Source organism: Salvelinus namaycush, chromosome 3 (genome assembly GCF_016432855.1).
Source record: "Salvelinus namaycush isolate Seneca chromosome 3, SaNama_1.0, whole genome shotgun sequence".
Classification (NCBI taxonomy): Eukaryota; Metazoa; Chordata; class Actinopteri; order Salmoniformes; family Salmonidae; genus Salvelinus; species Salvelinus namaycush.
This window is the reverse complement of record NC_052309.1, coordinates 96,753,931-97,038,715: the sequence shown is the minus strand read 5'-3', so window position 1 is coordinate 97,038,715 and position 284,785 is coordinate 96,753,931. Positions and strand designations below refer to the sequence as shown.

At 44.2% G+C, this 284,785-nt stretch overlaps 15 protein-coding genes and 1 long non-coding RNA gene across 56 annotated transcripts; 7 read left to right on the top strand and 9 right to left on the bottom strand.

The window, feature by feature from the left end:
- Nucleotides 1-3,720: 3,720 nt before the first annotated feature.
- LOC120043801 (dual specificity mitogen-activated protein kinase kinase 6) lies at nucleotides 3,721-30,782 on the bottom strand. Of its 31 annotated transcripts, none has more exons than XM_038988374.1 (14): nucleotides 30,507-30,782; nucleotides 19,207-19,276; nucleotides 18,606-18,654; nucleotides 17,730-17,843; nucleotides 16,396-16,515; nucleotides 15,044-15,160; nucleotides 14,529-14,580; nucleotides 14,145-14,272; nucleotides 11,235-11,312; nucleotides 10,702-10,841; nucleotides 8,697-8,742; nucleotides 8,288-8,393; nucleotides 5,640-8,181; nucleotides 3,721-5,324 (listed from the first exon to the last, which is right to left on the bottom strand). In XM_038988374.1, exons 1-12 carry the CDS (start codon nucleotides 30,523-30,525, stop codon nucleotides 8,316-8,318), a joined length of 1,011 nt encoding a protein of 336 aa, XP_038844302.1. In that variant the 5' UTR covers nucleotides 30,526-30,782; the 3' UTR covers nucleotides 3,721-5,324; nucleotides 5,640-8,181; nucleotides 8,288-8,315. The 31 variants fall into 31 exon arrangements, with proteins under 31 accessions (XP_038844302.1, XP_038844307.1, XP_038844322.1 ...); XM_038988379.1 differs by having other exon boundaries at nucleotides 3,721-4,152; nucleotides 4,199-5,324; nucleotides 5,640-8,393; nucleotides 30,507-30,781; XM_038988394.1 differs by having other exon boundaries at nucleotides 3,721-4,043; nucleotides 4,199-5,324; nucleotides 5,640-8,393; nucleotides 30,507-30,781.
- Nucleotides 30,783-32,704: 1,922 nt separating this feature from the next.
- On the bottom strand, nucleotides 32,705-35,339 carry LOC120044155 (BTB/POZ domain-containing protein 17-like). The gene is made up of 3 exons (XM_038988737.1): nucleotides 35,291-35,339; nucleotides 33,955-34,285; nucleotides 32,705-33,773 (listed from the first exon to the last, which is right to left on the bottom strand). Exons 1-3 carry the CDS (start codon nucleotides 35,337-35,339, stop codon nucleotides 32,705-32,707), a joined length of 1,449 nt encoding a protein of 482 aa, XP_038844665.1.
- An 18,306-nt stretch (nucleotides 35,340-53,645) lies between these two features.
- LOC120043798 (deleted in malignant brain tumors 1 protein-like) lies at nucleotides 53,646-77,283 on the top strand. Of its 5 annotated transcripts, XM_038988361.1 has the most exons (17): nucleotides 53,646-53,714; nucleotides 53,918-54,013; nucleotides 55,304-55,741; nucleotides 57,279-57,368; nucleotides 63,252-63,563; nucleotides 63,878-64,000; nucleotides 68,130-68,239; nucleotides 70,503-70,746; nucleotides 71,200-71,319; nucleotides 72,069-72,380; nucleotides 72,579-72,790; nucleotides 74,158-74,309; nucleotides 74,948-75,196; nucleotides 75,543-75,702; nucleotides 75,988-76,066; nucleotides 76,192-76,236; nucleotides 77,246-77,283. In XM_038988361.1, exons 2-16 carry the CDS (start codon nucleotides 53,935-53,937, stop codon nucleotides 76,209-76,211), a joined length of 2,700 nt encoding a protein of 899 aa, XP_038844289.1. In that variant the 5' UTR covers nucleotides 53,646-53,714; nucleotides 53,918-53,934; the 3' UTR covers nucleotides 76,212-76,236; nucleotides 77,246-77,283. The 5 variants fall into 5 exon arrangements, with proteins under 5 accessions (XP_038844289.1, XP_038844290.1, XP_038844288.1 ...); XM_038988362.1 differs by lacking the exon at nucleotides 77,246-77,283 and having other exon boundaries at nucleotides 71,242-71,319; nucleotides 76,192-76,548; XM_038988360.1 differs by lacking the exon at nucleotides 77,246-77,283 and having other exon boundaries at nucleotides 76,192-76,548.
- Nucleotides 77,284-77,638: 355 nt separating this feature from the next.
- On the top strand, nucleotides 77,639-89,492 carry LOC120043796 (NACHT, LRR and PYD domains-containing protein 3-like). 3 transcript variants are annotated; one of them, XM_038988357.1, is made up of 10 exons: nucleotides 77,639-78,125; nucleotides 81,553-81,802; nucleotides 82,134-82,195; nucleotides 85,101-85,138; nucleotides 85,274-85,307; nucleotides 85,406-87,179; nucleotides 87,306-87,650; nucleotides 87,827-87,973; nucleotides 88,197-88,243; nucleotides 88,414-89,492. In XM_038988357.1, exons 4-10 carry the CDS (start codon nucleotides 85,124-85,126, stop codon nucleotides 88,959-88,961), a joined length of 2,910 nt encoding a protein of 969 aa, XP_038844285.1. In that variant the 5' UTR covers nucleotides 77,639-78,125; nucleotides 81,553-81,802; nucleotides 82,134-82,195; nucleotides 85,101-85,123; the 3' UTR covers nucleotides 88,962-89,492. The 3 variants fall into 3 exon arrangements, with proteins under 3 accessions (XP_038844285.1, XP_038844283.1, XP_038844284.1); XM_038988355.1 differs by lacking the exons at nucleotides 77,639-78,125; nucleotides 81,553-81,802; nucleotides 82,134-82,195 and adding an exon at nucleotides 84,458-84,970; XM_038988356.1 differs by lacking the exons at nucleotides 77,639-78,125; nucleotides 81,553-81,802; nucleotides 82,134-82,195 and having other exon boundaries at nucleotides 84,996-85,138.
- A 3,196-nt stretch (nucleotides 89,493-92,688) lies between these two features.
- trub1 (TruB pseudouridine (psi) synthase family member 1) lies at nucleotides 92,689-94,160 on the bottom strand. The gene has a single exon (XM_038988350.1). It carries the CDS (start codon nucleotides 94,125-94,127, stop codon nucleotides 93,225-93,227), a length of 903 nt encoding a protein of 300 aa, XP_038844278.1. The 5' UTR covers nucleotides 94,128-94,160; the 3' UTR covers nucleotides 92,689-93,224.
- Nucleotides 94,161-94,199: 39 nt separating this feature from the next.
- LOC120043792 (STIP1 homology and U box-containing protein 1-like) lies at nucleotides 94,200-103,554 on the top strand. 3 transcript variants are annotated; one of them, XR_005476514.1, is made up of 9 exons: nucleotides 94,200-94,522; nucleotides 95,325-95,524; nucleotides 95,781-95,979; nucleotides 96,885-97,050; nucleotides 98,027-98,114; nucleotides 99,021-99,077; nucleotides 99,612-99,728; nucleotides 101,193-101,400; nucleotides 102,936-103,554. XR_005476514.1 is itself a non-coding variant. In XM_038988352.1 (8 exons), exons 2-8 carry the CDS (start codon nucleotides 95,411-95,413, stop codon nucleotides 101,316-101,318), a joined length of 864 nt encoding a protein of 287 aa, XP_038844280.1. In that variant the 5' UTR covers nucleotides 94,200-94,522; nucleotides 95,325-95,410; the 3' UTR covers nucleotides 101,319-101,495. The 3 variants fall into 3 exon arrangements, 2 of the variants coding, with proteins under 2 accessions (XP_038844280.1, XP_038844279.1); XM_038988352.1 differs by lacking the exon at nucleotides 102,936-103,554 and having other exon boundaries at nucleotides 95,784-95,979; nucleotides 101,193-101,495; XM_038988351.1 differs by lacking the exon at nucleotides 102,936-103,554 and having other exon boundaries at nucleotides 101,193-101,495.
- A 73-nt stretch (nucleotides 103,555-103,627) lies between these two features.
- On the bottom strand, nucleotides 103,628-108,465 carry jmjd8 (jumonji domain containing 8). Its single transcript, XM_038988353.1, has 9 exons — nucleotides 108,257-108,465; nucleotides 107,997-108,092; nucleotides 107,782-107,830; nucleotides 107,581-107,677; nucleotides 107,426-107,494; nucleotides 107,122-107,241; nucleotides 106,289-106,356; nucleotides 104,876-105,010; nucleotides 103,628-104,224 (listed from the first exon to the last, which is right to left on the bottom strand). The coding sequence occupies exons 1-9, from the start codon at nucleotides 108,343-108,345 to the stop codon at nucleotides 104,144-104,146; spliced, it is 804 nt and encodes a 267-aa protein (XP_038844281.1). The 5' UTR covers nucleotides 108,346-108,465; the 3' UTR covers nucleotides 103,628-104,143.
- A 21,218-nt stretch (nucleotides 108,466-129,683) lies between these two features.
- LOC120043779 (NLR family CARD domain-containing protein 3-like) lies at nucleotides 129,684-136,786 on the top strand. The gene is made up of 4 exons (XM_038988338.1): nucleotides 129,684-131,422; nucleotides 131,578-131,751; nucleotides 136,082-136,255; nucleotides 136,488-136,786. The coding sequence occupies exons 1-4, from the start codon at nucleotides 129,696-129,698 to the stop codon at nucleotides 136,498-136,500; spliced, it is 2,088 nt and encodes a 695-aa protein (XP_038844266.1). The 5' UTR covers nucleotides 129,684-129,695; the 3' UTR covers nucleotides 136,501-136,786.
- Nucleotides 136,787-137,908: 1,122 nt separating this feature from the next.
- On the bottom strand, nucleotides 137,909-153,952 carry tufm (Tu translation elongation factor, mitochondrial). Its single transcript, XM_038988339.1, has 10 exons — nucleotides 153,887-153,952; nucleotides 153,197-153,243; nucleotides 152,813-152,957; nucleotides 152,436-152,602; nucleotides 145,118-145,387; nucleotides 143,936-144,068; nucleotides 143,156-143,260; nucleotides 141,505-141,656; nucleotides 138,453-138,572; nucleotides 137,909-138,332 (listed from the first exon to the last, which is right to left on the bottom strand). Exons 1-10 carry the CDS (start codon nucleotides 153,921-153,923, stop codon nucleotides 138,162-138,164), a joined length of 1,347 nt encoding a protein of 448 aa, XP_038844267.1. The 5' UTR covers nucleotides 153,924-153,952; the 3' UTR covers nucleotides 137,909-138,161.
- A 5,584-nt stretch (nucleotides 153,953-159,536) lies between these two features.
- hspbp1 (HSPA (heat shock 70kDa) binding protein, cytoplasmic cochaperone 1) lies at nucleotides 159,537-166,862 on the top strand. 2 transcript variants are annotated; one of them, XM_038988341.1, is made up of 8 exons: nucleotides 159,537-159,717; nucleotides 160,350-160,475; nucleotides 160,599-160,812; nucleotides 162,537-162,761; nucleotides 162,915-163,070; nucleotides 163,268-163,364; nucleotides 163,458-163,569; nucleotides 165,678-166,862. In XM_038988341.1, the coding sequence occupies exons 2-8, from the start codon at nucleotides 160,356-160,358 to the stop codon at nucleotides 165,756-165,758; spliced, it is 1,005 nt and encodes a 334-aa protein (XP_038844269.1). In that variant the 5' UTR covers nucleotides 159,537-159,717; nucleotides 160,350-160,355; the 3' UTR covers nucleotides 165,759-166,862. The 2 variants fall into 2 exon arrangements, with proteins under 2 accessions (XP_038844269.1, XP_038844268.1); XM_038988340.1 differs by having other exon boundaries at nucleotides 159,538-159,717; nucleotides 160,345-160,475.
- Nucleotides 166,784-170,174, bottom strand: tmem86b (transmembrane protein 86B). The gene is made up of 3 exons (XM_038988344.1): nucleotides 169,920-170,174; nucleotides 169,298-169,541; nucleotides 166,784-167,985 (listed from the first exon to the last, which is right to left on the bottom strand). The coding sequence occupies exons 1-3, from the start codon at nucleotides 169,968-169,970 to the stop codon at nucleotides 167,531-167,533; spliced, it is 750 nt and encodes a 249-aa protein (XP_038844272.1). The 5' UTR covers nucleotides 169,971-170,174; the 3' UTR covers nucleotides 166,784-167,530.
- Nucleotides 170,175-172,685: 2,511 nt separating this feature from the next.
- Nucleotides 172,686-181,235, top strand: aspdh (aspartate dehydrogenase domain containing). Its single transcript, XM_038988343.1, has 8 exons — nucleotides 172,686-172,781; nucleotides 173,308-173,367; nucleotides 174,403-174,547; nucleotides 174,635-174,719; nucleotides 175,183-175,332; nucleotides 177,158-177,381; nucleotides 180,120-180,259; nucleotides 180,397-181,235. Exons 2-8 carry the CDS (start codon nucleotides 173,313-173,315, stop codon nucleotides 180,432-180,434), a joined length of 837 nt encoding a protein of 278 aa, XP_038844271.1. The 5' UTR covers nucleotides 172,686-172,781; nucleotides 173,308-173,312; the 3' UTR covers nucleotides 180,435-181,235.
- A 10-nt stretch (nucleotides 181,236-181,245) lies between these two features.
- gys1 (glycogen synthase 1 (muscle)) lies at nucleotides 181,246-208,041 on the bottom strand. 2 transcript variants are annotated; one of them, XM_038988333.1, is made up of 16 exons: nucleotides 207,891-208,041; nucleotides 203,017-203,135; nucleotides 202,498-202,679; nucleotides 200,472-200,663; nucleotides 196,695-196,880; nucleotides 195,860-196,004; nucleotides 195,443-195,560; nucleotides 189,032-189,152; nucleotides 187,637-187,743; nucleotides 187,452-187,511; nucleotides 185,887-186,079; nucleotides 185,282-185,408; nucleotides 184,751-184,846; nucleotides 184,323-184,486; nucleotides 184,153-184,233; nucleotides 181,246-183,082 (listed from the first exon to the last, which is right to left on the bottom strand). In XM_038988333.1, exons 2-16 carry the CDS (start codon nucleotides 203,132-203,134, stop codon nucleotides 182,834-182,836), a joined length of 2,139 nt encoding a protein of 712 aa, XP_038844261.1. In that variant the 5' UTR covers nucleotide 203,135; nucleotides 207,891-208,041; the 3' UTR covers nucleotides 181,246-182,833. The 2 variants fall into 2 exon arrangements, with proteins under 2 accessions (XP_038844261.1, XP_038844262.1); XM_038988334.1 differs by having other exon boundaries at nucleotides 182,825-183,082; nucleotides 184,336-184,486.
- A 3,425-nt stretch (nucleotides 208,042-211,466) lies between these two features.
- pold1 (polymerase (DNA directed), delta 1, catalytic subunit) lies at nucleotides 211,467-259,466 on the top strand. The gene is made up of 27 exons (XM_038988332.1): nucleotides 211,467-211,541; nucleotides 215,000-215,191; nucleotides 215,529-215,642; nucleotides 215,895-216,035; nucleotides 217,357-217,482; nucleotides 217,779-217,947; nucleotides 218,878-218,992; nucleotides 219,072-219,201; nucleotides 222,006-222,172; nucleotides 222,304-222,408; nucleotides 225,077-225,217; nucleotides 226,166-226,276; nucleotides 226,668-226,859; nucleotides 226,964-227,052; nucleotides 229,248-229,364; nucleotides 230,961-231,074; nucleotides 232,742-232,889; nucleotides 244,195-244,290; nucleotides 244,455-244,592; nucleotides 245,092-245,267; nucleotides 248,765-248,917; nucleotides 249,098-249,200; nucleotides 249,308-249,440; nucleotides 249,619-249,732; nucleotides 250,892-250,944; nucleotides 254,069-254,166; nucleotides 259,186-259,466. The coding sequence occupies exons 2-27, from the start codon at nucleotides 215,005-215,007 to the stop codon at nucleotides 259,271-259,273; spliced, it is 3,318 nt and encodes a 1,105-aa protein (XP_038844260.1). The 5' UTR covers nucleotides 211,467-211,541; nucleotides 215,000-215,004; the 3' UTR covers nucleotides 259,274-259,466.
- An 11,900-nt stretch (nucleotides 259,467-271,366) lies between these two features.
- LOC120044154 (NACHT, LRR and PYD domains-containing protein 12-like) lies at nucleotides 271,367-283,159 on the bottom strand. Its single transcript, XM_038988736.1, has 9 exons — nucleotides 283,142-283,159; nucleotides 280,612-282,503; nucleotides 278,396-278,569; nucleotides 277,633-277,809; nucleotides 277,281-277,454; nucleotides 276,654-276,827; nucleotides 272,427-272,597; nucleotides 272,292-272,341; nucleotides 271,367-272,140 (listed from the first exon to the last, which is right to left on the bottom strand). Exons 1-9 carry the CDS (start codon nucleotides 283,157-283,159, stop codon nucleotides 271,605-271,607), a joined length of 3,366 nt encoding a protein of 1,121 aa, XP_038844664.1. The 3' UTR covers nucleotides 271,367-271,604.
- Nucleotides 283,160-283,678: 519 nt separating this feature from the next.
- On the bottom strand, nucleotides 283,679-284,315 carry LOC120043789. The gene is made up of 3 exons (XR_005476513.1): nucleotides 284,141-284,315; nucleotides 283,868-284,031; nucleotides 283,679-283,720 (listed from the first exon to the last, which is right to left on the bottom strand). It is a non-coding gene; the product is annotated as an uncharacterized LOC120043789 (long non-coding RNA).
- Between the last annotated feature and the right edge of the window lie 470 nt (nucleotides 284,316-284,785).

The following is a 284,785-nucleotide window of genomic DNA, read 5'->3' as shown; positions in this document are numbered from 1 at the left end:
GAGGGGGAGAAAGAGAGGAGAGGAGGGAGAGAAAGAGAGGAGAGAGAGGGGGAGAAAGAGAGGAGAGGAGGGAGAGAGAGAGGGGGAGAAAGAGAGGAGAGAGAGGGGGAGAAAGAGAGGGAGGAGAGGAGGTTAGAGAGGGGGAGAAAGGGAGGAGAGGGGGAGGAGGGAGAGAGGGGGATAAAGAGAGGAGAGAGAGAGGGGTATAAAGAGAGGAGAGGAGGAGCGAAAGAGAGGAGAGAAGGGAGAGGGGGAGAAAGAGGAGAGGAGGGAGAGAGAGAAAGAGAGAAGGGGGAGAAGAGAAAGGGGGATAAAGAGGAGAGGGAGAGGGGGGATAAAGAGGAGAGGAGGGAGAGAAAGAGATGAGAGAAGGGAGAGAGGGGAGAGAAAGAGTAGGGAGAAAGAGAGAAGAGGAGGGAGGTGGAGAAGAGAAAGGGAGGAGAGGAGTGAGAGAGGGGCAAGAGCGAGAGAGACTATTTCCTTACTTTATCTGAAGGATCAGACATCTTATATCTCTCCCATCTCAATCAAGGTGTGTGGTTTCAGGAAGGATGAACTTAAGTGGAACCCGTTAGTGACGCACAACTCAGGGTCAGGAGGCTTGAGCTTGATTGATGGAGGACCTGTCTCAATGGCAGGTCTAACGGTGACGGCCAAGATGCATGTTTAATTTAACCTTTATTTAGGCACGGAGTCCCATTGAGACCAAGGTCTCTTTTTCAAGAGTGCCCTGCATGACAGGACCAGCAGCAATTACACAATACAAGCAATTACACAATAAAAGTTAGAGACATATACTTCAATCATGTATTGGAACAGTCACAACACTACTCTACTATTTATTGGACTACATGTGTACACTTCCTGGCAGTTTCCTGCAGGTCCTAGCATGAACTTCAGGTAACACTATGCCTGCAGTTTAAAACAATATCCAATGCAGCCATTTTTATCTCAATATCAAATCATTTCTGGTTAACAATTAAGTACCTAACTTCAATTAAAATGGTAAAAAATAAAATAAAATAGCTTCTAAGCAAAGAGTCATTTCTCAAGCAAGATTTTTGCAAGGACTGTCTGGGAGTGGTTGAGGGGAGGGGGAAACTGAAAATGTGCTGTTATTGGCAGAGAGGTTTGGAACTCTTTTTTATTGGTCTATTGACTAATTGACCACATGGTGCTGTCCCCAGGAAGGCCGAAACTCCCTCCCACCAAAACAGGCTGAAATGTCAGTTTATTGTATTATATATATTGTTAAACAGCTCTTACACTAAAAGGGCATTATACATTTCACAATATTATTCCAACCTCATAGTGTGTAAATATATATACAAAAAAAATCTAGTTGACTGCACTGTGTATTCATGTAGTGTATTCTTCACATAGTTCATAGTAATATATATATATACACTACTGTACATTGCAATGTTTTTACACTTTATTTATACACTGGATTCTCAACATAGCTCACTGTAATATCTACTGCTGTACATACTCTTTGTATATATTCTGTGGTATAAACTGTTGCACAGTACACCAAAACCTGAACAACAGTCCAGTACAGTAGTTGTACTTTCGGTTCGTCTATCAGATGTGTCTCACGTTTGGAAATCAACTAAATCTATTGAACTTATCAGAAAATGTGCTCAAGTTGATCATTATCTGAAGAGGCAACGGCACAGGAATGCCCGTCTGTGTGTGTGTGTCTACCACCTTGTGTGGCCGTTAGCAATGCTTATGATAGGCTAACCTTTGTCAGGTAGATGGAAAGGGTTCCCGAAAAAATTCTCAATTAAAAGTTAACAAAGTAGCCTATGCCTACCAGGCATAATCTTGATTATGTGCATCAATCCAGTGGCCCACAGAACCACCGCTAACTAAACAGTGCTAAGTGCATGTGCACTTTAATTAAAGAGAAACGTTTTTTGGTGCCCTGACGTGGTTTAAGCATTGTTGCAGTTTGTGTTTGATGCCATTCTATTATTATGAGCAGTCCTCCCCTCAGCAGCCTCCACTGGTATCGGGTATAATAAACCTGGTATCCCCCTCAGCAGCCTCCACTGGTATCGAGTATAATAAACCTGGTATCCCCCTCAGCAGCCTCCACTGGTATCGAGTATAATAAACCTGGTATCCCCCTCAGCAGCCTCCACTGATATCGAGTATAATAAACCTGGTATCCCCCTCAGCAGCCTCCACTGGTATCGAGTATAATAAACTGGTATCCCCCTCAGCAGCCTCCACTGGTATCGAGTATAATAAACCTGGTATCCCCCTCAGCAGCCTCCACTGGTATCGAGTATAATAAACCTGGTATCCCCCTCAGCAGCCTCCACTGGTATCGAGTATAATAAACCTGGTATCCCCCTCAGCAGCCTCCACTGGTATCGAGTATAATAAACCTGGTATCCCCCTCAGCAGCCTCCACTGGTATCGAGTATAATAAACCTGGTATCCCCCTCAGCAGCCTCCACTGGTATCGAGTATAATAAACCTGGTATCCCCCTCAGCAGCCTCCACTGGTATCGAGTATAATAAACCTGGTATCCCCCTCAGCAGCCTCCACTGGTATCGAGTATAATAAACCTGGTATCCCCCTCAGCAGCCTCCACTGGTATCGAGTATAATAAACCTGGTATCCCCCTCAGCAGCCTCCACTGGTATCGAGTATAATAAACCTGGTATCCCCCTCAGCAGCCTCCACTGGTATCGAGTATAATAAACCTGGTATCCCCCTCAGCAGCCTCCACTGGTATCGAGTATAATAAACCTGGTATCCCCCTCAGCAGCCTCCACTGGTATCGAGTATAATAAACCTGGTATCCCCCTCAGCAGCCTCCACTGCTATCGAGTATAATAAACCTGGTATCCCCCTCAGCAGCCTCCACTGCTATCGAGTATAATAAACCTGGTATCCCCCTCAGCAGCCTCCACTGGTATCGAGTATAATAAACCTGGTATCCCCCTCAGCAGCCTCCACTGGTATCGAGTATAATAAACCTGGTATCCCCCTCAGCAGCCTCCACTGGTATCGAGTATAATAAACCTGGTATCCCCCTCAGCAGCCTCCACTGATATCGAGTATAATAAACCTGGTATCCCCCTCAGCAGCCTCCACTGGTATCGAGTATAATAAACCTGGTATCCCCCTCAGCAGCCTCCACTGGTATCGAGTATAATAAACCTGGTATCCCCCTCAGCAGCCTCCACTGGTATCGAGTACAATAAACCTGGTATCCCCCTCAGCAGCCTCCACTGGTATCGAGTATAATAAACCTGGTATCCCCCTCAGCAGCCTCCACTGATATCGCGTATAATAAACCTGGTATCCCCCTCAGCAGCCTCCACTGGTATCGAGTATAATAAACCTGGTATCCCCCTCAGCAGCCTCCACTGATATCGAGTATAATAAACCTGGCATCGAAGTCAAAATTCTGGTATCGTGTCAACACTAGTATAGACGTATAGATTGCATTTGGATTACCGAGTGTTATTTGGGTTGTTAACTGGTCTCGTTCTGACATTTGACTTCTTGGTTGACATTTCTGCTGCACTGTTCGGAGCTAGTAACAAGCATTTGGCTGCACTCGCTATAACATCTGCTAAACTGTGTATGCGACCAATAAACTTTGATTTAATCACGATTCTACGATCAGGGTCAACGAATGATAAAACGGGACACTCTAGAAGTTTGGTGCGACAACAGTAATTGACAAGGACACATTTATTTAAGAAGAAAGCCTTTATTTTGTCTTCCCACAGTTCAAGTTTGTCAGAACCACCCAATGACGTGGTGGCATGTAGAGTGATGAGGTAGACCATCAGTTCCATCCACCCTGTCATCAGCCTGTACAGTTCCATCCACCCTGTACAGTTCCATCCACCCAGTCATCAGCATGTACAGTTCCATCCACCCAGTCATCAGCCTGTACAGTTCCATCCACCCAGTCATCAGCCTGTACAGTTCCATCCACCCAGTCATCAGCCTGTACAGTTCCATCCACCCAGTCATCAGCCTGCACAGTTCCATCCACCCAGTCATCAGCCTGCACAGTTCCATCCACCCTGTACAGTTCCATCCACCCAGTCATCAGCCTGTACAGTTCCATCCACCCAGTCATCAGCCTGTACAGTTCCATCCACCCAGTCATCAGCCTGTACAGTTCCATCCACCCTGTCAGCCTGTACAGTTCCATCCAACCTGTACAGTTCCATCCACCCAGTCATCAGCCTGCACAGTTCCATCCAACCTGTACAGTTCCATCCACCCAGTCATCAGCCTGTACAGTTCCATCCACCCAGTCATCAGCCTGTACAGTTCCATCCACCCAGTCATCAGCCTGTACAGTTCCATCCACCCAGTCATCAGCCTGTACAGTTCCATCCACCCAGTCATCACCCTGTACAGTTCCATCCACCCTGTCAGCCTGTACAGTTCCATCCAACCTGTACAGTTCCATCCACCCAGTCATCAGCCTGCACAGTTCCATCCAACCTGTACAGTTCCATCCACCCAGTCATCAGCCTGCACAGTTCCATCCAACCTGTACAGTTCCATCCACCCAGTCATCAGCCTACACAGTTCCATCCAACCTGTACAGTTCCATCCACCCAGTCATCAGCCTGCACAGTTCCATCCACCCAGTCATCAGCCTGTACAGTTCCATCCACCCAGTCATCAGCCTGTACAGTTCCATCCACCCTGTACAGTTCCATCCAACCTGTACAGTTCCATCCACCCAGTCATCAGCCTGCACAGTTCCATCCAACCTGTACAGTTCCATCCACCCAGTCATCAACCTGTACAGTTCCATCCACCCAGTCATCAGCCTGTACAGTTCCATCCACCCAGTCATCAGCCTGTACAGTTCCATCCACCCTGTACAGTTCCATCCACCCAGTCATCAGCCTGTACAGTTCCATCCACCCTGTCATCAGCCTGTACAGTTCCATCCACCCTGTACAGTTCCATCCACCCAGTCATCAGCCTGTACAGTTCCATCCACCCTGTACAGTTCCATCCACCCAGTCATCAGCCTGTACAGTTCCATCCACCCTGTACAGTTCCATCCACCCAGTCATCAGCCTGTACAGTTCCATCCACCCTGTACAGTTCCATCCACCCAGTCATCAGCCTGTACAGTTCCATCCACCCTGTACAGTTCCATCCACCCAGTCATCAGCCTGTACAGTTCCATCCACCCTGTACAGTTCCATCCACCCAGTCATCAGCCTGTACAGTTCCATCCACCCTGTACAGTTCCATCCACCCTGTACAGTTCCATCCACCGTCATCCACCCAGTCAGCCTGCACAGTTCCATCCACCCTGTACAGTTCCAATCCACCCAGTCAGCCTGTACAGTTCCATCCACTGTCATCAGCCTGTACAGTTCCATCCACCCAGTCATCAGCCTGTACAGTTCCATCCACCCAGTCATCAGCCTGTACAGTTCCATCCACCCAGTCATCAGCCTGTACAGTTCCATCCACTGTCATCAGCCTGTACAGTTCCATCCACCCAGTCAGCCTGTACAGTTCCATCCACCCAGTCAGCCTGTACAGTTCCATCCACTCAGTCAGCCTGTACAGTTCCATCCACCCAGTCATCAACCTGTACAGTTCCATCCACCCAGTCATCAACCTGTACAGTTCCATCCACCCAGTCATCAGCCTGTACAGTTCCATCCACCCAGTCATCAGCCTGTACAGTTCCATCCACCCAGTCATCAGCCTGTACAGTTCCATCCACCCAGTCAGCCTGTACAGTTCCATCCACACTGTATTACTCAATCTTCTCAACACATAAGGAATCAGTGTGTTGAGGAGCCTCTGTACTATTTGGAATAGTCCCGCTCCACATCTAGATCCTTAAGCTTCACAAACTACAAAGTAACCCATAAAGAACTAACACCTTCAGTCGGATAGCCATGAACACATTGTGAATGGGCCCATCAAAAGGCACATCAAGCTATGTTCTAATGTGTTGTTCACTGCTCTAGTCTGCTTTACGGAACTAAAAAGTGGAACGGAACTATTCCGAGGATTACAGTGGCCCACTTTTAAGATGGCCGACAAGGGAAAAAAGGTCAAATCACAGCAGCTCTTTATTTGCTTTCCCTTCTTTACGCACATATTATAAATACTCCTCATCCACCAACTTTGATAAGAAGCCCACTACAATGTATGTCAGAGAGGCTGAGAGAAGACCGGATAGGCTTACCAGTTACAGACCAGGGCTGCGTCTGAAATGGCACCCGGTTCCCTAGAAAGAGATAGGAAATAGGGCATCCTTTTGGACGCACCCTAAAAACACTAAGGGCATGTGTCACCACTACCCCTGGTGGTCACATGGCAGGATTCTCATAGTCCTGATCAAAGGGCCACTGCATAGCAGAGTCCAGAGGGTTGAGTTCCAGATCAACCCAGAGCCTCCCTACTCCCTAGGGCACTTCTATAAAGTATGGAGTGGAAACTTTAACCAATATGGTGATCGCTTCACCTTGTTATAGTGCTCAGACCTCCAAATCGGTCTCAGACCTAGATGATTGTCTAGGGATTAGGGGGTCGATTTGGGATTCAAGCCTAGATGGCAGGTACCCATTCACAGCCTAGCATGATCTCACACATAAGTAGTCTTCCACCATAAAGGGTTGCGTTCATTGGGGCATGCAACGGGAAGCGTTTAGCATTTTGCAACGAGGAACCGAACATTAGCGTTTCTTATTCGGACCAAGTCCAGGTAGTTCCTCACTGTTTGTTTTCTTCCGTTTGGTGCCTAATGAACACAACCCAGCGCTGAAGAGAGGTACAACATGGTGGGGAAATAAACATGGCCGCCTCCGCTGACTTAAAGCAGGGCATTGAAACCTGAGAGGTGGCTGCAGCAGATCGATCAAACAGACAGATGATTACAGGAGGAGTCAGCGGGCTGCGTTTGCCTCTCACACACCGACTGCATTAAAACCAACGAGTACACATCAATCAGCCGCATAGCACACGACTACACGTCCACTCTGCCGCCACGTTGCCAACGTTACATTTAAAAAGAGAAAAAGTTGTCCAAAATAGTATTTACATCTTCAACACACAAATTATTTCCCCTAACATACTGTACGTGTAAGGCATGAGGCTTCGTAGACCTCTCTGTGCTTCGGGGATGAAACACGATACTGACATGCTCCTGTCCAGCACTCGGGAAAAGGAAATTGAGAAAAATATAAAATTAAAAAGTTAAAATGGGTCAAACAGCAGCCCCCAACCACATCCAGGAAACCAAGTGATAATAGTCCTAATTAATCATGAAAATACAGCTTTTAAAATGGCTCAGAGGGACTGGAAGATACAGTATAGTCTGGATAGTTAGATTATCATTCCCCCAATTACAAGTCCATGTACTATATGAGAATACACTGTTCACATACTCTTCACAACACTCTTGGTGACAGAGCAGTCAGCAAGGGGCGGGGCAGAGGGGTGTATACAGATGGGTGAGGGGGTTGTATATAGGGTCAGATGATAACAGATGCCTCGCATTCCCATGCCACCAAAGAGACCTAGGTAGGACTTGCAATTCCTTTTGTACAGGGCCCCCAGTCACACTTTCACCTTTGAACTTCCCCCTACAAAAGAAACTTACTTCGTCTGACCCCTCCAGAGCCTCCCAAAACCCTGCCCGACGACAGCATCTGCCGTCCCATTACTGACCAATCACCAGAAGGCGAGAGGAGAAATGTAGGTCACCTCTTCCCCTCATGATACGATTCAGAAAGAGTAAAGACACTCCCTTAAATTCATATTTGATGAAAATATACAGTATTACAAACTGTATTACAAAAACAAAAACGCATAAATGAAAAATATATATCTTTTCAATTCATTATACAGAGACGTACACATTTCACCAAATTCTTTTTCACTTTCTGTGTAATTCAGAGTGATGGACATACAGTATGTGTAAAGAGAGATTCTCTTCCTGCTGACAGACACGGTCCAATCAGAAATCAGAAAACTGGTACAGTGAGGAGTTTGATTCAGTTCAGTTTGTAGGAGTAGAGGGAGGGAAAGGTTTGTTGGACCTGTGGGCGAGTCTCCAGTTTGGGTGGACACCATCAACATCTTGAGTTCATATTACAAGCGCTTTCCCACGTGGCCTCTGGGAGCTGTAGTCAGTCTTTGGGGAAACCCTGTGGGAGTAGGTAGGGGGGCAGGAAGTTGGAGTTGTGTGGCAGATCAATTCCAGTGAGCTTTCTGAAAGGCCTTGGATTGGTGGGTGGGTGGAGAAGTCCCTACCTCCTACCCTGGTGGGTGGAGGGGCGTGTCAGTCTGCCAGGATGATCTTGACAAAGCTGGCTACGTCCGTCTCTTTGGAGTCATGCAGGGTGAAAAAGCGGTGTTGCTGTAAAAAACATACATGAGAAAACACCATGAGTCAACAATTCCTAAAATAAACACTAGTCCAACAAAGTACACATTTACACACAAGATTTAAATACAAGAATACATCATCATCATCATGGTTTGACTAAACACTTGGGTAAGCCTGTCCTCTTGTGGACACATAACAAAGAGGAAACAGAGACAGGAAGTGAGCCTTTACAAAGACGCTGTGAATGAAGAGAGAAAAACAACACAATCCAACAACATTACACGTATTCACCGGTCAGATTTAAACAAATGCTTATGAGGATCTAAAACCAACCATTAATTCTGTGTAGGCGGGTCTCTCGTTGGGTTTCTTTCTCAAGCTGCAGAGAGAAAACAAAACAAAGAACTGAGAAACATACCTCAATACTGGACACTTCTTAAAATATACCTTTAGTAAGAGACCCCAACACATCAAGCCTGTTTGAGGACAACATTCTGATAACTTTCCCAAAAATCACAGGTTTTCCCAGATATCCCGGTTAGGAGATTCCCAGAATCAGGAAGGAATAAGCAGGAAATCCAGAATCCTCCAACCTGAGAAGGTTGCCGTAATTGTGCAACACTAAGTACACCAAAACACATTTACACCAGATAAGTCTACATGAAAGCTACAGCACGACATTTATAGAGCGGGCCAAGGCGGGACTAGGTCAGGACAACTGGGTCATCCCCAAAAATGTAGGTGGATTCATTTCCAGGTCATTTTCCCCCAGGTTGCATTCACACTGGGCAGATAAACAGATCTGATCATGTCTGGAGAAGGTTAAAATGCTTTTATTTAACCAGGAAGTCCCACAATCAGTCTCACCAACCACATATGTTGTAGCAGTCAGAGATGCACAGGCTGAAGGGGACCCAGGGCAGTGCCCAGGCCTGGACCCACAGGGAGGGGACAGCAGGGCAGTGCCCAGGCCCAGACCCACAGGGAGGGGACAGCAGGGCAGTGCCCAGGCCCGGACCCACAGGGAGGGGACAGCAGGGCAGTGCCCAGGCCCGGACCCACAGGGAGGGGACAGCAGGGCAGTGCCCAGGCCCGGACCCACAGGGAGGGGACAGCAGGGCAGTGCCCAGGCCCGGACCCACAGGGAGGGGACAGCAGGGCAGTGCCCAGGCCCGGACCCACAGGGAGGGGACAGCAGGGCAGTGCCCAGGCCCGGACCCACAGGGAGGGGACAGCAGGGCAGTGCCCAGGCCTGGACCCACAGGGAGGGGACAGCAGGGCAGTGCCACCTGGTGGTGTTTGGTTCAACTGCCTCATCAGTAAGGCCAGACAGGCAGCATCCCAAACACCCTATACAGTGCACTACTTTTGACCAGGGCTCTAAACCCTACTCCTATAGGTCCTGGTCAAAGGTAGTGCACTTAATAGTAGGGACGGGCATTCTACTTTTTTTTTTTTACTGTTCGAGTACTCGCAGGATTTTTACTCGCAGTACTCAGAATGGAGAAAATATAATTTTTTTAAACTTTTAGAACACAAGGATAAATATGTGCGCGAATATCTGCCAACCGTGCCTAATTTATCATAACCATTACAGATTGCTATATATATATATATATATATACCATAATATCAACTGGTTATATTATATGGTGAAACACAATCTTCTAAAAGGCAGTAACCTCAGCAGGGGCGCTTGCATGTAGAAGTCTATGGCTTTGCAATGGCATAGCCGTGTTCTGTTCATTTCCTGAGCACTCATCACAGTCAAGACACCTATTTCAGAGCAAAAACATCTAATATAACAAGAAAACACAACAGAATATTTTTCCAAATGAAAAAAAGTTGCCAGTGTGAAGTGATGTGCATCTGGGACAGTTATTCCCAACCAGGGCTCAGTTTGAAACGGGGCTCAGTTTGAAACGGGGCTCAGTTTGAAACGTTGAAATACAATTTCTTCAGGGTTACAAACCAAAATCTGTCTTTTCGATATAGGCCTACAGATGTTCCATTTGGTTTATTCTGCCTGTTCTTTGGAATTTTCAAAATGGATTCACAACGTTGAACAATGCTCACAGTGATGAATTACGGCCACGACATCAGTTTGGTTTAGTAGGTTTAGGCGTAATAATTCTTATGAAAACACGCTTGTCTTTTTCAAACTAATGTTTCTGTATATTTTCAGTGTGGAACCATTCCACCAAATACTTTCACAGTATTTGGGAAAAAAAAGGTGACCTCTGGTTAAAAAGAAAGGTTTGATGTTGAGTTGTCATACCCATCCGTACTAAACAGAGATGGTGCCATTTGGAATGCAGACAGAGAGAGATGGGCTCACCACTGGGAGCTGAAGTCCACAAACTCGGGGGAGAAGCGGTCCGAGGGCAGCTGTGGAGAGGGCTCATCCACTACCTGCTTCAGTTGCTGGAAGGGTGTACCCCACGAGTCATAGGGGAACTTCAGAATGGCCAGCTCAATCTGGGGCAGAGGACCAGACAGAGGTTTGTTAACCCCCAGAGAGAGGCAGGCAGAAGCTCATCTTTCAACTATGGAGACTGGTATTTACCGTCATAAAGAAACATGTGACAATACAGTAGAATCATCACTCAGACCAGGGTTGTATTCATTAGGACACACCGTTACAAACTAACGTTGCAACAGAAAACAATCACATAAATTCAGGTAGCCCCTCTCCGTTTCAGTCCCATTTTCTTGTTTGGTGCCTAATGAACATGACCCTGCTGTTGAAAGAATTGGTGTGGTTGTTACTGGTAGAACACCGATTTGAGATGAATGGATGTCATTTGACGTTAATGCACAGTTCACATGATCTCAATCCAGGATTTGGTCCCAATCATGTCTGTGACTCACCATTGTGATTCCTAGACTCCAGATGTCTGACTTGACGCTGTAGCCTTTCTGGTTGAGGTCGGGGTTTATCCGTTCCGGCTGAAACCGAGGGAATGAAAACACTATCAATACCATGACACCAACGCCATCACATAGGATAAGAATACCACTGTAACATAACGACATCAACACAACAAGCACCAATCCTATTTCATTCAGGCAGTGCGCTCCCAACCACAACTAGACCAGGGTCGTGTTAAGTCTTTTTGTTGTGTTAGACGTTTTCCATGCGCTGCCTACTGAGCGTTGCCCAGACGGTGTCAGAGCCACCTCTCCCCAGTCCTCCTCACTCTATCGCTGTTCAACACTCTCTCCATGTTGTTCTGTTTAGTCTCTCTGGCATCACTGTTCAACACTCTCTCCCTGTTGTTCTGTTTAGTCTCTCTGGCATCACTGTTCAACACTCTCTCCATGTTGTTATGTTTAGTCTCTCTGGCATCACTGTTCAACACTCTCTCCCTGTTGTTCTGTTTAGTCTCTCTGGCATCACTGTTCAACACTCTCTCCCTGTTGTTCTGTTTAGTCTCTCTGGCATCACTGTTCAACACTCTCTCCATGTTGTTCTGTTTAGTCTCTCTGGCATCACTGTTCAACACTCTCTCCATGTTGTTCTGTTTAGTCTCTCTGGCATCACTGTTCAACACTCTCTCCATGTTGTTCTGTTTAGTCTCTCTGGCATCACTGTTCAACACTCTCTCCCTGTTGTTCTGTTTAGTCTCTCTGGCATCACTGTTCAACACTCTCTCCCTGTTGTTCTGTTTAGTCTCTCTGGCATCACTGTTCAACACTCTCTCCATGTTGTTCTGTTTAGTCTCTCTGGCATCACTGTTCAACACTCTCTCCATGTTGTTCTGTTTAGTCTCTCTGGCATCACTGTTCAACACTCTCTCCATGTTGTTCTGTTTAGTCTCTCTGGCATCACTGTTCAACACTCTCTCCCTGTTGTTCTGTTTAGTCTCTCTGGCATCAGTGGTTTCTTTCATCAGGATTATTCAGAAATTAAAACAAATACATCATCTGCACAGAGGTGATCGTCACGTTTAGCATCTCAGGAACCACATCAATATGATGAAGCAATCTTCTGAGAGGCACAGCTTGACCACGAAAAAGAACCTGGCCAACCAATGACTGAAGAGGCCTTACGCTGCGGCTGCAACCAGGGTCGTGTTCAGTCGGCACAAAATGGAAACGTAGGAGGTACCACATGAACGTTTCATTTCTTACGTGTCAAGCTTCTATAAATTCAAATGTATTTATAAAGCCCTTCTTACATCAGCTGATGTTACAAAGTGCTGTACAGAAACCCAGCCTAAAACCCCAAACAGCAAGCAATGCAGGTGAAGGAGCACGGGGTTTCCCTTCAGGAAAATGTGGCGCAGGACATTTGACCGGCAGCATTTTAATTTAAACAGACATTCACGAAATGTAGACATTGGGTGTGTAATCTGATTAGGGAGTCCACCCATTGAAGTCACTTTTACATGATGGTTATTCATTTTAACAGAACATGCCACTCCAGGATATAACGGTGTGCGTCCTTATAATTCTGATGAGCACTTTGAAGATGTTAGAGTGACTGTCATGTTTCCTTCTCCTCAGCCAAGACACGAAGACGAGACGAATAACAAACAGCTACATCACTAGCCTATGTCAATCTAGTACCCCCCATAGCAGAAAAGTTGACCTATTCTATTGGTCAGTTTATCGTTCTGTGCGAGAAAGAAATGGCCTTTTCCAAACAGATTCTGGGACGAAGGATCCTAAATTCATACAACCAGTAGACCTAGGCTACATAAAAACAAATAACGAGGCTGATTCTGGGACGAAGGATCCTAAATTCATACAACCAGTAGACCTAGGCTACATAAAAACAAATAACGAGGCTGATGCTACAGAGCCGAACGTTAACTTAAAATGTGGATAAACTTTTATTTCTTCACATTATAAGCGCAGCAATGAGCACATGGCAGTAGGTTATACGCGGATGTTCATTCCATAATGCAATTAGCATGAAAACCCCGTTGTCAAATCGCACCGCACACACAATTTAGAAAGAGGGGAGAACTAAAGATGCAACAACTAGCATGGGTTGCTAACATGACTAGGATTGTGCCTTTGGCTACTGGACAATGAAAGAAAGTTGAATATGCTACTGGTTTCAATGGCATATGGAAGTCTATAAAATAATTGCCACCACGTTTCTATGGTCGGGTTTTACTTTGAAGGAAGGTAAGACATGTCTCATAATATGAAGTAAAACATTCAGGTTTCAAACAATTACATGTAAGTATGTTTTCTAAATGCATACTGCCTCCAGCTCATTTCAAAGTGGTGTGTGACGCACTGAAGCCTACAGATACCGTTGCATATAGAAATGGGAAACACAATTTACCACAAGTGGACTCCAATCAAGTTGTAGAAACCTCTCAAGGATGATCAATGGAAACAGGATGCACCTGAGCTCAATTTCAAGTCTCATAGCAAAGGGTCTGAAAGCTTATGCAAGTAAGATATTTCTATTTGTAATACATTTGCAAACATTTCTAAAAACTTGTTTTCGATTTGTCATTAGAAAAATAAATGAATTGAATCCATTTTTAAATAAGGATGCACTGTAAGCATGACCGGTCAAATGCATTTATGTCGACTGGTATCTCCATCAATGAATAGGCTAAAAAGCATTATTTTGCAATCAGATTTTTTCTTCTCCTGGACAATTGTCCCTCGGCAGCTACATTTTTTTGGCTTTTAATTTTTTTTTAACCAAAAGCCGTCTATTACCGGCTAACAGAAAGCCTGGTGCCTACTGAACATGGCCGAGAAGGTGTCAGAGCTCACCCACCTCTCTCTCTCTCCCCCATTCCTACTCACCGCCATGTAGGGCTTGCAGCCGGCGTCCATGGTCTTGGCCACAGAGTCCACCAGGTGGCCGCTGATGCCAAAGTCACACATCTTCACCTGGCCCTGTGTGTTGATCAGCACGTTGGACGGTTTCACATCTGCACAAAGTACATATTATTAAAAATATGTTTGTTTTTTAAACTAAGGAATAGTTAAGTCCCTCCAAACGTGGCGGAAGGCAAAAAAAATGATACAAATAAAATAAAGGGCCATTTCAGATCAACACGGGTAAAGGAGGTGATCGAGTGATGAGTAACCGTGCCCAAGACATGAAGAGTTGTTAGCTCCCAGCTCCCCAAGCTGTTTGCCTTGGCTTTAGCTCAGCAGGCTAACAAAATCGTATCCTTCATTTACCTCGGTGTATCACTGAAAGTTTGTTATGCAGATGCTCCAAAGCCTTAACGATCTGGAGAGAGAGAAAGAAGCAGTTACACACACTGCATTTTAATGCCATCATTCCAGATAACCTGAGGGAACTGTGTGACTGTTCCTTATACAACAAGCTGGTGTGGACACTTTTTACAGATGACAATATAAATCATATCAACAGGACAGTGTACTTCAGTATAGTGCATGTTTTTCTGTTCTGTTCTCTCTCTGGCATCAGTGGTTTCTTTCATCAGGATTATTCAGAAATTAAAACAAAATACATCATCTGCACAGAGTTCAGTGTGACGTTATACTGTAACTATAAGCATTACTCAGTAACCCTGCAGGGTTGTGCTCATTAGGCACCAAACAGAATAACAAACTGAAACAGGGAGGGACTACGTGGACCAATAAGAAACTCATTTGTTTTCCATTGCAAATCATTTTTTAAATGATCTCCATTGCGTGCCCTGATGAACACAACCCAGGTGTCCACTCACCGCTACAGTGATCTTCCCCAGGATGTCTTCAGGGATGGTCATGCCTTTATCTATCACCTGCTTGTAGAACTTATCCAGAGACGTGTCCATCAGCTCCATGCAGATCCACACGTCACCCTGGCAACGCAGAGACAACACCTATTACTATAGAACTACCTCTTTAAATACTCAGCCTGTTTGTTTCTCTCTCTCTGGCATCAGCGCTTTCTTTCATCAGGATTATTCAGAAATTAAAACAAAATACATCATCTGCACAGAGGTCAGTGTGACACACACAAAAACACACAAAGAAAACCAAATAAGTTCTTCCATGACTGATACAGAGGAGACTACTTTTAATCGTAGTTTGAAAACCCAACTGAATTGAAAATGTATTTGAAGGCAGAAAGAAGTGGCCAAGTGCTGGTTCCCCCCCATCTCGTTAGTCAGCACGTGTTACACCTGTGCTGGTTCCCCCCCCCCCCCCCATCTCGTTAGTCAGCATGTGTTACACCTGTGCTGGTTCCCCCATCATTCTAGAATAACAATCCTTTATCTGGTCTTCCCTGATTTAGTTTTGTTCCACCTTTTTTGGTTTGCTTCCCGTCTTTAAGTTTGGTGATTTTGTTTGCCTCCTCTTGGGCAAATATAGTGTGTCTCATGGTGGGTGTCTTTTAGGTGCCAGTTGTTGCTGCTAGTCAACTTTCAGTGGACACCCCCCATGAGAGTCCTTCAGAACCCCTCCTAAAACCCCACCCGTTTCCTTTTGGTTGTTCTCAGTGACTCTTGGTTCCCCTTTCGGTTTGAGTGACAATTTTTGGTTTTCTTGCTGGGGAATGTAACAACCTGTTAAGTCTTTTCCAACCGGTTGATGAAGGGAATGAGACAAGGACAGTTTTTTTTTTACCAATTAAAATGAAGTCCAGATAACTCCATCTTAATTTGACAAACTAAGAGCGAATGTGACGGTGTGCCATCTATGGCTGTTTACACAAGTAACCCAATTCAGATTTTTGGCCAATAATTGGTATTTTGAACAAATCAGAACTTTTGCAAATAAATGGGCAAAATACAATAATTGGGCTGCCTGTGTAAACCCAGTCTGTGCTACAGATGTGGTGTTGAGTGACAGTGTCCAGGCAAACCCAGGCTGTGCTACAGATGTGGTGCTGAGTGACAGTGTCCAGGCAAACCCAGTCTGTGCTACAGATGTGGTGTTGAGTGACAGTGTCCAGGCAAACCCAGGCTGTGCTACAGATGTGGTGTTGAGTGACAGTGTCCAGGCAAACCCAGGCTGTGCTACAGATGTGGTGCTAAGTGACAGTGTCCAGGCAAACCCAGGCTGTGCTACAGATGTGGTGCTGAGAGCTGACCTCTCTGAAGAGAGCGCCGTAGAAGGTGACCGTGAAGAAGCAGTCCACGGTCCTCATGGAGATGTCCAGGTCCATCAGCAGTCTCTTCTGCTCCAGGGTGTTCACTGTGGCCCGGATCCTCTGGGGGGGGGGGGGGGGGGGGGGGCAGTCACAGAAATACAATCACTAGAAGGAACAAAGCCCTGTGGCTCAGACCATGGCAATTTGAATGGACTCACAGGAATACTAATTAGCTCTTCCATAATGTATCTATTTAGTATTTGTGTGTAAATTAAATATAGTTCAGGGCTCACTTGTTAAAGATTATGACTTCCCAGTGAAAATAAACTTTAAATTTGGTATGACATCTGCCTAGGACACCGTAACCTCATCCATTACTGTTAAACTACCTGTTTAATTTCTCTCTGGCATCAGTGGTTTCTTTCATCAGGATTATTCAGAAATTAAAACAAAATACATCATCTGCACAGAGGTCATTCATTGCCACGTTTGGCTTGACAATAAAAAATGAAAAAACATATTTAACCTTTATTTACCTCGGCAAGTCAGTTAAGAACAAATTCTTATTTACAATGATGGCCTACCCCAGCCAAACCCTAACCTGGACAACGCTGGTCCAATTGTGCGCCGCCCTATGGGACTCACAATCACGGACGATTGTGATACAGCCTGGAATCGAACCAGGGTCTGTAGTGACGCCTCTAGCACTGAGATGCAGTGCCTTAGACCGCTGTGCCACTCGGGAGCCCAAAATGACCGTAGGAGTTGTCAAAACAGCACAGGTCTGTGTTGGTCAGGAGTGTTGATGTTGAGATAGAGCTGTGTGGCTTGTCTTTAAATGTGACACGCACACTTATCTAATCAACATCTCAGATATATAAATAGAAAATGTACGTTTAGACTTTTGAAAACATATCTAATATTATTAAATATCTAATAAACATCTCTGATAAAGTGCCGTCGGAAAGTATTCAGAACAGTTGACTTATTCCATATTGTTACGTTACAGCCTTATTCTAAAATCTATTCAATACACCCCCCCCCCCCCCCCCCCCCCCCCCACAGCAACCTAGACACAATACCCTATCATGACAAAGCAAAAACTGGTTAAGACATTTTTGCAAATGTAAAAAATGAAATACCTTATTTACATCAAGGGGTCTGAATACTTTCCGAATTCACTGTACAGAAATATGCCATGTAGAACAAACATGCCTCTGACATGTAGAATAAGGAATTGTTTTGTCTCTATTCATGGCATTTCTATCTGCAACATTCCATAATGTTGGCTCATTTAACATGCACCCTGGAGCTAACTGGAGCACTCCACCCACCTTGACGGCCATGATAAGCCCACTGGGCACATGTCTCATCTTGTCCACCACGCCATACGCTCCTCTACCCAGCTCCCCAATCTGCTCCAAGTCATCTGCCTTCACAACAAAGTTCTGGCCAGAGGGAGAAAGAGGTCTATCAGCCAATCACATCAAGTTCAACCAATACATGCAAAAGAGAAAACCCCGAGTCGTGTTCATTAGGACGCATCAGAAAACTAAAATAAATATTTCTTATTGGACAAGTCCAGGTAAACCTGGGTGGTATAGTTCTGGATTTCTGAGTCAGGTAATGACATCACCATTTTGACACCAAAACCATACACTTATCGTTGACTACATTACAACTCTCTTCAACACTCTCCCTGTCTTTTTGTTTAGTTTCTCTCTGGCATCAGTGGTTTGTTTCATCAGGATTATTCAGAAATTAAAACAAGTACATCATCTGCACAGAGGTGATCGTCACGTTTGTCTGAGATGCACAGCGTGAGAAAAGTCTATCAGTCACATCAAAGTCACCCAGTAAATGCATTAGAGAAAACGCTACGGTCGTGTTCATTAGGACACGCAACAGAAAACATTTTCAAAAAGCTTAGCAACGCAAAACGAAAGTAAGTGCTTCTTATTGGACAAGTCCAGGGGTGTAAACATTAGTCCAAAGTTACAGAACATGAGTTTCTATTGGACAAATTCAGGTCCGTCCCCATTCCGCTTAAGAAACGTTTTCCAACAGAATCGGCGTAATGAATACACCCCAAGCAGTCCCTCCCTGTTTCAGTCTGTTTTCGCCCGTTTGGTGTCTAATGAACATGACCCAAGTAAAACCACAAAAGGTGATAGAAAGTACTACAGCCTGAACACAACGTTCCTCCCTACCTTTTCTCCAATGGTAACACAGGCTTTGGAATCCAGATCTCGAGGGGGGCTGAGGAGAGAGGATAGGTAGTGGGATTAATACCATGGATTCCTTTAAAAATGTGACATCGATATCAAACTTAACACCAACAGCTAATGCTCTTTCTCATTGAACATCACACTGTATGACTGTACTTTGACAAGATGCTATGTGAAACCTGGGTGGTAGAGTTTAGGGTGTGAAAGAGGAGATTCGGGTAATGACATCTGCATATGAAACCATAACCTCATCATCTATTACTGTACAGCTACCTCTTCAGTACACTCTCCCTGTTTATTTTGGTTTTCCTCTTCACCATTATTCAGAAATTAAAACAAACACATCATCTGCACAGAGGTCATCGTCACGTTTGTGACAAACACACAGCAGTGGCTAATTTCCAGGGCATCTTTTTTTGGAGTGGTGCTGCACAGATGAGATCTCACAATATCTGGAGGAGTGTTTAGCCCACCATCTCAGAAAGCAGGTTAATATGACATAGCAATCTTCTGAGATGCACAGCGTGACCACGAAAAAGACAACCTGGAATCCGGCCAACCAATGACAGAGAAGAAGCCTTACGCTGCGGCTGCAGGTGGGGGCTGATCAAAGACCTCTTTGGAGAGCTTGAGCCCTGGGTTCTTCTTCTTCCCTATGAGAGGAGAGGATGGGGAGAGGAGAGATCAGCCTAGTTCTTTAAGAAAACTCATCTGTACCAAGACCTGTCCATTTTCACTTTCAATAAACCAGAACAGAGAAACCCCCAGTTGAACCTTGTGTTGTGAGAGTGCTTGGTGTTGATTTTCAGTGGGGTAGCTGTTCTGTTTTTGGTGTGGACTTCCGACTTGTACTGTAACGTGTTACTGACTGTACAGTTCCATTTGTTATCTACCCAGAGATTGCTTAACAATAGGAAACAGGTGAATGACTCGCTCATAAATCGGAACGATGACACAGAGAGCGAGAAAGCAGAAACAGATTACCTCACTTATTAACCCTCTGTTTTGTCTAACCCTATTGTTATACAAGCAGCAATTTAACTGCTTTGGTTTGTCCGAACCAAAGACTCAACCATAATCAGAAGAATACTCACTGAACAGTGACTCATGTTAGCTCCTGCAGTAGGTCTGCTGCTGCCTACACAATGGAGACCAGAGACCTCTCCCTGTGTGAAATGCACACTACAGTGCATTCATAAACAGTGTTCACAAGCAACAAGTGGGGACTTCTCATCCAGGCTAGGGCAATGGGGCCATGCTGGTGTAAAACAACAACCCCAACTGAAGGAACGTGGGATTCAGACGAGGGCTGCGCCTCAATAGTCTAAACATGGACCCTTTTCTCCTCTCCTGATCTGCACAACATTGGATGAGTGGGAGTGATACAGTAGAAAGATATTTAGGATCTGCTCTCATCCGGGGCCTGAGGCAGGTTGATTTCTGCCAGCTATTGGCAGGTACATTTGCAGAGGTCCCGTTAAATGCAGAATTCTGTGTTTTCACGCAGACAAAATATGAAAACGCAAAAGAAAAATCTTGCTGCGTTTTGTAAAATGCTGGTTTAAATGCTTTTTTTTGTTGCCGAGACTCATTTTGGGCTTCAGCTGCACTTCACTCAGATGAGAATTCACGAAAAAGGCATTCTATCAGCAGACAGCACTCTGACTGACGTGGAGCTACTCCATCATTCTATCAGCAGACGGCACTCTGGACTGACGTGGAGCTACTCCATCATTCTATCAGCAGACAGCACTCTGGACTGACGTGGAGCTACTCCATCATTCTATCAGCAGACAGCACTCAGAATGATGGAGTAGCTCCACGTCAGTCAATCAGCAGACAGCACTCTGGACTGACTCTGTTTTACTCTTCTCTGGTAAAATGCACGATTAGCTTCAGCCAAAACATCAGGAAATGTAGCTGGTGACATTCTTTCTATGATAAACAGAAATATGAGGTCATGTATCGTTTTTGCTTAAAAAAAAAATATATATATATATATATATAGCTTTTTCATTGTAAGCTCATTTACTTGTGTGGCTGACTGTCAAAGTGTTGCACTTCTATTGTCATCTGATGAATTAAGCTATTTCTGCCGAATGTGTTGCACTAATGTATTTTATGTGAAGGTAAACTATATTTTTATGCCGCTGATCACTACTGAAGCAAAATAATATATATATATATATATATATATACACACACAATTTCAATATAAAACGCAGGTGAAATGGTTTAAAAAAGGCAGATTTGATGGTCTGCGTTTTGAAAATGCAGCTTTATGAACTCTAAAGCAACCCTTGCATGTCTTCTGCACCAGCCACCTTGGCAGGTAGCCAATGATAGGCTCTGCTCTCTGTTGGTAGATCTGTGTTGGAAAGAACACGAGGAAAGGATGACACTTGAGACTATTGAGATGCATCCTGGTACATGTGTGTCCTGTACAACAACTGTCATTGACCTGGAGATGATGTTCCCTCTAACCCAGACAGGCCATTAGGCAAGGAAGGGAAAAAGGAAGCACCTTCACTCAGAGATACAGCACATCGCCAAAAGTATGTGGACACCTGCTCATTCCAAAATCATGGGCATTAATATGGAGTTGATGCACCCTTTGCTGCTATGTTACCAAAGCCCCTTATACTACCCACCACTGCGACCTGTATGCTCTAGTTGGCTGGCCCTTGCTACATATTCGTCGCCAGACCCACTGACTCCAGGTTATCTATAAGTTGATGCTAGGTAAAGCTCCGCCTTATCTCAGCTCACTGGTCACAATAACAACACCCACCCGTAGCACGCACTCCAGCAGGTATATCTCACTGGTCATCCCCAAAGCCAACACCTTCTTTGGCCGCCTTTCCTTCCAGTTCTCTGCTGCCAATGACTGGAACGAATTGCAAAAAAATTAAATAAATAAAATCGCTGGAGACTTATATTTCCCTCACTAACTTTAAAACATCAGCTATCTGAGCAGCTAACCGATCGCTGCAGCTGTATATAGCCCATCTGTAAATAGCCCAACTAATCTACCTCATCCCCATATTGTTTTTATTTACTTTTCTGCTCTTTTGCACACCAGTATTTCTACTTGCACATCATCATCTGCTCATCTATCACACGTTAAATTTGCTAACTTGTAATTACTTCGTTACTATGGCCTATTTATTGCCTTACCTCCTCACGCCATTTGCACACACTGTATATAGACTTTTTTTTTTCTTCTATTGTGTTATTGACTGTACGCTTGTTTATTCCATGTGTAACTGTGTTGTTGTTTGTGTCGCACTGCTTTGCTTTATCTTGGCCCGGTCGGAGTTGTAAATGAGAACTTGTTCTCAACTAGCCTACCTGGTGAAATAAAAGGTGAAATCATGTTTATTTATTTTATTTTAAGGCGTTCTACTAGATGTTGGAACATTGCTGCAGGGACTTGCCTCCATTCAGCTAGCCAAAATATCATTAGTGAGGTTGGGCACTGATGTTGGGTGATTACGCCTGGCTCGCAGTCGGTGTTCCAATTCATCCCAAAGGCATTCATTGGAGTTGAGGTCAGGGCTCTGTGTAGGCCAGTCAAGTTCTTCCACACCGATCAACAAACAATTTCTGTATGGACCTCGCTTTGTGCACAGGGGCATTGTCATGCTAAAACAGGAAACGGCCTTCCCCAAACTGTTGCCACAAAGTTGGAAACACAGAATTGTCTAGAATGTCATTGTATGCTGTAGCATTAAGATTATCCTTCACTGGAACTAAGGGGCCGAGCACGAACCATGAAAAACAGCCCCAGACTATCATTCAGTCTCCACCAAACTTTACAGTTGGCACTATGCATTCGGGCAGGTAGCGTTCTCCCGGCATCTGCCAAACCCAGATTTGTCCATCTGCCAGATGGTAAAGCGTGATTCAACACTCCAGAGAACGCATTTTCACTGCTCCAGAGTCCAATGGCGGCGAGCTTTACACCACTCCAGCTGACGCTTGGCATTGCGTATGGTGATCTTAGGCTTGTGTGCGGCTGCTTGGCCATGGAAACCCATTTCCTGAAGCTCCCGACTAACAGTTATTGTGCTGACGTTGCTTCCAGAGGCAGTTTGGAACACGGTAGTGAGTGTTGCAATCCATTTTCAGCACAAGGTCCCGTTCTGTGAGCTTGTGTGGCCTATCACTTCACGGCTGAGTCATTGTTGCACCTAGACATTTTCCACTTCACAATAACAGCACCGAGGTTGACCGAGGCAGCTCTAATAGGGCAGAAATCTGACGAACTGACTTGTTGGAAAGGTGGCATCCTATAACGGTGCCATGTTGAAAGTCACTGAGCTCTTCAGTACGGGCCATTTTACTGCATCTCTATGGAGATTGCATGGCTGTGTGCTAAATTTTATACACCTGTCAGCAACGGGTGTGGCTGAAATAGCCAAATCCACTAAATTGAAGGGGTTTCCACATACTTTTGTATATCGTGTAAATTGGCTCAGAGGTAACCAGACACTTAAACACCACTTGCTGTTTAAAGCTTCCATTGGCTCTCTGTACCACGAACAACTGGAAATAAGGCTGCAGAGAGCAGAGACACCATTCATAAAAGGCAATGCAATGTTTCAAGTGAAGCATTTAGGTTGGGTATAGTGTGTTGGCCGGGTAATACAGTGCAGCCTAATCGTGGGTGGATTATCTGCAGTACATACACAGGAGGCTAAATGTTAGCAAATAACCTACATATCCGGATGAAAGCAAGTTCGTATAGACTGGACAGGTAGCATCTCATGCTCTCCTCAGATGAGCGACTGCAGATGTCCAGCTTCCCAGTAAGAAGAGATTAATTGACTTCCCAGTGAAATACAGTGAGGGGAGATTCATTGACTTGTGCTATGCTCACATGCACCCAGCGGAGTAAAAATAGATGTTCATTTCCTCCGTCGAGTTAAAAAAAGGAGCATTCAAAACCTTCTTAAAATGACCTAGAACAACAGTATAAAAACAGCCTTTGTCCCAACTGAAGTAGCATGGCAAGAAATTGCCTTTTTCCCTTTCGGTTATTTGAAATGAAATCTCCAAAATATCCCTATTTGAAGAAAAAAAAAGCCATAGAAAGCTGGTTGCAATTTCAGTTTAATCCACCAGAAAAGACTGAACAAATATTACAACAAATATTGTTAAACTCAAATATACAAATTGATTAAAAAAAACTTTTAAAAAAAATGGTCTAATCTTTCTAAATTATATAAACAGGATTGGTGGAATTGTTAACAAAAATATGGAAATGTCTGCCATCTTCAAAATTACAACCAACTGATTGCAGCATCACTGCAAAAATGGAGGCGACAAGTGGGGAGAAGGTAAGGATACACAAAACGACGCCGGATTCAAAACTGAGTTTATCAAATTAAAATTATAAAACATTTTTGCATGTAATAGCATGTTACATACACACACCATACCAGTCAAAAGTTGACACCTACACATTCCACACTTTATTTTCACTATTACTACAACTATTCTACATTGTAGAAAAATTATGAAGACATCAAAACTATGAAATAACACATATGGAATCATGTAGTAAACAAAGAAATGTTAAATATAAAATATATTTTGATTTGTTTGAGATTCTTCAAAGTAGCCACCCACGGCACACTCTTGGCATTCTGTCAACCAGCTTCATGAGGTAGTCACCTGGAATTCATCTCAAAACACAGGTGTGCCTTGTTAAAAGTTAATTTGTGGAATTGCTTCCCGTCTTAATGCATTTGTGCCAATCAGTGGTGTTGTGACAAGGTAGGGGTGGTATACAGAAGTTAGCCGTATTTGGTAAAAGACCAAGTCCATACTATGGCAAAAAGAGGTTAAATAAGCAAAGAGAAATGACAGTCCATCATTACTTTAAGACATGAAGGTCAGTCAATCCGGAAAATTTCAAGAACTTCTAAAGTTTCTTCAAGTGCAGTCGCAAAAACCATCAAGCGCTATGATGAAACTGGCCACAGGAAAGGAAGACCCAGAGTTACCTCTGCTGCAGAGAATAAGTTCATTAGAGTTAACTACACCTCAGATTGGAGCCCAAATAAATGTAAAAGTGACAGACATCTCAACATCCACTGCTCAGAGGAGACTGTGTGAATCAGGCTGTCATGGTCGAATTGCTGCAAAGAAACCACTACTAAAGGACACCAATAAGAAGAGACTGCTTGGGCCAAGAAACAAGCAATAGACAGACCAGTGGAAACCAAATTTGAGATTTTTGGTTCCAACCGCCATGTCGTTGTGAGATGATCTCCGCATGTGTGGTTCCCACCGTGAAGCATGGAGGAGGTGTGATAGTGCTTTGCTGGTGACACTGTCTGGGATTTATTTTGAATTTAAGGCGCACTTAACCAGCATGGCTACAACAACATTCTGCAGCGATATGCCATCCCATCTGGTTTGTGCTTAGTGGGACTATCATTTGTTTTTCAACAGGACAATGACGCAACACACCTCCAGGCTGTGTAAGGGCTATTTGACCAAGAAGGAGAGTGATGGAGTGCTGCATCAGATGACTTGGCCTCCACAATCACCTGACTTCAACCCAATTGAGATGGTTTGGGATGAGTTGGACCGCAGAGTGAAGGAAAAACAGCCAACAAGTGCTCAGCATATGTGGGAACTCCTTCAAGACTATTGGAAAAGCATTCCAGGTTAAGCTGGTTGAGAGAATGCCAAGTGTGCAAAGCTGTCAAGGCAACGGATGGCTACTTTGAAGAATCTCAAATATATTTTGATCTGTTTAACACTTTTTTTGGTTACTACATGATTCCATGTGTTATTTCATAGTTTTGATGTATTCACTATTATTCTACAATGTAGAAAATAGTAAAAAATAAAGAAAAACCCTTGAATGAGTAGGTGTCCAAACTTTTTACTGGCACTGTACATGGGGATACAACCATCCCAGCTCTGCAGATTTTGCAGCTTAGAGACAGAATCATTAGATCACTTGTTTTGGTACTGCCCATATGTAGCTTATTTTTAGTCGCAGGTTCAGGAATGGCTGAAAAATGTCAACATTTACTTGGCGCTAAGTCTACAAATAGCACGGCTGGGGGGTTTGAAAAGTCCTAATCAATAATACAATTAGCAAAAAAATATATATTTAATTTACAATCTGTAGAAACCAGGAGAATAGAAAGGTTCAGAACTTTTGTGAAACATCACAGTTGGAAAATATATGGCAGCTAGAAATCCAAACTGGATGATCTTTAGAGATTGATGGGAGGGGTTGAGGGTAGCTGAAGGCTGGGACTGAAAACAAAAAAGGTAATTCATGTAAAATATACTGTGTCTGTAAAATGTATATAGTATGTATAAGCTGGAAGTAAAAGTCTTGGTATTGTTGTCCATTTGTTTACTCCAATTAGGGGTGGTAGGGTTAGGGGAAAATATATATTTTTTATATTTAAGATACACTTAAAAATATAAAGGCAACATGTAAAGTGTTGGTCCCATGTTTTATGAGCTGAAATAAAAGATCCCAGAAATATTCCATGAAAACAAAAAAAAAGTCTCTCAAATTTTGTGCACAAATTTGTTTACATCCCTAGCAAGCATTTCTCCTTCACCAAGATAATCCATTTCCCATGACAGGTGTGGCATATCAACAAGCTGACTAAACAGCATGATCATTACACAGGTGCACTTTATGCTGGGGGCATCTGTGGCATTGTGTCACCCAACACAATGCCACAGATGTCTCAAGTTGATGGAGCATGCAATTGGCATGCTGACTGCAGGAATGTTCACCAGAGCTGTTGCCAGAGAATTTAATGTTAATTTCTCCACCATAAGCTGCCGCCAACGTTGTTTTTGTACGTCCAACCGGCCTCACAACCGCAGACCACGTGTATGGCATCGTGTGGGCGAGCGGTTTGCTGATGTCAACGGTTTGAACAGAGTGCCCCATGATGGCGGTGGGGTTATGGTATGGGCAGGCATAAGCTACAGACAACGACACACAATTGCATTTAATCAATGGCAATTTGAATGTACAATACCGTGGTGAGATCCTGAGGCCCATTGTGAGGTCCATTTAAAAAATAAATAAAAAGGTATCTGTGACCAACAGACACATATCTGTATTCCCAGTCATGTGAAATCCAAATGCATTTCAATTGACTGATTTCCTCACCGCAATTCAGTAAACTCAATGAAATTGTTGTTATATATATATATTATTATTTATAAAAATATATATATGGGGGATTGGAAATGATGCAGACAATTACATTTGTTAGAAGCCATAATCTACTATATTAAAGCTGATCCACAGCCCAACATAGTTTCTTGCCATGCTTAAAACAATTTAGTTTGGCTAAATACTGCCCTTAGCTCGCAATGCATAGCTAAAATGCATGGCAGAAACGGATCTTACGTGGCACTCTATTTCAGATGAACTCCCTGACATACAGTATACCTTGAGCGTCTGAGGTCACATATTTGACTAGTTGACAGCTAGGCCCACATCAGGCCTCATATCAATGAAGGAGCTATTAAAAATCCTACAACTCTAAGCATTTCAGGCATGGGACTATGCAGTATCCAACACTTTCTTTGTGGGAATGTCTGACGTCGACGAATCCAAGTTAGAAGTTCTCATGTTACAAATGGTAGCCCATATGGACGATACTTACTGCGTTAACTTCCTCAGGGTTTGGGGGTCGGGGCAGGTGCGCACTCCCCTCTACTGCCTGTGTCCAGGCAAGAGAGGATGACTCCCAACCAAACAAGACATCCTTTCTGAATAGCTGTCACGAGATCCTTTGGGAAGCATGATGTCATTGGGCATAGCTCTCCTCCAGCTTTCAGAACCTCTGGTACATCCACCTGAACCCTAAACCCAGCCTAATAAGCTTACTGCCCTACAACCCTTTGGTTATAGTGGAGTGTAAGCCCACTGTCTACACGTGTTGCTTTGAAATCAGCATCGTGTCAATGTGACATTAGCATCGTGTCAATGTGACATTCTACCTGCTACACAGAGCGTGTTGTAAAGCCTTGTAAAGTAACCAGTGGTGTGTATAGTCAAGGCCATATGTAACCACAATCAACTTTATTTCGCATTCAATTCACAAGATGGAATGAATGCGCACGTCAGCCATTGATTCTTGGACATGACACAACTGGAGCAATAGAGCAGATTCCCAAGGAAGCGTTCCCTCAACGGCCTGAACCATGCACAAAAATAGCCTATAGGCATAGGCGGTAAACTGAAATAATTGATGCTGACTAATCTAGCTACAGCCGTAGCTGTGGTGTGTGTGCATCTCATGTTACAGGTGATTCACTACCTTCTAGAGGAAAATAACCCCACCCGGCTTTAGTCACAGACAGGTGCACTGGTTTGAAGACTCCTGTACAAGGTATGCTATGTCTTCTGTGTGAAGCCTGTACAAGGTATGCTATATCTTCTGTGTGAAGCCTGTACAAGGTATGCTATGTCTTCTGTGTGAAGCCTGTACAAGGTATGCTATATCTTCTGTGTGAAGATGAATACTCAGAATTCTTGGACAGCCCAATGGATGACGGCGTGAATAGCTGGGTCACGAGCCACCATCACAGCCACAATCGACCCGCTTAAACCGGCAACGATGAAGCTACCAAGTAACAGGTTATTTTTCACTCTGGACAAGCAGCAGTGCTCTCTCACTGTTAGAGTTTCTGTGCATGTGCACAGGTTCACGTCACACTGCTACAACGTGGTAGGTACGGGACCAAAACAGCGGAGAAGTTTAGCCTTGTGCTTCACCGTTCTTAGTTGTTGTCGAAATCGGCCCGATATTGCTGCGTGGAACTCATTTCCATCTCAAATGACTGAAGCAAACAGCAAAGTTAACTTAAAGAAAAAACAGAATAAAACACATCACAATGCCTCTCCCCTGTCTAACCCAAATAACTCTTGGGCATAGGTACATGTACTGATGTGTGGGTAACTCAGTAATGTGTGTAACTGGCAGTAGGACCTTTTTAGGGTTCTATTGTTATTTAAGATGTGTAGTTCAGTCGTTGAGCTGTTCTTGTCTATTGACGTTCTGGGATTATGTCATGTTTTTTGTGGACCCCAGGGAGAGTAGCTGCTGCCTTAGCAACAGCTAATGGGGATACGAATAAAATACAAATTAAGTTCACCTCTAAACCTAGTCCGGGACTACCATGCACTTTCAATGGAGATAAACCATTGAGATTAATTTTTTATCCGGAACTAGGCTTAATCTGTGTCCAGGATGGGACTGGCTGCCAGTCAGAAGGCACACCGGTCAGACCGTGTTAACCCACTGTGCTAAAGCCTAGCACTGTCTCTAAATCAGTCTGGATAAAAGCGTCTGCTAAATTATCAAAAGGTCAATGTAAAACAAAAAAAAAGGGGTGCTTGAAAATGTCTCACATTGCAGCTGACATTTCTTGTGTGGGCAGAGCAAACACCATTGTAGAAGAGTGCATTATTTGTTGTATAACCTCCTTAAGCAACAGCAACTTGAAATGAACAAACAAGTATTGCAAAGCACTTAAGCCTACTCCACCCAATACCTTAAACAAAGTGAAACTGGCTACAGCGGTCAAGAAAAGTCCATACACAATGGAAAACCCAGGGCTCATCCTACACTTTTACTATAAGCAAACAGGCCGTTGCTGCTCCCGAAAGAAAGGTGAGCACCAATAACGTCAGCATAGCGCCACAGTGTAGCAGCTGTACAACCACAGGTTGCAGAAGTCACTGGAAGAACAGGTCAACACATGCATTCAGGTAGCTAGGCTATAGAGGGCCTGCCTGTGATCATAGTCAGTGAGCAGGCCTCTCACAATCCTGCTGGTAATGCCAGTAGGATTGTGTAGATAGATCAGCACTTCCCAAATTGTTGCTGGGTGCACGTTTTGGTGTTTGCCCTAGCACTACACAGCTGACTCAAACAATGGATGCTTGATAATCAGTTGATATTTTGAATCAGCTGTGTAACGTTAGTGTTAGGGCAAAAACCAAAATGTGCACCCCTTGGGATCCCCCAGGTTAACGATGGTGTAGCATAATATCACATCAACAACATAATGTCCCCATGTGTGACGTTGGAGGGCCTTGATTTATTTTCCACCAGGTGTTTTTTATTCAACATTGCTTGTTGCTAGCTAACTACACATCACTTAGTGTCAGAGGGAGACCAACTGTATAATAGATCAGGCATTTGTAGAAAATATGCGAGACAAATATAAGTGAACAACTATTGCAAGAATGCGTGAGACGACATGAACACTCACACGGTAATATTAGACCAAGTAACGCTGTCGGGAAAAATACATGACTCATGTTTTCCCATCAAACGACAAGTCGCGAGGCATGGCATGCGTGCTCCAAATAAAATAACGCACGCGATATAGGTAACGTTACATCTATACCGGTGTGGCTAGCTACGCACTTTTCGTTTGGTCGAATAGACAATGCTATAGGTAACGTTAGCTCGCTAAGTAGCTAACTAGCAAGCAACAGTTGCAACTTGCAGCCCCAAGTAGCCTAACTAACGTTAGCAACGTTATCGCGTGTTCACAAACAATTGTTTAAATTTCCAGGAATTGACAGGAAACAACCAACCACGGGGAATCCGCATAAATGTTCTGGTTTCTAGCCAGGTTACAGAGAAATGCTATCAGGTACAACTTGTACTGTAGCTAGCTGAAGTTAGCTAGCAACTTTGTACAAGGGCAGACCCTAACGTTAGTTAAGCCGGAAACGAACTGATATTTTAAAAAACGTCAATAATGCAATGACGCAATAAATAACCCTGACTTCCATCAATGCATCTTTGTCCGAAATGCAGTCTTGTTGCACGAGATTAACATTATTGTTAGAATTCTTACCTCCTCTAGAAAGAGACATTTCCCCCTTTGCTTTGATGAGGGGGAGGGGAAGCACAAAGACTGTTTTACTCCCTCCCTCCCTGCATCTACCCCGCTCAGAAGCTGCGGCTTGTCCTGCAACTACGATGCAAGTCTGTTTCAATCTTCATGCATGTTGCGTTAAGTTTGTCTCCGTGTCGCAGGGCTTCTTGTTTAAAAAAAAGTTATAAACCGAAAGCACATATGAATGCCGGTGAATTTAACTCGATAACGTTACAATACTAAACGCTACACTTTTTAGATAGCGAAAGAAGTGGTCGGTGTAGTTTTGCATAGCCCGGTGCCCCGGGTATATGGAGATTTTTTCATGACCAATGGAATGGTCTAAAATGAGTAAACTCTGTTCACCCGGGGCACCGGGCTATGCAAAACGAACTCGATCAATCTGACATCTGAAAGCTCGAGCGTCAAATGCGTTATGACGTTTTTCCTCCCTGTGTTGTACATAGTTGTGGGAGATGTAGTCTCTGCTGTCATTGCCAACAAGCGTGGACATGTCCAAGACCAGTCCATGGTCACAACAATCATGATTGAAAAAAAATATATATATATATATATATTCTAAGCATGTCATTGTATAATTTGTGGTTTTCAATGGCTTCAAAGCATTTTGATTTCAGAAAAATATCCCCATACAAGGCATGTGAAATTCATTTTGATAGGTCTACCTTGTTTGTTTTTTATTAAAGCTTAATTTATACCATACCTACAGTACTATGAAATACAAGAGCTACAAATAGCTATGAAAAATTGCAATGCTGTATTGTTGAGTAGCAAAAACACACACACGTCTGCAGCCCCACGATTATAAATGTGATGCCAGTTTGCAGGGTTGCCATTTTGTGTTTGCATTACTTTGTTGCATATGTACAATATAAATTAGGCTTAAGTCACAATTGTCCTCTGTATCACATTGTGTTCTGCATATTAGGGTGAATCAAATAAACAGACCAATTACAGACTGGGTAAAATATCATTTTATTCAGGTTATAGGAAGAGGACATAGATAGATATGGTAGCTACATTAACTAGTAACATTCTAAAGACCCTGAAGTATAATTTAGACCAACAATGTTGTCCATAGGCCCGTGCATAATTCATTATATAAGCACTACTCACAACAACACAATCCTTCTAATAGCACTAATACTGCAGGTTGGCTTAAAGATTCAATAGAAATGCTCCTCAATTGCAAAAGAGTAGGGCAACAGCAAAATGGCTTCTAGAGAAACTCTGGTATAGGAATTGTCCAGTCACTGAGTATCAGCATGGCTATAACATTTAGGCCTGTAAACTTATGTGTGTGATTGTGTCTAATGGTATGAATGCATGCTTTTAAAATGACCTGTACTTATGGTGTTGGCAGTGTGCAAAGCGACGAAATAAGCTTCACTTGATCCTGTGAGGTTTGGTTAGCACCAACAAAGTGAGAGTTCAGCCAATGGAAACAATACCAATAACTGACACTTTGATTTACTAGTAGTATCCTATAGCTATGCAGATAACATCATACAGTTAAATATGTCATAAAGAATGTGCCTTTCCTCTAATCAGGGGCAATCAAGGAAATATCCAACTATTGACATAATCATATCTCAAACAGATACAGTGCAGTCGTGTTTGCCCCTACCATGTGTGTAAGATTGGGGGGGGGCAATGTGGAGGAACTGTTATTATCTGAAACTCTTTCATTGACTTCTTTAATAGATGCAGTACAGTTAAAGCTGGCTCCAGACACCTCTTTTCAGAGCTAAAACAGTTTGGAGACAAACTTAACCACTACTGTAAAAAGTACCATGACCTTATGTAGAACAGAAGTGCCCAGTACCAGGCCAATAAACAGGAGTTGTGATATGAGTGTGTGCATGTGTGACTTTGTCTGCAGGCTAGGGGGGGTGGGACTCAGCAGGGAGGGCGGTTGGTTACGGTCATCACTGTCTGGGCAAGTTCCAAAGTCATAAACCCAGCCTATTTCTACAATTTCTATTCTTGAAATATAAACTCAACCACACTGCAAACCTTATGCCGGGTACTTTAAATTAAGACCAAAAAGCACATGTTTTGTTTTCATAATTTTTTATGATATAGCCAATTTTTACTCTGCAACTTGACCATCTAATGGGAACCGTTGGTTACCAAGGCAACAACAACCTCTTGGCCTATTTCCTGGCAACGATGAGGCTGTGGTAAAGGGGCTTTACCATGACGTGCAGGTAGAGGGAGCTGTCGATGAGGTATTCAGACGCCCGGCGGTGAAGGTCGGCTTCCACCAGGAAATCCCCGGCCTCCTCAGTGCTCTGGTGGAAGTTGTAGACGTGACGAACCACCATTTTACCCCCCTGCCTCGCCGTCACAATCACCGTCTTCTGGAAGCTCACACCGGCGAAGTCGGGGCTGGAAGTGGCTGGGGTGACGATGATGCGAGGACGACCGCCGTCAGTGCGTGTGGCCTGCATCTCGTTTGTATAGGCAGAGCGCACGCTGAGCGGGAGCCAGCGCGGGGAGAACAGGGCGTTCCAGGTCACCCGCTTGCTGGCGTCGCTGCCGCTGGGGCCCAGCTGGGTCTGGAAGCTGAAGCTGCGGTCGTCGCGCGTGGGGTTGTTGATGACCCACGGAGAGCCCCAGGACGGTGACAGGTAGTTGCGTGGCGTGAATATGCTGCAGTTGACGTCAAAGTATTTGGCCAGCTGGACGGGCGAGGCCGAGTGGAACTGGAAGGCCAGGAAGAGCAGGTCACGGATGGACTCGTAGTATTTCAGCATGACTGGTGACTGCTTCTGCAGACGGAACAGGTGCTGCGGGGGGATCATGCCATAGCGCACCTGCCTCAGGGCATTCTCCACCGTTAGGCCGGCCGGCTGGTTCTGGCCAATCCAGGCTTCCAGGGCCTCGTAGAGCTCCAGCTCGCTCTGCAGGATGAGGTCGGAGCGCTGCATCAGGGACAGCAGCAGGTCGTCGCTGATGGAGCCCCACTCGCCGCTCTGCAACACCGACGACAGGTTCCAGGAGAGGTACTGGAGGCAGCTGTCCCTCAGGTTGGCGTCGTCGATCTGCATGGCGTACTGGTACCAGCCAACCACGTGGCCGGTCGGGGAGTCGCTGGACAGGTGCCCCGTCATGTACTGGCTCAGACCCTGCTGGAGGCTCCACACACGGTACTTGCTGGCCAGCTTGTGCAGAGGGATTGCCTGGTCCAGGCGCACGGAGATGTCACCGCAGTAGAGGTACCTGCAGAGATAAAACAAGGCTAGATCGGTCTGCAGAAACATTGGCAGTCATTACTGAACTTGAAAGGAGATAATTAAAAAAAAAAAAAAAACATGAAACACCACTAGCCCATTTTTGTTCCTCCCCCATCCTCTTGAGGTGTACACTCATTCTGCCCCCCCCCCCTCCCAGGTCCCCTCACCTGATGAACTTGTCAAAGACAGCAGCACAGTCGGCAGGCTCCCTCAGGACCAAGGTGCTGGTGTTGTGGCTGAGCAGCAGCTCCTCAAACACCTCGCTCTGCAGCGAGAGCACCAGCGTGTGCGCCTGGATCACCTTCACCTCATCTGTGTTTACCGTCTGCACGCGGAGGGCCACATCGCTGCCATTGCCTTGGGCCAGCAGACCCTCCATGCGCTGCACCATTGCCATGGAGTGGTTCAGCGTTGTGGCGCCATTCTCCAGTGCCACCTCCTGCTTCAGCGCGGCTGCAGGAAGAGAAGATGAAGGGATCCCGTTCAACACCAGGTCAACTGCAAGTGAAAACACCTCTTTCTCAATTCATCTGTCCTCGATTCCTCACAACCTCATTCTATTCACCGTTCTCTCTATTCTATATGGCATCCTCCCCTTGGACCTTCTCCTCCAATACGGCTGTGAAGGAGGTGAGGAATTGCGGAAAGACAAATTGAGATAGAGCCCTTCTTCTCCAGTCATCACTCACTTTGACACTGAATGTTGAGTTGACAGTTGAGCCTTCTGCCAATCAACACCGACTCAGCCAACAGATACTCAGTCCATGTGAGACCCGCCTTGATCAATGTATCGACACCTGAGTCTCTCTGATTGGTGTCCTGTCCTACCCGACAACACTGGCACATCCATCAAGTCCCATCCAACTGTCTAATCAACACATCTTCCTAAAACATAAACACCCCTATCCAGCCAATCGACACCTCCTTCTAAAACATACACCACTACCGAGCAACTCAACACATCGTTCTAAAATGTAAAAGCCCTGCTGTCCCTATAAACCCACCATGGCTCTCACAATGAATTACAACCGCTAACCAATCATTAATTATGACAAGCTGTCTACCAGCCTTAACACTCTTCACTCTCTCCTTCAAAGCTTAATTAACAGTGCAGTGATGAGATAGCCATAAACTTGAAGAGTTGCTGAGTTCGTCTGCAGTTCAGAAGTGACTGACCCAGTCGCTAATGGGGAAATCCTACCCGTGGTTTGGGTTTAGGGTCAGCATCTTGGAGCGTAAAACACATTGTTAATAGACAGATAATAATGGATGATAATGGATGGTAATAGTGTAGGCTGTGAAACCAATAGGCTACTTGTCTTTAAGTACAATTATGCCTAGGCTGTACTGTATAAGCACCAGACATGTCGAAAACATTTTTTATCCCCTGACTAAACTACTTTTTAAAGTTTTAAATCCATATTTGCAGATTATTACATGAATAGACTGTATTAAATTGCTCGGTGTCTACATCACTGAGGACTTAACATGATCCTCTCACACCAGCACAGTCGTGCCTCTTCTCCCTCAGGACGCTGATACGATTTGGCATGGCGCCTCAGATCCATAGGAACTTTTACAGCTGCATCATCGAGAGCATCCTGACTGGTTGTATCACCGTCTGGTTTGGCAACTGCAACCCGCTCAACCGGAAGGCCCTACAGAGGGTGGTACGGACGGCCCAGTGCATCACTGGGGGTGAGCACCCAGCCATTCAGGACGTAAATGCCAGGCGGTGTCTGAGAAAGGCCTGAAAAATGTGTTCCCATCTGGCAGGTGGTACTGGTGCATCAAGGCTCAGACGAACAGACTCCTAAACAGTTTAAATCTCCTGGCCATAAGACTGTTAAATGGCTAACTACTGCACACACCTACACTGCTGGTAAAATTATTATTAATTAGATGTATTACTAACACTACAGGGTCCCTGTGAGGTTGAACACAAGATGTCTCCTTCTTCACTACAGGGTCCCTGTGAGGTTGAACACAAGATGTCTTCTTCACTACAGGGTCCCTGTGAGGTTGAACAGAAGATGTCTCCTTCTTCACTACAGGGTCTTCTTGAGGATGAGCACAAGTGGCACATGCACACTGTAGAGTCACATGAAAGAAAGTCTCAGCACGACAAGCTGCACGCTCACTCTCTTTAACGCCCTCCTTCCTCTGCCTCCATTGACACCAGCTGCTTCCTCCTGTTACTGTAGGTTTAATGAGACACAGAGGGAGAAAGACTCCTGCCCCCCCGCCTCCCTGTCACCACTGTCGGCTAATCATGCACCTCCACTTCAAAGCAACCTTTGTTCAGTTCATTAGACACAACTAGCCTATAGCCTACATCTCCATGACGGCAGCTGATGCTTGTGGGTTATTGACAAATAACTTTGACATTTGCATATTGCATTTGTGTAATTTGTGTCATTCACCCAGCTCAAACAAAATTGGACTTCAGAAGTTCAATTTGTCTTTTGCAAGCATATTAATTGTGATCGGTTGACATGCCATTTAATTGTGACAGATTGATTTGTTCCGGGTAATTACTTCCTAGTTTAAATGTGCTGCAATCAAGCATTCCATTTGTTTCCTTTAAAATGCTGTGGTGAATTCGTTGCAATAGTTTGAAGTGAGAACTTCAGGGAAATTTATACAGCTGAGGATGATGCTATTAATAAAAGATTAAGAATTTTCTCCTCTAGTCAAGCACAGTGATTTTTAGAAGCTGGGGGGTTGAATCCCCTAAATTAAACATAGATATGTGTGTGTGTGTGTGAGCACACAAGACGAGCACACAAAACGCATGAGGAAAAAACTGCCATGCAAGATGAAGGCGTTATAGCCTGAAATAAAGTGTAATTCAATTGATGCTTCCCCGGTCAAGTCCTTCAATATAGGAAAGAGCATTTTCTTCAGTCTCTAAAATAGCATCCTCATCGATTCTGACTCACAAAGGCCACACAAAAACAAACATCTCAGGCTCTTCCTGCAAAACACCACAGACAGACAGAGATAGGATGTGGGAAATGGAACTGGTGGGACAGTGCTGCTATTCCAATACTCAACCTAGTGCCTCAGGGCTTAAAGAGAGCAACCCACATGCAACGTGTTCCACCACCGTTTCCCCAACACACTGAGTGGGGCGATATTCCTCTAAAACACAGTTGTATCTCTTTCCTACCCTTCTTTAGGATAAGAAGTGTAAATAGAATAGGAAATAAAACTGATGTTGTTGATGCACTGTAGTGAGAGAGGAAAGTGGCAGAGTGACTAAAATAGACAAGCTAAACAGTTGATCACTATGCAGAGCAGTCTGTCACACAGTCACCTTACCTCCTCCAACGGAGATGGGGTGGAAGCAAAGAGCCACGAGCAGGGTTCCCAGATAGACCCGGGCAGGGATTCCTCCTTCATAGGTGTGTGCCATATCTAGTCATATATATCCCCTCTCTCTCTCTCTCTTCTCTGTTCCTTCTTTTTCTTCGTTTCACTCTTTCCGTCTTCCTCTTGGTGCTTAATGTCTTTGTGTGTGTGTGTGTGTGTGTGTGTGTGCAAGAGGTGGGTTTGCCCCGTTGTGGCGCCCTGACTCCCCGTCCCGGACTCTTTATGTAGGACGCCTGGCCTTTTTCCCCGCCTGGCGCCTCTCACATCGCCTTGCGGACTCCATTGATTGGTGGAATCTGGCAGGGGCCGTTGCCATGACGATGGCTTTGATTTTGAATTTCTCCCTTTTCCATGTTAACATGGCATTGATCTGTGGTCCAATAGGGACTCTCTCTTCATTTTTTGAGTGTAGGCGGATGAGAAAGGGTTATTAAACACTATATTATGGAGTCAATATGAATCAACTATTTTATGATAGAGTACACTGTTATAATATAATTAGGGTATTGTATGTGAGGGTTTTATTTATGTTAATTAGAAGTAATGAGACCAATATGTGAAATGTGTGACAATGGCACAATTAAGTAAATAACCACAGAGTTAATGAGTGAGGTGATATCTATAACGCCATATCAACAACAATCAATTTGAATACAAAATCCTATAACAGCATGTCTGCTGGAAATTGACAACAGTTCTCAGTAACGGCCTGATAATCTCAGTAATTGAAAGATTAGTGCATACCCATTAGAGCAGGGCTCTCCAACCCTGTTTCTGGAGCAACCGTCCTGTAGGTTTTAACTCCAAACCTGTTCCTGGAGAGCTACCGCCATGTAGGTTTTAACTCCAACCCTGTTCCTGGATAGCTACCGTCCTGTAGGTTTTAACTCCAACCCTGTTCCTGGAGAGCTACCGCCATGTAGGTTTTAACTCCAACCCTGTTCCTGGATAGCTACCGTCCTGTAGGTTTTAACTCCAACCCTGTTCCTGGATAGCTACCGTCCTGTAGGTTTTAACTCCAACCCTGTTCCTGGAGAGCTACCCTCCTGTAGGTTTTAACTCCAACCCTGTTCCTGGAGAGCTACCGTCTTGTAGGTTTCAACTCCAACCCTGTTCCTGGAGAGCTACCATCCTGTAGGGTTTAACTCCAACCCTGTTCCTGGAGAGCTACCCTCCTGTAGGTTTTAACTCCAACCCTGTTCCTGGAGAGCTACCCTCCTGTAGGTTTTAACTCCAACCCTGTTCCTGGAGAGCTACCCTCCTGTAGGTTTTAACTCCAACCCTGTTCCTGGAGAGCTACCCTCCTGTAGGTTTTAACTCCAACCCTGTTCCTGGAGAGCTACCCTCCTGTAGGTTTTAACTCCAACCCTGTTCCTGGAGAGCTACCCTCCTGTAGGTTTTAACTCCAACCCTGATCCTGGAGAGCTACCCTCCTGTAGGTTTTAACTCCAACCCTGTTCCTGGAGAGCTACCCTCCTGTAGGGTTTAACTCCAACCCTGTTCCTGGAGAGCTACCCTCCTGTAGGGTTTAACTCCAACCCTGTTCCTGGAGAGCTACCCTCCTGTAGGTTTTAACTCCAACCCTGTTCCTGGAGAGCTACCCTCCTGTAGGTTTTAACTCCAACCCAGTTCCTGAAGAGCTACCGTCCTGTAGGTTTTAACTCCAACCCTGTTCCTGGAGAGCTAACGTCCTGCAGGTTTTCGCTCCAAACATAATCTAGCGCACCTGATTCTAATAATTAGCTGGTTGATAAGCTGAATCAGGTTAGTTAAAACTGGGGTTGGATTGAAAACCTACATGATGCTAGCTCTCCAGGAACAGGGTTGGAGAGCCTTGCATTAGAGCGATGGTGACTCTCCAAATTTTAATGTGACAATTTCAGTGCACTGCTCTCTCATTGGGTTAGTGAACATATCTGGCTAGCGACATCTGGGACTTTGTCTACTTCACTCATCTGTTTGTACTCTTCGAAAATAAAATACATTCACATGGATGTACACCACAGGAGGTTGGTAGCACCTTAATTGGGGAGGACGGGCTCGTGGTAATGGCAGGAGCGGAATCAGTGGAATGGTATCAAATACATTAAATGCATGGTTTCCATGTGATTGATGCCATTCCAAACGCTCCATTCCAACCATTTTTATGAGCCGTCCTCCCCTCAGCAGCCTCCACTGATGTACACACCTGTCTTCTTGTTCATGCCTTGCTTTTATGACAAATGGCTTGATATGAATTCAGTATGGACAATGCTTCATGTCCAAATCATCCTAAAATATCTAACATTGATTGTGTAGCTCAATAGATGGTTTGGACATGAAGTGTGACACATTTCAGTACTAATGACTTGCATTGGATTTGTGCCACAAATGCTACAAAGTTAGCATTTGGAAACAGTGGCCAAGTAAATAAAACCAAAGCATGGCACCGCTACAAAGATTCTAGTGGGTTGGTCAAAAGCCACTTTCACCATCAAAGACCTTGGTTAGGTACCCCTCATGTAATATTATCTCTCAATTCTTGTATCTTGAACTGCTGTATCAACCCCCCCCCCCTGGTTTTGCTCATGTTTTGTTGCTGCGGTAATCATGTGATTGCTATATCTTATTGATTGACATTGATAAAAACACCAAATTATAAAAAATTATAAAAAATGTAAATGGATGCTGTCATCATACCTTGTCCATAGACTGCTTACAGGGTAAGGAAACCAATATGTAATGTAGTCATTTGGGTGAACTATCCCTTTAATGTTTACTTATTGTATCGAATTGCAAAAATCGCTGAAGTTGGAGACTTTTATTTCCCTCACCAACTTTAAACATCTGCTATCTGAGCAGCTAACCGATCGCTGCAGCTGTACATAGTCCATCTGTAAAAACAACCCACCCAATTTACCTACCTCATCCCCTTACTGTTTTTATTTATTTACTTTTCTGCTCTTTTGCACACCAGTGTCTCTACTTGCACATGATCATCTGATGATTTATCACTCCAGTGTTAATCTGCTAAATTGTAATTATTCGCTCCTATGGCCTATTTATTGCCTACCTCCTCATGCCTTTTGCACACAATGTATATAGACTCATTTTTTCCCCTACTGTGTTATTGACTTGTTTATTGTTTACTCCATGTGTAACTCTGTGTTGTTGTCTGTTCACACTGCTATGCTTTATCTTGGCCAGGTCGCAGTTGTAAATGAGAACTTGTTCTCAACTAGCCTACCTGGTTAAATAAAAGTGAAATAAAATAAATAAAAAATTGTGTTGAAAAGGATTGAAATGTGGTGAAGAGACAAACCACACTAACAAGCGGTAACTGAGTCCGTGCATGCAGAGTGACTGTGTGTCTGTGTGTTCTGTGTTCTGTGTCACTGTGTTCTGTGTTCTGTTCCACTGTGTTCTGTGTTCTGTTCCACTGTGTTCTGTGTTCTGTTGCCGAGTGCAAAACGAATGTGCGTGATCCTCAGCGACAAAAGAAACAGCTGGTCAAAGAGTTCACAGGTTGCTGCTGCAGGCAGGGAACATGCTAATTGCTCTTACGGGGAACCATGAAATCAATACTGCGCATACTATCCACTCTGGTGAGTGGTATCAAGCTACATGGCCTCCTAAAAACTCTTACTCAGCCTTATTGACGAGCGTGAAGGTTACTGCCTGGTGCATTGTGGTCCCGGCAGAGAGAAGTGACATTGGCACATGAGAATGTGGTGATGACCTAAAAAGGACAAAGGAATGTTGAAGTAATTGACCAATGAATAAGGTGTCCAATTGACCCTTTCTCTGCCGTGCAGTTTCGATATCGATTTCTTGTCTCTGGGGTAATGGGGAGTCAATACCCGAATGGTTTTGATGATCTCTTCTTCAGGGAAAGATGAAGAGATGTTCTCAAAGTGTGTTGGACCGCTGACTGAGATGAAAGCAAATGAAGGAGCCTCTCAGACTAATTAAGCAGGTTGATGTTTATTGGGATGAGTCTTGTACTTGAGGCAGAACTGAGCGATTATGGCTAGATGGACCAGCTGCAAAGACAGAATTGGCTATTTTGTAAACATTATTGAAAACAAAAATGTGCTTTTTGGTCTTAATTTAAGGTCAGGCATTATGGTCAGCAGTGTGGTCAGGGTTAAGGTTATGTTTAAAATCAGATGTGATGACTTTGTGGCTGTGCCAGCTTGTGACCACTCTGCAGAGCTGCCTCCAGAGCAAGATTCATGCCAAAAACCCCTTATCTGCACTAATTAGTCTTCAGTCTAAACTCTCATTAACAAATATCTATCGAGCATCTGAACAAATTAAGCAAGATTTTAGTTCTGTGTTAAATGAGATTACCTTCAGTCGAGTCAAATCATCTCTGTTGAATAACCACCACATAATACAGATAAATACATCTGTAGAAAGAGTATGGGAGTTGTTCATTATGGTATCCTACGTAGTCCACCAAGGATAGCATAAAATGTTGTTTCAGACAGAATTGGGTTGCTAGTAAGAATGCAGCTCTGTAGTTACCTACAGATGTCCTTGGAGATCCATACCTAGCCCGTGTGCTATGAATAGCATGACATGTTCTCTGAGTAGAGCTGGGCTGAGGTACTCTCTAATGAGGTCTGAGACAGGAAGGAAGGAATTGGGATGGCTACTGGAGGACAGGGGACAGGAGACACCGCATCCCCTTGAGAAGAAGTGATAGCTTGCCCTGGTCTTATGTAAATGTGTTGTAAATGAAATTAAATCAAACTTTATTTAAAGTGCATTCAAAATCGCAACACACTTTACATTAAAACAATCAAATGAATAAAGTTAAAGCGAACAGGTAGTATGAAGGATTAATAAAATAACACAACACTGAGGATGTTTAAAACAATTACTGACTAAAAGGCATGCTAAAAATGTGGGGTTTTAAATGTGATTTAAAAACCTAAAATGGGGCCTGACTCTCTTACCTGACAGGCTGTAGCCAACTATTGTTGCCATGGAATGACAATGAAGAAACATAGAGAGGCTGTATTTGAGATGATGATACATGATGCAAAGCCATCACTCTACGTCCAGTCAATTACAGACACTGACCGATCCCATCCAATACGTTTAATTCAGGCTGCTTTTTCAGGCACAGAGATTCAAAAGGAATATTTCACTACCTGATCTAAACGTGTCGTCTCTCCTCTCTCCTTAATAATTCCGAATCGCCTGAGGGTACCCAATACATTTTCTGCCAAACTGGCATCTTTTCTTCTGGAAATGTTTAAGCACTCTCTCGACCAGTGTGTCAAAGTCTGACAGAAGTTCAAACTTTTGTTTAAGCATTGCAAAGACGTGTCTAACTGTTGCTCTTTTAGACCAATTTTGCTTTTGAATCAAAACATTCAAATACCAGCAAAATGTCTTGCTTCTCTGTTGTGAAAGACATCTGCTTTGATATACATAATATTGGATTAGACAGGGTTTATTAACCAATGTCCAACACTCCCCTGCATATTGGGACGTTCCTGAGCATCCTTAGATTCAGATGTGTTTGACAGGAGAGAATGGGACTATTTATTCTCTGTACCTGAAAATGTGGCTTCTGAGAAGTTAATTTCCTTGAATCATCTTTTGGATTTGTCACCCAAGCACAGGAGGCTACCGAGGGGAGGACAGCTAATAATAATGTCTGGAATGGAATGAATGGAATGGTATCAAACACATGGAAACCATGGAAACAATGTGTTTGATACTATTCCATTATTCTGTTCCATTATTCTGTTTACTGAACTGTAAAACTGTTCAGTATAGGTTCACTGTGAGCCGAAATGCAACAAATCATTATCTTAGAATTAGAACTCTGGGTGACTTTCAGAGCCTTACCAAGGTAATATCTTCACCAAGACCAGTTCTTAGAAGAACGTACTGACAGGACAGTGGTCACAGGGTTCAGAATCCGATTGACACCCTGCCAAATCTCTAAAAGCACCCCTGGGGAGGACTGAATGGTAGGATCAATGAGACCACGGGGGGCCTTGCCTGGCCCGATCGCAGCCGTGTTAAACACCTTAGTTTAACGAGTGGTAAATGGCAGTGCCAACACCAGAAATGTGTCCTGAGTGACCTCACGCTGGGTGTTTGGTCCACAGGGTATCAACCGGTTGATTGGCTCCCTTGGAGACTTCCAAAACGTCACACCAATCTAAACACTCAATACTGTACTTAACTGAAAGCACGGCCTGCACATTCCTCTGTGATCTAAAATACAGGCGGTGCATTCAGTGATCTAAAATACAGGCGGTGCATTCAGTGATCTAAAATACAGGCGGTGCATTCAGTGATCTAAAATACAGGCGCTGCATTCAGTGATCTAAAATACAGGCGCTGCATTCAGTGATCTAAAATGCAGGCGCTGCATTCAGTGATCTAAAATACAGGCGCTGCATTCAGTGATCTAAAATACAGGCGCTGCATTCAGTGATCTAAAATACAGGCGCTGCATTCAGTGATCTAAAATACAGGCACTGCATTCAGTGATCTAAAATACAGGCGCTGCATTCAGTGATCTAAAATACAGGCGCTGCATTCAGTGATCTAAAATACAGGCGCTGCATTCAGTGATCTAAAATACAGGCGCTGCATTCAGTGATCTAAAATACAGGCGCTGCATTCAGTGATCTAAAATACAGGTGGTGCATTCAGTGATCTAAAATACAGGCGCTGCATTCAGTGATCTAAAATACAGGCGCTGCATTCAGTGATCTAAAATACAGGCGCTGCATTCAGGGATCTAAAATACAGGCGGTGCATTCAGGGATCTAAAATACAGGCGGTGCATTCAGTGATCTAAAATACAGGCGGTGCATTCAGTGATCTAAAATACAGGCGGTGCATTCAGTGATCTAAAATATTATGGTGTTCTTTTAGAGGACAAGCAAATTACACATTTGGTGCACTTTAAAAAGATCTGCATAATATTTTATTTTCTCTTACAAGGAGCAATAAGAGAGAGAAGATCAAACAGCTGTCCACTGGCCAACATTAAAATTGACGGGATCCATTGATCTGAAAAGCACATTGTGTGATATCAATGAAACATACAGCTAATGTTCTTTCCTTTTCAGTGTCATAATGTTCCCATTCTGTTTCTATTTTCAGTGTCATAATGTTCCCATTCTGTTTCTATTTTCAGTGTCATAATGTTCCCATTCTGTTTCTATTGTTGTGATGCAAAACACTAATGAAGTAGGACATGGACCTGAGCAACATCCTTTCAGGGATCAAAACATTTTGTTGTTGAAAGGGTTCATAAAGGGTCCTCCAGCTGTCCAGTTTCCAGGACTACTTTTTATTCCAGGTAGAACCCTTTTGCCCAACAAAGAACCCTCAAAGATCCCTTTAGGAAACCTTTGGTGAAAAGGTTCTTCCTGGAACATTTTCTAAGAGTGAACTAATGTGTTGGAGCATCTACTTCATTATTATTAGCTTTTTGGCCCAGAACCCCCAAAACAAGGCATGTGTGTTTTACTATCAACGCTATGTGATGCAAAGTACCTGTGTTAAAGGTCATACGGATGCCTGAGTCCTCAGAAGTCACTGATACAACTTTTTTGAAGTACATTTAATTTTAGAACATTTTCAAACATAACAACATAAAACCCTAAAAGAACACCCCATCCACCACCCACTATCCTCCTCCTCTAAAGGTCCCAGTTTGCATATCATTGCATAGGTTAAATGAAAACAGCATAGTTTTAAAACAGAAATATGAAAATGGAAATCAAAGGGCAAGAATGGATCAATAAATAATGCATAAATACACATAAAATAGTAACACATGCCAAACAATCGAAACAGTGATCACAGAAAAGTCAGAAACAAGATATTAGGACAGTAGACCTCAGTGGACCTCAGTGGACCTCCGTGGACCTCAGTGGACCTCAGTGGCCCTCCGTGGACCTCAGTGGCCCTCATTAGACCTCCGTAGACCTCAGTGGCCCTCAGTAGACCTCAGTAGACCTCAGTGGCCCTCAGTGGCCCTCAGTGGCCCTCAGTAGACCTCCGTAGACCTCAGTAGACCTCAGTGGCCCTCAGTGGACCTCAGGGCAATGAGTTCTGATGTCTTAGAACTTCTATCTGTCCATGTCAGCAGTGTGGAGGCCTTGGCCTTGTTCATCCTAGCGGTGGACAACTCTAACATCACAATGTCCTGAAACTGTCTGAGTCAGTATAGCACACAAAGCTCATGTGGAGGAATTCACAGCTAGGCCAGCCAACAATTATTTTATGTTGTTTGTCCACCAGGCCAATTTGGAATCATCATTAAGCAACAATATTACAGGGTCCAGGAGTCTCATTCCAGCATGGCTGTTAATAAAGATGGAACTTTTCCACAGAATACGAACCTACTGATACAACTTAAACACACAGAGACCAGAAAAAGGTTGAAAACGCTCCAAATCAATGGCAGTGACTCGATAGCTTTCCTATCAAATGGTTTCTAATTGACTTAGCCTTTATAGCAGATCGATAACTAACTGAGTCCATCTGTTTGACAATACTATTTGATTTAATTGAGTCAGTTAAACAGTGGGCAGTGTTCAAAATGCTCTCAATATTCAATCCAGGACATGTAGCCTGATGTAACAGAGGTGGTTTGTACTACACTGACGTGGCGTGTAACCTTGCCTGAGACCTGAAGACTTCTGTTAACTCCCCAAGAGAATGTCCATGCTGGCAGGCTTCAGCTCAGGGTAACATGGTTGTGTGGTGTGCTGGCAGGCTTCAGCTCAGGGTAACATAGTTGTGTGGTGTGCTGGCAGGCTTCAACTCAGGGTAACATAGCTGTGTGGTGCGCTGGCAGGCTTCAGCTCAGGGTAACATAGTTGTGTGGTGCGCTGGCAGGCTTCTGCTCAGGGTAACATGGTTGTGTGGTGTGCTGGCAGGCTTCAGCTCAGGGTAACATAGTTGTGTGGTGCGCTGGCAGGCTTCAGCTCAGGGTAACATAGCTGTGTGGTGCGCTGGCAGGCTTCAGCTCAGGGTAACATAGTTGTGTGGTATGCTGGCAGGCTTCAGCTCAGGGTAACATAGTTGTGTGGTGCGCTGGCAGGCTTCAGCTCAGGGTAACATGGTTGTGTGATATGCTGGCAGGCTTCTGCTCAGGGTAACATGGTTGTGTGGTATGCTGGCAGGCTTCAGCTCAGGGTAACATAGTTTAGTGGTGCGCTGGCAGGCTTCAGCTCAGGGTAACATGGTTGTGTGGTGCGCTGGCAGGCTTCAGCTCAGGGTAACATAGTTGTGTGGTATGCTGGCAGGCTTCAGCTCAGGGTAACATAGTTGTGTGGTGCGCTGGCAGGCTTCTGCTCAGGGTAACATGGTTGTGTGATATGCTGGCAGGCTTCAGCTCAGGGTAACATAGTTGTGTGGTACGCTGGCAGGCTTCAGCTCAGGGTAACATAGTTGTGTGGTGCGCTGGCAGGCTTCTGCTCAGGGTAACATAGTTGTGTGGTACGCTGGCAGGCTTCAGCTCAGGGTAACATAGTTGTGTGGTGCGCTGGCAGGCTTCTGCTCAGGGTAACATAGCTGTGTGGTGCGCTGGCAGGCTTCAGCTCAGGGTAACATAGTTGTGTGGTGCGCTGGCAGGCTTCAGCTCAGGGTAACATAGTTGTGTGGTGCGCTGGCAGGCTTCAGCTCAGGGTAACATAGTTGTGTGGTGCGCTGGCAGGCTTCAGCTCAGGGTAACATAGTTGTGTGGTACACTGGCAGGCTTCAGCTCAGGGTAACATAGCTGTATGGTACGCTGGCAGGCTTCAGCTCAGGGTAACATAGCTGTGTGGTGCACTTGAAATCTGGTTTTGAACACAGTCAGTCACAAAAAAAAGAGACCTGAAGAGATGTGTTGTATTACAGTGATAAAAAGGGATACATGAGGACTTATCATTGAAAAAACACAGATGATGTGATAATCAATCTGATGAAGGTCCTGGCATATTGCCAAGTCTTGCTTCATTATCCTGTATCGACATCCCCCACCAGATGGCTCTACAAGACCAACTACGTTTGGTTGGTTCCTTTGTTAGGGGTTATGGGCTACTATTCCATAACACAAGGCTCTCCAACCCTGTTCCTGGAGAGATACCCTCCTGTAGGTTTTAACTCCAACCCTGTTCCTGGAGAGCTACCGTCCTGTAGGTTTTAACTCCAACCCTGTTCCTGGAGAGCTAACCTCCTGTAGGTTTTAACTCCAACCCTGTTCCTAGAGAGAAACCTACAAGAGGGTATTCGCTCCAACCCCAGTTGAAACTAAACTTTTTCAGCTTATCAATCAGATAATTAGGTGAGTGAAAACCTCTCCAGGAACAGGGTTGGAGAGCCCTGCCATAACAGCATCATAAGAGATGTTCACATCCCCATCCCCTCTGGCTCAGGGTAATCGCCAGTGGAAAGAAATAAAGGCAAATATTTGATGCACTTATTATACTAGTACGCTCTCAAAAATATGGGTACGGTTAGGGTTCAGTATTGTTCCCTTGGGTACAAAAAGGTCAAAAGTACACAAAGTATCTTCAGAGGTAAACATACTGTACTGTTCGGTACCTTTTAGGGTACATGTGCAGATGGTCTAGTATATTGGTACATCTCTATACACAATATTTAGAATATAAGGTACAATCATCACTGCGTTTTTTTCATGTTTGTGTGGGCAATGTAGCTGAGGGGGCTCATTAGCATATTGTATGGCCGTGGTTTCCACAGTGTTGTATTTGTGCCACTCGTTAATGGAAGTTTTGTACCAGTTTAGGTGGTCTATGGTTATGTTCAGGTTGATCACTATTATTGTCCAACGCCAGTTCTAAAGTCTTTGTAAAGGATTATGTAAGAGTATGTAACAACAAAGAGGTCTTGCTAATATTCATTGTTGTTGAATCAACATTATATTACATTACATATTGTAAATGCAGAGAGGTTTAGAACGTCTTACTGGAGCTTTTTGCAACTTAAAGGAACAAATGTCTTTGTCATTGAGGTGGTACTGTCACGACTCCCACCGAAGGTGGCTCCCCTGCCTGTTCGGGCAGTGCTCGGTGGTCGTCGTCGCCGGTCTACTAGCCGACACCGATCCCTTTTTCCTTTTCTGTTAGTTTGGTATTATTAGTTGCACCTGTTCCTGTTTGTTTCTTGATTTTTGGTCTATTTAAGCCTGTTAGGCCCGCTTAGGTTTGTGCGGGATTATTTGTGTTCTCTGTCGGTTGTGGATGTGTTTTCATTGTTCTCCGGATCGTTTGCCCTGTGTTTGGGCTGGTCAGTGTTTATGCTCCCTGTGTTTGGGCTGGTCAGTGTTTATGCTCCCTGTGTTTGGGCTGGTCAGTGTTTATGCTCCCTGTGTTTGGGCTGGTCAGTGTTTATGCTCCCTGTGTTTGGGCTGGTCAGTGTTTATGCTCCCTGTGTTTGGGCTGGTCAGTGTTTATGCTCCCTGTGTTTGGGCTGGTCAGTGTTTATGCTCCCTGTGTTTGGGCTGGTCAGTGTTTATGCTCCCTGTGTTTGGGCTGGTCAGTGTTTATGCTCCCTGTGTTTGGGCTGGTCAGTGTTTATGCTCCCTGTGTTTGGGCTGGTCAGTGTTTATGCTCCCTGTGTTTGGGCTGGTCAGTGTTTATGCGCCCTGTATTTGGCGTGACTGTTTTGTGCCGGAGAAATAAATCTACAAATCACTGAACCCTCTGCTCTCTGAGCCTGACTCCTACCCACCACTCCTAGTAAACCGTAACAGGTACCTTAAGACGGCAAATGTGTACACTTTTAAAGGTACAATTTTGCCACTTGAAAGGAACAGAGGGCTTTGTCACCAGAGTGGTACCCCAATGCAAATGTGTATCATTTCTGTAGGTACACCTTTATAGAAAGAACTGTAATATTTTGGTACACAATCTTTGAAGGAACAAACTTTAAGTCTATAATAAGTGTACATCTGACTAAAGGTACTATTGACTTACACTACATAACTAAAAGTATGTGGACACCTGCTCATCAAACATCTTGTTCCAAAATCATGGGCATTAATATGAAGTTCGTCACCCCCTTTGCTGCTATAACAGCCTTCACTCTTCTGGAAAGGCTTTCCGCTAGATGTTGGAACATTGCTGCAGGGACTTGCTTCCATTCAGCCACAAGAGCATTAGTGAGGTCGGGCACTGATGTTGGGAGATTAGGCCTGGCTCGCAGTCCGCGTTCCAATTCATCCCAAAGGTGTTCGATGGGGGTGAGGTCAGAGCTCTGTGCAGGCCAGTCATGTTCTTCCACATCGATCTCAACAAACCATTTCTATATGGACCTCGCTTTGTGCACGGGGGCATTGTCATGGGGAAAGAGGAAAGGTCCTTCCCCAAATTGTTGCCACAAAGTTGGAAGCGCAGAATCGTCTAGAATGTAATTGTATGCTGTAGCATTAAGATTTCCCTTCACTGGAACTAAGGGGCCTAGCCGAACCATGAAAAACAGCCCAAGACCATTATTCTTCCTCCACCAAACTTTACAGTTGGCACTATGCATTCGGGCAGGTAGCGTTCTCTTGGCATCCACCAAACTCAGATTCGTCCGTCGGACTGCCAGATGGCATGATTCATCACTCCAGAGAACGCATATCCACTGCTCCAGAGTCCAATGGCAGCGAGCTTTATACCACTCCAGCCGACACTTGGCATTGCGTATGGTGATCTTAGCCTTGTGTGCGGCTGCTCGGCCATGGAGACACATTTCATGAGCCCCCAACGAACAGTTCTTGTGCTGACATTGCTTCCGGAAGCAGTTTGGAACTCGTTAGTGAGTGTTGCAACCGAGGACAGACAATTGTTACGCACTACACGCTTCAGCACTTGGCGGTCCTGTTCTGTGAGCTTCTGCGGTCTACCACTTCACGGCTGAGCCATTGTTGCTCCATTCCACTTCACAATAGCAGCACTTACAGTTGACTGAGGCAGCTCTAGCAGGGCAGACATTTTACAAACTGACTTGTTGTAAAGGTGGCATCCTACGACGGTGCCAAGTTGAAAGTCACTGAGCTCTTCAGTAAGGCCATTCTACTGCCAATATTTGTCTATGGAGATTGCATGGCTGTGTGCTCAATTTTATACACCTGTCAGCAACGGGTGTGGCTGAAATAGCCAAATCCACTAATTTGAAGGTGTGTACACATATAAAATCAAATCAAAGTTGATTTGTCACGTGCGCCGAATACAACAGGTGTAGACCTTACAGTGAAATGCTTACTTACAGGCTCTAACCAATAGTGCAGAAAAGGTATTATGTGAACAATAGGTAAGTAAAGAAATAAAAACAACAGTAAAAAGACAGGCTATATACAGTAGCGAGGCTAAAAAAGTAGCGAGGCTACATACAGACATCGGTTAGTCAGGCTGATTGAGGTAGTATGTACATGTAGATATGGTTAAAGTGACTATGCATATTTGATGAACAGAGAGTAGCAGTAGCGTAAAGAGGGGTTGGCGGGACACAATGCAGATAGCCCGGTTAGCCAATGTGCAGGAGCACTGGTTGGTCGGGCCAATTGAGGTAGTATGTACATATGTACATAAATGTATAGTTAAAGTGACTGTGCATATATGACAAACAGAGAGAAGCAGCAGCGTACAAGAGGGGTTGGGGGGATGGGCACACAATGCAAATAGTCCAGGTAGCCATTTGATTACCTGTTCAGGAGTCTTATGGCTTGAGGGTAAAAACTGTTGAGAAGCCTTTTTGTCCTAGACTTGGCACTCCGGGTACCGCTTGCCATGCGGTAGTAGAGAGAACAGTCTATGACTGGGGTGGCTGGGGTCTTTGACATTTTTTAGGGCCTTCCTCTGGTATAAAGGTCCTGGATGGCAAGCAGCTTAGCCCCAGTGATGTACTGGGCCGTACGCACTACCCTCTGAAGTGCCTTGCGGTCGGAGGCCGAGCAATTGCCGTACCATGCAGTGATGCAACCAGTCAGGATGCTCTCGATGTTGCAGTTGTAGAACCTTTTGAGGATCTCAGGACCCATGCCAAATCTTTTTAGTTTCCTGAGGGGGAATAGGCTTTGTCGTGCCCTCTTCACGACTGTCTTGGTGTGTTTGGACCATTCTAGTTTGTTGGTGATGTGGACACCAAGGAACTTGAAGCTCTCAACCTGCTCCACTCCAGCCCCGTCGATGAGAATGGGGGCGTACTCGGTCCTCCTTTTCCTGTAGTCCACAATCATCAAATCAAATCAAATCAAGTTTATTTTATATAGCCCTTCGTACATCAGCTAATATCTCGAAGTGCTGTACAGAAACCCAGCCTAAAACCCCAATCATCTCCTTAGTCTTGGTTACGTTGAGGGATAGGTTGTTATTCTGGCACCACCCGGCCAGGTCTCTGACCTCCTCCCTATAGTCTGTCTCGTCGTTGTCGGTAATCAGGCCTACCACTCTTGTGTCGTCTGCAAACTTAATGATGGTGTTGGAGTCGTGCCTGGCCATGTAGTCGTGGGTGAACAGGGAGTACAGGAGGGGACTGAGCACGCACCCCTGGGGGGCTCCAGAGTTGAGGATCAGCGTGGCAGATGTGTTGCTACCTACCCTCACCACCTGGGGGCGGTCCGTCAGGAAGTCCAGGATCCAGTTGCAGAGGGAGGTGTTTAGTCCCAGGATCCTTAGCTTAGTGATGAGCTTTGAGGGCACTATGGTGTTGAATGCTGAGGTGTAGTCAATGAACAGCATTCTCACATAAGTGTTCCTTTTGTCCAGGTAGGAAAGGGCAGTGTGGAGTGCAATAGAGATTGCAACATCTGTGGATCTGTTTGGGCGGTATGCAAATTGGAGTGGGTCTAGGTTTTCTGGGATAATGGTGTTGATGTGAGCCATGACCAGCCTTTCAAAGCACTTCATGGCTACAGACGTGAGTGCTACGGGTCTGTACTTTAGTATATATAGTGTACCTTACAGGGTACCACCCCAGTGACAAGCATTTGCACCTCAATTACACTGAACAAAAATATAAATGCAACATGTAAAGTGTTGGTCCCATGTTTCATGAGCAGAAATAAAAAATCCTATACATTTCCCATATGCATTAAAAGCTTATTTCTCTAAAATGTTGTGCACAAATTTGTTTACAAGTATGTTAGTGAGCATTTTTCCTTTGCCAAGACAATCCATCCACCTGACAGGTGTGGCATATCAAGAAGCTGATCAAACAGCATGATCATTACAAAGGTGTACCTTGTGCTGGGGACAATAACATGACACTTTAATAAAGCCCCTTTGTGGGGAAAAAATTATTCTGATTGGCTGGGCCTGGTTTCCCAGTGGATGGGCCTGGCTGCCAAGTGGGTGAGCCTATGCCCGCCTGCCCATGGCTGCACCCGTGCTCAGTCGTGTGAAATCCATAGATTAGGGCCTAATGAGTTTATTTCAATTGACTGATTTCCTTATATGAACTGTAACTCATGTTAAAAAAAATGAAATTGTTGCATGATGCCTTCATATTTTTGTTCAGAATACTGTAACGAGTTTGTAATGCAATTCGATAAATTTTTATTTGAGAGTGTACAGCACAGTGAGGACTTCAGGTGCTATACAACAAGAGGCATGCCCCAGTAACACTTTGAGTAAAGCAAATCTCACACGTATGACAATTCATAGTATTAGTAAGAAATGACATTGGGCTTGCATCCCAAATGGCACCCTTTTCTCTATATAGAACCCTATGAGCCTTGGTCAAAAGTAGTGCACTAAATTGGGAATAGTGTGCCTTTTGGGACGCATACCATGTATTCCCCAGCAACACTTGACGCAAACATGACATGACAACTTGGGAATGTAGGTTATCTGACCATCAGGGTTAGTGTGTTTGATTTAGATAGTGGAAATGCACTACAGGATTGTTTTTTATGGTTCACTACACAAAAGATAAAGCCTCTCTGAATTCTTGCACACTTTGAATCCATGGCAACTGTCTTGTGAAGGTTAGGGTCAGTTTACTTTGTGCAAAAGGAAACTTTGCTTTGTACAAATAACTAATTTTGCAGACAGAAATACATTAAAGGAGTATCAAACATTCAAAGAAATGGGTAAACCGCAATCAAACAAATTGGTCAGATTTACAATTGAGCTGTTAAAGTTTTGTATGTATGTTTTTATTTTGTTCACAGTTTTGCAATGGACTCAAATGACTTCAAAGGACTTCTTGATAGTAACACATTAAATACATTTTATGGACATGGCTGTTGGCTAAAGGTAGGTTTGGATTAAAGGGGTTGGCTGTGGTTTTACTGGAATGTACAAACTGTCTTTGTGTTCATAACCCCCAAGGTTGTTCTATTATATAGGGAGGTTGTGTCCATATTATTGACAAGTCCTATGACTAAGTATATTGACACAAGGATTTCTGACAAAGAGTTGTTTTATTCATCTGTCAGGTTGGTTTCTGTTTGGATTTAAAAGCGATGAATAAGTAACTCAATTCCGGTAATCACAATATAAATGTTCTTTATGGTCACATGATGTGTCCTAGGAAACGGTATAAATGGAGCTCCCAGGTGAAATCCAGAACACACGTCCTCTGACTGGTAAGTCACCGATGGAGGTCCTGGAAGACTTGACCATTCTAGCAGACTAAAACTACATTGTTGGATTTGGTTTCAATTATGCTTTATTTTATTTGTAATTCCTAGTAACACTTTATGTGAATTGCTTTCTAGATGTTTAACTATATACAGTATCACTCAATTGTCCACTAACTACCCACTACTAACTCTAAACCTCTTCTCAGGTGTGTTTTGGATCTGAATGATGGTGTTCTTAATGACGTCCTCAGGGGCTCCGCTGCTGCTCCTGTTCATACAGGTCACCACTGGTCATAGCTCAGGTAACAGCTGCTGCTCCTGTTCATACAGGTCACCACTGGTCATAGCTCAGGTAACAGCTGCTGCTCCTGTTCATACAGGTCACCACTGGACATAGCTCAGGTAACAGCTGCTGCTCCTGTTCATACAGGTCACCACTGGTCATAGCTCAGGTAACAGCTGCTGCTCCTGTTCATACAGGTCACCACTGGTCATAGCTCAGGTAACAGCTGCTGCTCCTGTTCATACAGGTCACCACTGGTCATAGCTCAGGTAACAGCTGCTGCTCCTGTTCATACAGGTCACCACTGGTCATAGCTCAGGTAACAGCTGCTGCTCCTGTTCATTCAGGTCACCACTGGTCATAGCTCAGGTAACAGCTGCTGCTCCTGTTCATTCAGGTCACCCCTGGTCATAGCTCAGGTAACAGCTGCTGCTCCTGTTCATACAGGTCACCACTGGTCATGGCTCAGGTAACAGCTGCTGCTCCTGTTCATACAGGTCACCACTGGTCATAGCTCAGGTAACAGCTGCTGCTCCTGTTCATACAGGTCACCACTGGTCATAGCTCAGGTAACAGCTGCTGCTCCTGTTCATACAGGTCACCACTGGTCATAGCTCAGGTAACAGCTGCTGCTCCTGTTCATACAGGTCACCACTGGTCATAGCTCAGGTAACAGCTGCTGCTCCTGTTCATACAGGTCACCACTGGTCATAGCTCAGGTAACAGCTGCTGCTCCTGTTCATTCAGGTCACCACTGGTCATAGCTCAGGTAACAGCTGCTGCTCCTGTTCATACAGGTCACCACTGGTCATAGCTCAGGTAACAGCTGCTGCTCCTGTTCATACAGGTCACCACTGGTCATAGCTCAGGTAACAGCTGCTGCTCCTGTTCATACAGGTCACCACTGGTCATAGCTCAGGTAACAGCTGCTGCTCCTGTTCATTCAGGTCACCACTGGTCATAGCTCAGGTAACAGCTGCTGCTCCTGTTCATACAGGTCACCACTGGTCATAGCTCAGGTAACAGCTGCTGCTCCTGTTCATACAGGTCACCACTGGTCATAGCTCAGGTAACAGCTGCTGCTCCTGTTCATACAGGTCACCACTGGTCATAGCTCAGGTAGCAGGGTTGATGGTCTTGGTCATTTGTTATTATGTGTTTCAGGTCCTTGTGTTTAAGATCTGTGCAGAGTTACATTTTCATCATAGTAGTTGACATTTTTCCTGAAGGTCTTGTAAGTCATACATAATTATGGTACATGATACTGTGGCTAGTAGCCAATGCTTCATCAGAAACTCAATTCTTTCAGATGGGTCAGATGTCAATGCCACCTCTCCAACACAGATGTCGACACCACCGCTCACCACCCCACCCGGCATCGTAGACAGTATGTTTTCAACAATGACATCCGATACAACAACATCAGCAATAGCCAATAGTCAAGTCAGATTGGTCAATGGTCCTAACTCCTGCTCTGGGAGAGTGGAGGTCTACCACAGCGGTCACTGGGGGACGGTGTGTGACGACTTGTGGGACTTGAGTGACACCCAGGTGGTGTGTAGACAGCTGGGCTGTGGAAGAGCTCTGTCTGCACCACGTGAAGCCCACTTCGGACAGGGGAACGGGACAATCTGGCTGGATGACGTTACATGTACAGGCAGCGAGTCTAATCTCACAAGGTGCAGTCACAATGGGTTTGGATTACACAACTGTGGACATCACGAAGATGCTGGTGTCATCTGCTCAGGTAGGAGTATCGTTTTTTAAGCTTCTTTATCAACTTTACTCTTTATTCCAATCAACAACCTTAGTAAAGGCTTTATGGATACAGTTAGATCACTATCCTGGTGTCTTATGGTTTAAACCCCACAACAACTTACTTCACAGCCATAAATACTTCAAGACAAGCAAGCACACATTTTTCTCGTTAATGTATTCATTTTCCTCATTTTTTTATGTCTGTTTTATTTGAACCCAACCTCCACTTCTCCCATCCCTTTACAACCCGACCTCCACTTCTCCTATCCCTTTATAACCCGACCTCCACTTCTCCTATCCCTTTATAACCCGACCTCCACTTCTCCCATCCCTTTACAACCCGACCTCCACTTCTCCCCATCCCTTTACAACCCAACCTCCACTTCTCCCATCCCTTTACAACCCGACCTCCACTTCTCCCATCCCTTTATAACCCAACCTCCACTTCTCCCCATCCCTTTATAACCCAACCTCCACTTCTCCCATCCCTTTATATCCCAACCTCCACTTCTCCCCATCCCTTTACAACCAAACCTCCACTTCTCCCATCCCTTTACAACCCAACCTCCACTTCTCCCCATTCCTTTATAACCCGACCTCCACTTCTCCCATCCCTTTACAACCCGACCTCCACTTCTCCCATCCCTTTACAACCCGACCTCCACTTCTCCCCATCCCTTTACAACCCGACCTCCACTTCTCCCATCCCTTTATAACCCAACATCCACTTCTCCCATCCCTTTATAACCCAACCTCCACTTCTCCCCATCCCTTTATAACCCAACCTCCACTTCTCCCCATCCCTTTAAAACCCAACCTCCACTTCTCCCCATCCCTTTATAACCCAACCTCCACTTCTCCCCATCCCTTTAAAACCCAACCTCCACTTCTCCCCATCCCTTTATAACCCAACCTCTACTTCTCCCCATCCCTTTATAACCCAACCTCCACTTCTCCCCATCCCTTTAAAACCCAACCTCTACTTCTCCCATCCCTTTATAACCCAGCCTCCACTTCTTCCATCCCTTTATATCCCAACCTCCACTTCTCCCCATCCCTTTAAAACCCAACATCCACTTCTCCCCATCCCTTTAAAACCCAACCTCCACTTCTCCCCATCCCTTTATAACCCAGCCTCCACTTCTCCCATCCCTTTATATCCCAACCTCCACTTCTCCCCATCCCTTTAAAACCCAACATCCACTTCTCCCCATCCCTTTAAAACCCAACCTCCACTTCTCCCATCCCTTTATATCCCAACCTCCACTTCTCCCCATCCCTTTAAAACCCAACATCCACTTCTCCCCATCCCTTTAAAACCCAACCTCCACTTCTCCCCATCCCTTTATAACCCAGCCTCCACTTCTCCCATCCCTTTATATCCCAGCCTCCACTTCTCCCATCCCTTTATATCCCAACCTCCACTTCTCCCCATCCCTTTATATCCCAACCTCCACTAGGGACTTTAGTATTTAAAAATAGTGTAAAGTAAGTTTGTACTGAAATCCTGTCTTTATCTTTGTCAGGTGGCAGCAACACCACAGCAGCACCACCTATCTCCTGGAACACCACAACAGGAACAGCCCGACCAACCAACCAAATAACCACATTGGCAGGTAACTCCACGGAACCAATAACAGGGTGGCAAAATCATTGTAAAGTACACCCAGACTCTTGCCCTGTCCGAATACCTATACTTGCGTACTACAAACTTAAACTGCATACTATATACTCATCGTTGCATACTATTTGGCACGTACCGTTTAGTAAGAAATATGCAGTATGTCACGGCCGCAACGCAGTAGAGGCTCCTGATTGGCTCCGTAAATGGGGCAGGGCTGAGTGCAGGTGAATTTTTCCAAATTCAACAGACATGCATCGCATTAACCAGCATGATAATACCTCATTTCCAATTTGATTAATTTCTCTAAACTCTGAATAGAATAGGAATGGCGTTATAGGCCTACTCAGGGTGGTTTTAGTCAGACTATCACATTCGATCAATACCATAGCCCATATAGTCCATCTATCCCATTTAAAAAGGACTGAAGACAGAAAAATATTATTTGGTTCCATTTCAACATATTTATAAGTGAAACCAAAGCGCTGTAACATAAATAAATTAAATTAAATAGCGTACTGTAGTACACAGTGGCGTGTATTCATGGATGCCAAGGGAAGCCAGGCTTCCCCAAAAAATTACCAAAGAAAAAAATGACCATATACATCTCTTTGTTTCCTAAATTTCATTCAATTCACAAGAGGCTGTATGTATCTCACCGGTTAAAGCATCAGAGCGAACAAAACAGCGCCCCTCTGTCTCAATATGCATAGCGTTTCTATCTGGTGCTGTCTGATCAGAAAGAGTATGACAATGTTGGCACCCGTAGCATTGAATGCAAGGGAAGCCAGCAAGCATTTGGCCTCCCTTGATAGAAATAAATACAAACAATAGCTAATCAGCGCTGCGCTAAACTGAGTGAGTTCAGCTGTGAATGGTCCCAGTTTGGATTTGGCTTCAGACCAATCACATCACAAGTCAAATGTCATTATTGACAGAAAAAATATAATTGTTGCATCTCGTTGTGTTGTTGTCCTCCGGTGGCTAGCTAGCTAAAATTGTCACTTTCCTAAATTAGCCATGGATGGAAATAGGGATTTGAACGTGGTTTTACTTAATTCTCCGTACTGGCCAATGATTATAACGACGATTCTGATCCAACCATAAATTCATACATTGTGCCCCTGGCCTGAGAGTATGGAAGTTCAACATGTAGCTAGATGTAGTAACGTTTACCAGTCATAGACCATTTTGGCAACTTGAAAGAGGAGGATGGTATTGCTGTTATTTTACAAGTAGGGTGAGTCAACATGTTTTTTTTACTTGCACGCATGTACACACACACATATAAATCAGTATACATGGACAGCCACATCATATTTAGCTTACGTTGATTGGACTAAATAGTTTTTGGTATCTTTTAGTTGTCACTGTATTAGACTAAGCATAGGTGATTTGATGATGTTGAAATATTGAAGTTGAAATGGAGCTGGAATAATGGAGGCAACTCCTGTTTTTTTTTGTGACTTGCGGTAACGAAAATGTCAATAACATTACCTTGGTTGACAATGCTGTAGATCATGTACTGTTTGTTACATGCAATATATTTTGTGGACTTCACCGGACAGATGTTGTGCTCCGGTTTTGTAATGAAACAAATGTGTGGTTGAATTTATTCTGCCACAGTGTCTTCTATTTTTCTTGGCCTTAGACCTATATATTACGGTGTCAAGGCATATGAACTAACAGGTTATAGAGCAACCAACGCAATTATCACAACACATATGTTGTAATACGTTATTTTTTCTGGATTGGCTTCCCCGGTGATTTTACCCAGGCACCGCTACTGATAGTGCACACACCAAAACCTTTCAAATGTTCAAATCAAAAGGCTATTATTACACAGACAAACGTGGATAGTTGGGTGCATCGCAATTTCAGAACTGCTGGACAGCAACATAATAAACTAAAGCACTAATCATTGGGAACGAGATCAGAATGACTGCTAAGGGTTGATCCACAAATTAAATAATTACAGTGCCGTCAGAAAGTATTCATACCCCTTGATTATCCCACATGTTGTTGCATTTACTCAGAAGTGGCTTCTTTCTGGCCATTCTACCATCAAGGTCTGATTGGTGGAGTGCTGCAGAGATGGTTATCCTTCTGGAAGGATCTCCCATCTCCAAAGAGGAACTCTGGAGCTCTGTCAGAGTGACCAGTGGGTTCTTGGTCACCTCCCTGACCAAGGCCCTTCTCCACCGATTGCTCAGTTTGGCCAGGCGGCCAGCTCTAGGAAGAGTCTTGGTGGTTCCAAACTTCTTCCATTTAAGAATGTTGGAGTCCACTGTGTTCTTGTGGAACTTCAATGCTGCAGATATGTTTTGGGACCCTTCCTAGATCTGTGCCTCGACACAATCCTGTTTTGGAGCTCTACCGACAATTCCTTCGACCTCATGGCTTGGTTTTTGCTCTGACATGCACTGTCAACTGTGGGACCTTATATAGACAGGTGTGTGCCTTTCCAAATCATGTCCAATCAATTGAATTTACCACAGGTGGACTCCAATTAAGTTATAGAAACATCTTTGTAAATAACAATTAAAAACATTTTTTTTATATATATTTGCAAACATTTCTAAAAACCTGTTTTCGCTTTGCCATTATGGAGTATTGTGTGTAGATTGATGAGGGGGAAAACAATTTAATCCATTTTAGAATAAGGCTGTAATGTAACAAAATGTGGAAAAAGTCAAGGGGTCTGAATACATTCCGAATGCACTGTGTAGATGTAGAATGACGCCCGATGGGATGGCTGACGTTTTACGTGCTCCTAACCAACTGTGCTATTTTGTTCGTTTTTTTGCCTTGTTTATAACATATTTTCAAACTTATTTTGTACATAACGCGATGCGAAGGATGTACTGCTTTCTCTGGAACAGGCCCAAATCCCCGTCATTTGCGTGAAGAAAATACGAAGAAAAAAGGGGCAGAGTTTGGGCAGCCTTCTGAGAATTCGTAGGCGATCGAGTAAACCCCCACTGCCATCCATTCTATTGGTCAACATGCAATCATTGGAAAATAACATGTATTACCTACGATTAAGATTATCCTACCAACAGGTCATTAAAATCTGTAATATCTTATGTTTCATTAGCATCAATGGGGCTGTAGTGGAGCGGGCCGAGAGTTTCAAGGTCCTTGGTGTCCACATCACCAACGAACTATCATGGTCCAAACATGCCAAGACAGTCAATAAGAGGGCACGACAACACCTTTTACCCCTCAGGAGACTGAAAAGATTTGGCATGGGTCCCCAGATCCTCAAAAAGTTATACAGCTGCACCATCAAGAGCATCCTGACCGGTTGCATCACCGCCTGGTATGGCAACTGCTCGCCGTCTGACCGCACTACAGAGGGTGGTGCGTACGGCCCAATACATCACTGGGGCCAAGCTTCCTTTCATCCAGGACCTATATACTAGGTGGTGTCAGAGGAAAGCCCAACATTTTTTCAGAGACTCCAGTCACCCAAGTCATAGACTGTTTTCTCTGCTACCGCACTAAAGAGGAGTGGGAGGCCCCGGTGCACAACTGAGCAAGAGGACAAGTACATTAGAGTTTCTAGTTTGAGAAACAGACGCCTCACAAGTCCTCAACTGGCAGCTTCATTAAACAGTACCCGCAAAACACCAGTCTCAATGTGTCACGTTCTGACCTCAGTTCCTTTGTTTTGTCTTTTGTTTTGTATGGTCAGGGCGTGAGTTGGGGTGGGCAGTCTATGTTTTCTGTTTCTATGTGGGGTTTCTTGTTTGGCCTGATATGGTTCTCAATCAGAGGCAGGTGTTAGTCATTGTCTCTGATTGGGAACCATATTTAGGTAACCTGTTTTGTAGTGTGTTTTGTGGGTGATTGTTCCTTTTCGTGTGTTCCTGTTTTTTCTGTGTTCACTAGTTCGGGACTGTAGCTTAGTTGGTTTTCGTCAGTTTATTGTTTTTGTTTATTATTGAAAAGTATTCTAATAAATATGGATACGTACCACGCTGCGCATTGGTCCTCTCATCCTTCAAACTTCTCCTCCTCAGACGAGGAGGAAGACGAAAGCCGTTACACAATGTCAAAAGTGAAGAGGCGACTCCGGGATGCTAGCCTTCTAGGCAGAGTTCCTCTGTCCAGTGTCTGTGTTCTTTTGCTCATCTTAATCTTTTATTTTTATTGGCCAGTCTGAGATATGGCTTTTTCTTTGCAACTCTGCCTAGAAGGGCAGCATCCTGGAGTCACATCCGGAGTCACCTCTTCACTGTTGACGTTGAGACTGGTGTTTTGCGGGTATTATTTAATGAAGCTGCCAGTTGAGGACTTGTGAGGCATCTGTTTCTCAAACTAGACACTCTAATGTACTTGTCCACTGGCTCAGTTGTGCACCGGGGCCTCCCACTCCTCTTTCTATTATGGTTAGAGCCAGTTTGCGCTATTCTGTGAAGGGTGTAGTACACAGCGTTGTACAAGATCTTCAGTTTCTTGGCAATTTCTTGCATGGAATAGCCTTAATTTCTCAGAACAAGAATAGACTGATGAGTTTCAGAAGAAAGTTCTTTGTTTCTGGCCATTTTCAGCCTGTAATCAAACCCACAAATGCTGATGCTCCAGATACTCAACTAGTCTAAAGAAGGCCAGTTTTATTGCTTCTTTAATCAGGACAACAGTTTTCAGCTGTGCTAACATAATTGCAAAATGTTTTTCTAGTGATCAATTAGCCTTTAAAAATGATAAACTTGGATTAGCTAACACAACGTGCCATTAGAACACAGGAGTGATGGTTGCTGATAATGGGCCTCTGCATGCCTATGTAGATATTCCATAAAAAATCTGCCGTTTCCAGCTACAATAGTCATTTACAACATTAACAATGTCTACACTGTATTTCTGATCAATTTGATGTTATTTTAATGGACAAAAAATGTGCTTATCTTTCAAAAACAATTACATTTCTAAGTGACCCCAAACTTTTGAACTTTTTTATATATATCCTCAGCTTTCTTATATCTCCTATATCTCCTACACTTCAAAACATTTTTGCTTATGATACATTTTTTGACTGTCTTTTTTTGACATTTATGAATTTGTTATTCAATGAGTTTCTATGGGCTATGGTATTAAATTCAATATTTAATCAAATAATTATTAGATTAAAAAATTTATACCTACATTTTTTAAAATCAAATAACGAAATGATCCATGGTATGACCATCTTAAAACAATTCCATATGACAGCTTAGAACACTTTTTTGGGCCTTCTTCTGACACCGCCTGATATAGAGGTCCTGCATGGCAGGGAGCTTGGCCCCAATGATGTACTGGGCTGTTCGTAAGGTACCACCCTCTGTAGCGCTTTGCGGTCAAGAGCGGTGCATTTCCCATACCAAGTGGTGATGCTATCGATGGTGCAGCTATACAACATTTTGAGGATCAGTACATCACTTTCTACACACTTGTAGAAAAGTGTGCATTGAATTCTACTGAATGAAAAGCCGAAATGAGTTAAACATCCTGCCATTTAAACCATACTCGATTTTAGAAAATTCACATAATATAAAACATTGTGGTTTGGAATACTGAGAATACATCATGCGTGATTGCATTGTTTCCGCTATTCGTTCATTTTGCTGGCGCATCCCCATATCCAATTGATCAGCTGTTGTCAAAGCGGAAATTAGCATCCGGGCATTTAAAATATACTTGATTTTTGAAGTGTTGCATACTAATAAACTTTTTCAAACAGTAGGACTCAGTATGAGCATTCGGACACAGACATTGAGTTTTGTATTCTCGCATTCTACCCTTTTTATCTGTAGAAAATGTGCTCTTCTTGTGTAAAATGCCCCTACAAATCCAACAAAGTTGTAACTTGACTGAAGGTAATTCATTTCTTTGTCAGATGCCCTGATTAGATTGGTCAATGGTCCTAACTCCTGCTCTGGGAGAGTGGAGGTCTACCACAGCGGTCACTGGGGTACGGTGTGTGACGACTTGTGGGACTTGAGTGACGCCCAGGTGGTGTGTAGACAGCTGGGCTGTGGAAGAGCTCTGTCTGCACCACCTGGAGCCCACTTCGGACAGGGGAATGGACAGATCTGGTTGGATGATGTTCTCTGTTCTGGAAGGGAGTCTTCTCTCACGCAGTGTGGCCACCTAGGGTTTGGGTCACACAACTGTAATCATGGTGAAGATGCGGGTGTTGTCTGTTCAGGTAGGAGTATCGTTCTTTAACTAACCTTCTTTTTAATTTTGTACTCCTTTGAGTTCATAGATACAGTCAGATTACCATCCTTCTTGTGCCTTATGATTTGATTACAGCCCAATGTATTTTTCTGATTACATTACACTCTGGGCCCTGGTTATAACTCTGGGCCCTGGCTATAACTCTGGGCCCTGGCTATAACTCTGGGCCCTGGCTATAACTCTGGGCCCTGGCTAAAACCAGGGGCCATTGTTGTTGTTTTGGCCCAACCTCCACTAGAGCCTGTAGTTTGAAGTAAGTTTGTTCTGAACTTCGGTCTTTAGCTTCAGCAGGTGGCAGCAACACCACAGCAGCACCACCAATCTACTGGAACGCTACAACAGAGACACGAGGACCAATCTACCCAACAACCCCATCGGTAGTTAACTCCACGCCAGGGTGGCAAGGTGAGAGAAAAAAAAACATACTTTTCTGCATTTCATTCTTCTATTTTTAGAAAGTGCTATCTTGTTTTTGTGTAAAATCACACTTCCAGACAAATTACACTCAACATTGCACTTTTATTTATTTTACCTTTATTTAACTAGGCAAGTCAGTTAAGAACAAATTATTATTTACAATGACGGCCTAGGAACAGTGGGTTAACTGCTTTGTTCAGGGGCAGAACGACAGAGTTTTACCTTGTCAACTCGGGGATTCAATCTAGCAACCTTTCAGTTACTGGTCCAACACTCTAACCACTAGGCTACCTGCCGCCCCACTTAAAGACAGGGTTGCGCGAACAGGTTGTGCTTTGGCACACAGATAGTATGTGTGAAATGCTCATTAACATCTTAATGCAAAGTATCACCTCACTTTTATGGTTTGTTAATTTAACAAATGTGTTAAAATACCTTCACCTCAAACAATGCAGAGCCCAAGAATGAATCAAAGGGAGAATTTAGGGGTTCTAAAGCCTCATATTCAATCCCATTCATTCTACCTCTCTCCCAGCAGAATAACTGCATTTTACAACCACCTTTGTCTTTGAAGATCTACACACTATTTCAAATAAAATCTCTGCGTACATACATGACCATCTCCAGTGTATCACAACCTTATATTTTATTAGCCAAGCGACTAATAACAGCCTCGGCTGGACTTCAAACCTAGCATAGATGACAGACGAGAACATCAGCTTTTTTTGTTGACTCCTACATGATCTTGCTGTCATGAATTTTAATATTCTTATAAATAACATTGATTTGTGGTTTTCAAACTGGGGTCCGTGGCCCGAGGTACTGCAGGGGGTCCGGTAATTTTGGGGGGTATCTTTTTGTAAAACATATTTATTTTATGAATATTGCTAGCTACAACAGAATACCATGGTGGATACCATTTGTATGTCTCTGTGTCCAGTATGAAGAAAGTTGAAGGTAGGTTCAGCCAATGCTAACAGTTTGGCCCAGCTCTAGGAAGAGTCTTGGTGGTTCCAAACTTCTTCCATTTAACAATGATGGAGGCCACTGTGTTCTTGGGGACTGTTAATGCTGCAGAAATTAGTTGGTACCCTTCCCCAGATCTGTGCTTCGACAATTCCTTTGACCTCATTGCTTGGTTTTTGCTTTGACATGCACTGTCAACTGTGGGACCTCATATAGACAGACAGGTGTGCCTTTTCCGAATCAACACAAATGTAAAAATGTCTGTTTTATATTTCAACATGACTCAGTACATGTCAAACAGCATACTGTAAGCACACATACAGTAAAAATTAAAACATACAGTAAATATATTTTGCATATGCAAAGGAAGAAAATAGGCCTATTTGTACTACTGTACTGTATGTTAGATCAATTGTATGGAAGAGATAAAGAAACTGTCAAAATACAGTCAAATCATAAGTCAAGAAACAAATACTCCATTGCGAAAACAAAATCAGTTTTGTCTTGTGTTTTGGTCCGGCTAAACATTTTCATCAACATCACATGCGGTATTCTCCTTGGCCAGACAGCAGGAAAATATCTTCTGGCATGACACATCCACCCCTGACAGGACTCTGCTGGAATGTCACCACAGGCCTCTTCCATTGCCTGGAGAAGGACCATACGTTCATAGGGTTTGTGATCATACACCTTCCACCACCATGCTGAAAACAACTCCTCAATGGGGTTGAGAAATGGGGAATATGGTGAGAGATAGAGAATTGTAAACCTGGGATGGTCATGGAACCAGTTGTGGACCTGAGCAGCCCGATGGAAACTCACGTTGTCCCAAATTAGAACCTACATTTCCTGCTCAGGATCACCTGGCCCTCTCTGCTCAGGATCACCTGGCCCTCTCTGCTCAGGATCACCTGGTCCTCTCTGCTCTGGCTGAAAAAGATTGTAATGTAAGGTGTTCAGGAAATTAAGACGGCAGTGTTGTATGGTCCAAGGGTGGCATGGCGGTAGAGGACCCCATTGTGGCTCATAGCTGCGCATATGGTGACATTTCCCCCCGCGCTGGCCAGGTACCTCAATGATGGCGCATTGACCAATGATGTTCCTTCCTCTCCGCCTCGTCTTCGCTATATTGAATCCAGCCTCATCTATGAATATGAGTTCCTGAGGGATGGGACTTGCATCCAACTCCATGAGTCTCTGAAATTACGGTAAATACTGTAATTGCTGTATAGTAAAGTTCACTGGCAACATCAATGAGTCTCTAATGTTTTAAGAGTGTAATACTAGTACATTACTTACGTACATATATTTGTATTGTTTATCCTTCACTCTGGGAATTCCTTTCAAATGAGACTGTAGATTTGCTTAATCCGGAATTGGTGTTTCTTAAGGATCCTGGCTATGATTGATAAGCTTACTATGATGTTATGGAAGATGGCAGGGTTTTCAATAATCTGTTGTTGGATTTCTCGCAGTCTTGTGGCATTATTTTCAACAACCATTTGCACAATGGCAGCCTCCTGTTAGTCTGTAAATAGACGTGTTCTACCACCACATGGTGGTCGTCTTTCAGTTCTACAAAAACAAAATAGCATACACTACAGTAAACACTACAGTTATACAGTATACAACATAAACATGTTACAAAATAGTATAGCTCCACCAGGAGCTGAGGCCTGGTCCCAAAAGTCTCAAGAAGCTTTCTCTCCTCGTCTCCTTAACGTTGTCGTTCCTGAGTAGCCTTTTTATCCATACCAAAGGTCTGATTGCAAAGTGAACATTTACGCAATTAGTGTTTGCACATGTTAGTGTTTGCACATGGGAAAGTGATCAATTGGTAATTGAGCTTAGCTTGTTGAACAGTGTTGCTTTCCATTTGCACACAAGAGATTTTAGTTGTGAATGTTGTTCCTAAGGTAAAGAATTGTGTGTTGTGTTTTGACAAATGGTTCTCATAGAATAGCAATCTGAGTGTAAAGCAAAACATGTGCCAGTAGTATTGCAGTGTGGGTCATTGTGCCTCACGGGCCAGTTTATTCTTCTGACAAAATAATGGGGGTCCTTGGGTCGCCGGTTTCACTGGGCAGGTGTCCTTGGGTCGCCGGTTTCACTGGGCAGGTGTCCTTGGGTCGCCGGTTTCACTGGGCAAGTGTCCTTGGGTCGCTGGTTTCACTGGGTAGGTGTCCTTGGGTCGCCGGTTTCACTGGGCAGGTGTCCTTGGGTCGCCGGTTTCACTGGGTAGGTGTCCTTGGGTCGCCGGTTTCACTGGGCAGGTGTCCCTGGGTCGCCGGTTTCACTGGGCAGGTGTCCCTGGGTCACCGGTTTCACTGGGCAGGTGTCCTTGGGTCGCCGGTTTCACTGGGCAGGTGTCCTTGGGTCGCCGGTTTCACTGGGTAGGTGTCCTTGGGTCGCCGGTTTCACTGGGCAGGTGTCCTTGGGTCGCCGGTTTCACTGGGCAGGTGTCCCTGGGTCGCCGGTTTCACTGGGCAGGTGTCCCTGGGTCGCCGGTTTCACTGGGCAGGTGTCCCTGGGTCGCCGGTTTCACTGGGCAGGTGTCCCTGGGTCGCCGGTTTCACTGGGCAGGTGTCCCTGGGTCGTCGGTTTGCCTGGGCAGGTGTCCCTGGGTCGTCGGTTTGCCTGGGCAGGTGTCCCTGGGTCGCCGGTTTGCCTGGGCAGGTGTCCCTGGGTCGCCGGTTTCACTGGGCAGGTGTCCCTGGGTCACCGGTTTGCCTGGGCAGATGTCCCTGGGTCGCCGGTTTGCCTGGGCAGATGTCCCTGGGTCGCCGGTTTGCCTGGGCAGATGTCCCTGGGCCAGAAAACCCCTTACATAGATCATCTATTATTCTGTTTCTGCAGTTCAGAAAATAGACACATAATGTTAGCTAGTTAAGCAAAACAACAGGGAGTACTGTCATTTGTCATCAGGAGCTGAGGCCCGGCACCAAAAGTCCTCTCCTCGTCTCCTTAACGTTATGGTTCCCGTTGTCTGGGAAACAACAGGGAGTACTGTCATTTGTCATCAGGAGCTGAGGCCCGGCACCAAAAGTTCTCTCCTCGTCTCCTTAACGTTATGGTTCCCGTTGTCTGGGAAACAACAGGAAGCTGTGGTGAAAGGTGGGATCATTTCCTCTTCTTTTCTTCTTCCTCCCAGGGGCTAGGTCACAGTGGGTGGAGGTGGAACCAGAAGTGATATCATATCCTGGCCAGACGGTTAACCTGCGGTGTGCCTTCATAGGAGCGCAGGTCATACAGCTCACACAGGTCAGTCACACAGGAAGTTGTGTGGACTAATATATATATTGTTACAATATGCTGAGAAAAAGATACTTTGTCCTTGATCATCCAAATACCAACATGGATGAAGTCAGATAGTATTTGATTCAAAAATGTTTTACCTACAGTATAATAGACTGTATAATAGTTCAGGTAGTAGTAAATGATTTACCTATAATAGTTCAGGTAGTAGTAAATGTTTTACCTATAATAGTTCAGGTAGTAGTAAATGTTTTACCTATAATAGTGCAGGTAGCAGTAAATGTACAAGAAAATACAGGAAGTAAGAGTAGTCATACATAGTTCCAGTCAAAAGTTTGGACACACCTACTCATTCCAGGGTTTTTCTTTATTTTTACTATTTTCTACAATGTAGAATAATAGTGAAGACATCAAAACTATGAAATAGAATCATACACATAGAATCATGTAGTAACCAAAAAAGTGTCAAACAAACCAAAATATATTTTAGATTTTAGATTCTTCAAAGTAGCCATCCTTTGCCTTGATGACAGCTTTGCACACTCTTGGCATTCTCTCAACCAGCTTCACCTGGAATGCTTTTCCAACAGTCTTGAAGGAGTTCCCAGCATATATGGGAACTGTTTCAAGCATATATGGGAACTCCTTTTCCTTCACTCTGTGGTCCAACTCATCCCAAACCATCTCAATTGGGTTGAGGTCGGATGAGGCCAGGTCATCTGATGCAGCACTCCATCACTCTCCTTCTTGGTCAAATAGCCCTTACACAGCCTGGAGGTGTGTTAGGTCATTGTCCTTCAAGGCAAACCAGCTGGGATGGCGTATCGCTGCAGAATGCTGTGGTAGCCATACTGGTTAAGTTTGCCTTGAATTCTAAATAAATCACAGACACTGTGAGCAAAGCTCCCCCACATCATCACACCACCGCCTCCATGCTTCACGGTGGGAACCACACATGTGAAGATTATCCGGTCACCTACTCTGTGTCTCACAAAGACATAGCGGTTGGAACCAAAAATCTTACATTTAGACTCATCAGACCAAAGGGCAGATTTCCACCGGTCTAATGTCTATTGCTCGTGTTTCTTGGCCCACACAGATCTCTTCTTCTTGTCTCTTCTTGTCCTTTAGTAGTGGTTGCTTTGCAGCAATTTGACCATGAAGGCCTGATTCACGCAGTCTCCTCTGAACAGTTGATGTTGATGTTGATGTGTCTGTTACTTCAACTCTGTGAAGCATTTATTTGGGCTGCAATTTCTGAGGCTGGTAACTCTATTGGGCTCACCGAGTGGCGCAGCGGTGTAAGGCACTGCATCTCAGTGCAAGAGGCATCACTACAGTCCCTGGTTCAATTCCAGGCTGTATCACATCCGGCCGTGATTGGGACAATGCCCAACGTCGTCTGGGTTTGGCCGGTGTAGGCCGTCATTGTAAATAAGAATTTATTCTTAACTGACTTGCCTAGTTAAATAAAGGTTAAATAAAATTTAAATTAAATAGGTAACTGCGTCTTCCTTTCCTGTGGCGGTCGTGAGAGCCAGATTCATCATAGCGCTTGATGTTTTTTTGCGACGGCACTTTCAAAGTTCTTGAAATTTTCCGTATTGATTGACCTTCATGTCTTAAAGTAATGATGGACTGTCGTTTCTCTTTGCTTATTTGAGCTGTTCTTGCCATAATATGGACTTGGTCTTTTACTAAATAGGGCTATCTTCTGTATACCAACCCTACCTTGTTACAACACAAGGAAAGAAATTCCACAAATTAGCTTTTAACAAGGCACACCTGTTAATTGAAATGCATTCCAAGTGACTACCTCATGAAGCTGGTTGAGAGAATGCCAAGAGTGTGCAAGGCTGTCATCAAGGGTGGCTACTTTGAAGATATCTCAAATATAAAATATATTTTGATTTGTTGAACACTTTTTTAGTTACTACATTGAATTGAATTTATTTGGGGTAACAGACATATACAACAAAATGTACAATGTGGACCCAGAGGATATCACTTGAAAGTATAGAGGACCACCAAAGTGGTCCTCGATGGTAAAAACAATAACACATATAATGATTCCATGTGCGTTATTTCATAGTTTTGATGTCTTCACTATTATTCTACAATGTATACATTTGTAAAAATAAAGAAAAACCATTGAATGAGTAGGTGTGTCCAAACATTTGACTGGTACTGTATATGGATGTTTACTTGTTTTCCCCCCCATTCCCCCTCCATTCCCCCTTGCTGTGTGTTATTAATAAATACTATACAGGTGTCCTGGATTTTTGAGTCCAGGAAGGGCGAGATGCTCAACATAGCCGTGTACCACCCCAATTTTGGGGTAATGTACCCCGCGTCACCCCTGAAGGGACGAGTTAGCTTCCCCACGCCCTCCCTCAGCAACCCTTCAATCCAGATCTCTGACATCAAGATGACTGATGAAGGGAGATACATCTGTGAATACGCCACCTACCCCAGCGGCAATGAACAGGGCATCACCTCCCTCGTTATACTAGGTACGGTGTGTGTGTATCCCTGTTTTTTTAGGATGTGTGCGTCTACTAAATCAAAACAATGTGTCTAGTGTTTAGTCTGTCGGTCTGTGTGTGTTTGTTTTCTGTCCAATTATGTAGTAGGGGTTTCCCTGGGATGTGTAGGTATCTTGTGTATGTTTAGGACGTGTGTGCTCTGTGTGCTGTTGTGTTCTGCTCTAAATCTGTCTCTTTCACCGTGTGTAAGTGCTCTCGTGCCTCACCTTCCTGTATCCAGCTACCTCTGAAGGTTAAAACCTTGTCTGATGCAGCTTAATTGGTATTATAAGTGGTATTGTCAGATCAATGGTGTTCTTGTTAATGCATTGCAACCATAGATTAGGGCACAGAGGTTTTCCTGATCAAATGACGTGACCGGGTTAAACTGAACAATTCAGAACCATATAAAGTACATGTGTACTGAACTCCTGTCTTTAGCTCTGTCAACATCACCACCTTTCTACTGGAACACCACAACAGAAACAGCAGGAACAACCAACCAATCAACCACATTGGCTGGTAACACCACAACAGTTACACCAGTGACAGCGTGGCAAGGTGAGTGTTAAGAAAGTGTGCTGTCTCATTGTTGTGTAAAATGCACTTACAATTCAATTGTAACTTGGATAAGTGTTGAAAGGGGCTGAAGTCTCTGAGAATATTACACTGGTTTGAGTAGGCAGAGATATGAAGATTGTACTCCTTCCTATTAGAGAGACGGTGAGAGAAACAGTTCCTCAGTTTAGAGTTCTTTAATGTTGATTTTCGATCAACACAGGTTCACACTTCTATGCCATTATCACCCAGCTATGATTATCCAATGAACTATCCTTTTATCCATACAGCATGTGGTCTGGAAATAATAAACACGAATACAATGGCATCAATACTAGGATAAGGCACATATTAATTTAGCAATAACAAAACAAGATATTGCTCTCATCTGTGACAATAATACGATGACTGAAAGGAAAATACAGGTAGCTAGCTACAAGACTACCCAGCTGACAATGATAGGCAAAAATGTAGCCTACATTGTTACAGAGCTAGCATGAAAACGAGATATATAAATGCTGTAATAACTAAGACAATATGATTTAACTATTGACAACTTTGTCAGTAAAACATTGAGAAACAAGTACTGTACTCACAGTTTGGTATTCACGCACAGTGATGGATAAAATAGTGGCCACAGCAACAGATGGCGAGCTGCACTTGGTAATGAATTGAACACTGCAGGCCTGTGCTAGCTGTGACGTCTAGCTGTTACAGTAAGTCATTTGTTTTGATTTTGATTTCTTTGTCAGATGCCCCGATCAGATTGATCAACGGTCCTAACTCCTGCTCTGGGAGAGTGGAGGTCTACCACAGTGGTAGCTGGGGGACGGTGTGTGATGACTCGTGGGACTTGAGTGACGCCCAGGTGGTTTGTAGAGAGCTGGGCTGTGGAAGAGCTCTGTCTGCACCACCTGAAGCCCACTTCGGACAGGGGAACGGGACAATATGGATGGATGATGTTGGATGTACAGGCAGCGAATCTAATCTCACAAGGTGCAGTCACAATGGGTTTGGGAGACACAACTGTAATCATGGTGAAGACGCTGGTGTCGTCTGTTCGGGTAGGAGTATCATTCTTTAATGATTCTTATTCATAATTTTTTATAATTCAATCAACATCTTCAGTGAAGGCTTTATGGATATAGTTAGATCACCATTCTGGTGTCCTATTTTTAGACTCTGGGCCCTGTATGAATACCTTTTTTCTCCTCTCTCTCATCCCCACTTTCTTACCCTCCTCCCATTTGTTTTTTTCTCAGACTCAGAGCGTCCTTCCAACTTAGGCCCAGAGCTGGTGTGTGGTCGGCGCCTCCTAGAGGTGGGTCTCAGCCGGTCTGGTCTGGAGACTGCAGGTCTGAACGTGTTCTCTGCTCACCTGGCCGACCTCCGCTGCTCCTCCCACCAGGAAGCTAACGGCACAGTGTGGTTCCAGGTGGAGCGCAGGGAGGGCAGCTGTGGAAACACATTGACGGTGAGGAGTGAGAACACTGACTTCTGGCTCTTTTCAATATTCTCTCTTCTTACGGTCAATTCACTTCAACTGAAGGGCAGCTCATACTGTATCTGTCAGTTGTTCATTAATATTTAGAAAACGGTAAATTCAGATCCAGGATGCTGAATGGTTGATAGCTGTTAGTTATTCCTGATAATCCTGGGAGGAAATCCTGTTAACAGTTCCATTTGAATTATCAATGCTCATCCACTGTCCCACAGCCCGGCTAGGCAATTCATAAACTTAATCTCCACTGGAAAAAAGCGTCTAGACATTATTTCCCCATGCTTCTAGCCTAGCATCTTGTTTGCAACTGTGGGAGTGTGTCTAAACCTTGCTGCCTGCCTCTCTGAAACTGGCATTGTGGTCTGGACAAACTCCTGGCTCTGGACATGAACAATGTGTAATGTGAATAACAACTCCAGGCTCTGCACATGAATCAAATAAAATCAAATGTATTTATATAGCCCTTCTTACATCAGCTGATATCTCAAAGTGCTGTACAGAAACCCAGCCTAAAACCCCAAACAGCAAGCAATGCAGGTGTAGAAGCACGGTGGCTAGGAAAAACTCCCTAGAAAGGCCAAAACCTAGGAAGAAACCTAGAGAGGAACCAGGCTATGAGGGGTGGCCAGTCCTCTTCTGGCTGTGCCGGGTGGAGATTATAACAGAACATGGCCAAGATGTTCAAATGTTCATAAATGACCAGCATGGTCAAATAATAATAATCACAGTAGTTGTCGAGGGTGCAGCAAGTCAGCACCTCAGGAGTAAATGTCAGTTGGCTTTTCATAGCCGATCATTAAGAGTATCTCTACCACTCCTGCTGTCTCTAGAGAGATGAAAACAGCAGGTCTGGGACAGGTAGCACGTCCGGTGAACAGGTCAGGGTTCCATAGCCGCAGGCAGAACAGTTGAAACTGGAGCAGCAGCACGGCCAGGTAGACTGGGGACGGCAAGGAGTCATCATGCCAGGTAGTCCTGAGGCATGGTCCTAGGGCTCAGGTCCTCCGAGAGAGAGAAAGAAAGAGAGAATTAGAGAGAGCATACTTAAATTCACACAGGACACCGGATAAGACAGGAGAAGTACTCCAGATATAACAAACTGACCCTAGCCCCCCGACACATAAACTACTGCAGCATAAATACTGGAGGCTGAGACACATTACACATGAACAATGTGTAATGTGAATAACAACTCCTGGCTCTGGACATGAATAATGTGCCATGTGAATAATAGCTTCCACACTTCAGGGAGCCATGACAGCGGCCTTTACTATATTATGTCAAGAGGTCATTTTGTTCATGTCATCCCAACTGTCATCCTCTCTTCTTCTATTCTCCAGACCAACAGCAGCCATGCCATCTACTCCAACAGTTTATTCATCTACCAGGTGCACAATGTCTCCTTCACCCGACCCGTGAGCATACCTTTCTCCTGTGCCTATCCGCTAGACACAGAGAGCAGCCTAGATGTGGCCGTCGTACCCTACCTGCCGTGAGTGGAGACGTCACATTACAGAAACAATACAAACGCCACACCACAACACAACACATCACAACACATCACACCACAACACATCACACCACATCACACCACAACACATCACACCACATAACACAACACACCTCAACACATCACAACACACCTCAACACACCACACCACATAACACAACACACCACAACACATCACACCACATAACACAACACACCACAACACATCACATCACACCACATAACACACCACAACACATCACACCACAACATAACACACCATTGTAGTCCCGCCCCCATCTGTATTACACCCTGATTAGTCCAGGATTATAACAATAGTCAGTCAGATATCTGGAAATATTTACAGTATAAAGTTTTTTTCATGGCATTTTATACATCCAGTCTTGACAGTTGTTGTTATTAAATGCAGACAAATATGCACATAACAAGCTACAGCTTTGTAACTTTGTCATAAATTGACTGCATGTTTGTTTATTCCATGTGTAACTCTGTGTTGTTGTTTGTGTCGCACTGCTTTGCTTTATCTTGGCCAGGTCGCAGTTGTAAATGAGAACTTGTTCTAAACTAGCCTACCTGGTGAAATAAAATACATTTGTCTTGGCTTGTTCTCTTGGCACCAGGGTGGAAGGTGTAGTTTCAGGTATTGGCTCCAAGGCATCAGCCTCCATGTCTCTGTACCACAACTCCAACTACACAGAGCCTTACCCAGCGGGTCAGAGAGTCACTCTGCCACTGGGCTCTGCTCTGCATGTGGGTGTGTCCGTCAACGAGACGGAGACGGAGCGATTTGTGGTTGTCCTGGACAACTGCTACGCCACTCACTCCCCCAACCCTGACGACCCTATGAGATATTTCATCATTCAAAACAAGTATTTATGCTTCTATTTGGTTTATAGACTGAACAAGTCAAGTCAATTAAGAAAGTCAGTTAAGAATAAATTATTATTCTATTATGTTTGTTCTTGGCTATATGTCTGTGTATTTTTGTAAGTGGACTTGTCCGAGCCAGAACGGCCCATAGGACAGGAGCTTACTTCCTGTTTCTGTAGCATGAGGCAACTTAATGTACAAGTACACCCCATGGGCCTTACATCCAATAAAAAAATTATGCTGATATGAATGCAAAGCAGAGAGGCATCAGGTCCCATTTTTTTGTTTGTGTATTTTTGTAGCAGTGTACAAGTTAAACCCTGGTCCTCCCTCTCTGTTCCCCAGATGTCCTAGTGATCGTACCCAGGTGAGGGTGGAGGAGAGTGGCTCATCACTCGAGGCTCGCTTCTCTGCGCTGCTGTTTGTGTTCCAGGGGGACTACCAGGACGTCTTCCTGCACTGCAGCCTCAGCCTGTGTGACCAGAGGAGCTCCTCCTGCACTCCAGTGAGTCCTGGGCCCACATTCACAAAGCGTCTCAGAGTAGGAGCGCTGATTTCGGATCAGTTTGGCCTTTTAGATTGTGGTGAATTAGAGGTGTAACCTGATCCTTGATCAGCACTCCTCAGATCCTTTGTGAATACTGGCCATGGACTATGTCTGTCTTCCACTTTCCCTCTCTCTCTCTTTTTCTCCCTCTCACTCTCTCTCTTGCTCTCTTTCTCTCTCCATCTAGTCTCTCTGGTACAGTACTCTCTTACCCTTCTAAAACAATTTTGTTTCTTTCCACAGTTGTGTTCCAGACGAAGGAGATCCCGTTCCATCTCCAGTTCCGTTCCCCTTAATCCCGTCACCATCGGTCCAATCAGCTGTGCGTATTATGCCTCTACCAACAACAACCTGGCTGCCAATCACACGGACAGTGTTGATGATGCTATAGGACACACACACACATACACACATAAAGGTAACAGTTTCTCTCTGTTTGACTTCCAGGGACTTGGAGTCTGGACTGAGCCTTGGGAGGTACTGCAGTGAGCCGTATGTGATTCATTGTCCTTATACTTTTGAATGTACATTTTCACATATCACTCTGGTTGTGTTTTGTGACTATTGTATATTGTCTTTGTGTTTCATTGTTGCAGTAAAATACCCAGACATTCAGCTGTCTTAGAGGTGTTTACCTTTTTCCTCAGCCTTAAAGGCCCAGTGCAGTCAAAATTCTGTTGTTCCTCATTTTTGTATCATATTATACAACAGCTCATGAAACTAACACTGTAAAAGTATGAAAATTGTATCACTGTTATTTCCTGATAGTTGGTGGTTGAAAATACAATCTACACAGGACCTTCTAATCAGCAGGTTTGCATTTGTGGGAGTTTCGGCTTTCCATGGTGACATCGCCATGCGGTAAATTGACCAATAACAAAGAGAATTCCAAACCTCTCTGTCAATAAGTTAGTTTTCAGTTTTCCCATCTCCACTCAGACCACTCCCAGACAGTCCTAGCAAAATTATTTTTTGCTTAAAAGCTATTTTTGCCCATTTGAATGGAAGGCTATTATAGTAAGTTGCTTAATTGTTACCTAGAAATTATTTGATATTGATATAAAAAACGGCTGCGTTGGTACTTTAAAACCACAGCCTTACCTTTTTTTAGATTATTGCTTTGAAGCTGTTTTTTTTAATTTGATGGTGATTTGATAGATGTGTATCCTTCCATTATTTGTGTGATATATTGATTCTTATAAACTGGGTGATTCAAGCCCTGAATGCTGATTGGCTGAAAGCCGTAGTCTGTCAGACAGTAAACCACGGGTATGAAAAAACATTACATTTAACTCACATTTTACTGTGGATATAGATACTTTTCTACCTGTTCCCTCCAGCATCTTCACAAGGTCCTTAGCTGTTGTTGTTCTGGGATTGATTTGCACTTTTCGCACCAAAGTCCGTTCATCTCTAGGAGACAGAACGCCTCTCCTTCCTGAGCGGTATGACGGCTGCGTGGTCCCATGGTGTTTATACTTACGTACTATTGTTTGTACAGATGAACGTGGTACCTTCAGGCGTTTGGAAATTGCTCCCAAGGATGAACCAGACTTGTGGAGGTCTACAATTGTTTTTCTGAGGTCTTGGCTGATTTCTTTTGATTTTCCCATGATGTCAAGCAAAGAGGCACTTGAAATACATCCACGGGTACACCTCCAATTGACTCAAATTATGTCAATTAGCATATCAGAAGCCATGACATCATTTTCTGGCATTTTCCAAGCTGTTTAAAGGCACAGTCAACTTGAAATAACTTAGTGTATGTAAACTTCTGACCCACTGGAATTGTGAAATAATCTGTCTGTAAACAATTGTTGGAAAAATGACTGTCATGCACAAAGTAGATGTCCTAACCGACTTGCCAAAACTATAGTTTGCTAACAAGAAATTTGTGGAGTGGTTGAAAAACGAGTTTTAATGACTCCAACCTAAGTGTATGTAAACTTCCGACTTCAACTGTATATATATATATATATACACACTTTTATATTTCTTTATTATTCTTTTTAAACGCCTGCTTTCAACGGGGAACAAATGTATTACTTAATAAATGCAATTTTCTGAGAATGAGGGAAGGGAGGGACTGACTTTCACACTCCACCCACACAACGAGGAGGCAGTTCTATTGATACCGAAGGCGACACATTACCATTGGTTTCTGCAGAAAGAAACCATAAAACGCATGTGCTTTTCCGTAGAATTATGTAGCCACGGTAGTTTTTATCACTTTAAGCCAATTGATTTGGTATTTAGTCGAGATAATTCGAGACAGTTGAAGAAAAAACAACGCAGACAGACAAACCTGTGAATGGACATTTTTTGTTGTTGATTGAAACAGCAGCAGAGACAAACGATTTGAGAAATCATCAAATCTGAAGGTAGGATGCTAACCCTTTTAACATGTATGATAATAAAATGACTTTTTGTCGTTAATTTAGGCTACTGTCTGAAATGCATTGGCTGTAGGAATGCACCTACCACTATCCTTGCATTTGACGCGAATGGTGCACTGTTACAGTAGCCTACAAACTACAATAATACTAGACTATTTGTTTTTTTAGTCTGTTTGTGGTAACTTGTGCGCTAGTGTGAGGATTAAGTTTGGATTCGAGCTAATTCTTGATTTATCAATGGATTATTGTTGCTATTGCCTACGAAACGGTCAAGTAAAATGTCGCAGTGAACCAAGAAAATATCATCCTTACAGTGAACACGGAAGTGGGGGAGCAAATGGAACAACTCTTTATTGAAATTAATCCTTTAGTTCCATTAGTCGACATTAAAACGTGTACAAGGCTTCTGAGACTCGCTTGAACTGTCCATTAGAGTAGTCCTAAAAGCATAGTTGATTTGGTTCAGAATATGAGGCTGCAGGCTACATTCTCCAGTGCACTCCAAGACATTGAGATTCAGCAACCTATCAAAGTTTGCCGCCATTTCAAAAGCCCGGGCTTTCAAATCTTCTCTTCCGTCGACACGCCCATTTCTGGTAGGAGGGGGAAATAATAAAAGTGTCTCATCAATGAACAACTGATATGAAATTACACTTCATTAGGTTTTAAGTAGTTGTTGTAATTACATAATTTTTTTACATTACATTAAATCACAGAAGTAATTCATACATCTCTGCCTATCCAGATAAATGGCATGAGTAATCCAATTTATGCTTTATCTTTAATGTGATTGGATGGTGTGATACAATTTCGTAGCTTCGGGAGGCAGGCAGAGGCCAATTTGAGCATAGTATCACTGTGCAGGCGCCTCTCAAATGTTGTAACAATGTGGAGGGCTCGGTATAGCTCCGCATTGACATTATTGGTTGATGCCAGGTGAGGGGCGTGAGGACCTCTATAAAAAAAAAAAAAATTCCTTGACAACTTCCTTCACAACAGCTCTGCAAGGCGAAGCACAAGAAGTATGAATGCCCTGACTTCTGCAGAGGCCATATCACTGTAAATGCTGCAAGTCCAATGCAGACATCAGATTGACCTAATATGCTTAATCTGAAAATGTGATCGGAGGCTCCGTATGGAGGGTGACACAATTGTGGAGCCTCCAAAGGCACGTAGAGGCCAAATTGAGCTCTGTACCGCATTGCTGTGCACTTCCCAAATGTTGTAACAATGCATAGGGCTCCGTGTAGCTCCGCATTGACATGATTGGTTGACAGTAGGTGGGGGCGGGAGATCCTGTATAAACACAAACACACTTCCTTCACAGCAGCTCTGCTGCTCCGGGGAGAGCCAGAAGTATGAATGCTGCACTGCCAACTAGAGGTCGACCGATTATGATTTTTCAACGCCGATACCGATTATTGGAGGACCAAAAAAGCCGATACCAATTAATCGGCCGTTTTTATTTATTTATTTGTAATAATGACAATTACAACAATACTGAATGTACACTTATTTTAACTTAATATAATACATCAATAAAATCAATTTAGCCTCAAGTAAATAATGAAACATGTTCAATTTGGTTTAAATAATGCAAAAACAAAGTGTTGGAGAAGAAAGTAAGAGTGCAATATGTGCTATGTGGGGTGGCTGACGTTTCAGTTCCTTGCTCAGAACGTGAGAACATATGAAAGCTGGTGGTTCCTTTTTAACATGAGTCTTCAATATTCCCAGGTAAGAAGTTTTAGGTTGTAGTTATTATAGGAATTATAGGACTATTTCTCTCTATACCATTTGTATTTCATTAACCTTTGACTATTGGATGTTCTTATAGGCACTTTAGTATTGCAAGTGTAACAGTATAGCTTCCGTCCCTCTCCTCGCTCCTCCCTGGGCTCGAACCAGGAACACACGAACCAAGCCTCATTTCCGGAGTTGATAGGCTTGAAGTCATAAACAGCGCAACGCTTGACACACAACGAAGAGCTGCTGGCAAAACGCACGAAAGTGCTGTTTGAATGAATGTTTACGTGCCAGCTTCTGCCTACCACCGCTCAGTCAGATACTTAGATACTTGTATGCTCAGTCAGATTATATGCAACGCAGGACACGCTAGATAATATCTAGTAATATCATCAACCATGTGTTGTTAACTAGTGGTTATGATTGATTGTTTTTTATAAGATAAGTTTAATGCTAGCTAGCAACTTACCTTGGCTTACTGCATTCACGTAACAGGCAATCAGTCTCCTTGTGGAGTGCAACGAGAGAGAGGCAGGTCGTTATTGCGTTGGACTAGTTAACTGTAAGGTTGCACGATTGGATCCCCCGAGCTGACAAGGTGAAAATCTGTCGTTCTGCCCCTGAACAAGGCAGTTAACCCACTGTTCCTAGGCCGTCATTGAAAATAAGAGTTTGTTATTAACTGACTTGCCTAGTTAAATAAAGGTATATATAAAAAATTGGCGCCCAAAAATACCGATTTCCGATTGTTATGAAAACTTGAAATCGGCCCTAATTAATCGGCCATTCCGATTAATCGGTCGACCTCTACTGCCAATGTAGAGGTTGGATTGACCATGCAGAGCCTTTTAAACATGTACCATTTGCACAGCAGTGTTCTAGAATATCAGACCGTTGGCTTTCATAGGCCGTCTTTTTTAGAATTCTCACCATGGTTCAAACAATTTCTCCAACTGTCAACACATTTCAATAGAATAAAGGACTTGTACGCAGAGTTTGTTGGGAATTTTGTTGAGGTGCGTGTTCTGCAATTGCATCCCCTTCTGATGGTGGTCTCAGTTTGTAGACTCTGTATATGTGGATGCTTTACGTTGTTTTGTCACCCCATTCATTTTCAATGGAGGGAAGTGAAGTGGGGCGGAGGACCGTTGGGCGACGTGAACAGGGTGGGACCAACGTTGGGGAAAGCTGAACTTTATGCAAATACTCTGCGATATCGCGGCGCTATTGACCAATCGAAGGTCACTTTAGCATCCAGCAGCTGCTGGATTGGCTATTGATAACTAGCAATACCTAGCGTGCTTGCTAGCATCCACATTAGGGCGAAGCTAGCAAGGCGGAATACAAGTGCTAGTTAATCAAGACAGTTATGCATACATCTCATGTCAGTGTTACGGCCTTACATTTTGCAATTAAATTGACATCGGAAAAAATAATGCTTTGATCTGGCTATTGTGGACATCAGTCTGTGTTATGATCACGACCCAACTAATACGGTCATCACTGACCCAACTAATACGGTCATTGTGGAGGAGTGCTTTAATAGTTGTCGGGCTTTAATGTAGTCCACTGACAGTAATATTTTTATGTTCATGGGGGATTTAAAGGTCCTGTGAACCAGACTGTGCATGCATTCTAAATGATTTTTATTTATTGTGTTTTTCAGATGTCAGCAAGTATTTACAAACGGGTCAAAGCAGAGGTCAGGGCCAAACTGAAAATGTTGAAGTCGAAGAAGTTCAGACGATTTCAACGCCATCTGTGTCGGAAGATGGATGATAAGAGTGTTAAGATGATGGGAGTGAAAGACATTGTGGCAGTACTGATGAAGAAATATGGAAAAAAGACCAGTCACATTGTGTCCTCACTTCTAAAAGACAGTAAATATCGGAGTAAACGGAGACGAAGTCAACAAGGTGAGTATAGGCATTAATACTCAATAACGCAAATGTATGAGTTCACACAGGAGTAAAGGAGGGATTTGGGCTTAGTCTTGATTATAGTATTTACTCAGTAGCATTTATTTTCTTATAAAGATGTAAGCATAATTGTTTATGGAATGACATACCCGGTAAACTCCCCTCACAATAAAATATCTGCGTGTGCATTGTATTACAACAGTGAATTTGATGACCTATATGCAGTGTTTTCTGTATTTTATGGACTTAATCTTGGTCCAAAAAAGGCCCCTAATCTCTCTAGTCAATGTTAAATGATTCACCAAAGATATACGCCTTTCCTCCACAGGCATTGAGAGCGAGGAGATTCCGACAATAACTCCCATCGAGGTAGAGATGGATGACCAACAGGTAATGGAGCTTTTTTAGATGTGTTCTTTCCAGCTACAGTGATTCTGAACGTTCCTATAGATGTGTATGGGACATCGTTTTGTTTTCTGTTCATTGGCAGTGCCATTGATGCTTTCACCATTTTGAGCAGTCAACTGGGTGGGGCTTGGTATGGGTTAGGAGGGATCATACGATTCCATTCAGGTCAACAGGAGGGATCATAGGATTCCATTCAGGTCAACAGGAGGGATCATAGAATTCCATTCAGGTCAACAGGAGGGTTCATAGAATTCCATTCAGGTCAACAGGAGGGTTCATAAGATTCCATTCAGGTCAGCAGGAGGGATCATAAGATTCCATTCAGGTCAGCAGGAGGGATCATAGAATTCCATTCAGGTCAGCAGGAGGGATCATAAGATTCCATTCAGGTCAGCAGGAGGGATCATAGAATTCCATTCAGGTCAGCAGGAGGGATCATAGGATTCCATTCAGGTCAGCAGGAGGGATCATAGAATTCCATTCAGGTCAGCAGGAGGGATCATAGAATTCCATTCAGGTCAGCAGGAGGGATCATAGGATTCCATTCAGGTCAGCAGGAGGGATCATAGAATTCCATTCAGGTCAGCAGGAGGGATCATAGGATTCCATTCAGGTCAGCAGGAGGGATCATAGAATTCCATTCAGGTCAGCAGGAGGGTTCATAGAATTCCATTCAGGTCAGCAGGAAGGATCATAGAATTCCATTCAGGTCAGCAGGAAGGATCATAGAATTCCATTCAGGTCAGCAGGAAGGATCATAGAATTCCATTCAGGTCAGCAGGAGGGATCATAGAATTCCATTCAGGTCAGCAGGAGGGATCATAGGATTCCATTCAGGTCAGCAGGAGGGATCATAGAATTCCATTCAGGTCAGCAGGAGGGATCATAGAATTCCATTCAGGTCAGCAGGAGGGAGCATAGGATTCCATTCAGGTCAGCAGGAGGGATCATAAGATTCCATTCAGGTCAGCAGGAGGGATCATAGGATTCCATTCAGGTCAGCAGGAGGGTTCATAGAATTCCATTCAGGTCAGCAGGAGGGTTCATAGAATTCCATTCAGGTCAGCAGGAGGGATCATAGGATTCCATTCAGGTCAGCAGGAGGGATCATAGGATTCCATTCAGGTCAGCAGGAAGGATCATAGAATTCCATTCAGGTCAGCAGGAGGGTCATAGAATTCCCTTCAGGTCAGCAGGAGGGATCATAGAATTCCCTTCAGGTCAGCAGGAGGGATCATAGGATTCCATTCAGGTCAGCAGGAGGGATCATAGAATTCCATTCAGGTCAGCAGGAAGGATCATAGAATTCCCTTCAGGTCAGCAGGAAGGATCATAGAATTCCCTTCAGGTCAGCAAGAGGGATCATAAGATTCCATTCAGGTCAGCAGGAGGGATCATAGGATTCCATTCAGGTCAGCAGGAGGGATCATAGAATTCCATTCAGGTCAGCAGGAAGGATCATAGGATTCCATTCAGGTCAGCAGGAGGGATCATAGAATTCCATTCAGGTCAGCAGGAGGGATCATAAGATTCCATTCAGGTCAGCAGGAGGGATCATAAGATTCCATTCAGGTCAGCAGGAGGGATCATAGAATTCCATTCAGGTCAGCAGGAGGGATCATAGAATTCCATTCAGGTCAGCAGGAGGGATCATAAGATTCCATTCAGGTCAGCAGGAGGGATCATAGGATTCCATTCAGGTCAGCAGGAGGGATCATAAGATTCCATTCAGGTCAGCAGGAGGGATCATAGGATTCCATTCAGGTCAGCAGGAGGGATCATAAGATTCCATTCAGGTCAGCAGGAGGGATCATAGAATTCCATTCAGGTCAGCAGGAGGGATCATAAGATTCCATTCAGGTCAGCAGGAGGGATCATAGAATTCCATTCAGGTCAGCAGGAGGGATCATAAGATTCCATTCAGGTCAGCAGGAGGGATCATAAGATTCCATTCAGGTCAGCAGGAGGGATCATAAGATTCCATTCAGGTCAGCAGGAGGGATCATAAGATTCCATTCAGGTCAGCAGGAGGGATCATAAGATTCCATTCAGGTCAGCAGGAAGGATCATAGAATTCCATTCAGGTCAGCAGGAGGGATCATAAGATTCCATTCAGGTCAGCAGGAGGGATCATAAGATTCCATTCAGGTCAGCAGGAGGGATCATAGAATTCCATTCAGGTCAGCAGGAGGGATCATAGAATTCCATTCAGGTCAGCAGGAGGGATCATAAGATTCCATTCAGGTCAGCAGGAGGGATCAGCCAATTAATTATACTACTGCGTGAACATTCTGTAACTGTGTAGGTGGCAGTAAATCACCAACCTTGGCTCTGTACCTGTTTAGACTAAACACACTGCAGCACAGTATGCAGCTATACTCCAGCACAGTAGGTGGTGGTATGATCCTATTCAGTTTATTTATGAAGTGTCACTACAGTCATAGAAGTAAAGAAAACCCGCAATGGCTCTGGCCATGTTGTCACAGAAGTTGAAGATAGAAGATGAGCTGTCTAGTACATCTCTATGGTATGGGGTGACGAGGCTAATCTGTTATTGTTTCTTTCCCTACACACCCAATTTGATGGATGTGACACCTCTGTCTAAGGCCAACCACGCTGGAGGACCACTCGATGCAATGCCAAGTGGCACTCGGTGTTCAAACACCGCAACTAATAGAAGCAACGTTAATGCACCAATGCTAACAGGGTGTTCATTTAAAAAGGACGTGCATTTAAATTGTATCACAAATATTTATGGTGAGAGAAGGTGTCAGGACTTTTGGGGAAAAACATGGGTGGATCACTGTTTATAAATTGTATGCATCTTTGTAAGTTGCTCTGCTACCCTAGTTTATTGTGATGTTTATGAAATGTAATTTCTCTCTAGACCATGTGCACCCTGGAGGGGAGATGATTGACCAGCAGGTAATGAATGGGATTTCTTATAGACAATCTTTATACGATTATGGACTGTTGCCAGCATTAAATCTATATGTTATTGAAACACTGTATTTGAAAGGGTATTTGAAATCTAAATGTCTGTTTTGCTAATTCCTGTAGATGCCAGTGTATGACCAGAGCAAGGAGAAACGGAGTAAGTCAAATTCAGTTGTTATCCCAGAGCAGAAAAACAGACTAATTTCACCCAAAATAACACTTGTTTTATATTTATTTATTTTGCTCTTTTTGAAGACATCCTTCGCATCAGAGACGAGATCAAAAAATACCAGAAGATGAGGTCTGAAAGGATACTAGAGGGTATTGAAACCCAAAGCACATCAGTCCTTAACAAGGTCTACACAGAGTTGTACATTGTCACCTGTGATTCTACCAGCATCAATAAGGAACACGAGGTGTGGCAGGCCGAGACGGCACACCTCAAAGACTACTCTGAGGCCTCTGTCATAAAATGCCAAGATCTCTTTAAGCCTGCCGAAGACGAAACTATCAGATGTGTGATGACAAAGGGAATCGCTGGCATTGGGAAAACTGTGGCAGCTCAGAAGCTCAACTTGGACTGGGCAGATGGAAAAGAGAATCAAGATCTAGATTTTCTATTCCTCCTATCTTTCCGGAAGCTGAATTTGAGAAAAGGCCCGTACAGTCTGCATGGACTTCTTCAGATCTTCTACCCTGAACTTAAAGACGTAAACGTTAGGAAGATGTATGATGAACATAAGGTTTTGTTCATCCTTGACGGCCTGGATGAGAGCCAACTGCCACTAGAGTTTGATGAAATTGAAAACAGGCTGATATCTGATGTGTCTGAGTCCGCTTCACTGGACGTTTTGCTTACAAACCTCATCACTGGCCGTCTTCTCCCTGGGGCTCTCCTCTGGATAACCTCCCGTCCAGTAGCGGCCAATCAGATCCCTAGAGAGTATTGTCATCGAGTTACAGAGATCAGAGGGTTCAATGACGATCAAAAGGACGAGTACTTCAGGAAACGCATCAGAGATCCAGAGATGGCCAGCCTCATCATCTCAGACATAAAAGCAACCCGGAGCCTCTACATCATGTGCCATGTACCGGTGTTCTGCTGGATGGCAGTAACTGTGCTTCAGGATATACTGAGTAAAGACAACAAGAGCGGGCCAAAGCTGCGATCTTTGCCCACAACCCTCTCTGAAATGTACATGCATTACATTAAGATCCAAACAAGAATTAGTTTCGAGAAGCATGGACCAACACAGGGGAAACAACATCCTTTGATGTCAACCAAAGACATCATTTTGAAATTAGGAAAGCTAGCATATCAGAACCTGGAAAGTCAAAATGTGCTCTTTACAGAACAGGACTTGACAAACTGTGGTATTAGTGTCATGGAAGCTGCTACATGCCCTGGCCTGTGTACAGAACTTGTAGAATTAGGCCATGGAATGGATCTCACGAAAGTGTATTGTTTTGTACACTTGAGTGTTCAGGAGTTCTTTGCTGCTCTGTACGCATTTCATGAATTTGAAAATGGCAGGATTGACTCAGTGAAAGCCTTAATCAAAAAGAGGAAAGGGGGCACTTTGTTAGATTTTCTCAAAGGTGCTCTGGACAGTGCATTAGATAGTCAAAATGGACACCTGGACCTTTTCACACGCTTCCTTTTCGGGATCTCTCACGACTCCAGCCGGGCAATCCTTCAAGACATTCTGGGAAAAACAACCAGCGGTTCAGAATGCAACAAAAAGTTAATCGGATATATCAAGATGTTGAAAAGGAAGGACCTTTCTCCAGAGAGATGCATCAACCTGATCCACTGTCTGCTTCAGCTGAAGGACCACACCATTCTACAGAATGACAACAACCAAGTCTCGCCTTCAGACACACCGCCAACTCCATTTCAGTGTTCTCTCCTGGCATATATGTTCATTATGTCAGAGAAGCCTGAAGAGTTTGACTTCAGGAATAACAAAACTTCTGAGGAAGCTTTTCGCAGACTGGCTCCTGCTTTGCTGTCTTGCACTAGAGCATTGTAAGTATCACTCACTATTTGTGTAGCATGTTTATATTGCACAAGTACATTTTTTTATTTTATTTTTTCACGTACAGTATAAATTGAAAAGTTGAATGGCAATTATAAACTCAATCTTTTTCACAGACTCAACTTTTGTGACATCACAGCACTGGAGTGTAAAACTGTAGCCTCAGTTCTTCAGTCTGAGAATTCCCATCTTACAGTCTTGGACCTGGGACACAACAACCTGGGAGATGAAGGGGTGATCCGCCTCTGCTGTGGGCTGCGGAACCCCAACTGCAAGGTGGAAACCCTGAACCTCAGACACAATCATGTGGGAGTTGGCGGTGTCAAGGCAATCTGCGAAGTGCTGACTTGTCCCACCTCAAAACTTCTGAACTTGGACCTCAGCTGCAATGACCTTGGGGACCCGGGGGCAGAGTTGCTTGCTTTTGCCCTCCACACGCGTTGCAAGCTGCAAGCACTGAGGTATGTACATCACTACCGAATAAGACAATGACACATTTAGAAGGGGTTCATCTCTGTGCTGATCACTGTGCTGACCTATGGATATAGATGGCTCTTCAATGTTCAATGTTTCTAGTTTTAATGGTGAAACAAATTTGTATGTTTTCCATAATTATTTTTCCTATTCTCATTTACAGGCTATCTGGCTGTTTGATCACATTGCCTGAGGATGTGTCCTCTGTCCTGGCCATAGCTTTGAGGTCAGAATGCTTCCAGATGAAAGAGCTGGATCTGAGCTACAATCCCCTCAGAACCGTTGACTTGGATTTCCCGCTTCAGCTGAAGTGAGTTAGATTGAGTAACAAGACAAACGTGTCTCTGAATAAAATATGAGTAGAGCTAAACATTGAGAGATTAGAACTTTAACAATGAAACGATTTAATTAAACTAATTCAACCTTCTACATATGAGCCTTGTTACATCCTAGTGTTATTATACTGCATCCCCTGAGTAGTGTGAGCTTTTCTAGGCTTTCATTAATACCTCTTTATTTTGTGTGTTTTCCAGCATGGACCACGGAGGAGAGAGCAGGAATAAACCAGGTCTGCAGAAATGTGAGTAAATGTCCATTTATCATTCTCACCTTTATGAACACAGTGATTCACAGTGGTCTCTGTAGAATATTTGGCATATAGGAGGACTATGTACCAATTTATAATAGTGTCAAGGTTGATCGCAAAGGTTGTGTAGCAAGTAACTGAAACTTCTAATCTACAAATTTCAGATGCCAGTGAGGTCACACTAGACCCCAGCACAGTAAATGTTTTCCTGTCCCTGTCTGAGGGGAACAGGAAGGTGACGCGCCAGAGGAAGGAGAAGCACTATCCCATCACCGACGAGAGGTTTGATAAATGCAACCAGGTGCTGTGCAAGGAGGGACTCTGTGGGCGTCATTACCTGGAGGTTGAGTGTCTACACGACGTACATATAGGCATGGCCTACAAGCAGTTAGAGAGGAAAGGAGCCGGTGACAATGTAATCCTAGGACGGAATGCTGTTTCTTGGACTTTGTATGCCTCAAAGGATAAGTTTCATGCCCAGCATAAAAACAAGATTCACAACTTAAGGCTCCCTGAAATCAAATCAAATGAGTCCTATAGAATAGGGGTATTTCTGGACTGGCCGGCCGGCATCCTGTCCTTCTACAACATCTCCTCTGAGTCTGACAAACGGACCCACCTGTACGCATTCCACACCACATTCACTGAGCCTCTTTATCTTGGGCTTAGACTTCAATCCCCAACATCAACCATTTCTCTCATAGTCAAATAGCCTACAGTACATCTAAGCATCGTCTTTCAGAAAGTATATGTGCCACTGGGTGGGGAGGGAGAGGGGTTATAGAAAAGTTTGTGGTCATACGTAGGTGCTAAGCTAATGTAGTATACTTGAGCACAGAATAGCCCACGGGTTTGCAATACTGTTATGTTGTATCTCCACTTTATTCCTCTTGTTATATTTTGTGAACAAAGAATGTAAAATAATGTCCTGTATAGCCATACTGACCATAACTTAATTTTAGAAGAATGTCAAAAGCTGGCTAATGATCAAACAATTGAACAAAACTTTGTCTGTGCCTTCGGAAGGTATTCACACCCCTTGACTTTTTCCACATTTTGTTGTGTTAAAAGTAGGATTAAAATGGATTTAATTGTAATTTTTGGTCAATGACAATAAAAAAAAAAACTATAATACCAAAGTGGTAGAAAAAATTCAAACATTTATTACAAATAAAAAACGAATATATCTTGATTAGATAAATATTCACCACCCTGAGTCAATACACGTTAGAAACACCTTTGGCAGTGATTACAGCTGTGAGTATTTTTGGGTAAGTCTCTAAGAGCTTTGCACACCCGACTTGTACAATATTTTTCTTCTTAAAATTCTTCAAGCTCTGTCAAGTTGGTTGTTGATCATTTCTAGACAGTCATTCAAAAATCATGTTAACCACTATTATTGAGCACAGAATGAGTCCATGCAACTTATGTGATTTGTTAAGTGCATTTTTACTCCTGAACTAATTTAGGCTTGCCATAACAAATGGGTTGAATACTTTTTGACTAGACATTTCAGCATTTCATTTTTTATTAATTTGTTAATGTCTAAAAATGAAATTCCACTTTGACATTATGGGGTATTGTGTGTAGATCAGCAACACAATCTCAATTTAATCAGGCTGTAACACAATGTTTAATTCGGGCTGTAACCGTGAAATGCTTACTTAACACAATAAGAATAACAACAAGGCCATATACAGGGGGCACCGGTACCGAGTCAGTGTGCAGGGGTACAGGCTAGTTGAGGTAATCTGTACATGTAGGTGGGGGTGAAGTGACTATGCATAGGTAACAAACAAACAGCGAGTGTCCGGTGGCGATTTTTATGAATTGTTCAGCAGTCTTATGGCTTGGGGGTAGAAGTATCTGTATCTATGTAATATTTTTGCACCATGCGCATTAGGGACGACAATGGAAATAATTCTTACTTTTTAGGTGATATCCTTGTCACGTTTCTTAAAATGTACAGTATGTACTGCGTTTTTTTTTTTTAACTGTCAAATAAAATCCATTTCGTTAATGCATCCTCTCCTACCTTGCTGTTGAACCATCCTCTCTATTACAAAGCCAGTTGAAGCCAGTCCCTGCCCTGTTACAGGCATCATTTATGGATGTGTATATTACTAGAACATATTATATAGCAACCTGTTTTCCACCATTACCACATGTCATTGGAATTGACTGAAGACTAAAGAATTGAATGTTACATTCATTTTTCTTTTTTTTTTACTAAGTTTCTAAATGAAATAATAGATTTAGTATTTTAAAATGTTGTTGAATTGTAATATATCTAATTGTTTTCATGCATTTTGAGGTTTACTTCTGAAGGCCTCTACACTATGTAATGTTAGTACAAGATGAGACATGGAAGCAACTTGAAATGTGTAACTCAAGACTTTTCTAACTGACAGCAGTACATGTCAGAATGAATACTAATAAGTCCACTTCCTTTTGGAGAATAGAATTGAACTATTGACCTACTTCTCACTTATAACAGTTTTTGTGTTTAATTCAAGGAGAGATTGGGTTTACCCCTGGAGGTGGATCATCATGTGACTTCTGCCATGTTTCTGGAACACTGGCCTTTTCTCAATTGGATTTGCTCAACTCCTGTGTCCTCTCACCTCCTTTTGAAAAAGGTCAAAGGTAATCGAGGAGAGGCGGCAACGATTGGGAACATGAACGAAAATGCACTTGCTGAAATGAGACTCCTTCTCCACATGGATTTAATAAATAGTTGCATTTTTAAAAACACTGAACAAAAATTTAAACGCGGCATGCAGCAATTTAAAAGATTTTTACTGAGTTACAGTTCATATAAGGAAATCAGACAATTGAAATAAATAAATTAGGCTCTAGTCAATGGACTTTACATGACTGGGAAGACTGATATGTGTCTGTTGGTCACAGATAGCTTAAAGAAAAGGTAGGGGCGTGGATCAGAAAATCAGTCCGTATCTGGTGTGACCACCATTTGCCTCATGCAGCGCAACACATCTCCTTTGCGTAGAGTGGATCAGGCTGTTGATTGTAGCCTGTGGAATGTTGTCCTACTCTTCAATGGCTGTGCGAAATTGCTGTATATTGGCGGGAACTGGAACACGCTGTCATACTTGTCGATCCAGGACATCCCAAACATGCTCAATGGGTGACATTTCTGGTGAGTATGTAAGCCATGGAAAAACTAGGACATTTTCAGCTTCCAGGAATTGTGTACAGATCCTTGCGACATGGGGCCATACATTATCATGCTGAAACATGAGGTGATGGCGACAGGTTGAATGGCATGACAATGGGCCTCAGGATCTCATCACGGTATCTCTGTGCATTCAAATTGCCATAGATAATATGCAATTGTGTTCATTGTCCGTAGTTTATGTCAGCCCATACCATAACCCCACCGCCACCATGGGGCACTCTGTTCACAACATTGACATAAGCAGCCTGCTCGCCCCAAACGTCTGCCATCCTCCTAGCACAGTTGAAAACGGGATTCATCCATGAAGAGCACACTTCTCCAGCACGCCATTTGCAATCGAAGGTGAGCATTTGCCCACTGAAGTTGGTCACGACGTCAAACTGCAGTCAGGTCATGACCCTGGTGAGGAAGACGAGCACACAGATGAGCTTCCCTGAGACGGTTTCTGACTGTGCAAAAATTATTCAGTTGTGCAAACCCACAGTTTCATCAGCTGTCCAGGTGGCTGGTCTCAGATGATCCCGCAGGTGAAGAAGCCGGATGTGGTGTTCCTTGTCTGGCGTGGTTACACGTGGTCTGCGGTTGTGAGGCCGGTTGGACGTACTGCCAAATTCTCGAAAACAACGTTGGAGGCAGCTTATGGTAGAGATATTAACATTAAATTATCTGGCAACAGCTCTGGTGGACATTCCTCAGTCAGCATGTCAATTGCACACTCCCTCAAAATGTAAGTAATCTGTGGCATTGTGTTGTGTGACAAAACTGTACATTTTAGTGGCCTTTTATTGTCCCCTGCACAAGGTGCACCTGTGTAATGATCGTGCTGTTTAATCAGCTTCTTGATATGCCACACCTGTCAGGTGGATGGATTATCTTGGCAAAGGAGAAATGCTCACTAACAGGGATGTAAACAAATTTGTGCACAAAATTGGACTGAAATAAGCTTTTTGTGCATATGGAAAATGTCTGTGATCTTTATTTCAGCTCATGAAACATGGGACCAGCACTTTACGTTTTTATTTTTATTCAGTGTAGTATCCTCAAATAAATGTACAGTGGATTGAACTTAACCAATGTCTTATTGCAGATTTGAATGTGCTCTCTAGCAACTTCATATGTGCAAGGCTTCTTGGGGGCCCAATGCTAAGAAAACCAAACATTACTAGGTTATAATGACCTAAATACGAGAAACACCATCTGTGTTTACAACAAAACATCTGCAAAAAACTAACAACAAAAATAAGTGGAGACTTTTGTTGTTTATTAATTCTGACATGCACTGCTGTCAATTAGAAAGGTATGGGAGTTACATTTCAAGTTGCTTCCATGTCTTATCTTGTGCCAACACTAGATGGTGTAGAGATCTTTGATTGTAACAATATTCAAAAACAAAACCTCAAAATGCATGACAAAATAAGACAGTTCAACAAAATAAAACCAATATTTAAAAATGCTAAATTACTTTATAGATTAAATAAGCAAAAAACATTAAATTGTCTTCGGTCAATTCCAATGACGATATCATATTCTAGTAATACACACATCAACAAAAATTATGCATGTAACAGTGCAGGGACTGGTTCAACTGGCTTCTGCCAAAGAATCGACTGGCATGAGGAATATGTTGTAAATTCCCACCAGCCATGCTTGCACCAAACCAATGCTTTTACATGCATGAGAGGGAGTGAACAATTGTACACTTCCGGGGAGGGGCAGAGAACCATAACGCTGCCTCAGGCTCTCATATAGAGGGGACATTGTGACTTTGGGGGAGGGTTATAACTCCCCCTTTTCATCTTTGCCATTCTTATCCCCCTTCACCTGGGCGTTCGTGGCCCGTTTAACCCCCAGGTTTGGGCTTGGTTTTGTGCCATCCTCATTGGTGACCTCTGACCCGGGACAGGGCTGCATGGACTGAACGATGTGCTGCAGTGTCCAGTGTTCCTCCTTCAGCGTGTGGTCGTCAAGGGTAAACTGACCCTGTTTGGTCCGGATCAGCTTCCTCACGTGGGCACACGACGAGAGTGCTTTTCCCAGGTCGTCCACCAAGCTTCTGATATAAAATCCACCACCGCATTCAACATCAAGAGTGAAGAGAGGGGGAGTGAAGTCCTGCAACGACAGGTTATACACTGTGACCGGCCGTGCAGGTTTGGCTTCCACCTCGTGGCCTTGCTTCAGCAGGACAGAAAGACGCTTGCCATCCTTTTTCAGCGCAGAGTACAGTGGAGGAACCTGCATGATGTCCCCAGTGAACTGCTTCAACTTCTCCTCAAAGGCTTCCCTGGTAATGTGATCATAGAGCTTCTCATGAACCACCTTGCCTGTGGCGTCAAGGGTGTCTGTTGCTTTTCCCAACTCTCCAACAGCCATGTATTTCTTTGAACCAGCAAGCATTGTACTAAGCATCTTTGTTCCATTTCCAATCCCAACAACGAGCACACCAGAGGCTGCGCTGTCCAGAGTCCCGCCATGCCCCATTTTCAGAGCTTGCTTCTTCCTTTTTCTGGGATTAGGATCTTTCACACCTGCCTCTTTGAGGAGTGCCTCTTTTAATGAGTTTAAAACATCAGCAGACGTAGGTCCTTCCTTTTTATAAATGGCAAACAGTCCATTTAAAGATTGTAGTTTTGATAAAGAATGTTTAGGCACAGCTACGCCAGTTACTGTACCAGCCATGCTTGCTTTCCAAAACAATGAGGCGCGAGTTGATGACGCAATTTTAACTGAAAACACTTCCGTTTACAAATGCGTCATCATCAATGACTACCAGAAATGTATCAAAACATTATCTAGTTAGCTGGCTACGCACTAGCGTATCCTCCAGCTAAAATAATACTACAGACTACACTATGTAAAATAGTATCAATTGATTATACACATGTTTGGATAGCTGTGCTTTTCGTTATCGTTAGGCAGTTCGCTAGCTAACGTTAGCTATATTACAAAATATTCAACTGTCTGCGTTGGAAGAGGTAACGTTAGACAGACGAGCTGTGTGGGAGGAGGCCAAAAGCAGGACGAGAGCGAAGTCGGAGAGGCCGCTTGACACCTGAGGGGAGGGCATCGAAACGGTAACAGGCTAGCTTAGCGTTATGCTTGCAGCTATTTGGAAGCTTGCCAGCTAGCTAGAGTTGACTATTTTTCCTGTATCTTTACTTCAGCGCAACTGTCAAATCAAACGATGTAGCAAGCTTTCCCCAGTTGTTTTATCCAAACATTGTGCTAGTTAACTATAAATTAGCTACAGGTTGGGAAACCAGCAACACACCTCAGTCACTGTTTATAGTAGTAGGCCGGCAACACCCCTCAATCACTGTTTATAGGAGTAGATCGGCAACACCCCTCAATCACTGTTTACAGTAGAGTAGACCAGCAACACCCCTCAATCACTGTTTACAGTAGAGTAGACCAGCAACACCCCTCAATCGCTGTTTACAGTAGAGTAGACCAGCAACACCCCTCAATCGCTGTTTACAGTAGAGTAGACCAGCAACACCCCTCAATCGCTGTTTACAGTAGAGTAGACCAGCAACACCCCTCAATCACTGTTTACAGTAGAGTAGACCAGCAACACCCCTCAATCACTGTTTGTAGTAGTAGACTGGCAATACCCCTGAATCACTGTTTATAGTAGTAGACCGGCAACACCCCTGACTCACTGTTTATAGTAGTAGACCGGCAACACCCCTGACTCACTGTTTATAGTAGTAGACCGGCAACACCCCTGAATCACTGTTTATAGTAGTAGACCGGCAACACCCCTGAATCACTGTTTATAGTAGTAGACCGGCAACACCCCTCAAATGAAACTCCTCCATCTGCTTCCCCCACCCAAACTATTGATGTCTTGGAACTTGTGCATTCTCCCCCCAGCCAGCCGCAGCCCGGCCTGAGACACGGGTAGCAGGATAGGGAAGCAGAGCGGAGAGGCCGCCGCCACAGCGGGGCCGGCGGACAAGATGGCGGGCAGCCCCGAGAAGAGTGTCTCGGCGCAGGAGTGGAAGGAGCAGGGCAACCGCCTCTTCCTCAGCCGCAAGTACCAGGAGTCGGCCGCCTGCTACAGCAAAGCCATTGTAAGGACAAGGGGTCGGGAGAAGGGGGGAGAGAGATAAAGAGAGTGTGGAGTGTGTGTGGGTGGAACTGAGGTAGTGTCCCAAATTGTAACTTTGCATGATGAGTAACCTCACTCCGAGACATAGAAAGTCAGCTGTCGCTTGTAGCGAAGAGTGTGTGTGTGTGTGTGTGTGTGTGCAAGCGTGGCATACTTAGGAATGGGATAAGGGTGTGAGAAAGGGGGATAGAAATAGTGAATAATGTGTTTGTCCCCAGAAGCGGAATCCCTCAGTGTCTGTGTACTACACCAACCGGGCACTGTGCCACGTGAAGCTGCAGCAACATGACAAGGCCCTGGCCGACTGCAAGCAGGCGCTGGAGCTGGACCCCCAGTCAGTCAAGGCCCTCTTCTTCCTGGGTCAGTGTCACCTGGAGATGGAGAACTACGACGAAGCCATCGGCAACCTACAGAGAGGTGGGCTGGTTACCTAGGTGGCAATCAAGGGTCCAGACACAGAGGGTGCATCTCACTAGTCGAAATAGGCCTCCTATCCCGTAGTCCCCCTGTCCCATAGGCCTCGTGTCTTCTCTCCTTCATCTGTACTCATTTTAAAGAGCTGGACAAGTGTCAAAAGAAATTCCCAATATACATCTACCAGGTAGTGTTAACCAGTCTTTGGATTTCAGATCGGTGTAGATTAAGGAGAGGAAATTAAAAGAGGTAGCTACTAGACTATTGAGATGGAGGAGATGAGATGAGAGGAAGCTACTCGACTATTGAGATGAGGAGAGGAAGCTACTAGACTATTGAGATGAGGAGAGGAAGCTACTAGACTATTGAGATGAGGAGAGGAAGCTACTAGACTATTGAGATGAGGAGAGGAAGCTACTAGACTATTGAGATGAGGAGAGGAAGCTACTAGACTATTGAGATGAGGAGAGGAAGCTACTAGACTATTGAGATGAGGAGAGGAAGCTACTAGACTATTGAGATGAGGAGAGGAAGCTACTAGACTATTGAGATGAGGAGAGGAAGCTACTAGACTATTGAGATGAGGAGAGGAAGCTACTAGACTATTGAGATGAGGAGAGGAAGCTACTAGACTATTGAGATGAGGAGAGGAAGCTACTAGACTATTGAGATGAGGAGAGGAAGCTACTAGACTATTGAGATGAGGAGAGGAAGCTACTTCAGACTATCAAGATGCACCCATCCCGGACACACTCCCATTCAGGAGTCTAGATACACACATCAAAATATATTTATAAGTTACTTGCCTAAGTCTTGACAGGACATTGGATTAAGTCAGCTCTACCAGCTAATACAAAGCTTCATTTTCACCATTATATCATAATAGTTGTCCTTCATTTGGCCCTCAGCATATAACCTGGCGAAAGAGCAACGGTTGAACTTTGGCGACGACATTCCCAGTGCCCTCCGGATAGCCAAGAAGAAGCGCTGGAACAGCATCGAGGAGAAGCGCATTAACCAGGAGAACGAGCTGCACGCCTATCTCACCAAACTCATCCTGGCAGAGAAGGAGAGGTGAGAGATTCTTTCTGTGCTCACCTATAGTTTGTTTCCGGCTGTGTGTTCTATATATGTTGTGTATCAGTGGACGGCTCATAGTAATGGCTGGAGTGGAGTCTAGTGGAATGGTATCCAGCATGTGTTTGATGCCATTCCAATCACACCGTTCCAGCTATTATAATGACCCGTCCTCCCCTCAGCAGCCTCCACTGTTGTGTGTGTGTGTATATAATGTGTGAGCTGTGCTAAGGTTCTCCTCTTGTAGGACAATAGAGACTCATCTGAATCTGTTCCGGCCACATGGTGGGAACACTGTAGGGTTTGGGAGGGGGATTTACACAACATGAATTCACTTTGTGAATCAGAGAATAGCCATTTTGATTTAGTTTGATTTGATTTAGTTTTTCCACAACACTCAAGTTGAAATGAAACAACCATAAACGTGTTGCGCAATCAATTTCCATTAGTCAATGGGAAACCATTGCATTCTCCCAGCCTTGTTGGTAGAACGTCTCTTACAGTTGGGGGCATTAATATAATAATAATATATGCCATTTGGCAGACGCTTTCAACCAAAGCAGTCATATACTTTTCATGCCCGGTGGTCCCGGGAATCAAACCCACTATCCTGATGTTGCAAGCACCATGCTCTAGATGACTGTTAAATAACTGTGTGCTTGGCGTCACCCTGGGAGAGTTTTTTTAAATATATTTTTTTATGCCCCCAACTGTGGTTGGTGTGTAAAACCAGTTAGTCCATCCATCTATAGGCCTACAATCCATACTATCCATTTATATTGCAATACGTTAAGCCTTCATTGTTGAAAGTTACTGAAGTAATCCATACTATCCATTTATATTGCAATAAGTTAAGCCTTCATTGTTGAAAGTTACTGAAGTAATCCATACTATCCATTTATATTGCAATAAGTTAAGCCTTGGCTGGCTGAAGTTAGCAGAGTGATTTGGATGACTTTGGTTCTATCCTCAGGGAACTGGATGACAGCAGAGAGGAACAAGACGCCAAGTCGGAGGAATGCAGAAGCCGACACGACCTCACTAAGTTCCACTCCAAACACGTGAGTCCTAAACCAAGTGTACTAACATCCAGCAAACGTCCAAAGATGCAGGGTATAAACAAATAACAATGGGACAATAAGGACTTACCCACATTCCTTTTAGAATGCTCTCGTAGCCTAGGTTACCAGAAATGGGTAAACAACAAAAGGGTTTTCATCAGCTAAACCAAAGACATGTTAACACAACCTTACTAATCAAGATCTGTTTTTTTCCTCATAAGGATATGCAACAGAACAGGGGTGTTATGCTCCCAAAAACTCTTAGTGGGCACAAAGTACGTGAGGATGGCAGGGGGTGGTCTGGAGGGGGGGTGAGGAGAATTTAGCAGTTGTGCTTAATTCTATGTCAAATTATAATTTTTTGCAAAGATAAGAATAACTCTTGAGCTGTCTGTATCCTCCTGACTAGTGGTAAAATAAAATATATAAATATGCTTCTCTGCATCCCTGCTAAAATCTGGGTAAAAGATTGAGAGGAACGTGAGTGTTATTCAGTACATTTAGTTATTGCTTGCTTTTCTAGTCTACCAACCTTACCAGCAGACAAGCTAGCTACTCTAACTTGATTGATAGCCTGAAATGGTTCTTGGTAGCGAGTTGTGAGGTAGGTGGCTAGTAGTGTGTGTATATATAAAAAGTATTATTTTTAAAGATTTTTAATTTTTGTAATTTTTTACAGGACAAATCTGAGTGGGCACGTGCCCCTGTGTCCCCTATGGGCATGAAGCCTCTGCAACAGAACATGTTTTAAACCTGTTTAAATCGTGTTTGGCCTTACTCTAGCTTATTGCATGTATGTGTGTCTTTCGGAGGAGTTGGGATAAAGCGGAAGTAACATTTTGGTTGGACCTTGTGTACAATTGATGAATAAAGTGATTTTAATTTAGGTGTCACATTTCTCTACAGGACAAGCACCTGTCAGACATGGAGGAGCTCTTCTCTCAGCTGGATGAGAAGAGGAAGGTGAGTGCTCTACTGCCTCCTGCTGGATACAGGATCAGGGGGAGAATCTCTGTGCATTTCCTTGATTCTTCCTCTCCCCTTTCCTCGCCTCTGTCCGAAAACCCATTGGATGAGAAGGTCAGAGGTCCCGCCCCTCTAACCTTCCCATCCAATGGTTTTTGAGAAGGAGGCGAGTAATAGGGAGATATAAATACAAGTTTCATCTTGTCTTCTGATTGGCTGGGTGAAAATGATTCCAAATTGCTCCCACCTGTCCAATCCTCTCAGATCTAGAGGAGCGGCTAGTCTGCTGTGGAGTAGGGGCTAGGGGTTTGGAACTCATCACTAGCCCATACATAATCAATGGTTTGTATTTGATGGCTATCACTCTGGCCATACTAGAAATAACTCTCTATTCCTAAACCCTTAAACAAACTTACCCCCTTCATTAATAACAAATACCAGGTCAGAATGTACAAGACACTAAAATATGTAACTACAGTATACATCTGTTCTATCATGGCTATTTAGTGATAACCTCTGTTTGTTTAACAGAAGAGGGAGATCCCAGACTACCTGTGTGGAAAGATCAGCTTTGAGTTGATGAGGGAGCCCTGCATTACACCCAGTGGGATCACTTATGACCGCAAAGACATTGAGGAGCACCTACAGGTAAGGATTAGTCTCATCAAACCTGACCCTAGGCAACAGCAGTGACTGGGTCAGGTTTGAAAGATGGGCTCTTAAAAATTCTGGGGTGGGTCCTCTTCAGACAGACAACTCTCCCAGCAAATCACGAGGCAGACATGCCAGAAAGTCATGATTTGAAACCAAAGTTTGAAGGCGCAATCTTTGCAATGGTTTTAGTGAAGGTAGTTGATGCAAACTAGACACTTGCAAAATGCACTCATTAAAAATAACCTCAGTGATCGCCATCTTGCTAGCTACTATTTAGTATTGTATTCAAGCGGATAAAGTAGTGATCAGGTATTGATGTAGGCAGTGAAGTAGTTCCTCTATGCCAAACTGACGTTCTGGTACGTACATGTTAAACTGGAACAATTGTGGGAGGCAACCTGGATGTTGCCTCCCACAACCCATGTAAAAGAATAGTTACACATCATTTCTGTTGTAGTATTATTAAGTATTAAGCAGGGGTGAATGTAAGGCGGTATGGTCCGGTACGGTGTCCCGGCAAAATATATCGTGGGGGTACGTTGTACCGGTAAAACATGACACTATCTCAACAATAATTAAAACAAGTCAAGAACTGTATGCCATTACACCACTATCATTACAGCATGTCAGAGACATGAAACATGAAAACGGCTCCAAAGTAGAGATGAGTGGCCGACACGCGCGGTCAGCAGTGGACGCATAAATTCTGTCCTAATGACGATGGGCGAATGTCATCAGACTTTCTGGTGTTTTATGTCACAGATGCTTCTTTCCATTCACCACTGTTTGGAGGCTGGAATTGAAATATACTGTGAGTGGATGAACGCAGGCTGGTAGCCTATTAGTAAAGCAGCCCTTTTGAAGTGACAGCTTGACAATCAGATGAAAACATCATAACTGTTTGTGTTTATGCCACAATAAAAGGTCATACATGTTAAATGACAAATCTTTACGACTAGGCCCACAGAGATGCTATTGAATTAATAGGGATTCAAATCAAATTTTATTTGTCACATCCGCCAACAACAACAGATGTAGACCTTACAGTGAAATGCTTACTTACAAGGCCTTAACAAACAATGCAGTTCTAAGAAAATACCACAAAAAACTAAAGTAAGAGATAAGAATAACAAATAATTAAAGAGCAGCAGTAAGTAACAATAGTGGGGCTATATACAGGGGGTGCCGGTACAGAGTCAATGTGCGGGGGCACTGGTTAGCCGAGGTAATTGAGGTAATATGTACATGTAGGTAGAGTTATTAAAGTGACGATGCATAGATAGTAACAGAGTAGCAGCAGCATAGAAGACGGGAGGGGTGTAATTCTCTGATCAGGCTCATACATTATATTGGTCAGGAGGTTCTGTACCAGGAAGAAATGAAATGTACTTTCAGCCCTGGTATTAAGGTGTTATGTCTCCCATAGGATCCTAACTGTCTTTGTTCTTATGTTTGCAGCGAGTGGGCCATTTTGACCCGGTGACACGCAGCCCTCTGACTCAAGACCAGCTGATCCCTAATCTGGCCATGAAAGAGGTCATCGATGCTTTCATCATGGAGAATGGATGGGTGGAGGACTACTGAAGGAGGGAGGGAGAAAGGGAGAGTAGGAATCATCATTCCAAAAGAAGAACCAGACATAAAAAGACCACAACAAACCAAACAAGTATGATCTACACTTTAAAACTGAGGCCACACCACAGACTGACATACCTTCACTAGGACTGAGACTACACCACAGACTGACATACCTTCACTAGGACTGAGGCCACACCACAGACTGACATACCTTCACTAGGACTGAGACTACACCACAGACTGACATACCTTCACTAGGACTGAGACTACACCACAGACTGACATACCTTCACTAGGACTGAGACTACACCACAGACTGACATACCTTCACTAGGACTGAGACTACACCACAGACTGACATACCTTCACTAGGACTGAGACTACACCACAGACTGACATACCTTCACTAGGACTAAGACTACACCACAGACTGACACCACTTCACTAGGACTGAGACTACACCACAGACTGACACCACTTCACTAGGACTGAGACTACACCACAGACTGACACCACTTCACTAGGACTGAGACTACACCAGACTGACACCACTTCACTAGGACTGAGACTACACCAGACTGACACCACTTCACTAGGACTGAGACTACACCAGACTGACACCACTTCACTAGGACTGAGACTACACCACAGACTGATACTAGGACTGCCATTAAATCTCCTGTTGATCTATACATCTCTCTCTCTGTTTCCATCCTTGTCCTTTTCCCCCCTTTTCTTTTATTGTGTCTCTCAGCTGCTCATACTAGTCAGACCCAACAATCAGGACACGCTACCAAACATTGCACCGAATCAGAGCACATCATCCAACAACAGGACCCAATCAGAATATAGTACCCAACACCTTGGGCCAATCGCTTGAACGTTACACTCAGAACAACCAATCACATTGCAGACTCCTAAACCCAGCGGCCCAATCACATCCTAGACCTCGAGTCTACAAGTGCAGCGATTGACCAATCAGGGCTAAATGTACTCTACTTGTGGTGATGCTCCACAACTTGTCTTCTATTTTAAATCTCCTTTTCTATGGGGAAGAGGACTGTCTGAGGCACCGCCATGTTTTCGCCACTCTCCATTCTAGTCCTCTTGAGTGGCTTGTAGATGGTCCAATGTAGTCCTCTTGAGTGATGGGCCAATTTTAAACCCAACCTGATCTCTTACCACCACAATGCAGCACTTCTCTATATCCTCTTGGAGGGCTGAAAAGACTGTATAAGCATGAGTTGTATAATTTAGAAAGAAACCCTAGCCCTCATCTTCAGTGTTTTGCAGTATGTAGGGAAGCAATATGTGTAACCAATATGATGGAAGGGTCCGGGAAGAGCATTCAAGGCTTTGCGCAAAGGGTTATTGTTTGACCAAGGACGTCTCTAATTTTGGCTAGCTGAGTTTCCACTCATCTGGCTCATACAGAGCTGAGCGTTAATGAATGGGGAAGTGCGTAGCAGTAGGGGTCAGGGTTGGGGTCAATTAATTAAACCCAATTCCAAATTTTCTTTGAAAAGATTGGTTTAAAATTGTGTGAGTCACAGGTGTGTTTTTGATGGCTGTGTTTAATTGTAATGTGTTTTCTCTGGTTTACATGTCACTGAATGTTTTCAGGTGGTGTCCTGTGTGCCTCAAGTGGAGCTTGAAGTAGAATATGGAAGTCAGGCATCTGATTGGCTTTGAGAAGGGCTGTCTTCTCTTCAGTATAACTTACTGCTCGTGGTCTCTTTTGTTTTAATGATTCCACGTTTAGAGCCTTAGTCCAATGGCTGCAAAGCATGGTTGGAGTCGATGACATTTTTCAAGTGACGATTTTAGAATGCAAATTCATGGATAAAAAATAAAGGGGTCATTTTCAATTCGACCCCTCAACCCTGCTGCAAACAGATAATCAGTTTCCTCTTCTCATCATTTCAGAAATCATACATTCCTCTCAGCCATACGAACCTGTTTGACTTACCAACTGAAAATGATTGAATGTGAAATGAACCTGTATATTCCTACCCTCTGCTGGATATGAGGATGCACAGTTATGTTGTGTTAGTCTGTCATGTGTATCAATATTATGTGTACATGTAGGGGTGGGGACATACTCCCCCTAGGCCCTGATTCCTCCTAAGAGAGGGGTGGGAACAGTCAAGTTTCTCTGGAGCCTCATTGGGACTGTGAATGTTCTTTATTTCACTGTCGTGCTGTTATGTCTACCAGTGTTCCAATAAAGGCTACAACAGAGGCTGCAGTGTTTACGTTGATAATCAAGATACAAATGGTCATCTTATTTTCAAGTACTTTATTATTAAAAAAAAAAAAAATAGTAAAATATATTAGCTGCATTTGACCTAGTTGGCCCGGTACCATGGAACCGATGGGAAAAGTCCCAGAAGTGGAAACGGGCTGGAAAACCAGTGAGTGACTTCCAGGGAATACAGTCAGAACAAGCCACACTCATCTCCTATTGGTCAGTAGACGTTCCAATAGTCTTTGATCGCTTTGTTTCTTTGTCTCTGAACAGATGGACCACTGATCTACATCGTAGTTATGACGACAGAGCGGCAATACAGCTTTCGGTTGACAGGAGCGGTGTGTTGCCATTTCAGTTGACATGATACTTTTGAAAGTGCATCCTTCCTGCTCCCCCTCACTAATCAGTAACCACTGTGTGTGTGGGATCTGTGCTGTCTGAGGGGGGTTGAGAACTGTGCAAGAAATCTGTGATTTCCTCAGAGGGGAAGAAGGAATGATGCATGTTGAAAGTATTCTAACAGGGCTTTGGTCACAGGGCAATGACCCTTATGACCTTTAGTCTGTTGCAGGGTCAGGGGTCAGCCCAGGAAGGTGGATATGAAGACACTGGTGTCCAAATTGAGCGTGGCGTGCCACCAGCGGTCAGGGAAATACAGCACCTATCAGCAACAACACAAAAAGTCAGTGACATTGGAATGACAAGTTATTAATACTTGATATTATTATCTTCCTGCTTTGCCTTGGTAAGGAAAAAATACGTAAGAAATAATCTGAATGCAGCCTATCATTCCAATTCAGTGAAAACAATGGCTCAAAAGTAATGTTTGCCTCAAACGTAGTGACCCCATGGTTGTTTTAAGTGTTTAAAATGATATTCCATAGTTGAAATTTCAAAAAGGAGAATGGCTCCTACTATCCCTATATGGTTAAATGCCTCAAAAGTAATTTTAGCTCATGTTAGTGACTCATGGTTGATAAATGTGTTTAACATTTCATGGTTGAAATTCCTCCAAATGATGACTCCTCTGATTGTTATCCTCATTCTGTTGGAAAATGCATACAACATTATTTTAGCTGATGTTAGTGATCTGTGTAGATGGAGGGAAGGGTGACAGTTAAAGTATTCCGGTATTCAACCAGTCGGTCTAATCTATTATGGCTGCGTTGGCACAGGCAGACCAATTCTGATCTTTTGACCAATTATTGTAAAAAGAGCTGATCTGATTGGTCAAAAGACTAATTAGTAGAAGGAATGAGAGAGATCTGAATTGGGCTGCCTGTGAACACAGCCTTAATGGTAGTTCTCTGACCTCTCCTGGCCGGATGGTGCACTCTATGGGCTTCTCCTCCTCAAGCAGGTAAGGGTATGTGTCTTTGACCCAGGACAGGGTGGTGTAGTTGGGGTGGAAATGGGGCGCCTTGTCCGGGGGGTACAGGAACCAGCGCTGTGGTGGTTGGAGATTAAAAAGGTATCTCATACTGTTGTGTTTAACAGACGTGCATCAATTACAACAAGGTAGTGTAGATGTTGAGGCTGACCCTGGATTCAGGCTTACACCAGCCTACCTACTGGTGCTGGACCAATGTTAACATTAACCAGGTGTCATTAGGGACGCTGGGACAGCTGTAACCTGGTGTCATTAGGGACGCTGGGACAGCTGTAACCTGGTGTCATTAGGGACGCTGGGACAGCTGTAACCTGGTGTCATTAGGGACGCTGGGACAGCTGTAACCTGGTGTCATTAGGGACGCTGGGACAGCTGTAACCTGGTGTCATTAGGGACGCTGGGACAGCTGTAACCAGGTGTCATTAGGGACGCTGGGACAGCTGTAACCAGGTGTCATTAGGGACGCTGGGACAGCTGTAACCTGGTGTCATTAGGGACGCTGGGACAGCTGTAACCTGGTGTCATTAGGGACGCTGGGACAGCTGTAACCAGGTGTCATTAGGGACGCTGGGACAGCTGTAACCTGGTGTCATTAGGGACGCTGGGACAGCTGTAACCTGGTGTCATTAGGGACGCTGGGACAGCTGTAACCAGGTGTCATTAGGGACGCTGGGACAGCTGTAACCAGGTGTCATTAGGGACGCTGGGACAGCTGTAACCAGGTGTCATTAGGGACGCTGGGACAGCTGTAACCAGGTGTCATTAGGGACGCTGGGACAGCTGTAACCAGGTGTCATTAGGGACGCTGGGACAGCTGTAACCAGGTGTCATTAGGGACGCTGGGACAGCTGTAACCTGGTGTCATTAGGGACGCTGGGACAGCTGTAACCTGGTGTCATTAGGGACGCTGGGACAGCTGTAACCAGGTGTCATTAGGGACGCTGGGACAGCTGTAACCAGGTGTCATTATGGACGCTGGGACAGCTGTAACCAGGTGTCATTAGGGACGCTGGGACAGCTGTAACCAGGTGTCATTAGGGACGCTGGGACAGCTGTAACCTGGTGTCATTAGGGACGCTGGGACAGCTGTAACCAGGTGTCATTAGGGATGCTGGGACAGCTGTATTTGAAACATGTTCATTTTGTTTGTCGTTTCCCCATTACTCCTCTTTCTTCAAGGTCCTGTTGTTGTTGTTTTATTGATGTAAAGTGTGTTGTGACTCATGTGAAATGCACTTTAAATAAATCTGACTTGATTTTAAGATATTCTTAGGAGAAATGATCAAGCATAAGGTGGACCATGATTTGATAGGCAGTTGTTAATGTGTTGTTTACCTTCCTGCCATAGATGACCTCAGAGTAGCCAGGTCCATGCCAATGGAAGGGTACACCTGTTCCTGGGCCTGGTTGGGTGGGTAGATAAAGGCACAGGAGGTAAGCTTCAACAGAGGATGACAGCCTGTTCTTTAGTCACCACAGTAACTGGCTGTATGTATGACACACTAAGATGTCCTCTTCTCACAGATGCAGCAGTGTGCATGGAGGTTTGTTCAGCTCTCTGCCAACCTGATAGCTGCAGGTGGCAGTTAATGCATCGCAGTTTAGCCTCTTGCTTCGTACTCTGTGTCCGGTACAAGTCGCCCTGCTACTGATGGTAACTCCATATCGTTGAATCTACCCTGAACAGCTGTAAGATATGATTCTGATATCCAACCCTTAACCCTGGTATAGTGTAATCCACAACATATTAATAATAATATTATACACTGTGTACAAAACATTAGGAACACCTGCTCTTTCCATGAGGAACTGACCAGGTGAATCCAGGTGAAAGCTATGATCCCTTATTGATGTCACCTGGTAAATCCACTAAAAATCTGTGTAGATGAAGGGAAGGAGACAGGTTAAAGAAGGATTTTTAAGCCTTGAGACGTGGATTGTGTATGTGTGCCATTCAGAGGATATTTAAGTGCCTTTGAATGGGGTATGGTAGTAGGTGCCAGGTGCACCGGTTTGTGTCAAGAGCTGAAACACTGCTGGGTTTTTCATGCTCAACAGTTTCCGGTGTGTATCAAGAATAGTCCACCACTCAAAGGACATCCAGCCAACTTGACACAACGGTGGGAAGCTGTACTAACTGAGCCATACAGGTCCACAGATCCACTGACCTGCGATCCCGAAGCTGTAGGCCCCCGTGGTGTGAGGCAGCATGTAGCGTGGTGCCTTGTAGTTCTCAAACAGAGAGTGCCACTCAGTGAAGTTGTTGTCCCCGAAGAAATACAGAGTGTCTGTCAAAGAGAGACCGGGTGAGATACAGGATGTCTGGCTGTGTGAACTTTAAATTGTTTCTGTTAATGCTTTGACTTTTCAGTGTGATCACATAACATGTTGTATTATGTTACGGATCATGGTTTGCCTGTTGAGCTCATGTACTGTACAATGACCATTAGGTGTTCCAGACACCAAACTCACCACTGCCCAGTGTGTCCAAAGACTGAGGCCTCAGCAGCAAGTCCACAAACTCCTCAAACCGGACATCCACTAAATGATAATGAAGAGGCAAAGTAATGTACTACAAAGAGAGAACACTGAATAGCTTCTAGGATGACTACATTGTGTGTGTGTACCTTTCCTGTAAGAGTAGGTGTTGGCAGTGCTGAGCCTCACCATCCTCTCTCCATACTGCTGCAGCAGGCTCGACTTGGAGCACAAGAACTGGAATTTCTGAAAACAAAACAATTACGTTCACCAGAGCCCATTGCTAGACTGATAGTAAGGCCTATGAGACAAGTTTATTTTTGTAATTGCTTTTTTTGATTGACATGTACCGTATTGTCAGAGAAACCTTTCAGGATGACTGGTTTGGAGTAGGCATATCTAGGAATAAAATGAGGTGTGTTACACATACTGGTGCAAAATTAGATAGAACATAGGTGTTTCCAATGTATGGGTGCAGAACACAGAGAGAGAGAGAGAGAGTAATGATTTACAGAGACTACAAACACACCCAGGCTGAACACATGAAATAGACTACAGTACGTACTGCTGGATAAACTGGCGATGTGATAACGAAGCTTTGTCCCAGATGTCAATGTTGCAAGGACCCTCATCAGTCAAACTGTTTTCTGAATTTGACGACCTGCATGCGAGGGGGAAAATACGCTTTTTGGGCTACGAATACTAGTATTATTGAATGAATGTAAGAGTTAGATATTGATTAAAAGTTTAAATCATTGGGGAAAAAGAATAAAAGTAGTCGTAATTTATAGATGGTCAAAGACGTAGCCTAAAAGAAACACTCACCACCCTCCGTCATTCTCCGACACCAGTGCATCTAAAGCCGATCTCCAAAACAATAGGAGAAATACTTGTATTCCGAATTTATATTCCATATGGAAATAGCTTTACAGTGCGTCGTAAATACGCCTCATGTCCGTATACCTTTATGGAGTTACGTGTTTCTAATAGAAAGGCTTTAGATTGCTCCTGCCGGTTGTGCCAATGCCCATTGGCTATTGATTTCCTTCTTCCTGAAGTGTAGTGTTCATATGGACCAATCACATTTGACCAACGAGCTGTCTATGGAGGGATCCACAAGAGGTACAATTTGTATTTTTTTTGGATAGACGGGATGCAGTTTATGTCAGAAGGGACTTTTCGTAGCAGGTTAGGAGAATTTACACACACAAAAAAACATTATTTTTTTTGAAGAATTTACACAGCAGCAGCAGATTAGGTAATTAACGTACCAGGTAAGGATAATTAGGTTGAGGTTAGGAAATGGGATAGGGTTTGCTAAAATTCTCCCTGACGTGCACATTTTGACGTTACTTTGACATTAGCTGCATCTCTTCTAGCCATGACCATTTGAATAGCACAAATTTAATTGCACACGGTACATTTAATTTGTATTTTTGTTTAAAAATTCAACTGATGAAAGGGCATACATTTTCTCCACAACTCTTTCTAATTGTCCTTCACAGACTTTGACAATATTTATTTTGGCAGAATTATATACTAAAATAGCCAGGTATAATGTTTGCTTGGTATAGTATATTTCTCTTTGTATACCACAGTTCACCTTTTGATTAATACATGTAAACTCAGCAAAAAAAGAAACGTCCTCTCACTGTCAACTGCGTTTATTTCCAGCAAACTTAACATGTGTAAATATTTGTATGAACATAACAAGATTCAACAACTGAGACATAAACTGAACAAGTTCCACAGACATGTGACTAACCGAAATTGAATAATGTGTCCCTGAACAAAGGGGGGGTCAAATTCAAAAGTAACAGTCAGTATCTAGTGTGGCCACCAGCTGCACTAAGTACTGCAGAACTTGCACCTGCAAGTTCCCGGACATTTTTGGGGGGAATGGCCCTGGCCCTCACCAGGGTCCCAGACGTGCTCAATGGGATTGCGATCCAGGCTCTTCGCTGGCCATGGCAGAACACTGACATTCCTGTCTTGCAGGAAATCACGCACAGAACAAGCAGTATGGCTGGTGTCATACTGGAGGGTCATGTCAGGATGAGCCTGCAGGAAGGGTACCACATAAGGGAGGAGGATGTCTTCCCTGTAACACACAGTGTTGAGACTGCTTGCAATAACAACAAGCTCAGTCCGATGATGCTGTGACACACCGCCCCAGACCATGACGGACCCTCCACCTCCAAATCGATCCCGCTCCAGAGTACAGGCCTCGGTGTAACGCTCATTCCTTCGACGATAAACGCGAATCCGACCATCACCCCTGTTGAGACAAAACCGTGACTCGTTAGTGAAGAGCACTTTTTGCCAGTCCTGTCTGGTCCAGTGACGGTGGGTTTGTGCCCATAGGTGATGTTGTTGCCTGTGATGTCTGGTGAGGACCTGCCTTACAACAGGCCTACAAGCCCTCAGTCCAGCCTGTCTCAGCCTATTGCAGACAGTCTGAGCACTGATGGAGGGATTGTGCTTTCCTGGTGTAACTTGGGCAGTTGTTGCCATCCTGTACCTGTCCCGCAGGTGTGATGTTCGGATGTACCGATCCTGTGCAGGTGTTGTTACACGTGGTCTGCCACTGCGAGGACGATCAGCTGTCCGTCCTGTCTCCCTGTAGCACTGTCTTAGGCATCTCACATTATGGACATTGCAATTTATTTACCTGGCCACATCTGCAGTCCTCATGTCTCCTTGCAGCATGCCTAAGGCACGTTCACACAGATGAGCAGGGACCCTGGGCATCTTTCTTTTGGTGTTTTTCAGAGTCAGTAGAAAGGCCTCTTTAGTGTCCTAAGTTTTCATAACTTTGACCTTAATTGCCTAGCGTCTGTAAGCTGTTAGTGTCTTAACGACCATTCCACAGGTGCATGCTCATTAATTGTTTATGGTTCATTGAACAAGCATGGGAAACAGTGTTTAAACCCTTTACAATGAAGATCTGTGACGTTATTTGGATTTTTACTAATTATCTTTGAAAGACAGGGTTCTGAAAAAGGGACGTTTATTTTTTTGCTGAGTTTATTGACAGATTATAGAGATATGGATTTAATGCATTGCAATTTACGCATTGTTACGAAATTATCTTTTATTTAAAAAATGTCAGCATTCCATATAACATATTTTAATAAAGTTCAAAATACTGTATCAAGAAACCTATTGAAGAGGCTAGGTGGCTTTTGGAATGGGGCTTGATGGCAGGACACGTTTGAGGCACATATAATGTACCAATCATTATAGAAAACCTTTCTTATACAAAGTCACCAAACAATTGGGGCGGCAGGTAGCCTAGTGCTTAGTGTTGGGCCAGTAACCGAAAGGTTGCAAGATCGAATCCCCGAGCTGACAAGGTAAAAATCTGTCGTTCTGCCACTGAACAAGGAAGCTAACGCACTGTTCCTAGGCAGTCATTGAAAATAAGAATTTGTTCTTAACTGACTTGCCTAGTTAAAAAGGTTCAATAAAAAATACAAATAAAAAATAAAGTAGATCTTAAAACAGGAAGGATGTTTTACTATTAAATACATTTTATTACACAAGTGAATAATTCCAGTTTGGCATTTTCACAGAAAGACAACTCATTGTGGGTCTTCTGGTTGGTCAGTAAAGCAGAGAGACATGCAGTCTCAGCAGCTCCTTACTGCAGTGTGTGTGTGTGTGTGTTAGTAACCAGGCAGGTGCTGATGGTTTTGTTGTCATAGTGGCCTAGACCTATCTGCTGCATTCGACACCATAAATCACAAGATCCTCAGGCTGCGCACACTGCATTGCATCCTACCTAGCAGGTCGCTCCTACCAAGTGATTGTGGAGAAGGTCTGTGTCTTCACCACAAGGTTGTGCTACTGTTGTCCCCCAGGGCTTTGTACTAGCTCCTCTCCTGTTCTCTCTGTACACTAAGTCAATTGATTCTGTTAGGTATGTGAACCAGACGTCATTGTGCTGTCTACAGTATAGCTTCCTCCACTGTCCCTGTAACATACTGGGCTAGAAATAGTGATCCTCTGCTCCTAAACACACGTGACCGTCCTCCTTGATAACGTACGAACCGATTGAACTATAGAAATCTCATTTGATATGTCCATTGGCGACATTTCAAGCTAGCTGTGGAGTTAGCTTACGGCACATTTTTAACTCTGTTGCATATGCTCACATGGTGTCTTAACGTTGTTATGTGGATGACACTCAACTCTTTTCCCCCTTCCTCCCCTCTGACACCCATGTGGTGACACGTATCTCGGCTGGGTTTCTGGCCTACCTACCACTTCAAGCTCAGTCTTGACAAGACGAGGAGAGAGCTGCTCTTCCTCCCGAGGAAGGCCTGCCCACTCCAAGACCTCTTAATCACAGTTGACAACTCCGATTCTATGTACAGTATACTGTATATACCAGTGGAGGCTACTGAAGGGAGGACGGCTCATAATAATGGCTGAAATGGAGTGAATGGAATGGTATCAAACATGAGCTAGATACCATTCCATTCACTCCACTCCAGCCATTATTATGAGCTGTCCTCCCCTCAAGAAATACCGTTTACATTTGTTCCAAAAGCCAGTGAAAACGAGACTTGGTAGTGCAAGACTATGATTGGGTTGACACATTTCAGACCCGTTCTTATTCCTTAAAGCTGGAATCCTTATTGATGAAACTGCCACGCCCGTTTGGGATATTACAACAACAAAGAAGTTACTTGCAAATGACAAATACTGTTATTTTTCCCCTTGGGCATCATTGCACCAGTGATAGAATAGCAACATATGTAATGCCCCCAAAACAATACCACGATGTGCAACGCTCCCCAGCTCAGCTTTGTCAATAAAACTTAAACAATAACAACATCTGTGGGGTGGACAGTGGCACTATTTCCCCTACTGCAGATTTCCATCTTTAAAAGTGAACAAAGGGGCTTTCACCTGTACAGTCAGTTCCATTCAGAGCCTACTTAAATGATGTGAGGATTGCTGATGGCACTTTTAAAATAGTTTTAAAAGGGGCCATGCATTTGTGTGTACGCCTGTTTGCATTTCCATGGCCATGTTCAGTAGTTGAAAAATATGTTTTTATGTGAAATAGGGAAGTCGATATGCCTGAACTAGATGTACATTTTCCATTGCAAAATGTTTCGCTTTAGTGTGCCCATATTGAACACATCCCAGCAAGGAAATAGATCTTCGGCAGGAACATAAACAAATAAAGATAAATATTTATACCCATCATTGTGAAACAAAAGGTTGTGATGCAGTTATGCCCTCAGAAACCCGTGTTATGATGCTGGTTCTTTGTTGACACTGACAACTAAAACAACCAAAGCGTTGTCATCAGACAACTGGAGGTGTGAATATCCTTCTTCGTTGAGGTTTAATGGCGGTTTACATCCATATTATATTGCATTACCGCCACCAAATACACTATATATAAAAAGTATGAAAAGTATGTGGACACTCCTTCAAATTAGTGGATTCTGCCATTTCAGCCACACCTGTTGGTGACAGGTGTATACAATTGAGCACACAGCCATGCAATCTCCATAGACAAACATTGGCCGTAGACAGGCCTTACTGATGATCTCAGTGAATTTCAATGTGGCACCATCATAGGATGCCACCTTTCCAACAAGTCAGTTCATCAAATTTCTGCCCTGCTAGAGCTGCCTCGGTCAACTGTAAGTGCTGCTATTGTGAAGTGGAAACATCTAGGAGCAACAACGGCTCATCCACCGGCCACACAAGCTCACAGAACGAGACTGCAGAGTGCTTTACGGTTGCAACACTCACTACTGAGTTCCAAACTGCCTCTGGAAGCAACGTCAGCACAATAACTGTTCGTTGGGAGCTTACTGAAATGGGTTTCCATGGCCGAGCAGCCGCACACAAGCCTAAGATCACCATGCGCAATGCCAAGCGTCGGCTGGAGTCATGTAAACCTTGTCACCATTGGACTCTGGAGCAGTGGAAACGTGTTCTCTTGAGTTATAAATCAAGCTTCACCATCTGGCAGTCTGACAGACTAATATGGGTTTGGCGGATTCCTGGAGAACGCTACCTGCACCAATGCATAGTGCCAACTGTAAAGTTTGGTAGAGGAGGAATAATGGTCTGGAGCTGTTTTTCATGGTTCGAGCTAGGCCCCTTAGTTCCAGATACGGAAATCTTAACACTACAGCATACAATGACATTCTAGACAATTTTGTTCTTCCAACTGTGTGGCAACAGTTTGAGGAAGGCCCTTTCCTGTTTCAGCACGACAATGCCCACATGCACAAAGCAAGGTCCATACAGAAATGTTTTTTTAAGATCGGTGTGGAGGAACTTGACAGAGCCCTGAACTCAACTCCATCGAAAACCTTTGGGATGAATTGGAATGCCGACTGCGAGCCAGGCCTAATCGCCCAACATCAGTGCCCGACCTCACTAATGCTCTTGTGGCTGAATGGAAGGAAGTCCCCACAGCTATATTCCAACATCTAGTGGAAAACATTCTCAGAGAGTGGGAAGGCTTTCCAACTCCCCATTAATGCCCATGATTTTGGAATGAGATGTTCGACGAGCAGGTGTCCACATACTTTTGGTCATGTAGTGTATATAGGGTTAGATGACAGTGCAATTTCATAAATATAAAAAGCAATCTACCAGCCACTAAGATTTTCTACCATCCAAAATGTTTTTTCTGCAAAAATTACACCAACAAAACACGAAACAATTGATGAGCATGCTTTGTAATGTATCTAAAACAACAAATGTATTACTAGTAAGAAGTAATGTGGTATATTGTTTACAGTGGTGATTTTAGCATGTAAATCTTGGTGTGGCAGGTCGCTCCTACCAAGTGAGGTGGAGAAGGTCTGTGTCTGCACCACGTCTGCACCACGTGGTCACACTACTGTTGTCCCCCAGGGCTCTGTACTAGGTCCTCTCCTGTTCTCTCTGTAACACCAAGTCAACTGATTGTGTTATATGCTGATTATGCTCACATGGTGTATCTTACCACTGCTACGTGGTATACTGTATATACCATTTATTCTCGTGGCACATTGACTTATTGTCCCCCACAAGGTTAATCGAAGGTGGGACTATGGATCTGTTTCTGTCCGTTCGTACGTTAGTCACACAATATCTCAGATACCACTGGTCTGATTTTGACGAAACTTGGGTGAATGATGTGTCTTGCCATAGCGATCCAGCATTTACAAAATTACACTGATTGGCCCAAGGGGGGCACTATAGTAATCAACTGAAATTCCAAACTTTGAACAAGTAGGCCTAAATCTTCTGTCCAGTTTGAACTTGAATTGTTGACACTAATTTGACATGTTTACTCTTGCCTTGTTATAAAGTGTACTGCCCCTCACACTACATTTTTATATGGATTTGGCAAATCTCCATTTCTGAATTTCTCATGTTCCTTAATTGTTTGTTCCAAAGACAAAGTGAAAACGAGACTTGGTAGTTGAAGACTTATTCCTTAAAAGTGCATCCATCCCTCCTCCCTTCATTTAATTCAACTGTTCTGCCTGTGGCTATGTTCACCGGACGTCTACCTGTCCCAGACCTGCTGTTTTCACCTCTCTAGAGACCGCAGGAGCGGTAGAGATACTCTTAATGATCGGCTATGAAAAGCCAACTGACATTTACTCCTGAGGTGCTGACTTGCTTCACCCTCGTCAACTACTGTGATTATTATTATTTGACCAAGCTGGTCATTTATGAACATTTGAACATATTGGCCATGTTCTGTTATAATCTCCAACCGGCACAGCGAGAAGAGGACTGGCCACCCCTCATAGCCTGGTTCCTCTCTAGGTCTCTTCCTAGGTTTTGGCCTTTCTAGGGAGTTTTTCCTAGCCACCGTGCTTCTACACCTGCATTGCTTGCTGTTTGGGGTTTTAGGCTGGGTTTCTGTACAGCACTTTGAGATATCAGCTGATGTAAGAAGGGCTATATAAATACATTTGATTTGATTTGAATCACTGATTTGACAGGTGAACAAAAGTGCTCATTCACTTCCAAATAGTGATTAGGTGACATTTTTTGTCATTTAGCGGACACTCTTATCCAGAGTGACTTACAGTTTTCTTAGTACTGGTCCCCCATGGGAATCAAACCCACAATCCTGGTATTGTAAGCACCATACTCTACCAACCTGCCAACTGAGCTACACAGGACTAGAGTACTTAAATGAAGGGAGAATTATAAGTAATTTGAATGTTGTGTGTGTACACCTATGTGTATTTCCAAAGCGTAGTTCAGTTGCTGGAAAATGTTCAGTAATGTGAAATGGGTAAGTAGCCCAGATATGCCTACGTGGACAGATGTTCATTTTCATTGCAAAATGTTTTGCTTTCGTGTGCCTTTACTGAACACATCCCAGCCAGGGACTCGATCTTTGGCTATGCAGAACATTAACAAAGAAAGACAAGTACTGATTTGTAGAATGTTTATTGTGAAAGCAAGTTTGCACGGCAGTTATGCCCGTTGAAAGCGGCTGTTTAAATCCTGATGGCTGGCAGTGAATTGAGTCTTTGTGCTGGCAGATGTTTGGAATAAATACGTTATGGGTGTTGTCTGATAGCAGTTGGACCCGTCTTGAACGGTTGAAAAACAACTGAAAGACTCTTGATGAACCTGAACGCGGGGGTTTTTGTGGGAAAGGACACGAGAAAACGAAGGGAAAAAATGAGAAGGGGGTCAATTGGGGACATCAGGTGGATGTGCAACAACAAAGAAACTCCACCTCCTTATACAGTATGCGGGCAATTTGTCTGGAAAATGATTTGCAGGAGACAAAAGACAGGTAGGCAACTTTTCTGAATGCTTAAAAGAACATGCACCTCTAAGGGAAATAGGCTACCCTACTGTTAATCCATGTGTTTACAGATATATATGAAGTTAAAATGCAATAAAGTACAGCTAACTGCTAGGGCTGTGATGACACTGCAGGGATGGATCAAAAATCACAGAAAATAGATGTGACGCCAGCTGCAGCAGCCTGGTCTCATAGACTAGACGTAACATAATACATGAAAATCCGGGACACTGAAATTAGTATGTATTACATTTGGTATGGTTACACAAGACACATGATAATTTAAGGCAAAAATGGAAGTAGGGTAGATGGTTTGGTGTATAACGCGAATGTCTAGCAGCCCAAAGGATGCGCGTACAAATCTCATCACAGACAACTTTAGCTAATTGGTAACTATTTTTGGCTGTAATAAAGCCCTTTTGTAGGGAAAAACGAATTCTGATTGACTGGGCCTGTGCCCTCCCAGGCCCACACATGCCTGCGCTCCTGCCCATGAGAAATCCATAGATTAGGGCCTAATGAATTTATTTCAATTGACTGATTTCCATATATGGACTGTAACTCAGCAAAACCTTTGAAATTGTCGCATAAAATTTTTTGTTCGGTATACTTAGCATGTAAGCTAACCCTTCCCCTAACCTGAACCCTTTAACCTAACTCCAAAACTTAACCTTAACCCTAACCCCTAGCCTAGCTAATATTTGCCAGTTAGTTAATGCTAGCCACTTAGCTATAATTCGTAACATATCATACATTTTGCAAATTGGTAACATATTGTACATTTTCCAGATTCGTAGCATATTATACAAAATTGGTGATGGACATCCTTAAAATAATACATACCGTACATACCGTAGCATGTCACACTAATTACTGTCTCATGTTTACGTACAGAATAATATGAAATGTTCTGAAACCAGGTTGGCTGAAGAGAATTACTTGGTTGTATGAGAGTTGACTTCAGAGGAGTAATATGTTTCTAAACCCTTCTACATTAATGTGGATGCATTATTATGATCCATTATTACAGATAATCCTAAATGAATCTTGAATAATGATGTGTGAGAAAGTTATATACTCTACATGACCAAAAGTATGTGGACGCCTGCTCGTCGAACATCTCATTCCAAAATCATGGGCATTAATATGGAGTTGGTCTCCCCTTTGCTGTTATTACAGCCTCCACTCTTCTGGGAAGGCTTTCCACTAGATGGTGGAACATTGCTGCAGGGACTTGCTTCCATTCAGTCACAAGAGCATTAGTGAGGTCGGGCACTGATGTTGGGCGATTAGGCCTGGCTCGCAGTCGGTGTTCCAATTCATCTCAAAGGTGTTTGATGGGGTTGAGGTCAGGGCTCTGTGCAGGCCAGTCAAGTTTTTTCACACCGATCTCGACAAACCAACGCTAACCTTGCGGGAGGTCCAGAGAAACTGCATTACGCCAGTGGCAACTATAGGTTTATAATGGGCTGCAGAATAGCATTGTTGTGTTGTGGCAAATTTGGAGAGCAGCTTGACATGGGACACATACATACACATAGCCCCCGGTCTCCAGGATCCTAAGATCATGTGTTTTAATGGGTGTGCTCACGTAGCCTACTAGCCTATAGTCATTAGAAGGATATTTGCCATATGGGGGAAATAAATACTACTCTTTGTAAAGCACCATGGATAAGGTCATTTATAGTTGCTATTTTGCACAGATTTCTTTCAAAGTTTTGTCCTAAACTACGCAGCAGAACATTGTTGCGAAATTAAGACAGCAGACTGACAGGGACTCAACCCCAGTTCTCTTCATATTCAGTAACAAGAAAGTTTTTGGTTTGTGCTCATACCGCACCATGTCCGTTAGAAGAGTGTATGATAGTCTGAAATTGCCAGGGGAAAACTTGGGATATGTGTGTGTGTGCGAGTTTTTAGATCAGTAGATTGATAAACGTGAGTGCGCAGTGACGCCTGTTTAAACAAGTGTGTTAGATCGTTATATTGATGGCCATTTGTTTTGTTTTTCCCCTACTTTTTACCACCCACACACACACACCTGCATACACACACACACACCTGCATACACACACAGCCTGTCCGTCTCTACCTACTACTGTATGTAACCATGGGTTCTCCTTCTGAAAATAATCTGTGGTACAACCTCTTCCTGGTCCTAATACTTATAATATGATAGTTATTATGTGCTAAAAGAGCAAGGATTTCCTTGTTACTAAAGCCAATTCTAAAGTATAGTTTCACCAGATCATCTAACTCAGGTATTTCAACAGTGGCGCGTACAGCAACAGGCAACAAGGTAGACATGCAATTAACCAAATCCCCTACTTTAATCTTTAAATATAACTGCAACTTTATTCTCAAAATGTCAACTTTATTCTCAAAATGTTGACTTTATTCGCTAAATTAAATTGAGAGTTTATTGATGCAGTGCCTTAGACCGCTGTGCCACTCGGGAGCCCACTATTGTGGTGGTTAATTTCTTTACTATCAAATGAGGAGAGACAAACTTATCACACAAGTCAGAGTTATACTTAAACTAAATCTTTATTCACTTATTAATAAGGAAAGCATGTCACACCACACACAAGTTGATGTGAGTGCTCTACAATAACGATTGCTGGTCGGAGATGCTTAATGTGAGTCTGGAAGGAGAGTTTACAGTCTAACCAGACACCTAGGTATTTGTAGTTGTCCACATATTCTAAGTCAGAACCGTCCAGAGTAGTGATGCTGGACGGGCAGGGCAGGTGCGGGCAGTGATCGGTTGAAGAGCATGCATTTAGTTTTACTTGCATTTAAGAGCAGTTGGAGGCCACGGAAGGAGAGTTGTATGGCATTGAAGCTCGTCTGGAGGTTAGTTAACACAGTGTCCAATGAGGTGCCAGAAGTATACAGAATGGTGTCGTCTGCGTAGAGGTGGATCAGAGAATCACCAGCAGCAAGAGCGACATCATTGATGATACAGAGAAGAGAGACGGCCCGAGAATTGAACCCTGTGGCACCCCGATAGAGACTGCCAGAGGTCCGGACAACAGGCCCTCCAATTTGACACACTGAACTCTATCAGAGAAGTAGTTGGTATACCAGGCGAGGCAATCATTTGAGAAACCAAGACTGTCGAGTCTGCCAATAAGAATGTGGTGATTGAGTCGAAAGCCTTGGCCAGGTCGATGAATATGGCTGCACAGTAATGTCTCTAATCGATGGCGGTTATGATGTCATTTAGGACCTTGAGCGTGGCTGAGGTGCACCCATGACCAGCTCTGAAACCAGATTGCATAGCGGAGAAGGTACGGTGGGATTCGAAATGGCTTTCGAAGACTTTAGAAAGACAGGGTAGGATAGATATAGGTCTCTAGCAGTTTGGGTCTAGAGTGTCACCCCCTTTGAACAGGGGGCTGACCGCAGCAGCTTTCCAATCTTTGGGAATCTCAGACAATACGAAAGAGAGGTTGAACAGGCTAGTAATAGGGGTTGCAACAATTTCGGCAGATAGTTTAAGAAAGAGAGGGTCCAGATTGTCTAGCCCGGCTGATTTGTAGGGGTCCAGATTTTGCAGCTCTTTCAGAACATCAGCTATCTGGATTTGGGTGAAGGAGAAATGGGGGAGGCTTGGGCGAGTTGCTGTGGGGAGTGCAGTGCTGTTGACCGGGGTTGGGGTAGCCAGGTGGAAAGCATGGCCAGCCGTAGAAGAATGCTTATTGAAATGCTCAATTAAAGTGGATTTATCGTGGTGACAGTGTTTCTTAGCCTCAGTGCAGTGGGCAGCTGGGAGGAGGTGCTCTTATTCTCCATGGACTTTACAGTGTCCCAGAACTTTTTGGAGTTTGTGCTACAGGATGCAAATTTCTGCTTGAAAAAGTTAGCCTTATCTTTCCTAACTGCCTGTGTATATTGGTTCCTAACTTCCCTGAAAAGTTGCAAATCACGGGAGTTTGCTAATGCAGAACGCCACAGGATGTTTTTGTGCTGGTCTGGAGAGAACCAAGGGCTATATCTGTTCCTGGTTCTAAATTTTTTTGAAAGGGGCATGCTTATTTAAGATGGTGAGGAAGGCACTTTTAAAGAATGACCAGGCATCCTCTACTGACCGGGATGAGGTCAATATCCTTCCAGGATACCCAGGCCAGATCGATTAGAAAGGCCTGCTCGCTGAAGTGTTTTCGGGAGTGTTTGACAGTGATGAGGGGTGGTCGTTTGACCGCGGACCCATTACGGATGCAGGCAATGAGGCAGTGATCGCTGAGATCTTGGTTGAAAACAGCAGAGGTGTATTTGGAGGGCAAGTTGGTTAGGATGATATCTATGAGGGTGCCCGTATTTATAGATTTGGGGTTGTACCTGGTGGGTTCATTGATAATTTGTGTGAGATTGAGGGCATCAAGCTTAGATTGTAGGATGGCCGGGGTGTTAAGCATGTCCCAGTTTAGGTCACCTAGCAGCACAAGCTCTGAAGATAGATGGGGGGCAATCAGTTCACATATGGTGTCCGGGGCACAGCTGGGGGCAGAGGGTGGCCTATAGCAAGCAGCAACGTTGAGAGGCTTGTTTCTGGAAAGGTGGATTTTTAAAAGTAGAAGCTCGAATTGTTTGGGTACAGACCTGGATAGTAAGACAGAATTCTGCAGACTATCTCTGCAGTAGATTGCAACTCCGCCCCCTTTGGCAGTTCTATCTTGTCGGAAAATGTTATAGTTAGGGATGGACATTTCTGGGTTTTTGGTAGTCTCCATTGGCCAGGATTCAGACACGGCTAGGACATCCGGGTTGGCAGAGTGTGCTAGGGCAGTGAATAAAACAAACTTAGGGAGGAGGCTTCTAATGTTAACATGCGATGAAACCAAGGCTTTTACGGTTACAGAAGTCAACAAATGATAGCGCCTGGAGAATGGGAGTGGAGCTAGGTACTGCAGATGTGAGTTAGACTTTTAAACAGGTGAACATTCATAAGGCCGCAGGGCCAGACGGATTACCAGGACGTGTACTCTGAGCATGCGCTGACTAACTGGAAAGTGTCTTCACTGACATTTTCAACCTCTCCCTGCCCGAGTCTGTAATACCAACATGTTTCAAGCAGACCACCATAGTCCCTGTGTCCAAGAACACTAACGTAATCTGGCTAAATGACTACCGACCCGTAGCACTCACATCTGTAGCCATGAAGTGCTTTGAAAGGCTGGTCATGGCTCACATCAACACCATTTCCCCAGAAATCCTAGACCCACTCCAATTTGCATACCGCCCCAACAGATCCACAGATTATGCAATCTCTATTGCACTCCACACTGCCCTTTCCCACCTGGACAAAAGGAACACCTATGTGAGAATGCTATTCATTGACTACAGCTCAGCGTTCAACACCATAGTGCCCTCATAGCTCATCACTAAGCAAAGGACCCTGGGACTAAACACCTCCCTCTGCAACTGGATACTGGACTTCCTAATGGGCCGCCCCCAGGTGGTAAGGGTAGGTAACAACACATCCACCACGCTGATCCTCAACATGGGGGCCCCTCAGGGGTGCGTGCTCAGCCCCCTCCTGTACTCCCTGTTCACTCATGACTGCACGGCCAGGCACGACTCCAACACCATCATTAAGTTTGCCGATAACACAACAGTGGTAGGCCTGATCACCGACAACGATGAGACAGCCTATAGAGAGGAGATCAGAGACCTGGACATGTGGTGCCAGGTTAAGAACAACTCCCTCAACGTGATCAAGACAAAGGAGATGATTGTGGACTACAGGAAAAGGAGGACCGAGCACGCCCCCATTCCACATCACCAACAAACTATCATGGTCCAAACACATCAAGACAGTCGTGAAGAGGGCACGACAAAGCCTATTCCCCCTCAGGAGACTGAAAAGATTTGGCATGGGTCCTCAAATCCTCAAAAAGTTCTACAGCTGCACCATCGAGAGCATCCTGACTGGTTGCATCACTGCCTGGTATGGCAACTGCTCGGCCCTCGACCGCAATGCACTACAGAGGTTAGTGTGTACGGCCCAGTACATCACTAGGGCCAAGCTTCCTGCCATCCAGGACCTCTATACCAGGCGGTGTCAACGGAAGGCCCTAAAAATTGTCAAAGACTCCAGCCATCCTAGTCATAGACTGAGCTCTCTGCTACTGCACAGCAAGTACTACCGGAGCACCAAGTCTAGGTTCAAAAGGCTTCTTAACAACTGTTACCCCCAAGCCATAAGACTCCTGAACAGCTAATCAAATGGCTACCTGGACTATTTGCATTGCCACCCCCACTATTTTACTCTGCTGCTACCCTCTGTTTATTATCTATGCATTGTCACTTTAACTCTACCTACATGTACATATTACCTCAATTACCTCGCCCCCGCACACTACTGTTATTTTACTGCTGCTCATTCATTATTTGTAACTTTATTTCTTATTTTTTACTTATTCATTTTTCTTACAACTGCATTGTTGGTTAAGGGCTTGTAAGCATTTCACTGTAAGGTCTACACCTGTTGTATTCAGCATTTCACTGTAAGGTCTACACCTGTTGTATTCAGCATTTCACTGTAAGGTCTACACCTGTTGTATTCGGCACATGTGACAAATAATGATTTGATTTAAATGTGTCGGAGGAAACACCGTACAGCTAAGTGACCGAAGTCTGCATGCATGCGCCCGGCCGCCACAAGTAGTCAGTAGAGCGCGATGGGACAAGGACATCCCAGAAGGCCAAACCCTTCCCTAACCCGGACGACGCTGTGCCAATTGTGCGCCGCCTCATTGGTCTACAACCGGATCGAACCCGGATCTGTAGTCACTCCTCTAGCACTGCGATGCAGTGGCTTAGACCGCTGCGCCACTCGGGAGGCTAGCATATTTTGTTTTGTCGACATTTGGAATGTTTACCAACAAGGCCTGTTTCCATCAGGCCTGTCCTGACATTTTTTATCCAACATGTACTTTGCTCACATTAAAAGGTTGGATGGAAACCTGGTTAATTTAGTTATAGATTTGTGTGGATTACTTATTTGCATCATCTTTCTCCAAGTTGAATGAATGCTGGCTTCAACTCTCAGCTTTAACACCTCAAGTTTGAGAGAGCTAGACCTGGGAGGAAATGAACTCCAGGATTCAGGAGTGAGATTCATCTGTGCTGGACTTGAGAATCCACAATATAAATTGGAGACACAGGTAACGCTAACCCTCATGGAGTTTAACTTACATTTCACTTGGTCCTGGATTTAATCCAAGGCAGTGCACTGGACAGCTGACAATGCGACTTTCAAAGGTAATGCTTGAGTCGAGATGCGCTACATTTAGATTGAATGAGATTTCCACAAACAATGGAAACATATTGTCAGCATTGTCAGCTTTCCAGTGCACTGCTCTATAACTTGGATTCAATTCCTGCCTTGGTCTCTGGTGTCATAATTGGGCCTTGGTCTCTAATGTCATAATTGAAGGCAATTTGTCAGTTTTTATCATTGATTGTATTGTCTTTAGATGCAAAACTGACATATTTCTGTTATATTGTGTATATTTTCTCCCTCAATATCCGCAGCCTGGCAGGCTTCAGCATCACAGAGGAAGGCTGTGCTTCTCTTGCTTCAGCTCTGAGGTCAAACCCCTCCCATTTGAAAGAGCTGGACCTGAGTGGAAATACTCCAGGAGTCTCTGGAGTGAAGCTGCTCTCTTCTGTACGAGAGGATCCCCTCTATAAACTGGAGACACTGCAGTGAGTTTTACTGATCAGTTTCATGAGCACACTGATATAGTGATCAGTAAGCCACTGCAGGGTGCTGCATCGTTCGTCGAGGACAACCTGTTTACTGTTGGAAGACTATGATTGGGTATTTCAACCCTGTTCTTATTCCTTAATAGTGCATCCTTCTTTGAATCACATTTGACATGATTGGACAGGTGAACAAAAAGGCTCCATTCACTTCTACAATCAGATCGATTCAGTGATTAGGCTACTTAAATGAAGGGAGAATAGATGATGGCACTTTTAAAATCATTTGAATGGTGTGTGTGTACACCTGTGTGTATTTCCATAGTGTAGTTCAGTAAGTGGACAATGTGTTGTAATGGAGTAATGGGGAAGTCGCCTGCCTAAACTTGTCCTTCAAGAACTGATATGGATTTTCCGTTGCAAATTGTTTATTTTGATAGAAAGGTTGTGGGGCGGTTATGCCCTCTGAAAGCAGTTGTAATCTTGATGGTTGGCAGTAACTTGAGTCTTTGTGCTGCCAAATCTTCTCATCCGTGTTTTCCTATAGCAGTAGGGCTAAGTGAACAGTTTGGGAACAGCACCTTCCCCTCCCCCTGTCTTGGACGGTTGAAAACAATAACTGTGAGAAGTTGGAGGTTGAAAGACTTGTTGAACCTGGTCACCGGTGTTTTCGTGGGTAAGAGCACCTAGAAAGCGTTAACTTGAAAATAAGTAAATTAGGGACATCAGGTGGAAATGCGCACGATAGAGAAACTTCACCCCATTGTAGTTTGGAAAATGATTTGCAGGAGACAGAAGATAGGTAGACATAGCCACAGGAAGTAGGGGTGCTGCAGAAATATATGTATTATTTTGTACATATATTATTTTCACAAAAGTAGTGGACTGGGCCTTTACTACTCCTGTTTTAGGCAACCAATATAGACTTCTGTAGCACGGGCAAAACAATTATTTCAGCATCTCCACTTTGGCAACAAAGGTAGTTGTATAATTACGAACAGTGTCTTGCAGGATTCAGTAGTTGGAATTGTAAGAGTTGTTGCCCTGTTCCTTTCTCTGTGATTGTCATTCTAATGGATTCTAGAAAGAACAAAACCCTGCCCTCAAACATGTACATCAAAAGGTGCAAAGTTATGGACAAAGACAAAACATCCACATCAAATTAAATATTTTCTTGATCAAATAACATGGAAAACAACCACTTTTTGTGCATGAATTCATTTAGCATCCTTACAAACCACTTAATGTAAATGTACATTACTCTATTGAACATAAGTTGGTCATCATGAAACCATCGGCCAAACGATTTAATATTGATATAATGACATTTTTTTCAGTGCAATGTGAGTTTTATTAAAAACATAATTTAAGAAGTAGGTTAAATTACATTACCCTTATATTGTAGTCCTGGGCTGTATCCGCCAATATGCTAGATGTACTGTAGGTTGAAGAGAGCAGAGTAGGAGAGACTTGCACTTTCTCTTGAGCTATTTTTATAGCCAACCTTTTAGGAGTGGGAAGATTTTCAGACTGAGAAATATGGGTGATCAATATTTAGGCTTATTTCTAGGCAATGTAGTAAACTATAGCCTAATCATAGGCCTATTTAGGAAGTAAATTTCCTTGGAAAGAGAACTGCTCAGTGCTTCTCCACTCATGCATAGGCTATAGGCTACAGTCTATTTAATTGAGGCCACACGCGCACCTGATCTGGCAGGTATGGCTACTGAACTGGAAGCAGCAAGAATGATGACAGTGACACTTGCTACGTTTAGCATAGGCCTATAGGATATAGCCTACCTTTTAGGCTGACGATTTGAGCAGAGACAAATAAATGTGTAATCAATACTTATTGAAAATGAAAAGGTGCAACGCTCGCTCAACATAGTAGCCTGACCTATATGCGCATTGTGCATTTTCAATGATGGTTACATTTTTGGATTGTACTTTGACTCACATTGGTTGAGCTCCCTCTACTTCTTTCCATTATCAGTATTTATTTACAGACTCTGTAGTAAACTACAGTCTAATCATATTTAAGTTAATGTTCAAGTTTACTACCAGGTGATTCTCCGCCCATTTCAATGATTGAACCATTGATTCTATTCTTAGATAAAATAATGTGTAAATGTACACCAAGGTAATTCTTTGTCATGCCTCATTTTAGGAGGATCAGACAGTGACAGGGGTCTCAGCAGTGTCAGGCAGCCAGGGAAGACCTGTCTGTGACGGACCTGAGGTACATTTTTGCAGATAAAACACTTTGTTCTCTCTGTGCAGAAAACACTGGACAAGCCAGAGGATATTTTAAGGCAGTCTGAAAAACCTCAAGTTGATTTCCAAACTGTATCAAGGGTTGATAAAGTATTTTCCTGATGACACAAAACATGTCGAACAAACATGTGAGGAAGACCTGCGAGATGCTATTGATGATGATGAATGGATACAGATATGTGTGAATGCCCAGTCAGGTCATCTCAGACATAAATTAGTGAAGTTTAAGACCATCCATAGAACGTACTATATGCCAGTGTAATTCCTCTTCTGGAGGTGTAAATCACAAAAGAGGACATATTTGCATATGTTATGGTCTTGTGAAGGCTGGATGAATTCTGGCAAAAGAGTATGTTTTTTTTGTTATCTCAGTATGTCTACAGATTTTCCCTTCTCCCTGTTTTTGTTTGCTTGGAAATGTTGATACTGGAGACTGTTATCTGAAGAAACTGTGTAACCAAGCATGTATAGTGGCTAAGAAATGCATTGCCATTAATTGGAAGGTTGGTTATCCTCCCACAATGTCAAGTTATGTATCACTAGATTTGATTTATTACCAGTTAAGGGTATACTGGGCAACTTTCATAAGATCTGGATGCCTTATATGGAATACAGTACGACTAAAGGAGTCTGTAGTGAAAACATGCCACGTGAGGGAAAATACGTATTTAGGCAATCCCTAGCTGCTGGGCTGCTTAGTCCTGGCCCTGGGGGGTCTGCCGTCCTGTGGGTTCTCACTCTGGCCTAACACACTCCCAAAACCAATATTGAATGTTTCACTAAGATCCTAAAGCTGAGTGGGGTGTGTTGGGGCGCTGCAGGGTGGTGGACCCCTAGGGACAGGATGGGACAACCCAGTTATATTGTCTGCAAGCAAAAAGAGCTCTACAGTACTATTAGGCCTATGAGATTAATTATATGGAGGATTTGCTGTTTCTGTGTGTTAATGTATATTTGAGGTGTATGTGGGGTTTTTTGTTTAGTTTTTTGTTTCCAAACCTTTCCCTTGGGAATTAAAGAAATGTAAGGTGTGAACTGGGAAGGAAATTGTTTTGGGAGAGTTGAGTTATTGACTAGACTGGTGGGGGTCAGGCGTGCAGGTGGCTCGGGCTGGCTGGTCGGTCTGGCTGAAATTTGATAGAGGATTTTTTGTTGTTGTATATTTTCAAGAGTTGTTCATTTGTTAGGCTATTGGTTAAAGGTGCAACACAATATATATTATTCAATTACCTTTGTTCTAAGTCAGTCTTTTAAACATATTTAATAATGATCTCTTACCTATAGCTTGGTGACTTAGGGCATTTATGCTTACTTTTTGTTCTAAATAGAGACAGCATATTGGATTGTGTAAAAATGCAGGAAATTAGCTTTAGATGGCCAACGAAATTGGGCATCCTCCCCCAGACCCCCGCCAGGTTATGTCCCCACCACTTCTAAAACCAAAGTGGCGCCCCTGGAATCTACAATGTCAATTGGAGACACTGAGGTAAGTTTAACTTACATTTCACTGGGGCTGGGACTCAAAACTGACATCTTTTCTGGAATATTCTCTCCTTAGGTTTCCTCGGGCTATCAGGCTATCAGCATCAAAGTCGTTGCGCCACATTTTGCTTTGTTGCTCCTATAATGAATGAATAAACAAAGATAAATACTTATTTGCAGAATGCACCTGCCAACTGACAGTTGTATGTTGAAAGACTCTTGTTGAATGACAAAGAAGCTCCACCTCCTTATATAACAGGCTCTACAAGGAATCAAAATGAGTCTCTCTGGGGAGAAATAGGGGAAAAGCACTCCCTCTAGAATGAGTCTCTCTGGGGAGAAAGAAGAGAGGGGAGGCCCTACTAGTATCTGTGAAAAGACTGAAGAAGAAGTCACTGCTTCTGGAGTGAGTTTGTCAGGGAGTGAGGGAGCGTTGTCCCCTAAAAGGAGTTTTCCTACAGAACAGGACACTGATAGTGAACTTAAGAGGTAAGATCATCAAATAGGTGTGAAGGAGTTGAGAGTTTGTAACAACTATCTAACAAGTCAGTATTGTTGTGATTTGTCTTTATTTCATGCAATAGATCAAGTGAATCAGACATTTTGTTGGAGACAAATTTACTAGATCACTAACCTATAACTAGTTGTTATGTGCATTTAGACTGATGACCATAAAGTAACCATAAAAAGGACAGTTACAAAAATCTGAGATGTGTTCAAACTCTCCTACTCACTTAGAAAAAAGGTGCTCTTCGGCTGTCCCCATAGGAGAACCCTTTGTGGTTCCAGGTAGAAATCCTTTTGGTTCCAGGTAGAACATTTTGGGGTTCCATGCAGAACCCTTTCCACAGAGGGTTCTACAATGAAACCAAAAGTGTTCTACCTGTAACCAAACATGGTTCTACCTGGAACCACAAAGGGTTCATCAAAGGGTTCTCCTATGGGGACAGCCGAAGAACCCTTTTGGAACCCTTTTTTCTAAGAGTGTATGTTGTAAACTCACATCCTGCCTTAAACAGGTTCAAGACAGACAGACCAGTCTCACCTGTACCTAGTGGTATCCCCATGAAGAGTGACAGGTCTATGCGACTTCCTATTCAATTCAGGGAGCAAAGGTGAGATCTTGTGTTTCAGATATATTATGCTTTTTTCTGGATTCTTCTGTGGGGGTTCTGAGGGAAGGTTCATTATTTCTGCTCCTGTGGCTTTTGACAGGTTCAAGACAGACCGACCAGTCTCACCTGTACCTAGCTGTGTCTCCATGAAGAGTGACAAGTCGATGGGACTTCTCTTCAGGGGTAGAGAATTATCCACTGGGAAAAGGTGAACTGAGACATAACATGGTGTTTGATTATGCCACTTCCTTTTATTTACCATCTTCTGTATAGATAAAGACTGATGTTATTGATCTCTGTGCTCATTTTTACCCAGCAGTATCTCTGAGGAGAATGACACGTCAATGGATCACCAACCCAGAGGTCCTACTGATGACAAAGTGTGAGTGATCGCAGTTTGCACTGCATCCTACCTGTTTTCTAGTTTAATTCACCATCCATGTGTCTGAGTACATCTAGTACCATTACTCTGTGAATTTCCAGATAATTGCCTCCAGTTCATCATTCAGGACGCCTCATTTAGCTTCTTATAGGGTTTTAATTGTTTACAGGACAACATAATTGTGTCTGACATTATACTAGAAATGTAAATAAAATAATAATATGATGACTATAATAGTGAGACTGGACCCAAGGTTTAGTGTAACTATCAGGAGATGCGGAGTGCATTGTCTCCCAGTAAATGCACCACATTTTGTGGCTTAATCTTCACTTAGCCGAGCTAACTGTAGGATGTCAAACCATGTACTGGTTCATCATTAATCACATCCTATTTTTTTACCCAAACAAATGTAATTAAATTCAACAATGAACATCTTTCTTTTCCACACATAGGTACATAACTGTTTCCACTAAGACAGAAATCCAGGAGAAAATGAAATCCTACTTGAAGAATAGGACATGTTCTTTATTTGAGGGCATTGAAGATGCAGGAAAAACGACACCTCTTAACAACATCTACACAGAGCTCTACATCACACAAGGTGGAAGTGGAGAGGTCAATTCTGAACATGAGGTGAGACAGATTGAGACAGCATGCAGGTTTCCAGTAGAACAAGAGACATCAATCCAACTCAATGACATCTTCAAACCCTTACCTGGACAAGACAAGCCTATCAGAACAGTGCTGACAAGGGGAGTTGCTGGCATTGGAAAAACAGTGTCTGTGCTGAAGTTCATGTTGGACTGGGCTGAAGGAAAAGCAAACCAAGACATCCAGATCATCTTCCCACTTCCTTTTCGGGATCTGAACTTGATGAGAGAGAAAAATCTAAGTCTGATAGAACTACTTCATCACTCCTTTATAGAAACAAAAGAATCAGAAATCTCAGAAAACGAAAATATTGTGTTTGTTTTTGATGGTCTGGATGAATGTCGCCTTCCTCTGGACTTCCAGAATAATAAGATCTGCTGTGATGTCACAGAGTCAACTTCAGTGGATGTTCTTCTGACAAACCTCATCAAAGGGAATCTGCTTCCCTCTGCTCACATTTGGATAACCACCCGACCTGCAGCAGCCAATCAGATCCCTCCTGAGTGTGTTGACCAGGTGACAGAGGTACGAGGGTTCAATGACCTACAGAAGGAGGAATACTTCAGGAAGGTAATCGCTGAGGAGGACCTGGCCAGCAGAATCATCTCACACATAAAGACATCAAGGAGCCTCCACATCATGTGCCACATTCCAGTCTTCTGTTGGATTTCAGCCACTGTCCTAGAGAGACTATTGGTTGAAGCAGAGAGTCGAGAGATCCCCAAGAATCTAACTCAAATGTACGCTCACCTCATGATCTTCCAGTCAAAACTGAGGAGTCAGAACTATCCTGTAGAGCATGCCAACGATTCTCACTGGGATAAAGAGATGATTCTGGCACTGGGAAAATTGGCTTTTCAACAGCTAGAAAAAGGCCATCTGATATTCTATGAGGAAGACCTGAGAGAGTGTGGCATTGACATCAAGGACGCGTCTGTGTACTCGGGAGTGTGCACTCAGATCTTCAGAGAAGAGTCTGGGCTTAACCAGATAAAGGTGTACTGCTTTGTACATCTGAGTATCCAGGAGTTTCTGGCTGCACTATATGTGTTCCTCATGTTCACTAACGACAACAACAATCTGATGGCTAAAGAGAGATCCCTCCGCAACAAAAACAGTCTATATGAAGATGCAGTGGACAAGGCCTTGCAGGTTGAAAATGGCCATCTGGACCTTTTCCTCCGCTTCCTTCTAGGCCTTTCACATGAGTCCAATCAGCATCTCCTACAAGGCCTACTGACACCAACAGGAAGCAGATCACAGAGCAACAAGGAAACAGTCAAGTACATCAAGGAGAAGATCATAAAGAAACTCCCTCTGGAGAGATGCATCAATCTGTTCCACTGTCTGAATGAACTGAATGACCATTCTCTAGTGGAGGAGATCCAAAGCTACCTGAGATCAGGAAGTCTCTCAAAATCTAAACTCTCATCTCAACAATGGTCAGCTCTGGTCTTCATGTTGCTGACCTCCGAGAAGCTGGATGTGTTTGACCTGAAGAAATACATCAGATCAGATGCATCTCTTCTCAAACTTCTCCCAGTTGTCAGATCCTCTAGAACGGCCCTGTAAGTGATTAGTCAAGTTATATTCCAGACAGCATGCTAATATAACATAATAATGAACATCAGTTTGCATTACCATTTAGGCTGACAACTCAGTCCCTAAGGGGAGATGTTTTGTTGGCACCTGGGTATCTTGAGATGCACCTTTTGTTTCACAGGCTGAACGAATGTAAACTCACCAAGAAAAGCTGTGAGGCATTAGCTTCTGTTCTCAAATCAAACTCTTGCTGTCTGAGACTGCTGGACATGAGTGGCAATAAACTTCAGGATTCAGGAGTGAAGCTGCTCTCTGCTGGACTGGAGGATCCACACTGTAAACTGGAGACATTGAAGTGAGTGACTTTGTGACTGTCTCCACTGCAAAGGAAAGTGGATGTTGTAAATATAAAGATGTACATTCTTCATGTTATAAATGTAGTTATAGATTTGTGTGGATTACTTAGCTGCATCCTCTCTCTCCAGGTTGAATGATTGCAACCTCACTGAGAAATCCTTTGCGGTGCTTGCTTCAACTCTCAGCTTTAAGCATGTCAAGTTTGAGAAAGCTAGATTTGGAGGAAATTAACTCCAGGATTCAGGAGTGAGATTCGTCTGTGCTGGACTTGAGAATCCACAATGTAAATTGGAGACACTGAGGTAAAACTATCCCTCATCAAATCAAATTGTATTGGTCGCATTCACATATTTAGCAGATGTTATTGTAGCGAAATTCTTGTGTTCCTAGCTCCAACTTAGTTTAGTTTATGCATTTTTTAAAACAAGCACACATAACACTTGAAAAAGCCATACATGCTCATGAGTAAAATCATGGAGGATAACACACAATACAGTCTGGGACTAATTTCCGTTGTTAAATCATGGAGGATAACACACAATACAGTCTGGGACTAATTTCCATTGTTAAATCATGGAGGATAACACACAATACAGTCTGGGACTAATTCCCATTGTGGTCCTGTCACGTTCGTTGGTAGAAACGGACCAAGGCGCAGCGAATGTTGAGTAACACATAATATTTATTAGAAAGTGAAACTAAGCAGAGACATAAACAAATAAACAATAAACTAACAGTGACTACAGAGATGATACGTGCACTAACTCAAAATACACACTATCTCAAAACAATATCCCATAAAACACAGGTGGAAAAATGCTACTTAAATATGATCCCCAATTAGAGACAACGATAGCCAGCTGCCTCTAATTGGGAATCATACCAAACACCCAAACATAGAAAAACTAAACTAGAACCCCACATAGAAAATAATAACTAGAAGAAAAAAAACAGTCACCCCCTGACCTACTCTACCATAGAAAAAAGAGCTCTCTATGGTCAGGATGTGACAGGTCCTCTTACAGTGCAGTAATATCTAACAATTCACAACAATACACACCAATCTAAAAGTAAAATTGTTTAATTAAGAAATATATAAATATTAGTATGAGCAATGTTGGAGTCCGGAGTATAAATAATATAAATGCATGTATGTGTATATGTCACAGGAGGTTGGTGGCGCCTTAATTGGGGAGGACGGGCTCATGGTATTGGCTGGGGCGCAATTAGTGGAATGGTATCAAACACATCAAACACATGGTTTCCATGGTTTCCATATGTTTGATGCCATTCTATTTGCTCCGTTTCAGCCGTTAGTATGAACCGTCCTTCCCTCAGCAGCCTCCACTGGTATATGTGATGGGATGTATAGACATTATGGACAGTATGTCAAAACAAATTACATTTTATTGGTCACATACACATGGTTAGCAGATGTTAATGCGAATGTAGCGAAATTCTTGTGCTTCTAGTTCCGACTATGCAGTAATATCTAACAAGTAATCTAACAAATTCACAACAACTACCTTATACATACAAATGTAAAGGGATGAATAAGAATATGTACATATAAATATATGGATGAGCGATGGCCGTGCGGCATAGGCAAGATGCAGTAGATTGTATAGAATACAGTGTATACAGTTGAAGTATTTATAAATACAGTTGAAGTCGGAAGTTTACATACACTTAGGTTGGAGTCATTAAAACTCGTTTTTCAACCACTCCACACATTTCTTGTTAACTAACTATAGTTTTGGCAAGTCGGTTAGGACATCTACTTTGTGCATGATACAAGTAATTTTTCCAACAATTGTTTACAGACAGATTATTTCACTTATAATTCACTGTATCACAATTCCAGTGGATCAGAAGTTTAAATACACTAAGTTGACTGTGCCTTTAAACAGCCTGGAAAATTCCAGAAAATTATGTCATGGCTTTAGAAGCTTCCGATAGGCTAATTGACATAATTTGAGTCAATTGGAGGTGTACCTATGGATGTATTTCAAGGACTACCTTCAAACTCAGTGCCCCTTTGCTTGACATCCTGAGAAAATCAAAAGAAATCAGCCAAGACCTCAGAAAAAAAAATGGTAGACCACAAGTCTGGTTCATCATTGGGAGCAATTTCCAAATGCCTGAAGGTACCACATTCATCTGTACAAACAATAGTACGCAAGAATAAACACCATGGGACCATGCACCCGTCATACCGCTCAGGAAGGAGAGGCGTTCTGTCTCCTAGAGATGAACGTACTTTGGTGCGAAAAGTGCAAATCAATCCCAGAACAACAGCAAAGGACCTTGTGAAGATACTGGAGGAAACAGCTACAAAAGTATCTGTATCCACAGTAAAACGAGTCCTATATTGACATAACCTAAAAGGCCACTCAGCAAGGAAGAAGCCACTGTTCCAAAACCGCCATAAAAAAGCCAGACTACGGTTTGCAACTGCACATGGGGACAAAGATCGTACTTTTTGGAGAAATGTCCTCTGGTCTGATTAAACAAAAATAGAACTGTTTGGCCATAATGACCATCATTATGTTTGGAGGAAAAAGGGGGAGGCTTGCATGCCGAGGAACACCATCCCAACTATGAAGCATGGTGGTGGCAGCATCATGTTGTGGGGGGTGCTTTGCTGCAGGAGGTACTGGTGCACTTCACAAAATAGATGGCATCATGAGGTATGAAAATTATGTGGATATATTGAAGAAACATCTCAAGACATCAGTCAGGAAGTTAAAGCTTGGTCGCAAATGGGTCTTCCAAATGGACAATGACCCCAAGCATACTTCCAAAGTTGTGGCAAAATGGCATAAGGACAACAAAGTCAAGGTATTGGAGTCGCCATCACAAAGCCTTGACCTCAATCCTATATAACGTTTGTGGGCAGAACTGAAAAAGCGTGTGCAAGCAAGGAGCCCTACAAACCTGACTCAGTTACACCAGCTCTGTCAGGAGGAATGTGACAAAATTCACCCAACTCATTGTGGGAAGCTTGTGGAAGGCTACCCGAAATGTTTGACCCAAGTTAAACAATTTAAAGGCAACGCTACCAAATACTAATTGAGTGTATGTAAACTTCCGACCCACTGGGAATGTGATGAAAGAAAATAAAAGCTGAAATAAATCATTCTCTCTACTATTATTCTGACATTTCAGATTCTTACAATAAAGTGGTGATCCTAACTGACCTAAGACAAGGAATTTTATTAGGATTAAATGTCAGGAATTGTGAAAAACTGAGTTCAAATGTATTTGGCTAAGGTGTATGTAAACTTCCGACTTCAACTGTACATATGAGATGAGTAATGTAGGATATGTAAACATTATCAAAGTGGCGTTATTTAAAGTGATGAGTGATACCTTTTGTTAAATGTATTTCATCTCGATCATCTCCTTTGTTTTGTTGACATTGAGTGGGAGGTTATTTTCCTGACACCACACTCCGAGGGCCATCTCGTCGTTGTTGGTAATCAGGCCTACTACTGTTGTGACGTCTGCAAATTTGATGATTGAGTTGGAGGCTTGCGTGGCCACGCAGTCATGGGTGAACAGGAAGTACAAGAGGGGGCTGAGCACGCACCCTTGTGGGGCCCCTGTGTTGATCAGCACAGTGGAGGCGTTCTTTCCTACCTTCACCAGCTGGGGACGACCGTCACGAAGTCCAGGACCCAGTTGCACTGGGCGGGGTTCAGACCCAGATCCCCGAGCTTAATGATGAGCTTGGAGGGTACTATGGTGTTGAAGGCTGAGTCAATGAGTTTTACTTACGTTTCACTTGTGCCCGGGATTTAATCCAAGTCGGTGCACTGGACAGCCGACATTGTGACTTTTAAAGGTAACTTATGCTTGAGTTGACATGCGCTACATTTACAGTGAATGGGATCTCTACAAGTGTTGGCAAAATGTTGTCAGTATTGTCGACTGTCCAGTCACTGCCCTATAACGCCTTGGATTGAATTCCTCTTGTCACTATTTCAATTTTTATCTTTAACACTGAATTGTTGGAAAAGGACCCATAAATTAGCATTTCACTGTTAGTCTACATCTGTTGTTTTTAAGAAGCATGTGACAAATACCATTTTATTTGATCCTGGCCTTGGTCTCTGATGTAGCATTATTGAAGATATTTTGTCAGCAGATTGTATCATTGTCTTTAGATGTGTCATGGAGTATGTACAATTATCACTTGAAATTATGAATCTGGGCACCAGTTCGTTATTTGACAAAATTGATCAGTTTAGATGTGTTCATTTCAATTCAATAAAAGGTTCAACATATGAATTTAAAATGACACTTTTCTCCCTCACTTTCCACAGGCTGGCAGGCTGCAGCATCACAGAGAAAGGCTGTGCTTCTCTTGCTTCAGCTCTGAGGTCAAACCCCTCCCACCTGAAGGAGCTGGACCTGAGTGGAAATACTCCAGGAGACTCTGGAGTAAAGCTGCTCTCTTCTGTACAAGAGGATCCCCTCTATAAACTGGAGACACTGAGGTGAGTTTTACTGATCAGTTTCATGAGCACACTGATGTAGTGATCAATAAGCCATTGTAGACATCCAGACACTGAGTCATATTCAACATATGCCAGGTTCTTATTGGATAAGTTCAGGTAGTCCCTGCCCGTTTTGTTCCGTGTTCTTCTCTTTGATGTCTAGTGAATACGACCCTATATGTCTATGCTGCTGTATGAGGACTTAGATCCACTTCCCTTCTTTCCTTCCCAGGTTAAATGATTGACAGCTCACAGAGTCAGTGAAGGAATGGCCTCAGCTCCAAGTCCTTGGTTGTGGTAGTGCCCTGCAGTTAAATGTTTTTCAAACAGTTACTAAATTAATTTCAAAGTGCAAGAATGTAAATATTCAATGCTTCGAATCAATGATAATAGCTCCTTGAATCTCTCAATCAATCAGAGAGCCCTGGCGAAGTGGTGCTAGGAAAATAACCTCAACAAACACGTCACCGGGGGCACACTGCCTGCCCTCCAGGACATCTACAGCACCCGGTGTCACAGGAAGGCCAAGAAGATGAACAAGGATCTCAGCCACCCGAGCCAAGTCCTGTTCACCCCACTACCATGTAGAAGGTGGAAACAGTACAGGTGCATCAAAGCTGGGACAGAGAGACTGAAAAACTGCTTTTATCTCCAGGCCATCAGACTGTTAATTAGGGGGGAGGGGTGGTTGGATGGATGGGTGTTGCTGAAGAAACGGGATGAGAGGTTGAGACCCACTTTTTTGTTTTTTTGTTTGAATATTGCACCAGTGTTCTGTTTCTGTTGCTTGTTAGTGTAGTGTGTGTTCTGTTAGCTTAGTAAAAAGCTCTCCTTTTATAATGACATGTTATATCCATCATGTCTGTACATATTGACTGTAGTTCAGTGTCACTATAGTCAGCTTCTTAATCTCAACAACCTTATAGTCTTCCTAGTAACTCTACATCTTACCAGACTTTTTTTCAGTGTATTATATGTCTCAGGATTGTCTTGTGTGTTGTACACTGCTTTGATTTTATTGTAGCACCGTGGCTTTTTGAAAATGTAGCATTTCTTACATTCTATGTAACCCTGTGTGTTAATCTATGGTAAACTGTATTTCATATTATGTAACCCTGTGTGTTAATCTATGGTAAACTGTATTTCATATTATGTAACCCTGTGTGTTAATCTATGGTAAACTGTATTTCATATTCTTTATACGAAGTAAAGCTGTTATTCATATTGACGTGTGACATTGTGTCCATTTGTGATTAATTGAATTACAGCTATGAATGTTCATACAGTAATAAATAGGTCTACCTGTGTGGTGAAATATGATCCCTTATTGATGTCACCTTCAAATCCACTTCATTGTAGATGATGGGGAGGAGACAGGTTAAAGAAGGATTTTTAAGCCTTCAGACAATTGAGACATGGATTGTGTACAGTATGTGTGCCAAGGCCTTTAAGGTGTTCTCTGTTGGTCCAACTAAAATTGATTTGTCATGGAACAGAAACATTTCACTACTATACCATATTTTAATAGTTTCTAATTGGTATATGAAGCAGCTAGTTCAGGTGGCTATTGCTGCCCAAACCTGAATCTAAAGAACCTAGAACACCTTTATTATACAAAGTCACCAAACAATGAAGTAGATGTGAAAACAGGCAGGATGTTTTACTATTAAATACATTTTATTACACAAGAGGACAATGACAGTCTGGTCTTTTCACAGAAAGACAACTCTGAACATCTCATTGTGGGTCTTCTGGTTGGTCAGTAAAGCAGAGAGACATGCAGTCTCAGCAGCTCCTTACTGCTGTGTGTGTGTGTGTGTCTAAAGACCGATATATTGCACAGCTAGATACTTCCTTCCCCACCATTAGTCCCCCTCCCTCGCCTCCCATATTTTCTTCTCTCTCCTCAGCCCCAGTTGTGTTGGTCTTCCTCTGTGGTGGTCAGTATGTCAGTAACCAGGCCGGTGCCAATAGTTTTGTTGCCATCTCTGAGAGTGAACCGTTGACCTTTCTCCAGAATCATAGGCTGGCGCAGGGTGAGGGTCAGAGATGTGTCTTCACCTGGCATCACCATGTCCTGTTAGAGAGAGGAGAAGAAGGTAAAGTACAGCCCTGGAACTATGTTGCACACTTTATTTTAGAATACACAAATCACATTGGGGAAAAAGATTTCAAAAGGTGACAGATGGACACATACCTTGTCTCCTGCCAGGTAGACCCTGCAGGCCATGTCCCAGGTGAGTGAGAACATGACTGGCATGAAGTTACTGACAAAGGGCTTGTGTCTGCCTCCCTCCTCCTTACTCAGAACATAGACCTGGGATGAAGAGATGTTTTAATGACAGATTCTACAGCCATTCAATTAAAGAACACATATCCTAACCTTGGACTACGAGAATAATACACTAGTTCATAAACACAATTTACAAATATACCACAAATACTATACCATAGTTAAGAGGGTCAAATTTTAAACGCTGAATAAAGGGAAATTATTTCAGGAGACTATATACTGGGAATACTAGACTGCAACACTACGCATACAGTACACCAACAGTTTTTATTTTTTATTTAACCTTTATTTAACCAGGTAGGCAAATTGAGAACACGTTCTCATTTACAATTGCGACCTGGCCAAGATAAAGCAAAGCAGTTCGACACATACAACAACACATAGTTACACATGGAGTAAAACAAACATATAGTCAATGATACAGTGAAAAAAAATAAGTCTATATACAATGTGAGCAAGTGAGGTGAGATAAGGGAGGTGAAGGCAAACAAATATATGTATAAATAAATAAAAATATAAAAAGGCCATGGTGGCGAAGTAAATACAACACAGCAAGTAAAATAAAAACTAAAAACACTGGAATGGTTGGTTTGCAGTGGAAGAAAGCGCAAAGTAGAGACAGAAATAATGGGGTGCAAAGGAGCAAAATAAATAAATAAATACAGTAGGTAAAGAGGTAGTTGTTTGGGCTAAATTATAGATGGGCTATGTACAGGTGCAGTAATCTATGAGCTGCTCTGACAGCTGGTGCTTAAAGCTAGTGAGGGAGATAAGTGTTTCCAGTTTCAGAGATTTTTGTAGTTCGTTCCAGTCATTGGCAGCAGAGAACTGGAAGGAGAGGCGGCCAAAGGAAGAATTGGTTTTGGGGGTGACCAGAGAGATATACCTGCTGGAGCGCGTGCTACAGGTAGGTGTTGCTATGGTGACCAGCGAGCTGAGATAAGGGGGGACTTTACCTAGCAGGGTCTTGTAGATGACCTGGAACCAGTGGGTTTGGCGACGAGTATGAAGCGAGGGCCAGCCAACGAGAGTGTACAGGTCGCAGTGGTGGGTAGTATATGGGGCTTTGGTGACAAAACGGATGGCACTGTGATAGACTGCATCCAATTTATTGAGTAGGGTTTTGGAGGCTATTTTGTAAATGACATCACCGAAGTCGAGGATTGGTAGGATGGTCAGTTTTACAAGGGTATGTTTGGCAGCATGAGTGAAGGATGCTTTGTTGCGGAATAGGAAGCCAATTCTAGATTTAACTTTGGATTGGAGATGTTTGATGTGAGTCTGGAAGGAGAGTTTACAGTCTAACCAGACACCTAGGTATTTGTAGTTGTCCACATATTCTAAGTCAGAGCCGTCCAGAGTAGTGATGTTGGACAGGCGGGCAGGTGCAGGCAGCGATCGGTTGAAGAGCATGCATTTAGTTTTACTTGTATTTAAGAGCAATTGGAGGCCACGGAAGGAGAGTTGTATGGCATTGAAGCTCGCCTGGAGGGTTGTTAACACAGTGTCAAAAGAAGGGCCAGAAGTATACAGAATAGTGTCGTCTGCGTAGAGGTGGATCAGAGAATCACCAGCAGCAAGAGCGACATCATTGATGTATACAGAGAAGAGAGTCGGTCCAAGAATTGAACCCTGTGGCACCCCCATGGAGACTGCCAGAGGCCCGGACAACAGACCCTCCGATTTGACACACTGAACTCGATCAGAGAAGTAGTTGGTGAACCAGGCGAGGCAATCATTAGAGAAACCAAGGCTGTCGAGTCTGCCGATGAGGATGTGGTGATTGACAGAGTCAAAAGCCTTGGCCAGGTCAATGAATACGGCTGCACAGTATTGTTTCCTATCGATGGCGGTTAAGATATCGTTTATGACCTTGAGCGTGGCTGAGGTGCACCCATGACCAGCTCTGAAACCAGATTGCATTGCGGAGAAGGTATGGTGGGATTCGAAATGGTCGGTAATCTGTTTGTTGACTTGGCTTTCGAAGACCTTAGAAAGGCAGGGTAGGATAGATATAGGTCTGTAGCTGTTAGGGTCAAGAGTGTCCCCCCCTTTGAAGAGGGGGATAACCGCAGCTGCTTTCCAATCTTTGGGAATCTCAGACGACACGAAAGAGAGGTTGAAAAGGCTAGTAATAGGGGTGGCAACAATTTCAGCAGATAGTTTTAGAAAGAAAGGGTCCAGATTATCTAGCCCGGCTGATTTGTAAGGGTCCAGATTTTGCAGCTCTTTTAGAACATCAGCTGACTGTATTTGGGAGAAAGAGAAATGGGGAAGGCTTGGGCGAGTAGCAGAGGGGAGGGCAGTGCTGTTGTCCGGGGTAGGGGCAGCCAGGTGGAAAGCATGGCCAGCCGTAGAAAAATGCTTATTGAAATTCTCAATTATAGTGGATTTGTCGGTGGTGACAGTGTTTCCTATCTTCAGAGCAGTTGGAAGCTGGGAGGAGGTGTTCTTATTCTCCATGGACTTTACAGTGTCCCAGAACTTTTTTGAATTTGTGTTGCAGGAAGCAAATTTCTGCTTGAAAAAGCTAGCCTTGGCTTTTCTAACTGCCTGTGTATATTGGTTTCTAGCTTCCCTGAAAAGTTGCATATCACGGGGGCTGTTCGATGCTAATGCAGAACGCCATAGGATGTTTTTCTGTTGGTTAAGGGCAGTCAGGTCAGGAGAGAACCAAGGGCTATATCTGTTCCTGGTTCTACATTTCTTGAATGGGGCATGCTTATTCAAGATGGTGAGGAAGGCATTTTTAAAAAATGTCCAGGCATCCTCTACTGACGGGATGAGATCAATATCCTTCACCAACAGTTCACACTCCTCTAGGGCTGCTAGCTGAAGATACAGACCTGGGCTTTATTTATCATACAGACCTGGACTTTATTTATTATATGATATAGACCTGGACTTTATTTATTTATGATACAGACCTGGACTTTATTTATTATATGATACAGACCTGGGCCTGGACTTTCTGGTGGGGCTGGATGGAGCCTGGTTTGCTCATCACCATGCCTCTCCTAATGTCCTCCCTCTTCAGCCCTCGGACCAGAGCCCCCAGGTTGTCTCCTGCCTCTGCTCTGTCCAGAGACTGGTGGAACATCTCAATGCCTGGGGAGGAGAGAGGGGGAGCGAGGGAACGAGAGATGAGAAGGGAGGTGAAGGGAGAACAATTAGACTCAGAATGGTGGTGTGTTTGGAGGTTTTGGATGGAGTTGAGGGGTTACCAGAGGGATATTATGGGTAACTCTGTCCAGTAGTCTTATTAGGGGGTAATTAGTGCTAGAAGTGCAGTGGAGAAACTGTTGTAGTTGTAACTTGGTGTTAGAGCTAGTTCTGTCTGTACTAGGGGTTAGCACTAGTTCTGTCACCACTCTGTACTAGGGGTTAGGACTAGTTCTGTCACCACTCTGTACTAGGGGTTAGGACTAGTTCTGTCACCACTCTGTACTAGGGGTTAGGACTAGTTCTGTCACCACTCTGTACTAGGGGTTAGGACTAGTTCTGTCACCACTCTGTACTAGGGGTTAGGACTAGTTCTGTCACCACTCTGTACTAGGGGTTAGGACTAGTTCTGTCACCACTCTGTACTAGGGGTTAGGACTAGTTCTGTCACCACTCTGTACTAGGGGTTAGGACTAGTTCTGTCACCACTCTGTACTAGGGGTTAGGACTAGTTCTGTCACCACTCTGTACTAGGGGTTAGGACTAGTTCTGTCACCACTCTGTACTAGGGGTTAGGACTAGTTCTGTCACCACTCTGTACTAGGGGTTAGGACTAGTTCTGTCACCACTCTGTACTAGGGGTTAGGACTAGTTCTGTCACCACTCTGTACTAGGGGTTAGGACTAGTTCTGTCACCACTCTGTACTAGGGGTTAGGACTAGTTCTGCCAGTACTCTGTACTAGGGGTTAGGACTAGTTCTGTCACCACTCTGTACTAGGGGTTAGGACTAGTTCTGTCACCACTCTGTACTAGGGGTTAGGACTAGTTCTGTCACCACTCTGTACTAGGGGTTAGGACTAGTTCTGTCACCACTCTGTACTAGGGGTTAGGGCTAATTCTGCCAGTACTCTGTACTAGGGGTTAGTTGTAGTTCTGTCAGTACTCTGTACTAGGGGTTAGGACTAGTTCTGTCACCACTCTGTACTAGGGGGTAGGACTAGTTCTGTCACCACTCTGTACTAGGGGTTAGGACTAGTTCTGTCACCACTCTGTACTAGGGGTTAGGACTAGTTCTGTCACCACTCTGTACTAGGGGTTAGGACTAGTTCTGTCACCACTCTGTACTAGGGGTTAGGGCTAATTCTGCCAGTACTCTGTACTAGGGGTTAGTTGTAGTTTTGTTAGTACTCTGTACTAGGGGTTCGGGCTATTGTTGTCAGTCCACTGTGACAATGAACAGCAATGATAGTGTTAAACTGTACTTACAGGAATAATTCTAGAAATATGAACACAGTAATAGAACACAGTTTTACAGCATCTGTTACCTGTGTGCTACAGCTCTACAATTAGAAGAATGAAAGCTCTATGAATGACAAAAAATAGAATTGTTGGAAATTAATTGAAATCAATCTTTCTATAGTGTTGTGGCTCCCCATTCACTTACCAGTGACCACAGACTTGAAGGCACGGTTGTGCCCCACAAACTCACAGTCGTCGCCCTTCTTAATGACACCCCTCTCCAAAGTGCCAGTCACCACCGTACCCCTGCCTGAAAGAGGGATGAATGAATACACGTTTAATAAATGGTTTTGATACCCAGAGGGAGACGTGGTTAGACAACAGACAGATCAGAACAGAGACAGGAGCACTGACAGCTGACGGGACAAGTACATCACACGTGCATCAATCAAATAAACGGTGAAACAGAAAGGTACAAAGGAAACTGATACAAGTGCTTCCAAACAATTACTGTCACTAAGTCACAACGACAGGGAGAGGAGAACGGAATGTTATAGATATACTGATTATTCCTACACAGATGTACAGGAAACAGGCACGTTGTTCCCATCACAAAACACATGCTGCACAGACATAAAACATCTTTGAAATGATTCAGTTATCAAGATAGCTCAGTGGCTACGGAAACCGTTGTCAAACACTGGGATGAGCCTAGCAAGGGGGCAGGCTCTGTATGCACGGAACAGTGGGATCCTATAGCAGTGTTTTATCTATTGTCATGTGTTCATCAGGAAACACTATCTGAAGTGCACAGTGGAAGAGCTTGAATTTATCCCTGCACTACTTCTGAATGATGTCATTTTAAATAGCTTAACAATGAGTCAGATCAATGGCATAGTGAAGAGAAACTACCTAGTGGCAACACAGCTTTTTAACTAAATGACAAATCTGGGTTTCTATACGATTTGAGCTAGTTGTCAGTCACCTGGGATCGAGTAGACTCCCTCGATAGGCAGCAGGAAGGGTTTCTCCAGCTCTCTCTTGGGCAGAGGGACATATTCATCCACTATTGCTAGGAGCTTCAGCACTGCGTTCACCCCCAGGTCAGGCTGTTTGTTCTGGGGAGGTGAGACGAGGTGAGACAACAGGTAAGGTTTCACCTAAAAGCTAGCCTCATAATTACCAGACTGATTACCGCTGCGCTGTCTGTCTGGAAGGGATGCCGTTTGAGCCAAGAGGCGTTACACAAAACAAATTCAAAGGTGATTGGATCACCTTCAAACCAATCAGAAGAGAGACCACCGTGCTGCATTTTTCGGAAGTAACACAAGCACTTGCCATCTTTCAAGAGAAAGGCATATCGAACAGCAGGACAAATCGGCTAAATGAGCCAAAAAAGGCAGATAAATATATACATGTCAAAGTGAAAATAAAAATTGTAGCCCAACATCAGCCAGGGGTATATCTTAATGAATTTGCACCTAATGTTTTTGCCAAACTGTAGCGATGACAGTAACCTCAGATAGCCTTCCGTTCTCTAATTTAGATGAGATGCTTTCACACAGAATGGAGCAGCTCTGATAGGGAGCAGAGTTGATTTAGCAGAGTTCAGACTGTCATGTAAAGCTTTATATTTAGCCATCACCTTGGAAGTATGACGTCACATGTGTTGTTGTCTACTGCCTGTCAACAACGACGCTACGTGTCCGTCATCAACTAAACCACCCCCATAGTTCAGAGGATGCTGATTGGTCCAGAAGCAACGGTGATAGAAAAGATGGGGCTCATGCTATCGCAGCCCTACCAGACTGACACCCCTACCAGACTGACACCCCTACCAGACTGACACCCCTACCAGACTGACACCCCTACCAGACTGACACCCCTACCAGACTGACACCCCTGCAGTGTTTAATGTAAGCTCGCGGGGTGAGGAGGATTTGTGAGGCTACCTAAAAGGAGCACATTGAAATAAGTCAGTTGACTTTGTGTTTTTAAACCTCAATTATGTCGCATGTTTGTATTATTGTACTAACATGGCTGAAGCCGTTTGTATTTTAAATCGGTCAAATAAAATGGATCAACCTTGCCAGCGAGCTGATAGCCTATCTGAAGTTGTGAGGTTATTCTGTCACCGCCCCAACCCTACCTCGTACCATGCACTCACCTCCAGGGCACAGAGGGCCGAGCCGATGACGACGGGCGTGTTCTCACCGTCGTAGCCAAACTCTGTGAGCAGCTCTCTGATCTCCAGCTCAACCAGCTCCAGCATCTCCTTGTCCTCCACCGCATCCGCCTTGTTCACAAACACCACCACGTGCTCCACGCCGATCTGCCGGGCCAGCAGGAGGTGCTCCCTGGTCTGGGGCATCTGTCCGTCCGTGGCCGCCACCACCAGGATGCAGCCGTCCAGCTGAGCCGTGCCTGTGATCATGTTCTATAGGAGAAAGGTCAACATGTCACCTTGTGTGACCTTTCATACTGTCATTCTCTATTTCTTTACCTTTCATACTGTCATTCTCTATTTCTTTACCTTTCATATTGAATACTGCATTGTTGAGGATGAGCCTGCTAGTCACCATCTCTCTGTACTGTTTATACCTGCTGTATCCCGTGACAAATCAACGTGGATTTGATCCAATGCCCCTAGTCTCTAACCCCCATTAAAATTCTGGTCCCGTAATCACAAAGTGTCTCAGTAGGAGTAGAGATCTAGGATCGGTTTTGCCTTTGAAATTACAGACCTGCCAAACACTTTGGCACCCCCAGTGGTTTAGAAAATAAATAATAATAATTACCAGGCAAGTCAGTTAAGAACAAATTCTTATTTTCAATGACGGCCTAGGAACAGTGGGTTAACTGCCTTGTTCAGGGGCAGAACAACAGATTTTTACCTTGTCAGTTCAGGAATTCTATCTTGCAACCTTTCGGTTACTAGTCCAACGCTCTAACCACTAGGCTACCTGCCGCCCTAGTTAACTAGAAATACATTTAAATGTGCAATCAGGGCTCTCCCTAGGATTTTCTGACAAAGTGGTGCTGATGTAAGCCAAAGGTTGGGTAGGGGGAGATCCGGAGAGGTTTAGTCAACTTCCCCCTCAGGAAGTTGGAGCATTTAGCAATTTTGAAAAACCTGTAACTGCCATTTCCTGAAACCTAGAGTCTTAAATTATATCAAACAATGTAGCCAACACAGAAGTCTTGTTTGAGACTAAATAAAACTGAAGTGGTCTCGATGAAGCTTTCAAAAATGTTCTAGGTTCAATTTAGGGGTAATGATTATTCTAATTAATAGTTGTCTTTATGTGGAAAGTCTAGTGAAAATATAAACTGTCTTCATTTTGTTTGTGGAGAAAATTATGAATAATTAAATTACTGGATGCAATGTAGCAGTCCTGCTGACTGTAGCAGTCCTGCTGACTGTAGCAGTCCAGCTGACTGTAGTAGACCAGCTGACTGTAGTAGACCAGCTGACTGTAGCAGACTGACTGTAGCAGAACAGCTGACTGTAGCGGACTGACTGTAGCAGTCCAGCTGACTGTAGCAGTCCAGCTGACTGTAGCAGTCCAGCTGACTGTAGTAGACCAGCTGACTGTAGCAGTCCTGCTGACTGTAGTAGTCCTGCTGACTGTAGTACTGTAGTAGTCCTGCTGACTGTAGTACTGTAGTAGTCCTGCTGACTGTAGCAGAACAGCTGACTGTAGCAGAACAGCTGACTGTAGCAGACTGACTGTAGTAGACCAGCTGACTGTAGCAGAACAGCTGACTGTAGTAGACCTGCTGACTGTAGTAGACCAGCTGAGTGTAGTAGACCAGCTGACTGTAGCAGTCCAGCTGACTGTTTCAGTCCTGCTGACTGTAGTAGTCCAGCTGACTGTAGCAGTCCAGCTGAGTGTAGTAGACCAGCTGAGTGTAGTAGACCAGCTGACTGTAGCAGTCCAGCTGACTGTAGCAGTCCTGCTGACTGTAGTAGTCCAGCTGACTGTAGTAGACCAGCTGACTGTAGCGGACTGACTGTAGCAGTCCAGCTGACTGTAGTAGACCAGCTGACTGTAGCAGTCCTGCTGACTGTAGTAGTCCTGCTGACTGTAGTACTGTAGTAGTCCTGCTGACTGTAGTACTGTAGTAGTCCTGCTGACTGTAGCAGAACAGCTGACTGTAGCAGAACAGCTGACTGTATTAGACCAGCTGACTGTAGTAGACCAGCTGACTGTAGTAGACCAGCTGAGTGTAGTAGACCAGCTGAGTGTAGTAGACCAGCTGACTGTAGCAGTCCAGCTGACTGTAGCAGTCCAGCTGACTGTATCAGACCTGCTGACGTTAGTAGTCCTGCTGACGTTAGTAGTCCTGCTGACTGTAGCAGTCCAGCTGACTGTAGTAGACCAGCTGAGTGTAGTAGTCCAGCTGACTGTAGTAGTCCAGCTGACTGTAGTAGACCAGCTGACTGTAGTAGACCAGCTGACTAGCTGACTGTAGTAGACCAGCTGACTGCAGTAGTCCTGCTAACTGTATCAGTCCAGCTGACTGTAGTAGTCCAGCTGAGTGTAGTAGTCCTGCTGACTGCAGTAGTCCAGCTGACTGTAGCAGTCCAGCTGACTGTATCAGTCCAGCTGACTGTAGTAGTCCAGCTGACTGTAGCAGTCCAGGTGACTGTAGCAGACCAGGTGACTGTAGCAGACCAGGTGACTGTAGTAGTCCAGCTGACTGTAGTAGTCCAGCTGACTGTAGTAGTCCAGCTGACTGTAGTAGTCCAGCTGACTGTAGTAGTCCAGCTGACTGTAGTAGTCCAGCTAACTGTAGTAGACCAGCTGACTGTAGTATACCTGCTGACTGTAGTAGTCCAGCTGACTGTAGTAGTCCAGCTGAGTGTAGTAGTCCAGCTGACTGTAGTAGTCCAGCTGACTGTAGCAGTCCTGCTGACTGTAGCAGTCCTGCTGACTGTAGTATACCTGCTGACTGTAGTATACCTGCTGACTGTAGTATACCTGCTGACTGTAGCAGTCCAGCTGACTGTAGCAGTCCAGCTGAGTGTAGTAGTCCAGCTGAGTGTAGTAGTCCAGCTGAGTGTAGTAGTCCTGCTGACTGTAGTAGTCCAGCTGACTGTAGCAGTCCAGCTGACTGTAGTAGTCCAGCTGAGTGTAGTAGACCAGCTGACTGTAGTAGTCCAGCTGACTGTAGCAGTCCTGCTGACTGTAGTATACCTGCTGACTGTAGTAGACCAGCTGACTGTAGCAGTCCTGCTGACTGTAGTATACCTGCTGACTGTAGCAGTCCAGCTGACTGTAGCAGTCCAGCTGACTGTAGTAGTCCAGCTGAGTGTAGTAGACCAGCTGACTGTAGTAGTCCAGCTGACTGTAGCAGTCCAGCTGACTGTAGCAGTCCAGCTGACTGTAGTAGTCCAGCTGAGTGTAGTAGACCAGCTGACTGTAGTAGTCCAGCTGACTGTAGCAGTCCTGCTGACTGTAGTATACCTGCTGACTGTAGTAGTCCAGCTGACTGTAGCAGTCCTGCTGACTGTAGTATACCTGCTGACTGTAGCAGTCCAGCTGACTGTAGCAGTCCAGCTGAGTGTAGTAGTCCAGCTGAGTGTAGTAGTCCAGCTGAGTGTAGTAGTCCTGCTGACTGTAGTAGTCCAGCTGACTGTAGCAGTCCAGCTGACTGTAGTAGTCCAGCTGACTGTAGTAGTCCAGCTGACTGTAGTAGACCAGCTGACTGTAGTAGACCAGCTGACTGTAGTAGACCAGCTGACTGTAGTAGTCCAGCTGACTGTAGTAGTCCTGCTGACTGTAGTAGTCCTGCTGACTGTAGCAGTCCAGCTGACTGTAGTAGTCCAGCTGAGTGTAGTAGACCAGCTGACTGTAGTAGTCCAGCTGACTGTAGCAGTCCTGCTGACTGTAGTATACCTGCTGACTGTAGTAGTCCAGCTGACTGTAGTAGACCAGCTGACTGTAGCAGTCCTGCTGACTGTAGTAGTCCTGCTGACTGTAGTAGTCCAGCTGAGTGTAGTAGTCCAGCTGAGTGTAGTAGTCCAGCTGACTGTAGTAGTCCAGCTGACTGTAGTAGTCCAGCTGACTGTAGTAGTCCAGCTGACTGTATTAGTCCAGCTGACTGTAGTAGTCCAGCTGACTGTAGTAGTCCTGCTGACTGTAGTAGTCCAGCTGACTGTAGTAGTCCTGCTGACTGTATTAGTCCAGCTGACTGTATTAGTCCAGCTGACTGTAGTAGTCCAGCTGACTGTAGCAGTCCTGCTGACTGTAGCAGTCCAGCTGACTGTAGTAGTCCAGCTGACTGTAGCAGTCCAGCTGACTGTAGCAGTCCAGCTGACTGTAGCAGTCCAGCTGACTGTAGTAGTCCAGCTGACTGTAGTAGTCCAGCTGACTGTAGCAGTCCTGCTGACTGTAGCAGTCCTGCTGACTGTAGTAGTCCAGCTGACTGTAGTAGTCCTGCTGACTGTAGTAGTCCAGCTGACTGTAGTAGTCCAGCTGAGTGTAGTAGTCCAGCTGACTGTAGTAGACCAGCTGACTGTAGTAGTCCAGCTGACTGTAGTAGTCCTGCTGACTGTAGTAGTCCAGCTGACTGTAGTAGTCCTGCTGACTGTAGTAGTCCTGCTGACTGTAGTAGTCCTGCTGACTTTAGTAGTCCTGCTGACTTTAGTAGTCCTGCTGACTGTAGTAGTCCAGCTGACTGTAGTAGTCCTGCTGACTGTAGTAGTCCTGCTGACTGTAGTAGTCCTGCTGACTTTAGTAGTCCTGCTGACTGTAGTAGACCAGCTGACTGTAGTAGTCCAGCTGACTGTAGCAGTCCTGCTGACTGTAGTATACCTGCTGACTGTAGTAGTCCAGCTGACTGTAGTAGACCAGCTGACTGTAGCAGTCCTGCTGACTGTAGTAGTCCTGCTGACTGTAGTAGTCCTGCTGACTGTAGTAGTCCAGCTGAGTGTAGTAGTCCAGCTGAGTGTAGTAGTCCAGCTGACTGTAGTAGTCCAGCTGACTGTAGTAGTCCAGCTGACTGTAGTAGTCCAGCTGACTGTATTAGTCCAGCTGACTGTAGTAGTCCTGCTGACTGTAGTAGTCCTGCTGACTGTAGTAGTCCTGCTGACTGTAGTAGTCCTGCTGACTGTATTAGTCCAGCTGACTGTAGTAGTCCTGCTGACTGTAGTAGTCCAGCTGACTGTAGTAGTCCTGCTGACTGTAGCAGTCCAGCTGACTGTAGTAGTCCAGCTGACTGTAGTAGTCCAGCTGACTGTAGCAGTCCAGCTGACTGTAGCAGTCCAGCTGACTGTAGTAGTCCAGCTGACTGTAGTAGTCCAGCTGACTGTAGTAGTCCAGCTGACTGTAGCAGTCCTGCTGACTGTAGCAGTCCAGCTGACTGTAGTAGTCCTGCTGACTGTAGTAGTCCAGCTGACTGTAGTAGTCCAGCTGAGTGTAGTAGTCCAGCTGACTGTAGTAGACCAGCTGACTGTAGTAGTCCAGCTGACTGTAGTAGTCCAGCTGACTGTAGTAGTCCAGCTGACTGTAGTAGTCCTGCTGACTGTAGTAGTCCTGCTGACTGTAGTAGTCCTGCTGACTTTAGTAGTCCTGCTGACTGTAGTAGTCCAGCTGACTGTAGTAGTCCAGCTGACTGTAGGCTATCTGGAATATAAAACAACTGAACTAGGTCTATATGAGCTGGTTCCAGATCTCCATCCCTGACCTCATCCATCCAGTGAGGTCTGACTACCAGGCTGCCATTCATTCAACATGCCTTGTTGTCATCCCTGACATCATCCATCCAGTTAGGTCTGACTACCAGGCTGCCATTCATTCAACATGCCTTGTTGTCATCCCTGACCTCATCCATCCAGTGAGGTCTGACTACCAGGCTGCCATTCATTCAACATGCCTTGTTGTCATCCCTGACCTCATCCATCCAGTGAGGTCTGACTACCAGGCTGCCATTCATTCAACATGCCTTGTTGTCATCCCTGACCTCATCCATCCAGTGAGGTCTGACTACCAGGCTGCCATTCATTCAACATGCCTTGTTGTCATCCCTGACCTCATCCATCCAGTGAGGTCTGACTACCAGGCTGCCATTCATTCAACATGCCTTGTTGTCATCCCTGACCTCATCCATCCAGTGAGGTCTGACTACCAGGCTGCCATTCATTCAACATGCCTTGTTGTCATCCCTGACCTCATCCATCCAGTCAGGTCTGACTACCAGGCTGCCATTCATTCAACATGCCTTGTTGTCATGGCTGACCTGACTATTATCACATCATTAGCAGCCTACTGTTGACCTCCAGCTATATGAACAGGACAGATCAACAACTGATTCATTAACATGGGACTACTAGTCTTTAACGGTGAAAGACTATTAGTGGAACAGCTCTCACGGCCATGTCCGTTTCCATCCACGCAGCGACGTGCACTGAACTACCGATGCACTGCACGTTTCCTTGCTTGTCAATGCGCTCGCGCCTACTACGGTGGTGGAGATCAAAGCATCTGTGGGCAAAAAAAAGTGTTCTCACTTCATTGACTAAACGCTGTAGCTAACTACTTTCTTCGTAATGACGCCTTAGCTAAGGAGCCACCTACCAAATAATAGTGGTTATGTGCTTGACTAACACAGCCATTACCCTCCCTGTATTCCTCACACATCAGTGGTATCAACAGACGAAGTGGAGAGCTGCCATCCAGCTGGAGGGAGCAAATAATACTAAAGCAGAGAGCGAGAGATTCTCTCCTCGCCCAGGACCTCTGATTGGCTCAGCTCCAACATCAGATGGTTGAGTCAAAATCAATAATGTGTTCTGTATATTTTAGAGTCGTTTCTTTAACCGGAGTACTTTGATCTCAAATTGCGTGCATGGTATGCAAAATGCGTGCAGGTTGGCAGGTCTGAATAAGAGGGAGGAACTGATCCTAGATCAGCACTCCTACTGAGACTGTGAAAACGGGCCTCAGGGTTATGGATAAGCAACATGACGAACATCCCTGTGCCGTGTACCCATCCAATCCTGTCAGATCTTCTCAAACCCACAGAGGGGTTTACCTGACGACTCAAACTGAATTCTTCCACTGCTCTATGTTCGTTACATACTTCAGTCTGAGACTGCCATCATTTTAGTTTGTGGTGACGTCAAAATGATGGGTGTTTTACAAAACAAAAGTCTTCAGTGATTGGATCGTCTCTTACCAATCAGAGTATCAAAGCCAATGACGAATTTTCAAACCACCGCTTTACCCACGTGTGTTCTGGCTCTGGCCTAACCCATCAGTTTCTGGGACCAATCAGAATGGTTACAATGTGTTTGTGTTCTAGAAATCGTCAGGTAGGTACTCAGATACAGATTCATTGTGTCACAAAAACTCTCGTCCGTGGATGTAGCCTGGCATTTGGCTGAAGCAAGGAGTTTGGGTAGCCAGGCAACAGAGAGGTATGGGTTTGGGGTGGATTTTAGAATGGGAATAACATGTGTGTTCAGGCGCTTGTGTTACCTTGACGTAGTCAGCATGGCCCGGGCAGTCTGTGTGTGCATAGTGTCTATTGGCTGTGGTGTACTCTACATGGGATGCATTGATGGTGATGCCCCTGGCCTTCTCCTCGGGGGCATTGTCAATGTCCTCATACTTCTTATAGCGGGCGCCTCCAGCCTCAGCCAGCACTGGGAACCACAAAGGCTCAATTAGAAACATACAACAGCATCATATATATAGAGAACACACAGCATCTGACAGAACATTGTTATTTTGCTGGCAGATGCTTTGATTGGTCCACAGTAACTCAGTGGGTTTCAAGCACGCTTGTTATCTGTTTAGTTTGAATTCAATAATACAGATGTAAAGTGAGAAAAATAAAAGGTGACATCAGTTACCTTTGGTGATGGCAGCCGTTAGAGTTGTCTTGCCATGGTCAACATGGCCGATCGTGCCAATGTTCACATGGGGCTTGTCTCTTGCGTATGTTTTCTTGGCCTTGGCCTCTGCTGCAAAGTTCCGCCGAGTAAATGGCACTGCACACTGAGAGAGAAAAAGGATGAAGAAGAGTGTTTGATGGACAGCAGGGCCAGAAGACACATATGGGCAGGAGATCAGTCCAAAAAAGGCAATCGTGAACCCAGTTTTTGCCACCCAATGCATTACTAAAACCAGCAAACATTACTACCCCCTAGGACTGTGATTTTATATCCCTGATTGGTTAGCCATAGGATGTGTGAATGACTGCATACTCATACTCAAAACACTGTCTAGGTACTCACCAGTTTATAGGAGCTGTGCAGGAGACCCGGTGAGGAAAGCTGAAGGGCTAGAATGATAACATGTATTTAGTAATCAGGTGACCGTCGACTGTGTCAAGAGAAGTCGCTAGCTAAATATGACAAGGTGTACATACATGGCTTAGGGCCATCTAGCTTCGTCCTGCAACATAAGGGATTATGTTGAGACATTGGTTTTATTATATACAACTCATAAGACCAATGTCACAACAAAACCCCTTAGCTATGTTGCGGGACGAAGCTAGGCCATGCATAATGTGTATAGGCTAGTTATCTGTTATAACCTAGGCTACATCAATACACATTACTGTTCGCTGTATGTTATTCCTTCAAAATGCAAATGTTTCTGACGCTAGCTACATCGTTAGAAAACTAATTTCGTTTTTAACTGTGTCTGACACGTTTCTGATAGGCCTAACGTTTTCACAACGCAAGAGATAGCTAGTTTAACTAATATTATTTAACGTGACCTTGCTCTGCCTGCGGAACGAGTAGAGCGGCTAGCCTGCTACAGCATCCTTGCTCACTAGGGTTAATTCAAACCCCACATACGTTTCGTCGCGATTAAAAAGCAAAACATTATAATGGTAAATAAAGACTATTAATAATTGAACGCAGTAAATTACAATATTGGGCGTGTGGTTGTGAATGCACTGTATAACTTTAACTAACCAGAGAAACATGCACGGAAGCCAACGAGCGCCGCCATCTTGGACTGACAAGGGAATGAAAGTGACGTCATTACATGGTAACTGTTTCTTCTTCTTCTTCGTCTGTGGGTTATATGGCGGACAACAACACAAAAAGGTGTGTTGCCGCCACCAACTGGATGGGTTAAAACCAAAACAAGGTAAAAAGAAAATCCATACGTGATAGGGAAACTAACTTAATCCACCCAAATAAAAATAGTACATTGACAAAACAAAACTCTCACTTCTTCCTTCTTTCAATTCTCCATATCTCCTTTCTCATGATCGAGGGCCTGAGAGGGTGGTACGGCCTGTGACAATATTCCATGTCACTCCTTCGCTGAGAAATCTTTCAGCCCCAGGAACCGCTCCACCACTTCCACAATGATTTCTATTTTCCTCGACCTTCTCTCCACCTTGGCAGTGCCATTAATTACCATAGCTATAAAGGCCACAAAGTTCACCTTATTAAACTTTAAAATGTCAAGATCCTGCTGGTGAAAGGCAACCCCTGCAGCCTGCAGTGAAGGCCTATCCACCCCCAAGGACTCTTCAGGTGCACCATTCAAACCCTCAACCTTTTTAACAGCTACTGCATGTGATATCCTTTGGACAGCCCTGACTTTGGCCTCCTCATTCTCTTTCACCCTTGTGGGTTATTCAGAAGACGTGGCTTCAGGCCTCCCGAGTGGCGCAGTGGTCTAAGGCTGTGCCACCAGAGACTCTGGGTTTGAGCCCAGGCACTGCCGTGACCGGGAGGCCCATGGGGCGATGCACAATTGGCCTAGCGTCGTCTGGTTTAGGGAGGGTTTGGCCGGTAGGGATGTCCTTGCCTCATCGCACACTAGCGACTCCTGTGGCGGGCCGGGTGCAATGCACGCTGACCAGGTCGCCAGGTGTACGGTGTTTCCTCCGTCCCATTGGTGCGGCTGGCTTCCGGGTTGGATGCGCGCTGTGTTAAGAAGCAGTGCGGCTTGGTTTGGTTGTTTCAGAGGACACATGACTCTTGACCTTTGTCTCTCCCGAGTCCGTACGGGAGTTGTAGCAATGAGACAATACAGTAACTACTAACAATTGGATACCATGCAAAAGGGGCATTTTTTTTTTTTTAAAGACGTGGCTTCATGGTTCCCACCACAATTGCAACATGTCACATTTTCATCACTTTTATAACACATGATATGATCTTTTCCACATCTTGGACATCTCGCCTTCTCCCTTCTGCATACACTTGAAAAATTACCAAGATCTTTACAATGCATTTATTTCCCACTCCCCTCGGGTCTGACACCTCTAAGATGGAGCATTTTAAAACCTCCCCTGTCCTCTCCATCAGACAGGTTCCGAATCATCCTTCATTTTGTCCTCACACATCATCAGGTGTTTGTGTGTGTGTGTGTGTGTGTGTGTGTGTGTGTGTGTGTGTGTGTGTGTGTGTGTGTGTGTGTGTGTGTGTGTGTGTGTGTGTGTGTGTGTGTGTGTGTGTGTGTGTGTGTGTGTGTGTGTGTGTGTGTGTGTGTGTGTGTGTGTGTGTGTGTGTGTGTGCGCGCATGTGTGCGTGTGTGTGTGTATATGCCCTCAAACATGCTAAGGTCTCAGGTCCCTCTACTCCTTTAGTCTGACAACTAATTTTAACTCAACTCCAAATCTTTGGTTTGTACTCTTTGATCTCTGAACTGTGGTGGTTTTAACTGCCCCTTAGAACCAACTTCTCTGGTTTTAAATGGCCTATGTGGCATCGATATGAGTTAGAAACATTAATTCTACGGTCAAAATTTACTCCAAAGTGTAAATAGGATAATAAAGGTAAGGTCAGTCTCGTCCAAAACTGAGTTTTGTAAGTTAGTTCGTTACGACGTACTGGAAGGTTGGGTATGTATTACCTTCATGCCCACTTGCCCAGTAACAGGAGAGAAGCACTGGACTTAAGATGGTGGACTTTGTGGCCTTTATAGCTATGGTAATTAATGGCACTGCCAAGGTGGAGAGAAGGTCGAGGAAAATAGAAATCATTGTGGAAGTGGCGGAGCGGTTCCTGGGGCTGAAAGATTTCTCAGCGAAGGAGTGACATGGAATATTGTCACAGGCCGTACCACCCTCTCAGGCCCTCGATCATGAGAAAGGAGATATGGAGAATTGAAAGAAGGAAGAAGTGGGAGTTTTGTTTTGTCAATGTACTATTTTTATTTGGGTGGATTAAGTTAGTTTCCCTATCACGTATGGATTTTATTTTTAACTTGTTTTGGTTTCAAGGGGAGGGCTAACGTCTTATCGGCTCTTAATTAACCAACCATGGTATTTTTTTGTGTTTTTGTGTTGTTCGTAACTTGTTTTGTACATAATGTTGCTGCTCTCGTCTCTTATGACTGAAAAGAGCTTCTGGACATCAGGACTGGGATTACTCACCTCAAATTGGACGAGGAGAGTCGGACACGAGGGATATACTACGGACACCCGACCAGGCCCAGATCTCTGTGATTCGCTGGAAAAGGAAACGTAGGTTTTGCGGAAAGAGATCAGGATACCTTGTGAGGATCAGGCGATGAGTGGCTAATCTGCCCTGGCCTTCTGTTCTGCTAGCTAATGTTCAATCGCTGGAAAATAAATGGGACGAACTGAAAGCACGTATATCCTACCAACAGGACATTAAAAACTGTAATATCTTATGTTTCACCGAGTCGTGGCTGAACGACGACATTAAGAACATACAGCTGGTGGGTTATACTTTCTATCGGCAGGACAGAACAGCAGCCTCTGGTAAGACACGGGGCGGGGGCCTATGCATATTTGTAAACAATAGCTGTTGCACGATATCAAAGGAAGTCTCAAGGTTTTGCTCACCTGAGGTAGAGTATCTCATGATAAGCTGTAGAGAGTTTTCATCTGTATTTTTCGTAGCTGTCTACATACCACCACAGACAAAGGCTGGCACTAAAACCGAACTCAATGAGATGTATTCCGCCATAAGCAAACAGGAAAATGCTCATCCAGAGGCGGTCCTTCTAGTGGCCGGGGAATTTAATGCAGGGAAACTTAAATCAGTTTTCCTAATTTCTACCAGCATGTTAAATGTGCAACCAGAGGGAAAAAATTCTAGACCACCTTTACTCCACACACAGAGACACGTACAAAGCTCTCCCTCGCCCTCCATTTGGCAAATCTGACCATAACTCTATCCTCCTGATTCCTGCTTACAAGCAAATATTAAAGCAGGACGCCCCAGTGACTCAGTTTATAAAAAAGTGGTCAGATGAAGCAGATGCTAAACTACAGGACTATTTTGCTAGCACAGACTGGAATATGTTCTGGGACTCTTCCGATGGCATTGAGGAGTACACCACATCAGTCACTGGCTTTATCAATGTTAAAGGAATTTCATTCCTGTGTTTATCAACCAATTCAATTAAAACACTCTGCCCATAAATAAGAATTTGTAAGATAATTATCAGCCAAATGGACAGAAACCAGTCTTAAAATCAATCAATCAATAGCGTTTATTCTCGAGAGTACTGATCATAATACATTTTACATCAGGTTATATAATAAAGATGATGTCATAGGTTTTAATGTCCAACCTCCTCTCGGATACAATGGCAATACAGTTCGAGTTCTCATTACTGTCTGCCACCTGTTAAACTATCTAGAACCAACTCAAGGTCTTTCCCCTCCCTGGGTAGAGACATCATTCTAGCCTGTCTGAAGATAAACCCATTCTTTCTAACAAGGAACACATAACATTCAACATTTATGAGTTATAATTCTAAGTCAAATGTATACATATTTTAGTCATTAAACACAAAAATCCCGTAACAATCAATAAGTGCATCGAGGACGTCGTCCCCACAGTGACTGTATGTACATACCCCAACCAGAAGACATGGATTACAGGCAACATTCACACTGAGCTAATGGTAGAGCTGCCGCTTCAAAGAGTGGGACTCTAACCCGGGAGCGTATAAGAATGCCTCTATGCCCTCCAACTAACCATAAAACAGGCAAAGAGTCAATACAGGAATAAGATCGAGTCGTACTACACCAGCCCCGATGCCCGTCGAATGTGGCAGGAGTTGCAAACTATTACAGACTACAAAGGGAAGCACAGCCGAGAGCTGCCCAGTGACACGAGCCTACCAGACGAGCTAAATAGAGCTATGCTCGCTTCGAGGCAAGTAACACTGAAACATGCATGAGAGCATCAGCTGTTCTGGACGACTGTGTGATCACGCTCTCCGCAGTCGATGTGAGTAAGACCTTTAAACAGGTCAACATTCACAAGGCCGCTGGACCAGACGGATTGCAGGACGTGTACTCCGAGCATGCGCTGACTAACTGGCAAGTGTCTTCACTGACATTTTCAAACTCTCGCTGTCTGAGTCTGTAATACCAACATGTTTCAAGTAGACCACCATAGTCCCTGTGTCCAAGAAAACGAAAGTAACCTGTCTAAATGACTACCGACCCGTAGCACTCACATCTGTAGCCATGAAATGCTGTGAAAGGCTGGTCATGGCTCACATCAACATCATTATCCCAGAAACCCTAGACCTACTCCAATTTGCATACCGCACCAACAGATCCACAGATGATGCAATCTCTATTGCACTCCACACTGCCCTTTCCCACCTGGACAAAAGAAACACCTATGTGAGAAGGCTATTCATTGACTACAGCTCAGATTTCAACACCATAGTGCCCCCAAAGCTCATCACTAAGCTAAGGACCCTGGGATTAAACACCTCCCTCTGCAACTGGATCCTGGACTTCCTGACGGGCCACCCCCAGGTGGTAAGGGTAGGTAACAACACATCTGCCACACTGATCCTCAACACGGGGGCCCCTCAGGGGTGCGTTCTCAGTCCCCTCCTGTACTCCCTGTTCACTCATGACTGCACGGCCAGGCACGACTCCAACACCATCATTAAGTTTGCTGATGACACAACAGTGGTAGGCCTGATCACCGACAATGATGAGACGTCAGAGACCTGACCGTGTGGTGCAAGGACAACAACCTCTCCCTCAACGTGATCAAGACAAAGGAGATGATTGTGGACTACAGGAAAAGGAGGACCGAGCACGCCCCCATTCTCATCGACGGGGCTGTAGTGGAGCAGGTACCAACAAACTAACATGGTCCAAGCACACCAAGACAGTCGTGAAGAGGGCATTCCCCCTCAGGAGACTGAAAAGATTTGGCATGGGTCCTCAGATCCTCAAAAGGTTTTACAGCTACACCATCGAGAGCATCCTGACGGTTGCATCACTGCCGCCTCCCCCCCTCACTACGCTTCTGCTACTCTGTTATTATCTATGCATAGCCACTTTAATAACTCTACCTACATGTACATAATTACCTCAATTACCCTGACACCGGGGCTCCCGCACATTGACACATTGACTCTGTACCGGTACCCCCTGTATATTATTTACTGCTGCTCTTTAATTATTTGTTATTCTTATCTATTACTTTTTAAAATATGTTTTCTTAAAACTGCATTGTTGGGCTTGTAAGTAAGAAATTCACTGTAAGGTCTACCTACACCTGTTGTACTCGGCGCATGTGACAAATAAAATTGGATTTGATTTGAACCCGTCCAGTTGGTGGCGGCAATACACCTTTTTGGGTTGTAGTCCGCCATGAAACCCACAGAAGAAGAAGAATGGCTTCCCCTGAAACGCATGATGATTCTACGCACAGCAATTAGCTTGTCACCCAGCTAGAATGTTCTAGTACCGTTACAGTCTTGTACAGTATTAAAGGGCAGCGAAATAAAAAACAACTTTAACCTTGTGACAGTCGGAGTTTTGAACAAACAGGCAAGTATATGAGACCAAAGTAAAAAGAGCAGCCCAGCTACGTCAAACTGCCTGACATGTTGTTTACTGTGCTAACAGTAGCTAGTACGATAGCTTTCTTTCTGGCTTTGTAGCCTATCCAAGACCTTTGCTGTAGCTCTCAAAATAGCTAAACCTACCCAGCAGCTGTTATTCTGTATGTGCTTGATATTTATGTGACAACTTTCATAGCCAACAACTTGCTCGCTGTTAGCTAGGCCTAGTATCAGGGATAAAATGTCCTATTTTTCATCACTCACCTAGCTAACGTTAGTTACAACCACTTTAATACCAAATCGGGCTATGGTTAGTTGATTCATTTGAGAATGGAATGGGTCAGGAACTTGCGGCTCTTTACATGCCGCGTAGCTGCTTCCTGGAGATCTAGCTAAAATTAGTCATTCAAGTTATCAATAGACTATAGCATAATACTGATCGTATGTCAGAATTTGTAGAGCAGATTGGAACCCTAATTGCAATTAGCAATTAATTGGACGTTACCAAGTGCATAGGTTGATTTCGCTTTCTGACCACAATTCAGTGCCGAATTTGGGGAATAATACATTAAAAAACAAGTTCTGGAATAATTTCACCCATTTTTCTCATCAGCACAGAGCATCATGGCAGAAGACCAACGCAACAGGAGACATCCCCAAAACCTCCAGGGTGTCCTTCGATTGGCTGTGGAGGCTGGCTCTGCTGCAGATGGACCTGCCCTCCCTGAACCCATGTCAGAGGAGGTAATGGTCCTTCCTAGTCACCTCCCAGGTCGTCTTCATTACAGATGACTGTGTGGATTAGCAGATCTCACAACAACTTGTTACATTGACTACCAATTTTACATAATGTCACTTTTGTTACAGAGGAAAGAATGGTTGAAAGGAGCTCTTGCGGAAGTGGCCAAAGGACAGAACAGCGAGGTGGAACAGATGAAGGAGTGTATGCGTGTTATGCTGAGAGATGGAGGGTGTGAGAGGGGGAGAGAGGGAGAGGAGGATGAAGAGGATGAAGAGGGGGAGACAGAAAGGGCACTGGAGTTTCTCTCAGAGCTGTGTGAGAACCTAGACAATGCCAGAGGTGAGACATGCCAAGCAACAGCTGCTGATGTAAAGAAATTACACTTCAGCTTGTGACCCAAATGAAAGATTCCACTGTCTTTGATGGACCCTAGTTAAAACAATATCAAATTAAACTTTAAGTTGCTGTAGTTTTATACATAGCATTCGGAAAGTATTCAGACCCCTTGACCTTTTTTCACATTTTGTTACCTTATTCTAAAATGGATTAAACTATGTACAATACCCCATAATGACAAAGCAAAAAAACTGAAATATCACATTTACATAAATATTCAGACACTTTACTCAGTACTTTGTTTAATCACCTTTAACAGCGATTACTACCTCGTCTGCTTGGGTATGACGCTACAAGCTTGGTACACGTGTATTTGGGGAGTTTCTCCCTTTCTTCTTTGCAGAACCTCTCAAGCTCTGTCAGGTTGCATGGGGAGTGTCGCTGCACAGCTATTTTCAGGTCTCCAGAGATGTTCAATCGGGTTTAAGTCCGGACTCTGGTTGGCCACTCAAAGACTTTCAGAGACTTGTCCCGAAGCCACTCCTGCGTTGTCTTGCCTGTGTGCTTAGGGTCGTTGTCCTGTTGGAAGGTGAACCTTCACCCCAGTCTGAGGTCCTGGGCGCTCTGGAGGAGGTTTTCATCAATGATCTCTCTGTACTTTTCTCCGTTCATCTTTCCCTCGGTCCTGACTGATCTCCCAGTCCCTGCCGCTGAAAAACATCCCCACAGCATGATGCTGCCACCACCATGCTTCACTGTTGGGATGGTGCCAGGTTTCTTCCAGATGTGATGCTTGGCATTCAGCCCAAGGAGTTCAATATTGGTTTCATCAGACTAGATAATCTTACTTCTCATGGTCTGAGAGTCTTTAGGTGCCTTTTGGCAAACACCAAGCGGGCTGTCACTCCTTTTACTGAGGTGTGGCTTCTGTCTGGCCACTCTACCATAAAGGCCTGATTGGTGGAGTGCTTCAGAGATGGTTGTCCTTCTGGAAGGTTCTCCCATCTTCACAGAGGAACTGGAGCTCTGTCAGAGTGACCATCGGGTTCTTGGTCACCTCCCTGACCAAGGCGCTTCTACCCTAATTGCTCAGTTTGGCCGGGCGGCCAGCTCTAGGAAGAGTCTTGGTGGTTCCAAACTTCTTCCATTTTAAGAATGATGGAGGCCACTTCTTGGGGACCTTCAATGCTGCAGACATTTTTTGGTGCACTTCCCCAGATTTGTGCTTTGACACAATCCTGTCTCGGAGCTCTATGGACAATTCCTTCATTCTCATAGCTTGGTTTTCCAAATCATGTCCAATCAATTTAATTTACCACAGGTGGACTCCAAGTTGTAGAAACATCTCAAGGATGATCAATGGAAATAGGATGCACCTGAGCTCAATTTCGAGTCTCATAGCAAAGGGTCTGAATACTTATGTAAATAAGGTATTTCTGTTTATTCTTTTTAATATATTTGCAAACAGTTCTAAAAACCTGTTTACTCTTTATCATTATGGGGTATTGTGTGTGATGAAAAACATTTTTAATACATTTTTGAGTAAGGCTGTAATGTAACAAAATGTGTAAAAAGTCGAGGGGTCTGAATACTTTCCTAATGCACTGTATATTACTGTATATTACTGATATTCCAGTAAAGACAGTTAAACATGGACATGAATGACAAGTTATATTCATTAATAATACTGTGTCCATTGTAATGTCTCTCGTCTGTCTGTGTGTCAGACCTGATGACCCTGGGTGGGTTGGACCTGTGTATGTCGCAGTGCTTGAACCATCCTCAGGGCAGCGTGAGGTGGCGTGGTGCCCAGCTCATCGCCTCCTGTGCCCAGAACATGCCCGAAGTGCAGTGCCACTTACTCAGCAAGGGGGCGCTATCCAAACTGCTGCAGCTGACTGACTCAGATCCCCACCCCACCGTTCGAGTGAAGGCCCTCTACGCTGTCTCCTGTAAGTGTTGACACTTGGCAACAATATTGCTAATATATCCTGTTCCTCTCAGATCTAAATGAAGTTCCACTGGCCTGGGTGTTGCTGATAGGATTTTATTTAGATTTGAGCAGCAGTGAAGTACCACACAGTAACTCTTTCTCTCTCCATCAGGTCTGGTGCGTGAGCAGGAAGTAGGTCTCAGGGCCTTCCTGTCTCACGATGGCTTCTCTGTGCTGATGAGAGGCATGCAGTCTGACAACGAGAAACTGAGGACCAAGTCGTCTTTCTTACTCCTCAACCTGCTCACAGTCCACCCAGAGCATAAAGGTTTGTGTGTGACTAACAGTGACTCAGTCTGACAGCGAGACTCTGTTTGCTGCTGTGTGTTGTTATTGGTAGTGTCTATAGAGAGTATCATGCTTTGTGTCCCCCGATCTAAGAAATGATTTGAACTGGGTTATTTGGATCATAACTAAAGAAATGTGTGTCCTTGTGTGGCAATGTACTATCTCTCCCTGTCTCAGATACAGTTCTCTCCATGGGTATGGTGCAACAGCTGGTGTCCGTTCTACGCACGCCTCACTCCTCCTTCCACGAGCATGTGCTCGGCGCCCTCTGCTGGTAATACATGGGAACACACAAAGAGAAAATGGCTTGGAACTTGCAATGTCTTCTCAATAGAGCTTCAATAAAAACAAATCTCTCTGTCTGTAGCCTGGTGGAGGAGAGTCCTCTGGGTCTGAGGGACTGTCAGAGCCCCACCTTGGGGCTGGAGGAGATGCTCAACCAGCGGGCTGAGGATCTGCAGGGGAGAGAGGAGTGTCAGGTTGGTACCCCTACACACTTTTCTCCACTCTTCTCCTTCTTTCACTTCCCATGTGACCCAAGAACCTCTCAAAGGCACAGTTTGTGCATATATTATGACATTTTGTGAAGTTTTTGGTCTTCGGCGAGGGTTCGGATGTTCTTGCACTTTTTTCTCGAGTCAAACTGAATTTCGGTAGCAGAAGTCTACGCCCCTTCGTCAGTCATTGGTCAACGGTAGGGATTCTTAAATTAAGTATTTATCATTCAACGACAGACACTCGTTCACATGCACATTTTTTCCGTTTAGAAATACTGCACCAAACATCTTAACTAGATGTAAAATTACGCGACTAAACGTCAAAAGTAATGACATTTTTTGAGTTATCTTAGATTAATTCAGACTATTTTGAGGAAGTATATACTGGCTACAGCATCTCAATATGGACAAACGCTAATGTTGCCGCTTTTTTCTCGTTTTTCAAGCATTTGTGCTTTGACACAATCCTGTCTCGGAGCTCTATGGACAATTCCTTCATTCTCATAGCTTGGTTTTCCAAATCATGTCCAATCAATTTAATTTACCACAGGTGGACTCCCAAGTTGTAGTAACATCTCAAGGAATATCAATGGAAACAGGATGCACCTGAGCTCAATTTCGAGTCTCATAGCAAAGGGTCTGAATACTTATGTAAATAAGGTATTTCTGTTTATTCTTTTTAATATATTTGCAAACATTTCTAAAAACCTGTTTACTATTTATCATTATGGGGTATTGTGTGTGATGATTTTTTTTTTATTCAGACTATTTTGAGGAAGTATATACTGGCTACAGCATCTCAATATGGACAAACGCTAATGTTGCCGCTTTTTTCTCGTTTTTCAAGCAAATGTCTTTGAAGGGAGGATGCAGCACACTCGTTCGGCTAGGAGCCAGCCTTAATACCATCCCTCTGTCACTCCCCATGTGTCTAATACCATCCCTCTGTCACTCCCCGTGTGTCTAATACCATCCCTCTGTCACTCCCCATGTCTCTAATACCATCCCTCTGTCACTCCCCATGTGTCTCCTCTCCATCTCTCTAATACCATCCCTCTGTCACTCCCCATGTGTCTCCTCTCCATCTCTCTAATACCATCCCTCTGTCACTCCCCATGTGTCTCCTCTCCATCTCTCTAATACCATCCCTCTGTCACTCCCCATGTCTCCTCTCCATCTCTCTAATACCATCCCTCTGTCACTCCCCATGTGTCTCCTCTCCATCTCTCTAATACCATCCATCTGTCACTCCCCATGTGTCTCCTCTCCATCTCTCTAATACCGTCCCTCTGTCACTCCCCATGTCTCCTCTCCATCTCTCTAATACCGTCCCTCTGTCACTCCCCGTGTGTCTCCTCTCCATCTCTCTAATACCATCCCTCTGTCACTCCCCATGTCTCCTCTCCATCTCTCTAATACCGTCCCTCTGTCACTCCCCATATGTCTCCTCTCCATCTCTCTAATACCGTCCCTCTGTCACTCCCCATGTGTCTCCTCTCCATCTCTCTAATACCATCCCTCTGTCACTCCCCATGTGTCTCCTCTCCCCATCTCTCTAATACCGTCCCTCTGTCACTCCCCATGTGTCTCCTCTCCATCTCTCTAATACCGTCCCTCTGTCACTCCCCGTGTGTCTCCTCTCCATCTCTCTAATACCGTCTCTCTGTCACTCCCTGTGTGTCTTCTCTCCATCTCTCTAATACCGTCCCTCTGTCACTCCCCGTGTGTCTCCTCTCCCCATCTCTCTAATACCGTCCCTCTGTCACTCCCCGTGTGTCTCCTCTCCATCTCTCTAATACCATCCCTCTGTCACTCCCCATGTGTCTCCTCTCCATCTCTCTAATACCGTCCCTCTGTCACTCCCCATGTGTCTCCTCCCCCATCTCTCAAATCACCTTTTCATTCTGGCCCTCTTACTTTTCCCACCGGTCTTCTCCATCTCTCAAGGTGCATCGCTAATAACATGGAATAATGTATTGATTCCCCCCCATCCTTTTCTATTTCTATATTTCTATTGTTAGTTATTTGCCACACGGCTGCATCTTGTCCTGTTTCCTTGACAGAGTTCTCCTCTGGTCTCCTCCTTATAGGAAGAGTTGGAGTTCTGCCAGCGCTTGCGTTCTGCTTGTTTCTGCGGACGGAAACCTGACGACAGTGGAATGGATCGCTGAAATCCAACTGGTCCTCCACTTCTCCTGCAGTGCCGTCATTGGCTAGGAGACATAGGAGGACATCCATTTAAAAAATGAACTCTCCTTGAGGAAAATATGCTGATGTGGTTTGTCCATCTAGACCCATGTTACAGGGCGGCTGGATCCAACAGTGTAGCAGGCTTTAGAGAGCAGAGGGTGCTTCACTAATCACTGTCACCAGGCAACGCAGATTAACTTCAGCGATCTCTTGTGTCCAGTCACTTCTACCATGTCCAGTCTATATATCATTATGTATTGGATATACACCTGACTACTTCCTGCTGACCTCTTGCAAAAGAGGTTTCTAACTTCAAAGGTGTTTTCCTGGATGAATAAAGATATAATATTTTATTTTCCGATAGTACCGCAAGTCATTTCTGAACATTTATTCAGGTTCTCTGATCCTGCTTTGTGACGTACTTCCCCGTGTTGCTGTTATGCTGCTGAAGAAAACAGATTAGAGAAGCCTTGACCTTTGGATTCTGGGTGTGCCCAACAAAACCTCAGATTCCAGACATAAAATATCAGATGTAACATTTTAGTGGTAATGCTATTTTACAGCCCTGTCACCATTTATTTATCTGGCATAGTGTGACGTTATTTGGTAATAATTGGTATCCTCTTGTACTCATTAAAATTATTTACCAAGTGACAACTAGTTATTGGGTAATATTAAGTAATTTACACTGTTTAAACTACATAAAATAGTTATGTTTCTGAATAAGTAGCAGGTAATTAGGCTGTAAAATAAAGTTACCCGTTTAGCATCTTTCAGCTTTCAGCTTCATTAGTCAGATGTTTTATTAGAATCCATTTTGATCAAGTTTCACTACCCATAAATCATTTCTGTTGGCCTCTTGTGTTTGGCTTTGTTAATGACTGTCTTTCATTCAGAATATCCACCATTTGTCAATGTTTTTTTTTAGATGTTTCTGTCTTGTCTGTGCCTATAAACATAATTGATGACTTTTGCAGAGTTCTTAAGTCTGAAATAACATGAAATATGTAACACAACTTTGTTTATTTTTCATCCTCATTTCATCATGAATAAATACACATTTTCTTTTTTCATAAGGGACTTCATTTCTGAGAATAGTCTCTTCATATCAACAGACCGTTATACGGAATGTGTTTGATAAACCACAACTAACACAAGGGAAGTGCATCACATCTCAAATCATTTCTTTAAGACCGTAGGACTGTTTTCACAGACATTGAAATATCATTACCCTTGACTAAATTGAATTTTATTCTGGACTTAAAAAAAACTGTCATGTGGATCTCATGTCAGTCCTTGCATCCGTAGCTGTCTATGAATTTTGGCAGTGGTTATGTTTCCCAGCCCCATCCCTGAGCTTTCTTAACAAATGGACAGACTGTCTTGATACTCCGAGGTTTTGTTTAATAATGAGGATTTTCTTTGGTGGAATCTTTTTCAACTTTTTTCTGCCACATTCTCAGTCTAGTCTCGACAGACAGCTTGAAGTTCCTATAGCTGTCGACTAGTCAGAGAGCAGTAGTCCCAAGTTTGCTTTCCATTGCAACGTCTCGATTCTCCACCCTTTTCCAGAATTGTGCAATTGAACACTCCCTGTCATTGATTTAAAAGCATGAGATTAGTATAAGTAAGCATTGGCTGGAGGGAGTTTCCACCATTTTTAAATCCATGTGAGAAAGTGTGCAGTTATTTGCACACTTCGGGAGCAGGGTGGAAAATCGGGACCTAGCCCATATCTGACATAACCCCTTAACTAAGATTTCTTCCATTTGGCAAACTCATCCCCGCCCTCCACGGCCTTGATGTCGCCCACGGCGATCAGCAGCTGCGCCAGGTAGTACGTCGTCATGACGATGTGCCTGCCGTGCTCCAGGGGCTCCGTCACTTTGAAGGTCTGCAGCGCCAGCGTCAGGTCAGAGGTCATGAAGATCAAACTGCCCAGCATGATCAGCGGTCGGCGGGTGCGAACCGCCAGCGTAGCCATCAGAACGATCAGAGCCACGTACACCCCGACGCCGGGAGTCAGGGCGGCCGCGTCCGGCGTCTTCTGCAGGAAAGGGAAGAGGTAGGCGTAGAGGCCTCCCCCCAGCAGCCACAGGAGCAGGCAGAAGAAGTAGGACAGGGAGGAGGAGGGGCTGAGGGAGGAGTAACGAGTGGAGAGGAAGGTGAGGGAGTAGAGCAGGTGGGCCAAGGCGAAGGAGGCCATTCCTGAAGAGAGGATTAGAGAGACAACAACATTACTTTATTGCTCGTATTCCACCTGAAATAGAGATTTGTCTATTTGCTTTATCCGCCCCAACAAGACACACACAGAGCGGTTGGAGCACAGGGTCAGCTGCAGTGCAACACCCCAAGAGCAGCAATGGTGGGTTAAGTGTCTTGCTCAAGTGCACAACAGCAGGTGATGGCGCCATACATGGTTAATAGTCATAGAAGTATGTCAGAGTACTCCAGTGACGTTACACACCAGCCACCCTCCAGTGACATCCAGTCAGACATGGGATTCAAACTGCCAACCCTCCAGTGACATCCAGTCAGACATGGGATTCAAACTGCCAACTCTCCAGTGACATCCAGTCAGACATGAGATTCAAACTGCCAACCCTCCAGTGACATCCAGTCAGACATGGGATTCAAACTGCCAACCCTCCAGTGACATCCAGTCAGACATGGGATTCAAACTGCCAACCCTCCAGTGACATCCAGTCAGACATGAGATTCAAACTGCCAACCCTCCAGTGACATCCAGTCAGACATGAGATTCAAACTGCCAACCCTCCAGTGACATCCAGTCAGACATGAGATTCAAACTGCCAACCCTCCAGTGACATCCAGTCAGACATGAGATTCAAACTGCCAACCCTCCAGTGACATCCAGTCAGACATGAGATTCAAACTGCCAACCCTCCAGTGACATCCAGTCAGACATGAGATTCAAACTGCCAACCCTCCAGTGACATCCAGTCAGACATGAGATTCAAACTGCCAACCCTCCAGTGACATCCAGTCAGACATGAGATTCAAACTGCCAACCCTCCAGTGACATCCAGTCAGACATGAGATTCAAACTGCCAACCCTCCAGTGACATCCAGTCAGACATGAGATTCAAACTGCCAACCCTCCAGTGACATCCAGTCAGACATGAGATTCAAACTGCCAACCCTCCAGTGACATCCAGTCAGACATGAGATTCAAACTGCCAACCCTCCAGTGACATCCAGTCAGACATGAGATTCAAACTGCCAACCCTCCAGTGACATCCAGTCAGACATGAGATTCAAACTGCCAACCCTCCAGTGACATCCAGTCAGACATGAGATTCAAACTGCCAACCCTCCAGTGACATCCAGTCAGACATGAGATTCAAACTGCCAACCCTCCAGTGACATCCAGTCAGACATGGGATTCAAACTGCCAACCCTCCAGTTTCTGGCTTGCCCTCTCTAACCTCTAGGCTATCTGCCATGTCTGTAGTGTCTGCAGGACTTTATCAGTAGCAGTAGAAAAAGCTCTCGTTACCATGGAGAAACAGCTCGGGCCATATAAGGCAACAGTCTCCGCCTGCCGAGAAGATCAGGCCCCCCGCCACGCCGAGGAGACTCCTCCCCCCTTTGTAGCTCAGCACCAGGAGAGCCAATGAGATGACAGGGGCGGCCTTAATAGCCGCAGCGAGGACGGAGGGGGAGGAGTCAGGGATCCACAGATAGAAGTAGACAGCGATGGCCAGGAAGAACGGCGAGAGAAAGAGAAACAGAACACAGTACTGAGAGAGAGAGAGAGAGAGAGAGAGAGAGAGAGAGAGAGAGAGAGAGGAAGGGGAGACGAGAGGAGAGGAAGAAGGGAGGTAGTTAATATGAGAGATTTACAATAATTACATTATTATACATTAACACAAAAGTGTGTGTGTTATTAATGTGTGTGTGTGTGTGTGTGTGTGTGTGTGTGTGTGTGTGAGTGTGTGTGTGTGTGTGTGTGTGTGTGTGTGTGTGTGTGTGTGTGTGTGTGTGTGTGTGTGTGTGTGTGTGTGTGTGTGTGTGTGTGTGTGTGTGTGTGTGTGTGTGTGTGTGTGTGTGTGTGTGTGTGTGTGTGTGTGTGTGTGTGTGTGTGTGTGTGTGTGTGTGATTAGAGGTAAGGATCATACCGTGTTCCTGCGCTGTCTTCGGTCATAGGCGGCTGTTTCAAGGATGTCCATCTCTCTCAGAACCAAGGCCTGTATGTATCTGGGCTGTACCTGTTTCTTTTCTTCAGTCCTGCCTCCTTCCAGAGGATTTCATGTGTTTCTCTTTTCCTCTGTACTTCTCTCTCTCTCTTCTCTCTCCACTGGTTCAGTCTGTCTGAGTGTGTCCCTGTCTCTTGGTGCCGGTCGACATTGAACTTTGGACCAATCACAGTGACACGTTATCTGTCAGATTGCTCAGTTATAATCAATGCCCAATGTCTCCTCCTCTCAGTTTTACTTTTCAACTCTGCCAGTAGTGACCCTTGGCCCATCCAACTAGACCAGATAAGTGACATCAACTTGAGGGTGAAGTTGAACTGGGCCAGAGCCATGTATTAAGACATGACTCTGAACCAGGCTGTGTTCAGTAGGACACATGACTCTGAACCAGGCTGTGTTCAGTAGGGCACATGATTCTGAACCAGGCTGTGTTCAGTAGGACACATAGCTCTGAACCAGGCTGTGTTCAGTAGGACACATAGCTCTGAACCAGGCTGTGTTCAGTAGCACACATGACTCTGAACCCGGCTGTGTTCAGTAGGGCACATAGCTCTGAACCAGGCTGTGTTCAGTAGGACACATAGCTCTGAACCAGGCTGTGTTCAGTAGCACACATGACTCTGAACCCGGCTGTGTTCAGTAGGGCACATAGCTCTGAACCAGGCTGTGTTCAGTAGGACACATGACTCTGAACCAGGCTGTGTTCAGTAGGACACATAGCTCTGAACCAGGCTGTGTTCAGTAGGACACATGATTCTGAACCAGGCTGTGTTCAGTAGGACACATAGCTCTGAACCAGGCTGTGTTCAGTAGGACACATGACTCTGAACCAGGCTGTGTTCAGTAGGGCACATGATTCTGAATCAGGCTGTGTTCAGTAGGACACATAGCTCTGAACCAGGCTGTGTTCAGTAGGACACATGATTCTGAACCCGGCTGTGTTCAGTAGGACACATGACTCTGAACCGGGCTGTGTTCAGTAGGGCACATGACTCTGAACCAGCCTGTGTTCAGTAGGACACATAGCTCTGAACCAGGCTGTGTTCAGTAGGACACATAGCTCTGAACCAGGCTGTGTTCAGTAGGACACATGACTCTGAACCAGGCTGTGTTCAGTAGGACACATGACTCTGAACCGGGCTGTGTTCAGTAGGACACATGACTCTGAACCAGGCTGTGTTCAGTAGGACACATAGCTCTGAACCAGGCTGTGTTCAGTAGGACACATAGCTCTGAACCAGGCTGTGTTCAGTAGGGCACATAGCTCTGAACCAGGCTGTGTTCAGTAGGACACATAGCTCTGAACTGGGCTGTGTTCAGCGGGGCACATAGCTCTGAACCAGGCTGTGTTCAGTAGGACACATGACTCTGAACCAGGCTGTGTTCAGTAGGACACATGACTCTGAACCAGGCTGTGTTCAGTAGGACACATGACTCTGAACCAGGCTGTGTTCAGTAGGACACATGACTCTGAACCGGGCTGTGTTCAGTAGGACACATAGCTCTGAACCAGGCTGTGTTCAGTAGGACACATGACTCTGAACCAGGCTGTGTTCAGTAGGACACATGACTCTGAACCAGGCTGTGTTCAGTAGGACACATAGCTCTGAACCAGGCTGTGTTCAGTAGGGCACAACGCTGTGGAACGTTCAGATATTTAGAAAATATATATTATGTAGAACAAATGTGCTAGCCTGGGTGCCAGTCTGTCTCGGCTCTACTGCCAATTCCTAATGGAATTTAGTAGGCAAAAGTGCAAACAGATCTGGGACCAGGCTACAAATATGTCCCTCTGACATGCAGAATAAGGACTTGTGTCAGCAGCCAATGTCAGATAGCATGGCTATTACCTTGGGGACAGTCCTACAACAATCCCTGTACAATATACAATCTCTATCAGTATCTCATCAAAACCATTCTTCTCATTGTCTCCTGCCTCAAGGTTGTAAATAAAGACAAGTATTAGTTGGTATGTGATACATTTTGTGGAATAGAGCGACTCACTCTACTTAAAGTGTATCTATCCACAACTGTATGCAACAGTCACCAGCAGTACTTAGTTTGTCCACACAGTGGCAGTAGAGACATTCAGTCATACCAACACTAAGGGTTCTAACCCTAGTTCTATGAACGACAGTGAACCTGTAGTGAACCCAGAACCCTACCACCAAGAGGGTCAACTGGCCTGTCGGGTCAGGTGATCTAAGGGCAGAATAGGACATTAACTAGCAGGACGCCGGTATGACGTCACACACAGACAATGTTGTAATAGTATTCATTTGATGTTTCTACGACTGTGTTGCCACTGGAGGCAGCATGTGACTTAGGCTACTGTGTACATTGTACTGTGTACATTACATTGTCCCACATTCAGTTGTAATCACTTCCGTGTGTGGCGCAGCTCATAGGCTTTGCTGTATCCATTACAAGACCAACATAAATTTTGTTGATCAAAATATAGATAAAATCCATCAAATATATTATCAGTCAGATAACGGCAGTACAGTTATCATTTGGTTTGTCCATAATCTATGACTTGTTCAGGTAGTTTCCTTTCACTGCCAGCTCTTCCTTTCACGGCTGCTAAACTTTGTGAAAATGTGTGGGTTCAAAAACAAAACCCACAACAATTTCACTGATACAGGGACTAATAATTAACATATTCTCTCAGTCGAACTTTGACCCCTACCTTTCCCACAATCCTCTGAGAAGGGGTGTCAGTTGGAATGTAGATTGCGAAGGAGAAGGTTTGGAGAGAAAGAGAGCAGGGAGAGAAATTCACCGGTGAGTAGCAGTAAATGTTGTTAAAAGGACAGTTTTGAGGACCACCAGAGTAGATAGGGTCTAGGTACAAAGTGAAGGTCTTGAAAAGATGAAGAGCTGAGAGAGAGAGAGAGAGAGAGAGAGAGAGAGAGAGAGAGAGAGAGATAGAGAGAGAGAGAGAGAGAGAGAGAGAGAGAGAGAGAGAGAGAGAGAGAGAGAGAGAGAGAGAAAATAGAAACAATGATAAAGCTGTAAATAATACAATAGCTGATGGCCCAATGAGAGAAGGAAGGGCTGCATAAATCTATAGTGAGGCTCTGACCTGGAAAGGAAGTGAGGATGGTCAGGTGTCCAGCCTCCTAACAACCTGAACCCTGGCAATCAATCATTGGCCGGGTCAGAGGGGTCATGGATAGTTTGAAGAGCCAGTCTCTCTGGCACCATGGGGAGGTGGGTGGAGTGTGAGGTCATGAGAGAAGGAGAGCTCCGTTGGCTGTGGGAATTATCAACTCATATACTTGTCTTCTCTGGTCTTCTTTCTCACCAGGAACCATGACTGACAAGTTGCCAGTGATGAGAATTGGAGTTGTGGGATATGGACATTTAGGTCAGTGGTGTATTCCCCTGTCTTCCTCCTCTCTTCCTCCCTCCTCATCACATCTCATATGTTCTCACTGTGGAATGGATTCATTTATTAAATGTAGTTTTACAGGGAAGATGCACATTCATCAACATTACTATAAAAGTGGCAGTTTTAGCCAGCCGACTAATTTTCAGCTGCAGTCCCTGGGTTGATTGCTGTGGTCAGTCTGTGTCAGTAGGTCCCATCTTCGTAAATCATACCACTTTACAACAGGGTCATTCATTTACAGGCCCTCGAGGGCCTAAGTACTGCTGGGTTTCTTCTCTATCTGATTGTTAATTGATCAACTAATGTACTGATTGGGCGGAGAGTTCACCAGGTTCATGTTCTGTTTGACCTTTTATCTACAGATGTAGGATCTTAATTTGAGACAGTTTGCTACAGCAGGTAAATAATCCTGCAGCAACAGGAAATGTGAATTATTATGTGGATTATTATTAAAGGACTTTTTTGTGGGGGGTGATACATTTTTTTGTTTGGGAAAATCAAGTCTGAAATTTCAGAGTGGAAATTACAAACTTCAGAAGACTTTTTAAAACTGAAATACACTACAAGTTGTCCTGCAACCGGGTGATCAAATGTAGATCCTACATCTGTACCTACTGGTATTCATAATGTTGATTGTATATTTATGATAGGCCTTTTGTTGTGTTCATGGTTTTCAGTTTGTATTGCCTACTACTGTATGTAGTAGTGAATACTACATAATAATGGCCGGAACGGAGCAAATGGAATGGCATCGAACACCTGGAAACCATGTTTTATATGCTTGTTACCAATCCACTAATATCGCTCCAGTCATTACCACAAGACTGTTCTCCCCAATTAAGGTGCCACCAACATCCTGTGATTACACAGTCAGCCCAATTCTGATATTCCTTTCACCAATTGGTCTTTTGACCAATCAGATCAGCTCTTTGCCAGTAATTCAACAACATATCCGAATTGTTCTGCCTGTGTAAACACTGCCAATTAAACTTGCATTTGTTGAACTTCCAGGGCAGTACCTTGTGGAGCGGCTCCAGAGAGAAGGGGCCCAGGTGGGCCTGACACTGGTCTTTGTGTGGAACAGAAACACTGACAAACTCAGAGAATCAGTGGCTGAGGAGCTGATTCTACACAACCTCCCAGACTTTACAGACAGGTAGAGAGCCACGTCTCACACACACACTGGAATGTGTGTTATGTCATGTGCACAAGTAACGTGTGTGTGTGTGTGTGTGTGTTCTAGGGGTGCTGATGTGATTGTGGAGGTGTGTCATCCCAAAATTGTAAAAGACTTTGGAGTCCAATTCCTCTCTAAGGCCCATTTTCTGGTAAGATCTCTCTCTCTCTCTCTGTTTCCATTTTCTGGTAAGATCCCTCTCTCTCTGTTTCCATTTTTTGGTAAGATCCCTCTCTCTCTCTCTGTTTCCATTTTCTTGTAAGATCTCTCTTTCTGTTTCTAAAAACATCTGAATTAACACTTTAGAGCATTATCTCTTATTGAACATTCTTTAGCTAGCATGGATAACCTGGCAAAACACCTGGCATAACATGCCTATATAAATAAATACTAACAGTATATGCTAATGACAACAGGATAAAAGGAGGATTTCCCTCACGCACCGATCTGAAACACGTCAAGTTCCAGTACGGAGGAAGTCCTTGAAAAGATTGTGGTCTAATTTCTTTCTTTTAAAGTCACTTTGTTACGCTGTGCACCAGAAATGAAGTAACTACTACACCCTCCCTCCCTTCCTCTCTCCCTCCCTTCCTCTCTGTCTGCCTCTGTTTTAGGTGGGCTCTCCTTCAGCCCTCTCAGACCCACAGCTGAACCAGGAACTGCGCCAGGCTGCAGAGCATCATGGGAGGACCCTATATGTCCCCAGTGGTGCATTGTGGGGAGGCCAGGATATCCTGAGACTCAATGATAGTGGATCTTTAAAGGTGCAGGGAAGGAGGGAGGACTTAACAAGTAAAATATGTTCATTTATAAGGGATAGCATAGTTAATAGTTAAGTTGGTTACGTTATGTAGATAGTTAAGTTAATATATAAGAGTTAGTATAAGATAATGTGTAGACCTTATTAATGTGAGATTAAATTCAGATTGTTATTAAAGGTGAAGAAGGTCATTGTTCTCTATTACATAGAACATGCAGAATGGTTGTAGTGGACAGAATGCTGTTACATAGAGCATACAGAATGCTGTTACATAGAGCATGCAGAATGGTTGTACTAGACAGAATGCTGTTACATAGAGCATGCAGAATGGTTGTACTAGACAGAATGCTGTTACATAGAGCATGCAGAATGGTTGTACTAGACAGAATGCTGTTACATAGAGCATACAGAATGCTGTTACATAGAGCATGCAGAATGGTTGTACTAGACAGAATGCTGTTACATAGAGCATGCAGAATGGTTGTACTGAACAGAATGCTGTTACAGAGCATGCATAATGGTTATACTGGACAGAATGCTGTTACATAGAGCATACAGAATGGTTGTACTAGACAGAATGCTGTTACATAGAGCATACAGAATGGTTGTACTAGACAGAATGCTGTTACATAGAGCATACAGAATGGTTGTACTGGACAGAATGCTGTTACATAGAGCATACAGAATGCTGTTACATAGAGCATGCAGAATGGTTATACTGGACAGAATGCTGTTACATAGAGCATGCAGAATGGTTGTACTGGACAGAATGCTGTTACATAGAGCATGCAGAATGGTTGTACTGGACAGAATGCTGTTACATAGAGCATACAGAATGGTTGTACTGGACAGAATGCTGTTACATAGAGCATGCAGAATGGTTATACTGGACAGAATGCTGTTACATAGAGCGTGCAGAATGGTTGTACTAGACAGAATGCTGTTACATAGAGCGTGCAGAATGGTTGTACTAGACAGAATGTTGTTACATAGAGCATGCAGAATGGTTATACTGGAAAGAATGCTGTTACATAGAGCATGCAGAATGGTTGTACTGGACAGAATGCTGTTACATAGAGCATACAGAATGGTTATACTGGACAGAATGCTGTTACATAGAGCGTGCAGAATGGTTATACTGGACAGAATGCTGTTACATAGAGCATGCAGAATGGTTATACTGGACAGAATGCTGTTACATAGAGCGTGCAGAATGGTTGTACTAGACAGAATGCTGTTACATAGAGCATACAGAATGGTTGTCTAGACAGAATGCTGTTACATAGAGCATACAGAATGGTTATACTGGACAGAATGCTGTTACACAGAACATGCAGAATGGTTATACTGGACAGAAATCTGTTACATAGACCTTATTTTCTGCATTTCCCAAAACCCCTACAAAAACGCCATTCATTTCCCCATAGACTTTGTCCAACGAACCATGGTGGAGTTAGTTCCTACAAAAAGACACCATTACTATTGCTCTCTATTCCCTTTAAATAGCTTTAAATCTGAAGAGTTTCTGTTGTATTACTGATGTACAAAACACAAGTTTTCTAAATCCCTCCTCTGCCTCTGTTCCTCTCCTCTTTCTTTACTAATCTCACGCCCCCTCCTCTGCCTCTGTTCCTCTCCTCTTTCTTTACTAATCTCACGCCCCCTCCTCTGCCTCTGTTCCTCTCCTCTTTCTTTACTAATCTCACGCCCCCTCCTCTGCCTCTGTTCCTCTCCTCTTTCTTTACTAATCTCACGCCCCCTCCTCTGCCTCTGTTCCTCTCCTCTTTCTTTACTAATCTCACGCCCCCTCCTCTCGTTTTTGCTTGAAGGCACTGTTCATCCGGATGTCCAAGCACCCGTCATGTTTCCGTCTGACAGGAGACGTGCTGTCTGATTGGACAGAGGATGAGGGGAGGCGGGTCTTATTCAGTGGCTCGGTGGCAGAGCTCTGTCCCGTCGCCCCTAACAACGTCAACACCATGGCGGCAGCGGCCATCGCAGCGGGGACCCTGGGTTTCGCTGGCGTCCAGGGGGAGATTGTGTCGGATACGGCGTAAGCAAAGCTTCTTAAATAACCCAAGATAGTTCAGAATGCGCTTTTACAATGGGAATCACTGTAACACTATGGGCAGAACAAACAAGGAGGTGGGCTTGTTCTGCCCATAGTGTTACAAAATACATGCTGGCACGTTTCAGCATGTATTTGCATAGCCTATTTCAGTTAAGGAACCCCCACTCTCTGAAGCACAGCTGTGCAATAACTTCATTCACCCCCAAACTTCTACACAGCATATCTTTTTTTAGAAAGGTTGGCACTGAGTCAAGTGTACAAAACCTAGAGGACACTAGGGTAAATTAGTCTCTAACAAGGGCAAAGGCATTGGCCCGCTATGTCATAGTCATATTCTCTCCCTCTCCTAGACTAAGTGATTACCATGTGGTGGAGGTGGAGGTTACTGGTGCCAACAGCTTCTCTCCCTCTCCTAGACTAAGTGATTACCATGTGGTGGAGGTTACTGGTGACAACAGCTTCTCTCCCTCTCCTAGACTAAGTGATTACCATGTGGTGGAGGTGGAGGTTACTGGTGCCAACAGCTTCTCTCCCTCTCCTAGACTAAGTGATTACCATGTGGTGGAGGTGGAGGTTACTGGTGCCAACAGCTTCTCTCCCTCTCCTAGACTAAGTGATTACCATGTGGTGGAGGTGGAGGTTACTGATGCCAACAGCTTCTCTCCCTCTCCTAGACTAAGTGATTACCATGTGGTGGAGGTTACTGGTGCCAACAGCTTCTCTCCCTCTCCTAGACTAAGTGATTACCATGTGGTGGAGGTGGAGGTTACTGGTACCAACAGCTTCTCTCCCTCTCCTAGACTAAGTGATTACCATGTGGTGGAGGTGGAGGTTACTGGTGCCAACAGCTTCTCTCCCTCTCCTAGACTAAGTGATTACCATGTGGTGGAGGTTACTGGTGCCAACAGCTTCTCTCCCTCTCCTAGACTAAGTGATTACCATGTGGTGGAGGTGGATGTTACTGGTACCAACAGCTTCTCTCCCTCTCCTAGACTAAGTGATTACCATGTGGTGGAGGTTACTGGTGCCAACAGCTTCTCTCCCTCTCCTAGACTAAGTGATTACCATGTGGTGGAGGTGGAGGTTACTGGTGCCAACAGCTTCTCTCCCTCTCCTAGACTAAGTGATTACCATGTGGTGGAGGTTACTGGTGGCAACAGCTTCTCTCCCTCTCCTAGACTAAGTGATTACCATGTGGTGGAGGTTACTGGTGCCAACAGCTTCTCTCCCTCTCCTAGACTAAGTGATTACCATGTGGTGGAGGTGGAGGTTACTGGTGCCAACAGCTTCTCTCCCTCTCCTAGACTAAGTGATTACCATGTGGTGGAGGTGGAGGTTACTGGTGCCAACAGCTTCTCTCCCTCTCCTAGACTAAGTGATTACCATGTGGTGGAGGTGGAGGTTACTGGTGCCAACAGCTTCTCTCCCTCTCCTAGACTAAGTGATTACCATGTGGTGGAGGTGGAGGTTACTGGTGCCAACAGCTTCTCTCCCTCTCCTAGACTAAGTGATTACCATGTGGTGGAGGTTACTGGTGCCAACAGCTTCTCTCCCTCTCCTAGACTAAGTGATTACCATGTGGTGGAGGTGGAGGTTACTGGTACCAACAGCTTCTCTCCCTCTCCTAGACTAAGTGATTACCATGTGGTGGAGGTGGAGGTTACTGGTGCCAACAGCTTCTCTCCCTCTCCTAGACTTAGTGATTACCATGTGGTGGAGGTGGAGGTTACTGGTGCCAACAGCTTCTCTCCCTCTCCTAGACTAAGTGATTACCATGTGGTGGAGGTGGAGGTTACTGGTGCCAACAGCTTCTCTCCCTCTCCTAGACTAAGTGATTACCATGTGGTGGAGGTTACTGGTGCCAACAGCTTCTCTCCCTCTCCTAGACTAAGTGATTACCATGTGGTGGAGGTTACTGGTGCCAACAGCTTCTCTCCCTCTCCTAGACTAAGTGATTACCATGTGGTGGAGGTGGAGGTTACTGGTGCCAACAGCTTCTCTCCCTCTCCTAGACTAAGTGATTACCATGTGGTGGAGGTTACTGGTGCCAACAGCTTCTCTCCCTCTCCTAGACTAAGTGATTACCATGTGGTGGAGGTGGAGGTTACTGGTGCCAACAGCTTCTCTCCCTCTCCTAGACTAAGTGATTACCATGTGGTGGAGGTGGAGGTTACTGGTGCCAACAGCTTCTCTCCCTCTCCTAGACTAAGTGATTACCATGTGGTGGAGGTGGAGGTTACTGGTGCCAACAGCTTCTCTCCCTCTCCTAGACTAAGTGATTACCATGTGGTGGAGGTGGAGGTTACTGGTGCCAACAGCTTCTCTCCCTCTCCTAGACTAAGTGATTACCATGTGGTGGAGGTGGAGGTTACTGGTGCCAACAGCTTCTCTCCCTCTCCTAGACTAAGTGATTACCATGTGGTGGAGGTTACTGGTGCCAACAGCTTCTCTCCCTCTCCTAGACTAAGTGATTACCATGTGGTGGAGGTGGAGGTTACTGGTGCCAACAGCTTCTCTCCCTCTCCTAGACTAAGTGATTACCATGTGGTGGAGGTGGAGGTTACTGGTGACAACAGCTTCTCTCCCTCTCCTAGACTAAGTGATTACCATGTGGTGGAGGTGGAGGTTACTGGTGCCAACAGCTTCTCTCCCTCTCCTAGACTAAGTGATTACCATGTGGTGGAGGTTACTGGTGCCAACAGCTTCTCTCCCTCTCCTAGACTAAGTGATTACCATGTGGTGGAGGTGGATGTTACTGGTGCCAATGGCTTCACAGTGCATACAGTGAGGAGGAACCCAGCCAAACTTGGAGCTGTAACTGGGAGTGCCACCTACAACTCCTTCTGGAGCAGCTTACTGGGTGGGTTCTGCTGTAGAGGGGTGTGTGTGTGTGTGTGTGTGTGTGTGTGTGTGTGTGTGTGTGGCATGAATCAGTGTGAGAACATGAAGGGTTGTGTTGTCTAACGTCCGGTCCATCCTCTCCTTTTCTTCTCTCAGTGTGTAAGGGACATGGTGGCCGGGTTCACTTGTGCTGAAGAGGGAGGGATTTCAGAAGACAATTCCCTCTACCAACCAAACACTCACAACACTATGGTACTGAAACACACTACACAACACTATGGTACTGAACAGTCTGCAGTGGCTGTGTCTGTAGTTACTGATCATGTGTGAGCAAAGATGGGCTTGCTTCATATATGGTGTGACTGTATCAGGATTGACAAAGATGGGCTTGCTTCATATATGGTGTGACTATCAGGCTTGACAAAAACAAGTCTGCATCTACAATTCTGGGGAATCAAATGTTGCACCTTCATCCTACAAAGTCCTACTACTGTATCCCAGCAGCACTTCCCTCCTTTTCTCTACAAATTAAAATATTACTTTGTGAAGTAACAATTTAAATGACCAACTCCCTCAGGGTGATGGCAGGCACCACATTCATTAGCAATCGTCTAGCAACAAGCCACAACTTTTACAGCTCGTATACAGTTACATCCACTACAATACATGATAACAGTAACATATGATGATCTTTATGTGGTGTCTTGGTGTTGTCACCACACACACACACCATTGTGACCTTAAAACTAGAAGGTTCTATCTGCAAAAATAAGGTTCTGAACCCTAATTGGTTTGAATGATGTATTTGTATCTTGTATTCTTTTGAACTTAACATGAATGTAGTTATTTAGAGTACTAGATATGTAGAGAACATTGTATAGAACAAGGAATAACAAAATGTCAATAACAAAACGTGCAGATAGAACCTTATAGAACCTTATAGTTCCAAGCTCTCACAGTATTTCCTGTTGTAGTAAAACCCCAACAAAAGAGAAGAGTCCTGTGTTTCATCATTAATACATAGACTTTATTTTCTCCTCCTCTGGTGTGAGATTGTAACACAAACAAACTGACAGCAGTGTGGGATCTGGATCAACTCATCTCGTTATCTGGCTGTGCACAGCTGGGAATAGGATCCACCCAAACCTGTGACCTTTTCCCTTCGCTCCTCTCTAATACAGTCTGTCGTCTAAAAACACCACTAGCTTCTCAGGACGGAAGCCCCACCTTTTACCTAAACCTCAGAGTGCAGGCAGAATCAGTGTTCCATCAAACATACACACACAAAGAAAAACACTCAGACACAGGCTCACTGACTGAAAGGTTAAAAGGTGACCAATCGACAGTTTTTACACACAGTAATGCCGGTTCTAATACAGTACAAGGCCCAGAGAAAGGTCTGAATCTCTGAACGAATGGGAGCCTGTTTCAGCAGGAGGCTCTTCAGCAGGACGTTCTGAGGCTCAGCCATAGAGTTAGAAAGAGGACTCATCTTAGTATCTGTGGTAGAAGCCCTCAATGGCAATGTCCATGCAGAAAACGGGCTATATACAGTACATCTATCTAGTCTAACTCTATGGGCCCAGCTCTAAATGTGTCTCTTATTGGTTTCCTAGCCAAGGGAAGTACTGCTGCTGGTTGGGTTGCTGTTACTGCTACAGTGTGACAGGAAAAGTGCTGCTGCTGTTTAAACAGGTTGCTGTTACTGCTACAGTGTGACAGGAAAAGTGCTGCTGCTGTTTAAACAGGTTGCTGTTACTGCTACAGTGTGACAGGAAAAGTGCTGCTGCTGTTTAAACAGGTTGCTGTTACTGCTTCAGTGTGACAGGAAAAGTGCTGCTACTGTTTAAACAGGTTGCTGTTACTGCTTCAGTGTCTGAACAGGATAATTGCCGCTGTTGGGTAGGTTGTGTGACTATGACATAGTGGGCCAATGCCTTTGCTAGCAAGACTAATTAGCCCTAGTTTCTTTATCCTGATGATACGGTTATCTTAGCCTCAGTTACAACTCATGTTAGTCTACACTGGCAAGGATTTCATAAATTCCTAGATTAAGGACCAGAGCACAGGAGGTTGGTGGCACCTTAATTGGGGAGGACGGGCTCATGGTGATGGCTGGAGCAGAATACCTGGAATGGTATCAAATACATCAAACACATGGTTTCAGTCATTATTCCAGCTGATCCTCCCTCAGCAGCCTCCTGTGGACCAGATGTAACCTAGATTAATGACCAGAGGTAACCTAGATTAATGACCAGAGGTAACCCTCCTATATACTCCAAGTTACCCCACTTTGTTATCTCAAAGCTGGGCTCTTTAACTCAAGGAAACGTCACCGGGCTAGCCATCCTTTCCCTCTCCTCCTCCATGTCAGGACAGGATGCCCACAGAGGCGGAGCTGCATGTAGGTTTGGAAGACGTTCTGGCTGCTGGATGAATAACATACTGTAAGAGCTCATCTCTTCAGCAGTTGTCAGATCTATATTATGGAAGTGGAGACGGTCAAGATAAGAGTACCGTGTTTGTAACATGTATGTTGTGTGGTGAGTGTCAGCATATGTACGTTTGTGTATGTTGTGTGTGTGTGAGACAGTCAGTTTTTCACGCTGGCGGCTCCGTTTTTCTCTCCGTTGGCACCTGGCAGGGTGTAAGGCAAGGCGGGACCCTTTTTACTAGGCAGGGTCAAGGGCTGGCGGATGTTCAAGCGGTCTTTCTCTGCCTCTGCATCTTCGTCATAGCGGTCATCGTCTTCTTCCGCCTCGCTTTGGCGGGGGGAGGAGTGGCGCGACAGAGACGGAGATGGGGGCACAGAGGCCGGTCTAGGGTAACGGAAACCTTGGGCCTGAAAAGAAAGGTTGGTGGGGTTTAGAGGGTAAGACACAGACAACACGCCATGGCTGTGTTTAGACAGGCAGACACATTCTGATATGTTTTTCACCAATTGATCTTTTGACCAATCACGTCAGATGTATTTCAGATTTGATTGGCCAAAATACCAATTAGTTAAAAAAGATGAGAATTGGGCTGCCTGTCTAAACACAGCCAGAGTAGCATAGCAGTATGTTGAATCGCTGACACTTTCTCATAAGATTTACTAATCCAGATGTACATCTCATTTCACATATGAAATAAACAGGGGTGTCCAACTCAATCCCGTCAGGTGTTTTTTGTTAGTTCCTTTCAAATTGTATCCAATTAGGACAGAGACAACCAGGTGAGGGGAGTGCCTAATTAATATGACCTTAAATGATAAAGTACAAGGGAGGAAGGAAAACCTGCAGACACTCAGGCCTCCAGGTAATTGTGTAAACACCCCTGTTATAACCCTCAGTCCTCCAGGTAATTGAGTAAACACCCCTGTTATAACCCTCAGGCCTCCAGGTAATTGTGTAAACACCCCTGTTATAACCCCCAGGCCTCCAGGTAATTGAGTAAACACCCCTGTTATAACCCCCAGGCCTCCAGGTAATTGAGTAAACACCCCTGTTATAACCCTCAGCCCTCCAGGTAATTGAGTAAACACCCCTGTTATAACCCTCAGCCCTCCAGGTAATTGTGTAAACACTCCTGTTATAACCTCCAGGCCATTGAGTAAACACCTGTTTAAAAAAATAAATAGTCCAACTAAAAATGTTCACTACAGCAAATTCCTACTGAATGGATAAAGAACAAATGTTTTACTAATCTCCCCCGGGCACCATTATAGGTAGTTTCCAATGGTGTAGAATTATTTCATTATAGGTAGTTTCCAATGGTGTAGAATTATTTCATTATAGGTAGTTTCCAATGGTGTAGAATTATTTCATTATAGGTAGTTTCCAATGGTGTAGAATTATTTCAAGTAAGTACCCATTGTTATCCAAAAGGAGGAAACAGCATCTCCTTTCCATACAGACAGACAGACAGACTTACAGTCTCAGAGTCATGAGGTTGGTAGAAGTAGGTATCCGGGAAGGCTTTAGCCAGGGCCATGTGACGAGCTGATATGTAATACTGAGAGAGAGAAGAGAGGAGAGAGATAAGATGACAGTTATAGTAGAACAGTTGACATTTCTTCTCTTGGTAAAGGTGAAAGTTCTCACCCTGCCCAGATACCTCCAGTCCAGAAGGTCACTCAGGCGCTCGGTGCGGTTCCGCTGGATGATCCTGGCGCGCCGGCTCTGCTGACAGAACTGGAACAGGTACGATGTGAGCTGGTTACATGACTCATCAACCCCTCTGTACCGTCGATCAAGGATGTAGATTCCTGAGGTAGAGTACAACAGCATTAGTAAAATCTACTGGAGATCAGTTGGTAGAGAATGGCGTTTGTAATGCCAAAGGTTGTGTGTTCAATTCCCGCTGGAACCACCCATACGTACAATATATACATGAATGACTGTCTCTTTGGATAAAAGCCTCATCTAAATGACATATCATATTGGGACCATTACTTCTCTAAATGTAGAATGTTTAATCAGCCCCTTGGAAGACACTAAACAACCTTGACTTGGACCCATTCTGAACACACCGTATGCTGAGGGATCAGCTATGTGTTCCTCCATGAAGCAGCCAAACCCAGAGAGGTTGGTAGAGATTGAGGGGATCCCCATGACTGTACACTCAGCTGAGAGAAAGAGAGAGATTGAGGTAAATATACGTGTATATGCCATACAGCCAATGTACAAGACAACCATATCTCTATGGTTCATAATATCTATAAGAGTCTTCCTGGTGGTTCATAGTATCTATAAGAGTCTACCTGGTGTATATCCCCATGGTTCATAGTATCTATAAGAGTCTACCTGGTGTATATCTCCATGGTTCTAGTATCTATAAGAGTCTACCTGGTGTATATCCCCATGGTTCATAGTATCTATAAGAGTCTACCTGGTGTATATCCCCATGGTTCATAGTATCTATAAGAGTCTACCTGGTGTATATCCCCATGGTTCATAGTATCTATAAGAGTCTACCTGGTGTATATCCCCATGGTTCATAGTATCTATAAGAGTCTACCTGGTGTATATCCCCATGGTTCATAGTATCTATAAGAGTCTACCTGGTGTATATCCCCATGGTTCATAGTAAGAGGGGAACACTCCAAGATGGCAGCCTCTTACAAACTCTTCATAATCCATCGGCAGGAGGGGAGAGGTGGAGGACAGGAACTCTGGGTGGAAGATCACCTAAAAGGATGATGGGAAACACAAATGAAGCAGGGGATGAGGACAGAGTTGACCAGATGAAAGAGATGCACTTCCACCATATTATTTACACCAGTTTTACAAGTCTTCCAATCAGTGCAGAAGAAGGGGAAGAGAGGAATTATTTTGAAGCAGTTGAACCCATTTGACCCCCAGCTCTGCAGCAGGCTGGGCTATGGTTTCTAGTCCAGACTGGCCTGTGCATCAGTCGTAGGATAGTGTTATAGGAATGACATTTGTGTGACGGGAGGGACCAGAGCAGAGCACAGTGTGATGGTTATGTATTTGTAAAGTGTCAGTATGGCCCACATGTCATCTCACTAGCAAATGAGGACAACGGCAATGAGCCTCTGGCCTTTGTGTTTTTATCCTGGAGAATTGTTGACATAGGCTATGTAACGTCGTCTCCGGCTAGAGCTGCCTAATACTTTTAATGATCTAATTAATTCAATCAATCTACCTTGACGCGGTCGGCAGAGCTGTTGAACAGGCCGATGCGGCGAATGCAAGTGAGGATGGGGTCGTTGCTGTCCTCCAGCATGTTGTGGGTACAGATGGGAGGCTGGCACTGCCTCTGGGTGGCAAAGATGGCACGCTTCATCATGGTGAAGTCGTCCTTGTCCAGCATCTTGGACACGTCCGGCAACTGCCCACTAATCCAGCACAAAGGTAGATTTTACTAAGAGTGTAAAATACAAACTAGCACAAAAGCTCTGATGAAGGCCAAGAGGCAGACACATAAGCTTGAATCAAATGTATGTGGGTTTCCCTTCTCTTTAACTAACACAAATGTATTCATACAAACTGTAGTCTATAAGTTCTCTTACAGTAATAATGGTTCAAGTACAGGGATTCATATGGTTTTACAGGACAGTGATTCCTACGGGTTTACAGGACAGTGATTCCTACGGGTTTACAGGACAGTGATTCCTACGGGTTTACAGGACAGTGATTCCTACGGGTTTACAGGACAGTGATTCCTACGGGTTTACAGGACAGTGATTCCTACGGGTTTACAAGACAGTGATTCCTACGGGTTTACAAGACAGTGATTCCTACGGGTTTACAAGACAGTGATTCCTACGGGTTTACAGGACAGTGATTCCTACGGGTTTACAGGACAGTGATTCCTACGGGTTTACAGGACAGTGATTCCTACGGGTTTACAAGACAGTGATTCCTACGGGTTTACAAGACAGTGATTCCTATGGGTTTACAGGACAGTGATTCATATGGGTTTACAGGACAGTGATTCCTACGGGTTTACAAGACAGTGATTCCTACGGGTTTACAAGACAGTGATTCCTATGGGTTTACAAGACAGTGATTCCTATGGGTTTACAAGACAGTGATTCCTATGGGTTTACAAGACAGTGATTGCTATGGGTTTACAAGACAGTGATTGCTATGGGTTTACAAGACAGTGATTGCTATGGGTTTACAAGACAGTGATTGCTATGGGTTTACAAGACAGTGATTCCTATGGGTTTACAAGACAGTGATTCCTATGGGTTTACAAGACAGTGATTGCTATGGGTTTACAAGACAGTGATTGCTATGGGTTTACAAGACAGTGATTGCTATGGGTTTACAAGACAGTGATTCCTATGGGTTTACAAGACAGTGATTGCTATGGGTTTACAAGACAGTGATTCCTATGGGTTTACAAGACAGTGATTCCTATGGGTTTACAAGACAGTGATTGCTATGGGTTTACAAGACAGTGATTCCTATGGGTTTACAAGACAGTGATTCCTATGGGTTTAGAGGACAGTGATTCCTATGGGTTTACAAGACAGTGATTCCTACGGGTTTACAAGACAGTGATTCCTATGGGTTTACAAGACAGTGATTCCTATGGGTTTACAAGACAGTGATTCCTATGGGTTTACAAGACAGTGATTCCTATGGGTTTACAAGACAGTGATTCCTATGGGTTTACAAGACAGTGATTCCTATGGGTTCATACAGTTCTTGTACTGGTAGTTCAACAGCACAAATGGGGATTCATAGAGGTCCACTTACACCAGCAGTGATTCATAAAGTTTCTTTCCGAAGCGTTCTTTCACTGTGTGAGCGGTATCCCTGCCATGGGGATGTTAAAACAGAGTCAAGTTATTAGTCACTATAAATACATACGTTTACTTATTTTCTCACATGCAAGTGTCTCCCTCTGTGGCAGGAAACAGCCATGATGGTGTTGTCATTACCAGAGCTGCTTCCTGACTGCTTGGCCTTTCAGCGTCTCCACGTTGAAGTTGTTGGTCCGCGCAGGCATGATGAAGAACGCAACGACAGTCACATCGCTGTGGTTGACCTGAGGGAGAGAGAGGAGGCAGGGAGGGAGTAAATACCTGCAAGATTCTTGAATACATCTAACTAACCGACAGACAGGCTGGTAGACAATGGGTATGTACACTCACACAGGCACACAGTGCATTCAGAATGTATTCAGATCCCTTGACTTGTTCCACATTTTGTTACGTTACAGCCTTATTCTAAAATGGATTTAAAAAACAATAACCCATAATGACAGTGAAAACAGGTTTAGAAATGTTTGCAAACGTATAAAAAAATATTTTAAAAATACCTTATTTACATAAGTATTCAGACCCTTTGCTAGGAGACTCGAAATTGAGCTCAGGTGCATCCTATTTCCATTGATCATCCTTGAGATGTTTCTACAACTTGGAGTCCACCTGTGGTAAATTAAATTGATTGGACATGATTTGGAAAGGCACACACCTGTCTATATAAGGTCCCACAGTTTACGGTGCATGTCAGAACAAAAACCAAGCCATGAGGTCAAAGGAATTGTTTGTAGAGCTCTGAGACAGGATTCTCTGGTCTGATGAAACCAAGATTGAACTCTTTGGCCTGAATGCAAAGTGTCACGCCTGGAAGAAACCTGTCACCATCCCTACAGTGAAGCATAGTGGTGGCAGCATCCTGCTGTTGGGATGTTTTTCAGCGGCAGAGACTGGGAGACTAGTCAGGAACGAGGGAAAGATGAACGGAGCAAAGTACAGAGAGATCCTTGATGAAAATCCGCTCCAGAGCACCCAGGACCTCAGACTGGGGAGAAGGTTCACCTTCCAACAGGACGACGACCCTAAGCACACAGCCAAGACAACGCAGAAGTGGCTTCAGGACAAGTCTCTGAATGTCCTTGAGTGGCCCAGCCAGAGCCCGGACTTGAATCAAATCGAACGTCTCTGGAGAGACCTGAAAATAGCTGTGCAGCGACACTCCCCATCCAACCTGACAGCTTGAGAGGATCTGCAGAGAAGAATGGAAGAAACTCCCCAAATACATGTGTACCAAGCTTATAGCGTCAAACCCAAGAAGATTCAAGGCTGAAAAAGGTGCTTCAACAAAGTACTGAGTAAATGATCTGAAGATTTTTTGTTGTTGTAATACATTTGCAAAAATGTCTAAAAACCAAAAATCTATTTTAGAATAAGGCTGTAATGTAACAAAATGTGGAAAAAGTTGAGGGGTCTGAATACTTTCCGAATGCACACACATCCTCTGATACACGTGTGTACACGCACACAGTGCCGGACACACGCACACAGTGCCGGACACACACACACACAGCTTACTCTCAGTAGATAGTTGAGTCTGGCCAAAGCTTCCAAGAAGATATCAGCTCCTTTGTTGCTGAACTCATACCTCCCAGCGATGAACAGGAACAGACACTTGTCCAGGTTGAAGTCCAGGTGCCTGGCGGGTGGGACAACAAAAACCATTCAAGATGAGACCAAATGATGCAATCCTGACATCACCTGACCACATGTCCAGACCAGGGTTGGGGTCAATTTCATTTCAATTCAGACAGTAAACCGACATTCCATTTTTCCTCAATGCTTCTCTATGAGAATTGATATTGGAATTCAGGTTATTTCCTGAATTGAAATGGAACGGACCCCAACCCTCATCCAACCACATCATTCATTTATTCCCTTGTTCTCCATAATCAAGATTTAAAGCATTAAAATGAAGGTTGGGGTATCTAGAATTAGATAACGAGAATCTTAGCAAATTAAAGGAAAATACCACTCAAACTATATTTTGGCATTTGTTTAACTAGTACACTGTTGATACTGTCCCAAAATGTCAGCAAGCAAGTTTTTTGTGTGTGTGTGTAGTCATAGGCTACTTTGTATTTACCTTTTAATTGTCTTTCCATCTACCTGAAAACAGTTAGCGATGCTAAAGAAAGTCTAACGGCTAAGTGCACAGCAGGGCTTGACATTCAGGTAAATTTGCAAGACACACTGGGCCAGTGCCAACTGAAAGCTACTGGCCCGAAGAAAAAAATACAAGATCTGACAGCAGGTGATTTTATATTTAATTTGTGGGCTGAGCAAGTCGCCTATACAGGGTTCATACAGACATTGGCAAGTCAAATTCAAGGACTTTAAATTACTTTTTCAAGCACTTAAATTGTAGGCAAATTTGAAAGGAGCTACATTTTATGTCATTGTTGTAATAGCCTATAGAAAAAAATCCCCCCAAATGTATGCATTTCCACTATGAATAATACTTAAAAAAAAAAAAAATGTATTATGGATTGACATTCACATTACTTTTACATTCTAAAATGTCACAATAATGTGGACATTGCCTGACTAAATAGACAGCATGCTCCCGACACAAACACACTAATGAAGTCTGTCCATGTGGTAGTCTTGCTCAGTCTCGCCACTTAAAAAAAAGTTAACCTTTATTTAACTAGGCAAGTCAGTTAAGAACAAATTGTTATTTTCAAAGACGGCCTACACCGGCCAAACCCGGACGATGCTAGGCCAATTGTGCACTGCCCTATGGGAGTCCCAATTATGGACGGTTGTGATACAGCCTGGAATCGAACCAGGGTGTCTGTAGTGGCGCCTCTAGCACTGGGATGCGGTGCCTTAGACCGCTGCACCACTCGGGAGCCCCCGTGAGTTCTTGAGTTCTTGTACCATGTTTTCAAACGAGAGAGCGACCAAAAACCGGGTTCCCTTTGTAATGGAAAGCTTTGTATAAAAAAAAACAAGTTGAAGCAAACATTCGATGTTATCTTTCTCATAATAACCGCATATGGTTTTACCGCAACAGACTTCAATTGAAACAGCGGGAAACAATCGAAAGCACCTGAATCCCTCATAAAAACTGATCAGAAATGAAATCACGTAATAATTCTATTGGAGCAGTAGAAGTGTTAAATCGGCTACCATAACCAATGACTTCAACAACCAAATAGTCGAGAAGAAATGTCTGATTTTCAAGGTAGGATATTCCATGATGACTGAATTGCGCATCGCCAATATTCAAATAAGACTTTGAACGTTTTACCTGGGTTGCATACCCATTCTGGCCTTAGCATTTACTGGTAGATATAACTTGTAACATCTTTCCTACTGCTTTCCTCAACACAACAACCAGCTGTTTCAGAGCTGCGCGCTCTTTCTGCGCATCAGATTATCTATAGGCCGTGTGCAGCGCGAGTGATAAATAACCGACATAACGAACGAAAAGCTTTGGGAATCCATTTTTATAAATAAATTATATAGCCTAGATTAAAACTAGCATTATTAAACTATGTTTTCCACTGGCCAGGGGGCCACTGATGGAGGGTTTCTAAACCTCCCCTGTAAGTCAAGTCCTGACACACACAGACAGGGGCGTTCCCGTGACGATGTTGCCTCTTCAGAAAGTGGATTTATTTTTGGTCAATTGCACATTACTGTTTCAATAAATCATGATAAAAAAAAGCTATGCAACTGGTACACTTGCTAAAATGTCACTGGCACCCAGTGGTGGGCCGTCAGGGCCAGCAAGGCCTTCTCTGCTGGCCTAAACATCATCAGAATATATATTTATTTTAAATATATTTTCCCACAAATATGTATTAAATTATTCCCCAGAGTAAGAATTATACTCTTCATTTCATAGCTTTCCTCTTGGTTGCACTGCTTCCAGCCCCAGGTTGAGATTTGGAGGGCTGGCCTTTATGTTAGATATTTTATCCAATCATATTCAGCCATCATGTGTTGCCAGGGGTCTAAAATCTGCCCTCAGGCCTTCAGAATCAACAGTGCGGGCGCTTGTAGCTTAAAGTGAATGGAAATGAAAATTTAGTGTCAACCAATCAGCTTTAGAGTTGGCTATTGTACGCCTGCTGGCTGGCTCCAGTGTTACACAGGAGCCAGCTAGCAGGCGTAGTGCGTGCACGTCTTTTGATTGGATTACCAATATTGAGAAGCAGGTCCTATGGGCAGGTCTATGCAGATCCTCAGAACTAGGAAACTGAATTTGATAAACAAATTAATTTGCGTACGACTAAGCTGTTTTTTCAACCCACAATGGCGGAAGGAGGAGAAGATATCGATTTGGTCGAGGATATAATTATAACGCCATTCTCAAGACGAACTTTTCAAGAAAAGTTAGACATTGTAACCTGTCACAGGCGGGAAAGGGGTTCGTTCGCCACTTTCAAAGTTCCAACTACGAGCGCTGTCAATGGCTCACAGGCTCCGAGAAGCACTGCAAACTGTACTGCTGGGAATGCCTATTATTTGCAAGTGATCGATTTGGTGTTTGGAGCCACACTGGCTTTGCAAACTTGAGTTGTCTAACCAAGGCAGCAACGAGACACCAAAGTACGGCTGGGCACTTACAAGCAATGGTGCTTTTGAAAACTTTTGGGGACACCCGAGTGGATCTACAGCTCAATGAACAATCGCGCAGGGCAACGGAGCTGCACAATGAAAAGGTGAAGAAAAATAGGGAAATATTGAAAAGACTCATTGATTGTGTCATGTTTTTGGGTAAACAGGAACTTTCTTTTAGGGGACACGATGAAAGTGCTGACTCCACAAACAAAGGGAACTACGTGGAGCTTCTTTCTTTTCTTTCTGAAAGCAACACAGATTTACAATACCACCTGTCCACTAACAAAGTGTTCATTGGGACGTCCGGCAAAATACAAAATGACCTAATTTATGCTATTGCTGAAGTGATGGGAGAAGAGATCAAAATGGAGATTAAAAAAGCTCCCTTTGTTGCTGTTATGGTGGACGAGACAACAGATGTGGGAAATGCAGCACAGCTCTCACTCGTCCTGCGTTATGTGACGGACACAGGAGTCAAGGAGCGATTTATCCGATTTGAAGATGTGACAAGCGGCAAGCGAGCTGATGACATTGCCGCTCTTATTTTCCGTTTCTTGCAGGAAAATGAATGTAGTCTGGATAAAGTTTTGTGTTTTGATGGCGCAGCAGTCATGGCATCTGGACTCAATGGGGTGCAGGCTAAAGTTAAGGAGAGGGCACCGATGGCCTTATTCATTCACTGCTATGCACATCGACTAAATTTAGTACTGACTCAAGGAGCCTCAAAGCTTAAAGAATGCAAGGTCTTCTTTGCCAACCTCAATGGCCTTGCAGCATTTTTCTCACGATCCCCTAAGCGCACGCAACTGCTGGATGACATCTGCAAGCGTCGTCTTCCTAAGGTTGCACCAACGAGGTGGCAATATACATCTAGATTGGTCAATGCAGTCTTTGAAAAGAGAGTTGCCCTAAAGGAGCTGTTTAACCACTTACTGGAACATCATGATGACCATGACGGGGATACTGTGCTTATGGCTGATGGATTTAATGCACATTTGGATGATTGAGTTTTGTTTTTTGCTTGAAACATTCAATGGGATTTTTAATTATTCGGATGTGCTTTTTGGAATTCTACAGAAACAAACTTTGGATGTACAATTCTGCCTGACAAGGGTGAACGAGTTTTGTGACACAATTGAGCGAGAGAGGTGCAGGTTCAGTCAAATCTACGATGACACAGCGCGCATCTCAAGTTTACCCAGCGCACGCAGAGGCCCAGCACAAGGAGACCCTCGCACATACTATCAACAACTCCACAGCAATATTCTGGACAACATTCTTTGCCAGATACGAAACAGGTTTCAAGACCACGAAAAATTAATGTTTCTCTCCCTCCTGGACCCCCGGCACTTTCAGACCTACCGGAAAAAATTCCCGCAAACAGCCTTCTCCAGCTTAACAGAGAGTCACGGAACACTGTTCGACCTATCCAAGCTAAAAACAGAACTGACTGTAATGTATGCTATGACTGATTTTGAAGGGAAAAGCCCCTCTGATCTCCTTGATTTCCTTAAGCAGAAAAATCTGAATGAGGACATGGGGCAACTTTACACATTGGCATGTGTGACAGTGACTATCCCTGTGTCCACGGCTTCTGTCGAGCGGTCATTCTCGGCCTTAAAGCGAATCAAAACGTATTCCAGAAATGCTACTGGACAGACTCGGCTTTCAGCATTAGCCTCCATGTCGATAGAAAATTACTTATTGGTGGAACTAAAACGCACAGATAGACTGTACAACAGAGTCATTGAAGTCTTCTTGAGGAAAGAAAGGAGGAAGGATTTTGTGTTCAAATAATCAGTCTTTGGTGAGTAGGCATACAATGCATGTTATTTTTTATTAAATGTGTATGTATGTTTCGCATTTTATTTCGTTAATATTAAATACCCTATATATTAACAAAATAAAATGGCAAATAGCCTATGTTGCAAATTATTTGTTTTCTTTTATTTTCAGTGAATAGTTATGTGTCTTTATCATCACGGTGAAACTGCTTTGGGTGCGACAATGCGCTGTTTAGTGAACACACTGTATTTATTTTTTTGGGGACTTAAAGCTCAAAGTTTGTGGACCAGAAATGGATAGAAGAAGAATATTAATATAACTCTGTTGCACTCGACTATGTTCTTGCCTATTAGTTGAACTGTACTGTATTGTACTCTTCCCCTGCAATTCTCTGAATAAAAATGTCAATTTCAAGGTGACGCAACGCCTGGTTATACTGCGTTTCTGTAATAAGAGGTGGATTAATTCGGGTGGGACTGTGTAGGACCTCACTGAAGGCCCAGGCCCCAGGCCCACGGCACGCTACTGCTGGCACCCTTGCGACCAAAACATGTGTCGCACTGTTTTGGTCACAGTATCAAACCCTGAAAATGATAGTGTCAATAAGGTTCAAGCAACAGGCTGTTTCTAGGGTTGTCTATTAATATGATAGGGTTAGGGTTGTCTATTAATATGATAGGGTTAGGGTTGTCTAATATGATAGGGTTAGGGTTGTCTAATATGATAGGGTTAGGGTTGTCTAATATGATAGGGTTAGGGTTGTCTAATATGATAGGGTTAGGGTTGTCTAATATGATAGGGTTAGGGTTGTCTATTAATATGATAGGGTTAGGGTTGTCTATTAATATGATAGGGTTAGGGTTGTCTATTAATATGATAGGGTTAGGGTTGTCTAATATGATAGGGTTAGGGTTGTCTTAATATGATAGGGTTAGGGTTGTCTATTAATATGATAGGTTAGGGTTGTCTATTAATATGATAGGTTAGGGTTGTCTATTAATATGATAGGGTTAGGGTTGTCTAATATGATAGGGTTAGGGTTGTCTATTAATATGATAGGGTTAGGGTTGTCTAATATGATAGGGTTAGGGTTGTCTAATATGATAGGTTAGGGTTGTCTAATATGATAGGGTTAGGGTTGTCTATTAATATGATAGGGTTAGGGTTGTCTAATATGATAGGGTTAGGGTTGTCTAATATGATAGGGTTAGGGTTGTCTAATATGATAGGGTTAGGGTTGTCTATTAATATGATAGGTAACACTCCCATCACTGGGCAAAAACTGGTTGAATTAACATTGTTCCCACATCATTTAAACAAAACAAATATCATAATGTTGAATCAACAAAAAAATCATCAACATAAGGGAATTTCTGATTTTTTCACCCAACTTTTAACCTAAATCCAATGTGATGGTGATCATGTTTTGTTGAAATCACATTGAATTCACATTAGTTGACAACTCAACATAATGACAATCAAAAATTGACATTGAACTGACATCTGTGCCCAGTGGGTCAGCAGTATGTATATATAGTATATTTGTGTTTGGGTGGTGACCCCACTGACCCATAGAAGTGACCTCTGATGAACTCCTGGATACGGTTCTTGCTCTGGGCGTGCAGGTTCTGGAACTCATGCATGGCAGAGAACTTCTTCACGTTCAGCCCGTTAGGGGTGATTATGTCTGTGGGGTGGGGTGGCGGGGGAGAAGGAGAGAGAGGAAGAACAGGAGCGGTAAAAGGGAGAGAGAGAGAGAGAGGGAGAACAGGAAAGGGAGAGAGAGAACAGGAGACGGCGAGGTAGAGATAACAAGAGAAGAGAGGTAGAGATAACAAGAGAAGAGGTAGATAACAAGAGAGAGGAGAGGTAGAGATAACAGGAGAGGTTAGCCAGACAGTCAACTAAGAACAAACAAAGAGGTTAAAAGGTTAAAAAACAGAGACTTGACTGGAATTCCTGTGACAGGCATGCACACACACACACCTGGTTTCCTCTTGAGCAGGTGCTCTGCCTCAACGGCTGTGATCTGAGAGACGGTGGTGAAGACATGAGCACAGCGCGCAGCTGTCCGCTCCAGACAATAGCGATGGTAGATCTGTCTATCCCCCGCCTCCTTATCCACGTTGAACTGAGACAGACAGAGGACAATTCCAAATCGTCAATTCCACTCACCAAGACTAAGCTATTACCTACTATGAGATAAAGTTAATTGAATAAATAACTTGCAAAAAAATGTATTCTCAATTATTTTTGATCATAAAACAAAGCTTATCCAATCCTATCTGATCTAGAGTAGTGGCTATGGTGAAGAGGCTGGGAGACACTGACCCACAACGTTCAGCAGTTGTGGGTCAAGTAAATAGCACATCAAATAAGTGCTTTCACTGTTTTAGTGGAGAAATCCAGGGTCGATGAAACAGGACAGACTAGATGCTAAAAACCAACATGGTAAAAATGCTACGGTCCTGCCCGCCCCACATTCCACACACTTACGTAACTCTGGAAGGATCAGATTGGTATCATCAGTCTGGTAACAGTTCCCTTTCAGATCTACACTATTGAATACTAAGTAGGGGACTAGGGTAAGGGGTTGATTTATGATCAGGGTTAAATATACTAGCTAGGGTGACACAACTGACCTTCAAACAACCTAGAATGACCCACAACACTTACTGTGAGGTCAGTTACCTGTAAATGATGGTGAAGATGCACAAAGACAGAACATAGTAAACATGACATCCCAACCCTGACCAACACACACCACAGATCATGACATCATCACGTGTACACACAAACACACCCACACAGATGCACTCACATCGGCGAGGTTGTTGTAGAAGTCCACACTGCCGGCACACAGGTAACGTCCCAGCAGGGTGGCGTGGGTGGTGAAGATGGTTGCCACGGGCAACTGTCTCTGTCTGCATAGCGCCAGGCCCAGGCCTGCCAGCCACTCATGGAAATGGGCCAGGATATGGGGAGGCTCCTCACACTGCGCTGCATACTGGAGGAAGACAATGTGGGGTTAATATAATGGTCCAGCATACTGGAGGAAGACGATGTGGGGTTAATATAATGGTCCAGCATACTGGAGGAAGACAATGTGGGGTTAATATAATGGGCCAGCATACTGGAGGAAGACAATGTGGGGTTAATATAATGGGCCAGCATACTGGAGGAAGACAATGTGGGGTTAATATAATGGTCCAGCATACTGGAGGAAGACAATGTGGGGTTAATATAATGGTCCAGCATACTGGAGGAAGACAATGTGGGGTTAATATAATGGACCAGCATACTGGAGGAAGACAATGTGGGGTTAATATAATGGTCCAGGATACTGGAGGAAGACAATGTGGGGTTAATATAATGGTCCAGCATACTGGAGGAGTACAATGTGGGGTTAATATAATGGGTCAGCATACTGGAGGAAGACAATGTGGGGTTAATATAATGGACCAGCATACTGGAGGAGAACAATGTGGGGTTAATATAATGGTCCAGCATACTGGAGGAGGACAATGTGGGGTTAATATAATGGTCCAGCATACTGGAGGAAGACAATGTGGGGTTAATATAATGGTCCAGCATACTGGAGGAAGACAATGTGGGGTTAATATAATGGTCCAGCATACTGGAGGAAGACAATGTGGGGTTAATATAATGGACCAGCATACTGGAGGAAGACAATGTGGGGTTAATATAATGGTCCAGCATACTGGAGGAAGACAATGTGGGGTTAATATAATGGTCCAGCATACTGGAGGAAGACAATGTGGGGTTAATATAATGGGTCAGCATACTGGAGGAAGACAATGTGGGGTTAATATAATGGGCCAGCATACTGGAGGAAGACAATGTGGGGTTAATATAATGGGCCAGCATACTGGAGGAAGACAATGTGGGGTTAATATAATGGGCCAGCATACTGGAGGAAGACAATGTGGGGTTAATATAATGGGTCAGCATACTGGAGGAAGACAATGTGGGATTAATATAATGGTCCAGCATACTGGAGGAAGACAATGTGGGGTTAATATAATGGTCCAGCATACTGGAGGAAGACAATGTGGGGTTAATATAATGGGCCAGCATACTGGAGGAAGACAATGTGGGGTTAATATAATGGTCCAGCATACTGGAGGAAGACAATGTGGGATTACTACAATGGGCCAGCATACTGGAGGAAGACAATGTGGGGTTAATATAATGGTCCAGCATACTGGAGGAAGACAATGTGGGGTTAATATAATGGTCCAGCATACTGGAGGAAGACAATGTGGGGTTAATATAATGGGTCAGCATACTGGAGGAAGACAATGTGGGGTTAATATAATGGACCAGCATACTGGAGGAAGACAATGTGGGGTTAATATAATGGGTCAGCATACTGGAGGAAGACAATGTGGGGTTAATATAATGGGTCAGCATACTGGAGGAAGACAATGTGGGGTTAATATAATGGTCCAGCATACTGGAGGAAGACAATGTGGGGTTAATATAATGGACCAGCATACTGGAGGAAGACAATGTGGGGTTAATATAATGGACCAGCATACTGGAGGAAGACGATGTGGGGTTAATACGGAACCTTAAGCAAAGTGTTCCCATGAGACAAACTCTGCATACCCGGCAAATCTGTGACTAAATCGAGTGCACCTACTGCGCTGCCCAATTGGAAAGCTCAAATCACCGTGGCTACAGAGCTTCCATGACCCTGGCCACAGCCAAGTGTAATAGGCTACTAGTCTACGTAAGATTTAATCACTTTTAAAACCATGACAACAGAGACTGTCAACGAATACAGCAAAGAGCTGCTGTTATGATGAGTGTTTAAGTTTATATTCAGCTCTGTCACTGTTTATATTCAACACGCGCATCTCCGTACTTCTGCTCGGGCTGCAATGAATGAGTAGCCAAGTATCGATAGCCCTGCGTTTTATTATTATTAGCAGCTCGTCGTGTCAATTTTAATATGAAGGAATATTTCACTTTCTCTGGTCATAGGAACAACATGAATTTGTGCATGAGGCAGATGCGGTGCGACCGAGTTTGGCCATCAGGTGGAAGACGCTGTCCCCTCTCTCTGGTCAGTCTCACCGGAGGAAAGGAAGGAGAGAGCAGGGACCGTGAGAGGTGGTTGGGAAAAATCGTTTTGAACGGTCATCTAACTCGGAATTCCAAGTCGGAAACTCGGGCATCTTTCTAGAGCTCCGACTTTCCGACCTGAAGACCAGTGACGTGGTGATTTGACCTCGTTGACCGTCAGATGCAGGTACCATTAGTCCAGTAAAATAAAAAAGACAATTATTTAAATTCATGCCCCACAGTGACTCACAAGTGCTAAACCAACGGATCTATTTTGTTATCAAAGCTCGAGTTTTGAAATATAATATGGTCTGATTAACAATAATGGCAGGCCAATCATATAGCCAATATGCTGTGATAATGTATTAGGCCTACTGCCCAAACCTCATTCCTACTAAACTGTGTGGGTTAATGTAAAGAAAACGATCTGAGCAGTAGATCTCAGCTTGCTTTTTGACTGCGAAAGTGATCTTGACTCAGAAAAGGTTGGTGACCACTGGGCTAGAACCACCTACTTCCCTGTTATAACAGTGAGCAGTGTGTAGGCCACACCCCCCTTATCCCCATTCAACCCTTTATCCCTGACCCTCCCTGGCATCAACCCACCTCTCCTAGTAACCCATTATCCCTGACCCTCCCTGGCATCAACCCACCTCTCATAGTAAACCATTATCCCTGACCCTCCCTGGTAGCAACCCATTATCCCTGACCCTCCCTGGCATCAAGCCACCTCTCCTAGTAACCCATTATCCCTGACCCTCCCTGGCAGCAACCCATTATCCCTGACCCTCCCTGGCAGCAACCTACTTCTCCCAGTAACCCATTATCCCTGACCCTCCCTGACAGCAACCTACTTCTCCCAGCAACCCATTATTCCTGACCCTCCCTGACAGCAACCCATTATCCCTGACCCTCCCTGACAGCAACCCATTATCCCTGACCCTCCCTGGCAGCAACCTACTTCTCCTAGTAACCCATTATCCCTGACCCTCCCTGGCAGCAACCCATTATCCCTGACCCTCCCTGGCAGCAACCCATTATCCCTGACCCTCCCTGGCAGCAACCCATTATCCCTGACAGCAACCCATTATCCCTGACCCTCCCTGGCAGCAACCCACCTCTCCTAGTAACCCATTATCCCTGACCCTCCCTGACAGCAACCCACCTCTCCTAGTAACCCATTATCCCTGACCCTCCCTGGCAGCAACCCACCTCTCCTAGTAACCCATTATCCCTGACCCTCCCTGACAGCAACCCATTATCCCTGACCCTCCCTGGCAGCAACCCATTATCCCTGACCCTCCCTGGCAGCAACCCATTATCCCTGACCCTCCCTGGCAGCAACCCACCTCTCCTAGTAACCCATTATCCCTGGCAGCAACCCACCTCTCCTAGTAACCCATTATCCCTGACAGCAACCCACCTCTCCTAGTAACCCATTATCCCTGACAGCAACCCACCTCTCCTAGTAACCCATTATCCCTGACCCTCCCTGGCAGCAACCCACCTCTCCTAGTAACCAGGCGGTCAAGAAGCCAAAGAGGACGGCGTCGTTGGCCTCGCGGTCGAACCAGGGCACCCCGATAGAGAAGTTGTCCCACAACTCTTTTTTCCACTTATCCAGGTTCCAGGCAGTGAACGCCACATCTATCAGCACCACGTATGGACTGCCCTCAATCAGCCAACGACCAAAGTACACCTGGGGTGAAGAGAGATGGGGGGGAGAGAGAGAGTGGGGAGAGGGGGGAGAGAGAGAGAGGGGGAGAGAGAGAGAGTGGGGGAGAGAGAGAGTGGGGGGGGGGGGGGGGGGGGGGGAGAGAGTGAATGAGAGACTGGGGTCAGTGTTTTTAAAGTAGCTTGCTAGCCAGGCAGACATGGTCTGGTGCTGTTAGCCATTGTGTCGCTACACAACTAGCATATTTTCAATGTGGTCACAGTCTGGACCTAGAGTGTTTGACATGTATATGTTTATTTGTCGTTGCCCAGTACAGAGAATTAAAAGACAATTTCCTGTTGTTTATACCACAAAGAACTGGGAGCTTACACAATGACTTACACAAATGTTCCACAGCTTCCAGTCCTCAAGTAAGGACGATTACGATTAGAGCACAGTATCGCTCTCATCCAATCAAATGATCTGACCTCACTACACAGGGCTTTCCCATGGTGCACTGCACTGCTAGAATGCCAAGGAGTGACTCAGTATGGCACACACACTTCCACATATGAACTACACATGCACACTAAACACACGCTACAGACTGCCTACCAGAAATAGACAGCAGTGTGTGTGACACTGATACAGCCTTTAACCTTTTAACAGAAATACCAGAGATTAGAACGACAAGGACAGAGAGTGAAGGATAGAGTGAAATAAAGAGAGAGAGAAAGAGGGACACTATGTGCGTGTGTGGACGTGTTCAACTATACTTGTGGGGACCAGAAGTAAACATATGTATTTTTGACCAACTGGGGACATTTTGTTAGTTCTCACAAGGTCAAAGACTATTTCTAGGCGGTTTATGGTTAAGGTTAGAATTAGTGCTAGGGTTAGAATTAAGTTTAGGAACTAGGGTTAGGGTAAGGGAAAATATGATTTTGAATGGGACTGACTTGTGTGTCCCCACAAGGTTAGTTATACAAGACTGTGTGTGTGTGTGTCCTGGGGAAAGGCCAATGCCATGGACCAGTGTCAGGTGGGGTCTTGGGGTGCACAGGGGCTTTTGAGGCAAGGTTGACGTCAGGAAGTAACCGATCAAACCTTTTTAAAAACTGAAGGACACTGCTTAGAAATGCCTAAAATGGAATAATACTGCTTTTAACCTCATCATAATCCCCCAAAACTTAAATTGCAAGGACGTGAATAAGTTATCTATTGCTAATATTTTTTCTGTTGTTGTCAACGTCACGATCGAGAACCAATGGTAATTCAGGAAGCTGTACACACACAGGCTAGTTGAGGTAAACATTCTAATTAGAAACTTCACACTGGGTTCTAAAAAGTTAGTTTTAGTCTCATGGATTTATACTCCTTTGCTGCATTTGGTGCTAATGTTACATGTAGCTCCTTTAAAGCGACAATCTGCAGTTTGGTAAAAAGCTGAGGGGTGGGGCTGGGGAAATGTAACCACTCAAACTCAGACAGAGCTATGGACACAAGGACTGACCATCCATGATACAACACTGATAGTTTAAACCATGTTTGATTTATACGGTGTTTGTTTATGTTTACAAAGATTGGAGTAAATCAAGCTTATATATTTTGGGTTCTGATGGGGTACGACAGTTAAACTAAGCTCATGAGGCATTTATAAGTTATATTCTTAAAGAATCAAAATGGGTACATATTAACTTCTAAGTCCAAAAATGGATGAAGCAACTGCAGATTTCCCCTTTAAGTCCTTTAATAGTGCCAGCAAACTGGTGTGGGTCTCTGTGTGGGTCTCTGTGTGGGTCTCTGTGTGGGTCTCTGTGTGGGTCTCTGTGTGGGTCTCTGTGTGGGTCTCTGTGTGGGTCTCTGTGTGGGTCTGTACCTTACATCCACTGGAATTCATCTTGTCTATGGCTCTCTTAAGGGCAGGGTTGGTGGGCTCGATCAGCTCCACCTGGGTGCGGACGTTACTCTCCACGTACGGACCAACCAGGAAATAGTTTTCTCCCCATTCCTCTGCCGTCAGACGGGCTTTGGTCTGGATCACTGTGTAAATCCCACCAACTGCACAGAGGCACGGACCAAGATTTATTACTAACATACTGTCGTTACACACAGAACCAAGAGTTATTACTAATATACTGTCGTTACACACAGAACCAAGAGTTATTACTAATATACTGTCGTTACACACAGAACCAAGAGTTATTACTAATATACTGTCGTTACACACAGAACCAAGAGTTATTACTAATATACTGTCGTTACACACAGAACCGAGAGTTACTACTAATATACTGTCGTTACACACAGAACCAAGAGTTATTACTAATATACTGTCGTTACACACAGAACCGAGAGTTATTACTAACATACTGTCGTTACACACACACAGTGATACCTTTGTTGGCCACCTCCCATGCGATCTCGAAGAGGACAGCATCCTCCAGGTCAAACTCCTCATCCCACTCCTCCAACCCCGACAGGGAGGTGATGGACAGGCTGCGAGCCAGAGGCATGCTGGGAAGGAAGAACAACACACATGGTTTAGACATGTCATGAGAGACACATTGTTTTTAGGAAGGAAGGGTACATTCAGCTGGCAGAGATAAAATAGCTGAAGATGTACAGTTAGACATGGGGGTCATCATTGAGGTGGAAGAGAAATGGGGTTAGGAGTAGAGTCAGTGAGGTTAAGAGGTGAGGTTGAAAAGTTACCATTGGTTAGGAGTAGAGTCAGTGAGGTTAAGGGGTGAGGTTTTAAAGTTACCATTGGTTAGGAGTAGAGTCAGTGAGGTTAAGGGGTGAGGTTTTAAAGTTACCATTGGTTAGGAGTAGAGTCAGTGAGGTTAAGGGGTGAGGTTTTAAAGTTACCATTGGTTAGGAGTAGAGTCATGAGGTTAAGGGGTGAGGTTTTAAAGTTACCACTGGTTAGGTAGTAGAGTCAGTGAGGTTAAGGGTTAAAGTGAATGTGTGTGCTCACTTTCCAGCGTTTTTACATATCAGTATCCTGACCTCCAAATAAATGTTGATGTAAATGAACAATAAAGTCATTTCTTATTCTTATCATTAGCGTACCGCTGGTGGGACAGCCTTTAATATCTGCTGGTTGAATATACACTATTTTAAAGCATCATTAGAAGCTATACACAGCTTGTTTACATTGTCTCCTATGACAAAGAGTATAATGCAGTGGTGAGATAAAGATGCAGAAGGAAATGTCTGTGTTTGCTGCCCCAAAACGGAAGAGTTAACATGAACACACTGTATGACATGACTGACTCAACTCACAACCCAGGTCATCTAAGAGTGTGTGTGTGTGTGTACAAAGTACTGTATCCAAATCTGATAACTTGATCAAATGACACCAATGATGCTATAGGCCCATAGTATTTGGTCAGTGGTACAGGGGGAACTTTCTAGACTTAAAAGACATCATGAGTCATCACCATGCTCTGTACCCCCAAACAACCACCCATAAACAACCACCCATAAACAACCAGACCCTGGGAGTGGTCTCCCTAGGCAGATGGGTTGCCTCCCACAATGTTAACAATGTTCCAGCATAGGTCTGGGATTTTTATTTTACCTTTATTTAACTAGGCAAGTCAGTTAAGAACAAATTATTATTTACAATGACGGCCTAGGAACAGTGGGTTAACTGCCTTGTTCAGGGGCAGAACGACAGATTTTTACCTTGTCAGCTCGGGGATTCGTTTTTGCAACCTTTCGGTTACTAGTCCAACGCTCTAACCACTAGGCTACCTGCCGCCCAGATTGCTAAGACCATTGAGAGAGTGGATGGTTACAACTACCTCAGTACACTCAGCTTAGAGAGAACTGGGACGTCGTGGTCTAAAAATATGTCAGTCAAAAATGATTATTTATATTTCACTTGGTCCCCACAACCCTTCAATGGTAATTTAGTCTGTTGCTCCCCCTAAGGTCACCCCCCCGACGACAGTCTTTACTCTGCCTCCACCCCAATGGACATGTATTTATTCATCACTGCTACAGTTATTACTGCGTCCCCATCTATGCTGCTATAGTCTATGTGGCGGGGGATATATATATCACACACACAGAACACACACACCTCTCTCTCGTGGGACTTCTTCCACATTGCTTGCTCTTTGGGGATTTTAGGCTGGGTATCTGTAGAAGTATTTGTTCAAATGTTCAAATGAGATGTGTTGAGACCAGGATATCGGTTGGAGAGCAGCTGGGCAGCTGAGTGTTTGGCTCCTTCACAGCCCAAAGAACTGCCAGACTGGCACACACACCTTCATTCTTTAAAAAGTCAATGAGAAGAGGCTGTTCCAACTAGCTCTTCTGTGTCTTATGGGGTTCTAGGAGTGTGTGTGAGAATGAGAGAGACAGTATGCAGTGTGTGTGTGTGTGAGAGAGACAGTATGCAGTGTGTGTGAGAATGAGAGAGACAGTATGCAGTGTGTGTGTGTGCATATGGGTGTGTGTGAGAGAGAATGTGATCTGTGTGTGTGTGAGAGAGAGAGAGTGAAATATTTGTGGAAGTACAGTCATCAACTGTAATGTCGAGTAGTGGAAGAAAAGAGCAGGAAGGTAGAAGAGGTGGGGGGAGGGAGAGGAAAGGTAGAAGAGGTGGGGAGAGGAAAGGTAGAAGAGGTGGGGAGAGGAAAGGTAGAAGAGGTGGGGAGAGGAAAGGTAGAAGAGGTGGGGAGAGGAAAGGTAGAAGAGGTGGGGGGAGGGAGAGGAAAGGTAGAAGAGGTAGGGGGAGGGAGAGGAAAGGTAGAAGAGGTGGGGGGAGGGAGAGGAAAGGTAGAAGAGGTAGAGGGAGGGAGAGGAAAGGTAGAAGAGGTGGGGAGAGGGAGAGGAAAGGTAGAAGAGGTGGGGGGAGGGAGAGGAAAGGTAGAAGAGGTGGGGGGAGGGAGAGGAAAGGTAGAAGAGGTGGAGGGAGCGAGAGGATGAGAGAGGTGCAGGTGGGTGCTGAGTAGAGCCTAGGACCAGGAAGTTACTACACTATTTTAGTGACATGTTCTGACCAGACAATCTTGTCATGCCAGAGAAATACTGAATGTGACACACACCCCTCAGCTTTTGTGAAATAGCTTGGACAACAAACGATGCTGGTGACACACAGCACCATGATGAAATATTGCAGGGTGATTTACGACACTAGTTGCAGCAACCCACGGGTGGTTGACTGTTGGCATGCTGTGGCTCAGGCAAAACCAACTCCCATGGTTTCAGACTGTTGTTGGCCATGTAGAGACATTTCATATAGAGACGGTCATAACACTGTAGTGTAACACACTTGTGATGATCGAGCAAATGTTCTCCCTCTTTTCTCTCACACACACACACACACACACACACACACACACACACACACACACACACACACACACACACACACACACACACACACACACACACACACACACACACACACACACACACACACACGATGAATGGTAGAGCTGTAAAAGACAGAGGAGACCCACTCGGCCCAGGGCAGGGTAATATAAATCATATATGATAGTCTACGTCACACTGACCATGTCTGAGGCTACTTTCTCTTCCTGACTATGAATGGAGTCCATTATACATCCTAAAGATGCCTGTAGGGCTGCCTGGAAACAGGTTGATGGCTACTAGCACTGTCTGAGGTTACTTTCTCTTCCTGACTATGAATGGAGTCCATTATACATCCTAAAGATGCCTGTAGGGCTGCCTGGGAACAGGTTGATGGCTACTAGTAATGTCTGAGGCTACTGTCTCTTCCTGACTATGAATGAAGTCCATTATACATCCTAAAGAAGCCTGTAGGGCTGCCTGGGAACAGGTTGATGGCTACTAGTAATGTCTGAGGCTACTGTCTCTTCCTGACTATGAATGGAGTCCATTATACATCCTAAAGATGCCTGTAGGGCTGCCTGGGAACAGGTTGATGGCTACTAGTAATGTCTGAGGCTACTGTCTCTTCCCGACTATGAATGAAGTCCATTATACATCCTAAAGAAGCCTGTAGGGCTGCCTGGGAACAGGTTGATGGCTACTAGTAATGTCTGAGGCTACTGTCTCTTCCTGACTATGAATGGAGTCCATTATACATCCTAAAGATGCCTGTAGGGCTGCCTGGGAACAGGTTGATGGCTACTAGTAATGTCTGAGGCTACTGTCTCTTCCCGACTATGAATGAAGTCCATTATACATCCTAAAGAAGCCTGTAGGGCTGCCTGGAAACAGGTTGATGGCTACTAGCACTGTCTGAGGTTACTTTCTCTTCCTGACTATGAATGGAGTCCATTATACATCCTAAAGATGCCTGTAGGGCTGCCTGGGAACAGGTTGATGGCTACTAGTAATGTCTGAGGCTACTGTCTCTTCCTGACTATGAATGAAGTCCATTATACATCCTAAAGAAGCCTGTAGGGCTGCCTGGGAACAGGTTGATGGCTACTAGTAATGTCTGAGGCTACTGTCTCTTCCTGACTATGAATGGAGTCCATTATACATCCTAAAGATGCCTGTAGGGCTGCCTGGGAACAGGTTGATGGCTACTAGTAATGTCTGAGGCTACTGTCTCTTCCCGACTATGAATGAAGTCCATTATACATCCTAAAGAAGCCTGTAGGGCTGCCTGGGAACAGGTTGATGGCTACTAGTAATGTCTGAGGCTACTGTCTCTTCCTGACTATGAATGGAGTCCATTATACATCCTAAAGATGCCTGTAGGGCTGCCTGGGAACAGGTTGATGGCTACTAGTAATGTCTGAGGCTACTGTCTCTTCCCGACTATGAATGAAGTCCATTATACATCCTAAAGAAGCCTGTAGGGCTGCCTGGGAACAGGTTGATGGCTACTAGTAATGTCTGAGGCTACTGTCTCTTCCTGACTATGAATGGAGTCCATTATACATCCTAAAGAAGCCTGTAGGGCTGCCTGGGAACAGGTTGATGGCTACTAGTACTGTCTGAGGCCTCCTCTTCGCTCGTGCCGCTCAGTCACACCTCCGACACAAACACTCCAGCAGCGAACAACACACTATCATTGATAAATATGAAACACCGCTTTGTTACTAATAATGATTACAATGTAACGTGTTTACTGTCATCCGTTACATTGCGACGACACACTGTATCAGGAAAGACTGCTGGCCCAGCCAGAACACAGTGTGACTATGACAGCAAACACATCGCGATACAGAGGACGCTCTCCTTACCTCGGCAATAATACACGTACTCATAGGCTATACGTTCCAGAAAACATGGAATTATCATCAGGTTACTTACCCTAAACCGGTGTCGTACCAAGTTCGGTAAAGCTATGGCAACATTGGCATCTGTTTCAATCAATCAACAAAAAAACTTGAGATAGCAGAGGGGGCGGAAGCCTCACTCGAATGCTGGAGATCCACATTGGTTTAATGCACAGTATGTCATGTTGATGGACAAAATGAACTAACGCCTGTGTGCGGATTACTGCACGTAAGGGGGCGGGGTTGCATCGGTAAAAGTACCGCCTTCTTTTCACATTATTTATGAGATGGCGTTCTTGACCCCTTGATTTCTATGGGGTACAGGCCCCGCCCATGGGAAATGGGTCGTTTTCACAAACCAAAATGTACAATTGGTTTACTGAGTTCACTAACACGGACTGTGGTTGGTGGACTTTGTTGTCAATCGAAGGAGAGGGAATCGTGAGCAGCGTGAGCAACTGGTCTGTCTTTTTTTATTTTTCAAAGAGGATAGAAAAGGGCAAGCAAGTTATTTATAATGCTCGTTGAGTGTCAGATTGGAGTATAGCGGAAAGTACAACCGACAACGTGACTACAGAATGACATTTGACCAAGCAGCAAGCCCCGCTCTCAGTTCTTATATGCTGTGAAACCTTACCGAACTTATAGTTTTTCCTCTTGCATGTCTCTCTGTCTCTCTCTCCACACACACACGTCATTGCCCACATGGGGCATGTGCCCCCTCAGATTTGCAGGTAAAAAAAAAAATACTACTAGCCAACTAGCAATTCTATAAAGTTGGCTTTAGCTAGCCCAGATGGGTTCCCAATCTCCCAACCTCCAAGAAGCTAGATGCTTTTAGCAACGGTAGTATTTACACACTAGCCTTGTTAGGAATTAGCTTGCAAAGCCAGAAGTTCAATTTCAATTTACTATGCAGATTGTCCGTAGTGAAAGAGATTTGCGTCAGTTCAAATCTGGCATCAGGACAAAATGTGATTCAGAGTCACCGAATATATTTTAAGTATTTTAATTAAACTCAAACGATAAATGGTAAATGCAATTTTCGTATATACGGGTTCACTGTATCACCACGCAGGGTAAAGCAGGGAACAGTGGAATGTACTCAAATAGCAGTTTTTATACTATGACAGCTTTAGTTCCAACTCGTCTAGTTGGCCTATCATAGTAGAGGCTGAGCACCGTTTAAACTCTTGCTCCGCCTTTGGGGGCACCTGGACTTGTCCAAGCCCCTTGGCGCTTTCCTTTGTCCACATCTGGTTGCTGGGTAGATTAGCTCCGTCTTGTGTCTCCCCCTTGATTCTTCACTCAAACAATTCCTAATATGGTACTGATCAGTCTCCTAACCTCCCTGGTTGGCCTAGAGTGATGCACCCCTCCCCTCTCCAGACTGACCACAGCTTTTATGGCCTGTGTTGGTCAGTCCTTACACACCTACACACACACCCATCTGTATTGTTTGTGTGTGTGTGTAACAAAACAATATTCATCTTCAAACAATATGCTAACAGGCTATAGTGAATAAACATAAATCCTAACAGTAGGGTTGGTCCTAATGCATGGGGGAAATTGAGATATATTTTTTAATAGAACATAAATTAAACAGACTTTTCAAATGTCTGTCTGTTGTAGACCCACTTCCTCTCCGATTACCTGACTTCATAATTAAAGTTCTGCACGTGCGCCATACCTGCAACAAAAAAATCCAGAACTTGTGGGGGACTTTTATTTTGAAATGAGGTAAGCCGAAAGGAACTGACTTCGCTGAGGAACTGCATGGGTCTACAACAGACCCACGTTTGGAAAGTCTGTTTAATTATAAGTTCCACTGATGCAATCTCTATTGCACTCCACACTGCCCTTTCCCACCTGGACAAAAGGAACACCTATGTGAGAATGCTATTCATTGACTCAGCGTTCAACACCATAGTGCCCTCAAAACTCATCAATAAGCTAAGGATTCTGGGACTAAACACCTCCCTCTGCAACTGGATCCTGGACTTCCTGACGGGCCACCCACAGGTGGTAGGTAACAACACATCCGCCACACTGATCCTCAACACAGGGGCCCCTCAGGGCTGCGTGCTCAGTCCCCTCCTGTACTCCCTGTTCACTCATTACTGCATGGCCAGGCACGACTCCAACACCATCATTAAGTTTGTCGATGACACAACAGTGGTAGGCCTGATCACCGACAATGACGAGACAGCCTATAAGGAGGAGGTCAGAGACCTGGCCGTGTGGTGCCAGGACAACAACCTCTCCCTCAACGTGAATAAGACAAAGGAGATGATTGTGGACTACAGGAAAAAGATGACCGAGCACACCCCCATTCTCATCGACAGGGCTGCAGTGGAGCAGGTTGAGAGCTTCAAGTTCCTTGGTGTCCACATCACCAACAAAGTAACATGGTCCAAGCACACCAAGACAGTCGTGAAGAGGGCACGACAAAACCTATTCCCCTTCAGGAGACTGAAAAGATTTGGCATGGGTCCTCGGATCCTCAAAAGGTTTTACAGCTGCACCATCGAGAGCATCCTGACGGGTTGCATCACTGCCTGGTAGGCCTCCGACCGCAAGACACTACAGAGTGTAGTGTGAACGGCCCAGTACATCACTGGGGCCAAGCTTCCTGCCATCTAGGACCTCTATACCAGGCAGTGTCAGAGGAAGGCCCTAAAAATTGTCAAGACTCCAGCCACCCTAGTCATAGACTGTTCTCTCTACTAATGCATGGCAAGCGGTACCGGAGCGCCAAGTCTAGGTCCAAGAGGCTTCTTAACAGCTTCTACCCCCAAGCCATAAGACTCCTGAACATCTAATCAAATGGCTACCCCCCCATCCTCTTTCACACGGCTGCTACTATCTGTTGTCATCTATGCATATTTACTTTAATAACTCTACCGCACCACCCCCCAGCCATTTTCACGTACTTTGTGCCCCCTCAGATTATTGCACCTGTGTAACAGTATAACTTTAGTACCGTCCCCTCGCCCCGACACGGGCGCGACCCAGGGACCCTCTGCACACATCAACAACTGACACCCACGAAGCGTCGTTACCCATCGCTCCACAAAAGCCGCGGCCCTTGCAGCGCAAGGTGCAACACTACTTCTAGGTTTCAGAGCAAGTGACGTAACTGATTGAAACGCTACTAGCGCGTACCCGCTAACTAGCTAGCCATTTCACATCCGTTACACTTGCACACACACACACACAGGCCTGATATATAACCCTTTAGTAACCCGTAACGATAAATACATTACAGTGAACCACATTGCTTGTTAACAATATAATAATTGGAATAAAGATCTATTTCATCTATTGGGTTAGGTTATTAGCTCATAGAGATACAATACAAGTGTTTTATACGTCTTTAAAATACATATTAAAGTCTATTTTCTGTGATTAGACTTCAAACTGAATGTCACTACAATGTAAACATATTGTTATGATAGCTATCTAACACAGCTCACACAGAGTTTTCGGTCTCTGAGCCACACCAAATATGGCCGCTGCCTCCATCCCTTTTTTCAGCCACGGGTTTCCGCTCTATTGACCAATCACCACGTGCGCTGTGGAAATCCTCCGCTCTTTCCGGGGGTGGAAGTTCACGAATTAAACGCACAAGTGGCGGGAGTTGTTGTCAAGTAGAATCTGATCGAAGTCACCACATTGAACAAAGGTAGCTACAACATTTTATTACCAAGTAGCGAGAGCTAGCTAACGATGTCACATATGTCCGATTGCCAAATACATGCGGATGAAGAATCATTTGTTTCTTTGTAACTAGCTATTTACAATTGAAACAGGGCTAGCTAGTTAGCTATAGCTAACTTGCAGGCGTGTTGTTGTTCAACGACGTTGAGAAGTTCACATTGCAGCAAATAAACACCTCAACGGCGGCGTGTAACTATTAATATTGATAGCTACTTACTAATGATGCCTGCTCGTCTTCCAAATGTGACCAGTAGTTACCAGTGTTTCAACTTCATCAGCGGATAGCTAGCTATGAAGTTGGAAAGTGATATTTGGATTCGGTTATTGTAGCTAGGTAACGTTAGCTGTTAAAGGCACAGTCCTTCATTCGTGTTTCAGCCAAACGGCAGCCCTGCCACTAGGTTTCCTATAGTTAGTGGTGTAAAATACTTTAAGTAAACTACTTAAGTCGTTTTTTTTTGGTTAGTTACTATTTATATTTGACAACTTTTACTTTTACTCCACTACATTCCTTAAAAATTATTGTGCTTTTTACTCCATACATTTTCCCTGACACCCAAAAGTACTCGTTACATTTTGAATGTTTAGCAGGACAGGAGAATTGTCAAATTCACGCACTTATCAAGCAAACATCCCAGGTCATCCCTACTGCCTCTGATCTGGCGAACTCACTAAACATAAATGGTTCGTTTGTAAATTATGTCTGATTGTTGAACTGTGCCCTTGGCTATTTGTAAATTAAAAAAACAATAACACCGTGTGGTCTGGTTTGCTTAAAATTAGACATTTTAAATGATTTCTACTTTTGATACCTAAGTACATTTTATCAATTACATTTGCTTTTGATACTTATGTATATTTAAACCAAATACTCTGACTTTTACTCAAGTAGTATTATTACTGGGTGACTCACTTTTATTTGAGTATTTTCTTTTAAGGTATCTTTACTTTTACTCAAGTATGACAATGTTTTACTTTCTCCACCACTGTAGTTAGTTCACAGGAATAGCCAGGGCTGGATACATGTAGGTAACTTTGTAAAAATGAGGGAGCTACTGAAGCTAGCTAGGTAATACTCAACTTCATAGATGGAGCTATGAACCTAACAAGTCCCAGTCTACATGAGATCAGAATGATAGCTAGTTTGACACATATTTTGAAGCTATAGCTACATTGTTTACAAAGACATTGTAACAACCTTATATTTTTGATTATGGTGGGGTAAGACCGTTCTACTAAACTCATGAGGCATTTCAAGAATCATTGGGCATTGAAATGAAGTGGCCTAAAGATTGAATTTTATGAGGGTAGCTGGCAAGCAAGCTAACACTACAACCTTCACTGTCCACCCGAGTGATGCCCAGGCAGCCACTGCGCTAGAAAGCTCACCATAGCTACATCAGCTACAGTTGAAGTCGGAAGTGTACATTCACTTAGGTTGGAGTCATTAAAACTCGATTTTCAACCACTCCACAAATTTCTTGTTAACAAACTATCGTTTTGGCAAGTCGGTTAGGACATCTACTTCGTGTATGAAGCAAGTGATTTTTCCAACAATTGATACATACAGATTATTTCACTATTAATTATCTATCACAATTCCAGTGGGTCAGAAGTTTACATACACTAAGGTGACTGTGCCTTTCAACAGCTTGGAAAATTCCAGAAAAATGATGTCATGCCTTTAGAAGCTTCTGATAGGCTAATTGACATCATTTAAGTCAACTGGAGGTGTACCTGTGGATGTATTTCAAGGCCTACCTTCAAACTCAGTGCCCCTTTGCTTGACATCATGGGGAAATCAAAAGTAATCAGCCAAGACCTTAGAATCTTTTTTTTTTTAGCCCTCCACAAGTCTGGTTCATCCTTGGGAGCAATTTCCAAATGCCTGAAGGTACCACGTTCACCTGTACAAACAATAGTATGTAAGTATAAACACCATGGGACCACGCAGCCGTCATACCGCTCAGGAAGAAGACGCGTTCTGTCTCCTAGAGATGAACGTACTTTGGTGCGAAAAGTCCAAATCAATCCCAGAACAACAGCAAAGGACCTTGTGAAGATGCTGGAGGAAACAGGTACAAAAGTATCTATATCCACAGTTAAGCGAGTCCTATATTGACATAATCTGAAAGGCTGCTTAGCAAGGAAGAAGCCACTGCTCCAAAACCGCCATAAAAAAGCCAGACTACGGTTTGCAACTGCACATAGGGACAAAGATCATACTTTTTGGAGAAGTGTCCTCTGGTCTGATGAAACAAAAATAGAACTGTTTGGCCATAAGGACCATTGTTATGTTTGGAGGAATAAGAGGGAGGCTTGCAAGCCGAAGAACACCATCCCAACCGTGAAGCACGGGGGTGGCAGCATCATGTTGTGGGGGTGCTTTGCTGCAGGAGGGACTGGTGCACTTCACAAAATAGATGGCATCATGAGGAAGGAACATTATGTGAATATATTGAAGCAACATCTCAAGACATCAGTCAGGAAGTTAAAGCTTGGTCGCAAATGTGTCTTCCAAATGGACAATGACCCCAAGCATACTTTCAAAGTTGTGGCAAAATGGCTTAAGGACAACAAAGTCGAGGTATTGGAGTGGCCATCACAAAGCCCTGACCTCAATCGTATAGAAAATTTGTGGGCAGATCTCAAAAAGTGTGTGCGAGCAAGGAGGCCTACAAACCCGACTCAGTTATACCAGCTCTGTCAGGAGGAATGGGCCAAAATTCACCCAACTTATTGTGGGAAGCTTGTGGAAGGCTACCTGAAAAGTTTGACCCAAATTAAACAATTTAAAGGCAATGCTACCAAATACTAATTGAGTGTATGTAAACTTCTGACCCACTGGGAATGTGATGAAAGAAATAAAAGCTGAAATCATTCTCTACTATTATTCTGACATTTTACATTCTTAAAATGAAGTGGTGATCCTAACTGACCTAAGACAGGGATTTTTTACTCTGATTAAATGTCATGAGAAACTGAGTTGAAATGTATTTGGCTAAAGGTCTATGTAAACTTCCGACTTCAACTGTATAATCAAAGTGGCCAGATGACAGTGAATTATATAAATCAGAATGAAATAGGCCTGGCTATATAATATACATGCAATTTAACTAACGTTTTCATCCAAAGTGACTTACGGTAGTGGGTCCATTTTTTTATGGATGGCCGTAGCGGTAATCAAACCCACGACCTGATGGTGTCAGCGCCATGCTCTACCAGCTGAACCAGTTGTAGCCTATTTGGTTCAATAGAATACACTAGAATTACTTAAATTTTCCAGAAGGAACTTAAGTTGTTGCAAATCAGATAGGATAAATATATAGTACTAAATATATAAAAAACATTCACACATGACAGATACAAATGCTTACAAGGTGTGTAAAGTACTAATCGTTGGTCCATTGATGTCTCCTGTAGGACACATGGATGCTAAAAGGCGGAGTAGCGGTCCGCCGAGGGGCGGGGCGTCCCAGGCCAAGCGTGGTAAAACTGGCGGGGATTGGGAAGACAGCCCGTCGATCTTCGAGGAGGAACTCGCCCTGTTCGAAGAAGCCGATATGGAGGCGGAGGAGAGGGAAGGACAGGCGGGGCATGATGTCATCCCTGTTGGTGAGAGGATGAGAGGAGAGCGCATGGTGATGTGCATTGTGCAGGCTTTAGTCTTACCAGGGATTCCTATTGTCTGGAATGACTGAAATGTTTAGGATTTCTGCCATTTGACTAGCCTGAAATCCAGAACCTGTTTAAAACCATCATTCCACTCCATGTAGGCCAACTACATGTTTAGCATGACAAGGAGTGGAATGATAACTCAAACACACTGGTACCCAGGCTACTGGCGCTGGTGGTGGAGAGTTTCATTCATTTTTCACCAACCTGCCTCTTTAACATCACATTGACTGACCAATCTCCTGTCTTCTGCATGTGACCCGTGACCCGGTTGCAGGTGACCTGTTCTCTGCTGACCTCAACCCCCGATGGCGTCGGCCGCAGGCCTCCCCTCTTAACCCGGACTCTGACACCCTGGTCTTCCAACAGATCGACCTCGACTACTATTTAGGTAAGCTATGTCACAGTCAACTTCTGTTGCAATAAAGCTCAGGGATGCGGCTGGAGAAATGTAACCACTCTCAACATCATAGATGGATATGTAAAGGCAATGCCTGACAGGCCATGGGACCAACATGTTAGTTTTAGTTGAAGCATATTTAGGCTGCTAGAGACTTTTAAAGGCCATTTTTATGTCACGTTTTAAAGCAGGAGTACGAGTCATGACACCAACCTAAACTGTTTGTGATGGTCTGTTCAACAGGGGCTGTTGTGGCTGGCATGCCAGGTCAGTCTCAGGGGAATGTACCAATAATCCGCATGTTCGGGGTGACTGACAGCGGGAACAGTGTGTGCTGCCACGTGCACGGCTTTGCCCCCTATTTCTACATCCCTGCCCCCAATGGTGAGTTTTCTCTGAAAATGAGTAATATAATGATACGCAACGTTACTCTATATATCAGACCTATTAGTGTGAGCTAAGCATGGTGATACGCAACATTACTCTATATATCAGACCTATTAGTGTGAGCTAAGCATGGTGATACGCAACGTTACTCTACATATCAGACCTATTAGTGTGAGCTAAGCATGGTGATACGCAACGTTACTCTACATATCAGACCTATTAGTGTGAGCTAAGCATGGTGATACGCAACGTTACTCTACATATCAGACCTATTAGTGTGAGCTAAGCATGGTGATACGTAACGTTACTCTATATATCAGACCTATTAGTGTGAGCTAAGCATGGTGATACGCAACGTTACTCTACATATCAGACCTATTAGTGTGAGCTAAGCATGGTGATACGCAACGTTACTCTACATATCAGACCTATTAGTGTGAGCTAAGCATGGTGATACGCAACGTTACTCTACATATCAGACCTATTAGTGTGAGCTAAGCATGGTGATACGTAACGTTACTCTATATATCAGACCTATTAGTGTGAGCTAAGCTTGGTGATACGTAACGTTACTCTATATATCAGACCTATTAGTGTGAGCTAAGCATGGTGATACACACCGTTACTCTACATATCAGACCTATTAGTGTGAGCTAAGCATGGTGATACGTAACGTTACTCTACATATCAGACCTATTAGTGTGAGCTAAGCATGGTGATACGCAACGTTACTCTACATATCAGACCTATTAGTGTGAGCTAAGCATGGTGATACGTAACGTTACTCTATATATCAGACCTATTAGTGTGAGCTAAGCATGGTGATACGCAACGTTACTCTATATATCAGACCTATTAGTGTGAGCTAAGCATGGTGATACGTAACGTTACTCTATATATCAGACCTATTAGTGTGAGCTAAGCATGGTGATACACACCGTTACTCTACATATCAGACCTATTAGTGTGAGCTAAGCATGGTGATACACACCGTTACTCTACATATCAGACCTATTAGTGTGAGCTAAGCATGGTGATACACACCGTTACTCTACATATCAGACCTATTAGTGTGAGCTAAGCATGGCATGAACGTGTGAGAGGTGTTTTCTAGGCATCACAGTAGTAATGTCATGGTCACTTTAAGAAGCAGAAGGCTACATTATTATTTAGGACTAAATCTGATGGCCAACCACAAACTACATGAAAATAATGGCTTTAATATTGTCCACCGTGTCGGTGACAATATCAAACAATATCAAATTCATCCACCCCTTTTCTCTCTCACTTTCCCCCTCCCTTCCTCTCTCTGTCTCAGGGTTCACCAGTGATCACTTGAGTGAGTTCAAACGGGAGCTTAACTCTGCTGTGCTGAAGGACATGCGCTCCAACAAGGACAACATGTCGGTCACTGTGCTGGCGGTGGACATCACACGCAAAGAAAGTAGGTATAGTGACCATGTCTGGTCTAATGGTGGCACTGCAGTAGGCTGGTGGTGGGACTGCTGACTCCTGGATACACACAGGGTGCGTTCCAGTAGTCATTTGAGGCAAAGGAAAGTTCAGAATGTTAACATGGACATTTTTTGGACAGGTAGCAAAGAAAGGATGCAGAGGAGTATCCTGTGTGTTAACAGTTGAACTGTTGTTTTTGGTTGTGTGTGTGTGGTAGCTTGTAGTGCTGTGGTGTTGACTAGGCCGACAGGGTAGTTGATAACTTCCTCCCCATCTCTCCTCCAGGTATGTATGGTTACCATGGGAAACGGATTGCGGACTTCCTGTGCATCACCATGGCAATGCCTCGTCTGATTGCCCCGGCGAAGAGGCTCCTGGAACAGGGATTTAAGTTTGGACCTTTCCCCATTCAGAGCTTCTCTTCCTACGAGGCTAACATTGACTTTGAGATCAGGTGTGTGCGCGTGTGTGCGTGTGTGTGTGTGTGTGTGTGTGTGTGTGTGTGTGTGTGTGTGTGTGTGTGTGTGTGTGTGTGTGTGTGTGTGTGTGTGTGTGTGTGTGTGTGTGTGTGTGTGTGTGAGAGAAGTAAAAAAAAAAAAAGAAGCAGTCCTGGTTTTCTCTTGACATTTTAACCCAGTTCATTCCCTAAACTGCCAGGCCTCGCTTACCCCCCTTACTGCCTCAACGAGCTGCAGCACTCTGACAGTCTAATAAATACAGTTCATATATGCTATCGAAAAAATGATCACTTGGTTGTGTTTATGACGCTCTTGAGTAACATTAGAATACAGAATGTATTTCATTTCAAAGAACACAATATCATTGTCATTAGTTTATGTTACTGTAGGCCATCTGTTGCAGTGTGCTCACGTGTGGAGGGCATGAAACAGGGGTTATTCTTGTAGAAAGTTTTATTTTGAAATAGTGTTCATCTTTTAATTTTTGAGTGTTAATTCACAATGGTAAGTGTGTTGGACGCCTCCGAATGTGCTCTTTCTGATCCTGTGTAGAAATCAAAACGTCTTACCTGCGTGTGACTCTAGGAGGATTTGAAAAAGTCACTTTATGGCGCTCAGTGAAACAAAATGGCGTGTCCTCCTGAAACTGCTTCTAACACTAATGAAATAGACTTATTTAGGATGAGTCTAGGAAGTAGTGTTGTGCAGGACTTTAAAAGGAGATTAACATGTTTTATTGATAAGCAGCTAAAATGACTTCCTCAGGGCTTCCAGTGTTAAACTATATAAACCAATTATTTTGACCTTTTAGGGAGAAATGTATTTTCAACCAAATTCACACAGTAAGCAGTTGTTTTTCATGAGAATGAACAAATGAATTTGTACACATTTTGATAAATGAGGTCCGCTGTGTCCCGGGGCACTAGGTTTATGGTGGACAGTGATGTGGTGGGTTGCTGCTGGATTGAGCTGCCCAAAGGGAAGTACCGGGTGAGGGAGGAGAGGAAGTTGGGGGAGACGGACGCTAACTACCCAGGCAAGGTAAGAGAATAGAGACCTCTGGGCCTTTACACACCCAGGGGGTGTTCCAGAGTTACAATACCCCCCTCCTCTCTCCTAGGTGTCTCTGTGTCAGTATGAGGTTGATGTGGGATGGACCCAGCTGATCAGTCACCCAGCAGAGGGAGAGTACCAGAGGATCGCTCCTCTCAGGGTTCTCAGCTTTGACATTGAGTGTGCTGGAAGAAAAGGTTTGTGCTCTGTACTGCATTGTACTGTATTGTACTAGATTATACTGCATTGTACTGATTGTGTGTCTGTGGACTGGAGAGACTGTATTTACTGGCTTGTCCTCTGGCTCCTGTCAGCAGAGTCATGTATTTAGAGAGTTGGGACATTGAGGTTTCTGCATTATGATGCATTAACATGACACTACAACATTCTATGACAGCCATGTTAACTCTTCATTAACATGACACTACAACATTCTATGACAGCCATGTTAACTCTTCATTAACATGACACTACAACATTCTATGACAGCCATGTTAACTCTTCATTTACATGACACTACAACATTCTATGACAGCCATGTTAGCTCTTCATTTACATGACTCTGCAACATTCTATGACAGCCATGTTAACTCTTCATTTACATGACACTACAACATTCTGACAGCCATGTTAGCTCTTCATTTACATGACTCTACAACATTCTATGACAGCCATGTTAGCTCTTCAATTACATGACTCTACAACATTCTATGACAGCCATGTTAGCTTTTCATTTACATGACTCTACAACATTCTATGACAGCCATGTTAGCTCTTCATTTACATGACTCTACAACATTCTATGACAGCCATGTTAGCTCTTCATTTACATGACTCTACAACATTCTATGACAGCCATGTTAGCTCTTCATTTACATGACACTACAACATTCTATGACAGCCATGTTAGCTCTTCATTTACATGACTCTACAACATTCTATGACAGCCATGTTAGCTCTTCATTTACATGACTCTACAACATTCTATGACAGCCATGTTAGCTCTTCATTTACATGACTCTACAACATTCTATGACAAGCCATGTTAACTCTTCATTTACATGACTCTACAACATTCTATGACAGCCATGTTAGCTCTTCATTTACATGACTCTACAACATTCTATGACAGCCATGTTAACTCTTCATTTACATGACTCTACAACATTCTATGACAGCCATGTTAGCTCTTCATTTACATGACTCTACAACATTCTATGACAGCCATGTTAAGATCTTCATTTACATGACTCTACAACATTCTATGACAGCCATGTTAGCTCTTCATTTACATGACTCTACAACATTCTATGACAGCCATGTTAGCTCTTCATTTACATGACTCTACAACATTCTATGACAGCCATGTTAGCTCTTCATTTACATGACTCTACAACATTCTATGACAGCCATGTTAACTCTTCATTTACATGACTCTACAACATTCTATGACAGCCATGTTAACTCTTCATTTACATGACTCTACAACATTCTATGACAGCCATGTTAACTCTTCATTTACATGACTCTACAACATTCTATGACAGCCATGTTAACTCTTCATTTACATGACTCTACAACATTCTATGACAGCCATGTTAGCTCTTCATTTACATGACTCTACAACATTCTGACAGCCATGTTAACTCTTCATTTACATGACTCTACAACATTCTATGACAGCCTTGTTAACTCTTCATTTACATGACTCTACAACATTCTATGACAGCCATGTTAGCTCTTCATTTACATGACACTACAACATTCTATGACAGCCATGTTAACTCTTCATTTACATGACTACAACATTCTATGACAGCCATGTTAGCTCTTCATTTACATGACTCTACAACATTCTATGACAGCCATGTTAGCTCTTCATTTACATGACTCTACAACATTCTATGACAACCATGTTAACTCTTCATTTACATGACTCTACAACATTCTATGACAGCTATGTTAGCTCTTCATTTACATGACACTACAACATTCTATGACAGCCATGTTAGCTCTTCAATTACATGACACTACAACATTCTATGACAGCCATGTTAGCTCTTCATTTACATGACTCTACAACATTCTATGACAGCCATGTTAACTCTTCATTTACATGACTCTACAACATTCTATGACAGCCATGTTAGCTCTTCATTTACATGACACTACAACATTCTATGACAGCCATGTTAGCTCTTCATTTACATGACTCTACAACATTCTATGACAGCCATGTTAGCTCTTCAATTACATGACACTACAACATTCTATGACAGCCATGTTAGCTCTTCATTTACATGACTCTACAACATTCTATGACAGCCATGTTAGCTCTTCATTTACATGACACTACAACATTCTATGACAGCCATGTTAGCTCTTCATTTACATGACTCTACAACATTCTATGACAGCCATGTTAGCTCTTCAATTACATGACACTACAACATTCTATGACAGCCATGTTAGCTCTTCAATTACATGACACTACAACATTCTATGACAGCCATGTTAGCTCTTCAATTACATGACACTACAACATTCTATGACAGCCATGTTAGCTCTTCAATTACATGACACTACAACATTCTATGACAGCCATGTTAGCTCTTCATTTACATGACTCTACAACATTCTATGACAGCCATGTTAGCTCTTCAATTACATGACACTACAACATTCTATGACAGCCATGTTAGATCTTCATTTACATGACTCTACAACATTCTATGACAGCCATGTTAGCTCTTCATTTACATGACACTACAACATTCTATGACAGCTATGTTAGCTCTTCATTTACATGACTCTACAACATTCTATGACAGCCTTGTTAGCTCTTCATTTACATGACACTACAACATTCTATGACAGCCTTGTTAGCTCCCCGTTTACATGACATGAGGAGTATTTAGACTATTCTATGTAACTGAATGTCTAGAATCAGAACAGTATTCACTATTGTAAAGGTTGGCCCAACTCTCTTGTCTTCTTGTAGGGATATTTCCAGAGGCAGAGAAAGACCCAGTGATCCAGATAGCCTCCATGGTGCAGCGACAGGGAGAGAAGGAACCCTTCATCCGCACAGTCTTCACCCTCCAGTCCTGCTCCAGCATCGTGGGCTCCCAGGTCCTGTGCTTTACTAAAGAGAGCCAGTTACTACAGGTAACACACACACACACACACACACACACACATACACACAAACACACTTATGTGGAGTTGAGCTTGGCTGCTTTAAGACCAACAGCAGTGGAGGTTTCCCCCCTGATTGGCTCTGTGTATTCCCCCTGCAGAGCTGGGCTGAGTTCGTGAGGACAGTGGATGCAGACATCATCACTGGGTACAACATCCAGAACTTTGACCTTCCCTACCTGCTGAACAGAGCAGCTACCCTGAAGGTCAGTACAGACAGGCCATGGTTCTATGGAAACTTCTAGAATCAGAACGTCCAGATTCTAAGTCTAACCTGCCAGATCAATGTCTGTTGATGCAATATTTGTTGTATATTGCCTTGTTGTATGTGGACCAGTCAGTCTAACAACTGGAGCTGTACCTGCCTGTCAGTCTAACAACTGGAGCTGTACCTGCCTGTCAGTCTAATAACTGGAGCTGTACCTGCCTGTCAGTCTAACAACTGGAGCTGTACCTGCCTGTCAGTCTAACAACTGGAGCTGTACCTGCCTGTCAGTCTAACAACTGGAGCTGTACCTGCCTGTCAGTCTAATAACTGGAGCTGTACCTGCCTGTCAGTCTAACAACTGGAGCTGTACCTGCCTGTCAGTCTAACAACTGGAGCTGTACCTGCCTGTCAGTCTAACAACTGGAGCTGTACCTGCCTGTCAGTCTAACAACTGGAGCTGTACCTGCCTGTCAGTCTAATAACTGGAGCTGTACCTGCCTGTCAGTCTAACAACTGGAGCTGTACCTGCCTGTCAGTCTAACAACTGGAGCTGTACCTGCCTGTCAGTCTAACAACTGGAGCTGTACCTGCCTGTCAGTCTAACAACTGGAGCTGTACCTGCCAGTCAGTCTAACAACTGTATCTGTACCTGCCAGTCAGTCTAACAACTGTATCTGTACCTGCCAGTCAGTTTAACAACTGGAGCTGTACCTGCCTGTCAGTCTAATAACTGGAGCTGTACCTGCCTGTCAGTCTAACAACTGGAGCTGTACCTGCCTGTCAGTCTAACAACTGTATCTGTACCTGGCTGTCATAAGATACTAGAAACCACTTACATTTACATATAAAACAGTACATCATATAACATTATTACACCACTACATATCTACATATCTACAATACAAAATGTACAGTACAGAATGAATAATAGCACCATTCAACAATATTTCAATGTCTTCACAGTCCCCGCTGTATTTATACCCTGCTTTTTAAATCTGATTCTACTGCTGCATCAGTTACCTGATGTGGAATAGAGTTCCATGTAGTCATGGCTCTATGTAGTACTGTGCGCCTCCCATAGTCTGTTCTGGACTTGGGGACTGTGAAGAGACCTCTGGTGGCATGTCTTGTGAGGTATGCATGGGTGTCCGAGCTGTGTACTAGTATTTTAAACAGACACCTCTGTACATTCAGCTTGTCAACACTTCTTACAAAAACAAGTAGTGATGAAGACCATCTCTCTTCCACTTTGAGCCATGAGAGATTGACATGCATGTCATTAATGTTAGCTCTGTGTACTTTTAAGGGCCAGCCCTGCTGCCCTGTTCTGAGCCAACTGCAATTTTCCCAAGTCCCTCTTTCTGGCACCTGACCACACGACTGAACAGTAGTCAAAGTGCGACAAAACTAGAGCCTGTAGGACCTGCCTTGTTGATAGTGCTGTTAAGAAGGTAGAAACTAGAGCCTGTAGGACCTGCCTTGTTGATAGTGCTGTTAAGAAGGTAGAAACTAGGGCCTGTAGGACCTGCCTTGTTGATAGTGCTGTTAAGAAGGTAGAAACTAGGGCCTGTAGGACCTGCCTTGTTGATAGTGCTGTTAAGAAGGTAGAAACTAGGGCCTGTAGGACCTGCCTTGTTGATAGTGCTGTTAAGAAGGTAGAAACTAGGGCCTGTAGGACCTGCCTTGTTGATAGTGCTGTTAAGAAGGTAGAAACTAGGGCCTGTAGGACCTGCCTTGTTGATAGTGCTGTTAAGAAGGTAGAGACTAGGGCCTGTAGGACCTGCCTTGTTGATAGTGCTGTTAAGAAGGTAGAAACTAGAGCCTGTAGGACCTGCCTTGTTGATAGTGCTGTTAAGAAGGTAGAAACTAGAGCCTGTAGGACCTGCCTTGTTGATAGTGCTGTTAAGAAGGTAGAAACTAGAGCCTGTAGGACCTGCCTTGTTGATAGTGCTGTTAAGAAGGTAGAAACTAGAGCCTGTAGGACCTGCCTTGTTGATAGTGCTGTTAAGAAGGTAGAGCAGTGCTTTTATGGACAGACTTCTCCCCATCTTAGCTACTGTTGTATCAATATGTTTTGACCATGACAGTTTACAATCCAGGGTTCCTCCAAGCAGTTTAGTCTCAACTTGCTCATTACCACATTCATTACGAGATGTCATTTAGGTTTAGGGTTTAGTGAATGATTTGTCCCAAATACAATGCTTTTAGTTTTTAAATATTTAGGACTAACTTATGGCATGTCGTTAGTAAAGATAGAAAAAGGTAAGGGGCCTAAACAGCTGCCCTATAAGATACTAGAGATCCCCAAACAGCAGGGATTTTGGTCCGACCCAAAAAACAACTCGCACACAAACCTTCGATGCTAAGAAATGCATTTGAATTAGGCCCCAAAAATAGTAATTGGATCTTCCTCAAATGAAATTCCCCAAAATGTTGTTTTCATAAACAATGACCTTTAAAAAGGCTGATGGAGTAGCGTGGCTGTCTCCTACCTGCCCACGTCTGTCCTCTATTAACGTAATGGAAAGAGACATCTGGAGGGATGTCTGTGTGCTTCTGCCTCTGTATCTCTTGCTCTTTGGGGGTTTAAGCTGGGTGTCTGTGAAGCACTCTGGCTTTATAAAAGGGCTTTATAAAATGTATTTGATTGATATGTCTGATTCCAGGTCAGTCTGTTCCCCTACCTGGGCAGAGTACAGGGCATCAAGTCAGTCCTGAGAGACTCCAGCTTCCAGAGCAAACAGATGGGCCGCAGAGAGAACAAGATCCTTAACATGGAGGGACGAGTTCAGTTTGACCTGCTCCAGGTAACTGGCCGGCCGCTGACCTCTGACCTTATGTATAGGAAAATATAACATACTCTCATCCAGTGTTGGAACCCAGAACCATATGTTGCATGCTGGCCAGCTACTAGATTAGCTAGGTTCTGGGAGTAGAGGTTTTCAACTGTAGACCAATGGAGCAGACAAGATGGAGTCAATATTATGAGTGTTCTGACTGACCCTGGACCATAGTTAGACTCATCATGGATTCATGTTTTTGTCTGACTGACCCTGGACCATAGTTAGACTCATCATGGATTCATGTTTTTGTCTGACTGACCCTGGACCATAGTTAGACTCATCATGGATTCATGTTTTTGTCTGACTGACCCTGGACCATAGTTAGACTCATCATGGATTCATGTTTTTGTCTGACTGACCCTGGACCATAGTTAGACTCATCATGGATTCATGTTTTTGTCTGACTGACCCTGGACCATAGTTAGACTCATCATGGATTCATGTTTTTGTCTGACTGACCCTGGACCATAGTTAGACTCATCATGGATTCATGTTTTTGTCTGACTGACCCTGGACCATAGTTAGACTCATCATGGATTCATGTTTTTGTCTGACTGACCCTGGACCATAGTTAGACTCATCATGGATTCATGTTTTTGTCTGACTGACCCTGGACCATAGTTAGACTCATCATGGATTCATGTTTTTGTCTGACTGACCCTGGACCATAGTTAGACTCATCATGGATTCATGTTTTTGCGTGGACATCGCCATTGAAGGCTTCCACCATTTTAAAGCAGTCAACTGGGTGGGGATTCCTATGGACAGACTCTATAATGGAACACATACAAAGATGAGTCCTGTAACTCTATGGACTACAGACTGTTCTGTTGTTCTAAGGGTTCTGTTCTGACAGACTGTTCCGAGTGTTCTGTCTGACTGACTCTGGATCTGTCCATGTGGGTCCTTCAGGTGCTGCTGAGGGACTACAAACTGCGCTCGTACACACTCAACGCCGTCAGCTTCCACTTCCTGCAAGAACAGAAGGAGGATGTTCAGCATTCTATCATCACAGATCTGCAGGTACGTCTCTCTCCTCTCTCCTCTCTCTTCTCTCTTCTCTCCTCTCTCTCTTCTCTCTCCTCTCTCTCTTCTCCTCTCTCTCTCCTCTCTCTCCTCTCTCTCCTCTCTCTCCTCTCTCTCCTCTCTCTCCTCTCTCTCCTCTCTCTCCTCTCTCTTATCTCCTCTCTCTTATCTCCTCTCTCTTCTCTCCTCTCTCCTCTCTCCTCTCTCTTCTCTCTCTTCTCTCTCTTCTCTCTCTTCTCTCTCTTCTCTCTCTTCTCTCTCTCTCCTCTCTCTCCTCCTCTCTTCTCTCCGCTCTCTCTCCTCTCTAGTACCCTGACTTTCCCCCAGATACTGATAGCGTCTCATTCACGTTTCCTCTCTTTCCCTCCCTGTCGTCCTTCTATCCCAGAATGGTAATGAGCAGACCCGGAGGCGCCTGGCGGTGTACTGTCTGAAGGATGCCTACCTGCCCCTGCGTCTGCTGCAGAAGCTGATGTGTGTAATCAACTACATGGAGATGGCCAGAGTCACCGGGGTTCCCCTCACATACCTGCTCTCCAGAGGCCAGCAGATCAAAGTGGTGTCCCAGCTACTGCGGCAGGTGAGACACACACACTCTTTCTCTCAATATACATTCCTAGAACACACGTTCTCACCTGAATGTTTGGGACCTGGAAAATGATGTAATCTGTGTGTGTGTGTTAGGCAATGAAACAGGGTCTGGTCATGCCAGTGGTGAAGCCTGAGGGAGGTGAAGACTACACTGGAGCTACAGTCATTGAGCCAGAGAAAGGGTGAGTAACACTGCTCTGAAGACTACTGGAGTTACAGTCATTGAGACAGGGTGAGTAACACTGCTCTGAAGACTACTGGAGTTAGTCATTGAGACAGGGTGAGTGACACTGCTCTGAAGACTACTGGAGTTACAGTCATTGAGACAGGGTGAGTGACACTGCTCTGAAGACTACTGGAGTTACAGTCATTGAGACAGGGTGAGTGACACTGCTCTGAAGACTACTGGAGTTACAGTCATTGAGACAGGGTGAGTGACACTGCTCTGAAGACTACTGGAGTTACAGTCATTGAGACAGGGTGAGTGACACTGCTCTGAAGACTACTGGAGTTAGTCATCGAGACAGGGTGAGTGACACTGCTCTGAAGACTACTGGAGTTACAGTCATTGAGACAGGGTGAGTAACACTGCTCTGAAGACTACTGGAGTTACAGTCATTGAGACAGGGTGAGTGACACTGCTCTGAAGACTACTGGAGTTAGTCATTGAGACAGGGTGAGTAACACTGCTCTGAAGACTACTGGAGTTACAGTCATTGAGACAGGGTGAGTGACACTGCTCTGAAGACTACTGGAGTTAGTCATCGAGACAGGGTGAGTAACACTGCTCTGAAGACTACTGGAGTTACAGTCATTGAGACAGGGTGAGTAACACTGCTCTGAAGACTACTGGAGTTACAGTCATTGAGACAGGGTGAGTGACACTGCTCTGAAGACTACTGGAGTTAGTCATTGAGACAGGGTGAGTAACACTGCTCTGAAGACTACTGGAGTTAGTCATTGAGACAGGGTGAGTAACACTGCTCTGAAGACTACTGGAGTTACAGTCATTGAGACAGGGTGAGTAACACTGCTCTGAAGACTACTGGAGTTACAGTCATTGAGACAGGGTGAGTAACACTGCTCTGAAGACTACTGGAGTTACAGTCATTGAGACAGGGTGAGTAACACTGCTCTGAAGACTACTGGAGTTACAGTCATTGAGACAGGGTGAGTGACACTGCTCTGAAGACTACTGGAGTGACAGTCATTGAGACAGGGTGAGTGACACTGCTCTGAAGACTACTGGAGTTACAGTCATTGAGACAGAGACAGGGTGAGTAACACTGCTCTGAAGACTACTGGAGTTAGTCATTGAGACAGGGTGAGTGACACTGCTCTGAAGACTACTGGAGTTAGTCATTGAGACAGAGACAGGGTGAGTAACACTGCTCTGAAGACTACTGGAGTTACAGTCATTGAGACAGGGTGAGTAACACTGCTCTGAAGACTACTGGAGTTAGTCATTGAGACAGGGTGAGTAACACTGCTCTGAAGACTACTGGAGTTACAGTCATTGAGACAGGGTGAGTAACACTGCTCTGAAGACTACTGGAGTTACAGTCATTGAGACAGGGTGAGTGACACTGCTCTGAAGACTACTGGAGTTAGTCATTGAGACAGAGACAGGGTGAGTAACACTGCTCTGAAGACTACTGGAGTTACAGTCGTTGAGACAGGGTGAGTAACACTGCTCTGAAGACTACTGGAGTTACAGTCATTGAGACAGGGTGAGTAACACTGCTCTGAAGACTACTGGAGTTACAGTCATTGAGACAGGGTGAGTAACACTGCTCTGAAGACTACTGGAGTTACAGTCGTTGAGACAGGGTGAGTAACACTGCTCTGAAGACTACTGGAGTTAGTCATTGAGACAGGGTGAGTAACACTGCTCTGAAGACTACTGGAGTTAGTCATTGAGACAGGGTGAGTAACACTGCTCTGAAGACTACTGGAGTTACAGTCATTGAGACAGGGTGAGTGACACTGCTCTGAAGACTACTGGAGTTACAGTCATTGAGACAGGGTGAGTGACACTGCTCTGAAGACTACTGGAGTTACAGTCATTGAGACAGGGTGAGTGACACTGCTCTGAAGACTACTGGAGTTAGTCATTGAGACAGGGTGAGTAACACTGCTCTGAAGACTACTGGAGTTACAGTCATTGTGATTTTAGCTTGAATGTTTTGTTGTTTGTGTATTAATGTAATCTTATATTGATAGATTTTTATTTGACAGTTCAACAAATATACAAATATAACACAGTAAAGTCAATGACTTATTTCCATTGTGGTCCCTTTATGTATTTCACTGTCTTTGACTGCTATGTGGGTAAAAACATCAACTTGAACTTGTTATCTCTCTCTGGGTTCTCCAGATACTACAGCGTTCCCATCGCCACCCTGGATTTCTCCTCCCTCTATCCCTCCATCATGATGGCCCACAACCTCTGTTACACCACCCTGCTTCAGAAGGGCTCAGCAGAGAAGCTGGGGTGAGAGAGTCACTCTTGTTGTGTCGTTTCACTAACCAGGGCTCACCAACCCTGTTCCTGGAGAGATACCTTCCTGTAGGTTTTAACGCCAACCTTGTTCCTGGAGAGATACCGTCCTGTAGGTTTAACTCCAACCCTGTTCCTGAAGAGTTACCGTCCTGTAGGGTTTAACTCCAACCCTGTTCCTGGAGAGATATTTTCCTGTAGGGTTTAACTCCAACCCTGTTCCTGGAGAGATACCTTCCTGTAGGGTTTAACTCCAACCCTGTTCCTGGAGAGCTACCATCCTGTAGGGTTTAACTCCAACCCTGTTCCTGGAGAGCTACCATCCTGTAGGGTTTAACTCTAACCCTGTTCCTGGAGAGCTACCATCCTGTAGGGTTTAACTCCAACCCTGTTCCTGGAGAGATATTTTCCTGCAGGGTTTAACTCCAACCCTGTTCCTGGAGAGATACCTTCCTGTAGGGTTTAACTCCAACCCTGTTCCTGGAGAGATACCCTCCTGTAGGTTTTAACTCCAACCCTGTTCCTGGAGAGATACCGTCCTGTAGGTTTTAACTCCAACCCTGTTCCTGGAGAGATACCGTCCTGTAGGGTTTAACTCCAACCCTGTTCCTGGAGAGATACCGTCCTGTAGGGTTTAACTCCAACCCTGTTCCTGGAGAGATCCCTTCCTGTAGGTTTTCATTCCAACCCTGTTCCTGGAGAGATATTTTCCTGTAGGGTTTAACTCCAACCCTGTTCCTGGAGAGATATTTTCCTGTAGGTTTTCATTCCAACCCTGTTCCTGGAGAGATACCTTCCTGTAGGGTTTAACTCCAACCCTGTTCCTGGAGAGTTACCCTCCTGTAGGTTTTAACGCCAACCCTGTTCCTGGATAGCTACCCTCCTGTAGGTTTTAACTCCAACCCTGTTCCTGGAGAGATACCTTCCTGTAGGGTTTAACTCCAACCCTGTTCCTGGAGAGATACCGTCCTGTAGGTTTTAACTCCAACCCTGTTCCTGGAGAGATACCGTCCTGTAGGGTTTAACTCCAACCCTGTTCCTGGAGAGATACCTTCCTGTAGGTTTTCATTCCAACCCTGTTCCTGGAGAGATATTTTCCTGTAGGGTTTAACTCCAACCCTGTTCCTGGAGAGATATTTTCCTGTAGGTTTTCATTCCAACCCTGTTCCTGGAGAGATACCTTCCTGTAGGGTTTAACTCCAACCCTGTTCCTGGAGAGTTACCCTCCTGTAGGTTTTAACGCCAACCCTGTTCCTGGATAGCTACCCTCCTGTAGGTTTTAACTCCAACCCTGTTCCTGGAGAGATACCTTCCTGTAGGGTTTAACTCCAACCCTGTTCCTGGAGAGCTACCCTCCTGTAGGGTTTAACTCCAACCCTGTTCCTGGAGAGATACCTTCCTGTAGGGTTTAACTCCAACCCTGTTCCTGGAGAGATATTTTCCTGTAGGTATTCATTCCAACCCTAATCTAGCTACGGCAGGGCTCTGCAACAGGTGGCTGTGAAAACCCCAGCTAGTTTTTTTGACTGCATCCTTGATTGGTCGACCTAGGTAGATTTTGTGAGTGACATGGGTGTCTTGTCTCCTTAGTCTGACCCCAGAGGACTTCATCAAGACTCCCACAGGAGACCTGTTTGTTAAGAGCTCGGTGAGGAAGGGACTTCTGCCTGATATCCTGGAGGACCTGCTCTCTGCCAGGAAGAAGTAAGCACTGACCCGGAGTCAGCTGAAACAAGGGTCTATGCACATCTCTTAGGTTTCTCAATCTGATCTAGGATCAGTAACACTGCTATAGAGTATATGAGGGCTGTCTTTATGCAGACTATTCCTCTTAGAATTTTGGGTTTGTTTGCGTCTTTGTGTTTCCTGTCTTGATTGAACATTGAACTGTTTCTGTTTAACTTAATGTGTAATTGCTTGCTGGTCTTGAGATGCAGGGCTCCCTTGCCAAATAGACTTGTTTCTATATGGGACTCCCTGCTTAAATACAGGTTACATAAATATAATGGCCAAAAGATGGCTTGGGGAAGACAGGTGGTTCTTGTAGATTTCTGACATTTTAAGTGTGCTGTTAACCCAGGTTCTTAGTCATTTCACTCGCCCGAAAGATAATTCAAATCAAATGTATTTATAAAGCCCTTCTTACATCAGCTGATATCTCAAAGTGCTGTACAGAAACCCAGCCTAAAACCCCAAACAGCAAGCAATGCAGGTGTAGAAGCACGGTGGCTAGGAAAAACTCCATAGAAAGGCCAAAACCTAGGAAGAAACCTAGAGAGGAACCAGGCTATGAGGGGTGGCCAGTCCTCTTCTGGCTGTGCCAGGTGGAGATTATAACAGAACATGGCCAAGATGTTCAAATGTTCATAAATGACCAGCATGGTCAAATAATAATAATCACAGTAGTTGTCGAGGGTGCAGCAAGTCAGCACCTCAGGAGTACATGTCAGTTGGGTTTTCATAGTCAATCATTGAGAGTATCTCTACCGCTCCTGCTGTCTCTAGAGAGTTGAAAACAGCAGGTCTGGGACAGGTAGCACGTCCGGTGAACAGGTCAGGGTTCCATAGCCGCAGGCAGAACAGTTGAAACTGGAGCAGCAGCATGGCCAGGTGGACTGGGGACAGCAAGGAGTCGTCATGCCAGGTAGTCCTGAGGCATGGTCCTAGGGCTCAGGTCCTCAGAGAGAGAAAGAAAGAGAGAATTAGAGAGAGCATACTTAAATTCACACGGGACACCAGATAAGACAGGAGAAGTACTCCAGCTATAACAAACTGACCCTAGCCCCCCGACACATAAACTACTGCAGCATAAATACTGGAGGCTGAGACAGGAGGGGTCAGGAGACACTTTGGCCCCATCCGATGATACCCCCGGACAGGGCCAAACAGGCAGGATATAACCCCACCCACTTTGCCAAAGCACAGCCCCCACACCACTAGAGGGATATCTTCAACCACCAACTTACCATCCTGAGACAAGGCCGAGTATAGCCCACAAAGATCTCCACCACAGCACAAACCAAGGGGGGGCGCCAACCCAGACAGGAAGACCACGTCAGTGACTCAACCCATTCAAGTGACGCACCCCTCCTAGGGACGGCATGAAAGAGCACCAGTAAGCCAGTGACTCAGCCCCTGTAACAGGGTTAGAGGCAGAGAATCCCAGTGGAGAGAGGGGAACCGGCCAGGCAGAGACAGCAATTCAACTCTTGTGCCATCAAATGACCAAAGCTGAGTTGTATATGAGCCAATTCATCCTGGACACAAGTCCTTCCATGCAGACCTGAACAAACATAACAAACAGTGAATGAACAGTGCTTAACAAATGGAAGTTGTGGTTGTTATTTCTGACCCCCTTTCCATGTCTTCAGGGCCAAAACGGAGCTGAAAAAGGAAACGGATCCTTTCAAGAAACAGGTCCTTGACGGCCGACAGCTCGCTCTTAAAATCAGCGCCAACTCCGTCTATGGCTTTACAGGGGCTCAGGTGGGCAAGCTGCCCTGCCTTGAGATCTCACAGGTGAGCACCCTGCCCAGTTTCCTCAAGCTCAGTGTCTCAAAGTGGAAACTGGGACCAGGACCCCAGGCCAGTGGAGCTGTAGGCATCCAGACAATGTCCTGTTTGTATTTACATACCCAGCCAACACCATGTCTTGAGACATAAAGATGTCTAGATGTCTTTGGACACGTCTTAAGACGTCTTGGAAATACCAATGTTCCTAACCTCTCCCTGTGTTTCCAGAGTGTCACCAGTGTTCCTAATCTCTCCCTGTTTTTTCCAGAGTGTCACCAGTGTTCCTAATCTCTCCCTGTGTTTCCAGAGTGTCACCAGTGTTCCTAACCTCTCCCTGTGTTTCCAGAGTGTCACCAGTGTTCCTAACCTCTCCCTGTGTTTCCAGAGTGTCACCAGTGTTCCTAATCTCTCCCTGTGTTTCCAGAGTGTCACCAGTGTTCCTAACCTCTCCCTGTGTTTCCAGTGTGTCACCAGTGTTCCTAACCTCTCCCTGTGTTTCCAGTGTGTCACCAGTGTTCCTAACCTCTCCCTGTGTTTCCAGTGTCACCAGTGTTCCTAACCTCTCCATGTGTTTCCAGTGTCACCAGTGTTCCTAACCTCTCCCTGTGTTTCCAGTGTCACCAATGTTCCTAACCTCTCCCTGTGTTTCCAGAATCACCAGTGTTCCTAACCTCTCCCTGTGTTTCCAGAGTGTCACCAGTGTTCCTAACCTCTCCCTGTGTTTCCAGAGTGTCACCAGTGTTCCTAACCTCTCCCTGTGTTTCCAGAGTGTCACCAGTGTTCCTAACCTCTCCCTGTGTTTCCAGTGTCACCAGTGTTCCTAACCTCTCCCTGTGTTTCCAGAGTGTCACCAGTGTTCCTAACCTCTCCCTGTGTTTCCAGTGTCACCAGTGTTCCTAACCTCTCCCTGTGTTTCCAGTGTGTCACCAGTGTTCCTAACCTCTCCCTGTGTTTCCAGAGTGTCACCAGTGTTCCTAACCTCTCCCTGTGTTTCCAGAGTGTCACCAGTGTTCCTAACCTCTCCCTGTGTTTCCAGAGTGTCACCAGTGTTCCTAACCTCTCCCTGTGTTTCCAGAGTGTCACCAGTGTTCCTAACCTCTCCCTGTGTTTCCAGTGTCACCAGTGTTCCTAACCTCTCCCTGTGTTTCTAGTGTCACCAGTGTTCCTAACCTCTCCCTGTGTTTCCAGTGTGTCACCAGTGTTCCTAACCTCTCCCTGTGTTTCCAGTGTCACCAGTGTTCCTAACCTCTCCCTGTGTTTCCAGAGTGTCACCAGTGTTCCTAACCTCTCCCTGTGTTTCCAGTGTCACCAGTGTTCCTAACCTCTCCCTGTGTTTCCAGAATGTCACCGGTGTTCCTAATCTCTCCCTGTGTTTCCAGAGTGTCACCAGTGTTCCTAACCTCTCCCTGTGTTTCCAGAGTGTCACCAGTGTTCCTAACCTCTCCCTGTGTTTCCAGAGTGTCACCAGTGTTCCTAACCTCTCCCTGTGTTTCCAGAGTGTCACCAGTGTTCCTAACCTCTCCCTGTGTTTCCAGAGTGTCACCAGTGTTCCTAACCTCTCCCTGTGTTTCCAGAGTGTCACCAGTGTTCCTAACCACTCCCTGTGTTTCCAGTGTCACCAGTGTTCCTAACCTCTCCCTGTGTTTCCAGTGTCACCAATGTTCCTAACCTCTCCCTGTGTTTCCAGAGTCACCAGTGTTGCTAACCTCTCCCTGTGTTTCCAGTGTCACCAGTGTTGCTAACCTCTCCCTGTGTTTCCAGTGTCACCAGTGTTCCTAACCTCTCCTTGTGTTTCCAGTGTCACCAGTGTTGCTAACCTCTCCCTGTGTTTCCAGTGTCACCAGTGTTCCTAACCTCTCCCTGTGTTTCCAGAGTGTCACCAGTGTTCCTAACCTCTCCCTGTGTTTCCAGAGTGTCACCAGTGTTCCTAATCTCTCCCTGTGTTTCCAGAGTGTCACCAGTGTTCCTAACCTCTCCCTGTGTTTCCAGTGTGTCACCAGTGTTCCTAACCTCTCCCTGTGTTTCCAGAGTGTCACCAGTGTTCCTAACCTCTCCATGTGTTTCCAGTGTCACCAGTGTTCCTAACCTCTCCCAGTGTTTCCAGTGTCACCAATGTTCCTAACCTCTCCCTGTGTTTCCAGAGTGTCACCAGTGTTCCTAACCTCTCCCTGTGTTTCCAGAGTGTCACCAGTGTTCCTAACCTCTCCCTGTGTTTCCAGTGTCACCAGTGTTCCTAACCTCTCCCTGTGTTTCCAGTGTGTCACCAGTGTTCCTAACCTCTCCCTGTGTTTCCAGTGTCACCAGTGTTCCTAACCTCTCCCTGTGTTTCCAGAGTGTCACCAGTGTTCCTAACCTCTCCCTGTGTTTCCAGTGTCACCAGTGTTCCTAACCTCTCCCTGTGTTTCCAGAATGTCACCGGTGTTCCTAATCTCTCCCTGTGTTTCCAGAGTGTCACCGGTGTTCCTAACCTCTCCCTGTGTTTCCAGAGTGTCACCAGTGTTCCTAACCTCTCCCTGTGTTTCCAGAGTGTCACCAGTGTTCCTAACCTCTCCCTGTGTTTCCAGAGTGTCACCAGTGTTCCTAACCTCTCCCTGTGTTTCCAGAGTGTCACCAGTGTTCCTAACCTCTCCCTGTGTTTCCAGAGTGTCACCAGTGTTCCTAACCTCTCCCTGTGTTTCCAGAGTGTCACCAGTGTTCCTAACCTCTCCCTGTGTTTCCAGAGTGTCACCAGTGTTCCTAACCTCTCCCTGTGTTTCCAGTGTCACCAATGTTCCTAACCTCTCCCTGTGTTTCCAGAATCACCAGTGTTCCTAACCTCTCCCTGTGTTTCCAGTGTCACCAGTGTTCCTAACCTCTCCCTGTGTTTCCAGAGTGTCACCAGTGTTCCTAACCTCTCCCTGTGTTTCCAGTGTGTCACCAGTGTTCCTAACCTCTCCCTGTGTTTCCAGAGTGTCACCGGTGTTCCTAACCTCTCCCTGTGTTTCCAGAGTGTCACCGGTGTTCCTAACCTCTCCCTGTGTTTCCAGAGTGTCACCGGTGTTCCTAACCTCTCCCTGTGTTTCCAGAGTGTCACCGGTGTTCCTAACCTCTCCCTGTGTTTCCAGAGTGTCACCGGTGTTCCTAACCTCTCCCTGTGTTTCCAGAGTGTCACCAATGTTCCTAACCTCTCCCTGTGTTTCCAGTGTCACCAGTGTTCCTAACCTCTCCCTGTGTTTCCAGTGTCACCAATGTTCCTAACCTCTCCCTGTGTTTCCAGAGTCACCAGTGTTGCTAACCTCTCCCTGTGTTTCCAGTGTCACCAGTGTTGCTAACCTCTCCCTGTGTTTCCAGTGTCACCAGTGTTCCTAACCTCTCCTTGTGTTTCCAGTGTCACCAGTGTTGCTAACCTCTCCCTGTGTTTCCAGTGTCACCAGTGTTCCTAACCTCTCCCTGTGTTTCCAGAGTGTCACCAGTGTTCCTAACCTCTCCCTGTGTTTCCAGAGTGTCACCAGTGTTCCTAATCTCTCCCTGTGTTTCCAGAGTGTCACCAGTGTTCCTAACCTCTCCCTGTGTTTCCAGTGTGTCACCAGTGTTCCTAACCTCTCCCTGTGTTTCCAGAGTGTCACCAGTGTTCCTAACCTCTCCATGTGTTTCCAGTGTCACCAGTGTTCCTAACCTCTCCCAGTGTTTCCAGTGTCACCAATGTTCCTAACCTCTCCCTGTGTTTCCAGAGTGTCACCAGTGTTCCTAACCTCTCCCTGTGTTTCCAGTGTCACCAGTGTTCCTAACCTCTCCCTGTGTTTCCAGAGTGTCACCAGTGTTCCTAACCTCTCCCTGTGTTTCCAGAGTGTCACCAGTGTTCCTAACCTCTCCCTGTGTTTCCAGAATCACCAGTGTTCCTAACCTCTCCCTGTGTTTCCAGTGTCACCAGTGTTCCTAACCTCTCCCTGTGTTTCCAGAGTGTCACCAGTGTTCCTAACCTCTCCCTGTGTTTCCAGTGTGTCACCAGTGTTCCTAACCTCTCCCTGTGTTTCCAGAGTGTCACCGGTGTTCCTAACCTCTCCCTGTGTTTCCAGAGTGTCACCGGTGTTCCTAACCTCTCCCTGTGTTTCCAGAGTGTCACCGGTGTTCCTAACCTCTCCCTGTGTTTCCAGAGTGTCACCGGTGTTCCTAACCTCTCCCTGTGTTTCCAGAGTGTCACCGGTGTTCCTAACCTCTCCCTGTGTTTCCAGAGTGTCACCGGTGTTCCTAACCTCTCCCTGTGTTTCCAGAGTGTCACCGGTGTTCCTAACCTCTCCCTGTGTTTCCAGAGTGTCACCGGTGTTCCTAACCTCTCCCTGTGTTTCCAGAGTGTCACCGGTGTTCCTAACCTCTCCCTGTGTTTCCAGAGTGTCACCAATGTTCCTAACCTCTCCCTGTGTTTCCAGAATCACCAGTGTTCCTAACCTCTCCCTGTGTTTCCAGTGTCACCAGTTCTGCTAACCTCTCCCTGTGTTTCCAGTGTCACCAGTGTTCCTAACCTCTCCTTGTGTTTCCAGTGTCACCAGTGTTGCTAACCTCTCCCTGTGTTTCCAGTGTCACCAGTGTTCCTAACCTCTCCCTGTGTTTCCAGAGTGTCACCAGTGTTCCTAACCTCTCCCTGTGTTTCCAAAGTGTCACCAGTGTTCCTAATCTCTCCCTGTGTTTCCAGAGTGTCACCAGTGTTCCTAACCTCTCCCTGTGTTTCCAGTGTGTCACCAGTGTTCCTAACCTCTCCCTGTGTTTCCAGAGTGTCACCAGTGTTCCTAACCTCTCCATGTGTTTCCAGTGTCACCAGTGTTCCTAACCTCTCCCAGTGTTTCCAGTGTCACCAATGTTCCTAACCTCTCCCTGTGTTTCCAGAATCACCAGTGTTCCTAACCTCTCCCTGTGTTTCCAGAGTGTCACCAGTGTTCCTAATCTCTCCCTGTGTTTCCAGAGTGTCACCAGTGTTCCTAACCTCTCCCTGTGTTTCCAGAGTGTCACCAGTGTTCCTAACCTCTCCCTGTGTTTCCAGTGTCACCAGTGTTCCTAACCTCTCCCTGTGTTTCCAGTGTGTCACCAGTGTTCCTAACCTCTCCCTGTGTTTCCAGTGTCACCAGTGTTCCTAACCTCTCCCTGTGTTTCCAGAGTGTCACCAGTGTTCCTAACCTCTCCCTGTGTTTCCAGTGTCACCAGTGTTCCTAACCTCTCCCTGTGTTTCCAGAATGTCACCGGTGTTCCTAATCTCTCCCTGTGTTTCCAGAGTGTCACCGGTGTTCCTAACCTCTCCCTGTGTTTCCAGAGTGTCACCGGTGTTCCTAACCTCTCCCTGTGTTTCCAGAGTGTCACCGGTGTTCCTAACCTCTCCCTGTGTTTCCAGAGTGTCACCAGTGTTCCTAACCTCTCCCTGTGTTTCCAGAGTGTCACCAGTGTTCCTAACCTCTCCCTGTGTTTCCAGAGTGTCACCAGTGTTCCTAACCTCTCCCTGTGTTTCCAGAGTGTCACCAGTGTTCCTAACCACTCCCTGTGTTTCCAGTGTCACCAGTGTTCCTAACCTCTCCCTGTGTTTCCAGTGTCACCAATGTTCCTAACCTCTCCCTGTGTTTCCAGAGTCACCAGTGTTCCTAACCTCTCCCTGTGTTTCCAGTGTCACCAGTGTTGCTAACCTCTCCCTGTGTTTCCAGTGTCACCAGTGTTGCTAACCTCTCCCTGTGTTTCCAGTGTCACCAGTGTTCCTAACCTCTCCCTGTGTTTCCAGTGTCACCAGTGTTGCTAACCTCTCCCTGTGTTTCCAGTGTCACCAGTGTTCCTAACCTCTCCCTGTGTTTCCAGAGTGTCACCAGTGTTCCTAACCTCTCCCTGTGTTTCCAGAGTGTCACCAGTGTTCCTAATCTCTCCCTGTGTTTCCAGAGTGTCACCAGTGTTCCTAACCTCTCCCTGTGTTTCCAGTGTGTCACCAGTGTTCCTAACCTCTCCCTGTGTTTCCAGTGTGTCACCAGTGTTCCTAACCTCTCCCTGTGTTTCCAGTGTGTCACCAGTGTTCCTAACCTCTCCCTGTGTTTCCAGAGTGTCACCAGTGTTCCTAACCTCTCCATGTGTTTCCAGTGTCACCAGTGTTCCTAACCTCTCCCAGTGTTTCCAGTGTCACCAATGTTCCTAACCTCTCCCTGTGTTTCCAGAATCACCAGTGTTCCTAACCTCTCCCTGTGTTTCCAGTGTCACCAGTGTTCCTAACCTCTCCCTGTGTTTCCAGAGTGTCACCAGTGTTCCTAACCTCTCCCTGTGTTTCCAGTGTCACCAGTGTTCCTAACCTCTCCCTGTGTTTCCAGTGTGTCACCAGTGTTCCTAACCTCTCCCTGTGTTTCCAGTGTCACCAGTGTTCCTAACCTCTCCCTGTGTTTCCAGAGTGTCACCGGTGTTCCTAACCTCTCCCTGTGTTTCCAGAGTGTCACCGGTGTTCCTAACCTCTCCCTGTGTTTCCAGAGTGTCACCGGTGTTCCTAACCTCTCCATGTGTTTCCAGAGTGTCACCAGTGTTCCTAACCTCTCCCTGTGTTTCCAGAGTGTCACCAGTGTTCCTAACCTCTCCCTGTGTTTCCAGTGTGTCACCAGTGTTCCTAACCTCTCCCTGTGTTTCCAGTGTGTCACCGGTGTTCCTAACCTCTCCCTGTGTTTCCAGAGTGTCACCGGTGTTCCTAACCTCTCCCTGTGTTTCCAGAGTGTCACCGGTGTTCCTAACCTCTCCCTGTGTTTCCAGAGTGTCACCGGTGTTCCTAACCTCTCCCTGTGTTTCCAGAGTGTCACCGGTGTTCCTAACCTCTCCCTGTGTTTCCAGAGTGTCACCGGTGTTCCTAACCTCTCCCTGTGTTTCCAGTGTCACCAGTGTTCCTAACCTCTCCCTGTGTTTCCAGTGTGTCACCGGTGTTCCTAACCTCTCCCTGTGTTTCCAGTGTGTCACCGGTGTTCCTAACCTCTCCCTGTGTTTCCAGTGTCACCGGTGTTCCTAACCTCTCCCTGTGTTTCCAGAGTGTCACCGGTGTTCCTAACCTCTCCCTGTGTTTCCAGAGTGTCACCGGTGTTCCTAACCTCTCCCTGTGTTTCCAGAGTGTCACCGGTGTTCCTAACCTCTCCCTGTGTTTCCAGAGTGTCACCGGTGTTCCTAACCTCTCCCTGTGTTTCCAGAGTGTCACCGGTGTTCCTAACCTCTCCCTGTGTTTCCAGAGTGTCACCGGTGTTCCTAACCTCTCCCTGTGTTTCCAGAGTGTCACCGGTGTTCCTAACCTCTCCCTGTGTTTCCAGAGTGTCACCGGTGTTCCTAACCTCTCCCTGTGTTTCCAGAGTGTCACCGGTGTTCCTAACCTCTCCCTGTGTTTCCAGAGTGTCACCGGTGTTCCTAACCTCTCCCTGTGTTTCCAGAGTGTCACCGGTGTTCCTAACCTCTCCCTGTGTTTCCAGAGTGTCACCGGTGTTCCTAACCTCTCCCTGTGTTTCCAGAGTGTCACCGGTGTTCCTAACCTCTCCCTGTGTTTCCAGAGTGTCACCGGTGTTCCTAACCTCTCCCTGTGTTTCCAGAGTGTCACCGGTGTTCCTAACCTCTCCCTGTGTTTCCAGAGTGTCACCGGTGTTCCTAACCTCTCCCTGTGTTTCCAGAGTGTCACCGGTGTTCCTAACCTCTCCCTGTGTTTCCAGAGTGTCACCGGTGTTCCTAACCTCTCCCTGTGTTTCCAGAGTGTCACCGGTGTTCCTAACCTCTCCCTGTGTTTCCAGAGTGTCACCGGTGTTCCTAACCTCTCCCTGTGTTTCCAGAGTGTCACCGGTGTTCCTAACCTCTCCCTGTGTTTCCAGAGTGTCACCGGTGTTCCTAACCTCTCCCTGTGTTTCCAGAGTGTCACCGGTGTTCCTAACCTCTCCCTGTGTTTCCAGAGTGTCACCGGTGTTCCTAACCTCTCCCTGTGTTTCCAGAGTGTCACCGGTGTTCCTAACCTCTCCCTGTGTTTCCAGAGTGTCACCGGTGTTCCTAACCTCTCCCTGTGTTTCCAGAGTGTCACCGGTGTTCCTAACCTCTCCCTGTGTTTCCAGAGTGTCACCGGTGTTCCTAACCTCTCCCTGTGTTTCCAGAGTGTCACCGGTGTTCCTAACCTCTCCCTGTGTTTCCAGAGTGTCACCGGTGTTCCTAACCTCTCCCTGTGTTTCCAGAGTGTCACCGGTGTTCCTAACCTCTCCCTGTGTTTCCAGAGTGTCACCGGTGTTCCTAACCTCTCCCTGTGTTTCCAGAGTGTCACCGGTGTTCCTAACCTCTCCCTGTGTTTCCAGAGTGTCACCGGTGTTCCTAACCTCTCCCTGTGTTTCCAGAGTGTCACCGGTGTTCCTAACCTCTCCCTGTGTTTCCAGCGTGTCACCGGTGTTCCTAACCTCTCCCTGTGTTTCCAGAGTGTCACCGGTGTTCCTAACCTCTCCCTGTGTTTCCAGAGTGTCACCGGTGTTCCTAACCTCTCCCTGTGTTTCCAGAGTGTCACCGGTGTTCCTAACCTCTCCCTGTGTTTCCAGAGTGTCACCGGTGTTCCTAACCTCTCCCTGTGTTTCCAGAGTGTCACCGGTGTTCCTAACCTCTCCCTGTGTTTCCAGAGTGTCACCGGTGTTCCTAACCTCTCCCTGTGTTTCCAGAGTGTCACCGGTGTTCCTAACCTCTCCCTGTGTTTCCAGAGTGTCACCGGTGTTCCTAACCTCTCCCTGTGTTTCCAGAGTGTCACCGGTGTTCCTAACCTCTCCCTGTGTTTCCAGAGTGTCACCGGTGTTCCTAACCTCTCCCTGTGTTTCCAGAGTGTCACCGGTGTTCCTAACCTCTCCCTGTGTTTCCAGAGTGTCACCGGTGTTCCTAACCTCTCCCTGTGTTTCCAGAGTGTCACCGGTGTTCCTAACCTCTCCCTGTGTTTCCAGAGTGTCACCGGTGTTCCTAACCTCTCCCTGTGTTTCCAGAGTGTCACCGGTGTTCCTAACCTCTCCCTGTGTTTCCAGAGTGTCACCGGTGTTCCTAACCTCTCCCTGTGTTTCCAGAGTGTCACCGGTGTTCCTAACCTCTCCCTGTGTTTCCAGAGTGTCACCGGTGTTCCTAACCTCTCCCTGTGTTTCCAGAGTGTCACCGGTGTTCCTAACCTCTCCCTGTGTTTCCAGAGTGTCACCGGTGTTCCTAACCTCTCCCTGTGTTTCCAGAGTGTCACCGGTGTTCCTAACCTCTCCCTGTGTTTCCAGAGTGTCACCGGTGTTCCTAACCTCTCCCTGTGTTTCCAGAGTGTCACCGGTGTTCCTAACCTCTCCCTGTGTTTCCAGAGTGTCACCGGTGTTCCTAACCTCTCCCTGTGTTTCCAGAGTGTCACCGGTGTTCCTAACCTCTCCCTGTGTTTCCAGAGTGTCACCGGTGTTCCTAACCTCTCCCTGTGTTTCCAGAGTGTCACCGGTGTTCCTAACCTCTCCCTGTGTTTCCAGAGTGTCACCGGTGTTCCTAACCTCTCCCTGTGTTTCCAGAGTGTCACCGGTGTTCCTAACCTCTCCCTGTGTTTCCAGAGTGTCACCGGTGTTCCTAACCTCTCCCTGTGTTTCCAGAGTGTCACCGGTGTTCCTAACCTCTCCCTGTGTTTCCAGAGTGTCACCGGTGTTCCTAACCTCTCCCTGTGTTTCCAGAGTGTCACCGGTGTTCCTAACCTCTCCCTGTGTTTCCAGAGTGTCACCGGTGTTCCTAACCTCTCCCTGTGTTTCCAGAGTGTCACCGGTGTTCCTAACCTCTCCCTGTGTTTCCAGCGTGTCACCAGTGTTCCTAACCTCTCCCTGTGTTTCCAGAGTGTCACCAGTGTTCCTAACCTCTCCCTGTGTTTCCAGCGTGTCACCAGTGTTCCTAACCTCTCCCTGTGTTTCCAGCGTGTCACCAGTGTTCCTAACCTCTCCCTGTGTTTCCAGCGTGTCACCAGTGTTCCTAACCTCTCCCTGTGTTTCCAGAGTGTCACCAGTGTTCCTAACCTCTCCCTGTGTTTCCAGAGTGTCACCAGTGTTCCTAACCTCTCCCTGTGTTTCCAGAATGTCACCAGTGTTCCTAACCTCTCCCTGTGTTTCCAGAGTGTCACCAGTGTTCCTAACCTCTCCCTGTGTTTCCAGAGTGTCACCAGTGTTCCTAACCTCTCCCTGTGTTTCCAGAGTGTCACCAGTGTTCCTAACCTCTCCCTGTGTTTCCAGAGTGTCACCAGTGTTCCTAACCTCTCCCTGTGTTTCCAGCGTGTCACCAGTGTTCCTAACCTCTCCCTGTGTCACCAGTGTTCCTAACCTCTCCCTGTGTTTCCAGAGTGTCACCAGTGTTCCTAACCTCTCCCTGTGTTTCCAGAGTGTCACCAGTGTTCCTAACCTCTCCCTGTGTTTCCAGAGTGTCACCAGTGTTCCTAACCTCTCCCTGTGTTTCCAGAATGTCACCAGTGTTCCTAACCTCTCCCTGTGTTTCCAGCTTGTCACCAGTGTTCCTAACCTCTCCCTGTGTCACCAGTGTTCCTAACCTCTCCCTGTGTTTCCAGAGTGTCACCAGTGTTCCTAACCTCTCCCTGTGTTTCCAGAGTGTCACCAGTGTTCCTAACCTCTCCCTGTGTTTCCAGAGTGTCACCAGTGTTCCTAACCTCTCCCTGTGTTTCCAGAGTGTCACCAGTGTTCCTAACCTCTCCCTGTGTTTCCAGAGTGTCACCAGTGTTCCTAACCTCTCCCTGTGTTTCCAGAGTGTCACCAGTGTTCCTAACCTCTCCCTGTGTTTCCAGAGTGTCACCAGTGTTCCTAACCTCTCCCTGTGTTTCCAGAGTGTCACCAGTGTTCCTAACCTCTCCCTGTGTTTCCAGAGTGTTACCAGTGTTCCTAACCTCTCCCTGTGTTTCCAGAGTGTCACCAGTGTTCCTAACCTCTCCCTGTGTTTCCAGAGTGTCACCAGTGTTCCTAACCTCTCCCTGTGTTTCCAGAGTGTCACCAGTGTTCCTAACCTCTCCCTGTGTTTCCAGAGTGTCACCAGTGTTCCTAACCTCTCCCTGTGTTTCCAGAGTGTCACCAGTGTTCCTAACCTCTCCCTGTGTTTCCAGAGTGTCACCAGTGTTCCTAACCTCTCCCTGTGTTTCCAGAGTGTCACCAGTGTTCCTAATCTCTCCCTGTGTTTCCAGAGTGTCACCAGTGTTCCTAACCTCTCCCTGTGTTTCCAGAGTGTCACCAGTGTTCCTAACCTCTCCCTGTGTTTCCAGAGTGTCACCAGTGTTCCTAACCTCTCCCTGTGTTTCCAGAGTGTCACCAATGTTCCTAACCTCTCCCTGTGTTTCCAGAGTGTTACTGGGTTTGGCAGACAGATGATTGAGCAGACCAAACAGCTGGTGGAATCCAAGTACACCATCGCCAACGGTTACCAAGCCGATGCCAAGGTGAGAGAGGAGAGCGAGGACAGTCATTACATCATCCTAACCTGTCCTTTCTTTTGGGACCTTCATCCCTTTTTCTTCTTCTCCTTTAAGTTATTCTACTTTCATAACTGTCCTTGTCTGTCCTTGTCTGTCTGTCTGTCTGTGTCTGTCTGTCTGTGTGTCAGGTCATCTACGGGGACACGGACTCCGTCATGGTCAAACTAGGTGTGGACACTGTGAGCAAGGCCATGGAGGTTGGGAGGGAGGCGGCAGAGTGGGTCTCCTCCCACTTCACCCCTCCCATCAAACTGGAGTTTGAGAAGGTACCAGTTCACTATTTAAAACACTGTTGCTAATAGCCCTGGGTGATGTTCAGTTGGTAGGAAACGTTTTAAAATGGAGTGAAACTCTATTGTTTGAAAACCCTAACCCCTGGAGGGAATGATGAAACCAGAAGGTACTACCACAGAGATCCTATTAAAATACTCAATTATAATATTTAATTATATGTGTACTACCTGGAGTTGTCCAATTAGGACAAACTAAAAATGTTATGTTGCATCGACAGTGTTCCCTAATGAACATCACCCACGTCTAGTGCTAGAGCAAGCTAGCTTGTACTACTTTGTATTTTGTTTAGTCTGGAATAAAGCTATGTGCATCCTCTCTTGGATGGTCAAATAACTAACATCCATACTCTCTTCTCTTCTCCTGTCCCTATTGGACTTGACTCGGGGCTACTATGAGCTCCTTCCACGGTCAAATAAAGACTAGTTAAACTCCATCATATCGCTCTCTCCACTCTCTCTCTCCTCCCTTCAGGTGTACTACCCCTACCTGTTGATCAACAAGAAGCGCTACGCAGGCCTCTACTTCTCCTCCAGCGCCGACACTCACGACAAGATGGACTGCAAGGGTATCGAGACGGTCCGCCGAGACAACTGTACCCTGGTGGCCAATCTGATCAACACCTGCCTGCAGACCATTCTGATAGACAGGTAGGTACCATCTAGAACATTCTGATAGACAGGTAGGTACCATCTAGAACATTCTGATAGACAGGTAGGTACCATCTAGAACATTCTGATAGACAGGTAGGTACCATCTAGAACATTCTGATAGACGGGTAGGTACCACCTAGAACATTCTGATAGACAGGTAGGTACCATCTAGAACATTCTGATAGACGGGTAGGTACCACCTGGAACATTCTGATAGACGGGTAGGTACCACCTGGGACATTCTGATAGGCGGGTAGGTACCACCTGGAACATTCTGATAGACGGGTAGGTACCACCTGGAACATTCTGATAGACGGGTAGGTACCACCTGGAACATTCTGATAGACGGGTAGGTACCACCTGGAACATTCTGATAGACGGGTAGGTACCACCTGGAACATTCTGATAGACGGGTAGGTACCACCTGGAACATTCTGATAGACGGGTAGGTACCACCTGGGACATTCTGATAGACGGGTAGGTACCACCTGGGACATTCTGATAGGCGGGTAGGTACCACCTGGGACATTCTGATAGGCGGGTAGGTACCACCTGGAACATTCTGATAGGCGGGTAGGTACCACCTGGAACATTCTGATAGACGGGTAGGTACCATCTAGACCACAGGTGTCAAACTCATTCCACGGAGGGCCGAGTGTCTGCGGGTTTTCGCTCCTCCCTTGTACTTGATTGATGAATTAACATCACTAATTAGTTAGGAACTCCCCACACCTGGTTGTCTAGGGCTTTATTGAAAGGAAAAACCAAAAACCTGCAGACACTCGGCCCTCCGTGGAATGAGTTTGACACCCCTGATCTAGAACATTCTGATAGACGGGTAGGTACCACCTGGAACATTCTGCTGGACGGGTCCTGTTCAGTAGGTCTGTAACAGAGTGAAACTGGGAGGCATTATCTTAACGTGTCCAATAAGAAACTTGTTTTCATTTGCCGCTGCAGAACATTTCAGAATATTGGACTACAATCTAGATATTTGTGTTGTATACATGTTTGTTACTGACATGCTGCTTGTTGTATTGATGTAAGTTTTGTCTGGTTGATGTCATGTCTGAATCTGATGTTGCTTCTGTCTTGGTCCAGGCCTCTCCTGAAAAAGTTTTATTTCAACGAGACTAACCTGGTTAAATGTATCAAATAAATTACTCTGCTCCTTCTCTCCCTGATCTCTCTACCCTCCCTCACTCCACTACTCATCTCTCTACCCTCCCTCCCTCCTGGTCTCTCTACCCTCCCTCCTGGTCTCTCTACCCTCCCTCCCTCCTGGTCTCTCTACCCTCCCTCCCTCCTGGTCTCTCTACCCTCCCTCCCTCCTGGTCTCTCTACCCTCCCTCCCTCCTGGTCTCTCTACCCTCCCTCCCTCCTGGTCTCTCTACCCTCCCTCCTGGTCTCTCTACCCTCCCTCCCTCCTGGTCTCTCTACCCTCCCTCGCTCCTGGTCTCTCTACCCTCCCTCCCTCCTGGTCTCTCTACCCTCCCTCCCTCCTGGTCTCTCTACCCTCCCTCGCTCCTGGTCTCTCTACCCTCCCTCGCTCCTGGTCTCTCTACCCTCCCTCGCTCCTGGTCTCTCTACCCTCCCTCGCTCCTGGTCTCTCTACCCTCCCTCGCTCCTGGTCTCTCTACCCTCACTCCTGGTCTCTCTACCCTCCCTCACTCCTGGTCTCTCTACCCTACCTCCTGGTCTCTCTACCCTATCTCCTGGTCTCTCTACCCTCCCTCGCTCCTGGTCTCTCTACCCTCCCTCGCTCCTGGTCTCTCTACCCTCCCTCGCTCCTGGTCTCTCTACCCTCCCTCGCTCCTGGTCTCTCTACCCTCCCTCACTCCTGGTCTCTCTACCCTCCCTCCTGGTCTCTCTACCCTCCCTCACTCCTGGTCTCTCTACCCTACCTCCTGGTCTCTCTACACTCCCTCCTGGTCTCTCTACCCTCCCTCGCTCCTGGTCTCTCTACCCTCCCTCGCTCCTGGTCTCTCTACCCTCCCTCCCTCCTGGTCTCTCTACCCTCCCTCCCTCCTGGTCTCTCTACCCTCCCTCCCTCCTGGTCTCTCTACCCTCCCTCCCTCCTGGTCTCTCTACCCTCCCTCCCTCCTGGTCTCTCTACACTCCCTCCTGGTCTCTCTACCCTCCCTCGCTCCTGGTCTCTCTACCCTCCCTCACTCCACTACTCGTCTCTCTACCCTCCCTCCTGGTCTCTCTACCCTCCCTACCTCCTGGTCTCTCTACACTCCCTCCTGGTCTCTCTACCCTCCCTCCCTCCTGGTCTCTCTACCCTCCTTCCCTCCTGGTCTCTCTACCCTCCCTCCCTCCTGGTCTCTCTACCCTCCCTCGCTCCTGGTCTCTCTACACTCCCTCCTGGTCTCTCTACCCTCCCTCGCTCCTGGTCTCTCTACCCTCCCTACCTCCTGGTCTCTCTACCCTCCCTCCCTCCTGGTCTCTCTACCCTCCCTCCCTCCTGGTCTCTCTACCCTCCCTCCCTCCTGGTCTCTCTACACTCCCTCCTGGTCTCTCTACCCTCCCTCGCTCCTGGTCTCTCTACCCTCCCTCACTCCACTACTCGTCTCTCTACCCTCCCTCCTGGTCTCTCTACCCTCCCTCGCTCCTGGTCTCTCTACACTCCCTCCTGGTCTCTCTACCCTCCCTCCCTCCTGGTCTCTCTACCCTCCTTCCCTCCTGGTCTCTCTACCCTCCCTCCCTCCTGGTCTCTCTACCCTCCCTCGCTCCTGGTCTCTCTACCCTCCCTCCTGGTCTCTCTACCCTCCCTCGCTCCTGGTCTCTCTACCCTCCCTACCTCCTGGTCTCTCTACCCTCCCTCCTGGTCTCTCTACCCTCCCTCCCTCCTGGTCTCTCTACCCTCCCTCCCTCCTGGTCTCTCTACCCTCCCTCGCTCCTGGTCTCTCTACCCTCCCTCGCTCCTGGTCTCTCTACCCTCCCTACCTCCTGGTCTCTCTACCCTCCCTACCTCCTGGTCTCTCTACCCTCCCTACCTCCTGGTCTCTCTACCCTCCCTCCCTCCTGGTCTCTCTGCCCTCCCTCCCTCCTGGTCTCTCTACCCTCCCTCCCTCCTGGTCTCTCTACCCTCCCTCCCTCCTGGTCTCTCTACCCTCCCTCCCTCTTGGTCTCTCTACCCTCCCTCCCTCTTGGTCTCTCTACCCTCCCTCCCTCCTGGTCGCTCTACCCTCCCTCGCTCCTGGTCTCTCTACCCTCCCTACCTCCTGGTCTCTCTACCCTCCCTACCTCCTGGTCTCTCTACCCTCCCTCGCTCCTGGTCTCTCTACCCTCCCTCGCTCCTGGTCTCTCTACCCTCCCTCCCTCCTGGTCTCTCTACCCTCCCTCCCTCCTGGTCTCTCTACCCTCCCTCCCTCCTGGTCTCTCTACCCTCCCTCCCTCCTGGTCTCTCTACCCTCCCTCCCTCCTGGTCTCTCTACCCTCCCTCCCTCCTGGTCTCTCTACCCTCCCTCCCTCCTGGTCTCTCTACACAGAGATCCCCAGGGTGCGGTGGCCCACGCCAAAGAGGTGATCTCTGACCTGCTGTGTAACCGCATCGACATCAGCCAGCTGGTTATCACCAAGGAGCTGACCCGCACAGCCCAGGAGTACGCTGCCAAGCAGGCGCATGTGGAGCTGGCTGAGAGGTAAGGAGGGAGAGATGGAGAGAGGCACAGAGAGAGGAGGAACATTGGAGGCTGGTACAGGGAGAAATGGGGTGGAAAGTCTCATTGTAATGGCTGGATTGGAACGGTTGATGGAAGCCCATCCAAATAAGTTGTTGTTTTGTCCTTGTTACCAGTTGATAACCTCTGACCCCTCTGCAGGATGAAGAAGAGAGACGCGGGTAGCGCCCCCCAACTGGGAGACAGAGTTCCCTATGTCATCATCAAAGCTGCCAAAGGAGTAGCAGCATACATGAAGTCTGAGGTGAGAACTGTGTGTGTCTATTGGAAATATTCATGTGATTGTCGGTGTGCCGTATGAAGGTATACATGAATTAACATTCACACAAGTCATTTATATTGTGTGTGTAGGACCCAATCTATGTTCTGGAGAACAACATTCCCATTGACACCCAGTACTACCTGGAACAACAGCTCTCCAAGCCACTGCTCCGCATCTTTGAGCCCATCCTGGGAGAGAGCAAAGCAGAGAGCGTCTTACTGAGTGAGTCAGCATGCCTCACACACACACACACACACACACACACACACACACACACACACAGTGTCTTTTCCTTTCTCTCGGCCCTCTCACTCACTCACCCACACATGCACAAATACATACACCATGACTGCTGCTGCTGTTAGACGTATTGCAGTAATAAAGTTGCTGTGTGTTTCAGAGGGGGATCACACGCGCTGTAAGACAGTGTTGACCTCCAGGGTGGGGGGGCTCATGGCCTTCGCCACCAAGAGGAGCGCCTGTATCGGTTGCAGAGCAGTGCTGAAGGACGATGGTGAGAGAGAGTAATAATGTACTGTGTGTGTGAGAGTCATTTATCAGTTTGTTGGTGTGTGTGTTCCCACAAATCCATCCATCTTTCTGCAGTGGCTGTGTGTTCCCACTAATCCATCCATCTTTCTGCTGTGGCTGTGTGTTCCCACTAATCCATCCATCTTTCTGCTGTGGCTGTGTGTTCCCACTAATCCATCCATCTTTCTGCTGTGGCTGTGTGTTCCCACTAATCCATCCATCTTTCTGCTGTGGCTGTGTGTTCCCACTAATCCATCCATCTTTCTACAGTGGCTGTGTGTTCCCACTAATCCATCCATCTTTCTGCTGTGGCTGTGTGTTCCCACTAATCCATCCATCTTTCTGCTGTGGCTGTGTGTTCCCACTAATCCATCCATCTTTCTGCTGTGGCTGTGTGTTCCCACTAATCCATCCATCTTTCTACAGTGGCTGTGTGTTCCCACTAATCCATCCATCTTTCTGCTGTGGCTGTGTGTTCCCACTAATCCATCCATCTTTCTGCTGTGGCTGTGTGTTCCCACTAATCCATCCATCTTTCTGCTGTGGCTGTGTGTTCCCACTAATCCATCCATCTTTCTGCTGTGGCTGTGTGTTCCCACTAATCCATCCATCTTTCTGTTGTGGCTGTGTGTTCCCACTAATCCATCCTCTTTGTGTACGTGTGTGTACGTGTTTAAGGATGACACAAGAATAGTAAACAAACAAACATTTTGTTGGTCCCCACAAGGTCAAAGGCTATTTCTAGGGGGGTTAAGGTTAGGGTTATGTAAAGGGGTTAGGGAAAATAGGATTTTGAATGGGACTGAATTGTGTGTTAGGTTAGTTGTACTAGTTGTCAAAACTGTTTTGAAATCACAAAACTGTGTGATTTGTAATCTCTGCTGTCCTCCCCACAGCGGCTGTGTGTGATTTGTAATCTCTGCTGTCCTCCCCACAGCGGCTGTGTGTGATTTGTAATCTCTGCTGTCCTCCCCACAGCGGCTGTGTGTGATTTGTAATCTCTGCTGTCCTCCCCACAGCGGCTGTGTGTGATTTGTAATCTCTGCTGTCCTCCCCACAGCGGCTGTGTGTGATTTGTAATCTCTGCTGTCCTCCCCATAGCGGCTGTGTGTGATTTGTAATCTCTGCTGTCCTCCCCACAGCGGCTGTGTGTGATTTCTGTAAGAAGAAGGAGTCTGAGCTGTACCAGAAAGAGGTACAATATATCAACCTGTACTGTTAATCTGGGTCCTGTTCATTAGGAGCTAATATCAACCTGTTCTGTTAATCTGGGTCCTGTTCATTAGGCATTAATATATCAACCTGTTCTGTTAATCTGGGTCCTGTTCATTAGGCATTAATATCAACCTGTTCTGTTAATCTGGGTCCTGTTCATTAGGCACTAATATATCAACCTGTTCTGTTAATCTGGGTCCTGTTCATTAGGCACTAATATATCAACCTGTTCTTTTAATCTGGGTCCTGTTCATTAGGCAGTAATATATCAACCTGTTCTGTTAATCTGGGTCCTGTTCATTAGGCACTAATATATCAACCTGTTCTGTTAATCTGGGTCCTGTTCATTAGGCACTAATATATCAACCTGTTCTGTTAATCTGGGTCCTGTTCATTAGGCATTAATATCAACCTGTTCTGTTAATCTGGGTCCTGTTCATTAGGAGCTAATATCAACCTGTTCTTTTAATCTGGGTCCTGTTCATTAGGCACTAATATATCAACCTGTTCTGTTAATCTGGGTCCTGTTCATTAGGCACTAATATATCAACCTGTTCTGTTAATCTGGGTCCTGTTCATTAGGCATTAATATCAACCTGTTCTGTTAATCTGGGTCCTGTTCATTAGGCACTAATATATCAATCCTGTTTTGTTAATCTGGGTCCTGTTCATTAGGAGCTAATATATCAACCTGTTCTGTTAATCTGGGTCCTGTTCATTAGGCATTAATATCAACCTGTTCTGTTAATCTGGGTCCTGTTCATTAGGCACTAATATATCAATCCTGTTTTGTTAATCTGGGTCCTGTTCATTAGGAGCTAATATATCAACCTGTTCTGTTAATCTGGGTCCTGTTCATTAGGCACTAATATATCAACCTGTTCTGTTAATCTGGGTCCTGTTCATTAGGCACTAATATATCAACCTGTTCTGTTAATCTGGGTCCTGTTCATTAGGCACTAATATATCAACCTGTTCTGTTAATCTGGGTCCTGTTCATTAGGCACTAATATATCAACCTGTTCTGTTAATCTGGGTCCTGTTCATTAGGCATTAATATATCAACCTGTTCTGTTAATCTGGGTCCTGTTCATTAGGCACTAATATATCAACCTGTTCTGTTAATCTGGGTCCTGTTCATTAGGAGCTAATATCAACCTGTTCTGTTAATCTGGGTCCTGTTCATTAGGCACTAATATATCAACCTGTACTGTTAATCTGGGTCCTGTTCATTAGGCACTAATATATCAACCTGTACTGTTAATCTGGGTCCTGTTCATTAGGCACTAATATATCAACCTGTACTGTTAATCTGGGTCCTGTTCATTAGGCACTAATATATCAACCTGTACTGTTAATCTGGGTCCTGTTCATTAGGCACTAATATATCAACCTGTTCTGTTAATCTGAGTCCTGTTCATTAGGCACTAATATATCAACCTGTTCTGTTAATCTGGGTCCTGTTCATTAGGCACTAATATATCAACCTGTTCTGTTAATCTGGGTCCTGTTCATTAGGCATTAATATATCAACCTGTTCTGTTAATCTGGGTCCTGTTCATTAGGCACTAATATATCAATCCTGTTTTGTTAATCTGGGTCCTGTTCATTAGGAGCTAATATATCAACCTGTTCTGTTAATCTGGGTCCTGTTCATTAGGAGCTAATATCAACCTGTTCTGTTAATCTGGGTCCTGTTCATTAGGCACTAATATATCAACCTGTTCTGTTAATCTGGGTCCTGTTCATTAGGCACTAATATATCAACCTGTTCTGTTAATCTGGGTCCTGTTCATTCGGCACTAATATATCAACCTGTTCTGTTAATCTGGGTCCTGTTCATTAGGAGCTAATATCAACCCTGTTCTGTTAATCTGGGTCCTGTTCATTAGGCACTAATATATCAACCCTGTTCTGTTAATCTGGGTCCTGTTCATTAGGAGCTAATATCAACCTGTACTGTTAATCTGGGTCCTGTTCATTAGGCACTAATATATCAACCTGTTCTGTTAATCTGGGTCCTGTTCATTAGGCACTAATATATCAACCTGTACTGTTAATCTGAGTCCTGTTCATTAGGCACTAATATATCAACCTGTACTGTTAATCTGGGTCCTGTTCATTAGGCACTAATATATCAACCTGTTCTGTTAATCTGATGCTAAATATTTAATGTAACAGGGATACTACATGCGTACATTGGGGTGTGCCAAGGTGACGTGGTGATAACTACTTACTAATGGTGAATCCATCTGATAACTACACTGAACAAAAATATTAAAAACTACAAATATTAATGCAACATGGAAAGTGCTGGTCCCATGTTTCATGAGCTGAAATAAAATATCCCAGAAAAAGCTTATTTCTCTCAAATTTTATGCACAATTTTGATTACATCCCTGTTTGTGAGCATTTCTCCACCTGACAGGTGTGGCATATCAATAAACGGATTAAACAGCATGATCATTACACAGGTGCACCTTGTGCTAGGGACAATAAAAGGCCATTCTAATATATGCAGTTTTGTCACACAACACAATGCCACAGGGAGCGTGCAATTGGCATGATGACTGCAGGAATGACTACCAGAGCTGTTAGCAGAGAATTGAACATGCATTTCTCTACCATAAGCCGCCACCAAAGTTATTTTATATAATTTGGCAGTACATCCAACCGGGCTCACTACCGCAGACTACGTGGAACCACGCCAGCCCAGCATCTCCACATCTGGCTTCTTCACCTGCGGGATCGGGGGAGGGGGGGGTTGCGGAGGAGTTTTAGACTGTAATAAAGCCCTTTTGTGGGGAAAAACTCATTCTGATTGGTTGGACCTGGCTTCGCAGTGGGTGACCTTATGCCCACCAATGGCTGTAACCCTGCCCAGTCATGTGAAATCCATAGATTAGGGCCTAATGAATTTATTCAAATTGACTGATTTCCTTATATGAACTGCATCTAGGCGTTTTATATTTTTGTTCAGTGTACTTTCTAATGGTGACTCTCTCCTGATTTGTACTTACAAATGGTGAATTTCTCCTGATTTGTACTTACTAATGGTGAATTTCTCTGAATACTTACTAATGGTGAATCTCTCTGAATTCTAGATCTTCCACTTAAGTACTCTGGAGGAGCGCTTCTCTCGCCTGTGGACACAGTGTCAACGCTGTCAGGGCTCTCTCCATGAGGATGTGCTCTGTACCAGGTACACACACACACACACACACACACACACACACACACACACACACACACACACACATACAATTGGTATACAGATATGTGTTTGAAAGTTACTTTGCCGGTACATCGTTAATGTGACTCTCACAGGGTGATGTCAAGCTCCAAGTTTGTTTATAATCTAAAGATAATTTTGGTAAATAAATACATAGGTGACATTTCTGAAACAGGAGATACTCTATATTCACTTCTGAAATGGGAGATACTCTATATTCACTTCTGAAATGGGAGATACTCTATATTCACTTCTGAAATGGGAGATTCTCTATATTCACTTCTGAAATGGGAGATACTCTGTATTCACTTCTGAAATGGGAGATACTCTATATTCACTTCTGAAATGGGAGATACTCTGTATTCACTTCTGAAATGGGAGATACTCTATATTCACTTCTGAAATGGGAGATACTCTATATTCACTTCTGAAATGGGAGATACTCTATATTCACTTCTGAAATGGGAGATACTCTATATTCACTTCTGAAATGGGAGATACTCTGTATTCACTTCTGAAATGGGAGATACTCTGTATTCACTTCTGAAATGGGAGATACTCTATATTCACTTCTGAAATGGGAGATACTCTGTATTCACTTTTGAAATGGGAGATACTCTGTATTCACTTCTGAAATGGGAGATTCTCTGTATTCACTTCTGAAATGGGAGATTCTCTATATTCACTTCTGAAATGGGAGATTCTCTATATTCACTTCTGAAGTGGGAGATACTCTATATTCACTTCTGAAGTGGGAGATACTCTGTATTCACTTCTGAAATGGGAGATACTCTGTATTCACTTCTGAAATGGGAGATACTCTGTATTCACTTCTGAAATGGGAGATACTCTGTATTCACTTCTGAAATATGCAGTGCAGGGATCCTTTAATGCACCTAAAAGTGCAACGTCTGTACCAGCAGCATACACTCACGTAAAACAATTACCACACATAAACCCACATCAACATATCTGTTACACACAGACCCACTCTGAACTACACATCAACATATCTGTTACACACAGACCCACTCTGAACTACACATCAACATATCTGTTACACACAGACCCACTCTGAACTACACATCAACATATCTGTTACATACAGACCCACTCTGAACTACACATCAACATATCTGTTACATACAGACCCACTCTGAACTACACATCAACATACAGTGGGGCAAAAAAGTATTTAGTCAGCCACCAATTGTGCAAGTTCTCCCACTTAAAAAGATGAGAGAGGCCTGTAATTTTCATCATAAGTACACTTCAACTATGACAGACAAAATGAGGGGAAAAAATCCAGAAAATCACATTGTAGGATTTTTAATGAATTTATTTGCAAATTAAGGTGGAAAATAAGTATTTGTTCACCTACAAACAAGCAAGATTTCTGGCTCTCACAGACCTGTAACTTCTTCTTTAAGAGGCTGCTCTGTCCTCCACTCGTTACCTGTATTAATGGCACCTGTTTGAACTTGTTATCAGTATAAAAGACACCAGTCCACAACCTCAAACAGTCACACTCCAAACTCCACTATGGCCAAGACCAAAGAGCTGTCAAAGGACACCAGAAACAAAATTGTAGACCTGCACCAGGCTGGGAAGACTGAATCTACAATAGGTAAGCAGCTTGGTTTGAAGAAATCAACTGTGGGAGCAATTATTAGGAAATGGAAGACATACAAGACCACTGATAATGTCCCTCGATCTGGGGCTCCACGCAAGATCTCACCCCGTGGGGTCAAAATGATCACAAGAACGGTGAGCAAAAATCCCAGAACCACACGGGGGGACCTAGTGAATGACCTGCAGAGAGCTGGGACCAAAGTAACAAAGCCTACCATCAGTAACACACTACGCCGCCAGGGACTCAAATCCTGCAGTGCCAGACGTGTCCCCCTGCTTAAGCCAGCACATGTCCAGGCCCGTCTGAAGGTTGCTAGAGAGCATTTGCATGATCCAGAAGAAGATTGGGAGAATGTCATATGGTCAGATGAAAGCAAAATAGAACTTTTTGGTAAAAACTCAACTCGTCGTGTTTGGAGGACAAAGAATGCTGAGTTGCATCCAAAGAACACCATACCTACTGTGAACCATGGGTGTGGAAACATCATGCTTTAGTGCTGTTTTTCTGCAAAGGGACCAGGACGACTGATCTGTGTAAAGGAAAGAATGAATGGGGCCATGTATCATGAGATTTTGATGAAACGTGGCTGGGTCTTTCAGCATGACAATGATCCCAAACACACCGCCCGGGCAACGAAGGAGTGGCTTCGTAAGAAGCATTTCAAGGTCCTGGAGTGGCCTAGCCAGTCTCCAGATCTCAACCCCATAGAAAGTCTTTGGAGGGAGTTGAATGTCCGTGTTGCCCAGCAACAGCCCCAAAACATCACTGCTCTAGAGGAGATCTGCATGGAGGAATGGGCCAAAATACCAGCAACAGTGTGTGAAAACCTTGTGAAGACTTACAGAAAACGTTTGACCTCTGTCGTTGCCAACAAAGGGTATATAACAAAGTATTGAGATAAACTTTTGTTATTGACCAAATACTTATTTTCCACCATAATTTGCAAATAAATTCATAAAAAATCCTACAATGTGATTTTCTGGATTTCTTTTTCTCATTTTGTCTGTCATAGTTGAAGTGTACCTATGATGAAAATTACAGGCCTCTCATCTTTTTAAGTGGGAGAACTTGCACAATTGGTGGCTGACTAAATACTTTTTTGCCCCACTGTATCTGTTACACACAGACCCGCTCTGAACTACACATCAACATATCTGTTACATACAGACCCACTCTGAAATACACATCAACATATCTGTTACACACAGATCCACTCTGAACTAATAAAAAAAGCAGACATTGAATATCCCTTTGAGCATGGTGAAGTTATTAATTACACTTAGGATGGTGTATCAATACACCCAGTCACTGCAAAGATACAGGCGTCCGTCCTAAGTCAATTGCCAGAGGAAGGAAACCGCTCAGGGATTTCAACATGAGGCCAATGGTGACTTTTTAAAACAGTTAGAGTTTAATGGCTGTGATAAGAGAGGACTGAGGATGGATCAACAACATTGTAGTTACTCCACAATACTAACCTAAATGACAGACTAAAAAGAAGCCTGCACAGAATAAAACAAATATTCCAAAACATGCATCGTGTTTGAAGCAAGGCATTAAAGTAAAACTGCAAAAAATGTAGCAAAGAAATACAATTTATGTCCTGAATACAACGTGTTATGTTTGGGGCAAATCCAATACAACACATCACTGAGTACCACTCTACATATTTTCAAGCATGTTGGGGGCTGCATCGTGTTATGGGTATGCTTGTCATCGTCAAAGACGAGATAAGCACAGGTAAAATCCTAGTGGAAACCCTGATGTAGTCTGCTTTCAAACAGACACTGTGAGACATTCATCTTTCAGCAAGACGATACCATAAAACACAAAGCCAAATACACACTGGAGTTGCTTACCAAGACGACATGGAATGTTCCTGAGTGGCCTAGTTTTTATTGAAATCAGCTTGAAAATCTATGGCAAGACATGAAAATGTCTATGGCAAGACATGAAAATGTCTATGGCAAGACATGAAAATGTCTATGGCAAGACATGAAAATGTCTATGGCAAGACATTGAAAAATGTTTAAAAGAAAATGTGAGGTGGTTAATATCACCACTCTTAAATATCAAATGTTATTGGTCACATACACATGTTTAGCAGATGTAATTGTGGGTGTAGCAAAATGCTTGTGTTCCTAGCTCCAACAGTGCAGTAGTATCTAACAATTCACAACAATACACACATCTAAAAGAATGGAATTAAGAAATATATAAATATTAGGACGAGCAGTACAGGTGAAACACCTTGAAGCAGCCCCCCCGCACCTCTCTGATTGAGGGGTGTTGGGTTAAATGCGGAAGACACATTTCAGTTGAATGCATTGTTGTACAACTGACTAGGTATCGCCCTTCTCCCTTTCAACCCCTGTAACACAGTTCAACCCTCCAGTAACCAACTGTCAGAGCAGCAGTCCCTTAAAAAGCATGGGCTGAGGCACACCCAAACCTTTTTGTAGGTTCTGACGGACGGTAAACTGTATAAAAAGAAAGTTGCACACTATATTGGTTGTATTACGTTTCTGGGAGCATATCTCCTGTGAAAATAGCAGAAATAGTCCCATAACATCAAAGATCCACCACCATATTTTACAGTAGGTATGGGGTTCTGTTCTGCTGATGCATTCTCATTTCGACGTCAAACCCACCCCTGGTGTGCGTGGCCAGAGAGCTCTATTTTCATGAATCTTTGATGTTATGGGGCTATTTTGCTTCCACTGTTCCTGGGGCCCCTTGTTAAGGCCAGTGGGATAATGTACTTCACCAAGTACCAGGATATTTTTGGCAAAAACCTGGTTGCCTCTGCCAGGAGGCTGAAACTTGGCCACAAGTGGATCTTCCAGCAAGACCATAACCCCATTCACAGATCAAAATCCACAAATACATTTTTATTGGCCACTAAATCAACATTTTGCAATGGCCATCTCAGTCTCCTGACTTCAAACCCATTTGAAAACCTGCTGTTTGAATTGAGGAGGGCAGTCCATATGCACAGACAAAGGATATCAAGGATCTGGAAGCATTCTGTATGGAGGAATGGTCTAAAATCCCTCATATTGGATTCTCCAACTCATAAAACATTTTAGAAAAAGGCTCAGTACCCTTACCCTCGCAAGGTGAGGTATTGTAAACGGGAGAAAAAAAAGTATTACCTAATCAAAATCTCTTTCTCTAAGCAATGATATAAGCATACAATAATATTAATCCCCATTTTTATGGAGCATACAGTATTTTAATTATTTATTTTATACATTTTTGCTCATCTTTATCAAGGTTGTCAATAATTTAGGACCCCACTGTATATATGATATTATTATTTATAAGTAAATGTTGCTGTCTATCCCTCTATCCAGCCGGGACTGTCCCATATTCTACATGAGGAAGAAGGTGCAGAAAGACCTGGATGATCAGGAGAAGCTGGTGTCTCGCTTTGGATGGTGATAGGCAGAACCAACAGAGACTCCATATTCACCGGCTCCCCTCTCTCTCCCTTGGTCCCCTCTGTCCCCGCTCTTGCTCCCCACTCTTTCTCTCACTCTCCCTCTCCTGGAAAGGATTTGTACTGTATTTTCTTCTTGTAAGAATTATAAATGTTACACTTAGACTATTTTCTTGAATTATGAATCTGAATAAATGGCATCTTTTTGTAGAAATGTGTCTTGCCATTGTTGTCTGTCTTCAGTCTAGAAGATCTCAGTTGCATTGAACTAAAAGTATGGTGGTGGATGTTGTAGTATGTTGAGTACTAAAAGTTAATAACCAATGCAAAGCAGCAGTCGTTTTTTACTAAACACTTCTAATAGGCTACATTCCCATGCCATGTGTTATTATAGACTAGTGCCTGTATTTATGAAGCATCTCCGTAGGAGTTCTGATCTAGGATAGGGTTTGCAAAGGGAGGCTATACAGTACATTATTCTAAAATGGTTAAATCGTCCCCCGCCTCAATCTACACACAATACTCCGTAATGACAAAGCAAAAACAGTTTTCATACAAATGTATACAAAATAAGAAACTGAAATATCTCATTTATATAAGTATTCAGACCCTTTACTCAATACTTTGTTGAAACACCTTTGGCAGAGTTTACAGCCTCGAGTCTTCTTGGGTATGACACTACAAGCTTGACACCTGTATTTGGGGACTTTCTCCCATTCTTCTCTGCAGATCCTCCAAAGCTCTGTCAGGTTGGATGGGGAGCGTCGATGCACAGCTATTTTCAGGTCTCCAGAGATGTTGGATCAGGTTCAAGTCCGGGCTCTGGCTGGGCCACTCAAGGACATTCAGAGACTTGTCCCAAAGCCACTCCTGCATTGTCTAGACTATGTGCTTAGGGTCGTTGTCCTGTTGGAAGGTGAACCTTCAACCTAGTCTGAGGTCCTGAGCGCTCTGGAGCAGGTTTTCATCAAGGATCTCTGTACTTTTCTCCATTCATCTTTCCCTCGATCCTGACTAGTCTCCCAAGTCCCTGCCGCTGAAAAACATCCCCACAGCATGATGCTGCCACCATGCTTCACCGTAGGGATGGTGCCAGGTTTCCTCCAGATGTGACGCTTGGCATTCATGCCAAAGAGTTCAATCTTGGTTTCATCAGACCAGAGAATCTTGTTTCTCATGGTCTGAGAGTCCTTTCGGTGCCTTTTGGCAAACTCCAAGCGGACTGTCATGTGCTTTTTTACTGAGGAGTGGCTTCTGTCTGGCCACTCTACCATAAAGGCCTGATTGGTGGGGTGCTGCAGAGATGGTTGTCCTTCTGGAATGTTCTCCCATCTCCACAGAGGAGCTCTGTCAGAGTGACCATTGGTTTCTTAGTCACCTCCCTGACCAAGGCCCTGCTCCCCAGATTTCTCAGTTTTGCCGGGCAGCCAGCTCTTGGAAGAGTCTTGGTGGTTCCAAACTTCCATTTAAGAATGATGGAGGCCACTGTGTTCTTGGAGACCTTCAATGCTGCAGTAATTTTTCGGTAGCCTTCCTTGGGTCTGTGCCTCGACACAATCTTCTCTCGGAGCTCTACGGACAATTCCTTTGACATCATGGCTTGGTTTTTGCTCTGACATACACTGTCAACTATGGGATCTTATAAAGCCAGGTGTGTGCCTTTCCAAATCACGTCCAATCAATTGAATTTACCACAGGTGGACTCCAAGTTGTAGAAACATCTCAAGGATGATCTATAGAAACAGGATACACCTGAGCAAAGGGTGTGAATACTTATGTAAATAAGGTATTTCTGTTTTTTATTTGTAATAAATTAGCAAAAAATCTAAACCTGTTTTCGCATTGTCATTATGGGGTATTGCATGTAGATTGAGGAAATGTTTGTTTGATACATTTCAGAATAAGGTTGTAACCTTCAAAATGTGGAAAAAAGGAAAGGGGTCTGAATACTTTCCGAATGCATTGTATTACGGATAACTTTCTAAATTTACCAGTAAACTACCAGAATTTTGATATCTTTCAAGGATTATATGTAATCTATCACAAGACCTATAGTGGCCCTTTTGGGTAATTCAGATTATCATGTGTCTTATCTCTGGACCTTGTAGAAATTGTTAAATGAGATGATTTTAAAAAATCATGACAAAGCTGTAAAATATCCTAAATATAAACCATCAATTTAGTGAATACCATTATTTGAGTTTAATGACGGTTTCAGCGTGAAATATCCTTTATAGTTTCTATTACACCTATTTATTTGACACTGTCAATATGTATTTTTATGTCCATATTTTGGCGTCAAACTGGTGGCAGTTGTGAAAAAGAAAGTAAATAGTTGGAGTTGCAGAAGTAATTGAAAAGGATGTCATTGTTGATTAGATACTTTTTGAATTGGGCTATTTTCTCTTGAACCATGTGGTCCATCTACTAGAAACTCATGGACCACATGGACATAGTACTTCCTGGTTTTTTCACTGGCAGCTGTAAGCAGCTGTATTGTCAAGCAGAGTGTTGTTTTGCCGATTTGTTCCAGGAAGGCTGCACACCACTCTTTCACTTTAGTATCTTACCTAATTGTTTTCTGATCTAAATTCTCTTTTGTATCTTTGGGAGGTACAGTGCCTCCAGAGAGTGTTCACACCCCTGGACTTTTTCTACATTTTGTTGTTACAGCCTGAGAGAAAAGAAAAACCTGCACACTGCTCTTGCTGGTATCGGCCTTAAGGCCTTTGCCAGAGCTTTTGAGTGTTTTTAATTTGCACTCTTATGTAGACATTGCTCCACCCACGTCCATTTAATGCGTCGAATGGGGTTGGAGTCGAGGGAAAATAAACATGTTACCAAATATAACAATATGCATTGAATAAGTATTCGAATAAAGTGTTTACATAAAACATATTAAACACGTCTGTAAAACCACAATGAGGACATCGACCTATCAAGTAAGTGGATAATCCCTGTCGTTTCTCCTGATCACTAATTCTCTGTTTGGGAGTGTCGTGAAAAGTCTACACAGGGACCCTAAATCAATTTTAAATTAATAATTCTTTATCATCAGCTCGCTGGAGAGGTTTCAACCAACTCAATGCACCAAGTACACATGTCAATCAGGAGCTCCCCCGGGGCAGTCTCGTTAGTTCTTTATATACTGCAGACAAGTCATATTGGCATGATTTAGCTAATTCATCATTCATAATTAACTTATTATTGACGTTTGCTTCATTCATGTGACCAACCAATACTCGGTCATGCATGTGACTGACCAATACCTCACAAGGCTTCTTCTCTAAACTGAGACCTTGAAACTGATATCTTACCTTCTCAAACCCAGGGTCTGGGCATACTGCCAAATTGCAGATACTGATAGTGAGGATTTGTTCAATCAGTCACTTGCATGAACACAGAAATTGGTTATTAGAAAAGCACATGAATAGAACACAAACATAAAATGTTCCATCACAGGAGAATGAGAGGTTTTACCTACATAACACAACCCACATGGACATTTAATCATGTAGATAACATGGGTGGAGGTGGTGCACATGGTGGTGCACATGTCATTTATTTGGAACTGTTTTCCTGTATGTGTATGGCAGAAATATTCACACTTCATCGCATTGTTGCACTGTGCTGTATGTTACCCTTTCTATGAGCTTATAATATAAACTACTTTTTATTTTATTTTGTTATTTCACCTTTATTTAACCAGGTAGGCTAGTTGAGAACAAGTTCTCATTTACAACTGCGACCTGGCCAAGATAAAGCAAAGCAGTGTGACACAAACAACACAGAGTTACACATGGAATAAACAAGCGTACAGTCAATAACGCAATGCGAAAGGTACTGTTTACTTGACTTTTAATCATGTCAGCACATATAACAGCAGTTTTAATCCCTTTTTTTGTTCCTTATTCTTCCTCTCCCCAATTCACTTAAACTATACTGCTTTATTTCCCATGAGCTTCACCAGAGTACCCCCTAGTGGCTGGAATACAACTGTATTAATCCCCTTACATATAGCTACCTTTTGGAACAGGGTGTAAAATAGCCTGGCTCATTTTCTTTTGTGGCTGACAGTTGGCATGGGCCTACTTGTGCGTAAATTGCGACCTCTTCTATATACAAAAGTGGTGGGTTCTTAAATTCAGCCGGCAAAGCTGGGACCCATAGTAAAACATGCCAGTGTTTCTCGACAGCATCTCCCACTTTGCGCGAGTTCAAGGTATATGTGGTGGTGAACATTAGTGTTCTTTAGCGCCGGTGACGAAGGCCTTCAGGCCGATACATAAAGCTGAAGCAAAAGCAGTGTGTGGGTTTCTTCTTTTTCCTCTTATGTTATCCAGTTGTTACCATGCATCTGCAACACAGATAGCCCAGATGTGCGGGTTTCTTCTTTTTTCTCTTATGTTATCCAGTTGTTACCATGCATCTGCAACACAGATAGCCCAGATGTGCGGGTTTCTTCTTTTTTCTCTTATGTTATCCAGTTGTTACCATGCATCTGCAACACAGATAGCTCAGATGTGCGGGTGCCTTTTGAGTTGTGTTACAGACTCAATTTAAAATGGATTAAATAGATTTTTTTTGTCACTGGCCTACATATGTGATACCCCATAATATCGAAGTGGAATAATGTTTTTTGAAATATTTACAAATGAATTAACACTAGAACAACTAAAGCAGCCATTGTGGCTGCTCATGAATTGTATTTATTTATTACTCTGCCATTTTTTGTCATGCTCCCTCCGTCCTTGACTTTTCCTAAAAATAAATGTATACAACACGCTGTGTTAGAATCTTAATATCACTAACAGAACTGGAGTTATAGCCAGTTTTAGAGGACATGTCATTTGTCTGAATGATTCCCCCTCACCAGGCAACAAACACTGCCATAAATGCATGGAAAGAAAAGTTGTTTTTCTGTCACAAGCTTGGACAAATCTGTCAAGAATGAGGATTAAACAGGTGTTAAATCAACTTGTGAATTTTATTGAATGTTCTCCCCTTGATGTAATAACATGAAAATAATTGTCAGATTATTGTCAATGATTTATTAACAGCTGGATGGGAGTGTTCCCCGATGTGTTCTGGATCTCTTCACACTTGGGACAGGTCACATGGACACTTACTGCAGGAAGAAGAGAGAGAGCGACATAAAATCCATGTACACAAACAAGTGTGATGTTAAAATTGGCAAAAAATATATACATTTCCAAAGGGCTGGGGGTGAGACAATGAGGCAGCGTAAACCCCACCTTCAACAAATATATCAATGAATTGGCGAGGGCACTAGAACAGTCTGCAGCACCTGGCCTCACCCTACTAGAATCTGAAGTCAAATGTCTATTTGGAGGGCCTACAGCAGCACCTAGATCTTCTGCACAGATTCTGTCAGACCTGGGCCCTTACAGTAAATCTCACTAAGACAAAAATAACAGTGTTCCAAAAAAGGTCCAGTTGCCAGGACCACAAATACAAATTCCATCTAGACACCGTTGCCCTAGATCACACAAAAAAAGTATACATTCCTCGGCCTGAACATCAGCGCCACAGGTAACTTCCACAAAGCTCTGAACGATCTGAGAGACGAGGCGAGAAGGGCCTTCTATGACATCAAAAGGAACAAAGTTCGACATACCAATTAGGATCTGGCTAAAAATATGTGAATCAGTCATAGAACCCATTGCCCTTTATGGTTGTGAGGTCTGGGGTCCACTCACCAACCAAGAATTAGGCCGATACCCGCTAATTATCAAAATCCAGAAAAGAGACGATAAATTCTACAATCACTTAAAAGGAAGCGATTCCAAAACTTTCCATAACAAAGCCATCATATACAGAGAGATGAACCTGGAGAAGAGCCCCCTAAGCAACACAATTAGACCCAACCAAATCATGAGAAAACAAAAAGATAACTACTTGACACATCGGAAAGAATTTACAAAAAAATGGTGCGTTCACTTGCTTTGGCAATGTTAACACATGTTTCCCATGCCAATAAAGCCCCTTGAATTGAATTGAATTGAGAGAGAGAGAGAGAGGGAGAGAGAGGAGTCTTAGCTGTTGACTTCAGGCTTGCAGTCGCACTGTCTGTCCGTCTGAAGGTTTGAATGTCAAAGCTTCGCAACAATGTTGCTACTAATCCATGCGATCAACAACTGGTGCGTTCCCAAAAGATAACAATCACCATCTAGAGCGGTAACACGGATGTCCGAGTTAATTATGTCCTCATTTCTGACTGAGGATGCGCTCTTAAAGTGGCAGCGCACGGTGAAGGCTCCGTCCAGGATTTCGGCACGGTATGTATGTAAAAGAAAAGTTGCGGTCAAACTCCAAACCCTTTTTGCGGTCAAACCCTCTCTATCTCTCTTTTTCAATTCAAAGGGCATGGGAAACATATGTTTACATTGCCAAAACAAGTGAAATAGATAATAAACAAAAGTGAAATAAACTATTCAAATGAACAGTAAACATTACACTCACAAAGTTCCAAAAGAAAAAAGACATTTCAAATGTCATATTAGGTCTATATACAGTGTTGTAATGATGTGCAAATAGTTAAAGTACAACAGGGAAAATAAATAAACATAAATATAAGTTGTATTTACAATGATGTTTGTTCTTCACTGGTTTCCCTTTTCTTGATATTCATATGATATTCAAAGTATCATTATTGTGTTGGACTGACACGCTAAATCTAGTTCTGTATGTCAATTGTGTTTGTAACATTTCAACGGACGTTGTCTTGATATTTCTCCACTGGAATGGCCATCTGGCAGGTAAAGGACCAAATTAGAACTTGGAATGTAGTTTGGATCTCGCTACACATGTTTTCTACACAAAATATTTGTGGAAACGTTAGATAATATTCTTCAAGTACGAAAAGCCTTTAGCTAGCTACATTGCCAGAGAATATTATATTTGCACGTTGATAAGCTAGCTAGTTAACGGCCGTGATGTCTGTATAGTTAGCTAGTGGTGGGCATACTACAAGCTATGAAGTAAACAGTGCATTTAGTCGCCTAAGCGCTGTTTCTAAACTTTGTCATTTTTGTGTAAGTTTTATATTAACCCGAAATAGCTATGTGACATATTACCTACCTAGCTTACCAAAAAAATGCATCGTCAGCAAACATTACCTTAGAACGGAACACATGGTGCCCCTGCAATTTAATGTTTGCCTGGGCAAGCTAGCCAGGCAGAGACAGTAACGAACAATACGTACAGTTGAAGTCGGAAGTTTACATACACCTTAGCCAAATACATTTACACTCAGTTTTTCACAATTCCTGACATTTAATCCTAGTAAAAATTCCCTGTCTGTCACGCCCTGACCTGAGATATCTATGTTTTCTTTATATTTTGGTTAGGTCAGGGTGTGACTAGGGTGGATTACGCTAGTTTTTTGTATTGTCTAGGGGTTTTGTATTGTCTAGGGTTTTTGTATTGTCTAGGTGTTTTGTATTGTCTAGGGGTTTTGTATTGTCTAGGGTTTTTGTATTGTCTAGGGTTTTTGTATTGTCTAGGGTTTTTGTATTGTCTAGGGGTTTTGTATTGTCTAGGGGTTTTGTATTGTCTAGGGGTTTTGTATTGTCTAGCGGTTTTGTATGTCTAGGGGTTTTGTATATCTAGGGTTTTGTAGGTCTAGGTATTTGTATGTTTATGGTGGCCTGATATGGTTCCCAATCAGAGGCAGCTGTTTATCGTTGTCTCTGATTGGGGATCATATTTAGGTAGCCATTTCCCCATTTGGTGTTTGTGGGTTCTTATTCTATGTTTAGTTGCCTGTCTACAGTATTTCATATAGCTTCACATTTCGGTCGTGTTGTTAGTTTGTTCAGTGTTCTTTCTTTAATAAAGAAGAATGTACGCATACCACGCTGCACCTTGGTCCGATTCATAAGACGAACGTGACACTGTCTTAGGTCAGTTAGGATCAACACTTTATTTTAAGAATGTGAAATGTCAGAATAATAGTAGAGAGAATTATTTATTTCAGCATTTCTTTCTTTCATCACATTCCCTGTGGGTCAGAAGTTTACATACACTCAATTAGTATTTGGTAGCATTGCCTTTAAATTGTTTAACTTGGGTCAAACGTTTCGTGTAGCCTTCCACAAGCTTGCCACAATAAATTGGGGGAATTTTGGCCCATTCCTCCTGACAGAGCTGGTGTAACTGAGTCAGGTTTGTAGGCCTCCTTGCTCGCACACGCTTTTTCAATTTTGCCCACACATTTTCTGTGGGATTGCGGTCAGGGCTTTGTGATGGCCACTCCAATAGCTTGCATACTATTGTTTGTACAGGTGAACGTGGTACCTTCAGGCATTTGGAAATTGCTCTCAAGGATGAACCAGACTTGTGGAGGTCTACAATTTTTTTCTGAGGTCTTGGCTGATTTCCTTTGATTTTCCCATGATGTCAAGCAGAGGCACTGAGTTTGAAGGTAGGCCTTGAAATGCATCCACAGGTACACCTCCAATTGACTCAAATATTGTCAATTAGCCTATCAGAAGCTTCTAAAGCCATGACATCATTTTCTGGAATTTTCTAAGCTGTTTAAAGGCACAGTCAACTAAGTGTATGTAAACTTCTGACCCACTGGAATTGTGATACATTGAATTATGAGTGAAATAATCTGTCTGTTAACAATTGTTGGAAAAATTACTTGTGACATGCACAAAGTAGATGTCCTAACCGACTTACCAAAACTGTAGTTTGTTAACAAGAAGTTTGTGGAGTGGTTGAAAACGAGTTTTTATGACTTCCGACTTCAACTGTAATCAAGGTAATATGTACATGTAGGTAGAGTTATTAAAGTGACTATGCATGATAATAACAGAGAGCAGCAATGCAAATAGTCTCGGTAGCCATTTGATTTGATGTACAGGAGTCTTATGGCTTGGGGTAGAAGCTGTTTAGAAGCCTCTTGGATCTAGACTTGGCGCTCCGGTACCGCTTGCCGTGCGGTAGCAGAGAGAACAGTCTGACTAGGGTGCCTGGAGTCTTTGACCATTTTTAGGGCCTTCCTCTGACACCGACTGGTATAGAGGTTCTGGATGGCAGGAAGCTTGGCCCCGGTGATGTACTGGGCCGTACACACTACCCTCTGTAGTGCCGTGGGGTCAGAGGCCGAGCAGTTGCCATACCAGGCAGTGATGCAACCGGTCAGGATGCTCTCGATGGTGCAGCTGTAAAACCTTTTGAGGATCTGAGGACCCATGCCAAATCTCCTGAGGGGGAATAGGTTTTGTCGTGCTCTCTTCACGACTGTCTTGGTGTGCTGGGACCATGTTAGTTTGTTGGTGATGTGGACGCCAAGGAACTTGAAGCTCTCAACCTGCTCCACTGCAGCCCCGTCGATGAGAATGGAGGCGTTCTCGGTCCTCCTTTTCCTGTAGTCCACAATCATCGTCTTTGTCTTGATCACGTTGAGGGAAAGGTTGTTGTCCTTGCACCACACGGTCAGGTCTCTGACCTGCTCCCTATAGGCTGTCTCGTCATTGTCGGTGATCAGGCCTACCACTGTTGTGTCATCGGCAAACTTAATGATGGTGTTGGAGTCGTACCTGGCCGTGCAGTCATGAGTGAACAAGGAGTACAGGAGGCGACTGAGCACGCACCCCTGAGGGGCCCCCATATTGATGATCAGTGGGGCGGATGTGTTGTTACCTACCCTTACCACCCGTGGGCGGCCCGTCAGGAAGTCCAGCATCCAGTTGCAGAGGGCGGTGTTTAGTAACAGGGTCCTTAGCTTAGTGATGAGCTTTGAGGGCACTATGGTGTTGAACGCTGAGCTGTAGTCAATGAATAGCATTCTCGCATACAGTGGGGAGAACAAGTATTTGATACACTGCCGATTTTGCAGGTTTTCCTACTTACAAAGCATGTAGAGGTCTGTAATTTTTATCATAGGTACACTTCAACTGCGAGAGACGGAATCTAAAACAAAAATCCAGAAAATCACACTGTATAATTTTTAAGTAATTAATTTGCATTTTATTGCATGACATAAGTATTTGATCACCTACCAACCAGTAAGAATTCCGGCTCTCACAGACCTGTTAGTTTTTCTTTAAGAAGCCCTCCTATTCTCCACTCATTACCTGTATTAACTGCACCTGTCCACACACTCAAACAGACTCCAACCTCTCCATAATGGCCAAGACCAGAGAGCTGTGTAAGGACATCAGGGATAAAATTGTAGACCTGCACAAGGCTGGGATGGGCTACAGGACAATAGGCAAGCAGCTTGGTGAGAAGGCAACAACTGTTGGCGCAATTATTAGAAAATGGAAGAAGTTCAAGATGACGGTCAATCACCCTCGGTCTGGGGCTCCATGCAAGATCTCACCTCGTGGGGCATCAATGATCATGAGGAAGGTGAGGGATCAGCCCAGAACTACACGGCAGGACCTGGTCAATGACCTGAAGAGAGCTGGGACCACAGTCTCAAAGAAAACCATTAGTAACACACTACGCCGTCATGGATTAAAATCCTGCAGTGCACGCAAGGTCCCCCTGCTCAAGCCAGCGCATGTCCAGGCCCGTCTGAAGTTTGTCAATGACCATCTGGATGATCCAGAGGAGGAATGGGAGAAGGTCATGTGGTCTGATGAGACAAAAATAGAGCTTTTTGGTCTAAACTCCACTCGCCGTGTTTGGAGGAAGAAGAGGGATGAGTACAACCCCAAGAACACCATCCCAACTGTGAAGCATGGAGGTGGAAACATCATTCTTTGGGGATGCTTTTCTGCAAAGGGGACAGGACGACTGCACCGTATTGAGGGGAGGATGGATGGGGCCATGTATTGCGAGATCTTGGCCAACAACCTCCTTCCCTCAGTAAGAGCATTGAAGATGGGTCGTGGCTGGGTCTTCCAGCATGACAACGACCCGAAACAAACAGCCAGGGCAACTAAGGAGTGGCTCCGTAAGAAGCATCTCAAGGTCCTGGAGTGGCCTAGCCAGTCTCCAGACTTGAACCCAATAGAAAATCTTTGGAGGGGGCTGAAAGTCCGTATTGCCCAGCGACAGCCCCGAAACCTGAAGGATCTGGAGAAGGTCTGTATCTGGTCTAGAAGGTTGTGTGTTTATACCTCTATCTGGTATAAACGGTTGTGTGTTTATACCTCTGTCTGGTCGAGAAGGTTGTGTTTATACCTCTATCTAGTCCAGAAGGTTGTGTGTTTATACCTATATCTGGTCCAGAAGGTTGTGTGTTTATACCTCTATCTGGTCCAGAAGGTTGTGTGTTTATACCTCTATCTGGTCTAGAAGGTTGTGTGTTTATACCTCTATCTGGTCTAGAAGGTTGTGTGTTTATACCTCTATCTGGTCTAGAAGGTTGTGTGTTTATACCTCTATCTGGTCTAGAAGGTTGTGTGTTTATACCTCTATCTGGTCTAGAAGGTTGTGTGTTTATACCTCTATCTGGTCTAGAAGGTTGTGTGTTTACACCTCTATCTGGTCCAGAAGGTTGTGTGTTTATACCTCTATCTGGTCCAGAAGGTTGTGTTTATACCTCTATCTGGTCCAGAAGGTTGTGTGTTTATACCTCTATCTGGTCCAGAAGGTTGTGTGTTTATACCTCTATCTGGTCTAGAAGGTTGTGTGTTTATACCTCTATCTGGTCTAGAAGGTTGTGTGTTTATACCTCTATCTGGTCTAGAAGGTTGTGTGTTTATACCTCTATCTGGTCTAGAAGGTTGTGTGTTTATACCTCTATCTGGTCCAGAAGGTTGTGTGTTTATACCTCTATCTGGTCTAGAAGGTTGTGTTTATACCTCTATCTGGTCTAGAAGGTTGTGTGTTTATACCTCTATCTGGTCTAGAAGGTTGTGTGTTTATACCTCTATCTAGTCCAGAAGGTTGTGTGTTAATACCTCTATCTGGCAATCCACCAAATTCACTTCAATATTCACCACCAACATTGACCAATATCAGTCAATGCTAAAATTAAATGAGTGTCTTAACCAAAGCTTTATTTCTCTTGAGAAACTCTGGCCTACTGTACTCAGACAGAGACGGGTGTGTTATGTTTCCTGTATGATGCAACACATTTAACAAACGAGTAATATTTACAAATGATTTGATCACACTTAACAATAAAATATCTTGTATTCAAAGTCAAAGGCGTTTTACAGAACAGAACATGGATGTACAGTCACAGGAATACAATATAAACATCTCCCCACAACTGTGATTTATTAATGTCCATATCTGAATTCATGACCACTGTCAATGCTATCAAGTCACACGGTTGTGTTAGAACAGGATGGTGTGTGTGACTGTTGTCATGGAGACCCAGGTGTTCCTCCAGGACCGAAAAGGCTACTCTACCTGGCACAAGGACACTGAGCAAGGGTTACAGCCGGCTAGTCCAAAAGCTGGATAGAGGGGCTCAGTGAATGTGGTGTGGAATGTGTACAGGTGGGTCAATGTGTCAGAGAAGACCGTGTAGAAGGACAGAGTGCCAGCCAGCCAGTCCAGATACACTCCTATTCTATGCCTGGAGGGGTCCCTAAAGGGGGGGAATTTAATAGCTGCGCCATTATGACAAAAATGTGTTTTGTCCTCCATACACCAGGACTTGTCATTGTGTCCAATGATAAAGTCTTCACCGATGCTGCCTCTTCTTTTGATTCCTTTGTACGTCACTCCGAGAACAACGTCATCACTTGACTCCGTTTCCCAGTAATGGCGCTCAGTCAGACCCTCTCTACAAAGAACCTGAAAAGCGCCATAAAATCTCTCCGGGTGATCAGGATATGGCTGTTCCTCAATCTCATATCTCACCACTCTGTTTCCTTCAGACAGAGAGAGGTGTCTGTTTGCTGTGTTTGGGTCCAGTGTGAGATCACAGGCATCTGTAGACCAGAGGTAAGAGGAGAGGATCAGCTGGATTAAATCAGGAGTGTATTGAATGGCAAACTACTTTAAAACATTGTTTGTGTGTTATAATACTTTATGTTGTATCAATGTTACTGAGATTATATGTCAAGTATAGGGTATTCTTACACTTCTTCAGCAGCTCCAGATTCACCCAGCACTCTTCGTTGTGGTCCATACTGTGTGAGAGGCAGGAGAACAGACAGTGAATATACTACAGGTCTTACTAGAGTATCTTGCATTATTTTCATCATCTGCACTGACTTGATTTTCAGTCTACAGGCTGGATCTTCCATCGTAGCAGAGAGCATCTTCACTCCTGAGTCTCCTGGGTGATTGTAGCTCAGGTCCAGCTCTCTCAGGTGGGAGGGGTTTGACGTTAGTGCTGAAGCCAGAGAATCACAGCCTTCCTCTGTGACTCTACAGAATGGCAGCCTGCAAAGAGAGGTAATGATGATCCTTGGCACATAAATCCTGCTTTTATCACTCACAGCAGATTCAGACATGAGACCAAATTGCAAGGCTCAAGACACGCCCACTTTATGATACACCTATCTGCCATAGGATTGCTTTCAAAATAGAAACGGACAATATTCATAGGATTACCTGTGCAAACCACCTTTTCTCCTGTACTTTACTATCGGGGAAACGTTTGAAACTATGTCTCAAAAGGATGGGGGTATCGTCGGAAATCATAGACATGGGCCAACAACGTGTTTATTTATCAAAATTGATTTATCGATGGGGATTAAACGCACCGATACAGCAACTACTTACAGTAAGTGTTCCCCTTCGTGGGATATAACATTGTTGATGTTTGATTAGATGATCATGTAGCCTAAACAAACTCACCAGTCAGAAAAGAAAGCTGACACGAAAAATCTAAATCAATCGCGCAATTTGTTATCGTTCTCCTATTGTCTAATCAAATATGCATTGGTTAATTCTAGAGCGATGTATATTGATGTTCACAACTGTTGGGTGCAATTTTTGGTACAAAACATTTCCGCCTTGTGTTTAAGCAGTTTTTAAGCTTCTCCGTTTTAGACTGTTTTGTTCTGGAACCTATTTGACCGGATCCGGTACCTCTCCTGGCATGAAAAATTATTTAAACTTTTTGCAATGTAAAAATTATAATAAAAGCGATCAAAGTTCTTTCGAGTTGCCTCTTCGTTAATTCTCCTGCCCCCACAAAAAAAAACGTAATGTGAAAAAGTCGATTTTCAGTTTATGGTTTGAGCAACATTGTAACTAACCTATGTTTGAGACCAACGCATGGTCGTGGCTGTGTGAGAAGCGCGCCAGTATCTCTCACGTAACTAGAATGAGATTCACTTTCTATGATCTCTCTCCCTCTCTGCTCTGATAGACATGAGCCTGCAACTCTCATCGCTCCAGTGTTGCACTTCATCGTTTATGTCCTTATAAAATCATAGCCGCGAAGGGTTCTGAACGAACTGCAGCACCCCATGATAAATTGAAAAACATTTGACAAAGTTGTATAATTTCTGCTGTCTGTTCAGAAATAAATTAAATCGTTCAGAATAGCCTACTACACCACGAGAAGGCCTATAATTTAGCCTAAGAGTATCAATAGTTAAATATATATATTTAACTATTGAGCCTAGCTGTGGATTGTAGCCAAATAACAAGGAATAGCCTACAGTCGGGAACGCGCTAGACACTCTAGACGTCCTGAGTGGCACTGCGGTCTAAGGCACTGCATCAAATTGTATTGGTCACATACACGTGTTTAGCAGATGTTATTGCGGGTGTAACGAAATGCTTATCATCTCAGTGCTAGAGGCATCACTACAGACCCGGGTTTGATCCCGGGCTGTATCACAATGGCCGTGATCGGGAGTCCCATAGGGCGGCACATAAATGGCCCAGCATCATCCGGGTAAGAGGAGGGTTTGGCTGGGTAGGCCGTCTTTGTAAACAAGAATTTGTTCTTAACTGACTTGCCTAATTCAATAAAATATGCTTTAGGCAAGAGAGAGAGAGGCATTTGGCACGAGGAAATAAGGAAAACTAAGAGTGAACCATAACATACACTACCGTTCAAAAGTTTGGGTCAATTAGACATTTCCTTGTTTTTGAAAGAAAAACATTTTTTTTGTCCATTAAAATATCATCAAATTTATCAGAAATACAGCGTACATTGTTAATGTTGTAAATTATTATTGTAGCTGGAAACGGCAGATTTTTAATGGAATATCTACATAGGCGTACAGAGAGCCATTATCAGCAACCATCACTCCTGTGTTCCAATGGCACGTTGTGTTAGCGAATCCTAGTTGATCATTTTTAAAGGCTAATTGATCATTAGAAAACCCTTTTGTAATTATGTTAGTACAGCTGAAAACTGTTGTCCTGAATAAAGAAGCAATAAAACTGGCCTTTAGACTAGTTGAGTATCTGGAGCATCAGCATTTGTGGGTTCGATTACAGGCTCAAAATGGCCAGAAACAAAGAACTTTCATTTTGCACATTCTAAAGTTCAAACAAACAGTAACAGAATACCTGAATACTTCTCTGCATGCTTTAGTGTCTAGCAAGCCAAGACCACTGGACTTGGTGTATGTAGGAGCAATTTATTTTCGTGAATAGGGTGGTGAACCTAATAAAGTGGCAACTGAGTGTAGATATCACAAACAACTCATTTTGAGCAGTGTCTGTCTGTTATACGTTTGATCAATGGGTATGATGGTAAATCTGTCCTCATAGGATCACTTGGATACATAGAGTTGGAGGTAAAGAAACAAATATGAAACTAGGACATTAAAACACTGGCAGAATTATTTCATCCACATAAAATATGTATTTTAAAGTATAAATGCCCTTCTAAGACCACTGTCTTTCTGGATGTTTTAAAAGGTTTGCAAATAGCACAGTCTGTGATGGTCTTTTGTGAGCACAGTTCCAAAACTGTTTTTTTAAATAATTCCAACACTCAGCTTGTACTGGCTGTAATAAACTCCAACTGGACATAAAAACTTGAACACTCCATCTCCTTTCCCAGTTTCATCAACTGTTTTGAATTCACACTGTTCCAGATGCAAAGGGGGTTGTACCTAATAAAGTGACCACTGTATCTATAGACGTTCCAGAATGTGTTCTGGGAATACCCGGGGTATTAAACATTTGGCTGTAAGTGTTGAACAGTTGAATCTATTACCTCAGGAGATGGTACCATTCAGCTTGTCTGGGGATGACAAAGAAGGACTTCAACAAAGCCAAAATAGAAAATTATTGGAAGGGGGCTCTTTGCTGTTAAATTAGAGACATATAAATAAATAACTGTTGTGCCTTTTAACTACTTTAAAATGTGAAACTGTTGCACTAAAAATGCAAACATTGATTTGGCATACAATTTAAGATTGTAAACATTGTCTGACTTCATATAGAACAAATTGCACTTGAAATTAACATTTCTTTAAAGTTATTGCAAATAAATGCATATTTTTCACTTTTTTCTGCGACAATCACTCAATTAGTTATTGATTTCTTCATCTTTAAAGGCAATATTTGAGATTTTATGTATTTCTATCAAATCAAAACTGGAATTTGTACTCAAAACAAAGGTTGTAAAAGTATGCTAGACATTTATAGAATAAATCATATCTGGTTTGATGTTTCTGTGACAAACGGTAAATTAGTTATTGATTTATACCGCTTTAAATGGCATCTTTTACATTTGATGTACTTCTATAAAAATCTAAACTGAAATCTTTCTTCAAAACAAAGGTTGTAAAAGTATGTTAGACATTTATAGAATAAATCATATAAAGTTTGATGATTCTGTGACAAACGGTGAATTAGTTATTGATTTGTACATTTTTAAATGGCTTTTGGTGAATGTCTGCTGAATGTCTGTTGAATGTCCGAATGTGTGAATATAAAACCAACTTTACCTCGGTCGGTTTGTCAGTGTCGCCTGCCATTTCGATTATTTGTGCGGTATAAAAACAAAAGTTTCTGCCGAAGTCTCCAGTCATGTAAAACGACGTAGAATTGCATGAAATGCATGTATAAAAGGCCAAAGTTTTACCCGACCATAGGCTACTAAAAATGTTTACAGCAGGGTTGAAATGTAAAGGCTATGTTCCCGCTTGAGCGGATAATGCATTCACGTTTAACGCTGCATGTCAGCGGAATCGGAAATGACCTTCACATTTCTTCCAAGGAATCTGTAATGCTTCAGTCTTACAGATTGAATAGAGCCCTAGATGACACTAATCATGAATAAGTAGCCTAATGGCGCATGTCTTTGGGTAAAAGCCATGGTAAAAGTTGACAGGAGATGGTGATGGGGCAGTTAAATTATCTTTGGGCCCGTACCTTTGAAAGAGTTGGTTGGATTGAGAGTAATTTCATGCTAATTTATTAAATTAAGCTCATATGTATATGCAAATCAGTTGTTCTTTTCAAACGTTATTATTCAATCAATATAATAACAAAACATAGAAAAGAGAGTAGCCTACCAACCTCAGAGTCTCCAGTTGACAGTGGGGATTCCCCAGTCCAGCAGAGAGCAGCTTCACTCCTGAATCCTTCAGGTCATTGTTACTCAGATCCAGCTCTCTCAGGTGTGAGGGGATGGTCTGAAGGGCTGACGCCAGTGCTTCACAACTTTCCTTATTGAGATTACATTGATAGAGCCTAAATGAAACATTTCAAAGAAACATATGAAGACAGAAATTCCCCAGTCCCTGCCAGCCACCACCACAATTGAAAATGTTTTACTCAGCTACCTGTTTTGTTGGATTTGGCCCAAACCTTTTAGCCTGTGTCCCAGATCCGTTTTTGATCCATACAGTTTTCTCCTATATCAGCTGTTGAACTCTGTAGCTGTCTTAAAATCAACATTGGCCTCTTAATGACATCCCTCTTAATTATTTTGACCTTGCTCCAAGGAATATGTACTTAGTGTCTTGAAATTTGGTATAACCTTCCCCTGATCACTGCCTGTCCACAACATCCATGGGATGTTTTAGAAATCCTCCATAATATTTCTTTAACATTGAAAGTATGGAGTTGATTGTGGAGATCAGTGAACATAATCAGGCTATATCCTTCAGGAAATACAAACCTGAGAACAGAAAACATACTCACCTCAATTTCTCCAGTTTACAGTGTGGACTTTTGAGTCCAGTGGAGAGCAGCTCCACTCTTAAATCGATCAGGTCACAGTGAACAATGTCCAGCTCTTTCAGATGAGAGGAATTTGAGCTGATAGCTGAGACTAGTACTTCACAGAAGTTGTCTGTTAGTGTATTTCGATTCAGCCTGTACACAAGATTTATTTCATTTTATTATAACATGCATTTTGTATGTAATTCAAAGATCCCAACATGCTAAATCAAAACGCCTGCATTTATTTAGTAAATCAAACAACCCCTGACAAAGAAATGAATGACTTTGAATTCACAGTCCAAATTGATGTACTAACAGAAAAACTACTGACCTCAGGATCTCCAGTTTACAGTGTTGACTCCCTAGTCCAGTAGAGAGTACCTCAACTACAGAATCCCGCAGTGTGAAGTTACTCAAGCCCAGCTCTCTCAGGTTGCAGCTGAGAACTGTTTTCATAGAGGAGACCAAATTATCACGTTCCTCGTTTGAGAGTCCATTCCCGCAGAGACTGCAATTGCAGATATAATGCATTTTAAGGCAGCTTGTTTCATCAACACATTGAGGCAGATTGTTTTGTGAGACATGCTATTATAAATGTATGTGTAATTACATGTTACTTAAACCTCTTGTGGACAGATGCACGTAACATAACTGGCATCTGTCACCAGACTGATGCGACGACTAATGAGAAAGTTTGTGTCGGTGTGGCATTAGCACATGGTTTGCAGTAATATGTCATCTTGGACACCCAGAACTAAAATATTGCATCAGATGCTCGATTAATGTCGCATTCACGTGCTAGTCAGAAGAAGGAAACTATTACATTTCCGACTTGCTAACTAATTGAACGCGGCACGCGTAAAACTACAACCAGTTAGCAACTCAAAGATTTCAGAGTTTCCTAGTTGCGACTAGCACGTGAACGCGGCATAAGTCAATTTGAGGCAAATGTTTGCCTAAATGGTCATTGTAGTGACAAAGAGAATATTAACACATACAAGAAAGAAGATGTCACCTCATCATTCAACAGCACTTGCTGATGTATCATTTATTTTTCTATTTAAAAAAATCAAATAAAAAATCTCTTCAATTACCTCAGTGCTTCCAGTTTACAGTCTCGGCTAGACAGTCCAGTACAGAGCAGATCCACTTCTGAATCCAGCCAGGTTGAATCTATCAGGTGCAGTTCTCTCAATGGTGAGTTTGGTAACTGGAGAGCAGAGGCCAACGTTGCACAGTACCATCTATCCAGATAAACGCCTTCAATTCTGCAGAAACAGGAAAATTACATTTAGCCTACATTTGAGTCATTTAGCAGACTTACAAGAGTTATTAGGGTTAAGGGCCTTGCTTTTCACCTAGTCAACTCGGGGATTCAAACCGGCAACCTTGCGGTTCCTGGCCCATCGGTCTTAACTGCTAGACTACCTGCTGCCCTAATTATTTCTGTGAGGATTTGGATCTGCACAGTTCTCCATCATTTCTGTTTGCACACAGGCCCCGATTCTGACCTGAGTTAAGCCGCTTAAATGGAATGGAATTCCCTTTTTATGTGCTTTTCTCTGACTATTTTTTTTTTTACCTTGAATACTATTCACCCGCTATTAATTTGAGGTGGAGTTTGAATAAATGAAGGTGTGGTGGAGGTGTGTCTACAAATATGCCGTATTCTGCCCTTGACTTAATTCCACCACCTTTACGCGAGAAAACCATGAATAAGGTCGAGCGAACCTGACGGTTCCAAGTGTAATTTTTGTATTTTATTTAACTAGGCAGGTCAGTTAATAACAAATTCTTATTTACAATGACAGCCTAGGAACAGTGGGTGAACTACCTTGTTCAGGGGCAGAACGACATATTTTTACCCTGTCAGCTCAGGGATTCGATCTAACAACCTTTCGGTTACTGGCCCAACGCTCTAACCACGAGGCTACCTGCCGCCCCAAAAGTTCAATGTTTGAAAAAGCATCTACTTATTTTTTTTCCCGATAGAAATAAAAGCATTTTCCATGCACTGTAATTTATAAATTGACAAGTGCTAGGTAAATGAGTAACCCATTTGGAGAAAGGGATTGTAAATACACAGTAATTGTTTTAGATTTTTCTTTATCATCCCTGGAGAGTGCCAAACATTCAGGCCAAAAAATCATGCCGTCAGAACGTCTGCACCATTAAAGCTGGAGTTTGTTCTTGGTGAAACTGCCACGCGCTTCTGGGATATTACAACAACAAAGAAGTTATTTCAAACAATAAACACTGTTTTGTTCCCCCCAACATCATTGCTGTCAGACACTCCTGGCCTCCGTTTCTTCAACAAAACAAAAACACTAATAAAGGTATTGGGGCGAACAGTGCGGATTCCAGCGTTAAAGGGGATATCCAGTAGAAATTGAGAGTTTTCGGTTGAGAAATTATATTCTAGGGTTGGAAAGTATTTTTTTTACTGTTAAAGTAGCAGCCATATCAGCCAGGGAAACTAATTGTTCTCACTTTATGATTGAACATTAAGATTTTTCTCCCTGACTGTGGCGCTATTTACCTAAATTATTAGGATTTTCTTGTGATCACAACAAAACTACTTATTTTGCTCAAGTAGAGATATCATTAAATTGTGTTTTCTTTGAAAAGATGGGCCTGGCTAAGAAAATAACATTCAGTTAAGTAGCCTACCTCTCCTCTTATAGTTGGGCGTGCGAGATCAAGTGGGTCTAGTATACTCTGGGGGCCCATGCGCCCGTCATCTCACACCTGTGTCTGAATGTTATAAAAATATTTAAAGAAATAATTTTGACAGTAACCCTCCTTTTTAATTTCCACATGTAGAAAGCGTGGTGTCCAATCTACATGGGTGGTAGGTGAATCAGACAATATCGTTTTCATGCATCTAATTGCTGCCTGCCTCTGCTTCCTCAGTTAATTTGCTATCAAGTTTAAAAAAAGTTAATGAATCAGGTCGGACTCGGCTGGAGAGTGAGTGCGTTGTCCAAGATGGATAAACAAAAGGTAAGACCAAGTTGTGCACAAAAACGCAGCACAAAAGCTTTATCTGATCAAGGTCGTGCCATATTACCGAAGATAACCACATCATGGGGGGGGGGTCCCAAATGCCGACTTTATGGGGGTCCGGAGAAACTGAGCTACACCAGTGCATACGTTCCATACTAACAGTCATCCAAATACAGACTATGCTGATTTCTCAACAGTATGCCTATTGCAGTTCGGGTCAAAGAGGTAATGGGTAATGAAAACAATAACAATTCAGTATATTCATTGTTATTTGGAATGTGTGAATTTTGACGATCTTTCTTACATTGCCTTTCTGCAGTTCCTCACAGCTGGAAGAAGTCTGAAAAAACCCTTTTGGGAGGTTTTATATTTCTTCAGGACAAACTCATCCAACACCTTCTCTGACATCAGAAGTACATAGGCCAGTACTGAACAATGAGCGGGTGAGAGCTCTCTGTCTGCTTCCTTTTCTGACAGATATCTCTGAATGTCTTCATGTAGGGAATTGTCTTTAACTTCTTCAGTCAAAGAGAAGAGATTGAGGCACCTCTCAGGGGAGACATCAATTAGATCCATCTCCTTAAGTATTATCTTCATTTCTTTAACAATCTCTGAACTGTTCTCTGTCTTTGGCAGCAGGCCTTGTAGGAGGCACTGAACGGATTCCATAGACATTCCAAGAAGGAAGCGGAGGAACATGTCCATCTCTCCATTTTCTCTAGACACAGAATTGTACATGGCAATCTCCATCAACTCATCCAAGGGAAGGTCTACAGGCTCCTTCTCCAATATAGCTTTGAGATATGGTTCTGAACCTTCCATCAGGAAAGACTTGAGGCTCGATGACGTCTTGAGGCTCTTGGTTGTGAAACAGTGGAAAACAAAGAGGGCAGCAACAAACTCCTGAATGGTCAGATGCATGAAGCAGTACACCTTCTTTTTGTACACCTTCTCTTCTTTAAAGATTTCTGTGCACAATGCAGAGTAGACTGCAACTTCACTGATGTCAATGCCATATTCATTCAGGTCTTCCTCATAGAACATGAGATTGCGTTTCTCCAGATGTTCAAACGCTAGCTTTCCCAGTTTCAGAAGGAAGTCTTTATTTGATTCCCAGATCTTCTGTTTATCTCTCTCATGCCCAGGATCCTTTTGTGCCAGCTGTATTTGAATGAGCAGAAAGTGAGTGTACATCTCAGTCAGAGTTGTAGGGATTTCTCCATTCACATTTTCTCTCAACAGTTCCTCAAGAACCTTAGCGGAAATCCAACAGAAGACTGGTATGTGGCACATGATTTTGAAGGTTCTTGATGTTGTAATGTGTGCAATGATTCTTCTGGCCACTTCCCCATTCTTGACCCTCTTCTTGAAGTACTCCTCTTTCTGTCGCTCATCGAACCCTCGTACTTCTGTCACCAGGTTGATGTATCTACGGGGAATCTGATTGGCTGCTGCAGGTCTAGAGGTTATCCAGATCAGAGCTTTGGGAAGCAGCTTCTCCTCAATGAGGTTTGTCACCAATACATCTACATTGTTACCTGTCTTTGTAACATCAGTCACCCTCTTGGTATTGAATTTTAGTGGATGTCGCTTTTCATCCAGACCATCAAAGATGAACAGAACTTTGCTCGTAGCATATATCTTTGCGTTTTCTATCTCTGTAAGTTCAGGGTGGAAGTCATTTATAAGTCCATGAAGACTTAATTCATCATCTTTGATTGAATGCAGCTCTCTGAAAGGGAGCACAAAGATGAAATCCAAATCCTGATTGGCTTTTCCTTCGGCCCAGTCAAGGACGAACTTCTGCACGGAGACTGTTTTTCCAATGCCAGCAATGCCCTTTGTCAGCACAGTTTTAATGGGTCTCTTCTCTTCTTTCTCTTGTCCAGCTAAGGGTTTGAATATGTCATTAGAGTTGATTGGAGTGTCTGACGATGTTTCTCTCCTGGATGTATATTCAACCTGCCAAACCTCATGTTCTTTATTAACTCCTTCATTCTCTCCCAGTGTGATATAGAGCTGTGTGTAGATGCTGTTCAGGGAAGTTTCTTCCTCTTCAGTGCCTTCAAACACAAACTTAAACTTATTCTTCAGACTGGCTTTATGTTCCTCTTTAACTCTCTGTATGAGTTCTGTAAGGACAGAGTCAGAATAAAACAGCTTAGTTAGAGCATAAGATGAAGAAGTCTTATCCACCTTTCACTCATATGGATGAGACTGTCTACTAATAAACCACTATAAGGTCTAGTGAGGTGCTGTGGGGTTTTCATGAGACTGTCTACTAATAAACCACTATAAGGTCTAGTGAGGTGCTGTGGGGTTTTCATGAGACTGTCTACTAATAAACCACTATAAGGTCTAGTGAGGTGCTGTGGTGTTTTCATGAGACTGTCTACTAATAAACCACTATAAGGTCTAGTGAGGTGCTGTGGTGTTTTCATGAGACTGTCTACTAATAAACCACTATAAGGTCTCATGAGGTGCTGTGGGGTTTTCATGAGACTGTCTACTAATAAACCACTATAAGGTCTAGTGAGGTGCTGTGGGGTTTTCATGAGACTGTCTACTAATAAACCACTATAAGGTCTAGTGAGGTGCTGTGGGGTTTTCATGAGACTGTCTACTAATAAACCACTATAAGGTCTAGTGTGGTGGTGTTTTCATGAGACTGTCTACTAATAAACCACTATAAGGTCTAGTGAGGTGCTGTGGGGTTTTCATGAGACTGTCTACTAATAAACCACTATAAGGTCTAGTGAGGTGCTGTGGGGTTTTCATCGTTTTTTTCTTAATTTGTCACTAGTCAACTAATTCTTCACCATTCCTCATCCTACTCCTTTATCAGTAGTCATCTTCAACTCATTCCATTCCTCATCCTACTCATCTTGAGTCCACACTTACTTATACTGTATCTATGGTAACATCTCCTATGAATACCCTCTTCATAATGCATTATATGTGCATGCATATGCATAATACGCAATGCAATATAACCTATTAGCTCCTATGTCATGCATCATAATAATGCATATGTGCTTATAATTAAAGATGTATTTTGTCTTCCTTGTCTTTATCTTCATATTGTGGTGGTAGTGGATGGCAGTGTGTGTTCCTCGACACGCTCTGGGTCTCTCTGCACACTGGGGACAGGTAGAATACATCACCATGCAACTCACTGCGGAAAGAGAGAGAGGGTTCAACTACAAAACTTTTATTTTAAACACACACACACACACGCACACGCGCACACGCACACGCACACACACACACACACACACACACACACACACACACACACACACACACACACACACACACACTCTAAAGTAAAACACACACACACTCTAAAGTAAAACGTTTGACACCTTACCTTTTTTGTGTGTCACTGCATTGTGCAACCTGGGAGGAGTCATCTACAATTTGGGGGAAAAAAGGAAAATATATGATATTCTCCTTACAGTTCTGAAGGTGACTTGATTGAATACAGTATGAATTTAATGTGCCGGTGGATACTTTTCCCTCACAGCTATGTAAAGAAAGTGGAAGAGTTATGTTTTTACTTTTGTTCTGAATGATGTTCTGAGTGATGTTCTGAGTGATGTTGATGCTACCTCCTACTTCATTATTGCTGATCACTGGGGCACATAGATTGCTTCCACCCTCAGCTGTGAGGGAAAACTGGGGATTGTATGCTGGGGAGAACGGGGATTGTTGGCTAGGAAGACTAGGAGAGACAAAGAGATAAATAGAGGTAACACTGGCCCCTGTGTCCTCACCCTTGTACTACAACACAAGGCAAAACCGACAAACCATTTCAGGGAAATTGGTCTCACCTTTGTTGACAGGTCGTTTCTCCACCAATGAGACTGTTGTCATCTGAGATCCTCCCTTCAGTGTTCCCCTTTTTTCTTCTCCAAGACAAACGTTTATTTTTGGAGAAAGCGGTTGTGTCCCTATCTTCTCTCCTCCCTTTGGAGCAATTGCTCCCCATCTCTTTCTCTCAAGTCTCAATCTATGGAACATGAGTGAACTCATGAAAACATTTTGTTGTATTCTTCACAACTCCTAATATCTAAAACGCCAAATGTGTTCTAAACCATACCAAATTAAAGACAATAGCTGTTACAAATATATTTTACTCTTATGTATTGCAAATCCATTCGAGTTTGATAAATTGTCGAGAACACCTTCTGTTCCACCATATCAGTAGCATCTGATTTAAAGGGGAAAGGAAACCGTTTAGGAAGTAAATCTAAGCACTAAACATGTCCATTTAACATAAAACATCTCAATTTTTTTGTATTTTGATCGCTGACAAGGTTTATTTGAGCTATGGTCAGCGCCATTTTAAATTGCCATAGCAAATTGTCTGTGGTATTGAGCTTTCGCGCCGAGAGTGAATCGAAGAGAGTGAGATGAGGTGCGGACAACGAAGATGGCAACAAGTAGTAATTAAAACATGAACTGTATAGCGCCAG

Excerpts from the sequence above, each read along its gene's own strand:
- aspdh (XM_038988343.1), top strand. The coding sequence starts at position 173,313 with ATGACTGACAAGTTGCCAGTGATGAGAATTGGAGTTGTGGGATATGGA. Across the intron at positions 174,548-174,634 it reads CTCCCAGACTTTACAGACAG|GGGTGCTGATGTGATTGTGG; the intron begins GTAGAGAGCCAC and ends TGTGTGTTCTAG. Across the intron at positions 180,260-180,396 it reads CTTCTGGAGCAGCTTACTGG|TGTGTAAGGGACATGGTGGC; the intron begins GTGGGTTCTGCT and ends TTCTTCTCTCAG.
- trub1 (XM_038988350.1), bottom strand. The coding sequence starts at position 94,127 with ATGGCTGGTACAGTAACTGGCGTAGCTGTGCCTAAACATTCTTTATCA.
- tmem86b (XM_038988344.1), bottom strand. The coding sequence starts at position 169,970 with ATGGACATCCTTGAAACAGCCGCCTATGACCGAAGACAGCGCAGGAAC. Across the intron at positions 169,542-169,919 it reads GAAGACAGCGCAGGAACACG|TACTGTGTTCTGTTTCTCTT; the intron begins GTATGATCCTTA and ends TCTCTCTCTCAG. Across the intron at positions 167,986-169,297 it reads GCCCGAGCTGTTTCTCCATG|GAATGGCCTCCTTCGCCTTG; the intron begins GTAACGAGAGCT and ends TCCTCTCTTCAG.
- jmjd8 (XM_038988353.1), bottom strand. The coding sequence starts at position 108,345 with ATGGAATATAAATTCGGAATACAAGTATTTCTCCTATTGTTTTGGAGA. Across the intron at positions 107,831-107,996 it reads CATCGCCAGTTTATCCAGCA|ATATGCCTACTCCAAACCAG; the intron begins GTACGTACTGTA and ends TTTTATTCCTAG. Across the intron at positions 104,225-104,875 it reads GCACCATCCGGCCAGGAGAG|GTGCTGTATTTCCCTGACCG; the intron begins GTCAGAGAACTA and ends TGTTGCTGATAG.
- LOC120044155 (XM_038988737.1), bottom strand. The coding sequence starts at position 35,339 with ATGCCAAATCGTATCAGCGTCCTGAGGGAGAAGAGGCACGACTGTGCT. Across the intron at positions 34,286-35,290 it reads GAAGAGGCACGACTGTGCTG|TTGACCTGGTGTTGAACGGG; the intron begins GTGTGAGAGGAT and ends TTTCACTTGCAG. Across the intron at positions 33,774-33,954 it reads GTCTTTGACAAGTTCATCAG|GTACCTCTACTGCGGTGACA; the intron begins GTGAGGGGACCT and ends TTATCTCTGCAG.
- LOC120043798 (XM_038988361.1), top strand. The coding sequence starts at position 53,935 with ATGATGGTGTTCTTAATGACGTCCTCAGGGGCTCCGCTGCTGCTCCTG. Across the intron at positions 63,564-63,877 it reads TGCGGGTGTTGTCTGTTCAG|CTTCAGCAGGTGGCAGCAAC; the intron begins GTAGGAGTATCG and ends TTCGGTCTTTAG. Across the intron at positions 72,791-74,157 it reads GCTGTGGAAACACATTGACG|ACCAACAGCAGCCATGCCAT; the intron begins GTGAGGAGTGAG and ends TCTATTCTCCAG.
- hspbp1 (XM_038988341.1), top strand. The coding sequence starts at position 160,356 with ATGGCAGAAGACCAACGCAACAGGAGACATCCCCAAAACCTCCAGGGT. Across the intron at positions 160,476-160,598 it reads CTGAACCCATGTCAGAGGAG|AGGAAAGAATGGTTGAAAGG; the intron begins GTAATGGTCCTT and ends CTTTTGTTACAG. Across the intron at positions 162,762-162,914 it reads GGCCCTCTACGCTGTCTCCT|GTCTGGTGCGTGAGCAGGAA; the intron begins GTAAGTGTTGAC and ends TCTCTCCATCAG.
- LOC120044154 (XM_038988736.1), bottom strand. Across the intron at positions 276,828-277,280 it reads TGTAAACTGGAGAAATTGAG|GCTCTATCAATGTAATCTCA; the intron begins GTGAGTATGTTT and ends TGTTTCATTTAG. Across the intron at positions 272,342-272,426 it reads GCCTGTAGACTGAAAATCAA|TATGGACCACAACGAAGAGT; the intron begins GTCAGTGCAGAT and ends CCTCTCACACAG.
- tufm (XM_038988339.1), bottom strand. The coding sequence starts at position 153,923 with ATGGCGGCGCTCGTTGGCTTCCGTGCATGTTTCTCTG. Across the intron at positions 152,603-152,812 it reads AACGGCTGCCATCACCAAAG|TGCTGGCTGAGGCTGGAGGC; the intron begins GTAACTGATGTC and ends TGTGGTTCCCAG. Across the intron at positions 138,573-141,504 it reads ACCAGAAAGTCCAGGCCCAG|GTCTATGTTCTGAGTAAGGA; the intron begins GTCTGTATCATA and ends TCTTCATCCCAG.
- LOC120043779 (XM_038988338.1), top strand. The coding sequence starts at position 129,696 with ATGAAATCCTACTTGAAGAATAGGACATGTTCTTTATTTGAGGGCATT. Across the intron at positions 131,423-131,577 it reads AGATCCTCTAGAACGGCCCT|GCTGAACGAATGTAAACTCA; the intron begins GTAAGTGATTAG and ends TTTGTTTCACAG. Across the intron at positions 131,752-136,081 it reads TGTAAACTGGAGACATTGAA|GCTGGCAGGCTGCAGCATCA; the intron begins GTGAGTGACTTT and ends CACTTTCCACAG.
- LOC120043801 (XM_038988374.1), bottom strand. Across the intron at positions 11,313-14,144 it reads GCTGCAAGCCCTACATGGCG|CCGGAACGGATAAACCCCGA; the intron begins GTGAGTAGGAAT and ends CCTCGGTTTCAG. Across the intron at positions 8,743-10,701 it reads GTGGACTTCAGCTCCCAGTG|CTTGAGAAAGAAACCCAACG; the intron begins GTGAGCCCATCT and ends TTCTCTCTGCAG.
- pold1 (XM_038988332.1), top strand. The coding sequence starts at position 215,005 with ATGGATGCTAAAAGGCGGAGTAGCGGTCCGCCGAGGGGCGGGGCGTCC. Across the intron at positions 215,192-215,528 it reads GCATGATGTCATCCCTGTTG|GTGACCTGTTCTCTGCTGAC; the intron begins GTGAGAGGATGA and ends ACCCGGTTGCAG. Across the intron at positions 217,483-217,778 it reads GGACATCACACGCAAAGAAA|GTATGTATGGTTACCATGGG; the intron begins GTAGGTATAGTG and ends TCTCTCCTCCAG.
- gys1 (XM_038988333.1), bottom strand. The coding sequence starts at position 203,134 with ATGCCTCTGGCTCGCAGCCTGTCCATCACCTCCCTGTCGGGGTTGGAG. Across the intron at positions 196,881-200,471 it reads CCGCCTGGTTACTAGGAGAG|TATGCAGCGCAGTGTGAGGA; the intron begins GTGGGTTGCTGC and ends GTCTTCCTCCAG. Across the intron at positions 184,487-184,750 it reads AGCTGATCCCTCAGCATACG|GAATCTACATCCTTGATCGA; the intron begins GTGTGTTCAGAA and ends ACTCTACCTCAG.
- LOC120043796 (XM_038988355.1), top strand. The coding sequence starts at position 84,676 with ATGGCTCTGGCCATGTTGTCACAGAAGTTGAAGATAGAAGATGAGCTG. Across the intron at positions 85,139-85,273 it reads GGGAGATGATTGACCAGCAG|ATGCCAGTGTATGACCAGAG; the intron begins GTAATGAATGGG and ends TAATTCCTGTAG. Across the intron at positions 85,308-85,405 it reads CCAGAGCAAGGAGAAACGGA|ACATCCTTCGCATCAGAGAC; the intron begins GTAAGTCAAATT and ends CTCTTTTTGAAG.
- LOC120043792 (XM_038988351.1), top strand. The coding sequence starts at position 95,411 with ATGGCGGGCAGCCCCGAGAAGAGTGTCTCGGCGCAGGAGTGGAAGGAG. Across the intron at positions 98,115-99,020 it reads CTAAGTTCCACTCCAAACAC|GACAAGCACCTGTCAGACAT; the intron begins GTGAGTCCTAAA and ends ATTTCTCTACAG. Across the intron at positions 99,729-101,192 it reads ACATTGAGGAGCACCTACAG|CGAGTGGGCCATTTTGACCC; the intron begins GTAAGGATTAGT and ends TTATGTTTGCAG.